At 43.9% G+C, this 264,527-nt stretch overlaps 6 protein-coding genes and 1 long non-coding RNA gene across 10 annotated transcripts; 3 read left to right on the plus strand and 4 right to left on the minus strand.

The window, feature by feature from the left end:
* Positions 1–2,172: 2,172 nt before the first annotated feature.
* LOC139422068 (uncharacterized) lies at positions 2,173–4,464 on the minus strand. The gene is made up of 3 exons (XR_011635704.1): positions 3,273–4,464; positions 2,500–2,631; positions 2,173–2,395 (listed from the first exon to the last, which is right to left on the minus strand). It is a non-coding gene; the product is annotated as an uncharacterized lncRNA (long non-coding RNA).
* A 566-nt stretch (positions 4,465–5,030) lies between these two features.
* On the minus strand, positions 5,031–25,911 carry LOC139420778 (protein transport protein Sec24A-like). Of its 2 annotated transcripts, XM_071171033.1 has the most exons (23): positions 25,329–25,911; positions 21,323–21,868; positions 18,248–18,409; positions 17,324–17,398; positions 17,026–17,198; positions 14,899–15,080; positions 14,648–14,750; positions 14,153–14,279; positions 13,716–13,825; positions 13,325–13,437; positions 12,965–13,083; positions 12,704–12,759; positions 12,301–12,507; positions 11,895–12,018; positions 11,502–11,660; positions 11,071–11,244; positions 10,584–10,694; positions 9,866–10,041; positions 9,050–9,187; positions 7,634–7,738; positions 7,283–7,375; positions 6,945–7,048; positions 5,031–6,573 (listed from the first exon to the last, which is right to left on the minus strand). In XM_071171033.1, the coding sequence occupies exons 1-23, from the start codon at positions 25,384–25,386 to the stop codon at positions 6,459–6,461; spliced, it is 3,330 nt and encodes a 1,109-aa protein (XP_071027134.1). In that variant the 5' UTR covers positions 25,387–25,911; the 3' UTR covers positions 5,031–6,458. The 2 variants fall into 2 exon arrangements, with proteins under 2 accessions (XP_071027134.1, XP_071027135.1); XM_071171034.1 differs by lacking the exon at positions 18,248–18,409 and having other exon boundaries at positions 25,329–25,679.
* Positions 25,912–26,316: 405 nt separating this feature from the next.
* Positions 26,317–40,493, plus strand: LOC139420779 (small COPII coat GTPase SAR1B). Its single transcript, XM_071171035.1, has 7 exons — positions 26,317–26,499; positions 35,840–35,915; positions 36,653–36,772; positions 37,862–37,927; positions 38,043–38,146; positions 38,454–38,585; positions 38,879–40,493. The coding sequence occupies exons 2-7, from the start codon at positions 35,858–35,860 to the stop codon at positions 38,993–38,995; spliced, it is 597 nt and encodes a 198-aa protein (XP_071027136.1). The 5' UTR covers positions 26,317–26,499; positions 35,840–35,857; the 3' UTR covers positions 38,996–40,493.
* Positions 40,494–58,899: 18,406 nt separating this feature from the next.
* On the minus strand, positions 58,900–200,857 carry LOC139420780 (protein Jade-1-like). 3 transcript variants are annotated; one of them, XM_071171038.1, is made up of 13 exons: positions 200,611–200,857; positions 200,224–200,273; positions 186,134–186,197; positions 183,937–184,022; positions 152,265–152,422; positions 119,613–119,800; positions 117,739–117,950; positions 116,726–116,893; positions 115,163–115,279; positions 109,589–110,185; positions 76,925–77,042; positions 67,155–67,286; positions 58,900–61,206 (listed from the first exon to the last, which is right to left on the minus strand). In XM_071171038.1, the coding sequence occupies exons 1-13, from the start codon at positions 200,633–200,635 to the stop codon at positions 60,245–60,247; spliced, it is 2,877 nt and encodes a 958-aa protein (XP_071027139.1). In that variant the 5' UTR covers positions 200,636–200,857; the 3' UTR covers positions 58,900–60,244. The 3 variants fall into 3 exon arrangements, with proteins under 3 accessions (XP_071027139.1, XP_071027137.1, XP_071027140.1); XM_071171036.1 differs by lacking the exon at positions 200,611–200,857 and having other exon boundaries at positions 200,224–200,542; XM_071171039.1 differs by lacking the exons at positions 152,265–152,422; positions 183,937–184,022; positions 186,134–186,197; positions 200,224–200,273; positions 200,611–200,857 and adding an exon at positions 121,452–121,502.
* Positions 200,858–207,688: 6,831 nt separating this feature from the next.
* On the plus strand, positions 207,689–210,306 carry LOC139420782 (CDKN2A interacting protein N-terminal like). Its single transcript, XM_071171041.1, has 3 exons — positions 207,689–207,929; positions 208,073–208,175; positions 208,356–210,306. Exons 1-3 carry the CDS (start codon positions 207,718–207,720, stop codon positions 208,362–208,364), a joined length of 324 nt encoding a protein of 107 aa, XP_071027142.1. The 5' UTR covers positions 207,689–207,717; the 3' UTR covers positions 208,365–210,306.
* Positions 210,307–210,364: 58 nt separating this feature from the next.
* LOC139420781 (ubiquitin-conjugating enzyme E2B (RAD6 homolog)) lies at positions 210,365–225,168 on the minus strand. The gene is made up of 6 exons (XM_071171040.1): positions 224,996–225,168; positions 220,998–221,078; positions 213,981–214,006; positions 213,492–213,581; positions 213,221–213,309; positions 210,365–212,939 (listed from the first exon to the last, which is right to left on the minus strand). Exons 1-6 carry the CDS (start codon positions 225,037–225,039, stop codon positions 212,811–212,813), a joined length of 459 nt encoding a protein of 152 aa, XP_071027141.1. The 5' UTR covers positions 225,040–225,168; the 3' UTR covers positions 210,365–212,810.
* Positions 225,169–240,470: 15,302 nt separating this feature from the next.
* LOC139420783 (serine/threonine-protein phosphatase 2A catalytic subunit alpha isoform-like) lies at positions 240,471–260,010 on the plus strand. The gene is made up of 7 exons (XM_071171043.1): positions 240,471–241,012; positions 249,444–249,653; positions 250,073–250,246; positions 257,921–258,010; positions 258,239–258,400; positions 258,605–258,723; positions 259,273–260,010. Exons 1-7 carry the CDS (start codon positions 240,911–240,913, stop codon positions 259,343–259,345), a joined length of 930 nt encoding a protein of 309 aa, XP_071027144.1. The 5' UTR covers positions 240,471–240,910; the 3' UTR covers positions 259,346–260,010.
* The last annotated feature ends 4,517 nt before the right edge of the window (positions 260,011–264,527 follow it).

The following is a 264,527-nucleotide window of genomic DNA, read 5'->3' on the forward strand; positions in this document are numbered from 1 at the left end:
CTGCAGGCTAAAGTTAAATCTAGGCTTGGTTTCCTCTATCGTAATCGTCCCTCTTTCACCCCAGCTGCCAAACTAACCCTGATTCAGATGATCATCCAACCCATGCTAGATTACGGAGACATAAATTATAGATCGTCAGGTAAGGGTGCTCTCTCGCGGCTAGATGTTCTTTACCATTCGGCCATAACATTTGCCATCAATGTTCCTTATAGGACACATCACTGCACTCTATATCCTCGGAAAACTGGTCATCTCTGCATACCCATCGCAAGACACACTGGCTGATGCTTATTTATAAAACCCTCTTAGCCCCCCCGCCCTCCCTATCTATCTGAGATCGACTGCAGCCCTCATCCTCCACATACAACACCCGTTCTGGTTCTGCCAGTCACATTCTGTTAAAGGTCCCCAAAGCACACATATCCCTGGGACGCTCCTCTTTTAGGTTCACTGCAGCTAGCGACTGGAACGAGCTGCAACAGACACTCAAAATTGACAGTTTTATCTCATTCTCTTCATTCAAAGAATCAATCATGGACACTCTTACTGACAGTTGTGGCTGCTTTGCGTGATGTATTGTTGTCTCTACCTTGCTTGCTTTTGGCATAAGGTAAAACTGAAATTTCTGGACTAACATTGTTCCCCCCACCCGGCACTCCTCTATATACATTTATTGGTAGGTTACACAATATTTAGATTGATCAAATACTGCCTGAGACACCTTTGCCATTTGTCTCCATACTCAATAAATGGAGACACTAAATGTGATGTTCTTTGTTCAAATGTATATGCATGAAATGTACATTATGGAAAACATTCCTCACACTCAGTCATCGTTAGTTCTAGAATAATGGACAGGCAAGAATTTGTCACTGTCAATTTAGGTTAGTAGGAACCTTAGCATAATTTAAAACACCTAAATATTTACATTCACTGAACATTTAGTATTTGAAACCGCAAACATGCTATGTTAGCTAGCTGACTATGACTTTCCAACACAAGTCTGGAACTCTTCCAAGTCAAGGTAAGCTTTTGGTTTTACTAATTTATTGCCACTGGGGCCACCATTAATACAGGATTGTAGTGGGTTTACAAACGCGTTAGTTCTATTAGCTATGCTGACTATGATGTTACTAATATAGCTAATATGGTGACAACGATGTAGGCTGTGTGTAGCGGTTTGGCTTGGAAAGGTGTTTTTTGCCTGGTCACATACTGTTGTGTTACAGCTGTGTTGTGCATTGAAATCCACAAGGGAAGAGGTGAGCGCATAGATGCGAGATGGAATACAACGTGGCTGCTATGAAAGTGAACTGTGTTTACGCGTGATCAGTGTAGTATTCACTCTGCTGATTCTGTTGAAAAATTTTCTCAAACAGAAGCAAATGTAACAGGGATAAACATACCTGAATTTGTCAAATAAAAACTACTGTTTGCAACTGTTGGACTAATGATTACACCCTATATCATCTAGATGCAGGTAAGAGTGTGTAAGGCATTATTGAATGTCACCGTCTGTCACCTTAAATGTCTCTCGACCTGTGTGCACCTGTTATAAACTGTCATTCATAGGTTAGGTTGATGGGTATAGGACATGAGTATAGGAACATTTGAGTATCATGTAGTAGCCTAAACCTATTGCCATTACATTGAACTGGGTGAATGGAATATGAATGACAGTCCTCCAATATGCTGTAATAGAAATAACGCCATGCTTAAAAAAAACAAACAATTTGTCCTCCCTCATCTTAAAACGGCACTGACTGCCACTGGAACGTACATTTCTGTGACTTGCTAACTTTAGCTTGCTCGCTCAATGAATGCTGCTGGGCGAAGTAATATGCACCTCTTGCGTTTTTTTGGTCACCTTATTTGACCTGTTCTGCTTCTTTTGAGAAACGGTTCAATCCTACCTTGAGGCACTACTTGAGTAATTAAAACACTAAATCATGATACAGTAACTGTTGGTCACATATGTATTCATTTTAAATTGTGTCAGTTAACGATAAACCTTTAAACTGCACTCTTCCCATCTCTCTTAAGTTTCAGGCTCAGATGACAACCTGCACACATTCCGAGGGTTGCAGGTCTGCAGACTTTCTATTGGTTACATTTAATACGGAGAAATATACAATAAAACAAAGACATTGCTTAACTGTGAACAAACTTTATTGCAGACATTTTCCTCAAATAAAATGGAGCATACATAAAATAAACTACAATGTATTTACATTGGGGATTATGTGTGTGTGACAGAGAGAGAGGGAGTGTGTGTGTGCATCTTGCGTTTTAAGTTTCCTTGTCACCCACCCATCTCTGCTTTGTCAGTCTTGATAGGCCCAGTGTATGCACTTCTGGGTGAGGCTGTCAGGCAGTGGTGGAGTGCATTGCAGATCTGAAAAGGACACAAAGTGGCAGTAAGTATACAGCTCAACATGTTTGTGTGCACATCGGTTGGTGGGATTGAGCATATATGCATGTAATATAATTCTGAATTACCTGTATCCAGTTGGGAATCCTCAAAAGTTTCTCCCTTCAAGGCCAGTGAACTAAGAATTGGTGCAGCTGGTAAATTAAAAACCACAGCTGAGGACTGCTGTGACTACAGCTGAACTACCTGGGGTGGCAGATCTAAAAGAGGCATAATTTTCTTAACTGACAATAATCATACAAGTAAACAGAGTGAATGAGTATAAGGCCTAGATTCAATAAGATCAAGCGTTAACCAGCGATAGCTGACACCAACATTGCTTATGTTTTATCGGTGTCTGATGTTGGATCTGTCAAATCGGCAAGCAGCGGCTCTTGATCATTGTCACGAATCTACACCGTAAACGAAAAAGTGTAGGTTATATATAAATATGACGCTCAAATTCAAAAGTAAACTAAATGAGGATTTATATCAGCCTAATCGAGGTGTAGATTACATCTCAAATTCCACTGTTCTAACTTGTAAACAGGGCTGCATGAGATTTCTGTTAATGCGACTCCCTGCCGCCAACGGCAATGCGCGTTTTAGGTATAAGGCCAGGAGCCGCTTGTTAATTTGACAGCTTTAATACAGTTCCACCTCAGACACCACCAAAACAACCGCTATGCGGATGTGATTGAATAGAGCCCCAAGTGAGAGAGAGTATGCATGTGATAATTACCTGCATCACCCGTCATTGCCGGTGAAGCAGGTGCAGACGTGTCAAAATATAGCTAGCTAGCATGATTGCATGTAAAACAACTTTACAGATGATTAAAGTTCGAAAGAAAAGTTGACTTACCGGTCTGCTGCTCTTGGGAACTAGATAAACATCCGCATAGGTCGGCTGGACAAAATAACGAGTCAAAATTCACCCAAGGCTGAAAACGGCTTTAGAACGTTGGCTAAGCTAAAACTATCGCGAGCCCATATCAAATTAATGGAATCGAACGTTCGCAGAGCCTGTTTTGACTGGAGTGAAGCTTAGATTGCCATTTAGCCTAAATGGCACCAAAAAAGTATCCATTTTTATTTTAACACTACAATCTGTTCTTAGGACGAAACTGAAATAACTAGTGTAGAAAGGAAACATCTGCACCTCAGTGGAGCCAATTGTGCTTGTCTGCATAGCGAGGAAGTAGGGGAAAAAAATGGCAACTGACTATTTCAGGTCTAGCGTTTGATGACGAGATACAATACCCAGCCTTACATAATTAGAAAGATATTGATTAACATGGTGTCCGAAATGACAAAATCGAAATATACATATCGCGAGATATTTGGCAAAATAAGACAGCCATACCTATATTTCCCTATAGTAAACAATGGGACGACCTCAGAGTAACATGAGTAATTTGTTGTTTACATTTTAACTTAACGTGAGCAGGTCTCCATTGCCAACTATAGCGAAACTACCATTGTCCCATTTGTTGTACTTTCTTGCTGGAGACACTGATAGCTAGCGCTGCTAACTAGCTAATGCTAACGGCGCTAGCTGAACTCCTATGTTAGGCTGGACACATTACACGAACGTTCGGAAGGCGAGTTGGTACCACAGTGCTCAATAGAATTCATAGGAGCTGGCAGGGTGATAAAATGCCCTAAATTAAGGCCTGCTTTTTCGTGATTATTTCAACTACGACAGGCAGCTGGGATATATTATGAAACTGGGCTCCACCGCGGATGCAATGAACCACTTTTTAGAAAAGCGTTGTTAAAATGCAATGTGTCCAGCCTAACATAGGAGTTTAGCTAGCGCCATTAGCATTAGCAAGTTAGCAGCGCATGTTCGCTATCAAAGTGTCTATCCAGCAAGAATGTCGAGGTCAAAAACGAAATTAATCAAATAAAAGTTACATACACATGTTTAGCGAAATTGTGTTTATACCGCCAACAGTGCTATTTTAAGCCATGCTGATTAATTTACTTTAAGGCCAATCGGACTGAAATAATGAATAGGATGAACGTACATTTCTGTGACTCACTAGCCAACTTCAGCTTGCTAACTCAGTGACCGGTGTTGGGCGAAGAAATATACACCTTTCGGTTTACAGTGTTCCCCATGGGGAAATCCGACTAGCCACAAAATTAACCAGTTTCCAGAATTATTACAGCCGGGTTGGTTTAGAAACCCCATTGACAGTGCATGGGAAATGGTTGAGGTCAGTTTAGCCAAAGAATCACGGCTGCCGGGGATGGCGGTCAAATCTATGGTTGGTTATAAAAGTATTCCAGTATCGAAATCCATGATTCCCCTTCAAGTGAAAACCAATCAATTCTAACTCATGCAACAATCAGTCAAAACGAAATATTTTAAGTAGGTACTCTAAACAATTGATCCCTCTTATTTCACTAGGCAAGTCAGTTAATACAAATTATTTATAATGACGGCCTAGGAACTGTGGGTTAACTGCCTTGTTCAGGGGCAGAAAGATTGTTACCTTGTCAGACCCGATCTCGCAACCTTTCGGTTACTGGCCCAACGCTCTCAACCACTAGCCTACCTGCCGTTTCTCAGGCAAACTACTTCAACAACTTTTAGGAATAAAACACGCAAACATTTTATATGACTATTGTTTAATTCTGGAAACTTCCACAAGAACAAATAATATCTTAAAACCATAGAACGATTGAGACCAGAACAGCAACATCCTCTGGCATTGTTAAATGTATAAACGTTAACAATTCATACCTTTCCTGCAGTTAAGTACAATAAGAGTGACACCTTTAGTCACTATTTATTCGTCATTACTTCTAAGATATTATATATTCTCTTTGCATCAGAAAACATTTTGATATGTTCGTATTCCTTTTCACATGAACTATGTTACGACAGTGGAATTTGAAAAGGTATACCATTTGAGACAACGACCATGCTAATCGTACCCTGCTCATTCATGACAAACCACAATTAAGTTTAAAAAGTTCCGAACATTTTATTAGCGTCATGTCACCTTAATATGTTCATACTAAAATCAACAATTCTTTACCATAATGTAGTCTTTTCAATACACAAGTATCAATAAGCATGATTAAAAGATCACAATGGCTTTATGTCTGTATTCAAGAATGTCCCATATCCTATTATATTAAAATATTTCATATATAGCGTTTGTATTTAAACAGAGGTTTAATAATAAAAATGTCCCATAGAAGGCAATTAGAGGATTTAATCAGATCGGGATTCTCATATTTAACAAAGCAACGTCTTCAGAGGTGTCGAATGTCCATGACAAGTGAGAGAGAAGATACAGGAAAGACAGGTTGAGAGAAGGACAGACCAGACCCAAGAGATGACAGCATTGCATTGTTTCATCAACATTCAAAAGGCAGCAAATTATAACAAGGTTAATTCGCCTTCAAAGGGTCTACATTTCTGCCTTTGCATTAATCCTAGATTTGTTCGACACAATAACCAAAATAAAGCACACATCTGTCCTTCACAACTAAAATCAGTAGATCATTATTATTGTAGCTGAGATATTATTCTTACGCTCAATCAAGGTGACATCCAATAATAAGTCCTTAAGGGCAGGCGATACTCCAACATTGCCTTTAGCATGATACTTCTATTATTTTATTAGCAAATACAACTATGCTTTTGATCAAAAGACTTGACATCCATAGCCAGGACTGTATATGAAAAGATCTAAGAAAACCTTGTTCTTTGAGAATAAACACTGATGTCCTCAATCATTGACGTACATACCGTATCATGAGTTCCCTGGTTTCGACAAGTTGTTCCAGCTTGAAAATAGTCAAACCAGCAGCGAAATCAGACCTCGCTTAGTCACCTCTGTCCTTGTCCTGTTTACCACACAAAGTTTGATTCGTTTGAAAGTCTGCAGCTGGGGGAAATCTTCAGGAAAGGCAATGATACACACAAAAATGGTGAGCCACCACCGAAGATCCTGTGAGAGGCAGCAAGCAGTCCCTGACAGGTTCCCACACTGATGTTCCCAGGACTGACTGACTCAATACGCTGGGTTTACTTGGAGACTTGCTGTTGGATGTGGAGTAAAAACTCATAGTAAGACAAGGCCGACTCTGTCCGGTCCTCTATCATGTTCTGCAAGAAGCTGGCTTTCAGTGGACTCTCATCCCTGAACGGGAACAGAAAAGGAAGGTTGGATCCACAACATTAACGCATAGTCTCTTGCAGAATTGACCTGAGCCGGTTGACAGCTCAACAAAACTCCGTAGGCTGTCAACCCTGTCAATGAGTTCAACCAGATCTAAATACTACGCATTCTATTTTGGCCTTTGTTTACCCAAGGAAATCATCAAACATTGTATGCAACCAAATTTCACCCTTATTCCCCATAGGTTGCACTACTTTTGACTAGAGCTCAACAGCCCTGGTCAAAAGTAGTGAACTAAGTGGAATAGGGTGCAATTTGGAACACAGACATGGCCTCTGAACTCTACCAGTGCTCTGGTCTAGTAAAGCCACACCACTGTTCCTAATGCCTACCTGATGACATGCAGGATGGGGAAGAAGGGCCTCTGTTCCCTCAGCCAGCCAACGAACGCTCTGGTTCTCTGGGACTCTGCAGTGTCCAACTCTGGGAGCATGTTCTGGGAGATTCAACACCATTATAATGAAATATCTTTATGGCACCCCTTTCAGGAAATCTGTTGTGCTGTTTTAAATGAGATGCACTACTAAAATATATATACACCAAACAAAAGATACTAGCACATGTAAATACAGTATAATACAGAGGTCCTGGTGAGCGATACAGAACCTTGACAGGAGCAGAGGAGCTGGGCTAAGAGTGAAAAATGGGAGCAGGTGTTTAGGTTCCTTACCATGTTCAGGGGCACAGCAGCGTAGTTTGGGAGCCCCAGGACTTGCGTGAGGAATTTGGGGTTGCAGTTTCTTCCAATCCAGAGATAGATCACCTGTTAGGACAAAGGAGAAGTCAGTCAAGATTGTGTTCATTTTATCCATCGGCCCGTTTCTCCAGAAAAATCCACTGTAGATATGGTTGCATGTCTATTTTAGGTTGTTCGCCAAATGACATTCCTTTAAAAAAAAAGGTAAGTGAGGGCAAGCTAAAGCATGATGGTGTAATGCATCAGACTCTGGATTATTCATATGTCAATATTTGAATTGCATCTGTCCATAACAAATAAATACATCATGGTCATTCTACTAACCGAGCCAGCGTCCATGAGGAAGGCCCCATCTCTGCTCAGCTTCTCCACAGACAACTGCTGGACTCTGGGCTGGGGGATGGTGCGCTCACTGACGTTCAGGGCTCCCTGTGGTGGGAGAAGAAGAGGGGAGAAGCTAATAAAATAAAAGTTTATAAAGGGGAAACGTACAATATATCCACATGTCAGATGGAAGCAAAACCATGGATAGACAAACAAATGTGGACACCCCTTCAAATAGTGGAGTCGGCTGTATAAAATCGAGCACACAGCCAGACAATCTCCATGGACCAACATTGGCAGTAGAATGACCTGAAGAGGTCAGTGACTTTCAATGTGGCACCATCATAGGATGCCACCCTTCCAACAAGTCAGTTCGTCAAATTTCTGCCTTGCTAAAGCTGCCCCGGTCAACTAAGTGCTGTTATTGTGAATTGGAAACGTCTAAGAGCAACAAAAGGCTCAGTCGCGAAGCGTGACACGGAACCCAAACCAGCTGCGCGCGTGAGCCTTCGTGCATACATTTATTTGTTTCTAGTCATCTCTCCTCCTTCCAGGCTTTTTCACCGTTTAACTTATATGGTGATCGCATCTAAACTTTCATTGTATTACCACAACTACCGGCAAAACAGTTAGTCTTTCAGTCACCCACGTGGGTATAACCAATGAGATGGCAAGTGGGTACCTGCTTCTATAAACCAATGAGATGGGAGAGGCAGGACTTTCAGCGCGATCTGCGTCAGAAATAGGAATGAGTTCTATTTTAGCCCTTGGTGTCGCAGACGCTCGTTGGCGGGCGCTAGCAGTGTGGGTGCAATAATTGAATAACATGGCTTTCTAAATGTAATTTGCGATGCTCGCGCACGCGACGTGTCCGGTCTGGTCAGCATGTAAGGCCACAAGCTCACAGAACGGGATCAGAGTACTGAAGCTTGTAAAATCTGTCCTTGGTTGCAACACTCACTACGAGTTCCAAACTGCCTCTGGAAGCAACATCAGCACATTAACTGCTTGTCAGGAGCTTCATGAAATGGGTTTCCATGGCCGAGCAGCTGCATACAAGCCTAATATGACTATGCACAATGCCAAGTGCCGGCTGGAGTGGTGTAAATCTCACCGCCATTGGATTCTGGAGCGGAGTTCCCTGGAGTGACAAATCATGCTTCACTGTCTGGCAGTCCAACGGACTAATCTGGGTTTGGCGGATGCCAGAAGAACGCTACCTGCCCCAACTCCCTATTAATGCCAATGATTTTGGAATGAGATGCTCAACGAGCACGTGTCCACATACTTTTGGCCATGTAGTGTATGCATTATATCATTTAAGACATGCTCAAATATAAACTAAAATAAAAATATAGCTTCTCATTATTGGCATTATCTATCTGCGTGAACATCAGGGTTTCCCCTAGCCCTGACCTCGTCAGTCAGATCGTCCACACGGTACAGCGCTGGGTGGATCATCAGCATGACGTAGGCCAGGGGCTGGTACTTCAGCTGACACATGGCATACACACGGTCGTCCAGCCTGGTGCTTGTACCCGTTCGGAAGGCTTTCTGTGGATCAGAGAACAAAAACGACATACGAGCAAAGCATGAAGGAGAGAAACAAATCGCAGTAGCTGGGTCTTACATTATCAGTTGATATGACTAGATTTCTTATGGTGTTTATGTTCCATAGCCTGTTTGGTGAGAGGTAGGTTCCGTCCCAAATGGCATCCTATCCTCTTAAAGGTGCACTGCTTTTTTGGGGGCGTCTCATCGCTGCAACTCGCCAAAGGCCTCAGGAGAGGCGAAGGTGGCATCATGAGTCCTCCAAAACATAACCCACCTAACCGCGTTCCTTAACACCCGCCAGCTTATCCCGGAAGCCAGCTGCACCAATGTGTCGGAGGAAACACTGTTCAACTGGCGACCGGGGTCAGCACGCAGGCACCCGGCCCGCCATAATGAGTCGCTAGAGCCAAGTAGAGGTCCACCGGCCAAACCCAGACAACACTGGGCCAACTCTGCACCGTCCTATGGGCCTATCAGGCCGGTTGAGGCACAGCCTGGGAAATGAACCCGGGTCTGGAGTAAAGGCTGCAGCAATGCAGTGCCTTAGACCACTGCGCCACTCAGGAGGCCAATGGTGCACTGCTTTTGACTAGAGCCCTATGGGAACAGGGTACCATTTGAGACGAAGCCGTAGACTGCCAGGGGACTAGCCAGGGAGGGAGTGGGTGGATAGCGTACCTGTTTGAGCAGGGCGAGGATGTAGAGGGGGAACAGTCTGAGGCAGGCGGGGGCCAGGAGGCCAGGCTGCTGGATGGTGAGTACAGAGGTGCGGAAGGACGTCAGAGAGTCGATGGATGCGTTGGTCATCGCGTCCCTGGCGTCACTCAAACTGGCCGTCACAGAGCGATCCACAGCTGGAGAGCGAGAGGACACACATCAGGAAAAAAAGAACCAAATTCAAACCTCAGCTACGTTGGTCTCAGGGATTGTGATTCACAAGTTACATGAATGTACAGTACATGTTTGTAGTCATGGCCTTTATTTACAAAAGAGCAACCGTTGGGTTAAATCATTTGTTACTTTATATTATGGTAAACTATCAATAATAATGGTATAATATTATTACAGTAGGTTCTCTTTAGAAGACTAACATTTCATCAGTGAAGGAATAGACCTGGGTAAAACCCCCATCAACACACTATATGAAGATTAGTCCACAGTCAGTTTCATGTAGCCACTTGGATCCCACAAAGGTCACGGTAACCAGGCAACCATCTGATATCACTTACAACCATCTGTCCATGCAAATTAGGCAGCAATGGTAGGGTGGGGATGACAATCCTGCTCTCACTATGAGACATTAATGATCACAGGATGATGGAACACACTAAGGACCTCACCGTGATGGAAATAAACATGCCTTTAATAACCACACAAATACCAACAAACTACTTACCCATGCTAGCCAGCAGGCAAGTGATGGCCTGGACATCAGCCCCAGCGAAGATGTCGGATAGGGAGTTGACAACAGGCAAACACATGGTGTGGACTCGGATTCGTCGCTCTCCTGTAGAAATACAACACCAAGCAACAAGTTACTGTTTCAGCATTACAATGGGGGAAAAAAATCAACTCAATTGCACTTCAGCAAGAGCATGTTTACAATTTGGTATTCAGTTTAAAAAGGGTTCCATCTCACCCTTTCATGGCTCACGTTTACAAACATGGAATCCGAGTCCCAAATGGAACTTCTCTATATAGTGCACTTTTTTACATTTTATAGCCAGAGCCTTTTAAGTCCTGGTAAAAAGTAGGGCACTATGCATGGAATAGTGTGATATTTGGGACATTTACAATGAGTCTCAACCAAGTAAATCCCACAGAAAAATAATGACGCTTTTTGGTAAACCCCCAGCCCACCACAGCAGCTCCAGACCGTATACCTTTGCTGGACGTGTAGAGCAAAGCAGCCTGGAAGGAGACAGACTGCATGTCCACCAGGTTCTCTTCAATGGACATCTGCACAGCGAAGCCTGCATCCGGGTTCACGTTGGGCAGAGACAGCAGGTCCGTGGAGCGCACAAAGAAGTTCCCATGGAACGTGTGGATGGACAAGCCTACATGGAGGTTAAGGGGTTTGAGTTGAATTCATTCCAAGTTCATCCTCCCAGATAAAGTAATCTACTGGAGCAGGGACAGACTCACAAGTTCACAGGGTTAATATTATCCGCCATCAATGAGCATTGAGATGATCAGCAAATAATTTACACAGATTTCAGATGAAATAAGATGCATAAAATTTGTTTTAGACAATTAAAGCGCTGCTGCTTTCACATAATACAATAAAACCAGCACAGTGAAAAAAAGTTGTCACCTTTAGAGCAGCGTATCCTCATGACAGCCTCAAAGCCGATCTTGCGGGTGAGGTACCTCTTGAGATCCTTCTGGAAGCACTCTACCCCGGCTGGATTGTGCTGCTGGTGGTAGGAGGGGTAGTAGTACACACTTCCCGCTGAGTACCTGGATATGCAACCTGACGGGAGGAGAGAGAAGATTGAGAGATTACACATGAATCCAGCCAAGGTATGATGTTCTATACACAAGGGGAAATTTCATTTGTCACCAGCAAGACACATACAGTAACATACGCATAACTGTAACATACATCAGAGACATGCACAGGGCACTGATTGCTTGTGGAATAGGGGGACTTCGTAAACAATCACACATTGTAGTGCAGGTGTATGCGGCTGAAGGCGCCACTCACCTAAAGAGGCCAGGTCACAGTACTGGGAGCTCAGTAGGAACAGATCCACAGCCACCTGCTGTCCTGAACAGTCCAGGGCCAGCTTCTTATAGAAGTCTGTGGCAGGAGAAAGGTGCTGGATATCCTGGGGAATCACCACACAACGAGCATCACAGACAATAGTAAAACAAAAAAAATAAAAAATGTTTTAAGTGGGTATAGTATGCAGAACACATTCCTGAAACCCTATCTTCGGGATTGAAGTTGTTTCAACCATCACTGCACAACAGGCATGCAACATGTTATACAACTAGAAATGTGTGTACATCCCAAATGGCACACTATTCCCTACATATGGGACATTTTAGGGTGCAATTTCAGATACAGAATGTATAAACCAGTGTGAACCGGTCTCTTTAGTCTCCACCTTGGCAGAAGCCCTCTGGTTGGGGTCCTCTCTGGACTTGAGGGCCCCCACACCCAGACTGGGCAGCTGGGTCTGGAAGACGGACACACGCCCTCCGGTGGACGATAGCAGCTTGAACGCTGCCTGCAGGGCCGGGCCCAGAGCACACTGGGTCTCCATGGTCTTGCCAAACATCTGGGGCAAGCTCCTCAGCAAATCCTGCACCAGCTGCAAAAATAAATAACGCATTTACATAAAGTTTTGAAATGCAAAACAGAGCTAAAGAGAGGCTTAGGCAAAACTAAGTTACCCAATGCGAGTGTGTCTTGATTAATTCAGGCAATGCGGTGAGTTGTTAGACAGATTTGAGTCACAACCTTTTCGTTTTACATTAGCCTGTCTCTGGGGAATATTAGCTCCTTACCTCCTTGCATTCATTGAGGTTCACTAAAAGGCTGTCTGGTGTCGGTAAAAATATATCTGGAGAAAAGACAACACAGAAGACCATTAGACTATTTTTTCAGTATTTGATCACTTCTAGGCAGTGAATTAGTCTACAGATGAAGCTTGTAAACCCTTGCCTTTTTTCTTACAAGACAGAGCACAAATTGAACAGACCCCACACACAACGCAATTTAAAGAGCTCCGGCCCATGTTCACAAACTTCTCTATTTTTCTCTCTCACCTTCGATGTCGGAGACTATGAGCATCTGTGGTTGGGACAGGCCCTCCTGGAGGTTGTAGAAGTGGATGGTGCTGTCAAATGTGATGAAGCCAATCTTTGTCCTCGAGTCCCCAGGGAGCCTGGAACACACAGGCATTCAGAAGGACTTGTTCAGCAGACAGTCACAGGACACTATTTTTTTTGTTAAAAGCTACATTGTTTTGGGGTTATTGGAGACGAAACACTTTAAAGCTAGCAAGTTGACTAAAACTTCCAGACAATGTTAGTTTATGAAGCCCAGGACATAAGACAATGACCATGCTGCAAAGGCCGAATCAGCTTTTTTGTTAGTGTCTCAGTGGTGACGTTGATCATACATACGCATTGATGTTCTCTAGCAGTGACTGACAGACGACATCTAGGTATCCTGTTTCCACGGCATTGTGGGATACGTCCAGCACGATGAGGTAAACAGCAGGCTGGGGGGGTCTCAGCTGAGTATGACAGGTTTCACCACGTCAATACATAGACTAACACAAACACGCAGACAAAACACGTAAAGGTTTCCTAGAAAAACTGCAGCAAATGATTTAAAACTTAAGAGCATCATAAAGTCTGATGGAATCACTTCATGAACACAGCAGCAGTAGCACCCAGCTCACTTCATCTGCATTTTATTAGCGGATTAAAGGGGGCAACATTCCACATAGATAAGAAATATTTTCAGGCAGAATATATAGACAATCTTGAAAGACTACATATGTGAATTTACCATGTATTCTGATGGTGCAATGAACTCGAGGGTAGCATTCTGGACCTCAGGTCTTTTGTGTGGCTCGCCATACGATCTGCTGACTGGGTTGTACATGAACTCCTCCGGAACTATACCAAACAAAGACGGAGGTTATCTTCAGTCAGAAAAGAGCAGCACCAGGCTTGTCCATCAGCACTAATATCGGCAGGTTAACGATATTCTGGACATTTAGGTCAAAGCGGTGTGCTTGAAAACCTTGATAGAGCATGGGTCAAGTAAGTCCTTGTGGTGCTCGTGTGAATTTCCATTATTTTTTCAGCTTCAGACCAGCCCAACTTCTCACTTGGAACCTAATTTTAGTGTTTAAATAATGAACATTGGATCTGGTCAAAGGAAGTGCCATATATGGGGTATAGGGTGTCATTTGAGAGGAGCTGGGTGGCTGTGGTCCTCACCGTCGTTGACCCGGTAACACAGGTTACACTTCCATCTCCTCTGGTCCAGGAAGGTCACAAAGGGGTTGATGTACGTCCTGCAGGAGCGACACCTCACTATAGTGCTGGAGGTGACCACAGGCAGTTGCTGCAGTGCACAGACAAACCAAAACAATTAAGGGGCAATCTGGGATTAGTACATACATTTAAATGAAACTGTATATGCACCCATCGGCTCTTGAATAATTTAACTTATAATACAACTAGTTTCTGCAGTGCACAGAGAAACAATATGATTGTCATAGCCTATCATCAATGCCAAGTTCCACACTAATCTTTAAAAAAAAATATAAGAATCTAATTACAATTCAGACATGATCACAGATGTGTAGATTGAAGACAATTATTCTAGGCTATATGTATCCTTTGATCTTTCACCAGAAGTGGGATTGGTAGAAGGAAGATTATACTGAAGGTTGGGCATGTTTTGCATAGAGCGAGTGGGCAACGTCTTACCGAGAGATCTTTGAAGGGGTGGAGGAGCAAGCCGAGTGGGAGCTTGGCTTTGTTTAACAGCGACTGGGTCTGGGGGATGCTGGTCAGGGTACTGCGGAAGACCCTGTAGTGAGGGGGAGATGCACACCAGGTCAGAACCAGTACATATTATTTACATGTAGGGCCAAGTTCAAGCACATTAACACATGTGCACTCCCACCACAAAATGTTCAACATTGTGGTGGGAGGGTTGATGTTGGGAAACAACGCACTCTGGGTGGCAGTTGATTTTCTGCAGGTCCTGGGGCAGGCAGGGCGTAGGAGGGGTGACTGGGCCCAGAGGGAGCAGGTTCCTCTCCTGCAGCAGGTTGACCACCCTCAGGGCCTCTGGGGTCTGAGACTGCAGACTCAAACCAGACAAGGAGGGGCTCAGTTGGGCTGGACCTGCAGAGGGCTGGGGAGGGAAATTAGGACAGTTAACCGGTGAATACAATGAACGAGGGCAGCACTTAACTTGGGTGCAACCTTGAAGGTCTGATCAAAAATTTGTGCACTTGTGGTGCATCCCTGGTCAGTTTCAATATTTCAGTCTATGCATGTCCTATTTCAACATAGAGTTAATTTTTAAAATGTGTTCAATAGTCAGACATGCGCTAAGCTCTGACAATATCATACAGAAGGTTCAGCTATGAACTGTAGAATTTAAAGTGGAACTGACAGCATTTTAGCATCATGAAATATTAAAATAAATTCATATATACCCCCAGGATATTTTTTATATTTTATCTTAGCACTTCAATATGGTCACTTTCACAAATGTATAGAATGTTTAGGAATGACATAGTAAGGCATTTGTGAAAATTCAATAGCAATAGAGTGGGAAAGCAGGTGTGCATTTAGACAATTAACAGACACTGCAGTAAATAAACCTAATAAAAACATCCGTCTTGATCAGAACCGTAGTCGACGCAGACCGGTGAGCCATAGCCAATCAGAGATTCAGTAGGCATATATGCAAATAATCCATTTGCAACCCGTGCCTTCCATCAATCACTTTGAACTGGACTGTGTGATTACAGGCAGTAGCAACAGCGCAATTTTAGATCAGAACGCATTCGTCAAAAGCCACAAAATACACCTGAATGGATTTCTGCACATATGTAAATACCACGGGAGTCCTCACATTTGGGATCTTCACAGTCCTATTGATCAAACCACCATGAAAAGTTAAGCTCCCCTCCCCTCAGTTGCCTATGCACATCAACAAGATCAACAACTAATGCTAGCCAGAGCGAGATAAGCTAAAATCTAACGAGGGAACATAAGATAAACCCTCTCAAACTTTAAAATAAATCAAAATAAAAAAATAGTTGGCTGTCAAAATTGCACTTAAACAATGTGGAATAAAATCATGCTCGTCCTTCTGCAGCTTGCCTGCCAATGCATGCTTGTGCCAACCCACCTTCTGATAACTGAATGGGAAACTTGCTTGCCCTCTCATTTGATCGATGTCAAATACATTTGATTGACAATTAAGAGATCTGTTATCCAGTTAGCATTCATTCAAGCTCAGCATAACTACCTGGGAAAGCGATGTACATTTATTTCTAGCTAACCAAATGACACCTGCCTCGAGCTGTAGCCACTGAAAAAAGGTGAGGGGAAAAGGTCAGTCACACCTCCAATGACATCCTCCCAGCAGCTAGTGTTAGGCGCAGGGTTTTTAGCTTACTAAATAGATACACTAGCTCAGGGGAGTCAAACTCAATCGGCGCAGACATTTTGAAAAAAAGAAGAAGTGAATTTGCAGGTTAGACAGCCTATTTGTTAAAAGAAAGAAAGAGCAACTGTGTCCCAAACTGCCCATTGTTTTATTGGAAATACAGCCCTTTGTGATGCTTATTGGATGCTGTATACAGCACTTTAATATATTGAAACTAAAGAGATATGTCCAGTCTTTGCTGCTATGCTTGCAGATGTACATAATAAGCTGCGGCCCTAATCAAAAAGGTATTTAGTAACTCCAAACAATCAAATTGTCGCTATAGGTTTATTGCAACATTTAAAGATGTTTTTCATTTGTTTGCACTGCATGGATCACCAGTGGGGTTGAATGCCAGGCAGCTATGATTTACAACAGCAATAATTTGTGGACTACTATCCATCTATAACTGCATCCACCTATTCTCCCAACAATGCCTTACAGTACATACATCATGAAATAGATAGGTTCTATTTTTAACATCGCTTAAAAGTGTGAGGCATAAACTGGGATTTTGATATTTTTTTATTACTGATATTATGAACGTCTGTTTCATATCTGCAAAGTAGTTCAAACACTGTCAAACAAAATCCAAGACTTGAATTGGCAAAGCATAGATGGAAGTCTTGTCACTTACCTGCTGGTATGGCTGAGGATGGCTGTAAGGCTGCGTCGAGGGCTGCACGGGATGTTGCATGGTGGCGGCATTAGGGGGTGCAGAGGTGTTCTGGTACCCCGGGGGTAAAGAGGGGTAGGATAGACCCATGTGTCGAGTAGGGGGGCCTGGCTGCTGGGGTGGGAGTGGGCCAGCTATAGGGACAAGCACCAAAACAGGCCTCATGTCAGTTCTTAGTGTTGCTAGCAGTAAATCTAGGGGACTATAAAGTTACATTAGTTATTCATTTCTGATGAAACTAATGTAGTGGAGGACTGACCCATTTTAGGGCCCATCTCCAAGTGATCAAAGCTGTTGGGAACTTGAGCACCATTACCAGGTGTGGGCATGTGTCCTGTTACAGTGCAAACATAACATTTAGGGGTCAGAATAAAGATGCATTAAAACAAACAAAACACTACTACTTGTGTAAGCACTTAAAAGGCACAATCTGTACATTTGCGAAAACTTAGTAATTAGCATACATGTTTGTGTTACGTTTCAGGTCAGTTGTACTTTGTTTCATTGCCAAAGGGTTGAGAACATATGAATTATGCATTCAAGGTACCCAATTCACAGTCACAATAACAGACAGTAAGACAATGTGATAAATTGGACACATGGGGGGGGGGGGGGGACGACAGACAGACAAACTTGGAAATAGTGTCAGATGTAAACAGGTGATATCTGAAATATTCATAGAAGTTCGAGGCCTTCTGTTCCTTACGAAACCATGTTAACAAATCTAATAGAAGACAATGGATCAAATGTGATCGTCATCAAAACTGCACAGGGGACACAACACACTGACAGACGAAACCACACCTGGACACTCAAAATCATTCTCCTGGTTCTCGTACTCAGTGTGGGAAGCATCACTAGCATCACTCCCACACTGAGCTGGCATGGTGGGAAGACAGAGAAGGCAATGAGACCCAAAGGGGGTGGCTGTTGGGAGCTAGTTCCACTACTGAGAAACCCCACGTTAGACCCCGCCACCCCAGAGGAAAAAATAACTATTTATACAATTATTGTACAACTACTGAACAACAAATAAACCACAGTACATATGTGGATAATTCAACAAGTAAGGTAAACAAACTAGGATCAGGTTCCCCTCTTATTCATTAAAAGGCTAAACTGATCACAGATCAGCACTCCTACTCAGACCTTTCATGCAGTATCAAAACTGATATTTCCTTACCATCAGTTTTGGGGCCCAGGGGAGGGGTGGCATTGCCCATGGGGGGTCCAGTAGTGGGTGGGGTGGGTCTCACAGAGGGTGGGGGGCCGCCGTAAGGTGCTCTCATACCTGGCTGGTATGAGTGAGGAGCCGCCATGGGGTTCATCAGAAGAGGGGCAGAGCCTGGACAACAACATTTAGCTACACATATCTCTTACACAGTATCCTATCACGACACCCATCAACTAAAACGTTGTACAATTGTTTGGTTGACATTTTGGGATATTACATCAATGGCACCTACATAGTACTGTGCTGCCAGCCCAGACATCAACCTGGCTGTGGCACAATGGCTGTGGTCAAGGCTAACCTATTACATAACCTTAGACAAAACTGGCAACTATACATCATGACAATGTAACCTATAAGACATGGGGGTATATGAGAACTACCGTGCATAAGAGGGAAAACGTCCCGTGACAAGCAGCATTGTAACTAGAGGGCGACCAATTATGATATTTCAACGCCGATACCGATTGGAGGACAAAAAAAGCAGATGCCGATTAAATCGGCCGATTTTTACTAATCTATTTGTAATAATGACAATTACAACAATACTGAATGAACACTTATTTTAACTTAATATAATACATCAATAAAATCAATTTAGCCTCAAATAATGAAACATTCAATTTGGTTTAAATAATGCAAAAACAAAGTTTTGGAGAAGAAATTAAGTGAAATATGTGATATGTAAGAAAGCTAACGTTTAAGTTCCTTGCTCAGAACATGAGAACATATGAAAGCTGGTGGTTCCTTTTAACATGAGTCTTCAATATTCCCAGGTAAGAAGTTTTAGGTTGTAGTTATTATAGGACTCTCTCTCTATACCATTTGTATTTCATATACCTTTGACTATTGGATGTTCTTGTAGGCACTTTTGTATTGCCAATGTAACAGTATAGCTTCCGTCCCTCTCCTCGCCCCTACCTGGGCTCGAACCAGGAACACATCGACAACAGCCACCCTCGAAGCAGCGTTACCCATGCAGAGCAAGGGGAACAACCACTCCAAGTCTAGGAGGGAGTGACGTTTGAAACGCTATTAGCACGCACCCCGCTAACTAGCTAGCCATTTCACATCGGTAACACCAGCCGAATCTCGGGAGTTGATTGGCTTGAAGTATTGCGAAGAGCTGCTGGCAAAACGCACAAAAGTGCTGTTTGAATGAATGCTTACGAGCCTGCTGGTGCCTACCATCGCTTAGTCAGACTGCCCTATCAAATCATAGACTTAATTATAACATGACACAGAAATACGAGCTTTAGGTCATTAATATGGTCGAATTCGGAAACTATCATCTCGAAAACAAGACGTTTATTCTTCTGGATAAAATACCGAACGGTTCCGTATTTCACTAACAGGTGGCATCCCTAAGCCTAAATATTTCTGTTACATTGCACAACCTTCAATGTTATGACATAATTACGTAAAATACTGGCAAATTAGGCAGCCCAAACTGTTGCATATACCCTGACTCTGCGCTCATTGCACGCAAGAGAAGTGACAATTTCACCTAGTTAATATTGCCTGCTAACCTGGATTTATTTTAGCTAAATATGCAGGTTTAAAAATATATAATTATTTGTATTGATTTTAAGAAAGGTATTGATGTTTATGTTAGGTACACGTTGGAGCAACGACAGTCCTTTTTTGCGAATACGCACCGCATCGATTATATGCAACGCAGGACACGCTAGATAAACTAGGAATATCATCAACTAGTGATCAACTAGTGATTATGATTGATATATTGAAATCGGCCCTAATTAAAGCAGCCATTCCGATTAATCGGGCAACCTCTAATTATAACCCTACACTGGAGGTGACAGGTCTGACGACAGCTGATGAGCCTGACCCAGAGCTAGCTAATGTCAATGAACTGGAAGACACCCCTAGGTGACTACACTGGGGCATTCCAAATAAGAGCAATCTGATGTTGCTTCCAATATCAAAGATCTGTCATTCAGAGATTGCAAGTATGAATAAATACTCAATCAAATCAACTTGAATGAAAATAGTAAACTGGACAGATTAGAGTTAATGTTAAAACAGAAGTCAGGAAGACAGTTATGTCAGCCAGATAATGTGATATTTCTTAGACCACAATGTTGTATAATGCAATAATGGCGTTGGTCATGAATCACTGATGGCTTCTGACCAAAAATAAGCCACACACCACAAATACCGCTACAGTGGTGGTTAGTGGTGACTAAACTCAGAACTCTGGAAATTATAGATTTCCAATAACTTCACCAGAAGTTACTAAAACTAATTTGGCCTAAGTATTTCTGAGTTGAGTGTCTGCCAAGGAGATAGGTGTTGCCAAACTGATCTGTTCGTGTGGGAACGGGAGCAGGAGGAGGCAATGTCCACTTTCAAGATCAGTTAGCTCAACCACAGAACAAGGAGCCAGATGTTTCACCGGATGTGCAAATCTGAAGCATCCGGGCAGGCATTTCCACTACCCACAAAATATGGCCGAGGGGAAGTCCAGTGGCCGACAGTGGGAGAAGATGGAGTGAGATTGACTTCGGTCGACATTCTGCTCATCAATAGAACATTTCATCTCAATAGAGCGCTATTCACAAAACTAGAATCTGTTACGAACGGAGTGAACTAAGTTTTGTAGACTTCACCCTTTGCCAATTTGTTTATATTTGTAAATGTGGTTTAGGAGTGCAAGGGTAAATAGTTACTGGACATGCCATGTTAGAAAGTGCCAATAGGATCTTGCTAGCTCGTGCTTGGCTCCGCCCACCTCCTTGCTTGTTCTGCCACTCTGTTTTTTCCTCCACTGGAAACGACATGCTGTGGTCTGTCTTGGGTTAGTTCTAAAGATCTTAGGCTGAACCACCACCGGTGCGTGTCATTACACAGACAAAACAACGATAACATGTCATGAAACACGTCATAAGATCATAATGATATCTCAAGTTTTCAACAAAGTGTTCTTCATTGTGGAAACAAACAGCTGTGGAATATCTAACACTTAATCATGCAGCCTTTGTAATGCTCCCTCCAGCACTGTTTTACCTTGCTGGGTGTATCCCTGGAGCGAGGTGGGAGGACACAGGGGTTGCATGGCATTATGGAAGACAGGAGGCGTTGCACGGTACTCTGCCGAGGAGGCCTGGGGGGTTGCCAGGCTGGGCGAGGAGGTCATGTGATTACCCACAGGCCGAAGGGGAGGCATGGCCATAGGAGGCGGTGCCCCCATTGATGGAGGAGCTCCCATCGGTGGAGTCCCCCCATACTGCCAGGCTGGGGCGTGCTGGTAGTTGTTAGCAGACACAGGTGGAGGGGTGGCATGCGCTGGGGGAATCCTGGAGCCTGGGTTAGGGCTGGCAGACTGAGGTGGGGTCATGGAATGTTGAGGTCCCATAGGAGGCCTTTTTAACATGGGCTGACCTGGAAGGGCCTGGTTAGAGCTGGCTGGTGGGATGGGCTGGTAGGGACCGGAGTTATAGAGTCCAGGGCCGGGCGGCATAGGGCCCTTGGCTTGCATTGGGTTGTATGGAGTCTGGTGGGCCATGTAACCCGGTCCCGGTGGCTGCAGCGCTACTGGATTCTGAGAGGGACCTGGAAGACAGGAAAATGATGAGGTTAGATGACTCCAAGCCAGTTTCACTTATAGACAAGCACCATACTCTGACATCCCACGTGAATGTCCCTATAATCTGCATTCAAACCATGGAGGTTCATTTTGCATGGCACAGTGCTTAGGGTGGGCAGAGTCTGCACATTTTAGACCATTCCATTGGTCCTTAAGTGAAATCTCCACCCCCAGGACATGCAAAACAAACTACATCAATAATAGCCCACTGCCTCATTTGCATGCCAGTTAACACTGATGAAGAAAATCTCACTCTACAACCAATGTTTCATTACTACACTATGAACTGCATGGCAGTACTGATTGACTCGGCCTACAACCGTTTGTTTCTCTGAAGGAAGATATAGGCTAGATAACTTTGAGAACAGCAACATTATTATTAGGCTAAATGCAGCAAGGGAAATTAGGATTTAAAGACTCCAGGCCTCCAAAATAAGGAAAACAATCTGTGAACAGACTGACAAAGCAATAACTTTACTCAACACACTTACAGAGAAGGACATTATCTTCATACCTGGATTTAAAGCATGCTGCTCCTTTACTGACACTGAGTGTGAACAGAGAGGAACGGACTGATTAGAAAACGTCTCAATAGTGAAGACAAAAACCCAGAATCCCAGCATTTCTAAGCAGCCCCAGGGAAATGGCCAAAATGAAGCTAACGGCAGGCCACAGCTGTCATGTTGAGGGCTTCCTCCAATAACAGTGAACCTGGCCTGGGGAGAGTACAACTGCTCAACCAATTAAAGAGTAAGACACGGCAAATGAGCACGACAGGAAAGAATAGGAGTCACAGGAAGTAGATCCTGTACAGCAACGAAGGTCTATAGTTTTAAAGTGGAAACAGTAAGCAAAGTTAGATGAATTAAGCAGAGATTAAATCCACTTTGGCATGAACTTTAACACTTGAGTGCTAGCTTTTGCTACCAACATAATAGGACAGGAATTTAGTGAACATACGGAATGCCTTCTTTTAGTAAGATGGATGTTTGCAGCATCTTGGTTTGATCAGAGTTGAAAGACCAATGTTGGAGTTGAGGCATTTAATTGCCTCGAATGCTGTTAGGAATTTTATTAATAAATGACTAAACAATATCCCGATTTCAAATAGAACTGTAACTAAGTAAACTTATACTCTATTATATCTGATTAACAATATGAATTCATAAGTGAGGGATTGTGGAGCATATAACACTGGGGTAATGACATTAAATAAATATAATTCCAGCCAGGTTGGAGAAGATTGGAAGTGTTTTTTTTTTTTTTTTTAAGTAAGCAGAAAGGGTAATTAACCTATGGTTGAGCCGACTCAACTTAGCACTGGAACGTTCAGATGAGGCATTGTGTGTTTTCTTAGGTTTTCCATTAGCTGGAACTGTCTGCTGAAGGGTGATGGATGAAAAACATTCTTAAGTTCTCAAATATACTTTTGAACTATTGGAGAAAGATTATTTTATGACCTGTGACGTCATATTTTGTCTATAAACTGTTGTTCGTGGTTACATGGCAGCGCGCTCCGAGAATAAATACTATTACCTATTTTTGATAAGACTATCTATTTTATGCAAATAAGAATCTTACAAATCCTCATAAAATAGACTAAGTGAATACAATTAATGAAAACATATTGGAATAATGAAATTATACCAACAAATGCAGAGATAAGGAAAAAACAAAGCCAGATTAGCCTAGGGAGTTTAATCGTAATAGCTCATACACCAGTAGGATTGTCAAACATTTGACAACACTTAGCACCTCTGAACAGTGTCAGCAATCAGAATTGCATGTTCACACAGCAAAGACCTTAGTCGTCAGCCACTCAGACTTGTTAAATACTCCAAACCAGAAGGTGGCAGTATCATTGTTTGGCAATGCATGCCCGTGTGTTGCTTAGTCTATGGTCTAGATTCTGATGTTCTCTAGCTAGCTGTGCTAATGTTGCTATTTTGCAGAAAGCCCTTGTTGATACTTGCCAGATGGCTACAGCTAGCTGACTACCTAGCAAGATTACTTAATTTAATTCAGTCTCCATAATGCCAGTGCTAGATCATAGCCAAATGTTTAGCTAGCACAACAAAGTGCTTTCATTAAGTACACACACTGACTTTTTCCTCATTTTGTGTTGCAGACTGATTTTAAAATTGGTTAAGTTGAGATGTGCTGTCACTGGCCTACACACAACACACCATAATGTCAGTGGAATTGTGTTTAATTTTTAAAATTTAAATCTAAATGTCTTGAGTCAGTAAGTGTTCAACCATTTATGGCAAGCCTAAATAAATTCAGGAGTATAAATGTCTAACAAGTCACATAAGTTGCATGGACTCAGTCTATGTGCAATAAGTGTTGAAACTGATTTTTGAATAACTACCTCATCTCTGTACCCCACATATACATTTATCTGTAAGGTCCCTCAGAGCAGTGAATTTCAAAAAGATTCAACCACAAAGACCAGTGAGGTTTGAGCATGGTTAAGTTAATTACACTTTGGATTTTGTTTCAATACAGTCACTACAAAGACACAAGCGTCCTTCCTAACTCAGTTGCCGGAGAGGAAGGAAACCACTCACGGATTTCACCATGAGGCTAATAGTAAGTTAGAGTTGAATGGCTGTGACAGAAGAAAACTGAGGATGGATCAACATTGTATATTGAATAATATAACAAATGCAACATTTTTACTGAGCTACAGTTGATAAGGAAATCAGTCAACTGAAATACATTTTATAAGCCATAATCTATGGATGAACTCTAAAACGACATTGGAGGCAGTTTATGGTAGAAAAGGGAACATTAATTTCGCTACCATAAGTTAGAAGATACATCTACAAACATTTAAACGAAATACTGTAGAAGTCAATTCATTCGTATGGACGACTGCTTTTCTGATGAGTGCCAATATGGCCGACAGGTGGCTTCAAAGCCTCTTATTGGCCAATACGTAGTACAAGCAATCGAGGGTTTATATACACAGGTATGTTTACGAAGCATGTGAAAAATACAATTTGATTTCGAATTGCCAACTAACTTAAATTTGTGTCTCTAGAGGATAACCAAGTTAAGCTAGCTAACGTTAACAAACTTATCTGACTTGTCTCAACTATTCTGAGCCAGATAAATGTTAGCTACCTGTCGTAGTTGGGGAATCAAAACGCTAACTTAAAGATATCCAAATAACGTAGCTATCTATATGAACATGTGTGCTTGTGGTCTCGATAAGAGCAATATTAAATTAGCCCACTACTAGCAGCCATCATTCATGGCTAGCATTATTACCAAGGCAGCAAGCTAATGTTGTAATCTGGCCATCTTGCTAACAAGCCAAGTCAGATAAGGTCGGATAAAATCTTATCTTACTAGCTAGTTAACGTTATTTTATCTAGGTAGAAAGCCAAAAGATAGTTAACCCGTGGCGAAAGTACTCACCATTTGCGTACGGCGGTCCTCCTGCCCCATTCTGAGAACTAAAATCTGTACTTGACATTATGAAATAGACACCAACCGTAATCAAATATACTGCAGAAATGCTTGGTTGACGAATAGCTAACTGCGTCTTACTTGGCTAAGTTGGCTGTTTAGCTAGCAGGGTAACGTTAGATGTTTGGTTAACGGAGCGACTTCACCACACAGGCTTTCAAGTAAAACAAAAAGTTAATTAGCTATCACAGGACCATGATTGGGCCGTTCCCCGTTCAACTACGGGTGTAGGACTTGTCAAGACAATCATGTGAGGCCACTGAAATCACTTATCTTCTTGCACAGGAAGTTGGGATCACCCAGTAGACATTGGCTAGATGGGGTACAGATTATGTCCAAAATAATTTGTGTTGCATTTTAGCCAACCCTTAACATAACCTTAACCTAATTCTCAGAACCTGTTACGATTAATTATCCAAACCTGCAGTGTAAATTATATTAAAAGTCAATTATGACATAAACTGTACCCATTCTAGTCCCACCCAGCAGGCACAACGTCAAACCTCTTCAAGCATGCGCAGTTGGTACACGTGGCACTTCCTGTGCATAGTTGATATCGACAGTACTGGAAACAGTGAAACGCTCACAATTTTGTACTGCCTTCGCTTCCTTTGATGTTTGAGTCCAAAAACATGGGATCAGTTCAATACACGGTGACAGACTGGCTTTTACAAATAAAATGAGTTTATATAAAGCCAGACTAATGTTTAACGTTTTAATAAATACTTATCTCCAGCGCGATTTTTGCTGGAGATTAAGATTTTGGACTGGAAGTCGTTATTGTTCAGATCAGAAATGTGGACATACAAACTGCCCCGTCAGATTGTTTGTACAATATGGCCTGATGAACATGAGTATTGAAATGTTAACACCTTCTCATTACAGGAGAGCACGAACTTTATTAATATTGTTGTTCCCCTACCGGAAAGATGATTGTGAAACATAAACAGGAAGCGGCTAGGCCTGAGGACAGCCATTGCTGTGTCGTGGCTCTGTAACAAAACACGAAGGTATAGAGGAAGACGCGAATTGCGGACTCTCATTTCACCAGAAGGCCGATTTTCATGATTTTAAGAGAAAACATATTTAGTCAATTGATATACACTTAGATAGCTAACGGGTAAGTGTTTCGCATTAATTATTTCAAATATGTAGTTTGCGCCAGTGAGTTTATTTGAACGTACGGCAACACTGCTTGTTAACGTTAGCTTTACGCTAACGTCATTTGAGCAGGAAGCCTAAAACAAAGTGTGTAGTTTACGGCTGACGTTAGTTAGCTAACGTTTTGTCTTATTTTGAAATATAATATGGTAACCTTAAATTAGGCCCATTAGTAGTATGTGATTTACTATCTTGAGAAATGTTCTCTAGTTGTAACAAACCGCTTCGCTGTTAACGCCAATACAGCTAACTTTAGTTTTCTCCCTCCCACTACTAGCTCGATGCTAATGTCTGTAGCTAACTTTGAAAATGACACGTATCTATGAATTCAAATACACTTAGCTAGCTAGAGGGCCAACCAATCACTATGGCAACTTACGTGTGTATGTCAGCGTTGTCGTTAGCTTGATTTTAATGTTAACCAGTTAGCTAAATGAGAATAAAACCAACTCCTCTTCCGCTGCCAGCTAAACGTAATAATACAATTTGTGACTTTCACAGCTCGCTATCCTTTTAGCTTTGCTTCCAAACGTTAGCTAGCCAACTGGTCATAGTGGTCGTTGCTATAATATTCATCATGGTGATTTTGCACCATCAATTAAACAAATGCCTTAATGTCAGGTAGTTAGCGGATTGTAACGGGATAATGTGATGCTGTTACAGCATTGGTAAGTAAGTTACTTTTCGGCATAACACAGAACTTTCGACCAACCTTAATTTGGCAGTATCTTCGTTCTCGATTCGGCTAAACGTGTCTACACCTGGTGGTGTATACACATTTTTGGTTTACTTCATTGAACAAAAAAGGGATTCGTTTTCATAATGAAACATTTCCTACATTCAAACAGGACATATCCAGTAGCGGATAATAGAGCATCACAATAGGCCGTAAAAATCTGATAGCTATGATCACCTTCGAGCTGAAATTTTATTTTTTTGGAGTCAATAAAATCAAACTCAATATGTATTGCTGACATAAGATTCGTTTGAGGTGTGTGAGTTGGTGAATTCTATGCAATGTTGAACCCAATTACCTTTAGCCAAAATGTGTATTTTAATTTGAAGTCAGACACGTTGATACCTTAACAGAAATATCCTCTCCTAGTAAGGTTAGTCACCAAACTAGAAATAACTAAATCAGTCAAATAACCCCAGATTTTCCTCCATGTTGAATTCTATTGGCCATATATTGAACCCCCCCCCCCCCCCTTCTAAATGATGATTGATTAGAACAGGTGTGAGATCAACAATGTTATGGCATTTGAGATTAGTATATTTAGTGTCTGACACTGTGCAATTGTCTTTTGTCTTCTGATTATAACCATGACTGTTAAGCATTTCATATTAGATTGATACAGATTATACTTAAGCATTAAGGCATGAGAACATGGGAATTATCGTGTGAATAACTCCTGACTAAAGGCTGTTTTTAGGCCTGTGGCGAAGCCAAGAAAAGAGCCCTTAGAGGGGGTGTTATTTTTGATAATTCCTGTGCTCGGGGGCCTTATTGCTTTTATAAAACGCTTGCCAACATGTTCAAAGATTTGATGTTTATATGAAAAACATTAGTATATTGAGTAAATTTGTTTTATTTTATCCTTCCAAGATACAATGAAGGAAACAGGAAACCACACACTGCTCTTGATAGTACCACTGATCTTTAATAAGCTTACGTATTGGCCTCACGGCCTCCGTCAGCTTTTGTGAATTTTGTCATTTGCACCCTTATGTAGACCTAGTCCCACCCACATCCGTTCCACACATCGAAGGGGGTTGGAGGCAAAGGAAAAACGAATAAGTGCTACCAAATATAACAATATGCATTTCATTTATATTACAAAAGTGTATAAATAAGATGTATGAAACACGTCTGTAAAACCACAATGAGGACATAGCAAGTTTTCATAAGTCATTGAGTTATCGTACGAAAAACAGAGTAATCTTAAATAGGCACATAAATCATGTTGAAATTCACAACATTACATACATAGGCATTTCATCATTAAGTCCTTTAGGAAATAATGTCTGGAGGGTGAAAATCGTTAATATGAAAAACATTATTATATTGAATAAATTCATTTTATTTTATCCTTCCACCATACTGGCAAAAGCCAGTTGTTAGTTTACAGATTCTCAAGTTGCTAGCCAAATAGACGGGTTGGTTGTTTATCAACAAAACTGACACGTGCACAACTATGGTGCAAAACAGACAGGGTTGGCTTAGATTGTTGACGACGTGTAAGCTATATTTGGTCTCCAATATTTTATTGAAACTATAAATACATTTGCACAATTAGCACTTGTTTCCTCTCAAATAAATACTTACAGTAGTTGGTTGGCTAGCTAGCGAATTTGGGCCCTATTAGCATTGACATGAAATCTGTCAAAACAAGACATGGTATCAAGAACAAGATGAAACGAGTCACTTATGATTCCCCAAATGGCAGTTTCTTGTCATTCTTGCTAGCAATCTAGCCACCGAGAATCACAACACGCTGACTTCTGCCCCGTGGATGCGCTCACACACATTAGCTGACTATGTCAGGAAAATTATCTATGGGCTGGTCGTTCATTCTATCCATTGTATTTGCAATTGTTGTTATAGTAAACAAATCATTAACATGTAGCTATGCACGCTAGCTACTTCTCATTTGCTAGCTTGCCGAAATTAACACAAGCAGCCGAAATGACGGCAAGATATGTGCGCTTTAGTTTATTTATAATGAAATATGTCTGGGGCGGCAGGTAGCCTAGTGGTTAGAGTGTTGGGCCAGTAACCCGAAAGGTTGCTGGATCGAATCCCCGAGCTGACAAGGTAAGAATTTGTCGTTCTGCCCCTGAACAAGGCAGTTAACCCACTGTTCCCCGGTAGGCTGTCATTGTAAATAAGAATTTGTTCTTAACTGACTTGCCTAGTAAAATAAAGGTTTAAAAAATTATCCTGATAAATGAATTCGCCTGGCCAGAGAAGCTGTCAAAAAAACTGCAACATTGTTCCACAGGTCAGAGAAGCAGACAGCAAGGTTAAGACAACCCAAATGTTAGCCTAGTAGCATAGAGAAATATTGTCTCAATGCTTTTTCCAGGGGAGATGAAGTTTATCAATTGACTGGCTGGGCATTGGGTGTGGGTGTGCATTGATAAATGGAACCTGGAGAATGCTGAGATTGTGGTGCCATAACTCTGTGCTGGAGTTATGGCAATCAGCATCCCAAAAACCTGTTTTATAATCTGGATTTATTTATTGTATTTTCTTTCCCCCACATATATAGTAGCTATGGCTTTTCTAGAGCAATCTGCTCTCACCTCAACTTCTGTTAGGGATAGAAAGCTTTGAGCTGAAAACAGTGACTTGATTGATCAGTGTTTGTAAGTTATCTCTAGCTGTCATAACCTGTAGGTTATGTTTGAGTTGAATACACGTTCTCCTATTTAAGAGACTATAGGAAAAAGGTGAGAACACGAGCCAGCTGGCCTGGCAAATAGATCTGTAAGGTAGTCTGATGTCCTACTGGAAGTATATTCTTAGTACACTTCTGTTCCTGCACCTCAATGCCCACTGGCCTTAATATTGAAATATCATACAACATTTTGCAGGGGTGTCACTACTTCTGATTTTTCTTTTGGCTAGGCTAGATGCTGTAAATTCAAAATATTATTGTTGGGCCTAGATTGATCAATTACATGTTTAAAAGGACTGATGTTCAGGGGAATTAACAGAATGAAGTTGAACATATAACACCATAGAATACTATCTCCATGACGACTACTGCTGTGACTTTTTTGAGCATCCATTGACGTAATCATGTAAAATCAGACTGGTATGATAAATCAGAGGTTGTTTAGCGTAGGGCTCTGCTCTCTTGCTTTGATAGTTGGAAAATACTAGAAGCCGGTGTGGTACATCTCTACCAAATATCCTGGCTTCCCTGCTAAACTGTTCTAGAGTATGGGTATTTAATTGGCTGCGTTAACACAGGCACTCCAATTCAGAAATTTTGCCAGTAGATCTTTTGCCTCCACTGGATCACGTCACACACACATCCTCCAGCCCACAGTGTGTCAGCAGCAGCCAGGGCAAAGGGGAGAGCTCCTGCTGATGTGTAGTTCAGTTGTATTTGCATGGTCTTGACCTTTGGCTCCCATATACTTTAGCCCTGGAGCTGTTTGCACGTTGCATAACTGGTCACAGGTCGGGCCAGCCTGCCGGGCGCATTGTGGTGCACGCTAGACGGGGAGACAGTTGAGTCTGAGACAAAAGTCACAGTAAAATTACCAGCTCAGCCAGCCAGGCCACTGAGGCCTCTTTTTATTTCAAATATACAGTACCAGTCAAACTTTGGACACCTACTCATTCAAGGGTTTTTCTTTATTTTTTACTGTTTTCTACATTGTGGAATAATAGTGAAGACTTCAAAACTATGCGTTTGAGCCAACAGTTCTGTATACCACCCCTAGCGTTTCACAACACAACTGAAGGGCTCAAACGCATCAAGAAGGAAATAAATTCCACAAATGTACTTTTAACAAGGCACACCTGTCAATTGAAATGCATTCCAGGTGACTACCTCATGAAGCTGGTTGAGAAATTGCCAAGAGTGTGCAAAGCTGTCATCAAGGCCATGTTATTATATAGTTAGGATGTCTTCACTATTATTGTACAATGTGGAAAATTAGTAAAAAATAAAAACCCTTGTAGGCGTGTCCATTTTGACCTTTAAAAAAAAATATATATATATATAGAAATCTCCTGCTCAGTGCTCACTGGAGGTATTTATGTAGAGGTGTTGGGAACCTACCTTTTGACTGTGAATGGCATTTTATTTTGCATTACTGAAGCTGCATGCACATAGATGGCCGTTGGTTTGTTAGTTTAGTCAAATTGTTAATGTTAAATATTAAGTTTAAAAGGTTCCCTGTGCAGCGTTTCCATGCTAGAATGATTATGGCAGAACATTAGGTTTGTATCTTGCATGTATTTTTTTATGGAAAGTACAATAGGCTAATGTTAGCAAACTAAACCTGATTGGGATTATCCATTTACAAGGCCCATGGTCCACATCATCAGGCTCTGAGTCAGTGTCGTTGAGGCCATGTTCATGAGCACGTGTCTTGGCTGTTAGGAAAGAGACTGTGAACATTGGTCTGAACTGCCTGTACTTCTGTCCATTTGAATCTCACTGGAACAAGATTATACTTCCTGAGGGTTGCCATTCATTGTCATTGTTCTTATCACATGTTGCTAAATCCTTCAGATGAGACTCTCTCCTTGCGACGATGTGACACGCACCGCGTTCCACATGCTGAACTCGGATTGCAGGGATTCTAAAGTCTTGTAGGCCCTGGATTCTAGGATGGTTGTTAGTCTACTTTTGGAAACACAAATATAGGCTAATAGACTAATTATGCCATATTACTTTGCCTGTGTCACTGATGCTTCCCCTGGTTCCAGATTTTGATTTTGTTACTCACTCAGATACCATATTTTATTTAACCTTTAGTTTATCAGGGAGTCATACTGACACTAAGGTCTCTTGTGGATGAGGCCTGAATGACATAAATTACAGAAAATACACGCATCAAAATATAAATACAAAATGCAAGCGGGAAAAATAACATGGTCATAAACACATTCATCAATAATAAAGTCCTCAATTATCTTTTGGAATTGCACCGAAACATCAAATATAGGAACATTTAAAATAAGGTGACGGAAATTAAAAGCTGATTTACCTAACTCGATAGAGGAATTGGCAATCCCTAAGACCGGGTGTGGTAACTTGTATGCTTAAAGTTTTTAATTATGTTAGGTACCGTGGGACTTTTTGTAAAAGGCCTTTATACGCAAGTATGTTTTCATTTATGTGGACACCCCTTCAAAGTAGTGGATTTGGCTATTTGAATGAAACCTGTTGCTGACAGTAGAATGGCCTTACTGAAGAGTTCAGTGACTATCAACGTGGCATAGGATGTCAGGATGTCAGTTCATCAAATTTGTGCCCTGCTAGAGCTGTCACCGTCAAATGTAAGTGCTATTATTGTGGAGTGGGAACGTCAAGGAGCAAAAATGGCCATCCGCTATCTGGCAGTCTGACTGACAAATCTGGGTTTGTTCGGATGCCAGAAGAAAGCTACCTGTCCCAATCCATAGTGCCAACTGTAAAGTTTGGTGGCGGAGGAATAATGATCTGGGGATGTTTTCCATGGTTCTGTCTAGGCCTCTTAGTTCCAGTGACGGGAAATCTTAATGTGACACTGTGGCAACCGTTTGGGGAAGGTCCTTTGCTGTTTCAGCATGACAATGCCCCGTGCACAAAGCAAGGTCCATACAGAAATGGTTTGTCGAGATCTGTGTGGAATAACTTGACTGGCCAGCACAGAGCCCTGAGCTCATTCCCATCGAACACCTTTTGGATGAATTGGAACACCGACTGCGAGCCAGGCCGAATTGCCCAACCTCACTAATGCTCTTGTGGCTGAATGGAAGCAAGTACCTGCAGCAATGTTCCAACATCTAGTGGAAAGCCTTCCCAGGAGAGTAGGGGTTGTTATAGCAGCAAAGGGGGGACAAACCCCATAATAATGGTGTTGAATGTTGGATGAGCAGGTGTCCACATACTTTATTGTTTTTAATATACAAGTTATATACTGAACAAAAATATAAACACAATTTACAATTAATCAATTAATTAGGTCCTAATCTATGGATTTTACATGACTGGGCAGGGGCATGAGAGGGCGTAGACCCACCCACTTGGGAGCCAGGCCCAGACAATCAGAATTAGTTTTTCCCTGCAAAAGGGCCTGGCGTGGTCTGAGGCCAGTTGATCGTATTGACAAATTCTTTAAACTGATGGAGGCATCTTATGGTAGAGAAATGAACATTAAATTCTTGGGCATCTGATAGGCTAATTGACATAATTTGAGTCAATTGGAGGTGTACCTGTGGATGTATTTCAAGGCTTACCTTCAAACTCAGTGCCTCTTTGCTTGACATGGGAAAATCAAAAGAAATCAGCCAAGACATCAGAAAAAACATTGTAGACCTCCACAAGTCTGGTTCATCCTTGGGAGCAATTTCCAAGTGTCTGAAGGTACCACGTTCATCTGTACAAACAATAGTACGCAAGTATAAACATCATGGGACCACGCAGCTGTCATACCACCCAGGAAGGAGACGTGTTCGGTTACTTTGATGTGAAAAGTGCAAATCAATCCCAGAACAACAGCAAAGGACCTTGTGAAGATGCTGTAGAAAACCGTTACAAAATGATCTATATCCACAGTAAAACGAGTCCTATATCGACATAACCTGAAAGGCCGCTCATCAAGGAAGAGGCCACTGCTCCACAACCGCCATTCAAAAAAAGCCAGACTACGGTTTGCAATTGCACATGGGGACAAAGATACATACTTTTTGGAGAAATGTCCTCTGGTCTGATGAAACAAAAATAGAACTGTTTGGCCATAATGACCATTGTTATGTTTGGAGGAGATGGCTTGCAAACCAAAGAACACCATCCCAACCGGGAAGCACGGGGGTGGCAGCATCATGTTGTGGGGGTGATTTGCTGCAGGAGGATTTGTTGCACTTCACAAAATAGATGGCATCAAGAGGCAGGAAAATGATGTGGATATATTGAAGCAACATCTCAAGAAATCAGTCAGGAAGTTAAAGGTTTGTCGCAAATGGGTCTTCAAAATGGACAATGACCCCAAGCAGACTTCCAAAGTTGTGGCAAAATGGCTTAAGGGTAACAAAGTCAAGGTATTGGAGTGGCCATCACAAAGCCCTGACCTCAATCCTATAGAACATTTGTGGGCAGAACTGAAAAATGTGGGCAGAACTGAAAAAGCCTGTGCGAGCAAGGAGGCCTACAAACCTGACTCGGTTACACCAGCTCTGTCAGGAGGAATGGGCCAAAATTCACCAAACTTATTGTGGTAAGCTTGTGGAAGGCAACACAAAACGTTTGACCCAAGTTAAACCATTTAAAGGCAATGCTACCAAATACTAATTAAATGTATGTAAACTTCTGACCCACTGGGAATGTGATTAAAGAAATAAAAGCTGAAATAAATCATATTCTCTCCTATTATTCTGACATGTCACATTCTTAAAATAAAGTGGTGCTCCTAACTTACCTAGACAGGGAATTTTTACTAGAGTTTAAACTGAGTTTAAATGTATTTGGCTAAGGTGTATGTAAACTTCCGACTTCAACTGTATATGGCCACTCCCCCTTTCTGTAATATGTTACATTTAAATACATTATAATAATGGTGTCTTATACACTGAGTATACGAAACATTAGGAAGACCTGCTCTTTCCATGACAGATTGACAAGGTGAACGATATCATCGCTTATTAATTTCACATGTTAAATCCACTTCAGTCAGTGTAGATAAAGGGGAGCAGATGATTAAAGGATTTTTAAGTCGTGTTACAATTGAGATATGGATTGTGTATGTGTGCCATTCAGAGACTGAATGGGCAAGACAAAGATTAAAGTGCTTTTTGAACGTGGTATGGTGGTAGGTGCCAGGCGCACCGGTTTGTGTGTATCATGAACTGCAACACTGCTGGGTTTCAAGCTCAACAGTTTTCCGTGTGTATCAAGAATGGTTCACCATCCAAAGAACATCTAGCTAACTTGACAACTATGGGACGCATAGGAGTCAACATGGGCCAGCATGCCTGTGTAACGCTTTCGACACCTTGTAGTGTCAATGCTCAATGACTTGAGGCTGTTCTGAGGGCAAAAGGGGCGCAACTCAATATTAGGAAGGTGCCCATGACTGATAGATTGTTGATCAACAGTTTTGGAATCCGGGATAACTAATAGCCTTATCTCTTCACTGTTGGGTCATGCCGCATTCAAAACAACTCTGAGATTTCCAACTTCAGTGCTTTCAAGTCAACTGGGAACTCTGAATAAAACAAGCTCAGACTGGGGGGGAAAGTAGTTAACGGTTATCTAACTCGGAATTCCAACTCGGGAACTCAGGCCTCTTTGTGGAGCTTTCCGACAAAGATCACTGATGTCATGATTTGACCTTGTATTTTTTCAGAGTTCCCAGTTGTCTTGAAAGCACCAACTATTTTTTTATTGTTGATCTAAAATGGCTCCTTATTTGAGATTGGGGAAACTGCTCTTGTGTTCTAGCTTCCAGTAGGCCTAGATCTTAATATTTTTTGTGTCTAAGGAAGATCAGGGCCAAGTAATTAATCAAACGTTTTAACATGTACTGTTCTTGCATGCCTGTTGTTCATAGCCTCTGTTCTTGCGGTCTTACAGGATTCACCAGCTCCGGATATGTCCTTCATATTTGATTGGATTTATAGTGGTTTCAGTAGCGTACTGCAGTTTCTAGGTAAGTACTATCTAAACTTCACTTATTACACTTTCAATACTGTCCTCTGAATGGCTTGTATATGAATATGGTTCTAAAGCTACTCAGTACTGATACCTTTTCTGTTTATTTCTTGGTTTTCCCAATCGCCACCTGTTCTAAAGAATGCCAACGAGTGTGGTACTGTCTGTCATTCCTATAAATCCATCTTGTCCCTCTTGTGGTTGAACGTGGTAACTGATTTTGAGTAGTATAGGACTAGGCCTAGGTGTTTGACAGTGTGCGTGCCCACTGCCAAGCTACAGTGAAACACAAACAAGAGGCTGCTGCTACAGCTCGCTTTAGCCTCCCTCTCCAGAGCCCTCTAGTTTCTGTGACACTAGCTACCTCTCATCCCCGAGAGGCGTGGTGACACTCCTGCTTAACTTGTTAAACAGGTAGTGCTGATGTTCCAGTGGTGTGGAGTAATGATGGCTAGGCCTCAGAGCTCACTCGGATAGAAATGACAAAGCTTGTTCACTATAGGTTATGCATACCTGACAGCAAGTCTAAACTTGTTACTTCAACCCTTTTCAAGTTTGACTTATTTTGTTGCTGAGAAGAGTTTCCAACATTTGGTTTCATTGTGAATACATTGTTAGGCAAAGGAAAGTCAACCATTATTGACAGGGCAAGTTGATAGGAAGTCGCAGCTTCTTCACTTTCAATGTACAAAAACATTTCTAAAATATTTGTTTGATACATTTATTATATTTTAGGACTGTACAAGAAATCGGGCAAGTTAGTATTTCTTGGACTGGACAATGCTGGCAAGACAACGCTACTGCACATGCTCAAAGATGACAGATTGGGACAGCATGTGCCAACTTTACATCCAAGTGAGTAAATCTTTTATAGTCACATTTGTGTAATTTTCCTATAACCGTACCCATCGAGAGCTAAGGAAACAGTCAGTGCTTATGAACAGGCCTAATAGTTCAACAATCAATCCCAAATATGATCTTCTCCTCTGTGATAATTTCATCAACAAAAATAGTGACTAAAATTTGTCAAAACACCTATTTAAAAAAAAATATTATTATAATTTGTGCTAATTGATTAGACTATGACTGACTAAATAAATAGACTGACAAAAATATAAATGAAAATGATTTTCTCCTATCAGTTGACTGAGACGAGACTAACTTCTCTGTGACTAAAATCTGACTACTAAGTGGACTGGACAGGAGTTTTTCTGAGAGATTAAGAGCTTTTCGGTGATGAGAACAATTTTTTTGATTTTAGCAGCACAGATGTGCTTCTCAGTTCTGTTCAGCGGTGGGAAGGACGCGCACAGCCTACATCGGCTGGGTAGCAAGCGATGAATATGGGCAGACATGCTCCGCTCGGCCTCCGATTAGACACATTGCGTAGGCGACTCTCTTGCTTCCCCATAGCTAACCAGTCACACAATACTTTGCCATCTGGTGATTGCTCCTCTCTCTTGTCTGTCTCTGTGTGTTTTGTATGTAATGTGCAATATCTATGTAGGCTAAAATAGGAATTTACATGGACAGATTTTTCTTTGTTTGTCATATTTCTGCTGTTGGGAAGAGAATCTGATGTTATGCAGAAAAATATTGGTAGGACAAGGCTATGGAAGTCGGTGATTTATGTTTACTCTCGGTCATTGAGGCAATACACATGTAATGTGACTAAAATGAAAGGGCATTTAGTTTACTAAAATGGTACGCTGTTTTCGTCATTTTGACAACTACACCAAATCATAATTCAAATGACAAAAATGTGACAAAATGACTAAGATGACTAAATCCAAAAGAGTGCCAAAATGAACACTGCCCCTCAGATGTTCATAAAAAGCTAGCGCTGGCTACTTTTACTCTTGTCCTACCTATTTGATGGTTACCCAGTTGACTGAGCTTGAGTAGGAGTTTTCCAATGTAACTATGACCCATTTTACCCACCAGCCTCGGAAGAGCTGACGATTGCTGGCATGACCTTCACCACCTTTGACCTTGGAGGCCATGCACAAGGTATGTATGTGTGCCTGACTGTCTGTGTGTGAGAGAACGTTGATCTGTTCATTTGTGGTTCCCAACAAAACTGTACTGCACTAATTTATTTTGCTTTGTCCGCGTTTTCAAACAGCTCGCAGAGTGTGGAAAAACTACCTCCCCGCCATCAACGGCATCGTCTTCCTTGTGGATTGCTTGGACATCCCGAGATTGGCTGAGTCCAAAACAGAACTTGATGTGCGTAATCATGAATTTCACAACGACATTGAAAAGGCCCCATGAATAAGATAAATGGGGCTGAAAACGATTTCAACTTAAAAACCCACCGTACATGTTCTATCCAAACAAATGGCCTTTTCATAAGCAGTTCATCAGTTTTGTACTGATTTCTTTGGATATGTGCGACGAGAGAATGGTTTCTTTACCGTTTCCAAAGTCGGAACTGCTAAAAGTTTCATGGGTAGATCATGTCTTACATCATGACATGTTTGGTGTGGATTAATGTGATAACTAACCAGACATCTCCGTCCTGTGGTACACACAGGCACTAATGACAGATGAGACCATTGGAAACGTGCCGATCCTGGTCCTTGGCAACAAGATTGACAGACACGAAGCCATCAGCGAGGAGAGACTGCGTGAGCTGTTTGGATTGTATGGACAGACAACGGGCAAGGTGAGGAGATCACTGCACTAACCCACATCTACTGATACTACTGTGCCACCCACTTTTCTTTCCTCACAGTACAACTACTGAACTGTACAACAAATCACAAGAGTTTCACCCTGTCAGGTCATGTTGGGTAACTCTTGGCCCTAGCAGTAACCAAAGCAATATCCTGTTGAACAGCCTACCTCTAACATAGATATGATTTTTAAAACAAAGGAAGAACAAAAACAGAGCCACAGGTGGTTAGAACAACCATGCATTTGAATGATGTTCCCTGATGTTGTTTGTCTGGTCTCCAGGGCAACATTCCCATGAAGGAGTTGAACACGAGACCACTGGAGTTGTTCATGTGCAGCGTGCTGAAGAGGCAGGGCTACGGGGAGGGCTTCCGCTGGCTCTCCCAGTACATCGACTAGAACCCCGGCAGGAGGAGGCGCGACAGGGAGACTCCCCACTTCTACCACCACCGCCACCACACTCAGTCCCATGTTTGGTTTATAAAGTCTGCCTCCACTATCAGAAAAAAAACAGTACAACTTGAACCCAATAGACTTTTATTGGTCTCCGGAACATTTTTTGTGTGGCTTTTTTTTCTTCCTTTTACTCTCTTTTTCTAAGAGAATTAACATAGCATTGATTCTGCAGAACCGTTGAAAAAAAAAAAATTCTAACTGATGAATCTTTTCTATTTTGTTTCAATCTTTTCGCCTCCCCCGTGACATCTGTTGGTGTGGTAAATGCATTCTAACTCTAAATCTGTAAATTAATCTAATGGTATAGGCCCACCGTACCCTTCCGACACATTTTGAGCAGTGAGACAGAGCTGAGTAGTTGTACACGTCGCAATACATATTTTTTTAAACTTGAAAGAAAACATGCAGATGTGACTCGTGTTTAATCATGTTTCATTCATTTTTGTTTCTTCATCCTATATATATTTTTTTACATTATTTCAGTAAACATAGAAAGAAATGTAGACCGCAGTACTCGCCCTTCTGTGGCTCTGTCATACTCTTATAATACAGAGCCCTGCATTGATCTACATTAATGTATTGGGGGAAAGTTAAATTCCTTAAGATGTCACTTAATGGCATTTCAAGATCACATTTCATCAACACTGCAATGACTATTCCCAGGCTCCAAGACATGAGTGTAGGTAGGCCAACGGGTTGTAGGCAGCATGGACCTCTCGTGGTCCTCAGGCATGGTGTGAGAAGATAGTAGAAAGGACCATGGACCACAATGGGAAGGTACATTTTAATTCAGAAGAAGGAAAAGGAAAGTAACTATTGGCTATATAACCATCTCTTTGAGTCTGAGGTTCGAAGTTGAAATTGTTAGCTAGCAGACAAGATCAGAAAGATATTTAACTGTGAATTAAATGATTGAAAATAACATGCAGTAAAAAGTGGTTGGTTTCATGTAACATCTAGTAGTTGTCAATGTTATAAAGCCATTTTACTGATGAGTTCCCTGAGCAGACACGAACAGGATGAATATATTGATCAAGTAAGATATGAGGAATAGTCCGAGTGGGAATGGATAGGCATATGAAAACCTATAAGAAAGAATGTACATGCCCACCATAGATTTTTTTTTTATAAGCGGTTTCCTTGATCAATGTGCATTATAAAAAAAACTATTACGCATGCCTTGTTCTTTGATTTTGAATGACCATCTACAGAAGTACAATACGAGGGAGGAAATGCCAAATTACAATGTTAAGAATTGAGTGCTTATATCAAAACGTGTTTGTTTTTTTCAGAACCATAATTGAATGGCGCATAATACTTTTTTTGGTTCTGTCCCTTTGCGTCTCTTTAATCTCTCGTATTCCATGAGCTGTTCCGATAAGAGAGAGACTCTGTTTGCATCATAAATTGTAATAAATGTTTGCAATGAATAACAGGTTAACAGTGGTCCGTAACCAACAGTTATTTTGGAGTGGCTCGGTCGCTTGACTGTCACTAGAAATGACACCTTCGTTTTCTGGGCTGTCATAATGGAAGTTGACAATTTAAATGGTTAGGGTAGGTAAGGGTTTACGGTGGGGCTGTCCCAAGGATCCCGGAACTAATTGAATCTCACTTTACGTTGTACGAGCAACAAGGGATTGGTGGTTGTATTCGCTAAAATATATTATTAAAAGTATACATTTCAGAAGCACGCGGAAGAGGGCACTTGTATATGACAAAGAGGTACATGTAAGTTTTATTTTTTTACAAGAATCGACTGATGGTGGCTCGTTGTTGTTGCTAGCAACTTCAGCGTCCAAACTCAACTCCGCCTCGATATAATCGAGTTGAACGTTACCCCGCTGCGGTGTGATTTATGAAAAAGGTTCTGCCACGTCAACAGTTGTAATTGGCTGAAACAGAATTTATTGCAGGAAATATACCTTTCGGTCTGGGCTAGAAGGGATACCGATTGTGTTAAAATGGCGTCATAGTCCCGTCTGCTCCACTCGTAGCTTGAGTTGTCTCAGGAATTTTGTAATGACTCATTTACAACGATGGTGGTTAACACTGCTGATCTTCAGTATTTTACTAGCCTACAAGCTTTTGAAGACCATCTAAACCATTATGAACAGAAGACAAGGACCACATGTATTGTAAACAAAAAGGATACAGCATCTGGACAGAAGGCTGAGTTCGAATTTAATCAAGAAGTGATATTAATCTAGGTCGTCAACTCCGTTGACTAACGTTAGATAGTAGACAGACGTGTGTGTTATTAATCGATTTTAGATTAGCTATAGAGATTAACTGCTATTCTAACTTGTCATTTGTTTAACACCTCAGATCTCGCATCGTGAAAAAACTTGCATCGGGAACTCATGTTCCCCATGATGGAACAACCTTCCTGGTGTTCGGTAGGAGAACCTACTGTACGCCTGCCACCATGGCAAGGATAAACATGCGAGTGATAGTAAGAGGGAAACACAAATGGTACGTTAGCTAATGTTTTACAAAGAGGCACAGTAAAGGTGATTATGATTGACTGATGTTGTGAGGAGGGGATGTCGTTCAGGAAGGGAGAGGTGAGAGGTTGAGGAGGGTATGTGTTAGAAAGGGAAGAGAACCACAAGATGCAGGACTCCTTGTTCCCCAAATATCCAAGAAAACAGATGGATACGGGGCTTTCTCCTACAGAGTTCCTCTTTTATGTGAGAGAGTCAGACTTGGTTTCAGTCTTGTAAGTGACGTTACGTACCTAAGCCTTGGACAAATAATCCTTGTCTGAGCATGAACGGCCCATATGGACAGAAGTATATCTCCTCTTTCTGTCACGTAAGGCAACTTGATGTACAAGTAGCCTGTTCACCCCCCCCCCCCCCCTCCTTAAAGCTGAGAGCCAAGCAGAGAAGCATCAGGTCCCATTGCAGTGGACTGATGAACCATACCACTGACTATTATGGGGGAGTCCCTGGCTTGTAGCACTCAGTGGTGGCATTGGACGGGGCCACATCGTCTCTCGATCCCCCTGTCCCAGTCTCTAGTGTTTATGCTGCAATCGTTTTTATTTGCCTAGGGTCCATGGTCAGCTTGTCTCATCTGGTGTACTGTACTGTGTCTTATCTGATGTACATAAGTATGCTCCCAGTATCCCCCTTCTTTTGTCCTTTTCTACATCTAATAACTCCTGGACATGCCTGGCCCTAGACCTACCTGGACATGCTGCTGATCCTGGACTGTGGCTGAGGACCCCTAGCTCCTCCCCTGGGTGTGTCTAGCCCTAGCTCCTCCCCCCTCCACTGGGTCTGCCTACCCCTAATGAGATTGAGATTATTCCAGAATACAATCATAATGAAGATTGTTTTCTGTGATTATCTACGGTACATTTAACATTTCCGTTCTACAATATTTTTCTCAAAATTGTATTTTTGGTGTGGTTTGTCTCTCATCGAACATGAGGCAGAGGAGAAAAAAACTCACAAAAACCCAGACACTGGGAACAAGGTAAAGTAAAAAAAACTCAAACAAAGGAACATCAGTGAGCGTTAACACACACACGCATCTAAATATCAAAACACATCCGAACATACAAAACAATGGCAAACACATCTAGGAGAGGAGACAGTAGACAGAAGAGAAAATGGAAGGGAGAGGAGACGGTAGAGAGGGGAGGGGAGACGGTGGGGAGGGGAGGAGACGGTAGGAAGGGAAGGTTAGACGGAAGAGAAAAAAAAGGGAGAGGGGAGAGGATAGGGTTCAACTTTATGTTAGGAGAGTGAGGGTTCCACTCTTTTTAAAGTTCCACATATTTGCTGTATTTTGTGTTTGTAATAGAAAAAATAAGAATAAATGAAATCTAAGCAACCAATGACTTTCTTTTTGGCACCTCTCATGCCATATTCCTATTGCTAGCGTTATAGTTATTGCTATTCCATTACTTCAGTTCCATTGCTGTAGTTTCTGTAGTCTGGTGGCCAGTTAGTATATGAAAAGAAAGAATAAGACAATATTTCCATTCTTCACATCACGGACTGGTAGAGCTGGGACACCAGGTTGGTGCAATAATAATCAAGTAGAACAGAAAAACTACTCAAACTCTACATGGACCTCTAACCACTGTCTTCTTAAGTTCCACAAGGGCAAAATTACTAGCTGATAACACTAATAAATATATTTTTTATTGAACCTTTATTTAACTAGGCAAGTCAATTACGAACAAATTCTTTACAATGACAGCCTACCCCGGCCAAATTTGGACGACGATGGGCCAATTGTGCACCGCCCTATGGGACTCCCAATCACGACCGGATGCGATACAGCCTGGATTCGAATTAGGTACTGTAGTGACGACTCTTGCATTGAGATGGGAGTGCCTTAGACCACTCCACCACTCTGGAGCCCATGTAGTAATGTAATGTGCTCCGTAGAAAGTACCCCAAAAGTTATGCTAGCTAGCGATCCTGTGGAAATCAAGTCCAGTCTGCTGTAGAACTCGACGATGTGTAAAACGCAAACTCGTAGTGAACAGGACTATGACAAAATCGGTATCCCTTCTATCCATGACGCAAACTCTCGTAGTGAACGAGAATATGACGTAAGTTTGACAGTATCCGTATCCCTTCTAGCCATTACCATAATTGGCATTTTAAACTTGGGTGGGTCTTAATCCTGTATGCTGATTGGTCAAAACAGCATTCCAACCGGTGTCTTCCAAATTTGCATATTTTCTCTTCTCTGTCTGACTGGCAATCCATTGTCGTCAGCCCAGCCAGGCAATTGATAAACTTGATCTCCACTATGAAAAGCATCTGAACCTAGACATGATCTCAAATGTCACAAGAAAACATCTTAAACAATTGCAAATTAAGCTAACTTGTTGTTATTCTGGCTGCACTGTTTGACTTGACTGTAAATTCGCCGAGGTTGGCTAGCTAGCAAGCAAAGGATAAGAACTTTGCCAGCCGGTATGGCAATAGAACATTTAAAAGGAATGACTGGGTCGCGTCTATAGATACAGAACAAAAACACTTAGCCTGGGTCTCTGGCAACCGAACCGATAGAACGACCAGCCAGCTTGGGTAGCAACCCTATATTTGTGTCAGGACTATATCTTGTGGAAGGATGAAACAGTATGAATAAATTAATCAAAATAACGTGCTTAATGAAAATATGTAAAGTGATAATGCACTCGAAACCGGAGTGTGTCGACTTCGTCTCGGGCCTAACAACACCCGTGCCAATATATCCTCCAAACACCGTCTTCTCGAGCATTATCACTAAAATAATCACATTCAGCTGTTTTTTTTTTTTGCATTGGTCTGAGTATGGTTGTCGCTAGTTACCACAGCCACAAAGTCATAATTATGGCTAACCCCCGTGCCTATTTCTACAATTTATATTTTTTTAAATCAGATTTTAAACCACCGAACCTTAATGCTAACCACACTGCTAACCTTAAATTGCGACCAAAAAGCAACAACAAAAATTATGCATGTTTACGATAATTTAGACTTTGTGGCGGTGGTAACTAGTGACAACCACTAAGTACGCCAGGATATGGGAAATAGCGTTCTATCACGTGCAAATACGTCAACAATTTTAATTGGCGGATGCGGATTTTGAGACGGAGAAACAGTTTACATTTAAATTGTTTGTAATGTTCGCAAATATGTCTCCAATATTTCCAATGTATACCACCAGACCAGGACATGCTATTCTTTTTCTACTGACTCGATGTATCCGTCCCAAATGGCACCCTTATTCCTTATATAGTGCACAACATTTGACCAGAGCCATATGTGACATTTGAGACACTCAATAATATGTGGTTCAGATTAGTTGTTTTTTTACCCCGAGGAACTGTATTGACTGAGAAGAGTATATTGTCCCATATCTCACTCTTTAAACATATGCAGTACACAGTGATTTCCATTTTCTTTTCAAATTAATTTATCAATCGAGTATGTGTCCTTCTCATCCAGTTTACACCATTCCCCTTTAACAATGTTGACCATGCAGACTCCCACTGACAGGAGAAAACAGCCAGGACTAGCATCAGGACCATGAGGCCACACTTCCCACATCGCCTCTGGCCTTTGTTAATGTTTACATATCTTGCATCACTCATCTCATATGTATATACTGTATTTTAAATACCATGTACTGCATCTTGCCTATGTCGCTCTGTCATTGCTCATCCATATATTTATATGTACAGTATATATTCTTATTCCATTCATTTACTTAGATTTGTGTGTATTAGGTAGTTGTTGTGGAATTGTTAGATTACATGTTAGATATTGCCGCACTTTCGGAACTAGAAGCACAAGCATTTCGCAGCACTCGCAATAACATCTGCTAACCATGTGTATGTGACCAATCAAATTTGATTTGATTCTGGGCACATCTGTCCCTCTCAGCCCTGCCACCTCCAGGCCCCTCCACAGTTCCACTCACAGCAGCACCACCAACTCCACTGCCCCCTCACAGGGTTGGACAGTTTTTGGGTTGGGAGATGGAGGTCCTCGACACTTCTGGCTCTCCTTAATGGGAACCCTGGTGGTCTTTCCTCTTTTGGCTGGTCTGATGCAGAATCCCCTGATGGTCGACTTCTGTGTTACACCGCTCAAGTGTGTGGCTGGCCTCGGTCTCACCTGTACGCAGAGAGGATGATCTCTGGTCTGGGAATGGATCAGTTGCTTCCTCTGGCCAGGCAAGACTGTGGGCAATGTTGTCCACTTCCATAACCAACTGAGAATGGCTCAGCTGTTGCTGGTTGAATGATGTTGAAAGGTTTGATTTGAAGATTAAACAAGAACACAATTATAACTTCATTGTCTTCACAAACCAGCTCTACCATCTCTATACACATGACTTTTCGTGTACATAACCTTGTATGTGTGCAAACTTGTGATTACAATGTTTCTGTCATTATTACAGAATGTCATGTAAAGGACCCTTAAATGTTTTCATTTCAAATTGTTTTAACTGGATAAGAATGGATTATTTAAAATTTGATAATTCATTATACAAAGACCCAAAAGCATTCCCACCGACCTCTGCGAGTCTGCTCTGTTGTGGAGCGTAGTGTGGCTGTTGTGATGCTGTCTTCACGGTGACAGCACAGGACAAAGTGATTTCCAATTGCTGATGGCATTACCTCTGTCCCATTTCTGATCAAATCAGCATTAAAACAACTTTCATACTAACAACAATGAGAAGAGAGCACCATCCGTCCTCCACAATTCGCACCGTCTGTGTTTTATTACCAAATGATATTGGATAACAAAGGTCATCTCTAATGGACTTATGAAAAACTGTCCATGACAGTTTTTGAAACCCATGAATACATGAGACTCATCATTAATGGTTGAACGTAAAATACACGTTTGATATATTTCTGCCATTTTTAGCTACATTGGCTATATTTCTTTAATACATCTTTTAAATGTTTTCCTCTTTTTCCTTGTGCTGGCGAATGCTATATATATGTACCTACTTACAACTTTATTTATATATGTTATATAAGTATAACGTAGGATGACCTCACCAGTGAGATGACAACCATTCAGTGCCAGACATGCTTTGCTGTCTGGGGAGTCATTTGATTGACCTCATGTGTGCCTCTGTACTGTACTCTTGAGTATGGATTCAGTCTGTGCACACACACACACACACACACACACACACACGGTTACAGTAGCTGATTGATCTGGTTCTAGTAGTTGATGGGTGAGAAGATAACGGGCAATTCTGGCATGTGTCCCTTGTTCCCAGTTCAACAAGCCAGACACAAACACAAGTGGCTGGAATGTTAGAGGAAGTGCAATAGAAAGTGTCGAAACGTGAAGATGACACTCGTGTGAATGATTGTCCCGTCTAGGTTTGTGATGACAAGTGAATTCTGTATGGGAATGTAATGATGAGCTTGTGGTTTATTGAGCTAAATTAAGTTCTGCATTGTCAAATTTTTTTGATAAATTTGACAGTGTGGGCATGACTTTCATTTTGTGGCATTATCAAATACCTTTGATTTGACTTGAGCCTAACTATTTGCTGAGGCAAAAGTAGGAGAACATACTGGACCAAAAAGCCTATTGTCTTGAATAACTGATATTTCAAGAGATTTGTGAGTTTGCACATACTATACTTATTTCTTGATGGGAAAGGACACTGTACTTTATTGTATTTCAGTGAAGGCTGGCAGTCAATGTTGGCATACGGGGCCAACACTACATAGACATTGAGGTCGGACCTAGTCTTTAAGACGCACATAAAGACATGTCTTCTTGCCTAGCAATGAAACATAATGACAGAATCAAGTTCAGACTTTTACAACTTTACATTAGGTGAAAAGTACATGCGTGCACGCACACACAAACACAGCACCTACTTTCTGTGTAGAAAAACAACAGTGGACCCTTTTGGCTGGGATCCTATCTTCCACTTCCTAGGTTTGGTACACCTTGTGCTGAAGTATGTGCTGAAGCCAGGACCCATTTGGAAACTGGGAGCCGTAACCAGAGAGACAAAACTTAATTCACTCCAGGGGCGGCACTGATTTTGCCCCACGGTAACCAAAAATAGACATGAAATGTTTACAGACTTGGAGCAATGCTGTCTGACTGGAGCGGGAGAGAACAACTTAAAAAAAATAAAAAAAGAGAGAAGGGAACTTATCTTAGAGAAAGGGAGATAGGTCACAGAGCTGCGATGGTGCTCGGAACAATGCTGCCTGCTTTTTCTCTCTCGCACACAACACACACACGCACGCACTCCCAGAGGACACAGACCCTAAATATACAAACTTAAACAGTGGAGTCAGTGATAGTGGAGGGGGACTCGGAGCTCTGTCAGCCCAGACACACTTCAAAAAGAGCCGAAAAGAAGGAGAAAGCCCCCGGCTATGACAGAGGATAATGCAACCGGCTGAAACACCCTCCCCTGATAATAACCTGAGAAGAAGAGACACTGTTGTTCATTGTTAAAGGTCGTTCCACCAATTCATTAACTTTTAGAAGTGTAAAAATGTTAACTTAATTTCACCTAATAACATTCTGTCACACAACAACTTAATAATATGAATGTACAGTTGAAGTTGGAAGTTTACATACACCTTAGCCAAATACATTTAAACTCTGTTTTTCACAATACCTGACATTTAATCCTAGTAAAAATTAGGATCACCACTTTATTTCAAGAATGTGAAATGTCAGAATAATACTAGAGAAAATTATTAATTTAATCTTTTATTTCATCACATTCCCAGTGGGTCAGAAGTTTACATACACTCAATTAGTATTTGGTAGCATTGCTTTTAAATTGTTTAACTTGGGTCAAACGTTTCGGATAGCCTTCCACAAGCTTCCCACAATAAGTTGGGTGAATTTTGGCCCATCCCCCTGACAGAGCTGGTGTAACTGAGTCAGGTTTGTAGGCCTCCTTGCTCGCACGCGCTTTTTCAGTTCTGCCCACAAATTTTCTATAGGATTGAGGTCAGGGCTTTGTGCTGGCCACTCCAATACCTTGACTTTGTTGTTCTTAAGCCATTTTGCCACAACTTTGGAAGTATGCTTGGGTTCCATTTGGAAGACGCATTTGCGACCAAGCTTTATCTCCTGACTGATTTCACTTCAATATATCCACATAATTGTCCTGTCTCATGATGCCATCTATTTTGTGAAGTGCACCAGTCCCTCCTGCAGCAAAGCAACCCCACAACATGATGCTGCCACCCCTGTGCTTTACGGTTGGGATAGTGTTCTTCGGCTTGCAAGCCTCCCCCTTTTTCCTCCAAACATAATGATGGTCATTATGGCCAAGTAGTTCTATTTTTGTTTCATCAGACCAGAGGACATTTCTCCAAAAAGTACAATCTTTGTCCCCATGTGCAGTTGCAAACCGTAGTCTGGCTTTTTTATGGCGGTTTTGGAGCAGTGGCTTCGTCCTTGCTGAGCGGCCTTTCAGGTTATGTCGATATAGGACTCGTTTTACTGTGGATATAGATACTTTTGTACCAGTTTTCTCCAGCATCTTCATAAGGTCCTTTGCTGTTGTTCTGGGATTGATTTGGACTTTTCGCACCAAAGTACGTTCATCTCTAGGAGACAGAACACGTCTCCTTCCTGAGCGGTATGACGGCTGTGTGGTCCCATGATGTTAATACTTGCGTACTATAGTTTGTACAGATGAACGTGGTTCAGGCTTTTGGAAATTGAACCATTTTTTCCCCTGAGGTCTTGGCTGATTTCTCTTGATTTTCCAATGATTTCAAGCAAAGACGCACTGAGTTTGAAAAGTAGGCCTTGAAATACATCCACAGGAACACCTCCAATTGACTCAAATTATGTCAATTAGCCTATCAGAAGCTTCTAACGCCATGACATAATTTTCTGGAATTTTTCCAAGCTGTTTAAAGGCACATTCAACTTAGTGTATGTACATTTCTGACCCACTGGAATTGTGAATTATAAGTTAAATAATCTGTCTGTAAACAATTGTTGGATAAATTACTTGTGTCATGCACAAAGTAATGTCCCATATGACTTGCCAAAACTATAGTTTGTAAACAAGAAATCTGTGGAGTGGTGGAAAAATGAGTTTTAATGACAACCTAAGTGTATGTAAACTTCCAACTTCAACTGTATGTATGTATAGTCACTGTGGGGACGACGTCCTCAATTCACTTATTGATAAAGCCAGTGACTGATGTGGTGTAACTGAGTAACTCAGATGTGACTGAGATGAACAAAGAATCCCGGAACTTGTTCCAGTCTGTCCAAATGGAGGGCGAGGGAGAGCTTTGTACACGTCTCTGTGTGTGGAGTATAGGTGGTCTAGATTTGTTTCCCCCTTTAGTTGCACATTTAACATGCTGATAGAAATTAGGTTAAACTGATTTAAGTTTCCCTGCATTAAAGTCCCCGGCCACTAGGAGCGCCGCCTCTGGATGAGCGTTTTCCGCTTTGCTTGTGAGATAGCCACTCTTCGCCTGATCCTCACAAGGCATCCTGATCTCTTTCCGCGACACCTACGCTTCCTTTTCCAGCGAATCACGGGGATCTGGGCCTGGTCGGGTGTCCGTAGTATATCCTTCGCGTCCAACTCGTTGACGAAAAACTCTGTCTAATTTGAGGTGAGTAATCCCAGTTCTGATGTCCAGAAGCTCTTTTCGATCACAAGAGACGGTAGCAGCAACATTATGTACAAAACAAGTTACAAACAATGCGAGAAAACAAATAGCACAGTTGGTTAAGAGCCGATAAGATGGCAGCCCTACCCTCCGGCTCCATCCTACCCTCTGGCTCCATCCAGCCCTACCCTCCGGCTCCATCCAGCCCTACCCTCCGGCTCCATCCAGCCCTACCCTCCGGCTCCATCCAGCCCTACCCTCCGGCTCCATCCAGCCCTACCCTCCGGCTCCATCCAGCCCTACCCTCCGGCTCCATCTTCGCAAAACACCAGAAAATAGCCAAAAAGAGTAGAACCAGTTAAACCTGCTTTTCCACTGATTTTACTCACAAAACTCACAAAAGCTCTGAAGAAGGCCGTGAGGCCGATACATAAGCTTATTAATGATCAGTGACACTGTCAAGAGCAATGTGCGGATTCCTTTTTCCTTCACACTGATTTTACTGACATTGATTTTACCATTAATGTTCAATATTTCTTTCGCATGTAAAAAGGAATAGGGTCACCATAGAAAAAAAATAGAGTTCAGTTCACGTGACAGGGTTGACCTTAAAATGAGGAACAGACATAAATGATAATCTTCAGAAATGACTTTGTCAAAGCCAAAAAATAACTAGGGCTTCTTGGGGTTAAGTGGGTTAACATTTTCCTAGATGTCATGGAGGGACAAGTCAGAATGCTGAATTTTGGCACTGAAGCAAGTCTTTATTCCTGTAAAAAAAACAGAATCCTCTATGTGGTCTATATTAAAGGGCACTTCATTAAATATGTTGTGATGTGGACTACTTTAAACGTCTTCTTTTTCAGAACCGCTAGACCTAATCAAGTGTGTTTAACCTACGGATGCATGTCTTTAAACACAATATCTTCCAATGTTCTTGCTCAACCAAGATGGCCGCTACAAACCAATGAGTCTGTAGGATTTATTTTTATGTCTAACATCGCCACCAAAAGGCCAAAATGAAAGACACTCTACAGCTAGACACATCATCGAACATGTGTGCCAAATTTAATCACTCGGAGTCAAACCGATCAAGAGATGTAAACATGTGCCAGTTATAGCGCCAGCGTGTGATCGATCTGAAAGTACTTGCATATGTTGAGTCTTGACACTGTTAAGGAACATGTGTATCTAGTGTTGTTATATCTGTGTGTGGTTTATATGCGTTTGTGTGCTCGACCACGCCCACGTGAGTGGTTATTCATATGTAGTGGCCATGTCGTTTGAGATGCTAACCTGGAAAATGATGTGGTGAGAGACCTTGGTCCACAGATGCTATATGTTAAGTTTTGTGTAGATCGGTCATTCAGTGACAGAACAGTACTGTTTTAAGTGCTTTTCACAAAATGTTTAATGACAGAAGATCCATCCAATTTGTTTATTGTGAGGAGAGGGATCTATGTACCGAATTTCATGACTCTAGGTCAAACGGGGTGAGGGGCATGACCTTTGAAAGTTTGCTTTAAATTGCTTGTTATAGCACCACCATCTGGCCAAACGGCACCGCATGAGAGGCTGTGGCCCGTGGGCCATTACCATCATGCCAAGTTGCACCCTTCTAGGCCTTACCATCTCACAGGAATTAGCATTTTTTTTCTCCACAAAATCTGTGGAGAACCAGAATAATGAACGCCAACAAATAGGGTTTCAGCCAGCTTCACTGCTTGAACCCATAAATATAAAATGGACTCAAAAGGCACTCTTTGTGGAACGACCTGTTAACCTACTACTCTACAGCTTAATAAACACTTTGACTTAAGTCTACAGGGACAGCCATCTTTGAAAGTGCTAGTTTAGGTTAACAATATAGATCCAGAATCGGATTTGTGATTGTCAATAGAGCTCCCCTCAAAATTAGGACAAGATTGTAATTGTGTACTGTTACTGTAGCCTAGTGAGTAATTGATTTTGATGTAATTTTATATGGCCACAAGAGGTCACTCGTTGAGTGTTTCACTGTCAACTCCTCCTGTCCGGCTTCCACTCTGCAGATTCGCTCTGGCAGAACAGTGTTCTCTAGTTGCCTCGTCTCCTCCAAAATGGTTTAATATGCTGGGCCATAAAGTCAGGCCGGTTGATGTAGACATCCTATCATGGTAGCAGCCCCTTCCTCCCACACCGCCATGTTAAGGGATGCCCAGCTGTAGAATTGACATAAACTGGCAACTAATGCCCCTCAGAAGTGAGTTTTTTTCCAGCTGTCCACCTGCAGGAGACAAAATGACAGCTGCCCCCTCGTGTGGCAGGATGACTCAACTGCAATCTGTTTCTGTATTGGACAGAACGTTACAGACGAGTTAGAAGAGGTCATGGGGGATTATTCACCAACATGGCAACTGTCCACATTACAGTGACATAATCATATCACATTTACCAACTGTTTGTTCATATAGACAGACATAGCTAAGAGGTAGCAATGAGTCTAACTAGCAGTGATGGTATCAAATAATTATTTAAAAAGAAAGAAAAACATTTAAATGGTGGCCTTATGCGTTTGTGCGACTATCAAGATACCACTACTTTTTAAAATCAACCAACTTTTAAATTGGTCTTTTCAATTCACACACAAGTTTACCCCCAATATAGCTGCTCTACTCTACTACTAGTTTTCAAAATGTAGATTTGATCGACAGCACTGTCCTGTCATGGTGGATATTTACTCGGGAAGTGATACAGTACGTCACTTACAGCAAAGTGCCCTGGACCCAAGCCATGAACAACAATAAACTATCTTTAATTTCCTGCGGGCTGGTGGGTAGGACACTTTTAAACAAGTCTTCCACAAAGTCAACGCTTGTTTCTTTAAGAGCAGCGGGAGACCCTAATTCTTCCCAGAGAACACTGAAGGTCACGCTCTTAACATTCGGCATTTGAGGAGGGGAACAGACGATTTCAGATACTTTAAGGATGATTTGGATAAACTACCCGTTGGGTCCGTCCCAAATGGCACCCTATTCCCTATATAGTGCAGTGGCGCATAGGGGTCTGGTCAAAAGTAGTGCAAAGGGGAATAGGGTGCCATTTGGGATGAAAATGTTTCCTACCCAGTTATTCTGCTTACTGGATGTCCTGGGAAATGAGTTGTAAAAGTGTCTGAAAGTGGTGTACATTTGACAGGAACACGGCAGCAGTCCATTAACATTTTGTTAGAAAGATTCTCTCTGCTTCGTCAAGTCTTTCAAGTACGCCATGTTTTTGGTTTTGATGTTACTTGGAAATGTTAACGGTTGACATAGGCACATGGTATGTAGTGAGCTACAGTATGAGCTATCAAACACAGAGGAACTAGCTGTATAAGGATACTACGGTTATGTTCACCTGAAGATGAATGTGTTGATAGCAACTTATTCATCGCCTTCAGCTACAACTTGGGACGTTTCATATATAATAGAGCGTTTTACAATTAGTACATTCCTCTTAAGATAGCTAGGTGAAGGGGGCAGGGGTGACTTGGGGTTTAAGATCCTTTTTGAAGAGGTAGGGTTTTAGGAAGATTGGCAGGGACTCCGCTGTCCTGATGTTAAGGGGAAGCTTGTTCCACCATTGGGGGAGGGGGGGCAGCTAGGACAGAGAAAAGCTTTAACTGGGCAGAGCGGGAGGTGACCCCTGTAGAGGTTGGAGGGCCACGAAACCAGAGTTGTGTGGATTGTGCCCGGGTTGGGGAGTAGGGATTGAGCCTAGCGTGAAGATAGGGAGGAGCATTTCCCTTGCAGGTCCGTAGGCAAACACCAGGGGATGCGAGCTTCAACTGGAAGCTGATGGAGTAGGCGGAGGAGCGGGGTGACATGGGAGAACTTGGGGAGGTTTAAATCCAGGCTGCGACCTTCTGGATTAGTTTCAAGGGTTTGATGGCACAAGCGTCACCTTTTACTGTCCCTTTATTTAATACATGTAAAATGGAGTAACTAGCCTAGTTACCTCTGGGTCCGTCTGTAGAGACCCAAATTGATTCAACACAGTGTGACAATCAATCAAACCTTGAACAGAGCTTTAATAAAAAAAAACATTAAACATTTTAAAAAAAAGAGGCAATCTGGGATTGGTACAGCCATTTAAAAAAAACAACTTTTAATTCAATGATAAACAGCCATTGATTCTTTAAGAATATAGAAATGAGCTTAGTTCAACTGTCGTACCCCATCCCTCAACTGTTCACCAAAAATAAGTGGCAGAGTATATTTGTTGTTATTTGAATCCCAGATTGCCCCTTAAAAATGAGCTCCTGGGATGGTGAACTGAACAGAGAGACGGTCCAGAGCATGGGTACACAGAAAGCACTGCTTTATTGACTACACTGGTCAACCACACCATAGTGCCGGGGGGAGGAGGGGAGGAGGGGGGGGTCATAGTGGACGCAGCCGTCTTTAAGGCAACACAAACAGCATGCAGATACAGTCACATGGAACATCATCATATTGCTTTTTAACGTTTTGCTTAACATTGAAAGTGTACAAAAAGGAAAAAAATAGGTTTTTTGCACTAATGAAAAATACATTTTTTGTTTTTCCTCCTACAAAGACTCTAATACAAGAAAATAAATATTGCAAAAAAAGCCAAAAAATAATTTAAAATAGCTCTTCTTTTTAATATATGTTCAATATTTCTCTTTGCTATTAACAAATGGCACAACATTCTTTGAAACAAAGAATACAGAAGGATAAACTCCTGCAACATTCATATTATCGTATTGTAGAACTGATGCAGATCGAGCCTAATTGGGTGTGGAATTGAATTGTATACGGCAGCAGAGATTTCAGCGCCTTTTAAGGACAAATAAGACAGCCACGTGGTGGAGGGAGGAGGAACCATGTCAGAGTCTGCTTTGAGAGAGATCACGTACTCCTATCAAAATTATGAATGTGACCATTAGGAGATACAGGACAGGCATATTGGCTGCGTTTATAGGCAGCCCGATTCTGATATACTTTTTTCACTAATTGGTCTTCTGACCAATCAGATCAGCTCTGAAAAAAAGATCTGATATGCTTGGTCAAAAGACCAATTAGTGCCGGTGTAAGTCAACGTCAGAAAAGGCACCCCATTCCCTACATAGTGCACTACTTTTGACAGCAGCCCTATGGGGCCCTGGTCAAAAGTAGTGCACTATATAGGGAAGTGGGCGCCGTTTGTGACGTAGCCTGAATTTGGAGGCAGCAAAGTGATGCCAGATCAACTACAAAAAACAAAACCTGCTAAGCATCAGAGCTCGGCTCTGTTGCAGAGACACAACCGGTAAATTAGCCCGACCTTAGGAGGAGCAGCGATGGTCATGGATAAACCTTCTCTCCTGGAAATGGATTCATACGTGTATTCATACAAGTCACGGAACGACAGTCGCAAACAAACATGGGAGCAAGTTGTTTGAACTGTGGAACTTGAACATTTTGAAATGCTATTGAATTTAATGAGAGGAACACATTCTGTGACCCTGCTGGTCATAAATAGCTCGAGTACATCCTAAATGGCACCCTTTTTCCTTCATAGTGCACTACCTTTGACCAGGGCCGTAGGTACTATAATAGGGAATAGGATGCCATTTGAGATACAGACGCTGTGTTGCCAGAGAGCAGCGGTTAGTTTCTGTGAGTGTTCTCCATGGAGGAAGTGAGAGAACAAAAGGTCTCTCCCAGGCTTCAGCTGCACGCTGATCAGCCCACTGGGGAGCCGGCCTGACCATTTTAACTTCAATTAGCCAACACACACACACACACAAATACACACAAATACACACTCGTGACTCGACAGACACAGACAAACATGCACACACACACACAAGCATTGACTCGGACAGACACTAAAACAAACACACACTCACTACTGGCTATGCAGTTCCCACCTATCAAATCAACTTCTCTCTGGTTCTGCATAAAAAACAAAACCAGAGAAAGTAGATAATCCCCAGCTCCAGTGAAAACAGAGAAGTGTTTGCTCTTTACGATTGTGAGCCCCACAGAGGGAGGGACAGAGAGAGGGAGACGGAGAGAGAGGGAGGGACAGAGCGAGGGAGACAGAGAGAGAGGGAGACAGAGAGAGAGAGAGAGGGAGAGAGAGGGAGAGGGAGAGAGAGGGAGAGGGAGAGAGAGGGAGACAGAGCGAGAGGGAGGGACAGAGAGAGGGGGGGAGACAGAGAGGGAGGGACAGAGAGAGAGAGGGAGGGACAGAGAGAGAGAGAGAGAGGGAGGGACAGAGAGAGAGAGAGAGGGAGGGACAGAGAGAGAGAGAGAGGGAGGGACAGAGAGAGAGGGAGGGGTGTTGTTTAGATTCCCTGTCTGTTAAGTTCACTGTGGACAGGGTGCAAACACTAAGAGGAAAGAACAAACTGTCCTCTCTCTCTCTCCCTCTTCTGCCCAGAGCGGCAGCAGTGACAAACGCTCTCTCCATTACACAACACATGCACGTCATTATTTGTCCTGAAAGCTTCTTCCTTTGACCCGCCCGTGCTTCAAAACTCTGAAGGAGCCGAGGCGGGCCGTCGGAAACACTGAAGAAGGGGAGGGAAGTGAGACAGAGCACTGGTCTGCGGGGCGGGTGTTGGATTGGAACCATACTTCCCAGTGTGGAAGCAGTCAGTCGACGGTAGGAGAAGCGCTAGTAAGGAAGCAGTCGGTCTGATTATGAGTCAGCATTCTAGTTATATGAGCCGCGGCTGAAGCGTTACAAAAACAGCTTGCGAAGGCTTTTAACACGGGAACAAAAAGGGTTTCTAGTACAGTATTCTACATTATTGTTGGTGCATAAAAATAAACAAACATAAGTAAACGGCAGTCAAACTACTACAGCCTTGAACCAGTTCCCTAAGGAATAAAGCAACTAACACAGAAGAGGAGATCCTTTTCAATGACGTCGCCGTTGTGTTCTGTTAGTGTGCTGACGGCTTTGTCACGCTACAGACAACAGCAGCAGCAGCCGGGTGGTACGGGGACAGCACGAGGACATTCATCCACAGCAAACGCCAAAGCAGCATTTCTCAACCCAATTCCAGGGGGACCCGCCGTCTGAACGCACGTTTTGTTCCAGCCCAGCACTAACGCAACCTATTCAACTGATCATCAATTTGATTAGCAGAATAATGGGCGTTAAGTGTAGGGCTGGAATAAAACATGCAAACCAGGTGGGTCGTCGGGAATGGGGCAAAGAAACCCTGCTTGGGGAGGATAATAATAATACCATCCATCCATACTCTGTAGGATAATACCATCCATCCATACTCTGTAGGATAATACCATCCATCCATACTCTGTAGGATAATACCATCCATCCATACTCTGTAGGATAATACCATCCATCCATACTATGTAGGATAATACCATCCATCCATACTATGTAGGATAATACCATCCATCCATACTCTGTAGGATAATACCATCCATCCATACTCTGTAGGATAATACCATCCATCCATACTCTGTAGGATAATACCATCCATCCATACGTCTGGATGAAAAGTGCTGTCGCCTGCTGCCTGCTGGACCGAAATACCTCACCACCTCACTAGAACTCCAGCCTACTGTTTCTGAAAAGAAGCGGAGGAAGAGGGCGTAGACGCCCCTCTCCAATAATAATAATAATAACAACCTGTTTTCTACTACGTTGGGGGCCGTATATGAAGGGTCCCATCTAAAACACAGCCTAGTCTAAATCTGTGTATATATTGAATATTGAAACCAAGTTTACATTTCATTGTCTTAGCAACACGTAAACGGTTAGGTGGTGGGGTGGATTCTGTGGGTTTTGCTACAGTGCTAACCCCACTCACCCACCCCGACAACCTATCTGCAGACAACGATGAGCATTGTTGTTCTTATGGTATTATGATGTGATTGTAGAATACGAATGAATAGAATGTGCTACTCATTCTGTTTCTATGGTTGTAATGGTCTGCCTCCAAGGGTTACGGTGGATGGAAAGGAAGGAGCCAGACTGGCTGTAGACAGACAGTGTCACCTGACCAATACGCTGCTTTAGGAAGTTTCATCCTGAATCCTTGTGTCCCCTCTGGGACAGGAAAACAAACATACAAAACGAGTCATCTTCTATATTACGACCCTGTTATACCAGCGCTGGGGGTTGTCAGCGGGCTCAGCCATCAGCTGCCCATCCACACACGGTTCAGCAGCATTCAACTCTCTCCAGGTTGGGGGGACGGGGACGTAGGCCACTCCATCCAGAGTAGGTCAGTGGCACAGAGGGCCAGTAAGTAACACACCTGTGGGAGCAGGGAATGGGAGAGTCCAAGGTGGAATAGTGGTGGTGGGTGTCAGGACGCCCCCCCCTTTAAAAAGGCCGAGTCACACCATGCCAGCGCAGGCCTGAGCAATGCACAACTCCCAAGTGAGGCTGCGTCACAAATGGCACCTTATGCACTAAGCAGGGAATAGGGTGCCATTTTGGGACGCAGACAGAGTAAGTGCATGGTGCCCTGTCTGTTATACACACTGTTCTTTGGCATTATCAACTCAGGAGACAGCCAGGTGGGTAGTAGTAGTGTACTGACTGAGACATGAGAAAAGCTCTCAGCACAGTAGTAGTCAGAGTTTAAACAGTGAGCATTGCCAAAGGAACCTTTTCTATACATACCCATCATATGTAGAAAAGGCTATATATGGTATTATATATTTACGGATTAACTTTGATTTCAATACATTTTCAACCCTTCTTCGTCGCCTTCAAAACATTTTTTTTATTTTTATTTTTTATTTTTTTTTAAACCCTGAGAAAATACTGTGGACCGCTTTTAGTACAAAATACAACTCTCTGAGACGAAAAAAAAAAACCTAACAAATTTACAAAGAACTCAAAAAAGTAGTCAGAATCCAGAACTCTGTGCTGTAGCTGACTATACGATTCGTCTGACTGGAGCAACGACGACTCCAGAAGTTGCTTTGTTGGGCCAGCACTTTGCACAAATATGGTAGAACTGTGTGGCTTCGCATGCGGTTGGGTTGATTAAATGGCAAAAGCTGCATTTACATATCTTTTTTTAGGCACTACAATTAAGGTCCGAGAAGCCCTCTGTTTCAGTACGCTTGATGGCCAATACAACAGATGTTCCTTTTTTGATTGTAACAAATCTGATTATAGAAGTGATTGATAAACTTATTTTGGGGGAGCGACAGAAGGCACACGATTAAATACTGTTTCTCCAATGATTCAGGCCCAAACGGAAGATGAGGGAGGAGTCAGTGAAGAGCTGAAGTAATTATCAACCAGTGTGTTTCTACAACGGCTGGATGTAGACAGAGTCGTTTAGAGTATGTGTGAGTATACGTGTGTAATGTTTGTGTAATGTGTCTGGTGTGCATGTCTGAAAGAGTGTGCGTCTTTATGCCGCAATGTTTGTGTTACAGTTCCTGTTAGCTATTTGTGCTTTTAAAAGGCTAATATTCGTTTGATATTTTCTGTACATTTCTCAGAATGATGCTGAACTGAAAGGCTTTTTAAAAACATCAGATCCCAGGAAATCGCCTCGCGGGATCCATCTTACGTCAAGAGAAAGGAAGAGATTCGTCTGAACCAGCTTATAATGCCCACAAAGTATTCACCCCAATGCTAGCGGCTAGTCACCACTGACCACACCACTAGGACGGGTTGATGGCATGGATCACCGCCATGCTATACTTCAAAAAAAAAAAACTCAAATGTAACATTGTCCAAAATCCATTTCCTCTTTGTCTTCCTACGTCATCATACAGCATTTGTTACTTTAACAAGCACTACTAACATCTAGGGTCTCGTTGTGTATGTAGCTATCTGACTAACAGCTACGTTCAAATCCCCAGAACAGAGCAGAGAGACTGATTTAGGACTATAGTGAAGTACAGAGATTTGGTTCATTAAAGCGATCTAGAGAGAAAAGAACGGCATGTATAATATCAAAAGCACAGACGGACAGACAGACGGTAGCCATGGTAGCGGGAGCTGGGATGGAGCTCCGGTCAGTCTGAGAAATCAGTGTGTCTTCTGGACGATGGTGTGTGTGTGTGTGTGTGTGTGTGTGAGAGAGCGTCTCAGTTTTTTTTCTACAACGCTAGCACGCTCCTCCTCAGCAGGTCCTCGCTCCCAGAATGCAACTGGGCCAGGCGGAGCTTGCGGCCGCTGGAGTGCGTGTCCGAGTCGCTCTGCTCGGCGTCAGAGAAGTAGCCATCCGTCTCGGGTTCCAGCAGCGACGACGTCTCCTTCACTGGGTGGGGGTCCCTCTCTCTCTCCCTATCCAGGGGACGCTCTGCCACCTCCTTCCCCCCTCCACCCCCACCCTTCCCCCGGGACTTACCCTGCCGGGGCAGGCGGAGGCGCAGGGCCGTGCGGTGACCGAGACCCCCAACTGACCTCCCCTCAGGCACTGTCCCGGGACTAATGCAGGGCTGTGGGGGGGAGCAGGAGGCCAGAGGGGGCGGCGTGGGGGCGGACGCTGCCCCTGTACCAGTGAGGCTGTCCCAGGGGCCGCGCTCCTCCGAGATGTGACAGGAGTCCATTTTGGAGGTGGGCGGCTGCGGCGGCGGGTCCAGTGGTGCCTCAGTGCTCCTGGTCTGGGGGTGGTGGTGGTGGTGGTGGAGGGCCTTGGAGCCCCGGGACCTTTCCCCTCTACGGGCCCCGTGGCCTGGCCTGTCATCTGCCAGCAGAGTCCCCTTGGCTGTGGCTGTGGAGGAGGCGGTGGCAGCAGCAGCGGGACTGACAGCGGTGGCAGAAGGCGGGGTGGTTGCTGCGGCGGGGGAGTGTTGGGCCCGGGCTCTGGGCTTGCCCCGGGTCTTGCGGCCCAGCTGAGGGGTTTTCCAGGTGGACTTCATGGAGTGGTCCATCATAAGGCTGAGCAGGCTCTCCTCTCCCTGCAGCAGCTGGTCAGACAGCAAGCTGGCCGTCTTGTCACGGTGCTGCCCGGCGTCCAGGGCCCACTGGCTCAGCATGTCGTCAGCCGTGATCTGCACCGACTGGGCCAGCCAGCTGTCAAACAGCGAGTTGTCCAGAGGGAAGGTCTTGGGGAAACCTGGGGGGAAGAGATGGACAGGTGAGAGGACCATAGAGGACCAGTCTAGAGCGAGGGCGTCAAACTCAACTCCAGGAGGGCCGTGTTATTTCCTTTCAATTCGTGACCTAGACAACCAGGTAAATGTGAGTTCTTGATGAATCCTTGACCTTAACTGATCACTTAAGTAACAAGGGAGGACTGAAAACCTGCAGGCACACGGCACTCCCAGGAATAGAGTTTGACGCCCTTGTTATATAGACGATTCTGAAATCTCATGAATGTCTGTGGATGGATAGTAGGATCAACTGTTCCATCCAAAACATAAAGCCTTCCGGGAGGAAGTCTGGAACAAACCTGTAAAACATAGGAAGACACAGCGTAGGACTGGGTGACAAAGTACAGTACGGGGGATTTGTGGTTAGAGTCGTGATGCTAAACCTGACCAGACTTTCCTTCACCGAATCAATCATTTAACAGGCGGTAGGGTGTGCGTCCCAAATATCAACATATTCCCTATATGGTGCACTACTTTTAACCAGTCCCCTATGGGCCCAGGTCAAAAGTAGTGCAGTACATAGGGAAAAGGGCACATTTGGGACTCAAACCCCCTATCTACCCCACTTCCTGTGTGAGTTTAAACAATGCATTAGCCCCGTTCTGCGTCGGTCTGTCTGTCTGTGCTTTGTCACCACCACCACCAGGGACGTTCACTGTCAAACGCAGCTTTTGGAGACAATGCATGCTGTGTGTGTATATAATTACGAGATTTGCATGGCTCCTTGTCTGTCATTAAGGCCCAGAGTTGGCTGCCAGAGCCTCTCTGCAGCTCGGGAACACCGATTCTCACAGGAAATAGAGAGAAGGCGGGAGAGGGGGAGGGAAACGCACTGGTGCCAGGCGGTGTCGCAAATGGGACCCTATTCCTTATGTAGTGCACTACTTTTGACCAGGGCCCGTAGGGTTGCATTACATAGGCCTGGGGATAGGGCGCTATTCAGAACACACCTAGAGACAGAGCTCCATCCACCACCCGTATTCCAATCCCATGAAGTCCCTCTCCCACGGTCTGGGAGATGCATCAGGGGACAGCACGCTGGGTAACACTCTCCACTCCCCGAACCCTGCCCCTAAACCAGAAACACACTGGGTTCCTGTCAATCCAAAACATCATGAGCCACTGTTCACAAAGGATTTCACACACCTACACACACCTTCCAACAACGGCGCTTGAACGCGCGCACACACACACCTCTTTTAAAAAAGGTAGACCTGCTGAAAATACATTTAAACCCTAAAGGTGTGGTGTTGTTTCAATGAGCTACAATAACCTCCTTAAATGTGTGTCTCTCAGTCTGGTGTGGAGTGGTGTCTATCTCCTCAGGTGATGAGTAAGGTGCTGGCTGGCATAGGGACAGAGTATTAGCAGTGGTGCAATTGGCTCCAGCTCCACACACCCAGCCTGCCTGTTTAATGAGATGAAGCTCCTACTTAGAATAGCATTTTTAAATCACAGCCATTAACAGAGGGCTAATTCCACCACGGCCCCTATTGAAGTATGGGAGGAACACAACCGAGGAGAGGAGGCAGGGAGGGATAGAGGGAGGAGAGGAGGCAGGGAGGATCAACTTGAGAGACGCTCTCTGCTGGGCATGTCAACATCTTACCACAGAGACACGAGGTAGGGGTGTGGGGACGGAGGGAGGGAGAGAAGATTGGAAAACAAGGGTACTTCTCCCCGCAAACTGAGATGCTAGTCAGCACATCTTACCTCTCCCCACTACCATCAACTGCACCGGATTCCTATAGACCACATAGGGCCCAGGCGGTCACACCAACACAACCCTCAACATTCCTGACCGAGTCATCACCTGTTAAATCTTCCTGTTAGCCCCCCCTCTAAGGCTATGGCCACACTCACACGATTTCATCCGTGTTCATGCGTCTATGACCGACATCATTGTCCATTTTTTTTGTCCATCAACAGTACAACTAAAGTCAAGTATACTCAGACGAGTTGCTTATGTAAAAAGACAGACGGTTTGGGTGTTTTTGTTGGACAACGCATCGCCGTTGTCATTCACCCGGCAACGGATTACTCCTATTGGAAAGGCACTGGGTCCATCCGAAATGGCACAGTAGTGCACTAAATAGGTACTAGGGTGCTATTTGGGATGCATCCTCTACCCAGTCACCCCCCCTCCTCCCCCTTCAGTCCATAAGGCACTGTGCCCACCAGGAGGTCAGGAGGAGCTGCTGTGATTGGATCAGCATCCCCAGGCCAGCCGTTTCCATGACGCAGCAACAGCACCAGCGCCTCTGCTGGAGACAGGAGACTAGAGAGGGGAGGAGGGAATGAGAGGTGGTGGAACAGAGAGAAGGGAGAAGGGAGGGAGGGGGGAACAGAAAGGGAGGGCGGGGGCTGGTCGTGACCCACTCTGCTCCACCTCTCCTCTTCATCTCCAACCCGCCCCGCTGCGCATGTCTGCTGGCTGCAGCCCCTCTCCTGGCTCTGCTCCGTGGACCCGGTGAAAGCAGCCCCGGGGCCTAGGCTGCTGCGGTATGGTAGCAGCCCACGCTAGGCTAGGTAAGGCCCGGTAGGGCTAGGAATGCGCTGGCTGGGACAGGGCCAGACCAGGCTAAGCTACGCTAAGTAGGGCCAGGGAGGGAGGTAGGCTAAGCTAGACTAGACAGGAGGGAGGGAGGCTAAGCAAGGCTAGGATAGGCAGGGACAGGAGGGAGGGAGGCTGAGCTAGGCTAGAAAGAGCCAGGAATGCGCTGGCTGGGGCAGAGCCAGACTTGTGTTTGTGCAGGCCCCGCTACAGTGTGCCAATTGTTCTCAGGTGCCAACTGTCGCCCTGACAACCCCGCATACGCACGGAGCGAGGGAAAGAGAGGGGAGTGAGCAGTGCGAGTCAGCGACGGAGAGCACTGTAAACTCCATGCCTGAAGAACTTAGAGGCGGAAACATAAATGAAGTGTTAAAATTATGCCCAAAGTATCAGTCTGGGGAGAGAGTTAGTAATTATCCAGCCCTCTCAATATCAACACCCAGAAGGTCTTGCAGTCTATTTCACCATTACAACACTCAGATGTACTCTACTCTACTCTGTCTGCCACCCAGGGGTCACGTTACAACAGGCTTATCACGGTGGTCAGATGCCCGTATCCGTCCGCGTCCCAATTGGCACCCTATTCCCAAAGGGCTCTGGTCAAAACTAGTGCACTATATAGAGAAAGGGGTGCTATTTGCGACTCTCCCAGCCTCTGTCCCGCTGCCTTATCTGGAGATGCTCTCCCCTACCCTCTGACCCCCCAGGTGATCCTGTTCCGTGAGGGAAGGTCACACACGCTAAAGCCCGGGGATTTAAGAGAGCAGCTCTGCCTTAGTAGGGGGGCACGCAACGCCACGCACCCCACCCACGGCGCTCAGAAAAACAAGGTGGCGGGCAGGGACACTGGGCCCACACCATGAGGATTAACCTCTACCCCTTTTACCCTGAAAATAATATTGACATTGTTTTAAAAAATGTTTTATGTACACCCGAGAAGCTACACCTGCACCAAGCCATGCAAACAGATGCGTTTCCATGGCTATAGTTGCAACTCCTCTCAGTAACTCTCTGCCTGGCCAAATCTGATCTGGCATCACCAAGGACTCAACTGGCATCTCTCAATGACACAGTATATCACACCAGCCAACAGGAGAGTGCAAACAGTGTCCGAGAAGAACAATAGAATACCAGCACTACTACAGCATTAATTTCTGTTGAGAAACCACACACACACACACACACACACACACACACACTTGGGGTTAAGTGCTTAAAGGTAGAGTTGGAGTGTATACCAACCTGCTCCTACATGGTACACATGCAGTCAAGCCCTGTGAGTCGTCAGAGCACTACTGAGCAGTCTGACAGAGAGCAGATGGACTCAAAACACACACACACACACACACACACACACCGTCCTCAGTCGCCCGCAAAAAGGCCCGTCACACACAAAACACAATGAGGTAGGCTGAGGAGATAACATCTGAGGAATCAGTCAGGCGGAGGGGAAAAAACAAAACAGTCCTCCGTTACATGTTCTGTTATCACAGCACTGTGGAGCGTTGACATAACAGTGAAGGACATTCAGGAAGAAACCCCCAGCTAGCCACTGTTAGACTTGTTATTTACCTTGACCTAGAAAAAAAAGGTCAGCGCTCTGCCTACTGAACGTGATGTTACCGTCTATCGTCGCTGTGTGTGATGTTACCGTCTATCGTCGCTGTGTGGCGTACTATAGGTGGACCCTGAAGTGTGTGTTTGCACCACCGTAGTGCTATACTGCACTGCTTATAATGTAAACAATAAGATTCCCACGTGCATGTTCGCCACCAGGTCCAACGGAAAGCTGAAAGTGAAGTATAAGGACGGGCATTGGGAAGCACCGGTCCTACGGGAGCTCTTGTAGAGAGCCAAGGGCTCTGTGGACACACGTGGGATACGATTCTTCTTTGGTACTGTCACCAAGGCTGGGGACATAAAGGCTCCTCCGGCCGGCCCTGTCCATATGTCGCTTCTCAGCTCCAATAAAGGGGCCAAGCCACTCGCCTCACATCGGCGTCGTAGTCATGTCCGCTAAAAGATCGGTATTGACGCAGAAAGTGAAACATTGCAGGACAACCACAGACGTCAACAGTGGCTAACGGTTTCCTAGTCGATTCCCTGTTAATGGTTCTACAGATTGTCTGGGGATGAAGGATGCTTCTAGTTGAGTATGTGTAACCGTGGGAAGACTTTTCCTCCTGAATGTTGATACTGTAAGGATCTTCATCGTGATCTGGAGAGAGTTTGGACACTGATTAGTGCCGAGCGATTAACCGAAACGTCGGTTATTTTTTGTTTTTTAAAACTAATTGACCGACGTCAGTTCAATTATTTGAATTCCATTTAATTCACTTTTATTTAATTTTCACTTTTATTCCCTTCTAAGCTCAATGCGCACATTGCAGTTTCCTTAGATATAAATCAGATCCAGCCTGAACTGTGCAATGTAGTAGGGAGTTGTCGTTTCCAACAGGATAATATTTGACATAATTACAACATTTTATGTGCTAAACTAACTACAATGACCACAATCCATTGCGCATCTACTTGTCCGGGCTTTGTTTCTTTTAGGTCTGCTACTCAAGAAACAGAAGAACATGCGATCGTGAGGTGATATAGAGAGCAGCTGTTGCTTCGGGAGGTATCTCTACCTGAAAATACATGATCTAAGTGATTGATAGTTGGTATTCAGTAGTCATAAAAGGATGCCTTATTTACTTTGAAGAACTACTAAAATAGTGATTTTTTTTCCCAGGCAGCAGCTCTGTAGAGATGAGATAAAGTCACCAAAAAAATAAAGATGTATACATAACTTTATTTAATAAAATATTTAATTTATGTGAATAAATTATGGTTAATAAGTGATAAGCAGTAATGGGCATCACTAACATCATGGGACTTTTATAAAAATTATTTTATTCTATGTTACAGCATTCAACCAAAATAATCGAAACTGAAAAACGCAATATTATTTTTATTTTTTTAAAATACACCGAAATCTCAAAATGTACTAATTGCTCAGCACCGACACATTCTCCAGAGATGGTATCCCAGAGGAGACCTAGGCTGCATCCTGATTCACCACACTTCGCCCAAAGTGTGCACTTGCACACTCCCAGTAATTGATTTGAATGCTTTGGATTGATTTAGGCATTGGCTCTCCAACACTGTTAAATCCATGACAGGGAGTGTGTGCAAGTGCACACTTCAGAAGAAGGGTGTAGAATCAGCACCCAGATCTCGATGGTGCGAGCCTGGACAAGTCGGGGGAGGTGTGATAGCAACTCAGGGGGGAGTGGGTGTCATACACGTCATCGACTCGACTGGAAACTCGCAGCGCATACACAAACCCCCGTGGTGTGTCAGACCTACCTAGCTGTTTGAGGAGGGAGCCGTTGTCAGACTTCCACCTCTCTTTCTTCTTCTCCGGACTGCTCTTCTGCCGCTCCTTCCCCTTCTCCTTCACCCCGTTCTGTCTTCCCTTATGGCCCTTCATGGTTTTCTCTGCAGAGGAAATAGAGCAACATTGCAGAGGAGCCAGCCAAGCATGAAGTCAGGGAGAGGCAGGTCAAGACCGGGATATTTCTTCATGCGCTAGATCAACTACTGGTGTTTTTAAACTGATTGGCTGTGCCCTTGGGGACATACCGCGTGTGCCCTTGGGGACATACCGCGTGCGCCCTTGGGGACATACCGTGTGCGCCCCAAATGGCAGCCTATTCCCTATATTCTGCAGGGCTGCAGTCAAAGGTAGTGCACTATATAGGGAATAGGGTGCCATTTGGAACACATGCTGTGTAGCAGTTAAATACAGCTGCATAATGTTAACACAGTCAAATACTGAGGAGGCTACGTAGCAGTCAATGTTTGATTTCATTATCCTAAACTAAATTGGGGGTCAGTACTAAGCAGTGAACAGTACCCTGAGGCTCCTCGTCTCCCTCCTGGTTTAGTTTCCCTCTCCTCCAGTCAGAGTGAACCTTACACTGAGAAACTGAGCAATCTGACCCCAGAATGGCACCTTTTACCCCACCAGCTGGACTAATCGTTGTGATGAGAGAAATGAACCATGACCAAACTGAGAAACTGTCCCACTTCTCAGAAAAGCTCAGACCAAAGAACTCCCTCACAGTCAAAACCTTCACCCTCCTCTATTCACAGCTCTTGAATATAGTCATTGGGGACTATGAGGCGCAGGAAACCCACCCACCCACACTCACAACTACAAATACGCTCACAAACAAGCACACTTACAGTAAATACACAGTACCAGTTTAAAAAAATTGGACAACTACTCATTCAAGGGTTTTCTTGTTTTGTACTATTTTCTACATTGTAGAATAATAGTGAAGACATCAAAACTATGAAATAACACATGGAATCATGTAGTAACCCCCCCAAAAAAGTTAAACAAATGTTATACTGTATTCTTCAAAGTAGCCACTCTGTGTCTCACAAAGACATGGCGGTTGGAACCAAAAATCTAAAATGTGGACTCATCAGACCAAAGGACAGATCTCCACTGGTCTAATGTCCATTGCTTGTGTTTCTTGGCTCAAGCAAGTCGTCTTCTTATTGGTGTCCTTTAGTAGTGGTTTATTTGCAGTAATTTGACCATGAATGCTGATTCACACAGTATCCTCTGAACAATGATGTTGCGATATGTCTGTTACTTGAAATCTGTGTCGCATTTATTTGGGCTGCGATTTCTGAGGTTGGTAACTAATGAACTGATCCTCTGCAGCACAGTAACTCTGGGTCATCCTTTCCTGTGGTGGTCGTCATCATAGCGCTTGATGGTTTTTCGACTGCACTTAGAAGAAACTTCCAAAGTTCTTGCCATTTTCCGGTTTGACTGACCTTCATGTCTTAAAGTAATGATGGACTGTCATTTCTCTTTGCTTATTTGAGTTGTTCTTGCCATAATGTGGATTTGGTATTTTACCAAATATGGCTATCTTCTGTATACCACCCCTACCTTGTTACAACACAACTAATTGGCTCAAAGGAGTCATACAATGATGTAGAGGAAATGAAATACACAAAACAAATTCCCCATTAGTAAGAAGGAAAGAAATTCCACTATTTAACAAGGCACACCTGTTAATTGAAATGCATTCCAGGCGACTACCTCATGAAGCTGGTTGAGAGAATGCCAGGAGTGTGCAAAGCTGTCATCAAGGCAAAAGGTGGCTACTTTGAAGAATCTCAAATATAAAATATATATTTTGATTTGTTTAACGTTTTTTGTTGTTGTTAGTTACTACATGGTTCCATATGTCACTATTATTCCACAACGTAGAAAACAAAGAAAAACCCTTGAACAAGTAGGTGTGTCAAAACTGTTGACTGGTACTGTACATCTGCACCAGCATCTCTTTGGACACACACAGAGACACACATAACACAGAGGGAGAGCACACCGCTGAGGAACCGTCCCACTAGCTGTGCGGTTGGGTTGGCGCCCCCCTTCCACACTTATTGTTGGGGGACATGTTTTAACACGCTCCCGCTGCTTAGACCAACAGTGGAGCGGGTGGTGTGCACGCCTGACTTCCTCTCATGCTGGTTATAATAGAGGCCGAGTTGAGTTGTGGGGGCACTGAGGGTCTCCCTCCATCACGCTTCCCCTTGATGGAGGAGCAGGACATGCACGGGGGGGGGGGGGGGGGGGCTGAGTGGTACCTCACTGTGTCTTCCCGGAGGGTTGTGTTTCACACGGAGGCTACCCTGGGTGTGTGTGTGTGTACACATGTGTCCATGTTGTTTTCAACAGATCTGTTGTGTGGGTGTGTGCGTGCCTGAATACTGCCGGTAAGTGTGTGTAGGATAGAAGGTCATATGTATGAGTGATGTGTTAGCTATTTTTGTGAATATGTGTGCTGTCGGAAAGAAGAAAAAAAACTCATTTTCTGCAACGGACCAACTTGGAGAGACATTTGGAAACGTTGTAGTCAGATCAGTTGTTTTTTTCTCTTTCCCCCCTCTCTCACTTCTCCCTCCACCCTCTCACTTCTCCCTCCACCCTCTCACTTCTCCCTCTCCCCTCTCACTTCTCCCTCCCCCCTCTCACTTCTCCCTCTCCCCCACCTCTCACTTTTCCCTCTCCCCCCACCTCTCACTTTTCCCTCTCCCCCCACCTCTCACTTTTCCCTCTCCCCCACCTCTCACTTTTCCCTCTCCCCCCCCTCTCACTTTTCCCTCTCCCCCCACCTCTCACTTTTCCCTCTCCCCCCACCTCTCACTTTTCCCTCTCCCCCACCTCTCACTTTTCCCTCTCCCCCCACCTCTCACTTTTCCCTCTCCCCCCACCTCTCACTTTTCCCTCTCCCCCCACCTCTCACTTTTCCCTCTCCCCCCACCTCTCACTTTTCCCTCTCCCCCCACCTCTCACTTTTCCCTCTCCCCCCACCTCTCACTTTTCCCTCTCCCCCCACCTCTCACTTTTCCCTCTCCTCCCCTCACTTTTCCCTTTTCCTTCTCCCCTCTCACTTTTCCCTTTTCCTTCTCCCCTCTCGCTTTTCCCTTTTCCTTCTCCCCTCTCACTTTTCCCTTTTCCTTCCCCCCTCTCACTTTTCCCTTTTCCTTCCCCCCTCTCACTTCTCCCTCTCCCCCTCTCACTTCTCCCTCTCCCCCTCTCACTTCTTCCTCTCCCCCACTCACTTCTCCCTCCCACTTCTCCCTCTGCCCCCCTCCTCTCACTTCTCCCTCTCCCCCTCTCACTTCTCCCTCACACTTCTCCCTCACACTTCCCCCCCCCCCCCTCCCACTTCTCCCTCTCCCCCCTCACTTCTCCCTCTCCCCCCTCACTTCTCCCTCACCCCCCTCCCACTTCTCCCTCTCCCCCCTCACTTCTCCCTCTCCCCCCTCTTCTCCCCACTATCACTTCTCCCTCTTTCCACCCCTCTCACACTTCTCCCTCTTTCCACCCCTCTCACACTCACTCTTTCCACCCCTCTCACACACCCTTCTCCCTCTCCCCCCTATCACACTTCTCCCTCTTTCACCCCTCACACTTCTCCCTCTCTTCCCCCCCTCACACTTCTCCCCCTCTTCCCCCCCTATCACACTTCTCCCTCTCTTCCCCCCCTATCACACTTCTCCCTCTCTTCCCCCCCTATCACACTTCTCCCTCTCTTCCCCCCCTATCACACTTCTCCCTCTCTCCCCCCCTATCACACTTCTCCCTCTCTTCCCCCCTATCACACTTCTCCCTCTCTTCCCCCCTATCACACTTCTCCCTCTCTTCCCCCCTATCACACTTCTCCCTCTCTTCCCCCTATCACACTTCTCCCTCTCTTCCCCCCTATCACACTTCTCCCTCTCTTCCCCCCCTATCACACTTCTCCCTCTCTTCCCCCCCTATCACACTTCTCCCTCTCTCCCCCCTATCACACTTCTCCCTCTCTCCCCCCCTATCACACTTCTCCCTCTCTCCCCCCCTATCACACTTCTCCCTCTCTTCCCCCCTATCACACTTCTCCCTCTCTTCCCCCCTATCACACTTCTCCCTCTCTTCCCCCCCTATCACACTTCTCCCTCTCTTCCCCCCCTATCACACTTCTCCCTCTCTTCCCCCCTATCACACTTCTCCCTCTCTTCCCCCCTATCACACTTCTCCCTCTCTTCCCCCCCCTATCACACTTCTCCCTCTCTTCCCCCTATCACACTTCTCCCTCTCTTCCCCCTATCACACTTCTCCCTCTCTTCCCCCTATCACACTTCTCCCTCTCTTCCCCCCCTATCACACTTCTCCCTCTCTTCCCCCCCTATCACACTTCTCCCTCTCTTCCCCCCTATCACACTTCTCCCTCTCTTCCCCCTATCACACTTCTCCCTCTCTTCCCCCCCTATCACACTTCTCCCTCTCTTCCCCCCTATCACACTTCTCCCTCTCTTCCCCCCCCTATCACACTTCTCCCTCTCTTCCCCCCTATCACACTTCTCCCTCTCTTCCCCCCTATCACACTTCTCCCTCTCTTCCCCCCCTATCACACTTCTCCCTCTCTTCCCCCCCTATCACACTTCTCCCTCTCCCCCCTATCACACTTCTCCCTCTCCCCCCTATCACACTTCTCCCTCTTTCCCCCCCTCTCACTCCCCCCTCCTCTCATTTACATTTTCTGGCGTTGTCAGTTAGGTGCAGTGCCTCCAAGGGATTCGTCTTTTTGAAGTGTGTGGTTAATTTCCTCTCTTTCTGGGAGCACTCAGCTGCGGTGTGTCTGTGTGTGTGTGTGTGTGTGTGTGTTTGTTGCACCGTGCCCCACTTCTTACCTGCGCTCATTAGCACGACACCAGAGCTTCTTTACACTCCCCCTACCACTTCCTCTCGCATGCTCCCTCTACCACTTCCTCTCCTCTCGCATGCTCCCTCTACCACTTCCTCTCTCTCGCAAGCTACCTCTACCACTTCCTTTCCTCTCGCATGCTCCCTCTACCACTTCCTCTCGCATGCTCCCTCTACCACTTCCTCTCCTCTCGCATGCTCCCTCTCTACCACTTCCTCTGCTCCTCTCGCATGCTCCCTCTCTACCACTTCCTCTCCTCCTCTCGCATGCTCCCTCTCTACCACTTCCTCTCGCATGCTCCCTCTCTACCACTTCCTCTCGCATGCTCCCTCTCTACCACTTCCTCTCGCATGCTCCCTCTCTACCACTTCCTCTCGCATGCTCCCTCTCTACTACTTCCTCTCGCATGCTCCCTCTCTACCACTTCCTCTCGCATGCTCCCTCTCTACCACTTCCTCTCGCATGCTCCCTCTACCACTTCCTCTCGCATGCTCCCTCTCTACCACTTCCTCCCTCTCTACCACTTCCTCTCGCATGCTCCCTCTACCACTTCCCTCTACCACTTCCTCTCGCATGCTCCCTCTACCACTTCCTCTCGCTTCCTCCCTCTCTACCACTTCCTCTCGCATGCTCCCTCTCTACCACTTCCTCTCGCATGCTCCCTCTCTACCACTTCCTCTCGCATGCTCCCTCTCTACCACTTCCTCTCGCATGCTCCCTCTCTACCACTTCCTCTCGCATGCTCCCTCTCTACCACTTCCTCTCGCATGCTCCCTCTCTACCACTTCCTCTCCTTCTCTCGCATGCTCCCTCTCTACCGCTTCCTCTCCTTCTCTCGCATGCTCCCTCTCTACCGCTTCCTCTCCTCTCGCATGCTCCCTCTCTACCGCTTCCTCTCCTTCTCTCGCATGCTCCCTCTCTACCGCTTCCTCTCCTTCTCTCGCATGCTCCCTCTCTACCGCTTCCTCTCCTTCTCTTGCATGCTCCCTCTCTACCGATTCCTCTCCTTCTCTCGCATGCTCCCTCTCTACCGCTTCCTCTCGCATGCTCCCTCTCTACCACTTCCTCTCGCATGCTCCCTCTACCACTTCCTCTCGCATGCTCCCTCTACCACTTCCTCTCGCATGCTCCCTCTCTACCACTTCCTCCCTCTCTACCACTTCCTCTCGCATGCTCCCTCTACCACTTCCCTCTACCACTTCCTCTCGCATGCTCCCTCTACCACTTCCTCTCGCTTCCTCCCTCTCTACCACTTCCTCTCGCATGCTCCCTCTCTACCACTTCCTCTCGCATGCTCCCTCTCTACCACTTCCTCTCGCATGCTCCCTCTCTACCACTTCCTCTCGCATGCTCCCTCTCTACCACTTCCTCTCGCATGCTCCCTCTCTACCACTTCCTCTCCTTCTCTCGCATGCTCCCTCTCTACCGCTTCCTCTCCTTCTCTCGCATGCTCCCTCTCTACCGCTTCCTCTCCTCTCGCATGCTCCCTCTCTACCGCTTCCTCTCCTTCTCTCGCATGCTCCCTCTCTACCGCTTCCTCTCCTTCTCTCGCATGCTCCCTCTCTACCGCTTCCTCTCCTTCTCTTGCATGCTCCCTCTCTACCGATTCCTCTCCTTCTCTCGCATGCTCCCTCTCTACCGCTTCCTCTCCTTCTCTCTCCTGAGCCCTCTACCACTTCCTCTCCTGCTCCCTCTACCACTTCCTCTCCTGCTCCCTCTACCACTTCCTCTCCTGCTCCCTCTACCACTTCCTCTCCTACTCCCTCTACCACTTCCTCTCCTGCTCCCTCTACCACTTCCTCTCCTGCTCCCTCTACCACTTCCTCTCCTGCTCCCTCTACCACTTCCTCTCCTGCTCCCTCTACCGCACCCTCTACCACTTCCTCTCCTGCTCCCTCTACCACTTCCTCTCCTTCTCTCTCATGCTCCCTCTACCACTTCCTCTCCTGCTCCCTCTACCACTTCCTCTCCTATCGCATGCTCCCTATACAACTTCCTCTTCTTCTCTCGCATGCTCCCTCTACCACTTCCTCTCCTTCTCTCTCCTGCTCCCTCTACCACTTCCTCTCCTGCTCCCTCTACCACTTCCTCTCCTATCGCATGCTCCCTATACAACTTCCTCTTCTTCTCTCGCATGCTCCCTCTACCACCTCCTCTCCTTCTCGCTCTAGAAGACAAAGAGCTCAGCCCAGAATCCCCTCCACACACGTCTACAGGAAGGTAAGCCAGTAGAAAGGAACCTTTAAGGCTAGACTTGAATGTAGGATATCCCTAGACAGAAAAATCTGCATTCCAAATATGCACCCTATAACGCAACAGTTTTGACCAGGGCCCATAGGGAACAGGGTGCCATTTGGGACTCTCACTGACTCCATTACAGCCCCCAGTCATGTGAGTAGTTGTGGTGTAGTGGTAGTCAACCTGCAGTGTCCATGTCCTCCCTCTGGCCCCAGTACTGGGCCCATAGTAACCACACTCACAGGCGTGACAATAGTCTTTACACACTACTCCACTTGGCCAAGTAAAGGGCCCAGGGCAAAGAGACTGAGGGTTTCCCCTGTGTGTCTGTCAGAAGGAATGGGAAACGAGCCACCCTGTTACAGAATAACTAGCCAGGACTCTCTAGAGTCTTAAGGAGAAACTAGAGAAAGAAGTGTGTGTGTCTTGGAAAAGGGGCGGGGCTTGGGTGGGAATTTATGTGCATATTAACATTTGAAAGAGGAATTGCCTGTTAGTTCAGGTGTGTGTTGGAGTGGGATCTGTCTGTGTGTGGAAAAGGAAGCGTGTATGTGTGTGCGGTTGTGAGAGTCCTTGCGCGTGTGTGTCCTTTTACCTATGTCTGTGTGGCACGCTTGTCCGTGTGTGTGTGTGTGTGTTAGCCTGGGGAGTTTTGCGAGTCTCTCCAGCCGGTACTCAATTTGCAGTGTTCATCATTCCTGAGCCTCCAAAGCCCGCTGATGTGTAGTAGGACCTCCCAACTGCACTTCTCAGCGCTATCAGGGGCCTGTGTTGGCTGCCCGGCGCTAAGCAGCCATATCTATTCACACATGGAAATGAGGGGCCGACACACAGCCGGGGGAGGGGACAGATAGCTCCGCGATAGAACACACTGCTTTCAGTGGCTTGCGGCCCAAATGGCACCCTACACCCTATGTGGAGCACTACTTTTCACCAGGGCACCCGTGGGCCCTGGTCAAAAGTTGCACACACTAGGAAGGGAGTAGGGCGCCATTTGGGACTTAGCAGACCGGGCCCTCTGCCTGCACCCTGCTCGCTTAGATGGAGAAAGATGGGGCTGTCAGTATCATAATGACTGGGCGACCTCTCTCATATCCCTCTCTTTTCCTCCACATCGCGCTCGCTCTCTCAATTCAATTTCAATTTAAGGGCTTTATTGGCATGGGGAAACATGTTTACATTGCCAAAGCAATTGAAGTAGATAATAAACAAAAGTGAAATAAACAAACATTTACAGTAAACATCACACTCACAGAAGTTCCAAAAGAATAAAAGACACATGTCATATTATGTCTATGTACAGTGTTATAACAATGTGCAAATAGTTAAAGTACAAAAGGGAAAATAAATAAACAAATATGGATTTTCTTGTGGCAACAGGTCACACATCTTGCTGCTGTGACACACTGTGTTATTTCACCCAGTAAATATGGGAGTTCATCAAAATTGGCTTTGTTTTTTGAATTCCTTGTGGATCTGTGTAATCTGAGGGAAATATGTATCTCTAATATGGTCATACATTCAGCAGGAAGTGCAGCAGTTCCCACCTCATTTTGTGGGCAGTGTGCACATAGCCGGTCATCTCTTGAGAGCCAGGTCTGCCTACGGCGGCCTTTCTCAATAGCAAGGCTATGCTCACTGAGTCTGTACATAGTCAGAAGCTTTCCTTAAGTCTGGGTCAGTCACAGTGGTCAGGTACTCTCTCCCTCTTCTTCTCTATGAATCTCTCTCCCTCCCTCCCCTGCCAGCTCACAATAACCATCAGTTAGCCTGTCACAAAGGGAGAGGAGACAGGTTCTCTTTCCCCACGTCACGGCTAGACTCCCAACACAGAACACGGGGCTATTCCCATGTTCCACCCGTACAGCAGACGGACAGCCAACCAACGCCGAGTATAGCTAGAGCGCATAACACGGCCTGCGTCCCAAATGGCACCCTTATACCCTAGGTAATGCACTACTTTTGCCCAGAGCCCTATGGGCCCTGGTCAAAAGTAGTATACTATGTGGGGAATAGGGTGCCAATGGGGACGCAGGCCGTGTCTGGATGATCTCAGCTTCCACAGTGATGGCATATTGCTTTGTGTCTACCATCTCGTCCTTAAGAGTGAATCCGCTAGACAGTCACTGGGCTTTGAGGGCTGAACGCAGCCTAAGCTGAAGAGCAGCAGTCCATGTAGGCACTAACTCAGGAAGGGCCCTACCCATCTGCCTCTGCAAAGCTGGGACGGGCTCGGTTCAAATACTTTACACGTGCATCCTTCCCTCCCTCCATCCTTGAAGTCACATGGGAATGGAATGGAAACCTGAAGTATTCCCTAAATCATGACCAAGGGCTCCATCCCATTCCCATATTACCTCAAGGAGGGAAGGATGCATGTTTAAAATATTGAACAAGGAGATAAGGGTGCATTTTGAAAGTATTAGAACAGGGCCACATACTGCTGTCCTGAATTCACCCTGTGAGGTTATAACAGGAAGGAAGTCACAGCAGTGTAATACTGTATGTATGTCTGTTTCTGTCAAACACAGCCCTACACTGCAGCTGGTGGCTTGTGTTTGGGCTCTCTGATCGTGTGTGTGCGGGTGTGTGTGTGTGTGTGTTTGTGCCACTCACCTCCAGCTAGGTCCTCCTCCAGCAGCTGGATCTGCAGGTGGAAAATCTTCTCCTGGAGGTCACACAGGGAACTCTTCATCTTCTCCCGCCGCGTGACCATGTAGCACAGGTTCCTCACCTGCCACACCCAGAGACAGAGAGACACACGTCACACCCAGAGACAGAGAGACACACGTCACACCCAGAGACAGAGAGACACACGTCACACCCAGAGACAGAGAGACACACGTCACACCCAGAGACAGAGAGACACAGGTCACACTCAGAGACAGAGAGACACAGGTCACACCCAGAGACAGAGAGACACAGGTCACACCCAGAGACAGAGAGACACAGGTCACACCCAGAGACAGAGAGACACAGGTCACACCCAGAGACAGAGAGACACAGGTCACACCAAGAGACAGAGAGACACAGGTCACACCCAGAGACAGAGAGACACAGGTCACACCCAGAGACAGAGAGACACAGGTCACACCCAGAGACAGAGAGACACACGTCACACCCAGAGAGACATGTCACACCCAAAGACAGAGAGACACACGTCACACCCAGAGACAGAGAGACACACGTCACACCCAGAGACAGAGAGACACACGTCACACCCAGAGACAGAGAGACACACGTCACACCCAGAGACAGAGAGACACAGGTCACACCCAGAGACAGAGAGACACAGGTCACACCCAGAGACAGAGAGACACAGGTCACACCCAGAGACAGAGAGACACAGGTCACACCCAGAGACAGAGAGACACAGGTCACACCCAGAGACAGAGAGACACAGGTCACACCCAGAGACAGAGAGACACACGTCACACCCAGAGACAGAGAGACACGTCACACCCAGAGACAGAGACACAGGTCACACCCAGAGACAGAGAGACACAGGTCACACCCAGAGACAGAGACACAGGTCACACCCAGAGACAGAGAGACACAGGTCACACCCAGAGACAGAGAGACACAGGTCACACCCAGAGACAGAGAGACACAGGTCACACCCAGAGACAGAGAGACATGTCACACCCAGAGACAGAGAGACACAGGTCACACCCAGAGACAGAGAGACACAGGTCACACCCAGAGACAGAGAGACACAGGTCACACCCAGAGACAGAGAGACACAGGTCACACCCAGAGACAGAGAGACACAGGTCACACCCAGAGAGACACACGTCACACCCAGAGACAGAGAGACACAGGTCACACCCAGAGACAGAGAGACACAGGTCACACCCAGAGACAGAGAGACACAGGTCACACCCAGAGACAGAGAGACACAGGTCACACCCAGAGAGACACACGTCACACCCAGAGAGAGACACACACGTCACACCCAGAGAGACACACACGTCACACCCAGAGACAGAGAGACACACACGTCACACCCAGAGACAGAGAGACACACGTCACACCCAGAGAGACACGTCACACCCAGAGAGACACGTCACACCCAGAGAGACACGTCACACCCAGAGACACACGTCACACCCAGAGACACACGTCACACCCAGAGACAGAGAGACACACGTCACACCCAGAGACAGAGAGACACACGTCACACCCAGAGACAGAGAGACACACGTCACACCCAGAGACACACGTCACACCCAGAGACACACGTCACACCCAGAGACACACGTCACACCCAGAGACACACGTCACACCCAGAGACACACGTCACACCCAGAGACACACGTCACACCCAGAGACACACCCAGAGACACACCCAGAGACACACCCAGAGACACACCCAGAGACACACCCAGAGACACACCCAGAGACACACGTCACACCCAGAGACAGAGAGACACACGTCACACCCAGAGACAGAGAGACACACGTCACACCCAGAGACAGAGAGACACACGTCACACCCAGAGACAGAGAGACACACGTCACACCCAGAGACAGAGAGACACACGTCACACCCAGAGAGACACGTCACACCCCACACCCAGAGAGACACGTCACACCCAGAGACACACGTCACACCCAGAGACAGAGAGACAGACGTCACACCCAGAGACAGAGAGACAGATGTCACACCCAGAGACAGAGAGACACACGTCACACCCAGAGACAGAGAGACACACGTCACACCCAGAGACACACCCAGAGACACACCCAGAGACAGAGACACACGTCACACCCAGAGACAGAGACACACCCAGAGACAGAGACACACCCAGAGACACACGTCACACCCAGAGACAGAGACACACCCAGAGACAGACACACGTCACACCCAGAGACAGAGACACACGTCACACCCAGAGACAGAGACACACCCAGAGACAGAGACACACCCAGAGACAGAGACACACCCAGAGACAGAGACACACCCAGAGACAGAAACACACCCAGAGACAGAGACACACGTCACACAGTCCTCTGAACCCATTATAATAACCAGGTTGGATCTATAGCAGAGAGAAAGGCCCCACTAAAACCACCCAGCTTCCCTCTCTCTCCGTCTCTATTCAGTATCAACCTCCCAGACGCGGGGTAGAAGGGTAGGGGTGTAACTAGACTGCAGCCAGGGGTAGAAACTCGACTAATTCTCTTAGCAGCAGCATCACCCCCCCCCCAATCACTTTCATATGTTTTCATGTGTGTTTATGGGGCTCTGGTTTGGCAGTGGGACAATGTGGCTGTCGAAGGAGTAGCGGTGTGTGTGTGTGTGTGTGTTGTGGAGAGCTGGAGCGACTAGCCTCCCCCTCGGGAAGCTGCTGGGTTAGGCCATAGCCAACCCACTCTGGAGTAGTCCCCAGTAAAACAGAGAGAGGCTGGCTCACAGCCAGGAACAGGATACACACACACGTCTGAGGGCTCCCAGTGTGTCCTGTGTCAAAGCACATCTGTGTGAGAGTGTGTTTTTCCCCCTTCTCCAGCACATTTAAGTGTGCATCTTTATCAATGAGAGTGTGTGACTAAGGATTAGTCACAGTGATGATGGGAAGAGGGGCAAGAGAGGAGGGGATACGGCTGACATGAAAACAGATATGTGAGAGAGAAAAAAAAAGACAGACAAGAAGGACGCCGACAGACGGACGCCGACAGACAGACGGACGGACGCCGACAGACAGACGGACGGACGCCGACAGACAGACGGACGGACGCCGACAGACAGACGGACGCCGACAGAGACGGACGCCGACAGACAGACGGGGACGCCGACAGACAGACGGACGCCGACAGACAGACGGACGCCGACAGACAGACGGACAGAGCGTAATGACAGAGGATGAAAAGTACTGCGCAGTCAGAAAGAAAACGCTGTCTTTGTCTGCCAGCCAGCCAGGCTGTGCTGTGCGAGGCGTCCGCTCTGTCACTCAGATGGTACAGCACGATGGAGCTGAGCCACCCAGACACGCCACAAAGGACAGATCTGTTCTCGCCGTCCCGCCCGCCTGTCTGTCTCGCACACTGACGCAGACAGCACGCGCGCATAGACAACGCAGGAACGCGCACACAACAGCGCACAACAAAAAAAGGCACACATCTGATCTGGCATCACCAAGGACTCAACTGGCATCTCTCAATGACACGGTATATCACACCAGCCAACAGGAGAGTGCAAACAGTGTCCGAGAAGAATACCAGCACTACTACAGCATTCATTTATGTTGAGAAACCACACACACACACACACACACACACACACACACACACACACACACATTACTGTTCTCCTCTCCCCGCTACGTTTAGCTCCAGCAGGAACAAAACATGAATAGTGTCCCAATGTATTCCGCTGATGGGGATATTACATTAACAAACGGTTAACAGAGGAGACACGGCCAGCACACTGCCGCTGTGTGGGAGGAGATAACCAGAGGCCTAATGTTTGGTATCGCTTGCTGCTAGTTTCCTTATTAAGTTGTCTGGTGGCCAGCTATCCTAAGTATTCTATTACTTCTAAGTAGGATAAAAATAGATTTTCATGTGGGACACAATGTTCAGTAACTGTGTTAGATTACGAGTGGTGGTGGGAGGGCTGTTTTTAACAACAAGTTGAGGGGGGGATGAGGAACGGAAGACCTTCAAATGGGGGGGGGGGGGCAGGCACTTCCCTCCCGCTCTAATCTGTGCCTGCGTCCCAAATGGAACCTTATTCCCTTTATAATGCACTTTGACATGGGACCAGAGTGCACAATATAGGGAACAGGGGGCCATTTGGGACACACCCTATTAACCTCTCGCATCTTTAGCAATTTCTCCAATCCATACTATCCCCTCTCTCTACCTCCCTCCCTCATGTTGTCCTTCGGCCCCGGGATAGGAGTACAGATAACTGCTAAGGGGCCACTCCTCTTCCATAGCACACGCAGAGCAAACAGCTTTTCACCTACTTTCTATTCTCCTCTTTCTCCCCCTCTACATCCTTATCTGTTCCCTCCTCTATCCCTTCATCCACCCCCTCGCTCCCTCTCTCCCCCCGTACACAGAGGCCTTGGTGGTGTATTTACTGTGCCGAGCAGGGCCAACTGCTCCCATACCACATAGTAAACAGATGTCTCTCAGTTTCTTCCCTCTCGCTCTGATCACTTCCCCAATCGCACACACGCCATCTCTCCCTCCTCCCTGACTCTGTAGCACAGAGAGACAGCGAGGATAGAGTGAGTATTGGTGGTGTAATAAGTGGACTGAACAGGGGCCGCTCCGCTCCTCTCCTGCCAGACACCTGTTGATTTAATTAGGGCACGATGACAGCAGATGCGTCGGGTGAGCGCTCGCGGTCCAGGTCTCGGGGACCGCGGCGTGAAACGGATCTGCGTGCTCACATGCACAGCACCGACGCCACTCCCCTGACAACCAGGCATGGGACGTGGCGTGGAAATGCAGCTGTCCCGGGCTGGAGGTGCACCGTGTGCATCAGAGACGATCCCAACACTGATCCTAGAAGGGCTGGCCAGAGCCCCAGAGAGGGAGAGGCGAGAACACCTCGGCTGCATCCCAAATTGCACCTTATTCCCTGTATAGTGTATTGTCAAAAGTAGTGCACTATGTAAGGAATAGGTGCTGGGAAGTTCCAGGGATTTCACAATACGATTTTACCATGATAATTAAGTGCAGATACGATCTGGATTGCGATTCTATACTGCGATTTTATTGGTATTTGATGTCCTGACATATTGCTCACTACATGTCTGCTGCAGAGGCAAAAGACAGTATGAGAAAATGTGTTTTGATCAGTCATGGAAAAAAAAGTGCGGAACAAATGTTGAGTCACTATTTAACCCTTGTGTTGTCTTAAGGGTCAAAAATGACCTGCCGATATGTTTAACAACAGAGAAAACCTCCTAAATTATATATTTCCAACTTGAAATTGGATGACTTTTGCTAGAGTGACCCTAACATTAGAAAAAGTGAAACATTTGTTCATATTTCCATGTAAGCTGTACACCACCAGGGTACAAAGATTGTTGGAGGGTCATTTTTGACCCGGCAGTTATAAAAATTATTTTATACACCATAAAAACCACACACACAAAATGAGAAATTAAGATTGTGTGCTACGGTTTGAACTCTTGTGCACGTGCAGCATCTCCCCTCCTCGACCCCACACATGACTCAAGTTCACAGACAAAAAAACGTACAAATTCGGACAAAACAACCATTTATTGAATGCATTGTTTACTAATGGGGAACACAGTCAGAGACTATAAAGGTGCTGCAGATGACAGTCCCCCCAGTTCTCTCTTTTGCTGAAGTCATGACTGCACGTTTCAGCGCCCAAAAGGTCGTAGATCTGATTATTTTCAGATGTCCAGGAGGAACAAGAGAACAATGATTTAGAAGAGGAGGAGGTATCTGAAGAAAGAAGATGGGGAGGAATTACAACCCAGAGCGCGATGCATCATCTTCAGATGAAGAAATCCCCCAAGCTGAAAGAGACACATTTTTGTCAGCAAAATAACATGGTCCTTGACATCTCATGACAACCAGGGCAGGATGGCAGCACAAAATGTCATAAGGATGACCCCAGGGCCCACAAGACATGCAGTTGCCCATGCCCAGGACATCGCCTCCACATTCTACATGTTCATCACACCAGCCATCAAAAACATCATCCTGGAATTGACAAATTTGATGCAGAGAGTGGAAGGGCAATTTTCCGTGCCACAATGTCTTTCACACTTTCTCAAGAATGTTACCGTTTGATAACCGTGAGTCAAGACCTGCGAGACACGCGAGAGAGACAAACCGGCGGCCATAAGAGAGGTCCGGGAGAAGTGGGTGTAGCGTCTGCCATACTTCAGGCCCAGGGTTGTAGAGGTAACAGTGGATGAGCAACTGGTTCCATTCAGGAGGTACATTTTTATTTTCATATCTGTAATGTAAGTGATTTTCACTGTTCATTTTATTATGTATTGCTGTAATATCATTGATTTATGTGATTGTTTTCTGTGACACGGATACTAATTACTGATAGTAATCTTTTTTTTGTCAAAACGTCGCTGTCCTTTCCGGCAGTATATGCCCAGCAAGCCAGCAAAGTATGGCATCAAGATATGGGTGGCCTGTGATGCACAATCCAGGGGATGCGGGTTGTGCTTGATGTGACAGATGGACTGAGGGGGCACAATGTCACGTGTGACAACTTCTTCATCTCTTATGAACTCAGCCAGCAGCTCCAGAAGAGGAAGATCGCCATGGTTGGCACAGTTAGAAAGAACAAGCCTGAGCTCCTCCCTGCACTCCTCGCAACAAGGGGGAGAGAGGCTTTCTCGTCAAAGTTTGCCTTCACCCCTACTCTACCTCCCAAAAAGGAACAAGAATGTGGTCTTCCTGAGCACACTGCACGAAATGGCTGAGAAAAGTGATCGTGAGGACAGGAAGCCAGCCATCATCCTGTACTACAACTACAACAAAGGAGGTGTGGACGACCTGGACAAGGTGACTGGAACTTACAGCTGCAGGAGGATGACTGTCCAAATGGCCCCTGGTCATCTTCCATAACATCATTGATGTGTCCTCATAGAATGCTTTTGTGATATGGAACAAGATCAACCCAACCTGGATGCCTGATGCAAGAGGAGGGTGTTCCTGGAGCAGCTGGGAAAAGCACTTGTAACCCCACACATTCAAAGAAGGGAGCGCCTCGTCCACACAGCAGCCTCTGCAGCGCTTGTGAAAGCTGTACAGGGGGCTGAATATTGTCCTGATCCACCTGAGACTGCAGCAGACAAGAGGAGGAGATGCCAATTCTGCTCCCAAAGAAGGTCTATAAAACAAATACCATGTGCTGCACATGTGAGAAATACATCTGTAAAGTCCATGCATGGGAGAAGACTAGTATTTTGTAGTTGAATTCCTCACTGTACAGTATATAAGAATTTATCACTGTTTCCAAGAAAGTTCAAGACTGTTATTGTTTTCCTTCAATAAAATGCATTCATAACTACTTTCTGCACATTTCTACTACTCTCTTAGGCTATAAAAGTGCTATCTCATGCTAAAATGTATGTTTAAACCTATGCAGTACCTTTAGCAATAATAATAATAATAATAAACCTCTACTTGAGTAAAGAAAACAATTATGACAGGTATGTTGTAATAAAACGAGTGGTGTCCACTAATTAAATGCAGTCTTTCTACACTGGGAAGAGGGAAAATCCAGATATTCAAGGTGTGTGATGTTTCTTCATGCAAAATAGATTTGGGGTTTAAAATTCAATTAAGCTGCTTCATTTTAGGGGTTTAGTGAAGGTGGGTCATTTTTTACCCTTATGACAAGGGGAGTATACAGAATGTTAGGACTACACAAGGGTTAAATAGATGGTGAACATGCTATTGGATGAAAAATACCAGAGTTTTGCCGCAGATACAGCCGATTAGTGCTAGCTAACGCTACCTAGGAAGAAATTCTGACATTTTTTTAAAACAAATCAACGCTTGGAATCAAAGTACAGATATAATACAATCCAAAAATAATATTGCGATATGGGATGCAGCCCTCACCACTGACTCTCTGTAGGGCTTTACAGTTAATAAAACAGTGAAGCTGATACACAATTAATGAGTAGAGGGATACACGTGTACATTGGTGACTGTAACAATATCACTGAGCAACACCCTGGAGAGGGAGAGCAACAGCATCTCCCCACTGGCAGACTACATGGATATAGCAGAGACTACTTTAATTAGTGTGACATATCCCTCTCAGGAAAGCGTGTCAAAAGGGCTAGAGCAGAGTGTCAGTGTATACTAGGTGAATGTGGGGACGTGGAGGACTTCATTATCCGTTGAGGTCCGACAACAAAACACTAGCTGACATTCATATGAAATAGAAGCTCATTCACTAGACAATAACACGTTCTGGTTCGGCCCAATCCATTGTGCTACTGAGCCCGAGTGCTAAAGCAGATAGAGGAGAGTACAGCGGCGCAACGTGGGTCTCTGGCATAGACCGACAGACGGACAAGCTCCCCCGCTCACTCTCAACCTACTCTGCTGCTAGTTCTCTGAACAGGACAGTAGAAAGACGCAGTGCGAGAGAGAGAAAGACAGACAGACAGACAGAGAGGGAGAGATATCCTGTATGGCTCAGTTGGTAGAGCATGGCGCTTTCACCGCCAGGATTGTGGGTTTGATTCCCGGGGCTACCAACACGTAAAATGTATGCGCTTATCACTGTTAAGTCACTTTGGATAAAAGCATCTGCTACATGGCATAAAATATAAAGAGGTCTTCAAGGATCCACCTGTACCCGAATACCCAAGACTCTATCTGGGACCAGAGTGGGTCCAGATCCAGAATTCGAAATAATGTCACGGTCTGGGTCAGATCTGATTGTCACGGGTATGTGTAATTTTAACGGACTTGTTTGGAAGGACCCATTCGTATTCGAAAGCACCTGCTGTAGTAGAGAGAGAGAAATTGTGTAGTTTGTGCTGCTGCTCTTTGCTTTTCAACGAGAGTGGCGTGTGTAGCTTGTTGTTGTTGGTCAATCGTAAGTCATCAAAGCATTCATTGAGCCTCCGCATGGGGCTAAAGTTAGGATTAAAACTATATATACAAAAGAATGTGGACACCCCTTCAAATGACTGGATTTGGCTATTTCAGCCCCACCCGTTGCTGACAGGTGTATAAAACTGAGCACAGAGCCACGCAATCTCCATAGACAAACATTGGCTGTAGAATGGCCTTACTGAAGAGCTCAGACTTTCAAATGTGACACCGTCATAGGATGCCACTTTTCCAACAAGTCAGTACATCAAATTTCTTCCCTGCTAGAGCTGCCCCAGTCAACTGTAAATGCTGTTATTATGAAGTGGAAACGTCTAGGAGCAACAACAGCTGAGCCACAAAGTGGTAGGCCAAACAAGCTCACAGAATGGTATTGGCAGAGTGCTGAAGCACGTAAAAAATAATCTGTCCTCGGTTGCAACACGCACTACCGAGTTACAAACTGCCTCTGGAAGCAACGTCAGCACAAGAACTGTTTGTCGGGAGTTTCATGAAATGGATTTCCATGGCCAAGCAGCCACATACAAGCCTAAGATCACCATGCGCAATGCCAAGAGTCTGCTGGAGTGGTGTAAAGCTCGCCGCAGTTGGTCTTTGGAGCAGAGGAAACGCGTTCTCTGGAATTATGAATCGCACTTCACCATCTGGCAGTCCGACAGACGAATCTGGGTTTGGCGGATGCCAGGAGAACGCTACCTGCCCCAAGTGGAGGAGGAGGAGGAAGGGGAATAATGGACTATGGCTGTTAGTCATGGTTCAGGCTAGGCCCCTTAGTTCCAGCGAAGGGGCATCTTAAACCGCTACAATGACATTCTAGATGATTCTGTGCTTCCAACTTTGTGGCAACAGTTTGGGGAAGGCCTTTTAATGTTGAGATTGGTGTGAAAGAACTTGAATGGCCTGCACAGAGCCCTGACCTCAACCTCATCGAACACCTTTGGGATGAATTGAAACGCCGACTGCGAGCCAGGCCTAACCGCCCATCAGTGCCTGACCTCACTAATTCTCGTGGTTGAATGGAAGCAAGTCCCCACATGTTCAAGCCTTCCCAGAAGATTAGGGGCTGTTATAGCAGCAAAGGGGGGACCAGCTCCACATTAATGCCCATGATTTTGGAATGAGATGTTCGACGAGCAGGTGTCCACATACACTACATGACCAAAAGTATCTCATCAATGGGAGATGGAATTAAAATGATGGAATTTAAAGTTAAAAGGGATAAGCTACTATAGGCTACTATATATTATCAATGGAGTTGTTTGGAATTGTGTAGGACGAGAATGCGCATCCAGCCTCAATTATCCTAGCCAGCCAGCTAGCCAACTTAACTAGCTTCTCCCAGTTTGATGCAGTCAAGACAGATCATAAGTAATCATATTGGATGATAAATAACCTAGCTATGGCAGCGCTATGTCTACTATAGCGCAAGTCGGCTTGGTTGGTTGCGGCCTCTCCCTCCCACCTCTCTCTACCTCGCTCTTTGTCAGCTCCGGTTAAGAAAGTAGCTTGACAATTGACTTTCCTGCTGCTGACAAGGTCTATAAGGAACCGGTGCAGTTGTCCACGGGTCCGTTCTGAGCGCGATTCTTGGTTTTAAAAATGTATTTATGCATATCGGGTCCTGATGGGAAAGCCCCAGGTCCAACTTCTTGGGCCCGCAAAAGGCCTCTAATATATATTATATTATACAGCGAGAGAGAGAGAAATATTGTGACTCGTCAACACGCGCCTGCCAAAAACCAAAGCACTGCATATCAAAAGACACACAACACACAGGAGATGAAAGGGGGAGGGAGAGGGACAGAGAGAACGAGGGAGGGAGAGCTGAAAAGTGGGTCAGACAGACAGCCCAGGCTGTTGCAGCTGGATACGGTAGTGGGTGAGGAGATTTTTTGAGATGCCAACTCTGTAGTGTGCCATGCTGCTTACAGCCATCAGGAGATCCTCCCTACCAGATTCCTCCTCCTTGAAGAGAGTCAAGCCAGGAGGAGAATTTATTAGCTCCTGTTAATCACGCACTGACACTACACCCAAGCCCAGGGAGACATCCTCATACAATCAGGGCTCAGAATTTTTTGACTGCTGTGTCAGAGACCCACAGGGCCGGTATGTGTCTGGAGATCTCCCTGAGCAATGCCAAAATCCCCAAGTATCCCTTTAATAAACAGAGTGATACTGTTCTGCCCTGTTCTCTTCTGATTGGTTGACCTAGTCACAGACAGTCCCAAATTTAACCCTATCCCCTATATAGTGCACTACATAGGGAATAGTGCACCATATAGGGAATAGGGTGCAATTTGATCATCAACAGACTGCTTTTCTAAGCCCTCACCAAGGTCGTTTTTGGAATTAATTAAAGTGAAAGCAGCAGCAAAGCACATATGTCATGGCAGATGTGAAAATAAAAAAAACTCTGGCTATGAAACTAGCTAACTGTTTTGTTAAGCCTCTCAGGAGTGGAGAGTTAATATTACTCAGTCAAAATGCTTTGTGCGCACAAACAAAAACAGGAGTGGGAGATTAAAGTTGTGATTCCTCTCCCATTTTGATGATGCATTGAGCATGTGTTTTTCAGGCTAGTGCATGCTGCTTCTACAGTATCAGAGACTGTGGGAAGTTGAGAAAATACCAGACACATGATGGGGCGGGGGGGGTACCGCTTCACCAGGGGAGGCCGGCTTGTAATAATGGCTGGAACGGAGCAAATGGAATGGCATAAAACACCTGGAAACCATGTATTCGATGTATAGTGGCTTGCGAAAGTATTCACCCCCTTGGCATTTTTCCTATGTTGCTGCCTTACAACCTGGAATTAAAATATATATTTTTTTTTGGGGGGGGGGGGTGAAACAAGCAAGAAATATTGTGAAACAAACAAGAAATAAGACAAAAAAATTGAAAACTTTAGCGTGCATAACTATTCACCCCCCAAAGTCAATACCTTGTAGAGCCACCTTTTGCAGCAATTACAGCTGCAAGTCTCTTGGGGAATATCTCCATCAGCTTGGAACATCTAGCCACTGGGATTTTTGTCCGTTCTTCAAGGCAAAACTGCTCCAGCTCCTTCAAGTTGGATGGGTTCTGCTGGTGTACAGCAATCTAAGTCATACCACAGATTCTCAATTAGATTGAGATCTGGGCTTTGACTAGGCCATTCCAAGACATGTAAATGTTTCCCCTTAAACCACTCGAGTGTTGCTTTAGCAGAATGCTTAGGGTTATTGTCCTGCTGGAAGGTGAACCTCCGTCCCAGTCTCAAATCTCTGGAAGACTGAAACAGGTTTCCCTCAAGAACTTCCCTGTATTTAGCACCATCCATCATTCCTTCAATTTTGACCAGTTCCCCAGTCTCTGCTGATGAAAAACATCCACACAGCATGATGCTGCCACCACGCTTCACTGTGGGGATAGTGTTCTCGGGGTGATGAGAGATGTTGTGTTTGTGACAGACATAGTGTTTTCCTTGATGGCCAAAAAGCTTAATTTTAGTTTAATCTGACCAGAGTACCTTCTTCCATATGTTTGGGGTGTCTCCCACATAACTTTGGGCAAACGCCAAACATGTTTGCTTATGTCTTTCTTTAAGCAATGGATTTTTTCTAGACACTCTTCTGTAAAGCCCAACTCTGTGGAGTGTATGGCTTAAAGTGGTCCTATGGAAAGATACTTACATTTGCTATGTGGAGCTTTGCAGCTCCTTCAGGGTTATCTTTCATCTCTTTGTTCCCTCTCTGATTAATGCACTCATTGCCTGGTCCGTGAGTTTTTGTAGGCGGCCCTCTCTTGGCAGGTTTGTTGTGGTGCCATATTCTGTCAATTTTTTAATAATGGATTTAATGGTGCTCCGTCGGATGTTCAAAGTTTCTGATATTTTTTTATAACCTAACCCTGAACTGTACTTCCCCACAACTTTGTCCCTGACCTGTTTGGAGAGCTCCTTGGTCTTCATGGTGCTGCTTGCTTGGTGGTGCCCCTTGCTTAGTGGTGTTGCAGACTCTGGGGCCTTTCAGAACAGGTGTATATATACTGAGATCATGTGACAGATCATATGGACACTTAAAGTCCACCTGTGTGCGATCTAACTAATTATGTGACCTTAGAAGGTAATTGGTTGCACCAGATCTTATTTAGGGGCTTAATAGCATAGAGTGAATACATTTTCCGTTTATTTATTTATTTATTTGGGGGGGGGGGCAGTTTATTGAAACAAGTATTATTATTATTTTTTCACTTCACCTATTTGGACTATTTTGTGTACGTCTATTACATGAAATCCCAATAAAAATCCATTCAAATTACAGGTTGTAATGCAACTACATAGGAAAAAGTCCAAAGGGGATGAATACTTTTGCAAGGCACTGTATTCGTTACCATTCCACCTGTTCCGCTATGGTCATTAACGCGAGCCTGTCCTCACTAATTAAGGTACCACCAACCTCCTGTGTGCTCCACTGCCTACATGCACCTCAGCAGCCAGACAGTAGGGAGGTTTCTGTAACAGACAGATCCAAACCTAAGTCTTCACATTTGCCTCTAAAGCGTTTTAATGTGCTATGAAAAAGCCATTCACTTGATTGATTGGCTGACCCAGGGCTTTAGCCTATTAGCATCCTCCACTATTGGAGCACAGCCCATTAGCCTGTTAGCTTCCTCCACAATAGGAGCACAGCCCATTAGCCTGTTAGCTTCCTCCACAATAGGAGCACAGCCCATCAGCATCTCTGTATGCATCCTTCCCTGTGAGAGCACAGCAAGGAGGTTCTGCTCCACACTCCCTTGACCAGAGAGGAAAGGAGTTAATCAAGCTAAAAATCAGCAATACTCCTATAGTAGAAAGCAATAATCCAGCAGGAGAGAGGATTTACACAGCTACGTGTTAAAGTTGAATTGAGCATTTTTATTGCCACTAGTCAGCGGGTAAGTGAGAAGTCCATATACCGTGGTTAGCCGTTTAAATGAATCGAAATAATCAGTCCCAATGAGAATAATAATGAGAATAATAATGATAGTAGCTCATATCTCTGGGATAATGCTTGTGACCATTACTGTTGTCCAAATTGGTAATCTGCAATGTAAACTACCTATGGGCTGAACTGTGTGTGGCTTACTATTTGCAAAGGAAGCGCTACTAGGGCTGGGCGATATACCGTATTTTATTATATACCGGTATTGATGCACGGACCGGTTTGGGTTTTTACTTTACTTTCTATAATGGTATTTGAATGTCTGGTTTATTAGATATGATAAGCAGTGAGTAACGTCCATTTTTATAGTTTACTTCGCCTCTTGAGTAATCTCTCTCCACTCTCTCCATGCCGCTTTCCACACAGACCTAGCCCCGGCTCCTGTCAATCAAGGAGCGCATTTGTCGTTCCTCGACCACGAGACACTTGCGTTCATTCTGCATGGTCAATGCAGCATTTGCAACCATTTTGATGACAACGATGCAGTTGTCACTTCTTATATAAATCTACCAACATTCTATAATTACCCTATTAGCTTGTGTTTCTTACGTCTGCAAACAGCTAGTTTGTCTTTTCTTAGCAAGTTGTTCCTAAATCTTGTTAGCTGCTGATTGTTAGCCGCTAATGCTAATCGCTAGCTAATAAATGTACTGAGTCAGCGCAAGCGTAATTAGCTATACAGCCTGATAATACCAGTGATGGTGTAGACCTAAATCAGCATGTTGTTTGTGCAACAGTACCTTCTAAATGAAAGAGGAATACGCAAAGCAAGAATATGTTAGCTACATGAAGTAGCTAAGAGAAAACATTCAATGTTGGCAAAGATTATAGGGTCCCCTAGGAAACACCTATCAACACTTTAGTTCCTACCATGTCACAATAATTCCTACCTGGCATTTTCATTCGTTGTCAAACAACACTGTATTAAAAGTGTCCACTATTATATTCTAACTATATAATTAGAATATACATTCTATTTCCATGATTCCAACAGTTAACCCATGTGTTTTGCTCTAAATCCCAAGTTAAGATAGAGTATTTTGTGATGGAGGTTTAGATGCTATCCAACCTGACTGGGAGACAATGCAGGGTGGTAAACAACACGTTGCCACGCTAACAGCCAAGTTATGGAGGAGCGTGTTCGGTTGCATCGACTTAGAGAAGACATGGATATGAACATGACATAACATACATGTTTCAGAATGCTATTACTGTACTAGTTATGCTATGAGAAATGTTTGTTATCAACCTTCCTAAACTTAATCCAAACAGAGTGAAGATAAGACGTGAAACTGTTGCAATCATTTCATCAAACAAACCAAGCAAGACTGTTTATGCAAAAGCTTATCCCTGGATCACACTCCCCCATTAGATCTCTCCATTTCTACACACAGGTACTAAATTATTTATCCCACCTTTTCTTCAACCAAACCCTGTCTTCATACAGTGCGGACAGTGATTCCACAATTAGGTCCCAGAAGAAAAATAAAGACACACGCACGCGCACACACACACCTGCGGCTGCTTTAGTTAATGGACACATCCCAAATGGCACTCTGGTAGTGCACTAAATAGGGAATAGGGTACCATTTGGAATGCAACCTCAAGTCTGTTTATATTTCAGACAAAAGCTAATAGGCTCTTATCTCTCCAAGGCTGCTAATGTGTGGGTTTGCTGTGTGCTCTGTCAGTAGAGTATTTTGTGATGGAGGTTTAGATGCTATCCAACCTGACTGGGAGACAATGCAGGGAGGTAAACAACACGTTGCCACAATAACAGCCAAGTTATGGAGGAGCGTGTTCGGTTGCGTCGACTTAGAGAAGACATGGATATGAACATGATATAACATACATGTTTCAGATCCTCCCGTTTCCAAGAATTACAAAGCTACATGTTCTTTCTTTAAAGGGATATTTTGGGATTTAGGCAAGTAAGCCTTTTACCCTACTTACCCAGGAGTCTCTGCGTGCAGCAGGGTTCCAGTCGGGGAACTCTGACATACAGGCTTTTAAAAGTCCTAAACCTCACAAGACATTATGTGCCAAGCCAAGAGAGGGGCAAATCAAGTACCATTTCATATTCAGGACATAGCTGAACGTTAAGCGGACTAGCTTTTTAAGTCTGATCCAAGTACCTCAACTTTTTTCCCCCCAGAGAAATGATTCAATTCAACTTAAGCGTGGGGAGGAGTGGACTACCATGTGTGTTGAGTGCAGTGCAGTCCCATTTCACAGTTGAGCTCGTTTAGTGGCGTGCAGCATTGTCTCAGAACCCACACGGTAAAATATTAAACGGCTGGGTCAACTTCGGGCGCTTATATCGCTCTCATTACTTATTCATGTACCCCCCATTCAAGTGTAACTGAGTTAGTGTTTGTAGGAGGGTCGGGCAAACACGGCCAACCGTGGGCTGCCTCAGGCGGTGGACCGATAGACAGACACTGTGCACAAACCTCAGGAATGGGGAACGTCCTGTAGTGCGGAGACAACATGGGTCATCCATACACAGTCACAAAGCTTCAGAGAAGATGAGCTGCTTTACAGGCCTCACACGTTGTGTGTGTACGTATGTGTGAGTCAAGGGAGCCATTCAGGGTGAAGTTTCGACAACGTCTCAGCACTGGTCTCACTGTCTTATCAAAGTCATTTTGAATTCAAGGTTTTGCAACTTGAATTATTTATCTGACCACCCTGGAATCCCCGGCCACGCTTTCGCCGGGTGTGAAAGAATATACGGCACGCAAAATTATACATTGGGCCAGCAGGTATAAATATTGATGTCTCCCCCGCCTCATATTTTTTTCATCCATCAAGCAGGCTGATATCAGAGGGGTCTTTGTGTGATGTGAGCTGCTCACACTGCTGCCACTCTGAAGAGGGAAAGAGAAAGGAAGAACGAGGGAGACTGAGGCTACTGCATCAAAAGTAGTGCACTAATATAGGGAATATGGTGCTATTTGGGATGCAGCCTGCGAGGCGGAAAGAGGAAGGCAGAAGCCACTCGGGATCGGTGGGTGTCATTGAATAGGCTGACCAGCTGGCATTGAAACACAATGGGATTCAGGGCGATGAGACACTTAACTGAGATAAAGGGCCCTGCCGCGGTCTGTCGCCTGGCCTTCGGCGTTCAGCTCAGCTCAGGACTATGGCAGAAAGAAATGTCAGGGAAAATAAAGCACTGCACAGTTCAGACTGGCGAGTCAGACTCGTATGCATCAGAGGCAGACAGACTCAGTGTGGCAGACTCAGAGTGGACTGGGCCAAAATAAAGGAAACGCGTCAGTAAATGAGGGATAGAAAGTATATAGGAAGCAGGTGCTTCCACAAAGGTGTGGTTCCTAAGTTAATTAAGCAATTAGCATCCCATCATGCTTAGGGTACAAAAATGCCCAGTTGCCATTATTTTGGCTACCATGGCTAGAAAAGATCTCAGTGACTTTGACATTCTTTGGTCTCAAAGGGGCATAGTGGGTTGTGTGTATGTGTGTGTGTGTGTGTGTCTCAGTCACCAGATCTCAACCCAATTCAACACTTATGGGAGATTCTGGAGTGACGCCTGAGACAGAGTTCCAGCCACATTTACAAAATACCAAATGGTGGAATTTCTTGTGGAAGAATGGTGTCCCATCCCTCCAGTAGAGTTCCAGACACTTGTAGAATCTATGCCATGTCGCATTGAAGCTGTTCTGCCAACTCATAACGCACTATTAATTAAGACACTTTATGGTGGCGTTTCCTTTATTTTGGCAGTTACCTGTAGTTCAAAACAGTTAAGTGAACTTCTGGAATCATAAAAATAGAATGATTTATATTAAGAAGTCAAGTGGAAAGCAGCATTGTTGTTGTTTGGACCAATGTATTAACAGCATTTGACCTAACAGAACAGCATGTAAACTTATAGTGGATGTAACAGCGAGGAGGAGGAACTGCGCTGCCCGAATGAGAGGGGGTGTGTGTGGGAAGCAGTCGCAAGAGGAGAGAGGGAGAACAAAAATATAAACGAAACATGCAACATTTTCAAAAGTTTGACTGAGTTACAGTCCATAGAAGGAAATGAATTTAAATAAATAAACTCGGCCCTAATCTATGCACTTCACATGATTGGGAAGGGGCGTAGAATGGGTTTTTATATTTTTGTTCGGTATTTAAAAAATGTATGTTAAAATGTGCTTGTTTATCTCTTGCGATATGGATATTGCACATGCAATTTGGATTAATTGTGCAGCCCTATTATGTAGTATGCCATGTAAGGCATAGGTGTGGGAAGAGAGGGTCTTATAAGGACTGGGACTGAAGGGAAGTTGGTCTGGGCTGCTGGATGATTGTCCTGAATATAGGCTAGGCCTAGTCCAGACTTAAGCTGTGTTCGAATACTAACAAATAGCACTAACAGTGCTATTTGTGTCGTAAATTGAGTATGTAGTATGCTTATTGGTAATAGTATGGATACAGTTAGTATGCTAAAAGTTCCCAGATGTCGTACTACATTTGCCAAAATACGAAGTGTACACGCAGTGGAAACTATTTCTGTACTTTTAGGGCCCATAATGCAATTCTTCAGGAAATGGGCGTGACTTCAACGTTTTCAGATTTGAAGAAAATGGCGGAAAATATGGCAGCCAAAGTGCGACGAGAGGCGATACAAATTAATTGCTTAAACTAATTATGACAAATGTAAAGAAAATGTTGAGCAATGTTATTAAGTAATGACTTTCAATTATTTACTCTACACATTATGTTGGCTGACAATGTGTTGGCTGGCTATGGTATGCTTACAAACCGCATATCATTACAGCAGTAGGTACTACCGGTATGTTAGCTAGCTACCTCATTAGTTGGCTACAAATACATTGAACTTGCCAGTATTTTAACGATATGCTATCTAACTAATTACCCAATGTTTGTTGACTTGATAGTCACATCGGTCTTAGCTAAGTGGTATAGTCATTGTGCGTTCACAATGGACATAAATTCACTAGCCAGTAAGCTTGGGTGCTTGACTGCACTGGCGTTGTGATTGTCAGAACACTCAACCTACGCTCTGAACGCTCCAAGAGGGGAAAACGCTCAGAATTTACAAATTGACAATCTGACAACGCTCTCAATTTAAGAACACCCAGAGCGCACTCTAGCACTCCAGATTGAATTTACGAACAACAAACTGTCTAGATAGTAATTTGTTATACTAACAAGCTAGCAAGAAGTTGCATAGCTACAGAATCAACTTCCTGTAGACAGGCGTTGCACTAGTAAGCTCAACTGAAAGGATACTGTCTGTTTCCAATATACTAAAATGAAATAATAGTGTATAGTATGTAGGATATACTCATTAAGTAGTATACAGTATGTTAGTATGGGTATTTCAACACAGCCTTAGACTGGGAGGCAGATGCATAGTACTCTAACACAGCGAGCCAGTCTTAGAGAAGTCTCTGTAAAGAGAGTCAGTCTTGTAAAGGCCTGGAAGACAGAATGAAGCAGTACAGTAAGCCAGTCTTGTAGAGACCTGGAAGACAGAATGAAGCAGTACAGTAAGCCAGTCTTGTAGAGACCTGGAAGACAGAATGAAGCAGTACAGTAAGCCAGTCTTGTAGAGACCTGGAAGACAGAATGAAGCAGTACAGTAAGCCAGTCTTGTAGAGACCTGGAAGACAGAATGAAGCAGTACAGTAAGCCAGTCTTGTAGAGACCTGGAAGACAGAATGAAGCAGTACAGTAAGCCAGTCTTATAGAAACCTGGAAGACAGAATGAAGCAGTACAGTAAGCCAGTCGTATAGAGACCTGGAAGACAGAATTAAGCAGTACAGTAACCAGTCTAATAGAGACCTGGAAGACAGAATGAAGCAGTACAGTAAGCCAGTCGTAAAGAGACCTGGAAGACAGAATGAAGCAGTACAGTAAGCCAGTCTTGTAGAGGCCTGGGGCCCCTCTCTTCATATGAAATGCAACAGCACCAAAATCATGAATAACTATGATCCTAGTCAGTCAGTAACTTAGTTAACTAATGAAACACTCATGTAAATGTGCACAAGCCTATTCAGCCAAATTATACCAAAACAACAGCCAACTTGCAGTGAAATAAAGAGGGGCATGTATCTTGCCAACTTTTCAGTCACCTTCGCATCAATAAACAGGCAGGGGAACGAAGTAGTTTAACAAAAAGTGTTCACAATAGTCAGTATTATAGCTAGTAAATATATAGTTGTTATTTTCTAGAAAACTAGCTACAGTCCACTTAGCTAGCTAAGGTGTTGAACTCAGACTGATGGTGGGGGTTAAGTAACGTTAGCTAACTTTCCCCCCAGCAGTTTCAATCTAGCTAGTTTGCTAGCTAATGGCATTTTTATTAAATCAGACGGATAAGCTCAGCAAATAAAGCTATTTGTTTTCCCTTTTCATTTAAATACAGCTTGCCAATTGCTAGTAAAGTAGGATGAATAAATCAGAAGCAGGCTAAGCAATGCCAAGTTCATGCCTTTTACCAACACAAATCGTGTACAAGTACAAAAGAGACAATGAGCTTCAAGCAGATCCTGCTAGTTTTATTCCAGGACTTCAGGCCGAGGAGTAACAAGCAACTTGTTTGTAGAACCAGCCTCTTCACCAAATGTTGTCCCCAGTCAGCTCCAGACTCTTCATCTGGACCAACGTCACAGGCAAAAATCACTGGCTCCGTCATGCACTTGAGGGGGGCGTTGCTTAATTGTGCACGCGCTTCACGCAATTGTTAATTTAGCAACCCGGGGGGGGTTGCCATCTACAAGGAGTGTACGTATATTCTATTAGTAGTAGGTGACAGGTGCACCGGTTTGTGTCAAGAACTGCAACGCTGCTGGGTTTTTCACGCTCAACAGTTTCCCGTGTGTGTCAAGAATGGTCCACCGCCCAAAGGACATCCAACCAACTTGACACAACTGTGGGAAGCATTGGAGTCAACATGGGCCAACATCCCTGTCGAACACTTTCGACACCTCAACGAATTGAGGCTGTTCGGAGGGCAAAAGGGGGTGTAACTCAATATTAGGAAAGTGTTCCTAATGTTGTGTTTATTTTTTTCCCCATTATATGCTTGACAAGCAATTCCCTTATTCCACGACTTGGCACTGTACATACGCATGGTCATGGCTGTGTGTACATTTACACACTCAAGCAAACGTTCATATTGATACATCTCACACTTTGCATGGAAATGATCCCACGCATGGTTTACACACAGATTTGTGCCTACGCATGATTGATAAATGAGGCAGTGAGGCTGAGTGAGTCAGGCTTGTAGAGGCCTAGAAGGAAACGTGAGAGTCTGTGGTACAGTAGGCCTGGGAGGCAGTAGAGGGAGCCAGTTTGAAACCTGTTCAGTAGGGCGGGCCTGTCTGCTGTGTGACCCGGCCTGTCTGGCCCGCAGCAAGAGACCCCCCTGCAGCTACAGACCGTGTATGTGTGTGTTAGAGGCGGAGCCGGCACAGAGAGCAGCCAGAGCCAACTTCTGTCCCCCTCTCAGGGGTAAAAGCACAACTCGTTCTTTCTGTGCCTCTGTCCTCCCGGTGAACCCCTCTCTAATTGCGCAACACCAGGAACATTGTGCGAGACAGTGGTGGTGGGGTGGGGGTGGGTCGGTATGCACATCAAAAACAAAAATCGACAAATTTTGTAGAATCATGGTGGGGGAAAATAAATAGTGAGGGCGAGTCAAGTCACATTTCATTCATATCCTCGCTCTCTTTTCCAATAGCCCTTTCTCTCTCCCCCCCCCCCCGCCGTAGCAACACAAGCTTCCTTTCCGCTGCAAAGTACTGTAGAGGGGGGGGGGCAGGACAGGCTGGCTCTGTGAAATTGTAAAGTGCAGCCAAGAACAACTCTGCTGACGCTCCTCACCATGGCACACAGTGTACCTGACCGTACCGGCCTAACCCCTAGTCCTGCTCTGCTCTGCTTTCCCTGAGCCCCTGTGCTGCCCTGGCTGTACTTTTTGCCGCGACACACCCTGTTCCTCTCTCGCAAACACTGTTTCATAAGTGTTCTTTCCGATTGGCTCCTCTATGGCCGGGGCAGGTGACCTGCTGGGCTGGGTGTACAGTCAAGACTGCCAAGGCAGAGAGAGGACACGGCAGAGCAGAGAGGGCTCAGTGCCACCCAGCAATGGAACACAAGGGAGGAAGAGAGGGAGGTAACTTTGCATGGAATATCCAGAGGGAATGTGTGTCAGAAGGTGTTCTGGAATGGCTGGTGCATCTAGGCATCTATGTCCATTATCATATCAAGTTGTACACCCTCATTCTCTCTGTACTTTTCTCATGGAAAAGGAGGAGGACTTCTCCCTCCCCGCGGACAGTCTGTGTCTGGTAAGCCACCCCCTCTACCCCCCCGATTCTCTATCCATCTCTTTCTCTTTCTGTGCGCTGGGGTAATCCTACCAAGCCCTCTCTCCCATGCAGCCCCAGTGTATGTACTGAACCTAACCCGGCAGTATAGCCCAGCAGTATAGCCCAGCTGCAGACCCAAAGCCTGCGTGGCTAATCGACTGGAACCCCGACCACATCCCTGCATGGACACTCACTTAGGCTCAGCTTTGGGCTATCTCCCTCCACATCGTCTCAACGCCCTCGCTTTCACAATCCCTCACTCATCACTTCACCTCTCCAGCCACACACACAGGGATGGACGCAGCCCCAGCGCTAGACATCCTGTTCTGAAGAAAAAAAACAACAGCGAGAATTCGCTACCCAATCATCATGCCACACATATCTCCGACATGAGCGACCCTGATTGGTAGAGGGATGGGGGTGATGGGACGTCAGGGGGGCGGGGCAAGGATAGGGGCTGAGGTTTCGGGAGTGGGCCAGGGGAGTGGGGGCAACGGGGGCTGGGTGGGGGATTGGAGAGCAGCGGCAAAAGCTCAACAGTGCATTAGGGACATCGCAGTACGATTCGTTCCACTCAGAGAACTTCAAAGGAGAGGCAGAGATAATCCACCCCAACATTAGCCCGGAATCTTCCGTCCGCAGAGGTTCCCCTGAACAACGACTGGGAGGTGGTGGAGGGAGAGGAGGAAGAGAAAAGGCTGGGGTTGGGAGATGGAGGGATTTTATTTTTTTTGCCAGTAAATCAGAGATGATTGGAATGCGCCCGTCTCCCTGGCAGCAGAGAGAGATACCTACTGTACCACCATAAACTGTCTTCCTTTTATGATACCCATTCATAGGCTAAACATTTCAAGTAAGAGAAAAGGTCTCAAATGAACCACTAATGATCTTCAGCATAGTATCTCCTTGATAGTAAATATCAATGAAAGTGAAGGTGTGGTAGCCTGGGTGCCAGTCTGCTTCTGCTCTCTCGTCAACTCCTTATGGAATTGTCATGCAAACATGTTTGGCTTGACAATGAAGTAGGCAAAAGCCCAAACAGATCTGGGACCAGGCTAGTGGTAGCAACAAATAGAGAAGAAACAAGAAGCCAGTGCCAGTTCACTCTGAAACACACTGACATTTCAACAGCTTCCCTTGATATCTACCATACTGACAAGCTAAAATACACTTCTAGTCAGAGAAAGAATCTCAAATCAAACATAAAATATTCTGGATTGAATGTCCTCCTCCTTGATGACAGTAAATATCACTGAGATGGGAAGTATACTATAAACCCTCCTACCAATGAGGTGCCAATAGAAGATCAAAGGATCAATACACCTGATCAGTGCCTGGCTGACACTTTAAACTCAATGATTTCCCCCCACTATCAATTCCCCAGGGCTCACTGGCCTTAGCGGTAAGATAAATAGAGCCTTTGGGGCTGTCACTGGGACTTTCTGATGGAACAACAAGTGATATGTTGACTTCCACCAAGAGAGAACAAGGCCAGATAACAGAGAGAGAGGCTGGAGGAGATCAGTAGAAGGTTGTCCAGGCAAATCATTGCGTTAAGCCTATAGACTAGTACAGTACACATACGCCATAAACCTACAGTCCAGCACGCAGATTAAAATTGCCTGTGCAACTTGAGTGGAGGTCATTTGCAATGTAATGTACTATAGCCATAATAACACGGTCATGACGGTCTATTTATACATACATACAAATATATATACGTATATATACAGTGGGGAGAACAAGTATTTGATAACCTGCAAAAACGCCAGTGTTTCCTACTTACAAAGCATGTAGAAGTCTGTCATTTTTATCATAGGTACACTTCAACTGTGAGAGATGGAATCTAAAACAGAAATCCAGAAAATCACATTGTATGATTCTTAAGTAATTAATTAGCATTAAATTGGCATTTTATTGCATGACATAAGTATTTGATACATCAGAAAAGCAGAACTTAATATTTGGTACAGAAACCTTTGTTTGCAATTACAGAGATCATACGTTTCCTGTAGTTCTTGACCAGGTTTGCACACACTGCAGCAGGGATTTTGGCCCACTCCTCCATACAGACCTTCTCCAGATCCTTCAGGTTTCGGGGATGTCGCTGGGCAATACGGACTTTCAGCTCCCTCCAAAGATTTTCTATTGGGTTCAGGTCTGGAGACTGGCTAGGCCACTCCAGGACCTTGAGATGCTTCTTACGGAGCCACTCCTTAGGTGCCCTGACTGTGGAAGACCCAGCCACGACCCATCTTCAATGCTCTTACTGAGGGAAGGAGGTTGTTGGCCAAGATCTCGCGATACATGGCCCCATCCATCCTCCCCTCAATACGGTGCAGTCGTCCTGTCCCCTTTGTCTCACTAGACCACATGACCTGCTCCCATTCCTCCTCTGGATCATCCAGATTGGCAAACTTCAGACGGGTCTGGACATGCGCTGGCTTGAGCAGGGGGGACCTTGCGTGCGCTGCAAGATTTTAATCCATGACGGCGTAGTGTGTTACTAATGGTTTTCTTTTGAGACTGTGGTCCCAGCTCTCTTCAGGTCATTGACCAGGTCCTGCCGTTTAGTTCTGGCCTGATCCCTCACCTTCCTTATGATCATTGATGCCCCACAAGGTGAGATCTTGCATGGAGCCCCAGACCGAGGGTGATTGACCGTCATCTTGAACTTCTTCCATTTTCTAATAATTGCGCCAACAGTTGTTGCCTTCTCACTAAGCTGCTTGCCTATTGTCCTGTAGCCCATCCCAGCCTTATGCAGGTCTACAATTTTATTTCTGATGTCCTTACACAGCTCTCTGGTCTTGGCCATTGTGGATAGGTTGGAGTCTGTTTGAGTGAGTGTGTGGACAGGTGTCTTTTATACAGGTAACGAGTTCAAACAGGTGCAGTTAATACATGTAATGAGTGGAGAACAGGAGGGCTTCTTAAAGAAAAACTAACAGGTCTGTGAGAGCCGGAATTCTTACTGGTTGGTAGGTGATCAAATACTTATGTCATACTTAAAAATCATACAATGTGATTTTTTTGGATTTTTGTTGTAGATTCCGTCTCTCACAGTTGAAGTGTACCTATGATAAAAGTTACAGACCTCTACATGTTTTGTAAGTAGGAAAACCTGCAAAATTGGCAGTGTATCAAATACTTGTTCTCCCCAATCCTGTCTACAGACAAATCCTTCGACATCATCATTTGTTTTTTTCTCCGACATTCACTGTCAACTGTGGGACCTTAAATAGATAAGTTTGTGCCTTCCCAAATCATGCCCAATCAATCGAATTTACCCCAGGTGGAGTTCAAGTTCTAAAAACAAAGGATTATCAATGGAAACAGGATGCATCTGAGCTCAAATTCGAGTCTCATTGCAAACGGTCTGAATACTTACAGTTGAAGTCGGAAGTTTACATACACTTAGGTTGGAGTCATCAAAACGTGTTTTTTCAACCGCGCCAAAACTATAGTTTGTTAACAAGTAATCTGTGGAAAGTCGAATAGGACATCTACTTTGTGCATGACAAGTCATTTCTCCAACAATTGTTTACAGACAGATTATTTCACTTATAATTCACTGTATCACAATTCCAGTGGGTCATAAGTTTACATACACTAAGTTGACTGTGTGCCTTTGAACAGCTTGGAAAATTCCAGAAAATGATGTCATGGCTTTAGAAGTTTCCGAAAGGCTAATTGACATCATTTGAGTCAAATGGAGGTGTAACTATGGATGTATGTCAAGGCCTACCTTCAAACTCAGTGCCTCTTTGCTTAGCATCACGGGAAAAATCAAAAGAAATCAAGACCTCAGAATTTTTTTTTGTAGACCTCCACAAGCCCTGGGTCATTCCCTGGGAGCAATTTCCAAACACCTGATGGTACCACGTTCATCTGTACAAACAATAGTACACAAGTATAACCACCATGGGAACACACAGCCGTAATACCGCTCAGGAAGGAGACGCGTTCTGTCTCCTAGAGATGAACGTACATCGGTGCGAAAAGTGCAAATCAATCCCAAAACAACAGCAAAGGACCTTGAGAAGATGCTAGAGGAAACGGGTACAAAAGTATCTATATCCACAGTAAAACAAGTCCAATATCGACATAACCTGAAAGGCCGCTCAGCAAGGAAAAAGCCACTGCTCCAAAACTGCCATTAAAAAAGCCAGACTACGGTTTGCAACTGCACATGGAGACAAAGATTGTACTTTTTGGGGAAATGTCCTCTGGTCTGATGAAACAAAAATAGAACTGTTTGGCCATAATGACCATCGTTATGTTTGGAGGAAAAAGGGGGAGGCTTGCAAGCCGGTGAACACCATCCCAAACGTGAAGCACAGGGGTGGCAGCATCATGTTGTGGGTGTGCTTTGCTGGAGGAGGGACTGGTGTACTTCAAAATAGATGGCATCATGGGGGAGGAAAATGTGGATATATTGAAACAACATCTCAATCAGTCAGGAATTTAAAGCTTCCCGCAAACGGGTCTTCCAAATGGACAATGACCCCAAGCATACTTCCAACGCTGTGGCAAAATGGCTTAAGGACAACAAAGTCAAGGTATTGGAGTGGTATCTTTCATCACAAGTCAAGGTATCTTTCATCACAAAGCCCAGCAAGGAGGCCTATAAACCTAACTCAGATACACCAGCTCTGTCAGGAGGAATGGGCCAAAATTCACCCAACTTATTGTGGGAAACTTGTGGAAGGCTACCCAAAACGTTTGACACAAGTTAAACAATTTAAAGGCAATGCTACCAAATACTAATTGAGTGTATGTAAACTTCTGACCCACTGGGAATGTGATGGAAGAAATAAAAGCTGAAATAATTAACTACTATAATTCTGACATTTCACATTCTTAAAATAAAGTGGTGATCCTAACTGACCTAAAACAGGGAATTTTTACTAGGATTAAATGTCACGAACTGTGAAAAACTGAGTTTAAATGTATTTGGCTAAGGTGTATGTAAACTTCTGACTTCAACTGTATGTAAATAAGGTATTTCAGTTTATTTGTAATACTGTACATATGCCAAAATGTCTAAAAAACATTATGGGTAGTGTGTGTAGATTGAAGACACATTTGTTTTATTTAATCCATTTCAGAATAAGGCTGTTACTAAAAGTGCTATTGTGTTATTTGAAATAAAATACAAATCGTATTCTAATGTTACCCAAGGCCTTCAGAAAGACAAACAAATGATTCGTTTTGCAATAGCATTTATTAAATATATTAATTACACTGTTAGAATGTTGCAGTCAGAATGACGGCTCATTAGTTTGTAGGGGGGAGTCAGAATATTGCAGTCCATCGAGGCCCAGCGGTTGTAGTGTTAAAGAAGGATTTTTAAGCCTTGACTAGAGTTGTCAAAAAAGTAGGCTAAATGTGAACAGTTCTAACATTTTTAATATGCGCCTTGGAATTCAATAAGAGGGAAGCACACGGTTGCACCCCCGATGTGTCTTTCTTCATACACGTCTGGCCTACTTCTAAGCTGAAATGCCTGTGAGAAGGACCATGACGGGCATTGGCTAATAAGAATTGAGATATCAGAGATCTATGTGAGTGAGAGGTGCTTCGGAGCACGGCAGCCGGGAGAAGGGAATTATAATGATTATATTCAAGGGCACAACGGCGACTTTCGCCGCAAAAGGAATGGATTTTTAGGGTGCAATACAGCCACACAAGGGGGGTGCCAGCGGGAAATTTGAGGCCTGGTGGTAATAGTATCAAGTGCTTGTTAAATTGTGAATGAGAGACTGATGAAGTGTGTGCGTGCGGCTTGCACAAGAAACAAAGCAGAGCTCACGCCTTTCATGTATCACAACTAAAGTTGCATAAATAACGCTAAATTAAGCATATAGGAGGACCAGTTTCTTTGTCAAACACTCAACACAGAAAAGCCGCATGTGTGCACTTCCTTTGAAATCGTTTGGAGAAAATAACCTTGCCATTTAATTAAGCTATGTTCAATTTTGTCTATAAAATAATACAAATAATGCCATGGAATTCTAAGCAAATGTTTTCTGCTAAATAAACAAGTGTAGACAACAGCAATATGGCATGGCCATATCAGGGCCTAACATAAGGACAACTCAGAGTATGCAATTCTGTTCTTCTGAAATAGACCACATTTTCTTCATATCATGCTTCTTTAGACCTGTCCAAAATACACAATGGATTTAGGCTATAGGCTAAAATTAGGTGTAGGCTATATTACATGGATTTATTAGACTTTTTCAAATGTAGACGTGGCTTGTAGGCTATGCGTGGAAGCAAGGAGATGCTACATTTGTTCATGTTAATTAACAGTAAATTACCGTGAGACCGACAGTTATTTGCTTGACAATGACCGGCTGACCAAGTTTCATGACTGCCACGGCCTTGACACAATTGAGACATGGATTGTGTATGTGTGCCATTCAGAGGGTAAATGGGCAAGACAAAATATTTAAGTGCCTTTGAACAGGGTATGGCAGTAGGTGCCCCGGCTTGAGTGTCAAGAACTGCAACGCTGCTGGGGTTTTCACGTTCAACAATTTCCCTTGTTTATCAAGAATGGTCCACCACCCAAAGGACATCCAGCCAACGTGACAGAACTGTAGGAAGCATTGGTGTCAACAATGGCCAGCATCCCCGTGTAACACCTTGTAGTCCATACCCCAACAAATTGAGGCTGTTCTAAGTGTAGGTGCTAAATGAAATACATTCTCATCACTAGAGACAGACATCAACCTATAAATACGGTGTTCACGTTGATGTTATTTTCTACTGCTCTGTCTCCAGCGGGTCTTGTTGCTATGCACGTTGCTAACGAATGAGCGGTCCCTTTCATAACATATTGTGGGAGTGTAACATGACAGAAACATACCAGAAATGTGCTAATTAGCCCTTAAAAAAGAAAATTCCACCCAAAATCTATCTTTCGGTATTTGTTTCATTAGCCCATTGTTGACATAGTCCCAAAATGTTTTGCTTGTCAGCAATCAAGTTTTCAAGATACCTAACTTTGAAAACACAGAAGTCATCCCGTATGATGCATTTTGCATCATATTAATCAAAATGCATCATATGGAAATGATTTCTGTATTGTTAAAGTGAGGTATCTTAAACTTGATTGCTGACAAGCAAAACACTTTGGGACTATGTCAACAATGGACTAATGAAACAAATCGTTATTGGGTGGAATTTTCCTTTAACTCGCAGTCACAATTCTTCATACTTCTTTAATCGAAGAGGACCAACACCTGTCCACAGGCAATCTACTCTATAGGAACCCACTGAGAAGTGCCCCTATGGGGAAGGAAAGGAACAGGAAAGGGGGATACTTAGTCAGTTGTACAACTGAATGCATTCAACTGAATTATGTCTTACGCATTTAACCCAACCCCTATGAATCAGAGAGGTGCAGTGGTCTGCCTTAATCAACAGGTATACGAAAACATGAGTGCAGACTAGTTAGCTGATAAAGAAATACACAACATAGCCTAAATATCGCTCGGCAAATTTGATTAAATCTGGCCTATTACACTAAGTACTAGGCCTACATCAGATATTTCACTATGGGAGAACTGAACACTAAGGTAGACAGCTCCGCGTTCACCTGAAAACACCTTTTAATCTCTATTTAAAAATCAGCTCATTATCAAGACACAATGCTCTGAATGTTCAAATTCTTGGGCTTACAAAATCAATGAACCTGCCTGGAGGATCACTCAGCAGTAGTAACAGCATGGCTGTTTAATCCAGACAGCAAACACAGAAATCACAGCCCCTGAAGTCGCTCAACTCTCACCTCTCCCTGGCTGGCTCATTTAACCAGTGAGCGTGGCAAATTAAAAAAAGAACTCCTTGCCAAGCGTACGCCACGCCACTGGGAAGGCAGGGAGGAAACCTGTCTACTTAAACACTTCCTACTCCCTGCTCAGCTCAACCATTGTCTCTTGCTGAGGGGTGTATTATTAACTAGGCCTTCCCAGCACCAGCCCTCAAGCCACCACTGTTAAAACAAGGTAACAGTCAACATGTCACCACCCCCCCACGAATGACGCAGCACCCCCTTGGGCCAATCAGTGTCATTTTGCAAATGTCAGATCCATATGGCAAGACGCACCATTCACCCAAGTTTCATCAACATTGGGCGAGTTGTGTCTGGGATATTGTGTGGGTTAAATACTCATTTCCCTGAGCATGTGTGCCAAATTTCGTTACTCTGAGTCAATCAGATCAAGAGATATAAACATGAGTTTGTAATAGCCCCACTGTATGGTCGATATGAATGTTCTTGGATTTGTTGAGTCTTGACAGTGTTTTCATCATGTACACCAAATTTTGTTACAATACAAATAACCTTGACTGATTTATATGCATTTATGTGAAAAACCATGCCCACGTGAATGTTTATTTGACAATAGCGGCCATGTTGTTTAAGGTACTTGCCTGGAAAATATTGTGTTGAGAGACCTTTGTCTATGGATGCAAAGTCCACTATATATACAAAAAAGTATGTGGACACCCCTTCAAACTAGTGGATTTGGCTATTTCAGCCACACCCGCTGATGACAGGTGTATAAATCAAGCACACAGCCATGCAATCTCCATAGACAAACATTGGCGGTACAATGGTCTTACTGAAGAGCTCAGTGACATTCAACGTGGCAACGTCATAGGACGCCATCTTTCCAACAAGTCAGGGCATCAAATATTTGTCCTGCCCCAGTCAACTAAGTGCTGTGATGGAGAAAAGGAAATGTCTAGGAGCAACAACGGCTCAGCCGCGAAGTGGTAGGCCACACAAGTTCACAGAACGGGACTGCCGAGTGCTGAGGCTGCATATGGCAAGACGCATCATTCACCCAAGCTTCGTCAAAATCGAGCCAGTGCCGTCTGAGATATCGCTCGTGACTAACGTATGAGCGTACGGAAACAGATCCACAGTCTTCTCACCGATTTCATCGTGGGGGACAACAAACAGGGTGGTCAGGGGATAGAGAACAGGTGGAGGGGTGGCCGTCCGATTAGCAGCAGCAGGGAAGAATCCCAAATGGCATCCAATTCCCTTGATAGTGTACTACTTTTGACCAGGGCTCATACGGTCAATCAAAAGTAGTTCATGATTAAGGGAATAGGAGTTCCAATTGGGATTGCAACCCAGAAACCCAATCCTCCACTACTCCAATGATTCAGGTTAAGAGGATAGAAATGTATTTCCAATAGCCTGTTAACCCTCCCCTGACAGAGCCACCCGCACAATTCCCCTTTGGACCCGACCCTTGTCCCCGAACTTAATTATAACCACCAAAACCACTCAACTAAGACTAATGGATAAATAAAATAGTACCATCACATGTTTTTGTTATTCTCTGTACTGTGGCGTGGGGGGGACTCCAGCACATTGACAGCGTTGTGTATTGCAGCTGCGATAACCCGATAAGACCCGGCCCACGCATGTTCCTGCAGTGGCAGGACTCAGGAGGGAGGTCTATAGAAGGGAAATGGGATCGGCAGCAACTGCGTGACAAACACGGACATCACTTAATCTAAAGGCCCCGTTGCTAAGTGGCGGGCCCAAATGAAAGAGGAGCTCTGGACACATCGATCTGCCGTTTGAGGTTATTAGTGGGCCTTTACCACAGAGGGTGTGTGCTGTGTGTGTGTATGTGCGTGCGTTTGTGGTGTGTCTGTGTGTGCGCGCGAGGTTGTATGTGTACGTGCCCGTTTGTGTCTCAGGGGACCACTGAGTCTGTCTGCTCTGCTCAGCCTCCCTCTCCATCCTGGTAATTAAATCGGCCATTTGGACCTAGTTAGCTGCCTACCTCTTTCCACTCTATACAACATACTTTACGGGAGCCTTGCCTGACGTAGCCCCTGATTGTTTTCCTCGGGGAGGCTGCACGGGGCATCCTGAGCAGATAGCACAGGGCAGGCTACCCCTGGTCTCAGTCAAACTACATTATGGACAGAGTTGGTCTGAGTGTTACATCATTCAGGTATAAAGCCTAACAGACTACAGACGTAAAGTATCTCTATTTTTATTTTATTACAAGCACCGACTTTGCTGATTGCTACTTTACTGAGGAAAAATGGACTTACTATAACTGTGACAAGTGGTTGTCTCACCTAGCTATCCTAAGATGGACGCACAACTGTAAGTTGCTCTGGATAAGATTGTCTGCTAAATGACTACATTGCAAATGTAGCCCTTTCACCATCTCCCCAATGGATGGACGCAGGATTGTGTATGCCATACAGCTGGACAGACAGAGAGACCAACGCACATGTCATTATAACAACAAACGATACACACACACATTACGCACACATTGTCCCCACCTTCCCTGTGCCAGCCACTCACCCTCTCTAGGTCCTGGCGTAGGTGCGTGAACAGTTTGAGGCGTCGGTACAGCACGTCCTGCTCCTGCTGCGCCAGGTTATCGACCTCGTCTCTCTTCAACGTCACCAGAGGACGGTTGAAGTTGGACTTCCTCCTCAGCTTCCAGAACTGGTACAGAAAATCCACGTGGGCGTCCGGCAGGCCCAGGCTCTCTGCCACGTCTTTGGGGTCCACCAGGCGGTAGAACTCGTCCTCCAGCTCCTGTAGCTTCTGTTTGCGCTGGCTAGCCTTCTCCCGCTCTATCTGGTCCCGGTCTGGACGCTCTGCCGGCGGCCGCTCGCTGGTCGCTTGGTGGTGGTCCGGCGCAGTTACGGAGGCTCTGTGGTCGTTGCCGTGTCCAGCCCAGTCTGGTTTGCTGCTGGCACCAGCGCTGTTGGTGTGGTTACTGTTGCCGGCCATGGCGTTGTTACTGTTGCCGGGGGCGGTAGTGCTACTGTGCTCCAGGCAGTAGGATTTGAAGCGCACTTCATCGTTCTCTGCCAGGATGGTGCGCATCTCAAGGCCATGGTCAAAGGCGCAGGTCACATGGAAGGCCACAATGCAGGACGGCATGGAGCACTGGAGAGGGAGGGAGGTGAGGAGGAGAGGAAGCACAAGGGAGTAAAGGAAAGATAAGTTTCAATATGAGTGTCACGTCAAACACTGCTTCAGAGTTGTTAAACACGCATACAGAAGACGGGTACACAGTCCCGCAATCTGTAGGGGAAACAATAGTTTGTCCCTGACGATGTTGTCTTCACACAAACATGGTAATGACTGCTTCGCAATACTGTCACAACTCCTTCCTCTGCCACCACAAAGAGAAATATGTGTGACAGAGATAGTGTTCAGAGAAATTAGTGTTCAGCTAAATTTCCTCGGTCTGCCTCTATACTGTCTACCCCAGACAAACAGGAGCTCCGCTATCTCCTGGCCTGTGGGCAACACGATCCACATAAAATCTTGGTTCCTATAAGTATCAGAAGCCACAGAGAACAACAAGGAAACCCAGATCTGTCCGTGCCTCCCTACATTACAACCGCAGTCTAAAAATCAAACCTCTGCTGTTGCCTTTCCTCAGGCCTATCCATTTCAGACCTCACCAAAGACTGCCTCTGGGAGAGGTCTCATGTGGGGACGAGGGGAGGATGGGTTATAGCAGTGTTTTCCATGCCATCAGAGAGCAGCAGAACAAGAGGCCCACATTCTCTAAGGGCCTGGGATGACAATGACAGGCCTGCTCAGCTCAGGGTCTGCGTCCCGAACGGTACCCTATTCCCTATCTAGTGCAGTACTTTTGACCGGGGCCCACAGGGACACCCATACGGCTCTGGAAAAGTACTGCACTATGTAGGGAATAGAGTGCCATGTGGGACAAAGCCAAGGTGTCCCTGTGGCTGCCTGGGAACTGGCTCTCCTCTGTCGCGCCCTCCCTCCCTCCCTCTTTCCCTTTCTTTCGCTCTGTCTACAGAGGCCCAACTCACAGAAGATATCACAGCCCACTTGTCACTGGCCCTCTCCTGTGCCCATTCTCTCTCTTTATCCCTCCCTCTCTCTCGCCGTTCTCCAGAGGCCCAACGCACTCCCATCACTGAAGCAGAGAACTTGTGGCTCTGACTCTCCCTTTCCATGCTTTCCCTCTTCATCACAGTAGAGTATTCCACTTGTCTCAGTGGCTGTCTCCCTCCTGAGGGTTGAGAGCCCATACGGCTTTGTCTGCCATGATGAGGCGAGAGAGATAAGCCAGAACTGGAAACCACTATTCCTCATCTCTTTACCCTGCAGCTTGGTTATGCCCTCAATACCAGCTCCCCACACTGACTCCCATTGTCAGTCCGCTAAACATTAAATGGAAGTAGTTATTTTCGGTCCAAATATATCACACTGTCTGGTGGATAGTGGATAAAGATACAAGTACGGAGCTCTGCTGCTTCAATGTACCCTTCCTGGACATATCAACGTTATGGGACCATAGCCATACATAGCATCACAAAATGGCACCCTATTCCATATATAGTGCACTTAAAGTAGTGTGTTATGTAGAGGATAGGGTGCCATTTGGGACCACGTAATTATTGATGAGCTACTTCTTTTTTTTTAAGTGAGTATTTGAATATAATAATCCTCCAATAAAACATCATTCATAATTTGTCAGACAGCAATTCACTGAATACACACACACACACACACACACACACACACACACGTGTGTGGTTAGTTAGTGTAGCCATTTCAGCTGTTTTGTGTCAAAACGGGCCCAGCTTGCTATCTGGGGATTTGTCTTCCGTGAACCATCATAATCCATACACAAGTAATAGTCTACAATTAAAATGTACATGTAGCTATCTCAATTGTATCAAAAAGTTGTTTTCGTTGCTAGATATTGTTCGCTACATGGCTAGCTAGTTAGCTAGACAGTTGCATAGCATACAGGTACCGTTCTAGTTTGCTTCGTCCCGCAATGAGCCATTGTTTACATGGCTAGCTGAGCTGGCCAGTTGCATTTTGCTGTTAATTTTGATTGAGGATTATGGTAATCTTATTCATTTTGCCAGTTTGTCATTCATGTTTAACTAGCTAGCTACTGAAAATAGCCACTGCGGTGCGAACGCAAATCAATTAGCAAGCTAATCAAACCGCATGTTGCGTTATAGGGACATGCTAAGTTGGCTAGCTAGATAGCCACGATGAAATGATAGCTAAATAGCTAGCTACTGTTTTTTTTGCATGTTCAACTCGCTGGCTAGCTAGATGAATACCATTTACATCTAGCCAGTTGGTAATTACGAAGCTAAATCTAGCTAGTTGTCTTCATTGCCATTATTGGAATGGAAGCAGATTAAGCGTGCACAGGGCATTTTAATACAGCTGTAGCAGTCAACAGGAAATAACAAGCTGTAGGGCATTAATTAAATCATGTTTAAACCCATAATAGTCTTTGTACTTTGAGCTTATTGTTTGGGAGTCAATGAATATTATTGCTGGTATGCAAGGTTTTAATGTCTTCTCTATTTTTTGTCTGCTTTCCTCCTTTATAGCTTTAATTGTCTGGAGCCTGGTGTTGTTGTGGCCAAGGAGCTTTCACTCAGATGTCACTAGGTTTCAGCTGCTGTGCACTGTGGATGTCCTTCCTCCTTGTCCTGTCAAAGGGCAGGACAGATATACAGTACATTCTGAAAGTATTCAAACTCCTTGACTTTTTCCACATTACGTTACAGCCTTATTCTACAAATGAAAAAATTAAATAAAATCTACACACAATACCCCATAAAGACAAAGCAAAAACGGATTTTTAAACATTTTTTGCAAATTTATTCTAAATAAACTGAAATATTACATTTACATAAGTATTCAGACCCTTTACGCTGTACTTTGTTGAAGCAGCGATTACAGCCTTGAGTCTTCTCGGGTATGACGCTACAAGCTTGGCACAACCTGGATGGGGAGTTGCTCCTATTCTTCTCTGCAGATCCTCTCAAATTCTGTCAGGTTGGATGGGGAGCGTCGCTGCACAGCTATTTTCAGGTCTCAAGTCCGGGCTCTGGCTGGGCCACCCAAGGACATTCAGAGACTTGTCCCGAAGCCACTCCTGCATTGTCTTGGCTGTGTGCTTAGGGTTGTTGTCCTTTTGGAAGGTGAACCTTTGCCCCAGTCTGAGGTCCTGAGCACTCTGGAGCAGTTTTTCATCAAGGATCTCTTTGTACTTTGCTCCGTTCATCTTTCCCTCGATCCTGACTACTCTCCCAGTTTCTGCCGCTGAAAAACAACCACACAGCATGCTGCTGCTACCACAATGCTTCGCTGTAGGGATGGCGCCAGGTTTCCTCCAGGCGTGGCATTCAGGCCAAAGAATCTTGGTTTCATCAGACCAGAGAATCTTGTTTCACATGGTCCGAGTCCGTTAGGTTCCTTTTGGCAAACTCCAAGCAGGCTGTAATGTCCCTTTTACTGAGGAGTGGCTTCCGTCTGGCCAATCTACCATAAAGGCCTGATTGGTGGAGTGCTGCTGAGATGGGAGAACCTTCCAGAAGTACAATCATCTCCACAGAAGAACTCTGGAGCTCTGTCAGAGTGACCATTGGGTTTTTGGTCACCTCCTTGACCAAGGCACTTCTCCCCCGATTGCTCAGTTCGGCCAGCTCTTGGAAGAGTCTTGGTGGATCCAAACTTCTTCCATTTAAGAATGATGGAGGCCACTGTGTTCTTGGGGATCTTCAACGCTGCAGAAATGTTTTGGTACCCTTCCCCAGATCTGTGCTTAGACACAATCCTGTCTCACAGCTCTACAGACAATTCCTTCGACCCCATGGCTTGGTTTGTGCTCTGACATTCACTGTCAACTGTGGGACCTTATATAGGCAGGTGTGTGCCTTCCCAAATCATGTCAAATTAATTGAATTACCACAGGTGGTCTCCAATCAAGTTGTAGAAACATCAAGGGTGATCAATGGAAACAGGATGCACCTGAGCTCAATTTCAAGTCTCATATCAAAGGGTCTGAATACCTTTTTATTTTTAATACATTTGCAAACCTTTCTAAAAAACAGTTTTTCACTTTGTCATTATGGGGTATGGTGTGCAGATTGAGGAGGGCTTCTTTTTATTTATTAAATCCATTTTAGAATAAGGCTGTAACGTAACAAAACGTGGGAAAAGTCAAGCGGTCTGAATACTTTCCGAATGTACAGTATGCTCTCATTCGTTTGTTCATATCTTCTTAACCTGAACCAAAGTTACTGAAATAATCTTATGATATAGGCCTAGGTCTAAATATTGTTTTTACCTTGAGGTGTTTGAAGTTTTCCTGAATTTAGGCTACCGCCTTTAGCACTTTGTTTTTTTAAGCATTACCTCACTGCTTCAGCACATGGCCACAGTCACATGGGTGGGTCTAGAGCCTCAGAACGATGCTACATGGGCGTAAACAAAGAGCAGCACTGTAGCTGTTCAATGTGCAAGGTTATCTTTATTATACAAGAACAGGCACTTTAATACTGTAAATGGTTTGCCTAAAGGGGTGAGAACACAAATCATTTTGGGGAATTTGGTTAAAGTGTTACGTTTCTAAAAACCAAAATTTCCCAAGAACTCATGTAGAGCAAGTGTGAAAACCACAGCAAAATGTTTGAATGCTTTTTTTCTCCTAAATGGGATTATAAATGTATCAACTTTTAAAGCAGTATTACTTCATGTTTCCTCTAACTACAATGTATGATATGCCATTTTGAAGCTATGAGTCTGTACTTTTATCCAATGCAAAGAAACATCATTTACATGTTGTTTTTTTTAAACATAAGACCGAAAATAGATGGTGGGTCACGTATGTGCTGCTAATGGGAAACTTAAATTAAATTAAAATAAAGAACTCCTTATCACACCTTCATGGCATCTTTAACACCCGCAGGTGCACTGAAATGCTAATATGAAAAGGGGGGCTTACTGCGTGTGTGTGTGTGTGTGTGTGTGTGCGCTTGTGTAGAAATGCATCTGTCTGGTGATACGATTGTGTGTACTGGTGCAGTAAAGTGGTGTTTTCTGATAATGTGTGTGGCTCACCTGTATGCAGGTGCCTGTGTGTTCTCGACACAGGCTGCAGAACAGGGCCCAGCGGCTGGAGGGGATGTGGGACACCTTGGTAATGGGCTCCATCTTCTCCGGGCAGCCTATACTCACCTAGATAACACACGCACACACACACACACACACACAGTCAAAACAGATGTGTCTTACAAGACATTAATACACACAGAACAGATTTGACAGATGCTCATCAAGCACTTTGCTTCACAGACGTTAATACAGACTTTGAGATTGTAAGTAGTTCTTTCACCGAATGTCACGTTCTCTGCGAAGTCTATATTCCTAGAGCCCAGTGTCATCCCTTGAAAGGCTCTTCCCTTCCGCCCAGCTTCCGACATTCATTCCCCCACATTCATATTCCTCTCTCTGAAAAGAGTATTTCTGTAAAGGCCTCATCCTTCATGCCCAGGCCCTAATAACTGGCAGACAATCCGGACTTCCTCCATCCCCTCCCTGATAGTCCATGAAATGCTGCGTGAATCCTCCCCCATTCTGATTGCAGCCATTGAACCAGGCCTTTCACACAGAGTGGAGGGCTATGCTCTCTCGCTCTATGCAGGCATCACCATCTTCCTTCCCCTCCCTAGCTTTTGTCCTCTCTTGATTAGGATATCCAAGAGTCTTCAACTCTCAAGATGGAGGACTGGGTCTCTTTCCAAGTGTATTTCTCTCTCTGTGTGTGTGTGCGCGCACACGCGCATTACTTTTCAAAAATCGCTCCTTCCCCTTATTCCGGCTCCAATTAGTTCACATTACCAAAAGGCAATGAAAAGCTTTCATTTAAAAGTGACAACTGGAAATGAGGAGGAAATCAAAAGCCTGAAGGAAAAGGCGGAAAATTAAAGTTGGCCTTATTTTGGAATAAGGGCGGAGGGGGTTGGAGGGTTGCGGAGAGAGGTATAGAACGGCGGGAGGTTCCAGCATTTGAAGACTAAGTGAGAGAGATACACCCTCAGCTGATGCCGGACCCTCTCAAAGCTGAAAGCCCCCCTGACGCCCGTGAAATTCCCATCTCCGCCACAGCTTCTTATTAACTACCCCTCCCTGCCTGTGTCTTTAGTGCAGAGAGAGAGAGAGAAAGAGAGAGAGAGAGCAGGACGCAAATTAATTTCCATTCAAAGACGTTGGTGGGGGAAGTAAAACAAACAAGAACAACGATAAGAATTAGTCCAATCAATGTGACAGAATACAATTATTGCTAAAAGGGTTCAGGACACCAAAAGGCACTTCATTAACAGGGACCTAAGCGCTTCACGCCGCTTTGAGCAGCGGGCCTTAGCATAACCACATGTTTGTCTTATTGTCCGAGTAATGTTGATGCTCAAGGTGTGTGTGCTTGTCTTGTTTAGGAGTGGGAGCGTGTGCATTTGCATATATATTAATCATTAATATGATTGCATGCATTAAAGGTCTATAAATGTGTGTGTGCATGTGTATAATGTGGGGGTGCGTATGAATATGTATGCGAATGTGTATGTGTGTGTGTGTGTGTGTGTGTGTGTGTGTGTCTGTGCAGGTGTGTGTGCCCAGTGGGCTCACCTCTGGGATCCATAAGGCACAGCTGACGTGGACCCACTTGGTTCCACTGCGGGTGGGCTTCAGGGCTCCGCCTCTCTTGGGGCACAGCAGACATTTGGGTTGCACCCCCAGGGCGCAGGTTCGGCACAGCCAGTTCCCCTGTGGTACCTTCAGGATCCCATAACACGCCTGGGGAGAGACAGAGGGATGGGGGAGGAGAGTGAGAGAGGCGAGACGGAGGGGTGGGGGAGGAGAGTGAGAGAGGGAGGGAGGGAGGCGAGACAGAGGGGTGGGGGAAAGGGAAAGACGGTGGTGGAGATGGAGGAGAGAGGGAGAGGAGAGGGAAAGATGAGATGGAGAGAGAGGGAGAGGAGAGGGAAAGATGAGATGGAGGAAAGAGGGAGAGGAGAGGGAAAGATGAGATGGAGAGAGAGGGAGAGGAGAGGGAAAGATGAGATGGAGAGAGAGAGAGGGATTGGGGAAGAGATGGAGAGGATGAGGGACTATTTTCAAACATGTCAAAACAGTGGTGAACGGAGGAGGTTGATAGAGCTGTATAACTGTCAGGGGATTGTCAAACCAATTAACACCATTCCACCCAAACAAAAAAATTACTCCAGTCTAAAAAACTAAAAACATGAAGTTGATGTTTCTATTTCTGGGACGTGTTTTTCTTGCTGTTTATAGTCGTCAAATACCCAGAATTCCATTAACAGGGAGAGTTTCTGTATGATCTGACAGTTGGAGGTAAGTAGTCAAAGAAAGAAATGAGTAGAGTATCCAGTTTCTCCCCACAACTATAAACAAACCTAAATGACCACCTTTGACCTTTATGTAAATCTTTCCATGATCCAAAAGAACTACAAATCCGCCCCCCCCCCATCCCCAATCGCATCCTGACCCCCAAAAACACCCGTAATACTGCCCTAACAGACTTAACGCTCACTAAACACGTACACCCTCTTTCAAAAGACAACTCTTAATATCCCTACAACTTCTAATTGTCCCCTCCTCCACCCAACCCTGATCTGCACCTGATGTACGCAGATGTTGCACTTGTCACAGAAGACCATCTCGTTGCCGTCTTCTCCCTCGGGGGACCGGCACACGTCGCACACCACGTCCTCATCGTACTCGATGCCCAGACCCTCCTCCGTCTCTATGGCCTGCTGCATGTTCTCCTCACACTGGCTCTCCAGCTCCACCAGAACACGCTCCATGGTCAGCTCGTCCAGCTCCGGCAGCGCTGAGGGAGGGAGGGTCAGAGTCATACGTTTGGGAGAGAAGGAACAGAGGGGCACAGTTAGTCACATGGCTCAGGCTAAGCCGTCACCTATGGGAATTCATATCGGACTCAAGTAACTGGATTGGCACGTGCTTTGTGTTTAACTCAACTGTTTGTCTTTCATTCGCAGAACATTTTGTACTATTAAACCCCGGCTATAAATTGGTCTTGTACTTCTTCGGATTCTTGCCAAATTCCAACAGCCACAGCCCGAAAGCAAACGGCCATGTGTCAGACCATGTTTTATAAGTACTGGGAAAAGGCCTCCCATGGGTTACATACTGTACAGTGTTCAGTGATTAAAGAGTTGTTTTTAAAAGCAAACCAGGAAGAAGCTGAGTTTAGTTAACCATTCACTTCGGAGCCAGTGACATTTACATCTTGTAAATAGGGAGAGGCTAGAGGAACAAACGTTTCAGTGGGAACGCAGGTGTGTAAGTACATAACTTAATGTGGGGAAAAGAGAGAGAGCGAGAGAAAGAGAAATGGAGTGAGGCATGTTGGTAAAGCGAGAGAGAGAGAGATCAAAATAAAAGATGGAGCATGCTGTATCAGCCTATCGGTGTTGCGATATGGCATTATACTGTAACCCGGCAACAAGCAAGTGCTTGTTTGGTCTAGACATTGGGGTTATGAGAAGCAGCCCATTTGAGGAAAAACTATTTAAAAAGCAGAGTAAATAAGCCCGGGCCTGAGGGATTTAAAAATGCAATTATATTTCTTATCTATGAGCACAAGATCAGATTGTAAATAAACTGGGTCTGTGATGTGGAGAGAGAGCGAGCTTCAGGGTCAGCTACAGTAGCCCCAGCCGGCCAGCCAGAGAGCGGTTGATAGAGACTGGGCTTAACAGTGGGAATATCACTCTGTGTGGACAGAGTGCAGGGAGGTGCACCCTTCTGACCCCCAAAACTCCTCTCTCCAACGTCACTACTCCACAGTAAAAGAGCAATGAGGAGTAGTGGAGTTGTGGAGAGGAGGACTGTGTGTGTTAGGGTGAAGTGTTAAGGCACGAACACCCCGGTAGCGTTGGCCAGCCGAGAGTACTTAGCACCTCTGAACAGAGTGCCGGCCCGTAATTTGCAAAACCACGATTCTACATCGAGAAACGGGAGAAAATGTCGGCAGTCAAACACTGAAACACACGGCGCCAACCGAACGGTGAAAGAATGAACCTCTCGGACCAGCACTACCAACCCTCCCTGGCCACAGGCCCTGGCTTGCGTCTGAAATGGCGAACGGCAGACTGTCACTCGGTGCGATGCGTTTTCTCCTTTAAAATGTGTCTGCAGTTTATAGTTTTGAGGACGCAAGTTTTCACAATGGAGTAGAGGTACAATAGTACGGTCATACAATAGCTCGTAAAATGCTTATCCACAGTAGCCCAGTAAGTGTGTGTGAGTTGTTTTACGAGCTTTTGCGTCACATTCTAGACTAAATGCTCAAACTAACAGATCGATAGGCTAATAAAGTCCTGTTGACGTTGACTTGAAGGTTCTCATTCCAAATGGAACCCTATTCCCTTACATAGTGCACTACATTTGACCAGAGCCCTATGGACCCTGCTCAAAAGTAGTGCAACTCTAAAGGGTGCCGGGTTAGGACTCCGAAGAAGTCTCTCACCCAGTTCCCTGAACTCCTGGTTGACCAGCTCCAGCCAGGACACGTCCATGTCATCCAGGTCATAGCGACTGTGGGGCTCATCGGTGGTCTTCATGTCCCTCTGGCTCAGCCCCAGGCCCAGCACACACCCTCGGCCTTGGCCCTGCACAGGCCAGTAGAACGGGATACGCCCCACCTCCGGTAGCATCCTGTCAACACACACAGAGAGAGACAGCGAGAGAAAACACACCGTTTTAACTTTTACTCCATTTCTATTTCATTAACTGACTGAAACACGTACAGTGAAGGAAATAAACATTTCCTTGGACTTATGAGCCAGTCAAAGGAATCGTTTGATCAGGGCCAAAAGTAGTGCACTACACAGGGAACAGGGTGTCCTTTGGGACCATAGCGTGTCATCCTGACATTCCTACAGTACAGCCCTAACAACCCTCTGTTCAATACACAGGCCCTGTGTTGTGTCGGTCTGCCCAGACATGGGGGTATGTCAGCAGCGCACAGGGAGCCCTAGGCCATTGGGGGGGGGGGGGGGGGCATAGCTGGAGTCATCATCTTCTCTGTCTGAGCAGCGTGTCACTCTCCTCCCTCCCCACGGCGCCTCGTGCCCTTCTTACTATGCCATGGGAAATGGGGTCAGGGAATGCCACTTGACCCACTGGGAGGGGAGCCCATTAGCGTAAACATTTCTGTAAGGATCTCCCGCTCTCACACACACAGTCAAATCTATGTTTTTCTCCATTGGAGTTCAATGGACAGAATTAATTGACACAACTAACTGAACAAATGATTTACATTTGTTTTCATTGTGATCTACTTCGGGTTTGTTTGGTTAACACGAGTTGTTGGGGACTACTAATATATTGTGAATCCTAATCATTAGTATGCTTGTGTGGAATGGGAACATTGCATTCTGATTTTGGGCTGTACACACGCTGCTCTTTTTACTTATCAACATTGCAAGACTGAGGTCAAATAGGTTTACCACACACATCAACGCTTGTTCCCAGACCGGTACAAAACCTAGGGTTTTCCAGTCCTATCAGTGCGCAAAGAAACAAAAACACACACGGATGGATATCCACACACTCGCACCTCGTCATCTCCTCCACCTGTACTCAAATCGTGACCTTTGAGTGAGTGGGAAGCGAGGGGATAATGACAGATTCGGTCTCTAATCTTAAACGGGTCATATCCTCAACATCACCATGGCTCCTGCCTCACTGCGTCGGAGGGTGGGTAGCGTACAGGCTGTTTATACACAGGCACGCTGCGCGTCCCAAAATGGCATCATATTCCTTGCGGTGCTCAGTCAAAAGTGGTGCACAGTATAGGGAATAGGTTGCCATTTGGGACGCACAGACACTTTGCTCCCCACACTTCCTCCACTTCCCTGGCCGACACATCTGATGTAAAAACCATGCAAATAGTGTGAGGCCTGAGAAATCCCCCTACAGCTGCCTTACTGCTGCTAGCAGCCTGTTGCCTCCATCCCTCCGCCACCACAGACACTGTGATCTCCATCTAAAAATATTTAAAAAAACAGGAAAATATCAAATGTGAGTGCCTTACATTCACACGCGGGGGAAGAGAATCATTCCGTACATTTTCATACAGAGTTGTTGTGCCTTATTACGTTGGTTATCTTTTCATTAGATAACCCCCTTCTACTGTCCGTTGCACCCCCCCCCCCCAAGCTTCAATAACTGTAATTAAATCCCCAGGCAAGATAAGCTAGCCTAAAAGGTGTTCAGAGCTACAGGAAGTGTGGATTGTCTGAAGTGGTGATCAGAGAGATTCACATCGTGAAGTTTGCAGAGACGCAGACAGAAGGTGGCTAACCCAATGCTCCTCTGTCTCTATCATTTCCAGCATAGTGCATCTACAGTGGGGCAAAAAAGTATTTAGTCAGCCAACAATTGTGCAAGTTCTCCCACTTAAAAAGATGAGAGGCCTGAAATGTTCATCATAGGTACACTTCAACTATGACAGACATAATGAGAAGGAAAAAAATCCAGAAAATCACATTGTAGGATTTTTTATGAATTTATTTGCAAATTATGGTGGAAAATAAGTATTTGGTCAATAACAAAAGTTTCTCAATACTTTGTTATATACCCTTTGGTGGCAATGACAGAGGTCAAACGTTTTCTGTAAGTCTTCACAAGGTTTTCACACACTGTTGCTGGTATTTTGGCCCATTCCTCCATGCAGATCTCCTCTAGAGCAGTGATGTTTTGGGGCTGTTGCTGAGCAACACAGACTTTCAACTCCCTCCAAAGATTTTCTATGGGGTTGAGATCTGGAGACTGGCTAGGCCACTCCAGGACCTTGAAATGCTTCTTACGAAGCCACTCCTCCGTTGCCCGGGCGGTGTGTTTGGGATCATTGTCATGCTGAAAGACCCAGCCACGTTTCATCTTCAATGCCATTGCTGATGGGAGGTTTTCACTCAAAATCCCACGATACATGGCCCCATTCATTCTTTCCTTTACACGAATCAGTCGTCCTGGTCCCTTCGCAGAAAAACAGCCCCAAAGCATGATGTTTCCACCCCCATGCACATGGGTATGGAGAAGGTATGGTGTTCTTTGGATGCAACTCAGCATTCTTTGTCCTCCAAACACAACGAGTTGAGTTTTTACCAAAAAGTTATATTTTGGTTTCATCTGACCATATGACATTCTCCCAATCTTCTTCTGGATCATCCAAATGCTCTCTAGCAAACTTCAGACGGGCCTGGACATGTACTGGCTTAAGCAGGGGGACACGTCTGGCACTGCAGGATTTGAGTCCCTGGCGGCGTAGTGTTACTGATGGTAGGCTTTGTTACTTTGGTCCCAGCTCTCTGGAGGTCATTCACTAGGTCCCCCCCGTGTGGTTCTGGGATTTTTGCTCACCGTTCTTGTGATCATTTTGACCCCACGAGGTGAGATCTTGCGTGGAGCCCCAGATCGAGGGAGATTATCAGTGGTCTTGTATGTCTTCCATTTCCTAATAATTGCTCCCACAGTTGATTTCTTCAAACCAAGCTGCTTACCTATTGCAGATTCAGTCTTCCCAGCCTGGTGCAGGTCTACAATTCTGTTTCTGGTGTTCTTTGACAGCTCTTTGGTCTTGGCCATAGTGGAGTTTGGAGTGTGACTGTTTGAGGTTGTGGACAGGTGTCTTTTATACTGATAACAACTTCAAACAGGTGCCATTAATACAGGTAACGAGTGGAGGACAGAGGAGCCTCTTAAAGAAGAAGTTACAGGTCTGTGAGAGCCAGAAATCTTGCTTGTTTGTAGGTGATCAAATACTTATTTTACACCATAATTTGCAAATAAATTCATAAAAATGTGATTTTCTGGATTTTTTTTTCTCATTTTGTCTGTCATAGTTGAAGTGTACCTATGATGAAGATTACAGACCTCTCTCATCTTTTTAAGTGGGAGAACTTGCACAATTGGTGGCTGACTAAATACTTTTTTGCCCCACTGTATGTACAGTGGCTGACTGTAGATATCTTGTGAAAGTGGAGGGAAACCACAGGGGTGAGGTGAGAGAACGGTGTGTTCTCTCTGGCCAGGGTCACATGTCCTGAACACAGGCTACATAAACAATGAGCGAACGAGAGGGAGGGAGGGATGGGAGAGTACATAGAAAATAGAGACAGACAGTAAGAGAGAAGAGAGATTAAACAGACAGTAAGAGGACAGAGAGAGAGAAAACAGACAGTAAGAGAGGACAAAGAGAGACAAAAACAGAGAGACAGTAAGAGAGAACAGAGAGAAAACAGCGAGACAGTAAGATGACAGAGAGATTAAACAGACAGTAAGAGAGGACAGAGCGAAAGAGAAGGAGGGAAGAGTTGTTCTGGGCTGCCAGACAGGGTGGAGTCACAGCGATGTGGGCAGGAGGGCGAGATGACTCAGGTCAACAGAGATGATGAAACAACAAACAACAAATCCAGACAGATCTAACTCTAGATATGAGGGGACAGACAGTAAAATTAGAGGGGCAAATGTGTCCTAGCTACCCATCTTCAGTTAACTGGAAATCCGTCTTCAATAAGCTGACTACGAAGGGATGTTTATTGACTGTTGTTATTTTGTTGTTGCGCAATCCTTACATGGCATCACTGGCAGACAAATGCATGCTGGTCTGGTGTCACGTGGTCGAGTTCAGCGTTTCCCAACAGTACACGTTTTTTTTGTTTGTTGTTGTAGCCCTGAACAAACACACTTCATTCAGCTCATTGAGGGCTTGAGGATTTAGTGGGCAAGTTGAATCAGGTGCGTCTGTCCAGGGTTGCAATAGAAATGTATACCGTTGAAGGTACTCAAGGACCAGGGTTGGGAAACACTGGTCTAGTTGGTAAGAGAGTGGCGCTAGCAACAACAAGGTTGTGGGTTCAACTCCCGCAGTGATCACATGTACTGAAATGTATGCCCTCACTGTAAATGGAAGTCACGTAAGGATAAAAGTGTTTGCTAAGTAGCATAAATTATACATTAGTAGGGCCTAAGGCTATCAGAGCTATATCATTGCTATATTATTGACTAAATCCTAGGTTCCAAGTTACCATCACTCCTGTCTAAGGAAGGTAAGTGCCCAAGACAGAAGTGGGGAAACTAAAAATATTTGGATATTCCCTCGCTCTCCTTTGAGTCCTGGCTTCACAGCAGAGGCAGCTTTGATCCTTCTTTGCCCTGTGGAATATTTATCTGGAGCGGGGGGGGTGAGCTGAATTACACAACAAAAGGGCTTCAGACTCTCAGCTCCTCCAACCGAACACCAGTACATGCTTCCCTTCACGCCACCCCAGACCCAGAGGGGATGTGGCTTTGGGTTTTATTGCACACTGACTGGCCTTGGGGGATCTGGAGTGTGTGTATCTTGCGGCTACTGTACCCTCCGTGCGAGGCTCAGAGAGAGAGCGAGCTACTGTACAAAAGAGGGGCAGTGTGTTAGGAGTGCTAGTGAGTGAAGAGGGAGGACGGGAGATAGAATCAGAGAGGGCTAGTGTGGAGAGAGAAAATAGAGGGGCCGCAGCATCTCAGGCAGCAGACGCACAAAGCAGACCTTTGTGACCCCCTCTGGCCACCACCCCCACTAAGCCAATCAGGTGGCAGACGCGCCGGGCCCGGGGGCCGAACCTGCCCAGTCACGGCTGGGTCTGGCCGGGGACGAGAAAGTGGGCGAGCATGTTGCCGGGCCAGAGCAGAGAGAGCTGACTCCATCAGCCGGTCTGCAACCCACAGGAACATTTCGGGTGCTACACTGTCAGCTCTCATTTTCTCTTCCTACCCCACACAACTACGGCCTTGTTTGGAAAACTTCTGAAGTTGCATCCTTCCTTGAGATGATCACTGATGTAGAAAGGATTGGATAGGTTCTCACACAGCATAGCTTCCACAACTCTTAACCAATGTCATAACAGATGAGCGATTTCTAAAAGGAAGGAATGGCATATTTTAAAACGTGTTTGGACAGGGCCTTGGTTCAAACTTCAGGGAGATAGAAGTTTCCCCTAACCAGTGATAGAGGTTTTGATATTTATAATGTACAGTACCAGTCAAAAGTTTGGACACACCTACTCATTCAAGGGTTTCTCCTTATTTTCACTATTTTCTACACTGTAGAATAATAGTGAAGACATCAAAACTATGAAATAACACATGGAATCATGTAGTAACCAAAAGCGTTAAACAAATCAAAATATATTTTATATTTGAGATAGTTCAAAGTAGCCTTGACAGATTTGCCTTGACAGATTTGCACACTCTTGGCATTCTCTCAACCAGCTTCATGGGGTCGTCACCTGGAATGCATTTCAAATAACAGGTGTGCCTTTTTAAAAAGTTTATTTGTGGAATTTCTTTCCTTCTTCATGTGTTTGAACCAATCAGTTGTGTTGTGACAAGGTAGGCGTGGTATACAGAAGAAGACCAAGTCCATATTATGGCAAGAACAGAGAAGCAAAGAGAAACGACAGTGCAACATTACTTTAAGACATGAAGGCCAGTCAATGTGGAGAATTTCAAGAACTTTGAAAGTTTCTTCAAGTGCAGTTGCGCTATGATGAAACTGGCTCTCATGACGACCACCACAGGAAAGGATGACCCAGAGTTACTGTGCTGCAGAGGATCAGTTCATTAGTTACCAACCTCAGAAATTGCAGCCCAAATAAATGCTTCACAGAGTTCATGTAACAGACATCTCAACTTCAACTGTTCAGAGGAGAATGTGTTAATCAAGCCTTCATTGTCAAATTGCTGCAAAGAAATAACTACCAAAGGACACCAATAAGTAGAAGAGACTTGCTTGGGCCAAGAAACACGAGCAATGGACAATAGAACGGTGGAAATCTGTCCTTTGGTCCGATGAGTTCAAATTTGACATTTTTGGTTCCTACCGCTGTGTCTTTGTGAGAAGCAGAGTAGCTGAACAGATGATCTCTGCATGTGTGGTTCCCACCGTGAAGCCTGGAGGAGGTGGTGTGATGGTGCTTTGCTGGTGACACTATCTGTGATTTATTTAGAATTCAAGGCACACTTAACCAGCATGTCTACCACAGCATTCTGCAGCGATATGCCATCCCATCTGGTTTGGACTTACTGGGACTATAATTTGTTTTTCAACAGGACAATGACCCAACACAGGGCTATTTGACCAAGAAGGAGAGTGATGGAATGCTGCATCAGATGACCTGGCCTCCATAATCACCCAACCTCAACCCAATTGAGATGGTTTGAGATGAGTTGGACTGCAGAGTGAAGGAAAAGCAGCCAAGAAGTGCTCAGCATATGTGGGAACTCCTTCAAGACTGTTGGAAATGTATTCCAGGTGAAGCAGGTTGAGAGAATGCCAAGAGTGGGCAAAGCTGTCATCAAGGCAAAGGGTGGCTACTTTGAAGAATCTCAAATATAAAATATATTTTGATTGGTTTAACACTTTTTTGGTTACTACATGATTCCATATGTGTTATTTCATCATTTTGATGTCTTCACTATTATTCTACAATGTAGAAAACACTAAAAATAAAATAAAAACCATGGAATGAGTAGATGTGTCCAAACTGTTGACGGGTACTATATGTGATCATCCCCTCATGGTTGTGGTTTAGTTTCGGTGTTGGGTAACCTGATCCTAGACGTCTACCTCGAGGGCAGTTCTCAGCACAGTTAGGCCAGCAACCTTCACCAGGGGTGGGATGTGGGTTGAAGATATGCGGAGAGCTAATGTCATGACCAGAAGGTTGCAAGCGTGTCGCCACGTTTAACAGACAGTAAATGTACTTCACACCACAGCAAGTGCAAAAGGACCGCGTCCCAAACAGCACTAAGTAGGGAATAGGGTGCCATTTGGGACTCAGACCAAAACACCACCCACTGATTTATCATCTTCCTGGATAACATGTTTTTTCCCCCCCAACACCTCTGATGTGGATGACATTTCACAGAGGGACAGAAACAACACAGTGCTTTATTCAACCCGGTGGGGGCAGAGATGGACAGACAAGGCCACCAGCAGGCATGGGAACACCGGCTCATGTTTCTGTTCCGTTTCTGTTCTGTTTTTGTTCTGTCAGAGGAAGGGAAAACACAGTAGATCTATCTTAAGCTAGTCATTTACAGGTGCGCGTTGGTGTTTGTTAGGAAATGGAAAAAGTGGAGACTCCCACTCACAGTTTTCACCGTAGTGCTAGACAATGTTAAGAGACTGAACTACAACAGCACAACGGTACATTGAAATGTTGCAGTAAAACACTGGGAAATCTCTGCTTCTGTCTCATAATACCCCCCCCATCTCCATCTTTTCATGTCTCTTTCCCAATCTCTTGTGCCAACTCTGCCAGGACGTATGAGGTGTTCCACTGTGCCCACCCCTGCCCTTCATCCTCAGATGACCCCATTCCCACCCCCACCTACATCCACAGAGCAGCCAACCGGAACAATCAGGCCAGGCTTCTGCGGGGCTTCCTACCCCGGAGTGACAAAGGCAGGGGCACCCATGTCTGGGACTGGCTCAGATGTCTGTGTGTGTGTGTTTCTGGTGCAAGGGTCAGCTGTTTGCAATTGCTAATAACCCATCCGCAACCACCCGACTATGTGATGAAATGAAAATCTGAGGCCCGCACCCGACCCCAACCTGCAAATATAGAAAATGTGTTGTCGGCTACAGCCAAAGATGGCAGACCAATTTTTTGACAGAGGGTGCCTGATGTAGATACGTTTCTGCTTAGAATTTCAGACATTTTGGTCGGCTGTGTGTTAGTCAACATGTCTATTATTAGATACAGGTAGCTTCTTCTCTGTCATGACATGTTGCCCTAGAAGACTAAATAAACCCTTACTCAACAGAATAATGTAATAGATGGATAGAATGAATGCTTCAATCCAGTTGACGTCGGTGAATTCTCTCATCTTTCACGGAGGAAAGACACTTATGTATTGGGGAGAAAATACAATAAAGCAAAAAAAACGGGAAAGATTTTCTGTGGAAAATGTCTAAATGACATTAGTTTGACTGGTTGTAAGTGAAGAAATATGTGAAAACGACCCAACGTGTTCTGATAAGATTTCAGTTCGGCTTCGATGCATATTTTGTGTGCTTGAAATATGATCAGCTTTTATGATGAAGACAGCACCTCTACAGATGATATCTAACTGAGCATTGCATTCTCTCAAGAAGCAGAAAGAAATCAATTATAATTTCTCCACTTCTGTTCCAAAGTCCACATTTTTCCTACATTTGGTGTGAATGCTTCATTCTGCAGGGGTTAAGGCTACAGCCCTATTCGTCGCACAGGACTAATACTACCAGAGAACATTGGTTATGTACAGTGGCAGGAAAAAGTATGTGAACCCTTTGGAAATACCTGGATTTCTGCATAAATTGGTCAATACATTTTATCATCTGATCTTCATCTAGGTCACAACAATAGACAAAACACAATCTGCTTAAACTAAAACACACACACAATTATACATTTCATGTATTTTTTTGAACACACTGTGTAAACATTCACAGTGCATGGTGGGAAAAAATGTGGGAACCCTTGGATTTAATAACTGGTTGACCCTCCTTTGGCAGCAATAACCTCAACCAAACGCTTTCTGCAGTTGTAGATCAGACCTGCACAACAGTCAGGAGGAATTTTGGACCATTCCTCTTTACAAAACTGTTCCAGTTCAGCAATATTCTTGGGATGTCTGGTGTAAACTGCTCTTGGAGGTCATGCCACAGCATCTCAACTGTGTTGAGGTTAGGACTTACTGGGCCACTCCAGAAGGCGTATTTTCTTCTGTTCAAGCCATTCTGTTGTTGATTTACTTCTGTGTTTTGGGTTGTTGTCCTGTTGCATCACCCAACATCTGTTGAGCTTCAATTGGCAGACAGATAGTCTAACATTCTCCTGCAAAATATCTTGATAAATGAATTTCCGAGTTTCTGTCAATGATAGCAAGCTGTCAAGGCCTGATGCAGCCCCACATCATGATGTTCCCTCCACCATACTTTACAGTTGGGATGAGGTTTTGATGTTGGTGTGCTGTGCCTTTTTCCCCCCTCGACACAGTGTTATGTGTTCCTTCCAAACAACAACTCTAGTTACATTTGTCCACAGAATTTGCCAGTAGCGCTGTGGAAAAACCAGGTAAACTTCTGCAAACTTCAGACGTGCAGCAATGGGGTTTCTTTTGGACAGCAGTGGCTTCTTCCGTGGTGTCCTCCCATGAACACCATTCTTCTTGTTTAGTGTTTCAGGTATTGTAGACTTGTCAACAGAGATGTTAGCATGTTCCAGAGATTTCTGTAAGTATTTGGCTGGCACTATAGGATTCTTCTTAACATCATTGAGCATTCTGCGCTGTGCTCTTGCAGTCATCTTTGCAGGACGGCCACTCCTAGGGAGAGTAGCAACAGTGCTGAAATTTCTCCATTTATAGACAATTTGTTTTACTGTGGACTTTATCTTATAAAAACTTTTTTAACCTTTTCCAGCTTTATGCAAGGCAACAATTCTTAATCTTGGGTCTTCTGAGAACTATTTTGTTCAAGGCATGGTTCACATCAGGCAATGCTTCTTTTTTTGTGAGGGTTTTTAATAGGGCATGGCAGCTCTAACCAACATCTCCAATCTCATCTCATTGATTCGACTCCAGGTTAGCTGACTCCTGACTCCAAGTCATTAAGGGTTCATGTACTTTTTCCAACCTACACTGTGAATGTTTAAATTATGTATTCAATATAGACAAAGAAAATACAATAATTTGTGTGTTATTAGTTTAAGCGTACTGTTTGTCTATTGTTGTGACTTGGTTGAAGATCAGATCAAATTTGATGACCAATTTATGCAGAAATCCAGGTAACACCAAAGGGTTCACATCATTTTTACCCCAGAATGTACGTTATATTTTTTTATGATGCATTTGGCGATATTCAATTAAATTTGCAGAAAGCGTATAAACGAAAGCATTCACTGTGAAAGTCGATACATGTAGGCACTTCATACATTGCCCTCTGAAAGTATTCAGACTTCTTGACCTTTTCCCCATTTTGTTACATTACAACAAATCCTCAATCTACACACAATACCCCATAATGACAAGGCGAAATGTATTAACAATTCAAAACAGAAATGCCTTTATTTACATAAGTATTCAGATCCTTTGCTATGACGCTCGAAATTGAGCTCAGTTGCGTCCCGTTTCCATTGCTCATCCTTGAGATGTTTCTACAACTTGATTGGAGTCCACCAGTGGTAAATTCAATTGATTGAACATGATTTGGAAATGCACCCACCTGTCTGTCTATATAAGGTCCCACAGTTGACAGTGCATCCTAGAGCTGGCAGCCCAGCCAAAATTAGCAATCAGGGGAGAAGGGCCTTGGTCAGGGAGGTGACCAAGAACCCGATGGTCACTCTGACAGAGCTCTAGAGTTCCTCTGTGGAGATGGGAGAACCTTCCAGAAGGAAAATCCTCTCTGCAGCACTCCACCAATCAGGCCTTTATGGTAGAGTGGCCAGACAGAAGCCACTCCTCAGTAAAAAGCACATGAAAGCCAGCTTTGAGTTTGCCAAACAGCACCTAAAGAACTCTCAGATCATGAGAAACAAGATTCTCTGTTCTGGTGTCTCTGAATGTCCTTGAGTGGCAGGGCCAGAGCCCGGACTTGATGCCGATCTAACATCTCTGGAGAGACCTGCAAATAGCTGTACAGTGACGGTCCCCATCCAACCTGACAGAGCTTGAGAGGATCTGAATGGGAGAAACTCCCCAAATACAGGTGTGCCAAGCTAATAGCGTCATACCCAAGAAGACTCGAGGCTGTAATCGCTGCCAAAGGTGCTTCAACAAAGTACTGAGTAAAGGGTCTGAATACTTACGTAAATGTGATCGTTTTTAAGTTTGTATTATTATTTGTACCTTTGCAAAAATATCTACAAGTCTGTTTTTGTTTTGTCATCATGGGGTATTGTTTGTAGATTAAGGAATATTTGTCATTTAATACATTTTTGAATAACGTAACAAAATGTAAAAAAAAGTCAAGGGGTCTGAATACTTTCCGAATGCACTACGCACAGCATTTCGTTCAATTTATCGACTCAGTTATTGTCTTCTTGCTCAAACCGCGAGTAACACCTGTCAAACTCAAGACATTTCCTCAAAACACAGGGATGTTGAGTCGCACGGGACTAGTATTATCAGAGGACTTTAGTTTACCCACAAACAGTAGTTTATTCTGGTTAGTCAATGTCCAGATTTTAGTTTCCATTTAACCCATCTAAAACGGCAGGCTGCAGTCCCCTTGACATGCCATAGCCCTATTCAGAATACTGTCAGATTGGGATAGAGTCTCATAAATCACCACATCTATCCCACTGCTATCATCCTCTTTTACCACTTCACCAAATATTTCCCAGACATGACTTTTCTGGCCCTCCCTTCTCTTTATATTCAACTCACCTTTCGCAGCTTTTGTCTTATTGAATTACACTCCGACAAACTCCTTTTTGCCTCCGCAGATTGACGTAAACTTTTTCTGCCCTTCCCAAAAACATTATCTGAAGATTGGCTGTGTAGGCTATTTGGCACGTGTACTATTAAAACCCTAAAATGTAGGCTTATGCAGTAATACCAGATAGCCAAAAATAAAAACCTCAATGTAGCCTATATAAAATTGCACAATTATACATTAAGGAATTTAAGGTTTTGCTTCTCTTTATTCAATCCGACCACCACTCACATGTCCTTCAGCCACACAATATTTAATGACCGTAAACCCGGATTTAACCTCTGGGACCGCACTACATGATTCAACCCGCGCATCACTAGTGTGTGTGTGTGTGTGTGTGTGTGTGTCTGTGTTTTTTAAACTAGCCGCAACATTGACCTGACCTATGCAGGAGAGGAAGATAATTAGAGACGGAAGACCCAGACAGATCGAGACAGAGAAACTGAAATCATCAGAAAGATACTGTTATGCATCAGCATCTTCCCCCGGCAGAGTAAAGTCCCCGCCGAGACAGACAAATGGCACAGTGTTTAACGCGAGTCATAGCAACCCTCGCAGTCAGATATGACTTTCAAATGTTCCAGTGACACAATGGATGAAAGCCCTAGACCCATAGGGCTCTGGTCAACTGTAGTGCAGTATGTAGGGAGTAGGGTGCCATTTGGCACTCAAACCTCTAGTGAAATAGCTTGCACTGATAACAGAATGAATTGAGGGGGTCAAGAGAAATTTTGAATTTTATTCATTCTATGAGGAACCAGGATATGTATAAAAAAATATATATATTTTAAATAAATTAAAAATGACTCTGCACTTTAGATGTTATTGCTGGATAGTCACTTTGAGAACAAAACAATTTAGCCTCTCTCACAATGACAACTAGCCTAAACCGAATCAGAATGTGGGGATCATTTTTTAAATTTTAAATCAAGCACTAGACAAAAGCAGATAACAACAGTGTCTCTTTCTCCGAAGTCGTCAGGCGTGGCACACAGAGGGTTAACCGGAGCCCCGACTGAGTCTTTTTGTGTGCTGCCATTTTGTGATTCCTTCAGATGCCAATGCGGTCTGCCCAGGAATGCCAAGCGTGTTGTCATGGATATGGCTGAGCCTTATTAAGAGCCATATTCCTGTGCCTCCTTACTACAGAGTCACTCTCACAACAAGAAGAATCAGTCTAGCCGGCTAGGGTTTTACGTTTTACTCCTCCTACTAGCCTTTTATCTGTTTTCGTCCCCATTTGTTTTCTCTTCTTCTTCTTCCCAAAACTCTGGCAGTTACCCTACACAGAAAAACACTAAATCGCAAGCCCCCTTCCCACTCCCCAAAAAAAGGAACATAATAATCCCGCTTGGGGGGTTTTGAGGGGTGGAGTGGGGTAGGGAGAAAAGTGATTTGTGTTAGGGGCTTGGGGAATGTTTTCATTCACATTTTCCACTGAGTCAGTTGCGAGCCAGGAGACAGGGAAAGGAAGGCTGAGAGGCTGCTGCTGCCCAGAGAGCAGGACTGGCACCGCGCCAGGACCTTGCTTCAGGTCTCACAGCTCCCTCAGTGTTTGCATCCACCTCCTCCCTTCTGTCTCCCCTCCCTCCTTTTTTGTTGCTAAAACACTGCAGTGTGAAGAAATTCAGCAGAGAGCTAGCGTCCCTGTGTTTGTCCCCTTGATTAGGAGGCTAAAGAGGAGGGAGGGAGTGCCAGGCAAGCAGGCAGGGAAGCGTCGAGTTAGCTGCTAAACAGGCTACACGTATGCTAACAGTCAGGCTGCTAGCTAGCTAGCGCTTAACGGCAGGTCAGTGTGTGTTGAAGACACAAACCCTCTAGAGGAAGAACGAATACCTCTTTACATAAACGATTATGCAACATCAGTCCGCAAGAGAGCAAGATAAGTGAGAAAGAGGGAGAGAAAGATGGAGCGAAGGAGAGAGAGAGAGAGAGAGAGAGAGAGAGAGAGAGAGAGAGAGAGAGAGAGAGAGAGAGAGAGAGAGAGAGAGAGACACAGAGAGAGAGAGAGAGAGAGAGAGAGAGACACAGAGAGAGAGAGAGAGAGAGAGAGAGAGAGACAGAGAGAGAGATAGACAGAGAGAGAGAGATAGACAGAGAGAGAGAGAGAGAGAGAGACAGAGAGAGAGAGAGAGAGAGAGAGAGAGACAGAGACAGAGAGACAGAGAGAGAGAGAGAGAGAGAGAGAGAGAGAGAGAGAGAGAGAGAGAGAGACAGAGAGAGAGAGAGATAGACAGAGACAGAGAGAGAGAGAGAGAGAGAGAGAGAGAGAGAGACAGAGAGAGACAGAGAGAGAGAGAGAGAGAGAGAGAGAGAGAGACAGAGAGAGATAGACAGAGACAGAGAGAGAGAGAGAGAGACAGAGAGAGAGAGAGAGACAGAGAGAGAGAGAGAGATAGACAGAGAGCGAGAGAGAGAGAGAAAGGGGAAACACCTCCATTGTTTTCTGCCAGTTCCAAATCCATATTACAGGACCCACATTCATTTCTGTGTGCAGCAGCTGTACAGCTGATTTATATATTTTCCACCATTCATATTCAATCAAACAGGTGGAAGAAAATAAGGGAATGCAAGACGTTGGAAAACATGTTGAGTGGTTTTATCTATCAGCACTGCATGATGTGTGTGTGTGTGTGTGTGTACAGGGTGTTTATGAAAATGAAAGTGTGTCAGTACTTATGTACCACAAGTTTCTATTCAATGCACCTGCACATTTGCGTGTAGTTGTCTAATGATAGCAAGAGAAAGCAAGCTATTGCTCATGTTCTGAGAGCCCGAGTCCTCATTACATGTATGGACAGTATTCACAAATTGGTGTGTGTGTGTTGTGTAAGTGTGTGCGCTGTGTTTCCATGTATGTGTGTGCACGCGCCTGCCTGTTTGTATAAGTGATTAGGCTACATGTTACAGCTTCCTGGTAGAGATGGTGATCTAACAAAGAAAGACCAGTTCTCAGAAAGCTGTTTTCCCCATTATTGCTCTTTCCCAGGTAAAGCACCATAACAACAGCCAGGCATTGCATTCATCCACCAGTCTCCATCATCAATCATCTCCACACAAGCAGAAAGTTGATGAAAATGTGTGGCATAAAGAGTGGAGTTATTGAATTGGGCCGGGTACAAAAGTACTGCAACCTGGAATTTTCTACCGCTTGAGTACTGGCACCTCATATAGAATATTGGTTAACAAAAAATACAGGCACTCAAAATGAGTACCGGGCCCCTATGTTCCCTGGTCAAAAATACGACACTAGAAAGGGAATAAGGTGCCATTTGGGAGCATCTTGAACCAGTGGAGGTCCTCTCAATAATGCGTTAGGCTCCGGGTTTAGCTGGAGAGAAAAGTATTTCTCAGTCGGTGCTGGAAAACATATGCCGATCGTGAATGTTAACTAACAGGGAGCGCTAAATACGCTGAGCTCTTCTCATTTCGTCATAGTAAAAGGGCCTTTGCATGGGAGTTTCTGGTGGGAATATCTAAACTCGCAAGAAGCTGTCCTCCTTAATTGCGTCATTGTGAACACGTTAACAACTGGTCAAATCCCTGGGGAGCACAGGTGGTGAGGACTGAAGAGACGTGTTGACGTTTAAACTGCCATTTCTTTTTACTCGCTTTTCCGTTAAAACAATAAGAAAAACTCATTCAATTCCATGTGAATTTACAATGCAGCTGTGCTGATGCCAGAAACAGCTTGGGTCTCACGGTGTCCCTTTCAGATGGTTAAGCATTGCACCTGTACCTCAATTCCACCTCGCAAAGTCTGCGTTTCCTTCTCATTTAACTTTTCAAAGTATTACCATACAGGACTTCGCTGCTGTCGCTTGCCGTTCTCTGCCATTTTCCCAACTTTTAATGGTGGTGACGAAGTGGTGGAGAGTCGACTCCAAAATAATTGATTCCTCGACTCCTTGCACGTCGACTCCCCGTGTCCACTAGGAATCGACTATTTTTGGAACGGAGGAGACTGATGAGTTGCCATACTTCCGAGACCAAACACTTGTATGTTTCATAGTGAGCTAGCGAGGGACGGGGCACAGTAGAGGCAGGTCGGCCACCAGTCAGACAGTTAGAAGAGTGCACTAGGCCTATCTAACGGCAATCTTAAGCTGCATCTCGCAATGCCTCGCAACTTCAGTTAAGTAGGGCCCATCATCAATGAATAGGCTAGGATATTCTACAGACCGAAGACTGAACACACACTCGCATCATTAGCGAAGAGAAAGAGCAGGGGTATAATCATTAGTCCAAACAGTTGCAAAACTAGAATGATTTGCAACTGAAAACGTGAGTTTCTACTGGACAAATTCAGAATCAGTGTAATGAATACACCACAAGCGAGCCAGCGCAAGGGAGAGAGGGGGCAGGCAGAAATAATATGTGATGCACATACAATGTCTTCAGAAAGTATTCACCCCCCCTTGACTTTTCCCACGTGTGTCAAAGCAGAGTTTTGTTTTCAGAAATGTTTACAAATGAATAAGAAATTAAAAGCTGAAATGTCTTGAGTCAATAAGTATTCAACACCTTTGTTTTATCAAGCCGAAATATGTTCAGGAGTAAAAATGGCTTAACAAGTCACATAATAAGTTGCATGGACTCACTCTGTGAAATAATAGGGGTTAAGAGGATTTTTGAATGACAACCCGAAGTCTGAACCCCAAACATACAGATAATTGTAAGGTCCCTCAGTCAAGTAGCGAGTTTCACGCAAAGATTCAACCACAAAGACCAGGGAGGTTTTCCAATGCCTCGCAAAGAAGGGCACCTATTGGTAGATGGGTAAAAATAAAAAGCAGCAGACACTGAATATCCCTTAGAGCATGGTGAAGTTATTAATTACACTTTGGATGGTGTATTAATACACCCAGTCACTACAAAGACAAGTGTCCTTCCTAACTCAGTTGACGGAGAGGAAGGAAACCGTTTAGGGATTTCACTATGAGGCAAATGGTGATTTTAAAACAGTTAGAGTTTAATGGCTGTGATAGGAGAAAACTGAGGATGGATCAACAACATTGTAGTTACTCCACAGTACTAGCCTACATGACAGAGTGAAAAGAAGGAAGTCTGTACAGAATAAAATATATTCCGAAACGTGCATCCTGTTTGCAATAAGGAAAGTAACACAGCAAAAAAAATGTGGCAAAGAAATGTACGATTTGTCCTGAAAATAAAGCATTATGTTTGGGGCAAATCCAACAACACTGAGCACCACTCTTAATTTAATATTTTCAAGCATGGTGGTGGCTGCATCATGTTATGGATATGCTCGTCATCGGCAAGGACTAGGGAGTTTTTTAGGATAAAAAGAAACGGAATAGAGCTCAGCACAGGCAAAATCCTAGAGGAACACCTGGTTCAGTTTGCTTTCCAACAGACACTGGGAGACAAATTCACTTTTCAGCAGGTCAATAACCTAAAACACAAAGCCAAATATACATTGGAGTTGCTTACCAAGACAACATTGAATGTTCCTGGGGGCCCAATTACAGTTCGGACTTAAAATCAGCTTGAAAATATATGGCAAGACTTGAAAATGACTGTCTAGCAATGAGCTTGAAGAGTTTCAAAATAATAAAATGGGCAAATGTTGTACAATCCAGGTATGCAAAGATCTTAGAGACTTACCCAAGAAGACTTACCGCTGTAAACGCTGCCAAAGGTGATTCTACCATGTATTGACTCAGGGGGTTTAATACTTATCAAGATATTAGGGTTTTATTTTTCATAAATTTGAAGTTTTTTTTTTTTTAACAAATTCTACTTCGACATTTTAGTATTTTGTGTCGATAAAAAAAAAGTATGCATTTTAATCTCAATTTGTAACACAACCAAACGCGGAAAAAGTCAAGGGGTGTGAATACTTTCGTTACCCCACACTGCCCATAACACAGCGGTCAGAAGCAGCATGGCGGAGCAGGTGGTCACAGACCTAACTGTGTCATCCGATCCGCCACGTTTCCAACTGCCTTATCATCCATTTCTATGAATCTGGTTTGTTTAGTTATTCAGTATAATGATACAGTAGAGCACACTGTAGCAGCATGACCCCTTTCTAGACCTGGGTTCAAATACTGCTGGAAATCATTTATAATACTTTATCTCAGTGCTTGATTGAGCTTGCCTGGTTTAATGGACTAATAGAATCATCCCAAAACTGCAACCCCTGCCAATCTGGCAGTCCAGGCAGGCAAGAGCAAAATTTAAGTATTTGAAAGATTTAAAAATTGTATTTGAACCCAGGTCTGCCCCTCTCCTCACTGCTTTCTCTATTAGCCTCTCATCTCATGAGCTGCCTGGGGTTCAGTCACAGTCAGACGTTCTCAATACCCCACTTATAATGGGGCACAGTAACTAACCCACATGCAGCGTCGTCACGTTGCTTGGTATGTGTTTTTGGTTCCCCCACCCTAACCTCTTCCTATGCAGCTGTGGCACAGCACTCTAGCGTGTGAACGCGCACGCACGCACGCACGCCACTCTGCAATACAGTAAAGTGCTAACCAACACCTGGCCTGGCCTGTAGTAAGAGGGGTTGGGGTGGAGGGGGGTCCCACCAGCAGTCTCTGCCCCCTCTTCCTGCATTCCTCTCCCTGTCTGAGACACTTCCAGGCAGCCAGCCCACCAGCATCCAGCCAGCCCACCACACCACACCGGTTTAAAATGTGTTGTTTTGGGGGTTCAGCAACTGAACCCTTTGAGATTAACAAAAAGACCTTACTCAGTGCAGAAGTACTTTTCTAATTTGAGGATCTAGGCTACGGTACTGTATGAACGATAGTGCTGAGCGATTAGTGCTGTTTGAGGTCGGTTCGTTTTCAGTTCGATGATAAAAAATGATCATGGTTTCCGATTATCTTTTTTTTTTTTTTCATTAAATGCACTATGCATTAAGTGGGATGAATGCTGTAACAGAATAAAACAATGAATACATGCCCTTACTGCTTATCACTTATTAAAGATGCAATATCTAACTTTTTTAGCAACCTGACCAAATTTACATAGAAATGTGAGTTATAGATATGTCGGTCATTGAAACCAAGTCTAAGGAGCTGTATCTGTTCTATGTGCATTGGCTTCAAACAGCTGAAAATGCAATATTTTTTGATTATGGAAAAGATATTTCACAGCGGTTTAGATGGTACAATGACTCTCTACACTATACTTGCTTTCTTTGTCACTAACTGAATTTTAGCAACCAGGAAAAGGCAGATCCATTTCTGCATAGCCATCTTAAACAATTTATTCACATTACTTCAGTTCTGTATACAACATTTATTTTATTTGATGACTTAACTATTTCATCCCAAGTTGTCATCTCTATAGAGCTGCTTCCTATGCGGTCTGACAAAATCACTATTTTTGTAGTTCGAAGTAAAAGCATACTTTTATGACTGCTGAATACCAACTATTAATTACGTTTTTCAGGAAGAGATACTGTAACTGAAGCAACAGCTCTCTATCCCTCTCAATCGCGCTTCTTCTGTCTCTCTCATTGTCCGTGTCTGCCCCACGCAGACAAGTAGGCTCACAACGGGTTATGGTCACTGTAGTTAATTACCATGTTTTCAACGCTAAACCTTGTCGCACAGTTCACACTTGATCGATCTCTTGAGAAACAGCGCATTGAGCTCACAAAAAAAAGAAAATGGAATTCAAAAGTTAAACTGATGTTGTCAATAGTGAATAACAGAAGAGCATTTATCTTCTTTTTTTTTACATTGAATGAAGCAGAATAGTCATCAATGAAGCAGAATAGTCATCAATGAAGCAGAATAGTCATCAATGAAGCAGAATGGTCATCAATGAAGCAGAATAGTCATCAATGAAGCAGAATAGTCATCAATGAAGCAGAATAGTCATCAATGAAGCAGAATGGTCATCAATGAAGCAGAATGGTCATCAATGAAGCAGAATAGTCATCAATGAAGCAGAATAGTCATCAATGAAGCAGAATAGTCATCCATGCAGGTTGATTTATTAGGATCCCCATTAGCCGATGCCAATGGCGACAGCTAGTCTTACTGGGGTCCGACATATAACAAAAAATGCATTACAAACAAAATAATTTACAATTGACATAAATGTAAAAACATTAGCACGTCCCAACAGCAGAGTCCCAACACCTTTCCACTGCTAGGAACTCGGAAAAAAACAACGTTGAATCACGACGTCAGTGATCTTCAGGTCGTAGCTCAAGAAAGATGCCCGAGTTCCCGACTTACAATTCCGAGTTGGATGACCGTTCAAAATGTATTTTGCCAGACTGAGCTCGTTTTCTCCCGAGTTAGTAGTTGTCTTGAACTCAGTGAAGTCAGATTTCCAAGTTCCGAGTTAAGTTGTTTTGAGTGCGACAAAAATCATGGTGGATTGACAGCATGGACAATGTTGAATGTTTATCATTTTAAGATTGGGGGAGAGGGAAAAAAAAAAAAAAAAGACCCTTTTGTGGTCCCCAGAATTGGGAACACACACCCACTACACTGAATAGCAACCTAGTGATTGCTTTGCAATGCTTGCAGTTAGCCACGGATTCCTTCCAAACCATTCATGTTGAATTTGCAATTTCCAACTTGTTGGGTAATGTTGATTTCCAATGAGCACCGATACGTTTTATCTATAAATGTCTCTTCAATATTTCTCTTCAAATGACAAGGATTAAAAAGGATTTACCAGTAGATTGTCGACTTGATTCATGATGATGACTGCTAGCTAAGATTTTGAAAGCATGATGTTGACATTATCAGTCCAATCAAAGCTACTAGGTAGATATAACGTGATTTGGCGTAATTTTATCTGTGGCCAATAACCTTGAGCCTTCTTGGATGGGCACTGCTAATGTAACTCTATGGCAGCACCCAAGGGGGTTGAATTTTTGAGCTCTACCTTTAGATTTGGCAGTGACGTAATGTCCCCATGAGTGACAGAACACTGAGCCGATCATGGCGCAACTAAAAGAACATTACCAACACCTACTCTCTGTATTTTCCGCTGGCTGCCCCACCACCACAAAAAGCACTGAGCTTGGCTGAAACACCTGAATTTTGGAGCTGCCTTACTCAAGAGACCATGCTTGTTTGGAGGCTTTATTAACTCAAATATTATTGTTATTTTTATTTATTTTTTACATTGTTTGCAAACTGATATGTGACACGTTTTTTAGCTACGTGTGGCTCAAAACAGGTGGGGCTCTGAATGACGGGGTCGTCACTGGATACATGTCAATACATACACACAACAAGTAGGTCACATGGGGGAGAGACATTGTGCCATGAGGTGTTGCTTTATTTATTTTTTGAAACCAGGTTTGCTGTTCACTTGCGCTATATGAAAGATGGGAGTTCCATGCACTCATGGCTCTATAATTCCTGGACTTTGTTCTGGACCTGGGGACTGAAAAGACCCCTGGTGGCATGCCTGGTGGTGTAAATCGGTGTGTAAGTTGACTATGCAAACTATTTCCGATTTCCAACACAATGTTTCTTTTGAAAACAAGAAGTGACGCCAAGAGAGACTGGCACGCATGGTATTAATATCAGCCCTCTGAGTACAAATGAAGAGCAAAACATGCCGCTCTGTTCTGGACCAGCTGCAGCTTAACTAGGTCTTTCTTTGCAGCACTGGACCTTATGACTGGACAATAATCAAGAGAATATAAAACTAGAGCCTGCAGCAGGCCTTGCTTTGTGGAGTGTTGTGTCAAAACAGCAGAGCCTATCTTTATTACGGACAGACATCTCCCCCATCTTTACAACCATTGAATCTATAATGTTTTGACCATGACAGTTCACAATCGAAGGTAACACCAAGTAATTTATGACCGACCGCCTTGATTTCGGTCTTATGTAGCAAAATTTGAAATTGTGTTTTTATTTTTACATTGGATAAAATCAGAAACACAGAGCGACAAAACGGTATATCATATACTATATTTGAGGAACAATGGGAAAGTAATTCTGCTTTGAAAGTTAGTTGATAAACTTGTAACCTCACTTTTGAGAAAATGGCCTTTGAATGTTTTGGTACCTATTGGAGAGCTCTTTCTACTTCCATTCAGCATTGTTCACACCCGCTTAAGCCCCATCCAATTATTTAAGGGATGATCTGAGCGTTTTGTTCTAAAAACAACAGTCAAGCAGCCAAGCTAACTGGCTAATGTTGGCTACCTTTCTAGCTACTTCCATACACAAATTAGAGTACAGCTCACTGACCATTTTACTTGCCCTAGCAGAGCTGGTTAGGATGCTATGTTATCCAGAGTGTTGGTGACTGCAACTGTGCTGCTGGCAACAATTTACTCTCTTTTGCCAGCGTTTACTGACACCGGCCATATTCAAAACGTGTTGAGCGTTCGTAAATCCGTCAGGTATTATGGGCTCTGGCACACTCAGACGAGAGTGCACTGAAATTGGCGTAGAAAGCCAGAGCGAATTTACAAGCCCGTCGTAGCGGAAGTACGCAATTAAACTAGTCAAGCTGAGCCTGGGAGAACTGCAAACTGTTCTTCAGGTCCTGGACCGCTCTGGTTAAGTCGTCCGTTCTTTTATTAGTGGACTCCATCCGTATTTGGACAACACTTGAAGCTATTTTCTTGTTGTTAACAACTGCTTGTAGAACTATCTTTGTTAGTTTAAAAGATCCTTCACCTGTGAAAGAGACACCATTGTCGCCAACGTTATTCCCGTCGGCTTTGAGCTTTGTCATGGTAGCAACATCGGTTACGCTGTTACACCTCATAGTTCCAGACAGGGCACGTCGCAGGGTAGACTGGAAACAACAGAAGACATCTAGAGAGCCACAAGCCCAGGGCAATCTGCGGTCCCAGCCAGGCGTCGTGGGCTGTGTTTAAGCCCTCAAAAAAAACCTGCTAGCTTGATAGGCAGCTAGCTGGCAGCTAGCTAGCAGCTAGGCTAGCTGCTACACCAAGCAGCTCCTCAGATCGGCAGGATCACTGGACAAATAGTTGCTGGGACCGCCACTGATGCCAACCGCTTTGCGGTTGTTAGCTAGCAAGTAACCAAACTAGGTAGCTAGCAAGTAACCAAACTTTTTCAATAGACTTTCAAAACAACAAACTCTCCCTTGTTCTGCATTCAACAACGAGTGATGCAAGGTGAAGGGAGACAAGGAAGAGGAATTGATGCCACTTTCAGACCATAGAGCTGCAACAACTCAAGGAAGGCTGCTGTGTGGCACGCGTTAAGTCTGTCTGGGCTGTGGTTCAGTCCTTCAGTCTTGTCATTTTAACCACTACCGTCATTGCCTTTCCTCTGTCATCCCTCGCCCTCTAATCTTTCTCCCTCTATCCAAAGACACAGCGAGGGGCGGGTCGGTCGCTTAGAACAAGGGCATCCAAAACAAAGTAGTGGACAACGCAGCAAAACGAAGAAACACGACTACGCCACCTCAGAGAAAAAAGAGAAAAAACAACACCAAATCTTGAGTGAAGGAGGAGAGGAGAATAAAGAGAAGAAGGCGAGGCTAAACGAAACACTGCAGAGCAGTGCATGGTAGTGTTGGGTGGCTGGTTCTTTAAAAGAGAGAGCTGAGACGTTGGGGTCTGCTGGGTAACACAGCCCTCGTAAACAGCATTTACTCTCCTTAAAGCGGGGAGGCAAGAGTGACTGGCCAGGGTGCTTTGGCATCCCTGATGAGGTCATTAAAGAGAATGGCGTCCCGTTGCCAGCTATGTGAGAGTGAGATTTTTTCAGTATAGAAAAAGTATGTGAACCATTTGGAATGACCTGGATGTCTGCATAAATTTGACATCAAATTTTTATCTGATCTTCATCTAAGTCACAACAATAGACAAACTCAGTGTTCCTTAAACTAATAACACAAATTATTGTATTTTTCTTGTCTATTGAATACATTATTTAAACATTCAGTGTAGGTTGGAAAAAGTACGTAAACCCCTAGGCGACTGACTTCTCCATTGAAGTCAGGAGTCAGCTAACCTGGAGTCCAATCAATGAGACGAGATTGGAGATGTTGGTTAGAGCTGCCTTGCCCTATAAAAGATCCCTCACAAAATGTGAGTTTGCTATTCACAAGAAGCATTGTCTGATGTGAACCATGCCTCAAACAAAAGTTGTCTCAGAAGACCTAAGATTAAGAATTGTTGCCTTGCATAAATCTGGAAACGGTTACAAAAGTAAAAGTTTCTAAAATAAAGTCCACAGTAAGACAAATTGTCTATAAATGGAGACATTTCAGCCCTGTTGCTACTCTCCCTAGGAGTGGCTGTCCTGCAAAGATGACTGCAAGAGCACAGCGCAGAATGCTCAATGAGGTTAAGATGAATCCTAGAGTTTCAGCAAAAGACTTACGAAAATCTCTGGAACATGCTAAACACTAAACAAGAATGGTGTTCATGGGAGGACACCAAGGAAGAAGCCACTGCTGTCCAAAAAAAACATTGCGGCACGTCTTAAGTTTGCAAAAGAACACCTGGATGTTCCACGTCGCTACTGTGAAAATATTCTGTGGATAGATGAAACTAAAGTAGAGTTGTTTGGAAGGAACACACAACACTATATGTGGAGAAAAAAAAAGGCACAGCACACCAAGATCAAAATCTCATCCCAACAGTAAAGTATGGTGGAGGGAGCATCATGGTTTGGGGCTGCTTCGCTGCCTCAGGTGCTAGACAGCTGCTCTCAGACAGAAAAATTAATTCCCAAGTTTATCAAGACATTTTGCAGGAGAATGTAAGCCTATCGGTCTGTCAATTGAAGCTCAACAGAAGCTAGGTGATGCAACAGGACAACAACCCAAAAGACAGAAGTAAATCAACAACAGAATGGCTTCAATAGAAGAAAATATGCCTTTGGATTGGCCCAGTCAGTCCTGACATCAACCAGATTGAGGTCATGCCACAGCATCTCAAGAGAGCGGTTCGCACCAGACATCCCAAGAATATTGTGGAAACGAAACAGTTTTGTTAAGAGGAATGGTCCAAAATTCCTCCTGACCGTTAAGCAGGTCTGATCCACAACTACAGAAAACATTTGGTTGAGGTTTCTGCTACCAAAGGAGGGTCAACCTGTTATTAAATCCAAAGGTTCACATACTTTTTCCAACCTGCACTGTGAATACAGTGTGTTCAATAAAGACATGAAAAACCACAATTTTTGTGTGTTATTAGTTTAGTTGAAGTGTTTGTCTATTGTTGTGTCTTCAAATTTTATGACTAATTTATGTAGAAATCCAGGTAATTCCAAAGGGTTCAAATACTTTTTCTTCCCAATGTAAGTGTTTTATTTCCAGTCTGCCTAAATCTAAACCAGGGGAGAAGGACTGCGCCCTCTCATTGAAGCCAATCAGTTCAAGGCCGACCGCGGTACTGCAGGCACTGTAGGATCCCCCATTATAGTGAAAAGGAAAATGGCAATCTTCGTGTAAATAAAACTTTTTAACTTTAACTTTTTAAGACAATCATGATGGTAACAATAATTGCTTCTATTACACCAGATTAATGTTCTTGAACCGATTATTTTAAAATCGCACCCCGAACAAGTTTAGTTGATGAGACTACACAACAAAGGAGCCCACTGTGTAAAATTCAATATTCGCTCAGAATTTGAGCAAACTTTTTGATTGTTTCTCATATGCACGATATGTGCATGTGCAACACCCCCCACGCTTCCTTGTAAATTTCTACGCCGCCACTAGAAGTAAACAAGCCAAGCTAAAGATAGATAGCTAGCTTGTCCAACTAGACTAAAACTGTGGGGAGAAATACTCTGATGGAGCTTTCTGAAAAGGAGATGGAGAGACGACACTGCCACATAGTAATGACCAGCTTAGAGATTTAATTAAAACAGGACTAAATTGGAGCATTTTCGAGCCTTCGTGCGAGAGGAAGATGGATTGGTGGTCTCGCCAACGGGCTCTGGGGAAAAGTCTAATTTACCAGCTAGCTAGTTCTAGTCTTCAAAAAGCTCGGAAAACAACCTCAAATTCTGACAGTCGTCTTCCGGCTAAAGACTTTAGTGGACGGATGACAAAACCCGCAAAGCAACAGCCCTGACAAGCGCGCTATACGTGAGGGTGCATGCGACCACGTCTTCAGAAGTCCGGAGAGCTGGTTGGGGAAGCCTGGGAGAGATGTGTTGTCCTCAATCCTATACAACTCCAAAATCGTCAGAGTCGTTGTGGATGAAGTTCATATGACCTACATATGGTATGCACAATGACCTAGAACTGTACATCAGAGGGATAGAACAGCACTGCGATGGATACATGTAATGTCAAAATGGAAAGTATAGTGATGACATACTATTGAATGATTTAAAGTTTACTATTTCTACAAACGTAATAACCCTTTGCCTTGATGACAGCTTTGCACACTCACACACATTCTCTCAACCAGCTTCACCTGGAATGCTTTTCCAACAGTCTAGAAGGAGTTCCCACAAAGAATGCCAAGAGTGTGCAAAGCTGTCATCAAGGCAAAGGGTGGATACTTTGAATAATCTCAAATATATTTTGATTTGTTTAATACTTTTTTGGTTACTACATGATTCCGTGTGTTATTTCATAGTTTTGATGTCTTCACTATTATTCTACAATGTAGAAAATAGTAAAAAATAAAGAAAAACCCTGGAATGAGTAGGTGTGTCCAAACTTGACTGGTACTGTATATCTCTTTGTTATGTGTGGGAATACTTTGGAACAGATTTACAACATTTTAAATCACTTGGCGCCGGCTACCACGAAAACAGGGCGAATAGGGGGTTCAAATTAAAAAATGAATCGCTTTTTCAGATGTTTCCCTACTGGAGTTACACAGTATTGTTGAAACGTACATCTATGAGCTACTTGCTATGGGCGTCACTGCTATTAACGCCACGACTGACATTTGGACCCGCAACGTCAGCCCGATGAGCATGCTGAGTCTGACCACACAGTGGGTGGATGAGGATTTCGTACTGAGGAAAGCCGTATTGCATGTTCCAGAATGTGCTGGTTCTCATACCAATGCTGCCATTTCAAAAGGCTTTTGAGAACATGTTTGAAACTTGAACACACTCCTTGTGCCATTTGAACAACAGACTGGAGAAATGAACTCATCAACTGTGTCTGCAGCAGATGTGATATCCTCCGTCGTGGAATTGAAACGCCTGCTCAACAAAACTGCCGACACAGACCGCGGGGTTAAAACTTACAAAAGTACTTGAGGCTGTGAACAAGTGAGCCGGTGGCATTCTCTCTGAGCCTCTTTACGGTGTCGCCACCAGGCTCGATGCTAGGTACAAGGACCGCTACTTCAATGCAGACACGAAACAGGGTTAACATGAAATGTTACATACACAGCTGACAAGATGGAAACGGACACAGCAACAGTGCGCACCGAGGAAGAAAGGCCACGGACAGACAGAGCTGAAACTTTACTGCTTGACATGCGTGATGAAATCCTGGTTGAGAATGAAACGACTGAAAAAATGAACAACGAAACAGCACAGCAAGTAGGTGAAAGATAGGTTTAGGTTTAGATTATGTTTTACTGGTAATGGGGACACACGTAAATGGAGAAAGAAAAAAAACGTGTGTGGTATTTGTGTGTGCGTGTGTGTGCGTGTGTGCGTGTGTGTGCGCGTGTGTGTGTGTGTGTGTGTGTGTGTGTGTGTGTGTGTGTGTGTGTGTGTGTGTGTGTGTGACCTTTATTTAACTAGGCAAGTCAGTTAAGAACAAATTCTTTATTACAATGACGGCCTACCCCGGCCAAACTCTGACAACGCTAGGCTAATTGTGCGCCGCAATATGGGACTCCCAATCATGAACGGATGTGATACAGCCTGGATTCGAACCAGGGACTGTAGTGACGCCTCTTGCACTGAGATGCAGTGCCTTAGTCCGCTGCGTCCATGTGTGACTATTTAACTGTACTAGAATGCTTAAAAAGCCTCAAAAAATGTAAATATAATTTTTTGGGGGGCTAGGAAAATATTGGATATCGATATCGGCGCATCCCTGGGTGAGACAGTTGTATAGGCTTTGTCCGTTTTGCTAACACCCGCTGTGGATTGATTGGCTTGCTAGCTAGCATGTGTGTAGTGTGTACTTTAGAGCATGTGTCTCCTAGTCTCCTTCTCCCTACCAGAGATGTTCAAAAAAAGGAAAAGGCTGCTGAACCAACAGTCTCCTGGTCCCTGATGAGCAGGAAATAGCGTCATTTGTGAGAAGGAGTGGGAAGTGAGTGAGGATGAGTCACCCAGGCAAAACAGAGCAGAGGTTGTGTCCCAAAGAGTACCCTATTCCCTTTATAGGGCCCATAGGGGTCTGGTCAAAAGCAGTGCACTATATAGGGAATAGGTTGATATTTGGGACACAGGCTCTGAAGGTCCTGCTGCCACCTGCACAGCCCGCAGTGGCCACAGCTATTGGCATGAGGGGCCCCTTACCAAACCACAAAGAAAAACACCACAGAGACATGCACCACAGGGCAGCAGCGGAACTGATAACAACGGAGCTGCCTGTTGTTTCATGTGGGATGATCAACAACTAGAGCTTTCCCCCTAAAGCGGTCTGTATGTCTGAGGTGGCAGGGTGCACAACACGTGATACATACATGTAGACAGACGCACAATGAGCTCACATAGAAACACACATGCAGGCACAGGAGAGAGGGCAGGCAGATGGGAGTTCGTAGGGAATCCTTTAATGCCCCAGATGTTGCTCAGCCCACGATGCATAGCACACAGCTTTAATCCGTCACACGGGTCCAACCACAAGTACTGGTGTGGAGGGTGAGTGTGTACGTCTGTAGGGTGGATTCATAGCTGTGGCATGCACACTGCTTTTGGTGGGAAGACTGCGTTTCCTTGCAAAGAGATCCAGCTGCACCACCCAAGGGAGAAATAACACACACACCCGCACGCGCAACTAAACACACAAACTAATACAACCCAAGGGATCACTACTGTAAAACACACACACACACACCACCCCCCCCCCCCCCCACACACACACTGGGGACAGTTTATACACACACATACATCCTTTGGAGAATGTTGTGCTTTAGGATGTAATACAAATGACTTAATAGCCTTCTTTCAGTGATCTATGTGCTTACGATTCCAAGCCCAGCTCGCATGGATTTCATCTTCCGTTTTACTAAACCAGTCTTCCCACTCAATCGGTGGTGTACCACTACAGCGAGGTCTACCAATCCACTGATGGGTTACTGGCGCAGAGAAAAAGTGACCAGAGAATCCAAACATGAGCATATTTACCTTCGTATTGCTTAAAATTATCCCTTATTTTCACTGCATAGGGGGTAGGGGCAAGGGGTGGATGTGGGATTGAGCCAGAGTTCACCAAGCCATAGATAAGACAATGAAAGGAGAGGGCATCCCTGTGACATTGTTAACAGGAGAGTATAGGTCTAGAAGTGATGGCGCCACTCCATTCAGCCACCCTGGTGAGTGAGCTTACAACAGCATGACTGGACTCTAATAAAGCCTGGTCTGCACAGCAGCTCTGGAGAACAGGGTAAATACTATTCAAAACCACTTCTAGTACTTTAGCGGGGCTTGATTGAACTTCCTGACGCATATGGACCCCACCCCCGGCACTCCAGGCTGACTAAAGCAAACAAACTATTTTTAACGTTTTCAAATAGTATTGAACCCAGGTTTGCTCTGGAAACTGCAGGCCTGCCGGCCCAGGCACTAGGATTAGACAGACAGCAGGCAGGCTGCGGTCAGAGTTACCATTACCAAGCCAAGCAGAGCCAGGCCAGAGAGCAGCAAGCCAAGCTCAGTCAATCCTGAACCCAGTGACCCAGGCCAGGCAGAATCAGTCAGTTTGGTAATGATGTGGTACAGAACAGTGGGTTCTTAAAACCTCCTTGACCCATGCTCATCCTTGGCCGAAAGCCTGTCTCTTTATAATGTCAATCATCATCATTGAAGGAGTCTTGCATGGAAGGAGTTTGGGGAGTTTCCATTTGTTGAAGTGGACATAAAATAGCGTACTGTGACTTCAAGCCTGGTCTGCTGGGAAAGGATGCTGCCTTGAGCTGATCAAAGGCTCTGGCCACAGTTAGTGCACTATAACGAATAGGGTGCCATTTGGGATGTAGCCTAGGACTGAGAGGAGGTTGTTCCCTGGGGAAGCAATGCTCGTTTCCTAGGCCAAGGCCCTGCTCCTCGGCTCTCTTGACCTCTGAACCCCAAACTTATTTTATTTTATCTCCCCACTGAGCCACCAAGTCATGCACTCGCTCGCCCTTTTTCTCAGCTACTGTTTGGTTTTCCTCTCCTCTTCCCCTCAGGCCAAACCAAAAGACCAAAAGTCTTTCGAAGTATGACGGTTTCCAGTTCGCCGCCACCACAGTCAACAGAATAAAACCATTTTTGCCTTTGCTACTGCTGCGTCAAGCCTTTTCTTATTAGGAGAAAAGAAGGTTCTCGTACATGTAATGATTTCTTTCCCTGCGTTTCAATGGGGACTGAGGCTAAAGATACCGTGCCAATTCGTCATTCTCTGTCTGCCGAATGAGACTGTTATGCAACGGCTAATTACTTCCACTTGGCCAAGGGAGTAGGGGGGGGGGGGGGGGGGGTCTCTCTCACTCTTTGAAAAGGAGCACCATCTCGGTCTTTCTCTTCGACCATTAAGTGTTTATCGGAAACCACGACGGCACAGTGAGCTCGTACAGACCGAGCGAGGGCCACACAGTGGACGAGAAGAGGAGGACTGCGAGCCCGAGAGAGGCTAGCTGAGACCGACAGGCCCTGCAGCTTTTCCTTTCCACAATGTTTGGAAGATGTCATTATTTTTAAGTGCAGTCAACTCACTTATTATCTACCTTCAACCCTCTATCCCTCCATCTCCCCACATTCTAAATCAATCAATCAATCAAGGCAAGCACATGCTAATTTGTGAATCTATCCATCCATTTATCTAGTTAGCCTCATCTGTTTCTCTCCTAATTTGTACCTTTTTTAATTCATTTTTATTTAACTAAGTAAGTCCGTTTAGAACAAATTCTTATTTACAATGATGGGAACAGTGGGTTAACTGCCTTGTTCAGGGGCAGAAAGACCGTTTTTTACCTTGTCAGCTCGGGGATTCGATCCTTTCGGTTACTGGCCCAACGCTCTAACCACTAGGCTATCTATCCAGCTCTACACACAGCTTATCTATCCAATCCATCTTTGCACATTGTGTTTCCTGCCATGAGCAGACGGAGAGTAAAGCACTTTGTTGATGTTTCCCTGTGACCCAGTCCCTTTGGTGTGACTTCTCTACCCCCCACTTTACCTCTGCCTCACTCCGTGAGTCTCTGTGTAGGTGTGTCTCCGCATGAGTGTGTGTGTGCGCCCCAGTCTCCCATCCTCCCTCTGGGAGATGAATAAGCCTACAACCCAGTCCCCCCCATCTGACGAACTCCGACCAACATCTCCGTGTTCCCAGATCCTATGAACCCTGAACGGTGTGTGATCCTATGAACCCTGGACGGTGTGTGATCCTATGAACCCTGGACGGTGTGTGATCCTATGAACCCTGGACGGTGTGTGATCCTATGAACCCTGGACGGTGTGTGATCCTATGAACCCTGGACGGTGTGTGAGCCTATGAACCCTGGACGGTGTGTGAGCCTATGAACCCTGGACGGTGTGTGAGCCTATGAACCCTGGACGGTGTGTGAGCCTATGAACCATGGACGGTGTGTGAGCCTATGAACCCTGGACACTGAGCAGCACTTAAGGGCCCCACTACAAACCCTTTCTCACAATGCAGCTGACCTGACCCCTAGAACACATGGTGCTGCTGTGATCACTTCCAGTAAAACCTGTCAAATGTGTGAGGTGGGGAATGGGGCATGTGTGTGTGTGTGTGTGTGTGTGTGGTCTGTCTGTGGGAGATGATGATAGCCAAGAGCCGGGCAACGCAACGTGCTGCAACGTTACACTGAAGCTAAGCACACAGGTCTGTGTGTGTGTGTGTGTGTGTGTGTGTGTGTGTGTGTGTGTGTGTGTGTGTGTCCTATCAGAGCAGTGAAAGCATTCAAACAGTAGGGCCCTAAAAACGTGGACGGAATCACAAAAATGGAATTCAACAATATTCAAAACATGTATTGAACTTAGTGGGGAATAAACAAAATTAAGTGAATATTTCTTTAAAATTTGCCCAAGTCTATCATAAGACACGAACAGAATGTGATTCGTGATTCCTGCAACTTTCTGAATAGGCAAACAGATTTTCCCCGGGCAGCTGGCACTTTGTGCCGTCATCAGCAATGAGGCTCATGAAAAATATTCTGGTAGATGGAAAGGCGTTCCCAAAAACCTTCTCAATTAAATGTGACATACACAGTAGCCTCAGCTTACCTTGCAGAATGATATGATTATTTGCATCCAGTGGCTAGTTTTGTTTTGCAAACTCTACCATCACATGTGCGTTACAAAAACAATCACTAAAACAACAGCCTCTTGCAAGGTGTGCAATGGAATTCGTCTCACATTTTCCCTAAAGCTCAAAAGTAGTCTCCTGATGTGTTTAAAGCATTGTTAATCTATTGAAATTTGTTGGGGGGGGGATTTTGAAAGCGAAAACCTAACAAAACAGAACCCTGGAAAAACATAATGGAATCAGGTGATTTTAATAGAGCCCTCAAACAGTAAGCATCCTCCCTACCTGACGACAGGTTCTGGGATGGCGTCTACGCTGGCGGGGACCTGGACCCCCTTCTCCCACTCCTGTCTCCAGGGGTCAGACAGCACGTAGAAGTCATCAGGGCCCAGCTGGGCCGAGTCTGGCAGCTTCATGGCCGTGATGAAGTCCGTCCGGAACACCTGACCAGAAACACACACAGACAGAGGAGCGTTTCAGTCATACGGACACCATTCACAACGCAAAGCGAGAGCGTTTGAGTCAAATGATTATGATAACAACCATTTGCATCTGTATAGCAGTTTGAATTTGAGAAAACATGACGACAGGTTTCAGGCTAAAAACACTGCAACCTAAACATTACCATCACTCAGGCTGGGTGGGTGGGTGGGGGGGGGCAGTCCATTTAGGGTGATATTGTGAGCACAAAAAAAAAGACGCAATGACATCACTTGGCGAACTGAGTGATTAGTGTTTGAGATTGGTTCCGTTTCGGTTTGTTTAAAAAAATAAATTAAAGGAAATTACAGAAAATATTTTACAGCTTTTTAATGGAAATTTCAAAGCCAAAAATAGTTTACAGTCAATTGCCAAAACATTGAAAATATTCCATTGTCTCTGTCAGGTTCACATTGGATAGACATCAATAGAAAAATTGGAAATGACTATGAAATTAAATATTAGTGAATATCACTTACTTTTTATTTGATTACTGTATTATTTTTCATCATCGCATCTCTGCTCAGGCAGTAGCAGTCTGTCAGCCAGACCATCTAACGTCATCTCTGTGCTCCCCATACTGTACTGTCTTTAGTCATCCTATTTAGCTAGTCTGCCTAAATAGCCTACGCTGCAGAGCTGTCTGACAATCATTTGACTAGTTCTTCAAAGTAGATAAGGCATACTTTCACAAACCTTCTCTAGCCCTCTCCTCATTGTGTTGTGTACATTCTTCTTTCATGCGGTCTGTATGGAACCTAACGTAGCAGGTGTAAGTGTATCCATCTCTGTCCGAGCCGGAAAGAGAAGGCGCAATGGATTGTCATTGTAGTTAATTATCACGTTTCTGCGCTGAACTAGGTTGATTAGTTGCTTAATGAAAATTACATCTCCCTTCAAACCAGTATCCCACATAGTTCTAGACTTAATTTCTCTCATGAATGATTCGATTTCGCTCTAGAGAGAAACGGTTCAAGTAACTGAATCGACATCAGTCAATTAGTTGTTTAATAACCAAAAAACTATTATTTCAGTTAATCGCTCAGCACTACTTTACAACGAACGCTATAAAGAACACCTGAAAGAAGACGGCGAGAGAAACAGGGTTTCACTCAAATTGACACATGGAAAAACAACAGAAAGAGTTTGTCACTGTCAAATTATCATCATACCAATCATTTGCTATAGCAGATCTCAAACTCAAAAAGCATCGTCAACAGGGAATCTCCATTTTAAGTGTGTCACTGGGTGCATCCCAAATGGCACCCTATTCTCTTTATAGTGCACTACTTTTGACCAGGACCCTATGGGTAGTGCACTATAAAAGGAATGGGGTGCCATTTGAGGAAAAAGCTTCACGTTGTATGAAAGGGCAGTCCTTTAGACTTATATTGTAAGAACAAAACAAGCCGAAGTCACATGACGATCACGGTTGTACTGTTGCAGGTGGCAGTGATGTTGATATCCGGTAGCCCAGGTCAAATAACCGCTACAACTAACGCTACAGTCTGTGTATGAAAAGCCTGCATAAAACGGGCGATTTCAATTTCAACATCCGACAAAAGGCCACCGGCAGACCAACAACTTTGTCAGATGTCATAGGAAATATGAAAGAAAAGAAAGAGCTGGGCTTCAGGATGCTCAGTGCCTCAGAGCCCGGTGTGAGGCGAGGGGTTTTGTCCCAAATGGCACCCTATTCCCTTTACAGTGCACTACCCATAGGGCCCTGGTCAAAAGTAGTGCACTAAAAAAAGAGAATAGGGTCCCATTTGGGATGAACCCAGTGAGTCTCAAGCCTGTGCCCTGGCGGGGGCCTGCGGAGCAACACTGGTGTGATCAGTCCCATAAGAGGCACTGATCCCCAAACCTACACCAACCTTCCTCAAGGACATCAGGCACGGGCCCACCATGCCATGCAGAGCATTATCCAACCAGGCTGGCAGATGAGCTTTGACACCCACTTCATTATACACGTTATCATTCCTTAAGAAGCCCCTGCTTATCCCCTGCTTTACTAGTTAGCTGCCTGTACCCATCCCTTCCTACATCCTTACTTCCCTCCCTCTCTCCGTTATCCTCCATTCCTCTGCTGATGCTCTCACTAGCACATAGATATAACATGCATAGGTATTTTCTTCTTCTTACTTCAGAAACAGGGGGAGGGATACTGGGAGTTGATAAACAGAGGGAGGGAGGATAAGTGTCTCAGAGCGGGAGCGAGCGAGTTGAAAGACAGCTGAAAGAGAGACTGGAGAAAGCTAAATGAAGAGGAAGGGAGTAGATAGAGAGGGAGTAATGGTTAGGTCACAGGGGAGTTGACCTTTATGACCGGAGGGCAGGAAGGATAGATTTCTCTGGTTGAGACCCAAATGGCCCCCTATTCCCTTTTTAGTGCACAGCTTTTGATCGGGGCCCATAGGGCTCTAGTCAAAAGGGAAAAAGGTGCCATTTGGGACACAAGCCTTTATCTAGAAGAGCGCTCTCTCTTCCTGAGATTAATGTGGAGAAGCTGAGAAAGCAAACGCAGCAGCCCCAGTAAGTGCTAGGCTGTATATGAAAAGGCCATATGTAAAAACCCAGGCAGACAGCCGGGTGAAAGTCGCCTTGGTCGACCAGGGTGTCTGCCAGCGCAAATAAATAATGCAATGTAGCGAGTGTGTGTGAGACAGTGTGTGGGGGACGGAAAGTGTGTGTGTGGGACAGAGAGAGCAAAGAGAAAGTGTGTGTGTGTGTGTGTGTGTGTGTGTGTGTGTGTGTGAGATGTGTGCGTCTCAGACAGTGAGCCGAGGCCAAGATGAACCCTCCTCCCCTTCAGCAGAGCAGAACTGGGGGGGGGGGACAGTCGGGATGATCTCCTGTTCACTCTCCAACACCCAGCAGGAGAGGAGAGGGTGTGTCAGTGATTCATTTTTACTGCTGTGTTTATACAACCCAACCACAGCTAATTAATGTCAGGGAAACAGAATTACAAGGTCCCTGGTTTTAATGTCCACTCCACTCCCTCCCCCTTTACCCCATCCATCTCTCATTTCACCCCACCCCTCTCCCTCCCTCCCCCTTTACCCCATCCATCTCTCATTTCACCCCACCCCTCTCCCTCCCTCCCCCTTTACCCCACATCTCTACTTCCACCCCCATTTCCTCTCTTTCCCCTCTCCCTTTATTCCCCTTTCTTATATCAAACAGTGTGTTGTGGAAATCAAAAAGTGTTATTGGTCACATACACGTGATTAGCAGATGTTATTGCGGGTGTAGCGAAATGCTTGTGTTCCTAGCTCCAACAGTGCAGTAATATCTAACAAAGTACACAACATATACCCAACACACACAAATCTAAGTAAGGAATGAATTAAGACTATACATATATGGAGGAGCGATGTCGGAGCGGAACGGACTAAGCTACAGCAGAATAGTATAGAATACAGTATACACATACAAGATGATGTGTGTGTTTAGTGTTGAGGATGAGCGACTCCTAGGCAGGGGCTTGTCAAGTGGCTCTGATAATGATGACAGGAGGACAGTGTCGTTCCCAGCACTCGTCCTGTACACAGCAGTAACAGTCAGGGATAGGTCACCTCAATGACCTACAGCTACTTACGTCAGCATCATCAGGTAAAAACACACACACTTCTCTGTTGCGGAGTGAGGATGTAAACCCAGGATGGATATGAGTTATGTTTTGTAGCGAGCAGGGTTCTCATTACCTCCAATCTAGTGCTTAAGTGATGACATGGGGAAGGAGGGGATGACAGACCGAGAGGGATTACAAATCACACAGAGAGAGAGAGAGAGATCTGCAGAGCAGAACACTGTTCACCTCAGTAATGTAAATCTGCCTCACTGCAACAGGAATGTGTGCAGGTTTGACTGACTCACCTGGTCTCGCACACCTTTATAATCATCTACATTAAGAAGGTAGATGTGAATTGAGAATAGTGACGGTATTGAATGGGAAAGTGGCAAAATGCACATCTGACCAAGCCGCACCAAGATGGAAGGCTGTGTCCCCAATGGCACCCTATGTAATGCACTACTTTTGTAGCCTGGTCCCATACCGGTGTGTGCTTTTGCCTACTCCATAGTCATTGTCAAGCCAAACCATTTTTTTTGCATGACAAGTCCATATGGAGTTGTCAAGAGAGCAGAAACAGACTGGAGAACACTGTCTGCAGAAACATACGCATACTTGAATGAAAAGCGACACGCAAACTGGCCTCTCTCAAAGCTGAGATCCGCGAAAGGTGACTGGCCATTCCCAGGTGCATTTTGTTATTGTTTTGAGGAAATTTGCATTCAGCATTGTGGTAAAAGAATAAGTAGAATTTTTTTATTTAAAAAAATAAATTATTATTATTATTTAAAAATTTTATAAAAATCGGGCCCGTGCCATAGACTAATACATTAATTATTACTTCCAGAGGATGGCCTCCAACCTATCTTGCCGCATGAATTGAATCTAATACTGAAAGCATAAGCTACAGCTAGCTAGTACTGCAGTGCATACAATGTGGTGAGTAGTAGACTCAATAGATAGTTGAACAGTTTAACAAATTGATTTCTTTAAAAATGAAGGCAAAGTAAAAGAGCGAGAAAGATCAAGCTACGTATATTTCGTTGTATTTTTAGCTATTGAATGCAACTAGCTAGTTTAGCCTACTTAAAACACCTGGCTCAAACAGACAGGGACGCTATGTTAGCTAGCTGGGTAAGGCTATCCAACACAAACTCTTCCAAGTTAAGCTAAGCTTTCGGCTGTATTAATTTATTGCCACCGGGGCCCGCCGATGTAACTGCAAAAACTGCTTGCTGACTGTACTGCATGATTGTAATGGGTTTACAAACTAGTTAGTTCTAGTAGCTATGTCTGCTATGACATTAGTGAATATGGTGGCAACGATGTAGGCTGTGTATGTAGCAGTTAGCAGATATGAAATGAAGGTTTGGCTTGGAAAGGTTTTTCACCTGGTCACAGACAGCTGATGTGTTGTGCACTGAAGTCCACAAGCGAAGGGAAAAGGTGAGAGCAGAGCGTGTAGATGCGAGAAGAAATTATACAACAAGCAAAATGATCATGCTATGAAAGTGAACTGTGTTTGCATGTGATCAGGGGTGTATTCATTCTGCCGATTGTGTTAAAAATGTTTCTTAAAAACAGAAGCAAACCTAACAGGGAGAAACATACACTATAGTTAAAAATGTATGTGGACACTAGAGGTCGACCGATTATGATTATTAGGGGACAAAAAAAGCCGATACCGATTAAAAATCGGCCAATTTTTTACATGTATTTGTGATAATGACAATTACAATACTGAATGAACACTTATTTTAACTTAATATAATACATCAATAAAATCAATTTAGCCTCAAATAAATAATGTTCAATTTGGTTTAAATAATGCAAAAACAAGGTGTTGGAGAAGTAAAAGTGCAATATGTGCTATGTAAGAAAGCTAACGTTTCAGTTCCTTGCTCAGAACATGAACATATGAAAGCTGGTGGTTCCGTTTAACATGAGTCTTCAATATTCCCAGGTAAGAAGTTTTAGGTTGTAGTTATTATAGGAATTATAGGACTATTTCTCTCTATACCATTTGTATTTCATATACCTATGACTATTGGATGTTCTTATAGGCACTTTAGTATTGCCAGTGTAACAGTATAGCTTCCGTCCCTCTCCACGCTCCTCCCTGGGTTCGAACCAGCAACACAACGACAATAGCCACCCTCGAAGCAGCGTTACCCATGCAGAGCAATGGGAACAACCTCTCCAACTCTCAGAGCGAGTGACATTTGAAACGCTATTAGCGCTAACTAGCTAGCCATTTCACATCACATCGTTACACCAGCCTAATCTCGGGAGTTGATAGGCTTGAAGTCATAAACAGCAGAGCTACTGGCAAAACGCACGAAAGTGCTGTTTGAATGAATGCTTATGAGCCTGCTGGTGCCTACCATCGCTCAGTCAGACTGCCCTATCAAATCATAGACTTAATTATAACATAATAACACACAGAAATACGAGCCTTCGGTCATTAATGTGGTCAAATCCGGAAACTATCATCTCGAAAACAAGACGTTTATTCTTTCAGTGAAATACGGAACCGTTACGTATTTTATCTAACGGGTGGCATCCCTAAGTCTAAATATTCTTGTTACATTGCACAACCTTCAATGTATGTCTTAATTACGTAAAATTCTGGCAAATTAGTTTGCAATGAGTCAGGCTGCCCAAACTGTTGCACATACACTGACTCTGCGTGCAATGAACGCAAGAGAAGTGACACAATTTCACCTGGTTAATATTGCCTGCTAACCTGGATTTCTTTTGGCTAAATATGCAGGTTTAAAAATATATACTTCTGCGTATTGATTTTAAGAAAGGCATTGGTGTTTATGGTTAGGTACACGTTGGAGCAACGCCAGTCCTTTTTCGCGAATGCGCACTGCATCGATTATATGCAACGCAGGACACGCTAGATAAACTAGTAATATCATCAACCATGTGTTGTTATAACTAGGGATTATGATTGAATAAATTGAATGCTAGCTAACAACTTACCTTGGCTTCTTACTGCATTCGCATAACAGGCGGGCTCCTCGTGAGGCAGGTGGTTAGAGCTTTGGGCTAGTTAACTGTAAGGTTGCAAGATTGAATCACTGAGCTGACAAGGTGAAAATCTGTCATTCTGCCCCTGAACGAGGCCGTTAACCAACCGTACCTAGAACGTCATTGAAAATAAGAATGTGTTCATAACTGACTTGCCTAGTTAAATAAATATTAAAGAAAAAGGTTTAATTTAAAAAAAATAAAAAATAAATTAAATTACATCTGCGTCCAATATGACCGATTTCCAATTATGAAAACCGGCCCTAATTAAATCGGCCATTACGATTAAATCGGTCGACCTCTAGTGGACACCCCTTCAAATTAGTGGATTTGGCTATTTCAGCCTCACCCGTTGCTGACAGGTGTATAAAATAGAGCACACAGCCATGCAATCTCCACAGACAAACATTGGCAGTACAATGGACTTACTGAAGAACTCAGTGACTTTCAACGTGGCACCAACATAGGATGCCACCTTTCCAACAAGTCAGTTTATAAAATGTCTGCCCTATTAGAGCTGCCCCGGTCAACTGTAAGTGCTGTTATTGTGAAGTAGAAACATCTTGGAACAACAACGGCTCAGCCTCGAAGTGGTAGGCCACACGAGCTCACAGAGCGGGACCGCCGAGTGCTGAAGCATGTAGCGTGTAAAAATCGTCTCTCCTCAGTTGCAACACTCACTACAGAATGCCAAACTGCCACTGGAAACAACATCAGCACAAGAACTGTTAGTCGGGAGCTTCACAAAATGGGTTTCCATGGCAGCGCAGCCAAGCCTAAGATCTCAATGCACAATGTCAAGCGTCGGCTGGAGTGGTGTAAAGCTTGCCGCCATTGGACTCTGGAGCAGTGGAAACGCATTCTCTGGAGTGATGAATCACGTTTCACCATCTGGCAGTCCGATGTACAAATCTGGGTTTGGTAAATGCCAGAACACTACCTGCTCCAATGCATAGTGCCTGCTGTAAAGTTTGGTGGAGGAGAAATAATGCTCTGGGCTAACCCCCTTAGTTCCAGTAAAATGACATTTTAACGCTACAGCATACAATGACATTTTAGATGATTCTGTGTGTCCAACTTTGTGGAAACACTTTGGGGAACACCCTTTCCTGTTTCAGCATGACAATACCCTCGGGCACAAAGCAAGGTCCATACAGAAATGGTTTGTCGAGATTGGTGTGGAAGAACTTGACTGGCCTGCATAGAGCTCTGACCTCAACCCCATCGAACACCTTTGGGATGAATTGGAACGCAGACTGCGAGCCAAGCCTAATCGCCCAGCATCAGTGCCTGACCTCACTAATGCTCTTGTGGTTGAATGGAAGCAAGTCCACGCAGCAATGCTCCAACATCTAGTGGAAAGCCTTCCCAGAAGAGAAGAGGCTGTTATAGCAGCAAAAGGGAGACCAACTCCATATTAATGCCCATGATTTTGGAATGAGACATTGGACATACAGGAGTTCACATACTGAATTTGTCCAATAGAAAACTCTCGTTTTCAACTGTTGGACTAATGATTACACCCAAGATCAATTATACTGAAGAATAAAATAAACTCAACATACAACAATTTCAAAGATTTGACTGAGTTACAGAAATCAGTCAATCTAAATTAATTAATTAGGCCCAAATCTATGAATTTCAAATGCCTGGGAAAGGGCGCAGTCATGGGTGGGCCTATGACTGTGCCCTCATCGGCCCATCCACCTGGGAGCCAGGCTCAGCCAATCAGAACTTGTTTTCTTCCCCCACGAAAGGACTTTATTGCAGACACAAATACTCCTCAGCACCCCCCCCCCCCCCTCCTCAGACAATCCCACAGGTTTAGAAGTCAAATGTGGAGTGGAGGTCCTGGGCTGGCGTGGTTACATGTGGTCTGCGCTTGTGAGGCCGGTTGGATGTACTACCAAATTCTCTAAAGTGGTGTTGGAGGCGGCTTATGGTAGAGAAATTTACATTAAATACTCTGATAACCGCTCTGTCGGACATTCCTGCAGTCAGCATGCCAATTGCATGCTCCCTCACAACAATACATCTGTGGCATTGCGTTGTGTCATGAAACTGCACATTTTAGAGTGTCCTTTTGTCCCCAGCACAAGGTGCACCTGTGTAATGATCATGCCGTTTAATCAGCTTCTTGATATGCCACAGGTGGATAGGTTTTATTATATTTGCAAAGGAGAAATACTCACTAAAAGGGATATAAACAAATTTGTGAACTAAATTTGAGACATTTTATTTGTATTTATTTTTATTTCAGCTCATGAAACCAAAACTTTATGTTGCGTTTATATTTTTGTTCAGTATCGATGCAGGCAAGTGTGAAAAGCGGTATTGAATGTCACCGTTTGTCACCTTGATTACTTGAATTGTTCTCTCGACCTGTGTGCACCTACGTTGTAAACTTCCATTCATAAGCTAGGTTGTAGCAACCTCATGATGGGTATAGGGAACATTTGAGTATCATGTAGTAGCCTAAACCTATCAATGTTATATTGAGCTGGGTGAATGGAATATGAATGACAGTCATCCAATATGCTGTAATAGAAGGCCGTGCTTATTTTTTTTTAAATTGTCCTGCCTTATCTTAAACGTCACCAACCACCAATGAAAGTGATGAGCATGAAAACTGCTGCTGCTACAGTGCTGCTGCCCGCATCAAGTCTCAAGGCCATTTAGGATGAGAAAAAAAAACACGACTTAAGTAGAGGGAAAAACAAACTGACAACTTCAACGGATTTAACTGAATTCTGAAAAGTGTTGTACATTTCAAAAAGGCTCATGTTGACTTAAGGCTACACTACAGGAGGCTGGAGAGCGAGGGAGACGCAGAGAAAGAGAGACACACAGAGAGTTCAAGAGAAGACAGGCTATGTGCACACTGCCCACAAAATGAGGTGGAAACTGAGCTGCACTTCCTGCCAAATGTATGACCATAGAGGCACATATTTCCATCAGATTACACAGATTCAAAGAATTAAAAAACAAACACAGTTTTGATAAACTTCCATATCTACTGGGTGAAAAACTACAGTGTGCCATCACAGCAGCAAGATGTGTGACCCTGTTGCCACAAGAAAAGGGCACCCTTTTGTACTTGACCTATTCGCACATCGTTAAAACACTGTTTGACATGACATTTGAAATGCCTTTATTCTTTTAGAACTTCTGTGAGTGTGATGTTTACTGTACATTTTTGTATTTCACTTTTGTTTATTATCTACTTCAATGTTAACATATGTTTCCCATGCCAAAAAAGCCCTTCAATTGAGTGAGTGAGCAAGCAACAACAACAAATTAGCACTAGGAGCCATGACTACCTCCTTCAGCGTCATGACACGCGGCTAATTTTAGCGCCCGCGTGGCTTTAATGATTGGTGTTTTTGACGGTCTGGAGGAGTTTAGGGTGGGGGGTGTGTCTCACCATTTACACTCACCGCATTAGCCTAGTGACTCACGGCCCAGTGAGAGAGAGAGGACCAGCAGGGAGAGGCACAGCAGGGGTCATGAACCACACTGGAGATGAATTTAACACCTCCCCAACCAACCACACACACCCACCCTTTCCTCTATCCCACACACACACACACACACACACACACACCTCACACACACACTTCAAGAGCGTTCCTCCATCCCCCATCTCTCAGCTGAATCCAGACAGGTCTGTCAACAAGGTTGGTCACCTTCACCTCCACACCAGTCTCAATGCCAAACTCTACACCCGTCTAAACCAGGCTGGCACAATGCTGCTGCCATCTGCCAAAACACACCAGACTGGCCGTCTACAGACAGAAACCTGCTTCCCAAATGGCCCCCTATTCCACGTGTCATACAAAACATTTGACCAGGGCCGATAGGGCTTTGATCAAAAGTAGAGCACTATAGAGAGAATAGGTTGCCATCTGGGACGCATCCAATGGGGTCCAAACCGTGAGCGGCTGGCCACTACTCCCCAGTCGACTCAGGCCAAACGACACAGCAGCATCTCCACAGACCACATCAGCACCAGGCATCTCCCCTCTCCTCACTGGAACTACACATGAAGCCATTACTTCGAGACCAAGAGAGATCATGAATAGGATGGTTGTGGACAAGGCGCCGTGTTTAGGGAGGGATTGTAGTCTGTCCCATTGCAGAGCAGCCAAAGCCCAGAATAAAAATGGGCTCGACTCAAATTAGGTCTGGGCGATATATCAAATTAATTTGATTAATTTAAAGGTATGTTTTAGCACGATGTTCTAAATTCCTGTAAATAGCAAGAATCAAGGTTTTAATATTTGTTGGGTTTTTTAGAGGCATTCTACGTCTTTTAGTCTCCTTCACCCCTTCTGTCCTGCATACACCTTCCCACTCGCAGACACCGAGCCCCTCCCCCTGACACTCTCAACAACGACAAAATATAACTGCTTGTTGTTGGGGAAGAGGTTGAGAATAGCTACAGTGCCTTGCGAAAGTATTCGGCCCCCTTGAACTTTGCGACCTTTTGCCACATTTCAGGCTTCAAACATAAAGATATAAAACTGTATTTTTTTGTGAAGAATCAACAACAAGTGGGACACAATCATGAAGTGGAACGACATTTATTGGATATTTCAAACTTTTTCAACAAATCAAAAACTGAAAAATTGGGCGTGCAAAATTATTCAGCCCCTTTACTTTCAGTGCAACAAACTCTCTCCAGAAGTTCAGTGAGGATCTCTGAATGATCCAATGTTGACCTAAATGACTAATGATGATAAATACAATCCACCTGTGTGTAATCAAGTCTCCGTATAAATGCACCTGCACTGTGATAGTCTCAGAGGTCCGTTAAAAGCGCAGAGAGCATCATGAAGAACAAGGAACATACCAGGCAGGTCCGAGATACTGTTGTGAAGAAGTTTAAAGCCTGATTTGGATACAAAAAGATTTCCCAAGCTTTAAACATCCCAAGGAGCACTGTGCAAGCGATAATATTGAAATGGAAGGAGGATCAGACCACTGCAAATCTACCAAGACCTGGCCGTCCCTCTAAACTTTCAGCTCATACAAGGAGAAGACTGATCAGAGATGCAGCCAAGAGGCCCATGATCACTCTGGATGAACTGCAGAGATCTACAGCTGAGGTGGGAGACTCTGTCCATAGGACAACAATCAGTCGTATATTGCACAAATCTGGCCTTTATGGAAGAGTGGCAAGAAGAAAGCCATTTCTTAAAGATATCCATAAAAAGTGTCGTTTAAAGTTTGCCACAAGCCACCTGGGAGACACACCAAACATGTGGAAGAAGGTGCTCTGGTCAGATGAAACCAAAATTGAACTTTTTGGCAAGAATGCAAAACGTTATGTTTGGCGTAAAAGCAACACAGCTCATCACCCTGAACACACCATCCCCACTGTCAAACATGGTGGTGGCAGCATCATGGTTTGGGCCTGCTTTTCTTCAGCAGGGACAGGGAAGATGGTTAAAATTGATGGGAAGATGGATGGAGCCAAATACAGGACCATTCTGGAAGAAAACCTGATGGAGTCTGCAAAAGACCTGAGACTGGGACGGAGATTTGTCTTCCAACAAGACAATGATCCAAAACATAAAGCAAAATCTACAATGGAATGGTTCAAAAATAAACATATCCAGGTGTTAGAATGGCCAAGTCAAAGTCCAGACCTGAATCCAATCGAGAATCTGTGGAAAGAACTGAAAACTGCTGTTCACAAATGCTCTCCATCCAACCTCACTGAGCTCGAGCTGTTTTGCAAGGAGGAATGGGAAAAAATGTCAGTCTCTCGATGTGCAAAACTGATAGAGACATACCCCAAGCGACTTACAGCTGTAATCGCAGCAAAAGGTGGCGCTGCAAAGTATTAACTTAAGGGGGCTGAATAATTTTGCACGCCCAATTTTTCAGTTTTTGATTTGTTAAAAAAGTTTGAAATATCCAATAAAATGTTGTTCCACTTCATGATTGTGTCCCACTTGTTGTTGATTCTTCACAAAAAAATACAGTTTTATATCTTTATGTTTGAAGCCTGAAATGTGGCAAAAGGTCGCAAAGTTCAAGGGGGCCGAATACTTTCGCAAGGCACTGTATATATATATATATATATATATATATATATATATATATATATATATATCTCACACACACACACACACTGGGGCAAAAAAGTATTTAGTCAGCCACCATTTGTGCAAGTTCTCCCACTTAAAAAGATGAGAGGCCTGTAAAGAGCTGTCAAAGGACACCAGAAACAAAATTGTAGACCTGCACCAGGCTAGGAAGACTGAATCTGCAATAGGTAAGCAGCTTGGTTTGAAGAAATCAACTGTGGGAGCAATTATTAGGAAATGGAAGACATACAAGATCACTGACAATCTCCCTCGATCTGGGGCTCCACGCAAGATCTCACCCCGTGGGGTCAAAATGATCACAAGAACGGTGAGCAAAAATCCCAGAACCACACGGGGGGGACCTAGTGAATGACCTGCAGAAACCTGGGACCAAAGTAACAAAGCCTACCATCAGTAACACACTACGCCGCCAGGGACTCAAATCCTGCAGTGCCAGACGTGTCCCCCTGCTTAAGCCAGTACATGTCCAGGCCCGTCTGAAGTTTGCTAGAGAGCATTTGGATGATCCAGAAGAAGATTGGGAGAATGTCATATGGTCAGATGAAACCAAAATATAACTTTTTGGTAAAAACTCAACTCGTCGTGTTTGGAGGACAAAGAATGCTGAGTTGCATCCAAAGAACACCATACCTACTGTGAAGCATGTAGGTGGAAACATCATGCTTTGGGGCTGTTTTTCTGCAAAGGGACCAGGACGACTGATCCGTGTAAAGGAAAGAATGAATGGGGCCATATATTGTGAGATTTTGAGTGAAAACCTCCTTCCATCAGCAAGGGCATTGAAGATGAAACGTGGCTGGCTCTTTCAGCATGACAATGATCCCAAACAACAAAGGAGTGGCTTCGTAAGAAGCATTTCAAGGTCCTGGAGTGGACTAGCCAGTCTCCAGATCTCAACCCCATAGAAAATCTTTGGAGGGAGTTGAAAGTCCGTGTTGCCCAGCAACAGCCCCAAAACATCACTGCTCTAGAGATCTGCATGGAGGAATGGGCCAAAATACCAGCAACAATGTGTGAAAACCTTGTGAAGACTTACAGAAAACGTTTGACCTCTGTCATTGCCAACAAAGGGTATATAACAAAGTATTGAGAAACGTTTTGTTATTGACCAAATACTTATTTTCCACCGTAATTTGCAAATAAATTCATTAAAAATCCTAAAATGTGATTTTCTGGATTTTTTTATTCTCATTTTGTCTGTCATAGTTGAAGTGTACCTATGATGAAAATTACAGGCCTCTCATATTTTTAAGTGGGAGAACTTGCACAATTGGTGGCTGACTAAATACTTTTTTGCCCCAGTGTGTGTGTGTATGTGTGTGTGTGATTATATATATATATATATATATATATATATATATATATATATATATATATATATATATATATATATATATGAATGAATGGGGCCATATACACACACAAAAATATTAATTTATTTTCCAAATCGGTCATAAAAATAAAATAAAAATCTGTCATATGAAGATATGTGAAGTTTTGTATTTTTACGAATTACCTTTGAAAGACAGGGTCCTGAAAAAGGGACGTTTTATTTTGATAAAAATCTTTAAATTATTAGTGGGTCTTATGGTTGTGGAAGGCTTATAGTTAGCCTATGAATAATTTTACATGGGGTGTATTGACCTTTAATTACCAGAATTTGGACTTTGATACAGAAACCAGGTTTAGTATGACAATACTGGGGGGGGGGGGGAAATACAGGTGAATGCATATTCAATAAGCGTATTGAGTTATTGAGCTTGTTTTGGCTCATGTCATGGGGCTACAGACATTCCCTACTGTATTGTACTGTTCAACAGCATTTCCATAGAAGAAACATATATATATATTTTTTTAAAGTGTGCGCTGTCTCTTTAAGACCAATGACAGTCTCACACACACACAGTTCGGTGCTCGAGCAAAGATGATCATGACTGGGAGAGACGTGAGGCGGTGGAGATGAAATTAATAAATAATATTTTTGGTGGCAATTAGGGTTGCACATTTTGCAGAATATTCAGAGGTGGAAACTTTCCGTGGGAATTAACTGAAATATGCAAATTAATATTAATACCATTTAAAATGTTGTTTTTTTGCATTGGATTTATTTACCACATCATATAGAGCCAGAAACATAAACCCTTAACCTTATCATAAGCAGACATAATTGCAAATGATTAAATCCTTCCAATAGGAAAAAAAAAATGTATTACGAATTTAACTTTAATTGATTGAGTTGAATCTTCACATGGGATGTTTTCACTGAACAATAAAAGGGAATATTAAATTAACCCCAATGATCCATCGCATCTCCCAAAAACGTTTTCAACATACATCTGTAAAAGGATGGTCTAGAAACTAAAGCTTTGGTTGTCTTCCTCTCAGGCTTCCATGTCTTCTCCCTGGACCTCCTCAATGTCCACCTCTAGACTTCCGGCGCCGACAGAGATGGCCGCCTCGCTTCGCGTTCCTAGGAAACTATGCAGTTTTTTGTTTTTTTACGTGTTATTTCTTACATTAGTACACCAGGTCATCTTAGGTTTCATTACATACAGTCGAGAAGAACTACTGAATATAAGATCAGCGTCAACTCACCATCAGTACGACCAAGAATATGTTTTTCGCGACGCGGACCCTGTGTTCTGCCTTACAAACAGGACAACGGAGTGGATCCTATGCAGCGACCCAAAAAACGACTCCGAAAGAGAGGGAAACGAGGCGGTCTTCTGGTCAGACTCCGGAGACGGGCACACCGCACACCACTCCCTAGCATTCTTCTTGCCAATGTCCAGTCTCTTGACAACAAGGTTGATGAAATCCGAGCACGGGTAGCATTCCAGAGGGACATCAGAGACTGTAACGTCCTTTGCTTCACTGAAACATGGCTCACTGGAGAGACTCTATCCGAAGCGGTGCAGCCAACGGGTTTCTCCACGCATCGCGCTGACAGAAACAAACATCTTTCTGGTAAGAAGAGGGGCGGGGGCGTATGCCTCATGGCCAACGTGACATGGTGTGATGAAAGAAACATACAGGAACTCAAATCCTTCTGTTCACCTGATTTAGAATTCCTCACAATCAAATGTAGACCGCATTATCTACCAAGAGAATTCTCTTCGATTATAATCACAGCCGTATATATCCCCCCCAAGCAGACACATCGATGGCTCTGAACAAACTTTATTTAACTCTCTGCAAACTGGAAACGATTTATCCGGAGGCTGCATTCATTGTAGCTGGGGATTTTAACAAGGCTAATCTGAAAACAAGACTCCCCAAATTTTATCAGCATATCGATTGCGCAACCAGGGGTGGAAAGACCTTGGATCATTGTTACTCTAACTTCCGCGACGCATATAAGGCCCTGCCCCGCCCCCCTTTCGGAAAAGCTGACCACGACTCCATTTTGTTGATCCCTGCCTACAGACAGAAACTAAAACAAGAGGCTCCCACGCTGAGGTCTGTCCAACGCTGGTCCGACCAAGCTGACTCCACACTCCAAGACTGCTTCCATCACGTGGACTGGGAGATGTTTCGTATTGCGTCAGATAACAACATTGACGAATACGCTGATTCGGTGTGCGAGTTCATTAGAACGTGCGTTGAAGATGTTGTTCCCATAGCAACGATTAAAACATTCCCTAACCAGAAACCGTGGATTGATGGCAGCATTCGTGTGAAACTGAAAGCGCGAACCACTGCTTTTAATCAGGGCAAGGTGTCTGATAACATGACCGAATACAAACAGTGCAGCTATTCCCTCCGCAAGGCTATCAAACAAGCTAAGCGCCAGTACAGAGACAAAGTAGAATCTCAATTCAACGGCTCAGACACAAGAGGCATGTGGCAGGGTCTACAGTCAATCACGGACTACAGGAAGAAATCCAGCCCAGTCACGGACCAGGATGTCTTGCTCCCAGGCAGACTAAATAACTTTTTTGCCCGCTTTGAGGACAATACAGTGCCACTGACACGGCCTGCAACGAAAACATGCGGTCTCTCCTTCACTGCAGCCGAGGTGAGTAAGACATTTAAACGTGTTAACCCTCGCAAGGCTGCAGGCCCAGACGGCATCCCCAGCCGCGCCCTCAGAGCATGCGCAGACCAGCTGGCCGGTGTGTTTACGGACATATTCAATCAATCCCTATACCAGTCTGCTGTTCCCACATGCTTCAAGAGGGCCACCATTGTTCCTGTTCCCAAGAAAGCTAAGGTAACTGAGCTAAACGACTACCGCCCCGTAGCACTCACATCCGTCATCATGAAGTGCTTTGAGAGACTAGTCAAGGACCATATCACCTCCACCCTACCTGACACCCTAGACCCACTCCAATTTGCTTACCGCCTAAATAGGTCCACAGACGATGCAATCTCAACCACACTGCACACTGCCCTAACCCATCTGGACAAGAGGAATACCTATGTGAGAATGCTGTTCATCGACTACAGCTCGGCATTCAACACCATAGTACCCTCCAAGCTCGTCATCAAGCTCGAGACCCTGGGTCTCGACCCCGCCCTGTGCAACTGGGTACTGGACTTCCTGACGGGCCGCCCCCAGGTGGTGAGGGTAGGCAACAACATCTCCTCCCCGCTGATCCTCAACACTGGGGCCCCACAAGGGTGCGTTCTGAGCCCTCTCCTGTACTCCCTGTTCACCCACGACTGCGTGGCCACGCACGCCTCCAACTCAATCATCAAGTTTGCGGACGACACAACAGTGGTAGGCTTGATTACCAACAATGACGAGACGGCCTACAGGGAGGAGGTGAGGGCCCTCGGAGTGTGGTGTCAGGAAAATAACCTCACACTCAACGTCAACAAAACTAAGGAGATGATTGTGGACTTCAGGAAACAGCAGAGGGAACACCCCCCTATCCACATCGATGGAACAGTAGTGGAGAGGGTAGCAAGTTTTAAGTTCCTCGGCATACACATCACAGACAAAGTGAATTGGTCCACACACAGACAGCATCGTGAAGAAGGCGCAGCAGCGCCTCTTCAACCTCAGGAGGCTGAAGAAATTCGGCTTGTCACCAAAAGCACTCACAAACTTCTACAGATGCACAATCGAGAGCATCCTGGCGGGCTGTATCACCGCCTGGTATGGCAACTGCACCGCCCTCAACCGTAAGGCTCTCCAGAGGGTAGTGAGGTCTGCACAACGCATCACCGGGGGCAAACTACCTGCCCTCCAGCACACCTACACCACCCGATGTCACAGGAAGGCCATAAAGATCATCAAGGACATCAACCACCCGAGCCACTGCCTGTTCACCCCGCTATCATCCAGAAGGCAAGGTCAGTACAGGTGCATCAAAGCTGGGACCGAGAGACTGAAAAACAGCTTCTATCTCAAGGCCATCAGACTGTTAAACAGCCACCACTAACACTGAGTGGCTGCTGCCAACACACTGACACTGACTCAACTCCAGCCACTTTAATAATGGGAATTGATGGGAAATTATGTAAATATATCACTAGCCACTTTAAACAATGCTACCTTATATAATGTTACTTACCCTACATTATTCATCTCATATGCATACGTATATACTGTACTCTATATCATCGACTGTATCCTTATGTAATACATGTATCACTAGCCACTTTAAACTATGCCACTTTGTTTACATACTCATCTCATTTGTACTCGATACCATCTACTGTATCTTGCCTATGCTGCTCTGTACCATCACTCATTCATATATCCTTATGTACATATTCTTTATCCCCTTACACTGTGTACAAGACAGTAGTTTTGGAATTGTTAATTAGATTACTTGTTGGTTATTACTGCATTGTCGGAACTAGAAGCACAAGCATTTCGCTACACTCGCATTAACATCTGCTAACCATGTGTATGTGACAAATAAAATTTGATTTGATTTGCAGGGCAGTACGGATTTCTTCTCTTACATCTGCAAGCAGAGTCTGAACATCAGACCGGATGGCAGTGTCTCCCCCGATCCGTGCAATGGCTACTGCTATAGGTTTCAGGAGTTTCAGGCTGCTTACCACTCTCTCCCAAAATACATCATCCAGGAGTATCCTCTTGATGGGGCTGTCCATATCGGCAGACTGTGATATGGCCATTTCTTGGAGAGACTCCTTCCCTTCCAGGAGACTGTCAAACATGATGACAACACCACCCAAACAGGTGTTGCTGGGCAGCTTCAATGTGGTGCTCTTATTCTTCTCACTTTGCTTGGTGAGGTAGATTGCTGCTATAACTTGTTGACCCTTCACATACCTAACCATTTCCTTGGCTCTCTTGCAGAGTGTATAACATTTTTTCAGTGCCATGATGTCCGTGAGGAGCAGATTCAATGCATGAGCAGCACAACCAATGGGTGTGATGTGAGGGTAGGACTCCTCCACTTTAAACCAAACAGCCTTCATGTTCGCAGCATTGTCTGTCACCAGTGTAAATACCTTCTGTGGTGCAAGGTCATTGATGACTGCCTTCAGCTCATCTATAATGTAGACTAGTGTGTGTTGTCCATTGCATCTGTGCTCTTGTAGAATACTGGTTGAGGGGTGATGTAGTTAATTATTCCTTTTCCACAAACATTCAATCACCCATCAGAGATGATTGCAGTACAGTCTGGTTTCTCTACGATTTGCTTGACCTCCACTTGAACTCCGCATCCAGAAAATGAGTAGATAAAGCATGTCTGGTTGGAGGGGTGTATGCTGGGCGAGGAACATTCAGAAATCTCTTCTGATACACACTGCCTGTGAGCAGAGGTGAACCAGTCACATACACAGCTCAAGCAAGACATTCATCAGCATTTCCTCCATTGATTCAAAAAAACTTCTGATTCCACGAGGACCATGAGCTGTTGCTATCGAAAACGTGTCAGATTCATCATTTTCACCTTGAATAGAAGTAGAGGGACTTTTGTCAGAAATTGCTTGTTGTGAGCGCTGAGGGAACTTGATGCACTTGGCCAGATGATTCTGTATCTTTGTTGCATTCTTCACATATGATTTGGCACAGTATTTGCAAATGTACACAGCTTTTCCTTCCCCATTTTAGCTCCAGTAAAATGTCTCCACACATCAGACACCGTGGCATTTCCTGTAAAGATTTTTTCTTTTAGTTCAAAGAAAGTCCCAATAAAAACAATTCCATGTACAGAAATAGTTAAGCAGTTAGATTAAACAACTCCTTTGTAAGATAAATGTTTTAAAATGAAATATGTACGGAATCAGGTGAATTAACACTCAGTTAGCAGGCTCAAGCAAGCTAAACCCACATGGTAGCAAAAACTACTAGCAGAAATTGTTAACAAGTTAGAAATGATTCAAACACACTTTGCTGTAGTCTACTATTTACAAGTTAACAAAAAATAATGTCAAAATAGATTCACCCCACCCAGTTTTGTAATCCAACCTTACCAGAAAGCATGTAGTCCTTGGCTCAGACAGTGTAGTAGTGCTCAATAGCATCTCATTAGTGTGCAAGATCTTGAGAATCAGCTGTACATGATGGAAGAATGCACTGCATATGTGATGGAAGAATGCACTGTGCATGCAGAGGGTTGCTATTCCATTGAATTGGGGATAGTTTAACCAAAATATGCCACAAGACCTAGAACTGCCTTGTGTGTAACCAACAAAAAAGGTTAACTTTAAGCAAAATTCCTCAAATTCCAGGGCTCAACTTCCCATGGAAAACTTCCGGAAAAATTCCAGAATAAAGTTTCCGACCCTTTGCAACTCTAGTGACAATCAACTTTGAAAATCAGCAATATTTTGTATCATGGTTTGCCTATTATCCCAAACAAGGTACTAGGATAGTGAATTGATGTAAGCTTCAGCTGTAAGCTATGAAAGAAACCTGGACGCTACCAGTATCTTCTTGCATAAGCATTCTAGCCTGTAATGGACATAGTTGCCATTATGAATTACTCAAGTGTGTTAACTTCTGTGCAGCGTAAGTGGTAAGAGCTAGGAATGAGTAAGTGGAGCAGCCACGGTGCCCTCGCACTATAAGGGGACATCGGCTGTGCTGATACACAGACTTGAGATTCTCAAAATCAGTAGACGACGTTGCCTCCTGAGTGGCGCAGTGGTCTAAGGCACTGGTTCGCAGTGCTAGAAGCGTCACCTCAGATCCGGGTTCGATCCAGGGCTGTGTCGCAGCCGACCGTGACACCCATTCTAGCAGCGCACAATTGGCCCAGCGTTGTCCGGTTTAGGGGAGGGTTTGGCTGGCCGGGATGTCCTTGTCCCACGCTCTAGTGATTCCTGTGGCGGGCCGGGCTCATGAGATGCGCTTTGGATGCGTCTCAATCCACCGCATCTGCCGATGTCGCACCTCCACATCTGTGCGGTGGAAGGTGGCAGAGCTCGAGTGGTGTTTATCTTCTCACAGAAAAGTGCCCCGCACCCCTAACAGCTACACAAAGCGGTAGACAAGCAGGCCCTACGTGCACCGCACACAGCAGGTCTCCATATTCAGGTCAATTAGCCAGTGACAACTTAAAGCTACTGGCACAAATGGAAAAAATACATACTGGCCCGGGTCAAGATATGACAGGAAATCAAACTATGCACGCAGAAATTCAACAGCAGGTGATTCTCGCTTTCATTTGCGGGCCGAGCAAGTAGCCTAAATATGGTTCATACCGACATTGGCAAGTCAAATTCAAGGTCTTTCAAGGAATTTTCTAAGGAACTACATTTTATTCTTGTAATAGTCTATAGAAGAAAACCACCCCCCCTCCAAAATGTATGCATTACCACTACAGGAATATATAGGCCTACACAATGGCATTATACATTGACATTCACATAATTTTTACATTCTAAAATATGTCAGAATAATGTGGGCATTGCCTGACTAATTAGACCGTGTTGCTCCCGACAAAAACACACTAATGAGGTCTGTCCATTTGGTAGCTAGTCAGTCTCGCCATTTGAGACGTTGAAGAGTTACTGAGGGTTTACTGTATCATGTTTTAAAACAACAAAAAAGCAACAAATATGTTCTCTTTGTAATAGAACACTAACCATATAAAACCCTGTTTTAAATTTTTTACCTTCCTGAAATCAACCGATTTCAAATATAATTGATAACTCTGGAAGCTCCACATGCCACAGAGCAGGCAGCATACCCAGCCACCCAGCTCCCCCTCCCTGGCCATTCCAGAGACGATTAGGGCCCTGCCGTTCCAGAGCAGCGGTTGAGAGTTGATCCTCAGTCGCTGGACACATCTGACCTTATCACGGAGCCGCAGGCCCAGGCACCAGGGCCGTCTTGGCGTCAGTACCCAACAGAGGAAGAGACCAAGGCCAGGACCCTCTACTACACATGGCCGGCAAAACCAGCATTTGATCATGTCATATACAACCAGAGAGAGAGAGAGCGTGAGACAGCGAAAAAGAGAAAATAAAAAATTCCCTCTTTCCCAAGACAAACTCCAACTGGGAAGCTTCACTGCCTGATGTTCTTCCAATAACTTTTTGTAAACCACAGCAAGCTCTTGGACATGGAACATAGTATATGCCGGGGCAGGGAGACAGACAGTCAGAAAAAGAAGGGACTGCTGGGACAGCATGTTCGCCAGGTTGGGTTGCTGTGTGCGCTGAACCGTCCCTGAGATCGCCTTTTCCCGTTCCCAAGGTGAGGTTATTCCCTCTGGAGAGGCAGGGAGGATTTCCTCTGGCTCACTGGATAACCCCTGGCTCAGGGTGGATGTGATGTGTGTGTGCGCGCGAGTGAGCTGAGAGATCAGCTAGGCTATAGCTATATCCTTTACAGAACCACAGAAGAGCATGTACTGTCGGACAGAAAAGCCACAGTCACCAGTGTTTACCCTATATTCATTTAGCATAATTTTTTGCACTTTTAAAGGGGATAGTGTGAGATTTTGGCAATTAAGCCCTTTTTTGACATATCCAGGAGTTATTCTAATTCTGGGTACCATTTTTATGTCTGCGTGCAATATGAAGGAACACTACCTTAAAAAAAAAAAAAAAAGGTCAGAGTGACAAGTTACAAGTATATTTGTAGCAAACAGAGCGAGCAGTGGTGCAAATGAGAGCCACGAGCACACAGCCACCACTTTGCTCCTCATCTCCCTGCAGCGCATCAGTTATATTTCAGATGGTGTCAACACATTTACATTTTCATGCATTTTGGAGTAGAAGGTCCTTTTAAAACAATTATTTTTTTATTTTTTTAGTAAGAGTTGACCTTCTCACATTTGTTTACAAAATAAATATGATGGTGGAGAGGGTGGGCATGTCCCCGATCCCCCAAAAGCACTCGGGGGGGGAATAAATAAATAATAAAATAAAAATAAAAAAGTTTGGTTTAGTTTCAGTGTCATTTCTAAAACAATCCACTTCTGAAATGAGCCCATTTAGTCTTCTTCGGTGAATGACAGGCTTCTTCACAAATCGCTGTGAATTATGGTTGACTGAGAAAAACTCTTCTAAATCACTTTAATTGTAAGCCTCATTCAAAGGTCACGTCCTTCAGTAACACAGTAGCCTGTATACGTCTCTGAGAGCATGCGCAATGCAAACAGATCCCGATCGTCAACTCTCCCACATTCACATTTTTTTTTAAGTGCATCAAAAGAGACAGAGGTACAACAATGGGCCAATATCCCACACAACATAGGGAATGAAAATATCACCATGCGTAATATGTCGGCACTGTCTGCATTTTCTAAAATGGCATTGAAATGACCTGGTTGATGTTTATTGTCATGTGTTGTCCTGAAGGCAAAACTGAGCAATTTCTCTTCAGATAGGCCAGCAGCAAAGTCAAAATTGGCAATATTGTAAAGATTTCTGAAAACAAACATTTTCATCTGAAAATAAAAGGTTAGAGTTAAGCATTAGGGTTAGCAGTGTGGTTAAGGTTGGGTTTTAAATCTAATTTTATGACTTTGTGCCTCCAGAACAAGGTTCATAACAAAAATAACACTAACCTGCTTGAAATGAGGGGAAGAACACCTACTTAAATGGAACAACAAAAAACTATTCTGCCTAGATGGTTGAACCAAGTTTTATATACCTTTTAACCAGTGACGTATGGTATAAAAATAAAAAATAACAACTTGTGGGCGATCGAGACAAAATAAAAATTACCAGGTAAGTTGACTAAACACATTCTCATTTACAGCAACAACCTGGAGAATAGATACAGGCGAGAGGGGTGGGGGTGAATTTGCCAATTGGAAGCTGGGGATGATTAGGTATGAGGGCCAGATTGGGAATTTAGCCATGGGATCTTTAGTGACCAGAGAGTCAGGACTCCCGTTTAACATCCCACCTGAACGACAGCACCCTACACAGAGCAATGCCCCCAATCACTGCCCTGTGATATTTTTATATACATTTTATTTTATTTTTTTGACCAGTGGGAAAAGAGTGCCTCATACTGCCCCCCCAACACCACTTCCAGCAGTGTCTGGGCTCTCATCCAGGAACCGACCAGGACCAAGCCTGCTTAGCTTCATAGGCAAGCCAGCAGTGAGATGCTGCAGACGGACAACTATCGATATAAACTAAAACATGACATTTTTAGAACTGTACAGATTTTCTCAAGGGACCCCACATGGGGCCCTGACCCCAAGTTTGGGAACCACTGTACTAACCCCTCTAATCTGCTTGCTTGAGTTGTTACCACTTTCTCCGTGTCTCCTCTGCATGCATTGCAGCCTGCCTCAGCCTCACCACAAATTAAAAAAGGTGTGTAAACGGCGTTCACCCTCCACTAAACTGCTGCATTTAACCCAATATCAAGCGTCAGCGACGTGAAGGTCGGCCAACTCAACTGTCCCGAAAAAGGTTTGGCATGTCAAATACACGAGGCCATAGTTGGGTTGACTGCATCCTAAATGGAAGCTATGAAAATACACAGCAAGATGCTGCATGTCTTCCCTTAAATGTCTTCCCCTTTTGCTTTTCTGGCTAAGATTCAGTTACTCTACAAAAAGTTTCTTCCATAAACTTTCAATAAAACAGAGATTAAGGAAAACTCTGGCCCCTTGAATAGCTCACCATGTCCTTGAGAGTGGCCAGTGCAGCAACAATGCAGAATTGGCTGAGGGAGAATGATTTGCACTTATCAGAGAGAAACAAAGAGTTGAGCCTCTTCTGGATCAATTAGGCATGCAAAGCCAGCAGTACCGGGAGGGAGATAATAGCAAACATTAGGCCGCTTTTCCCCTACAGATACCAGGTCCTGGGTCAAACCTAGACTGCCGCTTTGAAGAAGCTGTTTGTGACACTTAATGTGCCAGAACTCTTTCTCCATTTCCCTCCCAGCACCAAAAAGCCCAGCCAGAGCTGCCTACCCCACCCAGGTATCCAACCATCAAATATGTTGCCATGAAGATCACGGAAAACGGCAGAGTAAAATAGAGGTGTCACGTATGACCGAAGAGCAAAACACACTGCGCGATTGGATGCGTGCACTCGGATAAGCATCTCCATTTTACCAGTGAGTGGGGCTTGGCTTGCCTGCGCCTGAGAGCAGAGAATCCAGGCTCCACGTCCATCTCTAGTCTTCTTGGCATCGGTTGATGATTTCAGATGGTTTCTATGCAGCAGTAAGGATTCCTCTACCTGGCACCAGACCACAGTGCCTACATTGATATTTTAATAGGGCGGCTGGCGGGGATCTTGGAGCCCGTTTCTCTTCCGGTTGGTGTCGACCTGCGAAGCAGCGCGGACCAGTGACATCCAACCAGCTAGGCAGGCCACTCAGCCATTCACTGGGCCTGGCACTGGCAGCCACTGGCAGCCGCTCACTCGGGGGCGGGGGGGGAGGACAGGGCACCCCTATCTACGCATTCCTGCAGCTGTTTGCATCTGGTTGCCGTGGATCTGCACAGCTGTTTCTACCCGCCTTAATGAGCTCCAGCAGCTGGGCGACTGTCGGAGACTCGGACACCCCACCCATCCCTTCCCCTGTGTGAGCGAGTTTCACACCTGCATGCTCTGCAAAGGCAACTTCCTTCCTCTGGGCGTAGAGTGGGAGAGATCTTGTTTCCTAATAGTCATTCTTGAAACCACTGAGTACGTAGGTATTGAAAATACTGGCTAGGAAGCATACGGAAACTGAACTGAGCGCTAATAAAATCTACATAACGCACACTAAACACGTTTACACCTATGGACCTCATTCAAGACAAACAATCCTTTATTTAGCATTACAATAAATTACAACCTGGTCATTTACATTTACTCAATCATGACACACACACACACACACACACACACACACACACACACACACAGGAGGACAACATTGTCATTACATTTCCATATTTTAGCCAGCAGCTATTTATCAAGCGGTAAACAAGCAAAGTTCCCCAAAGAATCCCAAATGAACACGAGCCATATGAATAAAAACATTTGTTTTTCGTTCAGTCTGTAGAACTGTTAGAGCCTGAGGAAAGGCTCTGTGTGCCCTTGCCGATGTTGGTAACGTGTTGACAACTGTCACAGCATCCTCCAGAGACACAACAAAGGGATCTCGCTCAAGCCCTGATTTTGAATTGTCAAAGCCAGTGAACACACGACTGGTTCACAGTGTCCTTGCTCTCAGACTAGTCTAAGGAACGACACTTCAAATCAAATCCCTCCGAAACAATGACAAGATCCTTGCATAATAACATGGCAACATAACAGATGGCACAAATATAGTCTACTGTTGTAGTTTGATATTTTTTTTTTTTTAAGGATTTGTATATTTTTTCATATGTTTAAAATTATGGAGCTCAAGTATCCTTCCTTCTTATAACAGACTAGTGCAAGTCTAGTTAGGGCCTACTTCCCATACCATCCTCCACACTTCCCAAGCCAAACATCTGATGCAAAAAGTAGGCTAACAGGGCTCAGCTTTGGCTGCAGGAGAAACCTTGTAATTACTGAGAGTGGTTTTCATTTCAGCAGCCTACCCTGTGGTGAGAGAGCGCTTCTTAACATATCATCTGGAAGGAAGCGTAGGTACTGCTTTTTAGGAGGTTCCTGCCATCTTTCTATTTAGGGCTTAGTCCCAAATGGCACTCTATACCCTACATAGTTCACTACTTCTGACTGGAGTCCTATGTGGGCCGGTCATTTCAAATCCCGTAGTGCCTACCTTTCATGGACCTATGGGCACCGAACCTGATAATTAGCCAGCAAACCCATAATCATATCATCACTGGATTCACTTGGTTTAGTCAAATTGTTAAATTGTTAGTTTTTAAACCAAAATATGAAGTGGAGGACATTCTTCTAAAAAGCAAGGCCTACTGCAAAGGACCACCCAGGTACGTCATGGGGTTACATCCCAAATGGCATCCTTTCCACTCATCAGGCTTCGGTGAAAAATAGTGCACCATATAGGGTTTATGGTTCCATTTGGGATGCACACATGGTGTACAGATTCCAACACATCCCACAATGCACAGCTCACAAGGACATCTACTGTAGGAACAAACACTGCATTATTGTACTGTCATTATCATACGGTCATTATCCTCAGTGGATTATCATTACCTCAATGGACCCACCAAACCATAAACACCAGTAAACTCATGAGGACATCGTCGACCATTATCCCACCACCATTACAGCAACAGGCTCACAACATAAATCAGCAATCAATCAGTCACATTATCATTACCTCATGGGACTCCAACAACCTAATCACCAGTCACAGTCAGTCAGTAGGTCAGTCAGCCATTTCCGGGAGAGTACGCTGGCATGCTTTGGCTACCGCTTATCCTCTTGAAACTGCAATATTGTTTGCTACTTAGTGTTGATCATTGTGATTTTTGCTTAACAGGATTTGTTGCCTACCAGTTCCACCTTTTGATGCCTGCGGAGTCTTGCTTGCTGAGCGTTAGTTTGTAAAAAGCCATCCGGTCTGTTTACCTGACTACTATCAACTAGACCTTCGTTTTGCGTGTTGTCTACCAGCAGAGTTGCCTTCCTCGGATAACTATACAGGTAGACCCCACACGTTTTCTGCATTCCTACCTGTTTTTGTACAGTGATGTGGATTCTACTACTACTGCCTTGGCTCCTCTGCTGTGTGGGGGGGGGGGGGGGGGGGGGGGGGATCTACTGTACCCCAGGACCTTTCACTGGCCTGCCCCATGCCTGGATGGGGATGCCATCATGACACGGATAAGGTACTCCTTGCCGAACTCCACCACTTTGTCTACCCGGATTAAAGCCCTGTTTTCCCTACGGGCGCGCCACGACCTAGGGATTGTGCGTCGGGATGCCGAGGGCGGCAGGGTAGCCTAGTGGCTAAAGTGTTGGACTAAATGTACAATTCTGTCGTTCTGCCCCTGAACAGGCAGTTAACCCAACAGGCAGTTAAGAACAAATTCTTATTTTCATTAAGAATTTGGGTTAACTGACTTGCCTAGTTAAATACATTTAAAAAAATGCCTACTGCCATAGTGCTCGCGCAGAAAATACACACACCACGCAGGAAATACACACACCACACAATAAACACACACACACAGTGAGTCAAATGAACTGTAACATGAACTGCCCTGGTGCAAATCTAAGCTGTGGACAGATCTGTTCACCATGCCTCCTCATCTCCTACCCAATACAGCTCGTTTGCGCTGTTCAACTTTCGCTCTCTCCAATAACAAATGACTGTTGGTTTATGATGCCATCGTGGATAAAGATATTGACGTGATGTGCTTAACAGAAACCTGGCAGCAGCCAAATTACTTTCTGGTGCTTAATCAAGCTACTCCACCAGGCTGTGTGTACCTACAAAAACCTCGCTCTGTGGGTCGGGCGGGCGGGGAGCTTTCTGTTATTCATGGTACAGACTTCAAAGTGCTTCCCATACCGAATGCCACATCTTTTGAACGTCTGGCATTTCGCATGGCTGCTCCTCAACCTCAGCAAGTTGTGCTCATCTCCCGCCCTCCCAAAACGCTCCTCTGTGTTACTCTCAGAGGTCCTCATGTCCGTCTGCGCCATGTCACCTTCTACCCTACTGTTGGGTGACTTCAACATCCATGTCAACTCCAACAATAGTGGCTTTTCTGCCAAGTTCCTGTCTCTCCTGGACTGTTTCAACATTACACTGCATGTACAGGTTTCAACACATTGACAAAAGGCCATGTTCTGGACCTCGTGTTCGACAGGCTTTACACCCTCCAACCTGCGTGGCCTGGATCTTTCCAAGCTGCGGCAAAAACGGAACATTACATACAGGAACAATAAAACTGTCAGCACATCCGTCCTAGGAAACAGGCCTCAAAAACACAACAGCCCCGATCCTCTTCTGTCCTATGCCGTGGAGCTTGTGTCTCACTATGACACGCTCCTCTCCTCCAGCTTTGACGCCGTTGCCCATCTGGAAACTAGGACTGTCTCCTTATCCTTATCTGCCCCCCGAGGGTTTACCCCTGGTCTATATAGAATCTGGTCTCAAAGTTCACTTAGAGTCTACTGGGAGCATGTCAAGGACTACAAGGATGCTCTCTCCCAGGCAAAATCAGTATACTACAACCTCATCAATAACGGCCAAGGCAATCCTGGAACCCTTTTCTCAACTATCAGACTACTCCAGCCCCTGGATTACTCCTCCATCAATGGCTCTCTTGAGGTGTGCAATATGTTTCTGGACCTTTTTCAGTCAAAAAATATATTCCATTTACCAGCAGCTTCAGTTATCCCCCCCCCCCCCCATCCTAAAGAAACAAGGATTGGACCCCGATAACTAGAACAATTACCAGCCATGACATGCATGAACCTCTTCAACTCAGGGTTCCGGGCCAAGCACAGCACAGAGACTGCACTGGTAAAAGTGTTCAAAAACCTCCTAATTAGAGCCGACTCTCACCACTTCAATATCCTTATCCTACTCTACCTCTCTGCTGCTTTTGACAGCTTCTGCATCCTCCACAACCGCATGGATACGGTCCGAACGCCACTCAACTGGTTCCAGTCCTACCCGGCTACCAAAAACAGTACTTGTCCTTTGGAGACTCCAAATCCCCCGCCTCAGGGTTCTGTGCTTGGACCCCTGCTGTTCATCATATACATGCTTCCCCTGGGCCACATCATCCGCTGCCATGTTCTCAACTTCCACTGCTATGTGGATGACACCCAAACTAAACCCACCTCTCACCTCCCTCCCCAGGATACCAAAAACTGGATGACATCCAAACTACTCAAACTCAACAGCAATAAAAACCGAGGTCATGCTGATGGCTCCAAAGACTCCCCTCAAGAAAGTGTGTCATGATGTCGATTGACAGCTGCTCCATCTGCCCATCAACAGAGGTCTGAAACATGGGTGTCATCCTGGACCCCACTCTCTCCTTCGAGTCACACATCAAGTCCATCACCAAAATAAGCCTTCTACCACCTCATCAACATCTCCCGACTCTGACCATCCCTCACGGACCAGGTAGTGGAGACCCTCATACATGCCTTTGTTACATCATGTCTGGACTACTGCATTGGAGTCCTATTCGGGGTGTCCGGGCAAAGCCCTATATAAGCTTCAGTACGTCCAGAACTCCACTGCCGGGGTCAACACATACATTAAACACTGGGAACACATCAGCCCCACCACCTTCACTGGCTCCCTGTCAAATTCCACATTACCTACAAGATCCTACTCCACACCTACAAGGCACTCCATGGCCTTGCCCCTCATACCTCTGACCTGCTGGAATACTCACCCTCCCTGAAAAACAAGACTGCACACCATGGGGTCCGGGCTTTCAGCGCTGCTGCCCCCAAACTCTGCAACTCTCTGCCCCCAGCCAGCCACAGTATCCCTCGACCCATCCTGGGTCTCTATATAAGCACTTTGACAACCGCTGGTGTAAAAAGGGCTTAATAAATAAGTGTGATTGAGTGATTGACTAAAAACCGACTAGTTCAGTCTGGCTTTCCCCTCAGCCCTTACTCAGCTTTAGCTTAAGCTAAGTAGCCAAGGATTTTTCTGCCATTGAAATCCTTGGGCGGGCCGCCTAAGGGTGTAAAATATCTGTCTATACTCCTAAGAAATGTGTTTTCGGGTTGGAAAAACGCTTTCAGTGTAAACTTAAAACAACTAAAACCCAGATTTAAAGTATGTAGAAATGATAATGGACCCTTAATACTTGAAAATATTATACTCTGAGAATTAACAACCCCCAAAATAAAAGCTAAGACAGTCAGGGAGATTTAAAAATTCTCAAAAAGAATTCATTTCGCAGTATTGATTTTGTTATGTTTGAGCAAAACACAGCATTAGACAAATGCATGAAATAGATATTCTCAGCTCCATCGCAGAATATGTGATATTGCAGAAAATGTGCTTTAAAAATGCAACACTCCACACCGCCAAGATGAGGGCCTCAAATTCATCCATGCAACAGGCCGACCACGCCCATTGCCACGCCCCTTGCCACGCCCCCGGACACCACCTAAGCATATTTTTGATCCAGAAAAAAATCCTGTGTAGCTTTTATTTCTTTTTAATTCTACAGTTTTATCCTCGTTTTGTTTTTTACTCTCTTGTTGTACAAATCGCCTTGGATTTCTTAAAAAGGCTCTTTAAACCCCATGTATTATTTATTATTAGTCTGTGTCTGCATCCCAAGTGGCACACTATTCACCAGGGCCCATTATTCCCTATATAGTGCACTATTTCTAACCCTGGAGAAAAGAAGAAGTGCACTATAAAGGAAATAAGGTGCCATTTGAGACTCACCAGTGAGTTGTGCATTGCATGGAGTTGGCAGTGACTTACCTCAGACGGTTTCTTGTGCTCCTGTCTGACCCAGGTGCTGCTGGTCCCGGTGTTCTTGGAGGACCTGGACCAGGAGGTCACTTGACCTGCAAACAATGACACGGCAACAGTTACGGTTCAGATTTACACGTTGGTCATCGAGAATCCATTTAACTTACCCAGAGTGACTTACAGTCAGAGGAGACTGCCATTTACAAATCACTGAGCACAACTTAGGAGCTCCGAAAGTCTGACTGACTTGCCTCGATATCATAATTAGTTTGGTTCAGTAACAACTGACAGGTGGATGGATAGAGATGGTGATACAAGCAGAGAAGACTGAGAACAGAGAGGCACAAGGTCATAGCCACTAATGGGTTGAAGAACCTTTCAACGACGAGTCAGTATCACTTACTAGAAGGAATAGAAGTACTGATATTACTGTATTTTAGGTCATATGATTTACATTTGATAGCCTATGGGTGAAATGATAATCAATTCCCACCAACTAGTCCATTCTTGTTTCCCTCCACATCACCCCAGAACCAAATGGTAATTAACAAAACAGGAGACATTTAAGCCATCAGAAGAAACTCGATTTGTGATAAACATATTCCTAATCCCTCCATAGCCAACATGCTAGTGGTGGGTAACGTCCCAAATGCCCTATAGTGCATTACTTTTGACCAGAGCCCTAAGGGCCCAAGTGCATAACGGGATAGGGTGCCGTTTGGAAAGCAGCCAATATCTAGGGATGGCGTTAAACAGGGCTGGAGGCAGACCTCGTCATTCCAGTCTTCAGAGTCACTCTGTGATGAGTGGGTTTAAGTCAAAGGCCTAGAATGAATCCTCCGCTTGGCTGTACTGTGTGACGGGGGGTGTGTGTGTATGTGTGTGTGTCCACGAGTCAAGACGAGCAGGCAGGTGGAGAGAGGTGGTCGTCATCAAGTCATTGTATTTATAGACCAAGATCACACCTCAGCCAGCCACAAAGTCCCTTGCAGCAACACAGGAGAGAAGGGAGAGACACTAATCTCCTCAATAGCTGACATTTCCATTTGTACACGGTGACAGGTTGTTATTTTAAATGTGTGCTGTTCCAACTACCAGGAGGGAGTTCGGAGCCACGTCATGATGTAATCTCAGTGTGCGTGTGTGTTGGGATGGCTATGAGTGGTCCACATGATATGGCTGTGGTGTGGTACCTCCACACATTGCAGAGCGACCGCAAATCAGAGCTACCCATCAAGGCCTGTTTTAATGACAAGCCCCAGGGGTAGCACAGAGACAAAAATGATCATTGGGATCCTTCAATTAGAAACATGATAGCCCAAACCCATGTGGAACAGATGCAGGCTAGCCCGGGACACTGGCGTGTTACCGGGACTCAGAAGCACTGGTTTAGGGAGCATCAAGCGGCGTAGCCCCCGGCACATGGCCCAGAGCTAAGGCCACTGGTCCAGCGGTAGGAGTTGCCCGTAGGCACACATCTCAGATCAGATTTCCTCCCCCAATCATGAATTAATCAAATTGAAGAAAAGAAAAAAAGCTAATCTGACCTTAGATCAGAGACTTGTGGTAATTTCATCCTACTTCTTCACAGGCATACATATGTCCATCACTTGGCCACCAACATTGTGGCTCACAGTGATCAGTCAGTCAGTTAATGGAAGTAGCCGTTGTGGTGATGCAGGCGTAAACATCTAGACACTGCCTGGGTCTTCAATCGGAGCACAGGCCACTACAAAGAGTCAGGGATGCAGCAAGCGGAGAAAACAAGATGACAAGCAGCAGATTGTCAGAGTAGTAGAGAGGAGGCCAGGCTACTGACTGTTCCAGGCATCGGCTGTGTTGCAAATGGCATCTTATTCCCTACAGAGAACTACTTTCGACCAGGGCTCATAGGGTGCCATTAGGGACAGAACCGAGGCCAGACTAATGACGGGTCCTGCCGCTGAGAATGTTCTGCCAAGCTGCTCTGTAGTTTATTCCGCCTGTTTGTTTGGTGTTTGGCTGCAGAGCGCGCGTCGGCCCTGTCCTAATCTCTCCCATTTAGTCGGAGTACAGCTTTCATGACTCACTCCTAACTAATTCGTCTCCAATGGTGACAATCCCGCCCTTCTAGCTCTCCATTAACCTCCCCCCGGTATACCCCCCACCCACTACCCTCACTCTCCAGCCCTTTTTATCATCTCTAACTACACAAGTTTCAGCTCACTGTCAGTGGTGTCCGAGTCATTGCTGCTGGTGGAGTATTTTCTTCTCTTCTTCTCACTCTCCATCTGTTAGGGAAGAGAAGAAGAGACATCAGTATACAGCAGCAATCACAGTACAGGCTACAGTTACTATACTGCGAGAGTCAAACTAGACCACAGAGTGAGTGAGTGAGTGAGTGAGTGAGTCTGAACTAGAGAGAGAAAAAGAAACAGAGATGAGCAGAGAGAAAGCAGCAGAGAGAGAGAGAGCGAGCACGCGAGAGACAGAGCACAGGGGAAGGGCGAGACTTTATGAGGATATCTGCTCTGTAGATATGCATGTCTGATTCCCCCATCAATCCACAGAAAGAGTACAGTGAGCCAGCAAAAGACAACTAGAGGAAAAAGCGGGTTATGGCCTTCAATGACTGAGCGCAGATTTATGTGGCCATAAAACAGGGCTTTTCCCTCTTATATTGGGCTCTTCCTGTTGCCTTGCTCAGCCTGCCGTAAACTTTACTAGTGACATTTAGACTTCCAAATAGAGCTGCATCTCATACTCCCTGTGCTTTAGAATAACTTGCTACGTAGTGGTGAGTACATAATGGACTTCCTCTGTCTGGCTTCGCTGGAGGTTCAGTGACCGAGGTATCCCTCAGGGATGTGTTGTTTTTCCTTTATTGTTTTACCCTCAGTGTCATATCAAAGACATAGAGAAAGCAATAAAAGTGGGTGGTGGGAGTCATGTTTCATACTGTAGGTTGAAGACAGCGACTCATCGCCTCCCCTCCACATCAGAGGGGAAAAACACTGGCGTGTCTGACCGACAGCTTTTCAACGGGGAAGAAAACCTGTGTGATTTTCCCTTTCTCTCCCCGCCCCCCCCCCTATTTTTCTCCATCAAACAAAATCCTTGTTAAGATTGAGACATTTCCATGGCCATGGAGTGGAAGAAGTCTGTGCTAGGTGCCAAAGAGGAATAACAGATGTATAAAGAATGCATTTTCCACTTCAACATTTTTTTATTTATTATCCAGTGTGAGATCCATTTTCAGTTAAAACTCTTAAAATGCAGAGCAGGATTCCCCCAGAGGTGCTGTACTGTAGGAATGGAGGAACAGTCCTGCAGGAGGAGTCCCCTTGGTGACGACTTCGCACCATAAAACAAACGAAGCGCTCCACAGCACAGAGAGATCTAAATCAAACTGTATGTCACACGCTGCGAATACAACAAGTGTAGACAATCCGTGAAATGCTTACTTAACAAGCCCTTAACCGACAGTGCAGTTCAAGAAGAGTTAAGAAAATATTTAACAAATAAATGAAAAAAATAACACAATAACGAGGCTATATACAGGGGGTACCAGTAACGAGTCAATGTGCGGGGGGGTACAGGTTAGAGGTCATTTGTACATGTAGGTAAGGGTGAAGTGACTATGCATAGATAATGAACAGCGAGTTGCAGCAGTGTAAAAACAAATGGGGGGGGGGGGGGGGGCAATGTAATAGTCCTGTGGCAATTTGATTAATTGTTCCGCAGTCTTATGGCTTGGGGGTAGAATCTGTTAAGAAGCCTTTTGGACCTAGATTTAGTGCTCAGGTACCGCTTGCTGTGTGGTAGCAGGGAGAACAGTCCATGACTTGGGTGACTGGAGTCTCTGACAATTTTATGGGCTTTCCTCTGACACCACCTATTATATAGGTCCTAGATTGCAGGAAGCTTGGCCCCAGTGATGTTTATTAACAGTGAGAGTCGCAGAATGGTGAACTTAACTAAACGACGGAGAGTTTTGACTGTGTGATTTTAGATTGCTTCTTGTGTAAATATTGTAGCGCCTTATGGTCAGATGTCGAGCAGTTGCCATACCAGGCGGTGATGCAACCGGTCAGGATGCGCTCGATGGTGCAGCTGGAGAACTCGTTGGCATACCATGCCTTGCAGTGGCCAAGATGGATTACATTACTGCCCTGTGACACCACAACTCCCCCCTTTTCACGCATGCCTCAAATCACCAACTTCCGAATGGCGGCACGGCATAGCAAAACTGGCAGTGCCACTCCATCTGTAGTGGTAATGGGAGTAGAAGTGGTAGTATTGTGTACTCATGCCTGCTCTTGCTACACAGAGAGGAGAGCAGACGGGCCAAAACAACGCCGGGTCCTTCCCACAACACAGAGTCCTTCCATGGAGTCACCACACAGGGCTGTGGCCCTTAGCTCTGTCGCCCCGGTGGTGTGTGTGTGTGTGTGTGTGGCACCCACTCTCCAGACCCTCACACACAAACCTCTGACTCACTCACTGGGGAGGGCTGTGTGATGACTGAGCTGCATGGATGGAGAGGCCGCAGGCTAAAAAGGCTGCATCCCAAAACTGTCTGCCAGTGCCAAAGGGGGCTGCCCGGTCATTTCCGTGTGTGTGTGTGTGTGTGTGTGTGTGTGTGTCTGTGTGTGTGCTTGGTCTTTCAGAGTGCTGAGAGATGACTGCCAAGCCCATTAGATGGCTAATTCTGACACCGAGCCTCTGAAATGGATACAGTTACTGCCCGCCTGTCCTGCCTGCCTGCCCAGTCTGCCTGCCCTGCCTGCCCCGTCTGCCTGCCTTGCCTGCCCCGTCTGCCTGCCTTGCCTGCCCCGTCTGCCTGCCTTGCCTGCCCCGTCTGCCTGCCTTGCCTGCCCCGTCTGCCTGCCCTGCCTGCCCCGTCTGCCTGCCCCGTCTGCCTGCCCCGTCTGCCTGCCTTGCATGCCCCGTCTGCCTGCCCCGTCTGCCTGCCCCGTCTGCCTGCCTGCCTTGCCTGCCCCGTCTGCCTGCCTGCCTTGCCTGCCCCGTCTGCCTGCCTGCCTGCCTTGCCTGCCCAGTCTGCCCTTTCTGTCCATCAACAAGCCACTTTTAGGTCCCAGGATAGAGGGAGAGGATGCCTTGGCATTTACAGCACTAACAGTCAGGCAGCTGATATGTCATTAATAACAGGCACCAATCTGCAATTACACACACACACACACACACACACAGAATGACCAAGCATTTGTTCAGAATCCAGTAGGTCGGGCTGTTTGATGAAGAATCCCTGCATTTAAATTGCTTCATAAACATCTCTCTGGGGCTGACTGTTTCTGAGGCTGGTTTGTGACAGCCAGTGTGTGTGTGTGTGTGTGTGTGTATGAAGGGGAGATGCAGCAGTGTCATTAGGCTGGTTTAAACAAGATGCCAATGTGTAAAAAGAGCCACTGGCAAAACTGCCAGAGAGCCAGGCAACCAAGCTCCACTCTCCCTCGTTCTTATTTTATTGACAGTCCTTTTCCTCCTCTCTCCCTCTATGGAAAAAGGGGAGGGGAGAGGAGGGTGTATGCAACATGAGTGTTGGGTGCATTGTGCAGTGTTAATGCTGTGTGTACAAAACAAGGCAGCAACAAGGCAGGCGAAGAGGGAGCAGTGTATCACTGCAGTACCCCTGGGAGACCGATCCCCCACCCGCCTCTGCCTCCCCGGAACGCAACGAAACGGCAAGTCGGCTATTTTTGGAGAAGGAGAGGGGTGTAGTGAGGACAGATGGGGAGTTCTAGCAGAGAGAAAGCGAGCGTGAGAGAGGGATGGCAGAGGTTGAGAGAGAGAGAGAGAGCGCGCGCATGTCAGAGGAGAGGAAGAGAGCAGTGTGTTCGTAGTAGTTGTGGCGTAAACCACCCTGTAGCCCAGCAGGGGTTGTGATGCTCTGGGAGCCTCTGAATGAGGCAGCTATGGCTCTGAATGACATGATCACAGGCACAGCTGTGCAGAGTCATGGAGTCTTTACCCCAGCTAGAACACACAGAGAGAAAGGCAACAAAAAAATAACACACAAAAGCATACAGACAAACACACATACAGTGCACAAGTTGCGCACGGTACACACACACACGAACATGAATTAAAGATAAATTCTAGATCATATCTAAAAACCCTCATCTCTCCTCTCCACACACCAACGAAAACCTAGAAGGAGGAAAAAAGCCTAAGGGAGGGGGGGTGGGGGTCTCATTCAGAGAGCATCCAGCACACCTGTCGTATGGGGGACGGGGGGGGGAACACAAAATAAGAGGTCTTAGAACAAGAAAATGCACACTCTATTACTGGTACACACGGCAGAAGAGGAACTGAGACGGTACAAGAGCTCCGTGCCAGCATATTCATTTGAATTTGTTTTGGCGCGATCCAGTGCCTTCAGAAAGTATTCAGACCCCTTAACTTTTACCACATTGTTACGTTACTTCTCACCCCCCCCCCCCCCCCATCAATCTACAAACAATACCCCATAATGACAAAGCAAAAACTGGATGAGAAACTTTAGCTAATTTATAAAAAATTAAAATATCACATTTACATAAGTATTCAGACCTTTTACTCAGTACTTTGCTGAAGCATCTGTGGCAGCGATTACAGCCTCAAGTCTTCTTGGGTATGACGCTACAAGCTTGGCATACCTGTATTTGTGGAGTTTCTCCCCTTCTTCTCTGCAGATCCTCTCAAATTCTGTCAGGTTGGATGGGGAGCGTTGCTGCACAGCTATTTTCTGGTCTCTCCAGAGATGTTCGATCGGGTTCAAGTCCGGGCTCTGGCTGGGCCACTCAAAGACATTCAGAGACTTGTCCCGAAGCCACTCTTGCGTTGTCTTGGCTGTGTGCTTAGGGTCATTGTCCTGTTGGAAGGTGAACCGTCGCCCCCAGTTTGAGGTCTTGAGGGCTCTGGAGCAGGTTTTCATCAAGGATCCCTCTGTATTTTGCTCCGTTCATCTTTGCCTCGATCCTGACTAGTCTCCCAGGCCCTGCCACTGAAACACATCCCCAAAGCATGATGCTGCCACCACCATGTTTCACCGTAGGGATGGTGTCAGGTTTCCTACAGACGTTATATTTGGCATTCAGGCCAAAGAGTTCAATCTTGGTTTCATCAGACCAAAGAATCTTGTTTCTTATGGTCTGAGAGTCCTTAGGTGCCTTTTGGCAAACTCCAAGCGGGCTGTCATGTGGCTTTTACTGAGGAGTGGCTTCCGTCTGGCCACCCTACCATAAAGGCCTGATTGGTGGAGTGCTGCTGAGATGGTTGTTCTTCTGGAAGGTTCTCCCATCTCCACAGAGGAACTCTGGAGCTGAGTCAGAGTGACCATCGGGTTCTTGGTCACCTCCCTGACCAAGGCCCTTCTTCCCCGATTGCTCAGTTTGTCCGGGCGACCAGCTATAGGAAGAGTCTTGGTGGTTCCAAACTTATTCCATTTAAGAATGATGGAGGCAACTGTTCTTGGGGACATTCAACGCTGCAGAAATGTTTTGGTACCCTTCCCCAGATCTGTGCCTCGGCACAATCCTGTCTCGATGCTCTAGAGACAATTCATTCGACCTCATGCCTTAGTTTTTGCTTGTACATGCACTGTCAACTGTGGGACCTTATATAGACAGGTGTGTGCCTTTCCAAATCATGTCCAATCAATTGAATTTATCACAGGTGGACTCCAATCAAGTTGTAGGAACATCATAAGGATGATAAATGGATACAGGATGCAACAGAGCTCAATTTCGAGTCTCATAGCAAAGAGTCGGAATACTTATGTAAATAAGGTATCTGTTTTTAACACATTTGCAAAATAAATCTAAAAACCTGTTTTTCGCTTCATCATTATTTGGTAGTGTGTAGATTGCTGGAGATTTGTATTTTATCCCTTTTTAGAATAAGGCTGTAATGTAACGTGTAAATGTGGAAAAAGTAAAGTGGTCTGAATACTTTCCAAATGCCTGGATCGCAAGAATCAAGTTACTTTATTATAAATCCTTTTTCCTCCCCAATCTCATAGTATCCAAATTGGTAGTTACAGTCTTGTCTCATCGCTGCAACTCCCGTTACAGGAGAGGTGAAGGTCGAGAGCCGTGCGTCCTCCGAAACACAACCCGGCCAGGCCACACTGCTTCTTGACACAACGTCCACTTAACCCGGAAGCCAGTCGCACCAATGTGTCGGAGGAAACACCGTACACCTGGCGACCATCTAGTCAAACGGCTACCCAGACTATTTGCATTCCCCCCCAACACCACTGCCACTCTCTGTGGTCATCTATGCATAGTCACTTTAATAACTCTACCTACATGTACATACTACCTCAACTCACCGGTGCCCCAGCACATTGACTCTGTACCAGCACCCCCCTGTATATGTAGTTGTTTTTTACTGCTGCTCTTTAAAATTACTTTACTTCTTGTCCGTATTTGTTTTTAAACTGCACTGTTGGTTAGGGGCTCGTGAGTAAGCATTTCACTGTAAGGTCTACCAACGCCTGTTGTATTCGGCGCATGTGTCTAATAAAATTTGATTTGACCATGTCAGTGTGCATTGCACCCGGCCCTCCACAGGAGTGTGCGATGGGACAGGAACATCCCTGCCGGCCAAATCCTCCCCTAACCCGGACTGCGCTGGGCCAAAAGTGCGCCGCCCCATGGGTCTCCCGGTCGCGGTTGGCTGCGACAGAGCCTGCATCGCAGTGTTAGCTGTACTACTAGAGAACCTGGCTCGAGTCCAGGCTCTGTCGCAGCCAACCGCGACCGGGAGACCCATAGGGCGGCGCACTTTTGGCCCAGCGCAGTCCGGGTTAGGGGAGGGTTTGGCCGGCAGGGATGTTCCTTAGTCCACTGCGCCACTCGGGAGGCAGAATCAAGTTGGTATTTTCATGAGCGTTTATGTCCACTTCTTCTCATGTTGTCTTTTTGGTCTCGTCTCCGTCGGCTGCGATTGTGCACCTTCCCATTCTCTCACACACACACACATGATCACTTCCTCCTCTCTGACAAGCGGTTTCAACTTATTTGTATTTGAGATTCTGTCCAACGAAATCAATCATATGGACACCGAAAGACAAACATTATTTTACTGAAATAGAGAAGTTACCCTTTTTATGTCTCAACTCCTCAAACTGCGTGCAGAGCAGACACTACTAAAACAGGAGTATCAACGGACATTCATTCTGGAAAATGTCTGCTCAGTTTGTTGCGTGCAGCACTGCTCTACCGCTAGCTATATTTTAGCCAAAAGACTGTTCGACTAGAGGTCGACCGATTATGATTGTTCAACACCGATACAGATTAAAAATCGGCCTATTTTTTTATTTGTAATAATGACAATTACAACAATACTGAATTTACACTTATTTTAACTTAATATAAAACATCAATAAAATCAATTTAGCCTCAAATAAATAATGAAACATGTTCAATTTGGTTTAAATAATGCAAAAACACAGTGTTGGAGAAGAAAGTGCAATATGTGCCATGTAAAAAAGCTAACGTTTAAGTTCCTTGCTCAGAACATGAGAACATATGAAAGTTGGTGGTTCCTTTTAACATGAGTCTTCAATATTCCAAGGTAAGAGGTTTTAGTTAATATAGTATTTATAGGACTATTTCTCTCTATACCATTTGTATTTCATATACCTTTGACTATTGGATGTTCTTATAGGCACTTTAGTATTGCCAGTGTAACAGTATAGCTTCCGTCCCTCTCCTCGCCCCTACCTGGGCTCGAACCAGGAACACATCGACAACAGCCACACTCGAAGCATAGTTACCCATCGCTCCACAAAAGCCGCGGCCCTTCCAGAGCAAGGGGAATAACTACTCCAAATCTAAAAGCGAGTGACATTTGAAACAGTATTAGCGCACACCCAGCTAACTAGCTAGCCATTTCACATTGGTTACACCAGACATTAGGCTGATAGGCTTGAAGTCATAAACAGCGCTGTGCTTGCGAAGAGCTGCTGGCAAAACGCACGAAAGTGCTGTTTGAATGAATGATTACGGGCCTGCTGCTGCTCAGTCAGACTGCTCTATCAAATCATAGACTTAATTATAACATAATAACACACAGAAATACGAGCCTTTGGTCATTAATATGATCGAATCTGGAAACTACCATTTCGAAAACAAAACGTTTATTATTTCAGTGAAATACGGAACCGTTCTGTATTTTATCTAACGGGTGGCATCCCTAAGTCTAAATATTCTTGTTACATTGCACAACCTTCATGTATGTCATAATTACATAAAATTATTGTAAATTAGTTCGCAATGAGCCAGGCAGCCCAAACTGTTGCATATACCCTGACTCTGCATGCAATGAAAGAAAGAGAAATGACACAATTTCACCTGGTTAATATTGCCTGCTAAACTGGATCAGTAGTTATAACTAGTGATTATGATTGATGGTTTTTTATAAAATAAGTTTAATGCTAGCTAGCAATTTACCTTGGCTTACTGCATTTGCATAACAGGCAGGCTACTCTTGGAGTGCAATGGTTAGAGCGTTGGACTAGTTAACTGTGCGGTTGCAAGATTGAAACCCCTGAGCTGACAAGGTGAAAATCTGTTGTTCTGCCCCTGAAGAAGGCAGTTAACCCACAGTTCCTAGGCAGTCATTGAAAATAAGAACGTGTTCTTAACTGACTTGCCTAGTTAAATAAAGTTTTTTTTTATTTTTTGTATAAAATCGGAAATCGGCGCCCAAAAATACCTATTTCCGATTGTTATGAAAACTTGAAATTGGCCCTAATTAAAATCGGCCATTCGGATTAAATCGGTCGACCTCTAATACTAACTAGCTAGGCTGTGTATTATAAAAACGTGCAATAAGCATGAAACAATTATATAAGGAATTGCCAACTAATTCTCATTCTGAGAAATAAGGTAGACCACTTGATTTCAACATCTGAACAAAGTGGACAGTAACACACTGTTCAAACAGTTGGAGAAAGACAGGAGGGTCTATTCATAACAGTTCCAAATGTTCTCCCTTGTTAGCACATACATACATAAAATATCAAATGTGAAAATTTGCTGGTCACTCACTAGCATGTGGGCTTGTGGTGCTTAAAAGATTGTTCATGAGACCGGTGTTTTATTGCTATTGAGACACAGCCGTGTGTACTTAGCCTCTAAATCCATGATATGTTTGTTGCTCATTTTGCTTGCTGCCTGCTCCCGAGGGTGCATTTGGTCTGTGGCCCTTCCATGGCTACATTGTGTGGCATAGTCGTAGGCTACTCTCCCATGAGGATTCTGCTGCGGTTTCAAAATGGCACACTTATCACTATTCAGTGCACTAATTTTGACCCTAGCCAATAGGATGCCATGTTGGGACACAACCATACCCTCACTGAATGACCTCAGCAGCGACCCTAGGGGACCAGCCCAACATATGAACAACAAAAATATCACGGATTTCCTTTAACATCACCTTCACGGCTCCGGTCCAGCCACAGGTATTAAGACAATATTTATTGACGCTGCTGCATTATGGGGGGAAAAAATAACATAAGTAAAGAGGTGGAAGCAGGAAGGGGGGTGGGGGGGGGGGGGGGGGGGGGCAGGACCAAATCATTTTCTACAGTCTCTCTCTCGCTCTCTCTCTCTCCTGACAGTGCTGACAAACAATGAAAGGGACCTGAGTGCCAAAACAAGGGAAGAGGGAGAGGAGGGCTGTTGCAGGAGGAAAAGAGGAGATTAATCCCCCTGCTCTCACCTCCCCTGCCATCAGGAGTTCATTAGCCCCAGTGAGGGATGGAGGAGTGCACATTGCCCTTCACTCACACTAACACGGGCCCGGCTACCTCCCTGTTTACCCCCCCTACCCCTCATTTACAACAGGGGCCCAAGCAAGCATATGTCCAACCATTTACATTTCCTGGCTGGACACTTGTGTTACCTTGAGGTGAATAAAGAGTTAAAACCTAGGGGACCGACTGTTGTTTATCGTTTCCTTTCATTCCCAAATTGTGGCCTTTACCATTTGTTGCCATCAGAGAATGAACGCTGCTTTTTGGATGTGTATCCTTGTAAAGGGGTTGGTGTTGTGTTGATTATTAGCGGACAGCAGTAAATACAGATACCAACCCAAAGCTTGGTGCTTTTTAAAGACGCCTTGCTTTACAGAGGCTACTGACTGGTGTAATCAGGCACTGCCGGCAGACGTAAAAATGGACCGTTTTTCAAGCCTTTTCATGTGCCGGGAAACTAGAGATGCTGGGTAATCTACCTGGCTTTGATGCAAGGTGAAAAGGGCAGGGGGAAAAAGACAGCCACCTGACAACCACCGACTGTATCACCATCAGCAAAGCCTCCGATTACCTTCTTGAACAGGCTGGGGACTTGCGTTCTATCCAAGGTCTGGTACACAGTTTGCGTCCCCAATGGCATCAATTTATAGCGTACTACTTTTTGTATTTTTATATAAAGGGCCCATAGGGCTCTGGTCAAAAGCAGTGCACTATGTAGGGAATATGGTACCATTTGGGACAGAACCAGTAGTTTGACAAGTGTCATTTGTTCAGTACCACTGACTGCCACAGGAGCTGGGCTTTATTATTTCCCTTATTCAGAAGGACAGTGTCAAAGAAAGCATGAAAAGCTGTTATTCCAAAAAAGCCTTTTGAAATGTGTTGCATGCAGGTTTGTTTAGCTTGTGTGTTTTGTGTTCCAGTCCTGCATCACAGCCGAGGGGAAAAGAGAAAAAAAATAATAAAACTACATTTTCCATTCCTCCTGCATCATACCCTGCTCCGCAATTATATTTCAATAACAATTCGTGAGTCACCGGGCCGGGTGAAAGACATTCATCTCCTGGCGTTTCCAGAGATTTCATCCGCCCTCTGCCCACTGAACAGCAGGCTCCCACTGAGACCTTGACAGGCTCAGTTAATGAGCATCCATTCCAGGCCACAGCAGGGCCATCCGCAACAGAGAACACACACACACACACACACAGAGACATGAAAGCACACACAAACGTTCTTACATAAACATGATGCATGCACACGCTTACACACAAACAAGCATGCAAGTACATGGTCACACACGCACAGGCTACAACACACACCGCTACACATGTAAGGAGATAAACAGCCAAGGACGATGAAATGAGCTCAAGCCAACAACCATCCCTATTCACGAGAATGCCTTACCAAGAGAGAACAAAAACGTACAAAATAGGGACCAATTCGAGGTAAAAAAGGAGTTGGAGCACCACACAACAACAATAAGGTGAACAGGTGACTGACGTTGACGGCAGTTTGTCGTGGAAACGTCAGTCACCTGTTCGCATCGTATACAATGGATTAGCGTTTGACTAGTAACCGAAAGGTTGCAAGATCGAATCCCCGAGCTGAGAAGGTAAACATCTGTCGTTCTGCCACTGAACAAGGCAGTTAACCCACTGTTCCTAGGCCTTCATTGAAAATAAGAATTAGTTCTGAACTGACTTGCCTTGTTAAATAAAGGTTTAAAAAAAGTGGAGCATAAATAAATCACTTCCTCTTTCTTTGCTGAAGCGCAAATGCCCACCTAGACTCTTACCCTTCCTATTCCTTTCCCCCTGCGTGGATGTCATCTCCCTCCCTTGACACGTAGCAGTAACACACACACACTGCTTGGGGAGGTTACTGAGGCGAGTGTGTGTGTACAGTTGGAGAGATGTTAAAATGACATGAGCAGCAGTCAGTGACTCCATTCATGAAACCCCCGTGGAGTAGCTGTTAATACCATACTGCAGATCATGTGAGCTACTTGCCCCCTTTTTTCAATCAGAGAGTGCTACTAACACACACATACGCAGATTAGGAGCCCGCCCACACATGCACCTGTAACATAGATTACTAACACACATGTACACACTCAACCGAGCGACCCCCACCTCCCCCCTCCATGTAATCAACTGTGTTTTTCTAGGTAAGAGTATCTGACCGAGAGAGAGAGATGCACTTCCTAACTTCCTGCCAAATGTATGACTATATTAGACACGTAAACTATATACACACACACAAAAGTATGTGGACACCCCGTATAAATCAGTGGATTCGGCTATTTCAGCCACACCTGTTGCTTACAGGTGTATAAAAATCGAGCACACAGCCGTGCAAACTCCATAGACAGACATTGGCAGTAGAATTGCCTTACTGAAGAGATCAATGACCTTCAGCGTGGCACAATCATAGGATGCCACCTTTCCCTGTTTCAGCATGACAATGCCCCCGTGCACAAAGCAAGGTCCATACAGAACTGGTTTTTCAAGATCGATGTGGAAGAACTTGACTGGCCTGCACAGAGCCCTGACCCCCATCGAACACCTTTGGGATGAATTAGAACGCCGACTGCGAGCCAGGCCTAATGGCCCAACATCAGTGCGACCTAACAAATGCTCGTGGCTGAATGGAAGCAATTTTCCAATATCTAGTGGAAAGCTTTCCCAGAATAGTGGAGGCTGTTATAGCGGAAATGGGGGGGACCAACTCAATATTAAATACCCATAATTTGGAATTAGATGTTCGACGAGCAGGTGCCCACATACACTACATGACCAAAATTATTTCCCTCAGATTACACAGACCCACAAAGAATTCGAAACACAAATCAAATTTTGATAAACTCATATCTACTACCACAGTGTGCCATCACAGCAGCAAGATGTGACATCTTGCCACAAGAAATGAGCTACCAGCGAAGAATAAACTCCATTGTAAATAGAACCTATATTTATCAGTTTATTTATTTCCCCTTTTGTACTTCAACTATTTTCACATTGTTACAACACTGTACATAGCCATAATATAATATTTGAAATGTCTATTAGTTTGAAACTTGTGAGTGTAATGTTTACTGTTCATTTCAGTTTTGCTTATTATCTATTTCAATTGCTTTGGCAATGTAAACATGTTTCCCCATGCAAATAAAGCCCTTTGAATTTAAATTTAATTGAGAGAGCGCTCTTATGCCCCCACACCATGACTCATCTCCTGTTTCATGGGGGGGTCCCAACATGATTCAGACTTAATTGATTCAAGGAAGGGACCAGTTCAATTACATTTGTGTAATAAGAGGAGCAGGATGGATTGCGCAGTCTACTACTCTAAATCACTGGAGGTAATGGATTGTAAGAAATGTTTACTTCTTTGTTTGTTGTTAAAGAGGCCCATGAATACATAATAACATTTGAATGTACTCGAGGTTATGTGCTGTAAAGTAAACTTCACATACATTGGCACCCCCCATAACAAACCAAAACCCCTCTCCCAATTAGAACTGAAAATATAAATGTGAGCCCCCCCCTCACAACTGTCAAAGATTTCAGCGCGTGGCACTTACGAGAGTCTCAATGTGTAATTCAAAACACTGAAAATATCTTGACCCCAAATACATCTGATTATGAACAGTTCTCGTTTCTTAAAATGGGAACATCAAGATGCTGCTCTGTCCCCTCTACTCGCCATGCGCAGCACCAACACCCCCCCCCCCCCCCGATCTATGAGCACAGAGTTTCTGAAGGTAAACAATAGCCACTCCCCCTACAGTTAGAACTGCACAGCGAGAGCCAGGGAGGGGAGAGGAGAGTTAACAAGCTTGTTCTAATTCTTAGATAGGTGCGTGCTTAGCCTTCCGAAATACACACTCCACTTCTTGGGAACGCAATTGGCATTCACGTGCGATTTCAAACCAACAAGCGAGCGACACTGGATGGCGACAGTAACTTTAGACAAATCCAGTTTTATAGCGCAATCATTATTACCAAAAATTCTGCTCATTTGATCTTTTCAACGGGCAGATAATATCCGATCACTCGTCATTAGCCCAGCATGTGCATTTTCAGCGCCATATGTTGGCGAGACGCGGTCCCTCGCGACACACACACTTGCACGACTCATGCATAAGTTGTCAATAATTGCTTCGAATTCAACAAAATAATTAATTAGCCATTTGTTTCACTGAAGCATGTTACGCAAGAGCACCTCAGGAAAATCCCGCTACCGAAATTATTTCATAACAGCGGTGAACATAGCTATGACCGCCCGCTTGTAAATAATACTCGCTGCGTAGTTGGCGTTGCTAACATTGCTTGTGAACTGGGACCTGACATTTTCATATTTTCGAAAATAAGAAGTTGCAGTTGAACGTTCTTCTCGTTAACTATTTGTGTGGCTATCACAACCATCTGACCCACATGCACTAACGTTACACATTTCACTACCAGCTCTGGAAGTGTGCTTTTTCCCCCCCTGTGCTAACGTTACATGCTACTACTGTACTTCTTGGGGGAAGAAACCAAAATCGAACCTACCTTTTTACCTTGATTGCAGTCAGCTTCCGATGGCGAAAACGTCCTCGACTCTGGACGATGAGAAATCACGAAATCATTTGAAGTTAACCACATGTAGTGACAGTGAATTTCACGGTGGTCAAATTCCAGTGCAACTACCCTAGCTAGTTAGCTAGTTAACGTTAGCCCACCGACTATCCACGTTGGTGACAGGACGTGCCTGCGAGGCTGTGGTGACAGCACGTCGATCAGATGCTCTCCCAAGAGAGTCCAAATAAAAAGTAGCAATTTACTAATTTAATCCATTATAAAGTCTATCCGGCAGCATAACATTATTACACAAAACTGCGATGGCCGCCTTCGCAGTTATCAGCTAAATACAGTTAAATGTAGCTAACTGTTAGCTACCTTTAGCAGACTTTTGGAGTATCATCCGTAAATCCAAATTGTCTAACGGCTTGCAAGATAGCCTCGAGCTGCAGCCAGCAAGTCAGTTCTAATGTAAGCTAAAGCTATGCCGGGTATAGCAAGGTAAGCTAACAAATCTCATTTTCAAAGCCATGTCGCATTTGAAAATAGTCCAATGTGATATATCCCCCAGGTCCCGATTGGTCACGTGAGTGTGTTTTCAGATCCAGTAGGGGAGAAGAAAAAATATATATATGTGCTTCATTTTCATGGAATGAAATGTTGCAAGCTAGTTTCGAGACGTTCTGCCGGAAAAACCCAGTCGCCTGCCCATTCGTTTCCCCTCTTGCCCGCTCATGTTCTCCCTCTTGTGCGAGGGTTCTGCAACCTCACAACAAAAATAAGCTCCTACTTTAAACTCTTTTGGCGCCATATTAATGACGTACTTTACATTTTGCCGTTACTGAAAGCCGATTCAAATGTCTTTACGATGGGTTCATTTCGCCAAAAACCTGACATGGAAATCAAATGGAATTATATTCTTCACCTATCACTCGTTTGAAAGTGAACGCCACCGTTTAGTGTAAGCGGTTTGTTAAATCGGGTAATATCTGCTCAATAATTGGGCATTTACCGAGAAAAAAAATGGGCTATTCATATTTCCTTTCGTAATAAGAAAGACATTGAAGAAACGTGGAAATAACGTTAGGCTTACTGTCAAGTGACTTACTTACCCTCCCCCAAGTGAAATGATAGACACACTAGCTTTTTCTGGCACAGATTCAAAATTGCTGTAGCAGCCTGCCCCGCACCACAGGTGGGTTAAGTCCCTTGAGAAAACACACAATGCCACTCCATGGGTATTTGATTGTACTGACCGTTAATTTACTGTCTGCTGGACTCATCGTTTATTTAGCAGAAAATTCATCCATGCTGCAACATATATCATGTCTGTCCCAAATGCCAGACTATTCCCTATATACACTTTAAAGGGAATATGGTGCCAAATGGGACGCAACCCTCCTCTCATTAGAAGGGCCTGTGTAAGTGTAAGTTGTGGTTCTCTTTCATTCAAGGTACTGTATGTCCTTTCGGTTTGATTGTGGCATCCAATAGGCTTTTGATTAGGCCAGGCCAGGGCATCCAAATGTCAGCTACCTACATCAATGCCACTGTATCTTATGATTGATAATATTACAACAAACTGCTTGTCGGGACTGGAGAATTGGTGCCAATTCTGATAGTTCAGAGGTTATTCTAGGGCAGCCTGACAAACCTGGGAGACTGTCAGACTGAGACGCCTGCAGAAAGAAAGACAGATCCTCAAATTTGTTTCATTATGGTCTAGACTCCTAGAATTATCTAGGCCATCCGTTGATTTTTTACATTACAGCCCTTTCATGCTTTAAATCCCTATAGAGATCATCAGTACAGCAGTATTGTATAATGATATAGTACAGCCTTTAAAAAAAACAGTGATTTAAAAGGGTGCAATGTTTTAAACCGAGGTATGAAGATGTAATCATTGTCTCCTGAGTCAGAAACCGATGATTGAGATCTACTATCTCCATCTGTATTCAATTCAAGTCATCATGTGTTTTCCTGTACTTCTCTCACACTTGTCCCATTTGTGAGGCAGTGACCTTCTCAGGCTGCGTCCCAAATGGCTCCCTATTCCCTTATATGCTGCACTACTTTTGACCAGGGCCCATGTGATATTGGAGTGGGGGTACTTCTTCCTTGGCTCATTCCCAGCATGCTGCTGAAAAGGCTACCTGTTGTCTCCATGTCTCCCAATTACTGTTTTCTCTTGACTAAGCATACATTAGATGACTCATCAAAAATATGTGTTGCCAAGCCTCTTGGAACAGTGTATTATTTCAGCATCATTGTGTATTTTATGCTGAGTGAAGAGGTGTGCTATGTGGCTATAAACAGAATGGGGATCAAATGGGTTGTAACCTGCCCATATTTAACATAATCAAGATTGCAGATATTTTTGATGGAGATTGAGATAGGAATGTGTGCACCTCATTGTATTTTAACCACTGGGATTCCCCCTTCTAATGAGTGCACACACACCTACAAGCAGAAGTGGCAGAAGAGCGCTTTACGATCGGATGCTTTGCAGTTGCCATACCAGGTGGTGATGCAACCTGTCAGGATGCTCTCGATGGTGCAGCTGTAGAACTTTTTGAGGATCTGGGGACCAATACCAAATCCCATACTAAGTCTCCTGAGGGGGAAAAAGCATTGTCATGGCCTCTTCATTACTTTCTTGATGTGTTTGGACCACGATAGTTTGTTGGTGATGTGGACACCAAGGGATTTGAAACTCTCGACCCGCTCCACTACGGCCCCGTTGATGTGAATGGGGGCGTGTTTGGCCCTCCTTTTCCTGTAGTCCACGATCATCTCCTTTGTCTTGCTCACATTGAGGGAGAGGTTGTTGTCATGGCACCACACTGCCAGGTCTCTGACCTCCTCCCTATAGGTTATCTCATCGTTGTCAGTGATCATGGTGTTGGTCGTGCTTGGCCATGCAGTCATGGGTGAACAGTGAGTACAGGAGGGGACTAAGAACGCACCCCTGAGGGGCCCCAGTGTTGAGGATCAACGTAGCAGATGTGTTGTTGCCTACCCTTGTCATCTGAGGGCGGCCTGTCAGGAAGTCCAGGATCCAGTTGAAGAGGGAGGTGTTTAGTCCCAGGGTCCTTAGCTTCGAGATGAGCTTTCTGGGCACTATGGTGTTGAACGCTGAGCTCTAGTCAATGAACAGCATTCTCACATAGGTTCCTTTTGTCCAGGTGGGAAAGGGCAGTGTGATTGAGATTGCGTCATCTGTGGATCTGTTGGGGTGGAATGCGAATTGGAGTAGGTCTAGCATTTCCAGGATGATGGTGTTGATATGAGCCATGACCAGCCTTTCAAATCACTTCATGGCTACCGATGTGAGTGCTACGGGGAGGTAGACATTTAGGCAGGTTACCTTCACTTTCTTGGGCATAAGGACTTTGGTGGTCCTCTTGAAATATGTATGTATTACAGACTCAGAGAGGTTGAAAATGTCAGTGAAGAAACTTGCCAGTTAGTCCCCGCATGCTCTGAGTGCACGTCCTGGTAATCCGTCTGCCCCTGCGGCCTTGTGAATGTTGACCTGTTTAAACGTCTTGTTCCCGTCGGCTACGGAGAGCGTGATCACGGAGAATAACCAAAAATGACCAATTAATATAAAATATTTGACACTGTGAAGGGGAGACTTCTCAAGATGTCAAGTGAAGTGACACTCTCCTCATAACAATTGAAGGGGAAGACCTACCTACATGTTCTATTACACTTTTGCCTTCCTCCCCTGTCTTGTTTCATTCATACCTGTCAGGATGCTGTCCCAACCTGTTCATATAGACAGAGTGAGGTAGGGTGGTCTCCCTCAGAACTGACGGAATTGTAAAGTATTTCTCTCTGATCTTGTTCCTGGCATGTCTGTAAGGGGGGCCCTGGTCACATGAAGAGGCAGCCAAGGATGTGTCAGTCTGTTCTTGGATGGTTTCCATTCAACCCTGCCTTTGAAAAAAAAAAAAAAGGCCTTTATTTATTTTGGCCTGTAGCCTGGTAGTAAACCTGTAACCTGAGTTTGGGGTTGGGAAGATATAATTTATTTTTGATATGTCACAATGTTCATTTATAAAGGCTTTCTTTCTCTAAGGTCAAGTGACAAAATAGAATATAGGTTCTTACTGTATCTGATGTTTTTTTGGCAAATGGGTAAAGGAGTGATGTAAGAGTGATACTGTATATAGGTCACAGACTCGCAGTCCAAACAAAATGCTTTAGGTGGCATAGATTGTCATACCAGGTACACCCCCCTACATATTTATTTGGTCAGTTAAACTACAATTTTAGATCAATTATTGTATGAGGTGACAGTACAGAATTTCAGCCTTTTATTTTAGGGTATTTCCGTACATATCTGTTTTACTGTTTAGAAATTAAAGCACTTTATGTATCTAGTCCGTCCTACCCCCTGTTACAGTAACAGTGTTATTGTAAATAAGAATATAATTAATGTTTCTGAACACTTCTACATTAATGTGGATGCTACCATGATTATGGATAATCATTAATGAATTGTGAATAATGATGAGTGAGAAAGTTAGAGGTATAAATATCATACCCCCCCCCCCCCTCACAAATTCTACAGCACAATACAATATCATACCCCCCCCAGCCTCATAATGGTATGAGGTTAGTCATTATTCACGACTCATTCAACAATATATTCTTTATTCTATGCTAATGTATAGAATTTATTATACAAGAGACAAAATTCACAAATTCTACAGCACAATGGCAGAATCATGTCTTAAGTGTAAAACTAAGAATGACTCAATAATCCATACTTTCTGGGAATGCTATGAATTAGAATGGCACACAATTCTTATGTGTCCCCCTAACCCACAATTATCTTCTTAATTGCATTGCAGAGTTGAATTGGATAAATCTGTTGAAATAGAGTGAGAACAGCTGAAGCTGTGTTTGAACCAACAACTTGGCAAAGTCAGGGCATGGGTGTTACATCAGGTCCATATTTATTAGCAGAGGCTACAGGGTGGCTGATGCACATAAAGCAGGGTATATTTGTACACAGAGTCAATATAATGATTTCCCCAAAAAATCATCCAGTAATCAATAGTAGTGCAGACATTTGGAAAATGTTGTTCTCTGTTCGGTCACAGGATGGCGCTGTAATAAATACTGGTACCACAGAGTTTCTAAACCCAGAGGCGCAACATCGCGAAACTTCCGGGGACGCTTGCGAAACAGACCAAACGGGGTTTGGCGTTCGAGAAGTCAATGAGAGAAGTGACAAATTCTTCCTTAGTTGTTAATTTCCTCGAAATCTAAAGGCACAACCTAGTTTCGAGCCAATGTATTAACTATTTAAATATATTATTACTCCAACCTCGTAAAAGTGACAAAGTGACACGTTTTCATTTTCGTAAAAAAATACTTTATATCGTGCCTTTGATTTGACAGTTTGCACATGCGCAGTTTGGTGCGAGACGACCGTTCTACGCATGTTCTACGCATGAGTTTGGCTAGCCAACGTCGCCATGACATCGCCAACAAGTATGGTCAAGGATTTCTATTATCACGAGAAGTGGGCTTTTTGCTGTTGTTCTTCTGTGGGTCAGTTTGAGGTTGTGATTTGAGAAGTTTGATGTGTCTCTTCGGAACATGGCACCCCTCGAGGGTAATATCTGGCGTTTCGTGGGAAGTCGTTGTTGCAGAGATTAAAAATATTCCTGGAGTGATTGACGCTCATCGGATGAATCGTGTGTTGAACGAATAAAAAGTGAAGAGCCTATCTGTTCTTTTGTTTTTTTATATGGAGTCTCTCAAGTGCAAACTACAGAGTCAGAGCATTTATTCCAAGACCAATGCAGTGTTGATCATTGTAAAGCTTTTGGAAATGTTTCAAGTGTTTGCAGAAGGGAGAAGCCGAGATGTTCAACCTGTGGAAAAGATCATAGCATGTGTTTTAAAAGTGATGAAAATGTGACATGTTGCAATTATGGTGGGAACCATGAAGCCATGTCTTTGGGAATGTTAAAAGGGATGAAGGGTCGAATGGTGCTCCTGAAGAGTCAAATTGTGGTGTATAGGCCTTCAGTGACTCCTCAGGAGCACCATTCGAATCTTCATCCCTTTTAACAGGGGTTGCCATTCAACACAGGACCCAGATATGTTAAAGGTTAAGAAGGTGGTCTTTATAGCTATGGTGATGAATGGCACTGTCAATGTGGGGAATAGATATAATTATGGATGTGGCGGAACGGTTCCTGGGACTGGTTGACTTCTCAGTGGAGGAGTTGCATGGAGGATTGTCACAAACCGTACCACCCTCTCAGGTCATGGAGCCTGAGAAGGGAGATATGGAGATTTGAAGGAAGGAAAAAGTGGGAGGTTTTGGTTTTATCAATGTGTTTTTTTGATAGTTTTATTTTGGGTTAGTTTTCCCTATCACGTATGGGTTTTATTTGTACCTTGTCTTTTTTCAACCCCGTCCAGTTGGTGGCGGTAATACACGTTTTGGGGTTGTAATCTGCCATAAAACCCATAGAAGAAGGGCATTTCTATTGGAGTCTGAGTTTTAGCCGATCTTCAAGCAGGCTTTGACGTGCTGGGCCTTGCTGTATAAACACAACTTTTCACCTCATAAATGTTTTATATGGAATAATGGGTCGATATTCGATAGAAACAAGATCTTATTTTACCGTAACTGGTTCTCGAAAAACATTATCCTTGTCAGCCAATTAGTTAGTATTAGTGGGAATCTATTTACACTTAGAGAATTTATGGAAATATACAACTTTAAGGTTTCAAGCAAGGAAAATGACACGTATAAAAGCTATACCTAGTGGGATAAAATATTTATTCTATAAATGCTATATTTAGTTAGGCTTCATCATTTGATGTGAACTGGAGCCATGCTTGGCTCACTCTTGGCTCTCCTTTAAGATTATCCATAGACTCTACCCATGTAATAGCTTGATTTCTAAATATATACCTGATGTTACAAGTGAATTAATCTATTGAACACATATTGTGTATTTGTTTACATAGTGAAGTGTTCTGGACGGATTAAAAAAATATATATATCTTGGCAACAAAATGCATTCCACCATTGAAATTTTGAAAGTTTGACATATTAGTTCACTACACTGATTCCACAATTGAACTCCAGTATGTCATAAATGTATTTATTTTATTAGGAAACATTCTCATACACAAACCAACATTTATGAAAAAAAGGCCTTTTAAAAGAATAAAAAAACTGATTTGGAAAACTATTTAGAATCATTAAAACGAAAACGTCTAAACAAATTATTCGCTACATGTCTATATTATTTCTCTGTGTAATCCCTCTGGCTGTTCTGATTTTTGTGTTTTGCATGTTACTGTTTAATAATAATAAAAAAATAAAAACAAGTCTTAGCTGATCTTCATGCTGTACTGTCTTTGCTGGGACTTTCGCATGAGCTTCCTGCCTTCCTCTCTGCAAGACGCATTTTTGTAGTACGGAAGCGTGCGTTACTTGGCGACATGGCCGAGGTGGAAATCGAGGAATTCATTGATCAAAACAGGCATTTTGCCACGCTTGTAGATACATATCGTGGCATCTCAGAGAGTGAAAAACACTGGAAGGCCAGGAGGGAATTCCTATTCAGAAATATAAACGACTTTGAGGACCCACACATTGACCAGCTGCTAGCATTGTCCATGGTATGGGCCAACAACGTGTTTCTTGGCTGTCGGTGAGTAAACAATAATACACTTCATGTGCATTGACTACCGGTACTTGAAATGTTATTTAGCTAAAATGCCTTCTAGCATAGCATCATGTAACTAATGTATGGCATGCAATGTAACTAACTTTTGTTTCTGCATGCTCTCTCAGATACAGTCCAGACCTCCTGGAGAAAATGAAGGAAATGGCTGAAGGAATTGTGGTGGAGGATGCCCCTGTTTTCAAAACCAGAGATGAGATAATGAAAAAACAGGTAAATTCTATTTCATCCCCAAATAATTCCTCATCTTTTTGTCATGTCTTAGACTAGTCCTTCCAACATATCACTTTCTCCTATCTGCTTCATTCAGGTCAGTGATCACAGACACAGAGGCAAGGTAACACTGTTAGGACACACCACAATAACCATTCTCTCTCTCTCCCTCTCCTTCAGAAACGATGATTGGAGGACCTGGTCTGTTATGGATGGATTACCTTACTGTCCAACTTTCCTTTTACCAGATACATAGGATTGTTTTCTTAACATGCAAGCATATTGTTTTTTAATTGGGTATTACAACAAATGTAACATGAGCAATAACTTCTGAAACATTTTATACATTAAAATAATTGTAGTTGATTGGCCTGCTTCAATATCTAATGTACTTGACAATGGCCATTATCTGAATACCATGGCTGAGAACATGTTGCAAGAATAAACACTGTAAGGCCAGAAATATGCCATGTGATGATTTACGGGAGGGGTACAGAAAAGGGATTTCCACGTGGTCTTCACACATTCCTCAGTTCTCCCTAATTATCCCAGAGTGAACTATCCTTGATTCCATGCCTTGCCTCCTTCTCAGAACCTCAGATCTTCTGCTCCAATGTGCTTTCTGAAGTCTATGCTGGTATATGGCCCTGGTGCTTGCCCACTGAGCAGTAAGGGGAACACTGCCCCCTGTCTGCCAGGGATGATCCAGACCAGTCTGCTCTACTACTAAAATATAAACGCAACATGTAAAGTGTTGGTCCCATGTTTCATGAGCTGAAATAGAAAATCCCAGAAATGTCCCATACGCACAAACAGCTTATTTCTCTCAAACTTGTTTCCATCGCTGTTAGTGAGCATTTCTCCTTTGCCAAGATAATCCATCCACCTGACAGGTGTGTCATCAAGAAGCTGATTAAACAGCATGATCATTATATATGTGCGTCTTGTGCAGGGGACAATAAAAGGCCACTCTAAAATGTGAAGTTGTCACAATGCCACAGATGTCTCAAGTTTTGAGGGAGCGTGCAAATTGACATGCTGACTGCAGGAATGTCCACCAGAGCTATTACCTGAGAGTTGAATGTTAATTTCTCTACCATAAGCTGCCTCCAATGTCATTTTAGATCATTTGGCAGTACGTCCAACCAGCCTCACAACCGCAGACCACGTGTAACCACGCCAGCCCAGGACCTCCATATCCAGCTTCTTCACCTGCAGGATCGTCTGAGACTAGCCACCTGGACAGCTGATGAAACTGGGTTTGCACAAAATATTTCTGCACAAACTGTCAGAAACCGTCTCAGGGAAGCACATCTGGGTGCTCGTCGTCCTTACCAGGGTCTTGACCTGACTGCCGTTTGGTGTCGTAACCGACTTCAGTGGGCAAATGCTCACCTTCGATGACCACTGGCACACTGGAGAAGTGTGCTCTTCACGGATGAATCCCGGTTTCAACTGATACGGGCAGATGGCCGACAGCATGTATGGCGTTGTGTAGACGAAGCGGGTGACCGATGTCAACGTTGTGAACAGAGTGCCCCATGGTGACAGTGGGGTTATGGTATGTGCAGACATAAGCTACGGACAACAAACACAATTGCATTTTATTGATGGCAATTTGAATGCACAGAAATACCGTGACGAGATCCTGAGGCCCATTTTTAAGCTATCTGATCAACATCTGTATTCCCAGTCATGTGAAATCCATAGATTAGGGCCTAATGAATTAATTTCATTGACTGATTTCCTCATATGAACTAACTCAGTAAGATCTTGGGAAATTGTTGCGTTTTGTATTTATTTTTGTTCAGTATAGTTGTGCAATACATTTTATAGATAAAAGGATAAGTAGGGTATCGTTTAAATGTGTGCATGCTTTTCTCCTTTGAGAAAACCACTCATTCAAAGGGGTGGACAGATCTCAAAATTCTTCAGCAAAGGACTCCGGTAGGATACTCGTGCTTTCTCGGGGGGAGGCGAGGACACTCCTCCGTTTACCTACTAACTTATGGTCACAGAGGACTGTCTTTTCCCCCAAATGAGATTCTCCCCCAGTTGCCTGCTACTACCCATCGAGGTTGCAGCGGATCAGGATTATTTACCCTAGTCCATAATACAATCAAAGACAAAACAATTATACATGCCACAGCTGCACTCTTCACAGAAGAGCTGAAATCAAAATCATCTCAAAGTCTGAAAAATGTTTTATTTTGTTTACACAGCATATAAGTATACATTGAGTGAATTCACAAAAATGTATAACATATCCCTTCTCCATATAAGGTTAAATGAACCACTTGCCACAATATGACCCATCCTGTAAAAAATATATATATATAGCAAATCAAATGTTATTTATCACATACACATATTCAGCAGATGTTATTTACCCTAGTAAATATGAAAAATGACTTCCATAATAATGTTGGATATGGACAGTGTACTCGTTAATACAGTGCATTCGGAAAGTAATCAGACCCTTTGACTTTTTCCCACCTCAATCTACACACCACCCCAATAATGACAAAGCAAAAACAGATGACATTTTTGCAAATGTATATGTAAATTTAAAAAAAATAAAAATGAGTTGCATAAGTATTCAGACCCTTTACTCAGTACTTTGATGAAGTAACTTTGGCAGAGATTACAAACTCGAGTCTTATTGGGTATGAAACAACAAGCTTGGCACAGCTGTATTTGGTGATACAGAGCCTCTCAAGATCTGTCAGGTTGGATGGGGATCGTCGCTACACAGTTATTTTCTGGTCTCTCCAGAGATGTTCGATCGGGATCAAGTCCCGTCTCTGGCTGGGCCACGCAAGGACGTTCAGAGACTTGTCCCGAAGCCACTCCTGCGTTGTCTTGGCTGTGTGCTTAGGGTCATTGTCCTTTTGGAAGGTGAACCTTCGCCCCCAGTCTGAGGTCCTGAGCAGGTTTTCATCAAGGATCTCTCTGTAATTTGCTTCGTTCATCTTTGCCTCGATCCGGACTAGTCTCCCAGTCCCTGCCATTGAAAAACATCCCCACAGCGTGATGTTGCCACCATGCCTCGCCGTAGGGATTGTGCCAGGTTTCCTCCAGATGTGGCGCTTGGCATTCAGGCCCAAGAATCTTGGTTTCATCAGACCAGAGAATCTTGTTTTTCATGGTCTGAGAGTCCTTCAGGTACCTTTTGGCAAACTCCAAGCGGGCGGTCATGTGCCTTTTACTGAGTGGCTTCTGTCTGGCCAATCTACCATAAAGGCCTGATTGGTGGAGTGCTGCAAAGATGGTTGTCCTTCTGGAAGGTTCTTCCATCTTCACAGAGGAACTCTGGAGCTCTGTCAGAGTGACCATCGGGTTCTTGGTCACCTCCCTGACCAAGGCTCGTCTCCCCTAGTTGCTCAGTTTATAGGAAGTCTTGGTGGTTCCAAACAAGGCCACTATGTTCTTGGGGACCTTCAATGCTGCATAAATGTTTTGGTACCCTTCCCCCAGATCTGTGCCTCGACACAATCCTGTCTCGGAGCTCTATGGATAATTCCTTTTTGCTCGTACATGCACTGTCAACTGTGGGACCTTATACAGACAGGTGTGCCTTTCCAAATAATTTCCAATCAATTGAATTTACCACAGGTGGACTCCAATCAAGTTGTAGAAACATCTCAAGGATGAGCAATGGAAACAGGATGCACCTGAGCTCAATTACGAGTCTAATAGCAAAGGGTCTGAACTACATATGTAAATAGGTATGTTGTTTTCTTTTAAATACATTTGCTAAAATGTCTAAACCCGTTTTCGCTTTGTCATTATGGGGCATTGGAGAGAATTTAAAAATAATTGTAGAGTAAGGCTAACAAAATGTGAAAAAGGCTTAGCAAATGTGTTGTTCAATTACAGATCCAAACAGTAGGATTCTGTTGGAGTCAGCCTACTATCTGTCCATTTTCCTAGATGAGACAAATTCTCCTCTTATTACAAGTGCCACTGTACTTAAAGTTCATACAATTAACACATGACATGAGACGAGACATCTTTTGTGTTTGTGACTTGTCTTTTTTTTCTTCTTTAATTATTTTTTTTTTTTTAAATCGACAAGCAGAATGCCATAGTTACCTTGATCACTCATCAATAGTACTGACTCCATTCAGGGCGGTAATTTGAAACTACTGCCAGGATGGGCGCAAAAGAATATGTCTGCTTTATAGCTGGTCAATTGATCTTACATTTATGCTACACGACAGACTGTAGAATTTCCCAGAAAATACATTATTTTAACCAAGTCGTCATGTTTTATGGATTTCTACTAATTTGCCGATATGACAAAATACTCTCAAATGGTTTAAACCAAGAGATGTTAAAAAATAAACTATTCTGTAGAAACTAAACAATAACAGCATCAATCCAACAAAAAAATATATATTACAAATTCTGTTAGCAATAACTTATTTCACATCATGCAATAAAAAAAAAATTGGAACAAGAACACAAGTATCAGATTGATTTTCTTCAAATGTGTTGGCAAGCAAGTAAAAGTCCCTACTTTCTCTTTCTGGTGGCACTTAAGTTCTTCTGATGTCGGCTTATTTTCTTGATGAGGTAAATGACCGATTGAAGCATTTGATAGGAGTGATGGGGGGGGGTGGGGGAGATGTGTTAGGAGTCTACCCAGCTCTGCTCCACGATGGCAGAAACTCTCTTCTCGTACTCCCGCTTGTTTTCTTGATAGAGCTGTGCAGCCTGGCTGTTGGCTGGACTGTTAGGATTCGGCTCATCCAACAGGGACTGCGAACACAAAAAAAAGAAGTTGTGATTGAATGTACCGGTATGAACGTGTGTAGTTCTTCGACACTACACTTTTAGTGAGGTGTCTGAGTCTTACATACAGTATATCCAGGAGCAGAAATAACACGACAATGCTACATTACAACAAAGGTCATACAGAGCATACTGCAAAACACAAATTAAGTACACTACATAAAGAACCTGTGTTGCATTTGTAAAATGCACACAGACAAAGTAGTCTCATGATGTCAGACTGATGGAGGAGAGGATTACAAACCTACCTGGATAGACGTCAAAATGGACGACACATCATACGTGGGGCTCCAACGATTCTGAAGGATGTCTAAACATATACTTCCATCTGCATAGACTGCAAGATCAAAAGGATTGTTTTAATTTCAAAGAAAGATGTATACACAATCACATGACACAGAATAGCTTACTCGCTGGAAGAGCTAAATACTGAAAAGTTCATACCAAGTTCACTTTCCCATCAATAACGTGACCAAAGTATTTAGGACATCTCGAATGTGTCCATAGGGACTCTCTTACCATTTGGGTGAAACATTTTGGAGATAAATCGAACCGTGGGTGGCTTGTTAGGGTACTCTTCTGAAAATTCTATCACAAGTTTAAAAGTTCCTGCAGAGAGAGAGAGACAATTAGTGTTACTAAAAAGAGACATCCGTTCCTCATTAATCAAACTAAACCTTTATGGAGGGGAGAAAGAAAAGTGGTCCACCCCACAGCTAACAGTCTGTCACATGACTAATATAAGCCTGAATATGAAGGCTGACTCAGCACTTTCTCCAGATTCCACACAGCATAATTAAAGGAGGCGGAGTCATGCACCTGTTCAAACTGATCACACTTCGGAATACCAAGACAGTCTTTGCTCTTGGCTAGCATGACTGGGAAAAGTAAGAAAGCCAAGTTTATTGTTTTCAACCAGTTCATGGGTTACAGTAGTGTTATGATAAACTGATGATTTACATTCCTGTAAGCCAACTCAAACTGAATTAGACATTTTTTTTATCTTACCATCCTCAAATGGTGTACCCACAGGCCTGCAAATAAAGAGAGGAACAATTACTTGTACTGTAACAAGCTCATATCTAGTAATTAGACCCCGACTAACAAAACAAACATATTGCCCCAATGGGGAATATTTAAGATAAATAAAGTTAATTTCAGTTAAGAGTAATTAACACAATGCTTAACATATGTGTTTCCCCTTTATGTAATACATATGATTTCAAGTGTTCTATTTGTGAAACATTTGCATCAAGAGTTGATGGTCACTATGCATACTTGATGCTGTATGTTATGTATTAAGCTCATACTTGATGCTATATGTTATGTATTAAATTGAACTTTATATGTCACATGTGCCGAATACAACAAGTGTAGACTATACCGTGAAATGCTTACTTACAAGCCCTTAACCAACAGTGCAGTTCAAAAATAAGAAATTATTTACCAAGTAGACTAAAATAAAAAGCAACACAATAAGAATAATGAGGCTATATACAGGGGGCACCGGTACCGAGCCAGTGCGCATGGGTACAGGTTAGTTGAGGTAACCTGTACATGTAGGTGGGGGCGTAGTGACTATGCATAAGTAACAAACGAACAGCGAGTAGCAGCAGTGTACAAAAGGGGGGGTCAATGTAAATTGTCCAGTGGCGATTTTATGAATTGTTCAGCAGTCTAATGGCTTGGGTGTAAAAGCTGTTGAGGAGACTTTTGGTCCTAGACTTGGAGCTCCGGTACCACTTGCTGTCCAGTAGCAGAGGAAAGTCTATAACTTGGGTGACTGGAGTTATATTGGATAGGCAATCACTTAAATGAAACTACAAACCTCAGATTTCCCACTTCCTGGTTGGATTTGTCTCAGATTTGTCTTTTAGTAAGAGCCTGGGGTTAGTTTTTTGGGGGTGGATGGGGTTAGTCTCTGATTGGTTGGGAGTTAACTGTGTTAGCCTGGGGATCTGGTTCCTCTTCCTAACATCATCTGATGACATCATCAGAACAACATTCTATCTTATCTTACGCCTGCCATATGGGTTCTGTTATATTCACAGACGCCCTGTAATTTCACTGGCTGTTGGCGTGGTGGGACGCTAGAGTCCCGAACGATCCCAGAGAGGTTAAGTATTTTATTCGAATGGGTGGCAACCCTAAATCTAAATATTGCTGTTACATTGCACAACCTTCAATGTTATGTCAAATTCTGGCAAATTAATGACGGTCTTTGTTAAGGAAGAAATGGTCTTCACACAGTTCGCAACGAGCCAGGCAGCCCAAACTGTTGCATATACCCTGACTCTGCTTGCTCTGAATGCAAGAGAAGAAACAAATTTCCCTAGTTAATATGAATTTCTTTTTACTAAATATGCAGGTTTAAAAATATATACGTGTGTATTGATTTTAAGAAAGGCACTGATGTTTATGGTTATGTTCATTGGTGCAACGAATGTGCTTTTTTCACGAATGCGCCTTTGTTAAATCACCACCCATTTGGCGAAGTAGGCTGTGATTCGATGATAAATTAACTGGCACTGCGTTGATTATATGCAACGCAGGACAAGCTAGTTAAACTAGTAATATCAACCATGTGTAGTTAACCTGTTGCGACTCTGGAGGCAGTATTTTAAATTAAAAAAACGTTCCCGTTTTAAACGGGATATTTGGTCAGGACAAGATGCTAGAATATGCATATAATTGACAGCTTTGGATAGAAAACACTAAAGTTTCCAAAACTGTAAAGATATTGTCTGTGAGTATAACAGAACTGATGTTGCAGGCGAAAAATCCAATCCGGAAGTGCCCCAGGTTTTGAAAGCGCTGCGTTCCAATGAGTCCCTATTGAGCTGTGAATGTGCCATCAACGAGCTTACGCTTTCTACGTATTCCCCAAGGTGTCTACAGCATTGTGACGTAGTTTTACGCATCTATGTTGAAGAATAGCCGTAGGCGGCCACATTGCGTAAGTGGTCACATGGTGGCTCCGAGAGAGATTCTCGCGTAAAATACAGAGGTAGCCATTATTCCAATCGGTTCTAAGGAAAAACGAATTGTCCCGACGGATATATTATCGAATAGATATAAAAAAAAAAAACACCTTGAGGATTGATTATAAACAACGTTTGCCATGTTTCTGTCGATATTATGGAGATAATTTGGAATATTTTTTGCCGTTTTCGTGACTACAATTTCCGGGCGATTTCTCAGCCAAACGTGAAGAACAAACGGAGCTATTTCGCCTACAAAAATAATATTTTGGGGAAAAAAATGAACTTTGGCCATCTACCTGGGAGTCTCGTTAGTGAAAACATCCGAAGTTCATCAAAGGTAAATTATTTCATTTGATTGCTTTTCTGATTTTCGTGACAAGGTTGCCTGCTGCTAGCAAGGCATAATGCTATGCTAGTCTATGATAAACTTACACAAATGCTTGTCTAGCTTTGGCTGTAAAGCATATTTTGAAAATCTGAGATGACAGGGTGATTAACAAAAGGCTAAGCTGTGTTCCAATATATTTCACTTGGGATTTTCATGAATAGGAAGATTTTCTAGGAAGATTTATGTCTGTTGCATTATGGTAATTAGTGTCAGGCGATGATTACGCTCCCGGATCCGGGTTTGAGAGTCACAAGAAGTTAACTAGTGATTATGTTAAGATTGTTTTTATAAGATAAGTTTAATGCTAGCTAGCAACTTACCTTGGCTCCTTGCTGCACTCGCGTAACAGGTGGTCAGCCTGCCACGCAGTCTCCTTGTGGATTGTGATGTAATCGGTCACAATCAGTGTCCAAAAATGCCAATTACCGATTGTTATGAAAACTTGAAAATCGGCCCTAATTAAAATCGGCCATGCCGATTAATCAGTCGACCTCTACTTGAATCTCTCGACCCGCTCCACTACAGCCCCGTCGATGTTAATGGGGGCCTGAGGGAGAGGTTGTTGTCCTGGCACCACACTGACAGTTCTCTGACCTCCTCCCTATAGGCCATCTCATCGTTGTCAGTGATCAGGCCTATCACTGTTGTGTCATCAGCAAACTTAATGATAGTGTTGGGAGTCGCGTTTGGCCATGCAGTCATGGGTGAACAGGGCACACAGGAGGGGACAACGTACACACCCCTGAGGGGCCCCAGTGTTAAGGATCAGCGTCGCAGCGCGTTGTTGCCTACTGTTACCACCTGGGGGCAGCCCGTCAGGAGGTCCAGGATCCAGTTGCAGAGAGGGGCGTTTAGTCCCAGAGTCCTTAGCTTAGTGATGAGCTTTGTGGGCACTATGGTGTTTAATGCTGAGCATTCTCACATACAGTGCCTTGCGAAAGTATTCGGCCCCCTTGAACTTTGCGACCTTTTGCCACATTTCAGGCTTCAAACATAAAGATATAAAACTGTATTTTTTTGTGAAGAATCAACAACAAGTGGGACACAATCATGAAGTGGAACGACATTTATTGGATATTTCAAACTTTTTTAACAAATCAAAAACTGAAAAATTGGGCGTGCAAAATTATTCAGCCCCCTTAAGTTAATACTTTGTAGCGCCACCTTTTGCTGCGATTACAGCTGTAAGTCGCTTGGGGTATGTCTCTATCAGTTTTGCACATCGAGAGACTGACATTTTTTCCCATTCCTCCTTGCAAAACAGCTCGAGCTCAGTGAGGTTGGATGGAGAGCATTTGTGAACAGCAGTTTTCAGTTCTTTCACAGATTCTCGATTGGATTCAGGTCTGGACTTTGACTTGGCCATTCTAACACCTGGATATGTTTATTTTTTAACCATTCCATTGTAGATTTTGCTTTATGTTTTGGATCATTGTCTTGTTGGAAGACAAATCTCCGTCCCAGTCTCAGGTCTTTTGCAGACTCCATCAGGTTTTCTTCCAGAATGGTCCTGTATTTGGCTCCATCCATCTTCCCATCAATTTTAACCATCTTCCCTGTCCCTGCTGAAGAAAAGCAGGCCCAAACCATGATGCTGCCACCACCATGTTTGACAGTGGGGATGGTGTGTTCAGCTGTGTTGCTTTTACGCCAAACATAACGTTTTGCATTCTTGCCAAAAAGTTCAATTTTGGTTTCATCTGACCAGAGCACCTTCTTCCACATGTTTGGTGTGTCTCCCAGGTGGCTTGTGGCAAACTTTAAACAACACTTTTTATGGATATCTTTAAGAAATGGCTTTCTTCTTGCCACTCTTCCATAAAGGCCAGATTTGTGCAATATACGACTGATTGTTGTCCTATGGACAGAGTCTCCCACCTCAGCTGTAGATCTCTGCAGTTCATCCAGAGTGATCATGGGCCTCTTGGCTGCATCTCTGATCAGTCTTCTCCTTGTATGAGCTGAAAGTTTAGAGGGACGGCCAGGTCTTGGTAGATTTGCAGTGGTCTGATACTCCTTCCATTTCAATAGTATCGCTTGCACAGTGCTCCTTGGGATGTTTAAAGCTTGGGAAATCTTTTTGTATCCAAATCCGGCTTTAAACTTCTTCACAACAGTATCTCGGACCTGCCTGGTGTGTTCCTTGTTCTTCATGATGCTCTCTGCGCTTTTAACGGACCTCTGAGACTATCACAGTGCAGGTGCATTTATACGGAGACTTGATTACACACAGGTGGATTGTATTTATCATCATTAGTCATTTAGGTCAACATTGGATCATTCAGAGATCCTCACTGAACTTCTGGAGAGAGTTTGCTGCACTGAAAGTAAAGGGGCTGAATAATTTTGCACGCCCAATTTTTCAGTTTTTGAATTGTTAAAAAAGTTTGAAATATCCAATAAATGTCGTTCCACTTCATGATTGTGTCCCACTTGTTGTTGATTCTTCACAAAAAAATACAGTTTTATATCTTTATGTTTGAAGCCTGAAATGTGGCAAAAGGTCGCAAAGTTCAAGGGGGCCGAATACTTTCGCAAGGCACTGTAGGTGTTCCTTTTGTCCAGGTGAGAAAGGGCATTGTGGAGTATGATTGAGATTGCATCATCTGCGGATCTGTTGGGGTGGAATGCAAATTGGAGTGGTTTTAGGGTTTCCAAGAGGATGCTGTTGATGTGAGCTATGACCGGCCTTTCAAAACACTTCATGGCTACCGACGTGAGTGCCACAGGGCGGTAATCAATTAGGCAGGTTACCTTCGCTTCCTTGGGCACAGGTACTATGGTGGTCTACTTGAAACATGCAGGGATTACAGACTCAGTCAGGAAGTGTCAGTGAAGACACTTGACAGTTGGTCCGCGCATGCTTTGAGTACACGTTCTGGTAATCCGTCTGGCCCAGCGGCTTTGTGAATGTTGATCTGTTTAAAGGTTTTGTTCACATCGGCTACCGAGAGCGTTATCACACAGTCATCCAGAACATATGGTGCTCTCCTGCATGCTTCAGTGTTGCTTGCCTCGAAGCTAGCATGAAAGGCATTTAGCTCGTCTGGTAGGCTCACGTCACTGGGCAGCTCACGTCTGGGTTTCCCTCTGTAGTCCGTAATAGTTTTCAAGCCCTGCCACATACGACAAGTGTCAGAGCCAGTGTAGAAGGATTCAATCTTAATCCTGTATTGACACTTTGCTTGTTTATTAAACTCATACTTGATGCTGTATGTTATGTATTAAACTCATATTTGTTGATAGTGATTGACGTCAGACTGGAGGTACACTGATATTGATGACCGTATGAACATTGTGTGATTCTGTAGCTGCTGGCAAAAAGTCTGTATTTTGTTGTGACTTTGAACAAGCCTCTCTGGCTGTTGAGAATGGCTTACCAAGAAAAACTTCCAAAAGGACTAATTTGAGGCTGAAAGGAGTTGGAGCACTCAACAAAAAAAGGCAGAGATGTATTTATTTTTATTCCCCCCCTCCCAGCTGTTGTTTAGAGAACATTGGTGCTGTGATATTAGAATATAAGGGCTTCCTTCATACTGCAAGCAGACACAAAATAACAGTATCCATGAGTTTATCTACCCAGAGTCAGATTAAAGGCCTCATTGCCAAAAGCATCCCTTTAAAGAAGGCAAATTAGACATTTGTCAGCCTCTGCTCTGGAGATGGTCTCCCTGAATTATTGTAATAAATTTAAATTATTTTGATTGATATGATCAACGCCTGCTCTCACTTTTGTTCACCAGGAGATGCTCTTTACACCCTCCTTATAACAAATAGAATGTTGATACAGACTATTAAATAGCACATTGCATTACAAATAAGTTTAATATATGATGTGGCTGTTACGTTGTGATGGTTATTTTAATCCTGTTTGGACCCCAAGGACCCTAATAAATACAAATAATGAGTATGACTATGCAATACATTCCAGGTTTCAGATACATTTATTTTGTTAATTGGAAATGGGAATATTTGTGTGGCAAATAGCCTCCACAGTTCAACAATTACATGTCACCATCTAAACTAACCCTCAGCCAACACACACCTCTGGCTCCCACTCTGACTGTAGCCTAAAACCACAGCTCAATTTGCCCATATCCACATGGTCCTGATGCCCATGCCAGGATGATCACACTGGCACAATAACTTTAATTTTTTTATTTATGCGTTATTTTACCAGGTAAGTTGACTGGGAACACGTTCTCATTTGCAGCAACGACCTGGGGAATAGTTACAGGGGAGAGGAGGGTGGGATGAATGAGACAATTGTAAACTGGGGATTATTAGGTGACCGTGATGGTTTGAGGGCCAGACTGGGAATTTAGCCAGGAAACCGGGGTTAACACCCCTACTCTTACGATAAGTGCCATGGGATCTTTAATGACCTCAGAAAGTCAGGACACCCGTTTAGCGTCCCATCCGAAAGACGGCACCCTACACAGGGCAGTGTCCCCAATCACTACCCTGGGGCATTGGGATATCTTTTTTTAGACCAGAGGAAAGAGTACCTCCTACTGGCCCTCCAACACCATCTGGTCTCCCATCCAGGGACTGACCAGGACCAACCCTGCTTAGCTTCATAAGCAAGCCAGCAGTGGTATGCAGGGTGGTATGCTGCTGGCAAAATAACAAGGGTGGCTTTAGAACACTCACCCAAAAATAACAGCATTCCACATCATGATGTTATTCTCTGATGGAGCACCACTCACGCCAGTTGGGGGGTCTTCTTGAAGTCTGAGGACAGAAAAACCGAGAGGAAACAATAGAATGAAACCTAAACATCAAAAATATTTTGGAGCAAACAAGACGACAAGTGTGCATCCTATTAAACTGAAAGAAGTGTTATTGCTTGTTTGCAAAACAACAGCCATGCATGACAATCACTCTAGAATCCAGAGTCCATTGTGGGCTTCAACATACAAAACAACCCAAACGGCATTATTACAACCTTAAATATCGGTCCTCCTTGCCGCTTATTATCACCAAACCCCAGTGTTCTCTGGTAACTCTAAATCCAGCAGTACCATTCCAAAGCGCACCGCAATAAATTTTAAAAACAAACTTCAACAGCTTACCTTCACGCACCAGGTGAGACAGTTGGATCTACAAAAAACAACAAGTCTCTACAGAGAACACCACTGACCCCATTTACTGTAATCCCCGTGTCAACGAAAAGGCTACTACATGGTGCTGTTACCAATTGTGAGTCCCATTTGAATCATGTCACTGTTCCCTGCAAGTCCAATAAAAAGCATGAGCTGGCGAATAAACTGTAAGCTATAAAAACAAAGAGTTGCATAACCTCAAAGTAATTTGTTTGGTAAAAACCAAACTGTGCCTTCGTCAGGGTAATGTCATGAATGCTTGAACCAGGTTATGTAGACAAACAATCTACTAATTGCACTGTTTGTCTACATAACCTAGTGATGCTGAAACATTGGTGTTTTTTTAACCAATAAATGACTGAAGGTATATACACTGCTCAAAAAAATAAAGGGAACACTAAAATAACACATCCTAGATCTGAATGAATGAAATATTCTTATTACATACTTTTTTCTTTACATAGTTGAATGTGCCGACAACAAAATCACACAAATTATTAATGGAAATCTAATTTATCAACCCGTTGGAGGTCTGGATTTGGAGTCACACTCAAAATTAAAGTGGAAAACCACACTACAGGCTGATCCAACTTTGATGTAATGTCCTTTAAACAAGTCAAAATGAGGCTCAGTAGTGTGTGTGGCCTCCACGTGCCTGTATGACCTCCCTACAACGCCTGGGCATGCTCCTGATGAGGTGGCGCATGGTCTCCTGAGGGATCTCCTCCCAAACCTGGACTAAAGCATCCGCCAACTCCTGGACAGTCTGTGGTGCAATGTGGCGTTGATGGATGGAGCGAGACATGATGTCCCAGATGTGCTCAATTGGGTTCAGGTCTGGGGAACGGACTGGCCAGTCCATAGCATCAATGCCTTCCTCTTGCAGGAACTGCTGACACACTCCAGCCACGAGGTCTAGCATTGTCTTGCATTAGGAGGAAGCCAGGGCCAGCCGCACCAGCATATGGTCTCACAAGGGGTCTGAGGATCTCATCTCGGTACCTAATGGCAGTCAGGCTACCTCTGGCGAGCACATGGAGGGCTGTGCGGCCCCCCAAAGAACTGCCACCCCACACCATGACTGACCCACCGCCAAACCAGTCATGTTGGAGGATGTTGCAGGCAGAACGTTCTCCACGGCGTCTCCAGACTCTGTCACGTCTGTCACATGTGCTCAGTGTGAACCTGCTTTCATCTGTGAAGAGCACAGGGCGCCAGTGGCGAATTTGCCAATCTTGGTGTTCTCTGGCAAATGCCAAACGTCCTGCACGGTGTTGGGCTGTAAGCACAACCCCCACCTGCGGACGTCGGGCCCTCATACCACCCTCATGGAGTCTGTTTCTGACCGTTTGAACAGACACATGCACGTTTCTGGCCTGCTGGAGGTCATTTTGAAGGGCTCTGGCAGTGCTCCTCCTTGCACAAAAGCGGCGGTAGCGGTCCTGCTGCTGGGTTGTTGCCCTCCTACGGCCTCCTCCACGTCTCCTGATATACTGGCCTGTCTCCTGGTAGCGCCTCCATGCTCTGGACACTACACTGACAGACACAGCAAACCTTCTTGCCACAGCTCGCATTGATGTGCCATCCTGGATGAGCTGCACTACCTGAGCCACTTGTGTGGGTTGTAGACTCCGTCTCATGCTACCACTAGAGTGAAAGCACCGTCAGCATTCAAAAGTGACCAAAACATCAGCCAGGAAGCATAGGAACTGAGAAGTGGTCTGTGGTCACCACCTGCAGAACCACTCCTTTATTGGGGGTGTCTTGCTAATTGCCTATAATTTCCACCTGTTGTCTATTCCATTTGCACAACTGCATGTGACATTTTTTGTCAATCAGTGTTGCTTCCTAAGTGGACAGTTTGATTTCACAGAAGTGTGATTGACTTGGAGTTACATTGTGTTGTTTAAGTGTTCCCTTGATTTTTTTGAGCAGTGTATATATGGAGTAGAGGTCGACCGATTATGATTTTTCAATGCCGATATCGATACCGATTATTGGAGGACCAAAAAAGCCGATCCCGATTAAATCGGCCGATATTTTTTATTTATTTGTAATAATGCCAACAATACTGAATTAACACTTATTTAAACTTAATATAATACATCAATAAAATTACTTTAGCCTCAAATAAATAATGAAACATGTTCAATTTGGTTTAAATAATGCAAGATTGAATCCCCCGAGCTGACAAGGTGAAAATTTGTCGTTCTGCCCCTGAACGAGGCAGTTAACCCACCATTCCTAGGCCGTCATTGAAAATAAGAATGTGCTCTTAACTGACTTGCCTAGTTAAATAAAGATTAAATAAAGTTTTTTTTTTAATACCGATTGTTATGAAGATTGTTATGAAGACTTGAAATCGGCCCTAATTAAATCGGCCATTCCGATTAATCGGCCGACCTCTAATATGGAGTGTGCGACTCTTTGTTTTTATAGCTCTGTAAGGAAATATTGATGTTGCCAACCAGATACTTGCTGTGTGACGTAGACTACAAATAGACTAACTAATAAAATATCTTATGAACAATGCATGTCTAAAAATAGGTGTTGTGTGAGACTGAATTAAACTAAGCATTTACCAAAGTCACAATGCTTATCAAGAAATGCTCCATTTGTCTATTTTACACACAAGGACAGTTGATGGCAGAGGAAGCCAGGTAGAGTAGGAATAGAGATGTGACAAATGATACAATTCTGAAAGTTTAAACTGCCATTTAAAAAAATATGTTTTCCGTTAAAACGATAGCAAAACCTCCATGTGAATTCACAATTCACCTGCGATGCTGCCAGCAACGGCTTGGGTCTCACGGTGTCCCCTTTCAGATGGTTAAGCATTGCACCTGTACCTCAATTCGACCTCGCAAAGTTTGTATTTCCTTCTCAAAGTATTGCAATACAGGACTTCACTGTGGTCGCTTGCCGTTCTCTGCCATTTGTCCTTACTGTTATTAACAACAATGACACATACGTGGAGAGTCAACTCCCGGTGTCGACGGACATTTCTGAGTGTCAAGATTCAGCTTGGACTCGACTCCTAGGATTCAGTATTTCAGTTAGTGGTGGCAGAAGTTAAATGCCATTCCAAACTTCAGTTATTAAATAACGAAATCACGGACTACAGTTTATCCTGGCCCATAGACTACATTCAGGGTGAGGAACCATATAACATCAAGTTGTAAAATTGGTAACTACTCCTTTAACTTAGATAGCTAGCTAAATACAAGTATATTGATGAATAAAAACAAGTTAACTGGCTAGTAGCACATCTGTGTGGCTCTAGCATACTGGCTAACTGAAGCAACATTGTTACATCTTACTCTAGCTAGCTAGGTACCAGACAGTACAACGTGGCTAGGTATTAAATTAATGACTGGCTCATTGATAGCTAGCTACAGCCAACTCTGCACTGTACACGCCTCAAATGAACGGTACTGTTAGCTAACTAGAGCCAAGTGGCTAGCTAGCTTCCAGCAAGCGTTACTGTAGTTAGATAACGTTACCTAGCTAAATACAAAAAAACGCAGAGCTAAAACACTGCATTACCTTTTGAAATCTCTCATAAGTCGTCTTCTAGCGGGAGTAGACATGATTCAAAGCGTAAGAACGTATACTTTGGTCATACAAATCTATCGAAACGGTGTTATTAAGGGGTAAATCTTTCGTCTGTGCTTTTCTCTTCTTCTCGACACAACTACGGTGACGTCATGTACCTCCACAGGGGGGAAACCGCAAGGACATTGGATTGGAACAGTGCACTTTCTCGATGCGTGGTGTAAATGTCATCAAATGAACACACTTTTCCCAAAATGTGAACACTGCATGCAATTTCTACGACACCTTAACTTGGTTAGTATTCAAACCTTTAGACACACCAGGTCTCAGGGATGTCTAGCCCAATAAATGGCCAAAGGAGCCTATGTTACTCCTTATAGTCCATGGACCTTACATGTTCTGTTCAGAGGCAAATTGGTTTTGGAAGCCAAAACAGCCAAATATTCCATGTAAACCTAAAATCGATTTTCAATTGTGGTCCAGTTATAGAAACGTAAAGCCCTTTACTTTCATATCACATCAAAATAATAGTACAAATGCTGTATATACACTTACTGTACACTGTTTTAACGCAGTTACAGCCAACAGTATTCTTCGATAACACATGTATGGCGTCCTTCGTGCGTTTACACGCAGGTGTTAAGAGACAATGATAGATAATTAACACAGATATTCCACTGTGTTTTCAGTAAACAAGCGCTGTAACATGTAAAAAAAAAACTAAACCTATAAAGGTGTGTAGTAATTTAAACTTCTGTTTTTTAATGGTTTCTCACTGCTATGAAATATACCTTATGTTTCCAAAACCGTAATAAAAGCCTTGTGTTTTACTGGCCAGAAGATACTATTGTCAAGGGGCACTATAGATAGTAAGCGTATAGGAATGGGTTAAGGGATGGCAAACTGGAAATTCCTTTGGTCTCTGACTTACTGAGTTAGCTTGGTAAATCAGCTTTTGGTTTTCTTGGTTTAAGGATTCTAGCTTTAGATGATTGCACTAACTGTAAATTAATCTGAAAAAGATTGTCTGCTACTAAAATATTACTAAAATGTAAATGTGTGGGCATCGATGTTTGGAAATGTGGACTTGATAACATCTGATGCCTCTAATGTTGTGGATGTATTTCAAATAACTGACTACACACTGGCTTAATCAAACTGTTGTCCATTCTTCCAAGGGAGCACAGATAACCCAAAGCTTTTCCGATATCAATAGGGCAACAAGCCTGCTAGGATTTCACCATTGTTGAAAAGTAGGTCACGCAGAGACAAAAAGGCAGTGTAAGTCTGCATCCCAAATGGCACCCTATTCTCTTTTGCCCGTTCTGGTCAAATGTAGTGCACTAGAGAAAAAGGTGCTGTTTGGGACGCATCCTCATTTTTTTTCCTGGCTCCCCGATGAATTAGTTATTCTCATGATGCTCAACAGATTTACATCATATGTGGCTTTGTGGCTTATCAAGGGGGCAGAGAGGGACAATTGGCTTCACTCTATAAATAAACTTGATTCAATCCCTGGCCAGCAGCGACAAACAAACCAACGCTGAACTCAACTGTGCCATTCAGTCTTTTACCCATGCCTACACAAGGAAAAGCCCAAAGATCCTTTTGACATTTTGGACCTGGACATAAACGCAAGCTAAATAGAGGGCATCGAGAGAACATTACTGTTGTTGTTTTTTCCTTTGGTGCTTTCATTGGGATAACTAAGCTGGTGGAGATATACAGACCTAGTACTGTGAGAGAGAGAGAAGTGGTCCCCTCCATATTAGTCTTTTATCAGGTTCAATCTGTGGTTTATTAAACCTCTGTGGTGGAACGGGATACTAAGGCTATTTGACTCTCTAATCAGCCCCAGTGTGTTCCTCTCTGTCTCCGCTGAGAGTGGCTCTCTGGAGGGCGCTAATGGCAGCGTGTCAGTGAAGATGGAAGCCAATAGCCACAGTGGCAGGTAGGTAGGGACGTGAAGAGGTCTCCATCAGCTGTCTGTGGACAGAACTTGTCCTCCCAGCAGACTAAAAAAGCTATTTACAACCCTAATGATTCATTACACTCCATAGTGCTGTGATGGCTGCCACCACGCTGAGTGCAGGGGATGTAACCAGTGCCATGTACTGTCTATCAGTGCTAATCAGAAGGGAAGCTATGTGTTTGTACAGCTACTATCTCATTATAGTGGTGTTGTTTTACTCCTGAATGTGTGATGGTCATAATTGGATTATGGAATGAGAGGACCTTATGGAATGATGGCTCCCCTTCTATTCTCTGTTATGTAATGGCTGCTTTCAGTTCACCCATTGACTGTCATTAAAGTGTGTGTACGGTAAAACTAAGTACAGTAAATTGACACACAATTGCATGTTTTGTCTTGATCGGGCCTTTGACTCGCCATCAGCAGGACCTGTACTTCCAGAACCCTATCTTTGCCGTGGCCAGTCTCTGCTAGGTGCAGCACCTCAGGGACCCCAGGAAGAAGTACAACAAACTCCACCCCTTAGTTGCTGAAATAGTGGATGTAAGTCTACAGAGAGATAGTCAAGAATGTGTATGGAGTGGGACAGGAGTTTTTTCCTGACTACGTCACCAGGAAAAACTGGATTTTCCATGACGGGTCACAAGGTCTGGAAAAACTCCTGGGCCTAACCATTTGGTTTGCGTTGGTTGTTTACTTTCACAGTGACGGTCTCCTTTTTTTCAGACATGCCTACAGATCGATCCTGCTGACAGGGCAACGTGCTCCATGTTGCTCATTCACCGATACTTCTCCAAAGATGGGTTCCCTGAAAGGTGAGTCAGGGCAACCTTGCATGCCGAGTGGACTTGGAGAAGCAATTAGCCAGTGAGAGTGGAGAGAGACGTTTGACCTACATTCTGACCTGCTTACATACAGTACCAGTCAAAAGTTTGTACACCTACTCATTCAAGGGTTTTTCTTTATTTTGACTATTTTCTACGTTGTAGAATAATGGGAATGTGGTACTATATTGTCACAGTGTCATAATCTGGCCACACACATGTTGATTTGTCTTGTGTGTCTAGCCTTGAACTTTCCTTGAAATTGTTTAACATTTATGAGATACTGTGAAGTAGTTGTCATGATGAAGTGCCATTTACCTGAATGACTGCTGGTTCCTGCTCCAGATTCATACCAAAGATACAGGTGTTGATATTGAAAGATACCAAGGTCAACAGCATGCACAGGATCCATAGTGGCTTGTGGGAGGCACCAGAGGAGTTGGGAGCAGTAGTCCCATTCTCATGTAACAGAAAACCAGTGAAGCTATAAACTACATGGACCTTTAGTCATTTAGCATATTCTTACCAAGAGCATTTTACCATCTGTATGTACAATAAAGGGGCAGAGCAACTATTTTAAATACAAGTCAAAGCCTATATACTGCGCTATAGAAATGGTTGTACAAGATCCATACCAGTCAACCGTATTGAACATGGACTGCTATTTGTTTTAAGACACTGAATAGGGCAGGCGTGGAAAGGAGCCTGAGCATAAGCCTTCCAGGGCAGGCAGGAGGTCAGAGGTCAGGATGACCGACAGCCCTGTCTCATCAGACTGACAGCCCTGTACCTCCACCTCTACCCCAGAACCCCCTCACTCTAAGGCCATCTTTCCTGTCACCGTCTCCGTGCCCCATCAACGCCAGCAACATCCTGTTCGCTGCCGTTCCTGTTCCCCACTTTATGGAAGTCAACAAGTCCCGGTCAGTGGCTCTCAGATCAGAGAGATATAGGATACCGCTTTACAGTTTTATCTGGTAAAGTGGCGTTCAGAATTACCACCCAGTCATTTCAGAGTATCTATAACAGTACATACAAACTGTATCTTAAACATATTTACAGTGCCTTGCAAAAGTATTCAGACCCCTTGGATTTCTTCACATTTTATTGTGTTACAAAGTGGGATTAAAATGCATTTAATTGTGATTTTTTTTTTGGTCAACAATCTACTCAAAATACTCTATAATGTCAAAGTGGAAGAAAAATGTATTTATTTTTAATTTTTTTATATAAGTACAAATTTGATACCTAAAATATAGTCGATGCATAAGTATTCAGCCATTTTTTTCAAATGAGCCTAAATTAGTTCAGGAGTAACATTTGGCTTAACTCATATAATAAGTTACATGGACTCACTCTGTGGGAAATAATATAGGGGTTGACATGATTTTTGTCTATAACTAACCGTTCCCCTGTCCCCCCATACATTCAACATATGTAAGGTCCCTCAGTCAAGTATTTCACTTCAAGCACAGATTCAACTACAAAGACCAGGGAGCTTTTCGAAAGCCTCATAAATAAGGGCAGTGATTGGTAGATATGTAACAATAACAAATAAGACATGGACTATATCTTTAAGCATGTTCAAGTTAACAATTATGCTGTGGATTATGTATTAAACCACACAGACACATCGAACATACAGTCATCCTTCTGAACTGAGCAACAGGACAGGAATGAAACTGCTTAGGGATGTTACCATGAGGCCGTTGGTGATTCAATGGCTGTGATGGAAGAACACTGAGGATGGATCAACAACATTGTAATGACTCCACAATAATGACTTACGACAAAGTGAAAGGAATAATACAAATGTACAGAATCCCCCAAAAATTCTAAACATGCATCTTGCATGAAACAAGACACTAAAGTAATACTGAAAAAAAAAAAAGGAATACACTTTTTGGCCTAAATGCGAAGCTTTATGTTTGGGGACAATCCAACACAACACATTACTGAGTAAATGCCTCCTTATTTTAAAGGATGGTGGTGGCTGCATCATGGTATGGGTTTGCTTGACATCTGCAAAATAGTGGGGAGTCTTTTAGGATAAAAGGAAACGGATGGTGTTAAGCATAGACAAAATTCTAGAGGAAAACCGACGTCAGTCTGCTTTACACCAGACACTCAGAAAGGAATTCACCATTCAGCAGGATAATAACCAAAATCACAATGCCAAAGTTGCTTACCAAGTTGCTTACCAGGAAGACAGTGAATGTTCCTGAGTAGCCAATAATTCCAGGTTGTAAGGCAACAAAACAGGAAAAATACCAAGGGGGGTGAATACTTTCACAAGCCACTGTACGTATGCAACAGCTATATTTTAGTCATTTAATTTCTATTAATCTTTCAAAAATGTTTTCAAAAATTCTTCCACTTTGACATTAGAGTATTTTGTGTAGATTGTTGACAAATATATATATATATATATATATATACACACAGTTGAAGTCGGAAGTTTACATACCCCTTAGACAAATACATTTAAACTCCTTAAATTCCTGACATTTAATAGTAGTACAATTCCCTGTATTAGGTCAGTTAGGATCACCACTTTATTTTAAGAATGTGAAATGATATAGAGAGAATAATAATAATAATAATAGTAGAGAGAATAATTTATTTCAGATTTAATTTATTTCATCACATTCCCAGTGGGTCAGAAGTTTACATACATTTAATTAATATTTGGTAGCATTGCCTTTAAATTGTTTAACTTGGGTCAAACGTTTCGGATAGCCTTCCACAAGGTTCCCACAATAAATCTTGTCCCATTCCTCCTGACAGAGTTGGTGTGTCACATTCTGACCTTAGTTTTTTTGTTATGTCTTTGTTTTAGTATGGTCAGGGCGTGAGTTGGGTGGGTTGTCTATGTTCCTTTTTCTATGTTTTGGGATTTCTGTGTTTGGCCTGGTATGGTTCTCAATCAGAGGCAGCTGTCAATCGTTATTCTTGATTGAGAACCATACTTAGGTAGCCTGGTTTCATTTTTTAGTTGTGGGTGATTATTTTCCGTGTCAGTTCCACACAGGACTGTTTCGTTTATTCACGTTGTTATTTTGTATTTTAGTGTTCAGGCAAATAAACAAGATGAACACTTACCACGCTGCGCATTGGTCCTCCGATCCTTCCTACTACTCCTCTTCGTCTATTTTTGTTTCATCAGACCAGAGGACATTTCTCCCAAACGTACGATCTTTGTCCCCATGAGCAGTTGCAAACCGTAGTCGGGCTTTTTTATGGCGGTTTTGGAGCAGTGGCTTCTTCCTTGCTGAGTGGCCTTTCAGGTTATGTCAATATAGGACTCGTTTTACTCTGGATATGTGTACATTTTCTCCAGCATCTTTCGAAGGTCCTTTCCTGTTTTTCTGGGATTGATTTGCACTTTTCACACCGAAGTACATTCATCTCTATGAGACAGAACGTGTCTCCTTCCTGAGCGCTATGACGGCTGTGTGGTCCCATGGTGTTTATACTTGCATACTATTGTTTATACAGATGAACATGGTACCTTCAGGCATTTGGAAATTGCTCCCATGGATGAACCAGACTTGTGGAGGTCTACAATTTTATTTCCTGAGGTCTTGGCTGATTTCTTTTGATTTTCCCATGATGTCAAGCAAAGAGGCAATGAGTTTGAAGGTAGGTTTTGAAATACAGCCACACCTCCAATTGACTCAAATTATATAAATTAGCCTATCAGAAGCGTCTAAAGCCATGACATCGTTTTCTGGAATTTTCCAAGCTGTTTAAAGGCACAGTCAACTGAGTGTATGTAAACTTCTGACCCACTGGAATTGTAATATAGGGAATTAAGTGAAATAATCTGTCTGTAAACAACTGTTGGAAAAATTACTTGTGTAATGCACAAAGTAGATGTCCTAACCGACTTGCCAAAACTAAAGTTTGACAAGAGAAGTGTATGTAAACTTCCGACTTCAACTGTATACCTTTTTTTATTAATCCCACTTTGTAAAAATGTGAAGAAATCCAAGGGGTATGAATACTTTTGGCAGGCACACTGACATTTCATCCTGGTAAAGTATGCTTTGGTAAGGTATACCATGTCAGAGATTCTCATACTTGTGTTTGTAGGACTGATAAGGTAAAGAGGCGGCCGAGCCCTACTTACCTGGCCATTGGGAGCAGTCAGCTGACTTTTACAGTGGGGCAAAAGTATTTTGTCCAAGTTCTCCCACTTAAAAAGATGAGAGGCCTGTAATTTTCATCATAGGTACACTTCAACTATGACAGACAAAATGAGAAAAAATCCAGAAAATCACATTTTAGGATTTTTAATGAATTTATTTGCCAATTATGAAGGAAAATAAGTATTTGGTCAATAACAAAAGTTTATCTCAATACTTTGTTATATACCCTTTGACAAAGGTCAAACATTTTCTGTAAGTCTTCAAGGTTTTCACACACTGTTGCTGGTATTTTGGCCCATTCCTCCATGCAGATCTCCTCTAGAGCAGTGATGTTTTGGGGCTGTTGCTGGGCAACACGGACTTTCAACTCCCTCCAAAGATTTTCTATGGGGTTGAGATCTGGAGACTGGCTAGTCCACTCCAGGACCTTGAAATGCTTCTTACGAAGCCACTCCTTTGTTGCCTGGGCTGTGTGTTTGGGATCATTGTCATGCTGAAAGACCCAGCCACGTTTCATCTTCAATGCCCTTGCTGATGGAAGGAGGTTTTCACTCAAAATCTCACGATACATGGCCACATTCATTCTTTTGTTTACACGGATCAGTCATCCTGGTCCCTTTGCAGAAAAACAGCCCCAAAGCATGATGTTTCCACCCCCATGCTTCACAGTAGGTATGGTGTTCTTTGGATGCAACTCAGCATTCTTTGTCCTCCAAACACGACGAGTTGAGTTTTTACCAAAAATATCTATTTTGGTTTCATCTGAACATATGACATTCTCCCAATCTTCTTCTGGATCATCCAAATGCTCTCTATAGCAAACTTCGGACGGGCCTGGACATGTACTGGCTTAAGCAGGGGGACACGTCTGGCACTGCAGGATTTGAGTCCCTGGCGGCATAGTGTGTTACTGATGGTAGGCTTTGTTACTTTGGTCCCAGCTCTCTGCAGGTCATTCACTAGGTCCCCCCGTGTGGTTCTGGGATTTTTGCTCACCGTTCTTGTGATCATTTTGACCCCACGGGGTGAGATCTTGCGTAGAGCCCCAGATCGAGGGAGATTATCAGTGGTCGTGTATGTCTTCCATTTCCTAATAATTTCTTCAAACCAAGCTGCTTATCTATTGCAGATTCAGTCTTCCCAGCCTGGTGCAGGTATACAATTTTGTTTCTGGTGTCCTTTGACAGCTCTTTGGTCTTGGCCATAGTGGAGTTTGGAGTGGGACTGTTTTGAGGTTGTGGACAGGTGTCTTTTATACTGATAACAAGTTCAAACAGGTGCCATTAATACAGGTAACAAGTGGAGGACAGAGGAGCCTCTTAAAGAAGAAGTTACAGGTCTGTGAGAGCCAGAAATCTTGCTTGTTTGTAGGTGACCAAATACTTATTTTCCACCATAATTTGCAAATAAATTCATTAAAAATCCTACAATGTGATTTTCTGGATTTTTTAAACTAATTTTGTCTGTCATAGTTGAAGTGTACCTGTGATGAAAATTACAGGCCTCTCATCTTTTTTAAGTGGGAGAACTTGCACAATTGGTGGCTGACTAAATACTTTTTTGCCCCACTGTATTTAAGGGCAGGTGTGATAAGTTCATGTAGAGGGGACATATAAGCATACATGGAAAAAAAACAAGCAAGTAAATAAACAAAAACGATGAAACACTAAACCTATTATACAACATGCTTGACATCTGACCCAAGCCCATGTCAGTAACAGCATGTTGATGAGGTGTCTGTGAATACAACAAGCATTGTGGCGCTGCCAAGCTTTCTGTCATTGTTTCTATTCCCGAAGGGATGCCCTGATTCACCCCACAGTAATGTTGTGGTTTTCCTAACATCTCGCCCAGTATGTTCAGAACATAGTGTCTTATATGTTTAAACCCTTTCTGGTATGGAAGACAGTGCTAAAGCACGTGGAATGCAATGGTGACCGCAATATTAAATCAATGGGCACAATAAAAATGTCATAGGTTACATTTCGTATGTACAAGGTTATACAATATGGTAGCAAACAACTATCAACATTTTCTGGTGTTGAACATGGTACTTTATCACCTCTACTTTGTAAATTAATGTTGTTTTTCCCTGACAAATGTGTTTATGTAGGTCATGATAGTACAGTTACGGACAAATAGACGACTGTGAATTCAATAAGTTGGTGATTTATAATTAATTAATGTATACTTGTTGTCTGTTGATTAGAACATGAAGATATTGCATGTGTGTTTATGTTAGTGTTTATGATTGTGTTTTTGGTTTGCAGAGTGACAGCCATAATAACTTGCAGGTTGAGATGTTCAGTCTGGCTAAAAATAAGTTAAAGTCAGTGAGAGATGTATAGTCACTTCGTACCCCTGCGCATTGACTCGGTGCCAGTACCCCCTGTATATAGCAACATTATTGTTATGTACATTTATTGTGTTACTTTTTGATTCAATTTTTTTTAACAAGTTGATTTAATAAATATTTTATTAACTCTATTTCTTGAACTGCATTGTTTGTTAAGGGCTTGTAAGTAAATATTTCACGGTAAGGTCTCCACCTGTTGTGTTCAGCGCATGTGACAAATACAATTTGATTTGAGATGTGAGAGATGTACTCTTCCCTGGACTTCCTGTGTATGGCCACCAGATAGAGCTGAAGTCGACAGATGGTAAACTGCGTGGTCATGGTTGCTCTACCTCTGTCTATCCTACTGGTCTTTCTACTTCATGATCGACTGGAAAGCTCTGGGTAGAAGTTGTCCTTTTTCTCAGATCCAGGATCATCATACCCTCACCAAATCTTAGCCATTACTGTTAGAGGATTGGGAAAACACACGCCCACGGTAAATCAAACCCCCAAATTGAATCTGATCCCAGACTTGAATAAGCATCATTTCCAAAAGTAATCTGTCTGGTTTAACTGAAATCCAAAAGCAATTGGCCCAAAAACCAAACCCTATGAGCACTGAACGAGAAGGAAAAGAGAGGTAGGTACTGTATCACCTGTATTATTCAATTGCACCTGTATTATTCAATTCAAATAACCTTTATCACATAAGGTCAGAGATAAACATTCATTGACTTATTCAAGAACGTTAATGTGCCTAGTTCATACTTAATGGGGTGTAGCAGCAGCTCGTGGCTCCAGGACAGACAGAGCATGTGGCCGGAATAATGTTACTCTATGATTAGGCCCACAGCTCTTCTGTATTGTGTTACCTGTAAATGCCTCCCGATGGTCTGGTGCAGGGAGTGGCTTGGTTTGGTGCAGAGGCTTTCTCCTATAGAGCTCCATTCTTATGGAATGGTCTGCCTACCCATGTGAGAGACGCAAACTCGGTCTCAACCTCTTAAGTCTTTACTGAAGATTCATCTCTTCAGTGGGTTACATGATTGAGTGTAGTCTGGCCCAGGAGTGTGAAGGTGAACGGAAAGGTTCTGGAGCAAGCCCTTGCTGTCTTTGCCTGGCCGGTTCCCCTCTTTCCACTGGGATTCTCTGCCTCTAACCCTATTACAGGGGCTGAGTCACTGGCTTACTAGGGCTCTTTCATATCGTCCCTAGGAGGGGTTGAGTCACTGATGTGATCTTCCTGTCTGGGTTGGCGCCCCCCCCCCCCCCCACCCCCTTGGGTTGTGCCGTGGCGGAGACCTTTGTGGGCTATACCCGGCCTTGTCTCAGGATGGTAAGTTGGTGGTTGAAGGTATCCCTCTAGTGGTGTGGGGGCTGTGCTTTGACAAAGTGGGTGGGGTTATATCCTTCCTAATTGGCCCTGTCCGGGGGTGTCATCCGGATGGGGCCACAGTGTCTCCTGACCCCTCCTGTCTCAGCCTCCAGTATTTATGCTGCAGTAGTTTGTGTCGGGGGGCTAGGGTCAGTTTTTTTTATTTTTTATATCTGGAGTACTTCTCCTGTCCTTCCGATGTCCTGTGTGAATTTAAGTATGCTCTCTCTAATTCTCTCTTTCTCTTTCTTTCTCTCTCTCGGAGGACCTGAGCCCTAGGACCATGCCTCAGGACTACCTGACATGATGACTCCTTGCTGTCCCCAGTCCACCTGGCCGTGCTGCTGCTCCAGTTTCAACTGTTCTGCCTGTTATTATTATTTGACCATGCTGGTCATTTATGAACATTTGAACATCTTGGCCATGTTCTGTTATAATCTCCACCCGGCACAGCCAGAAGAGGACTGGACATCCCACATAGCCTGGTTCCTCTCTAGGTTTCTTCCTAGGTTTTGGCCTTTCTTTTGAGTTTTTCCTAGCCACCGTGCTTCTACACCTGCATTGTTTGCTGTTTGGGGTTTTAGGCTGGGTTTCTGTACAGCACTTTGAGATATCAGCTGATGTACGAAGGGCTATATAAATAAATTTGATTTGATTTGAGTGTCCAAAACAACCCAGCTTCTTGTTGTTCTAAAACCGTCCAAACAAGTCGCTGGCCAGGCCTCTGTCGTTATATGTTGTGTCCCAAATGGCACCCTATTTTCTTTCTTTATTTATTCGTTATTTTACCAGGTAAGTTGACTGAGAACACGAGAACACAAGTTGACTGAGAAAAACGACCTGGGGAATAGTTACAGGGGAGAGGAGGGGGATGAATGAGCCAATTGTAAACTGGGGATTGTTAGGTGACCGTGATGGTTTGAGGGCCAGATTGGGAATTTAGCCAGGACACTGGGGTTAACACCCCTACTCTTACGATAAGTGCCATGGGATCTTTAGTGACCTCAGAGTCAGGACACCCGTTTAACGTCCCATCCGAAAGACGGCACCCTACACAGGGCACTTTATAGTGCACTTATTTTGACCATGACTAAAGTAGTGCACTATATAGGGAGAAAGGTGCCATTTGAGATGCAGTTATACTGAATGTCCTCTTGTCACACGAGGATACCAAATAATGTGGTTATATCTCTGCCAATCATGGAACAATGCCCTTCTTGGGGGAAAACACAATGCAGGGCTCCATAATCAGAGAGATTGTGTTTGTGTGAGTGGATGAGATGTTGTAATGTCAGAAATTATTAATAATCCTAAATACAGTTGTGGATGTAAACTTCCAACTTCATTTAAACTCAGTTTTTCACAATTCCTGACATTTAACCAGAGTAGAAATTCCCTGTCGTAGGTCAGTTAGGATCACCAATTTATTTTAAGAATTTGAAATGTCAGAATAATAGTAGAGAGAATGATTTATTTATTTTATTTATTTCATCACATTCCCAGTGGGTCAGAAGTTTACATTCACTCAATTAGTATTTGGTAGCATTGCCTTTAAATTGTTTAACTTGGGTCAAAATATTTTTTTTTACCTTTATTTAACTAGGCAAGTCAGTTAAGAACAAATTCTTATTTTCAATGACAGCCTAGGACCTTCCGGTTACTAGTCCAACGCTCTAACCACTAGGCTACCCTGTTTCGGGTAGCCTTCCACAAGCTTCCCACAATAAGTTGGGTGAATTTTGGCCCATTCCTCCTGACAGAGCTGGTGTAACTGAGTCAGGTTTGTAGGCCTCCTTGCTCGCACACGCTTTTTCAGTTCTGCCCACAAATTGTCTATGGGATTGAGGTCAGGGCTTTGTGATGGCCACTCCAAAGCCTTGACTGTGTTGTCCTTAAGCCATTTTGCCACAACTTTGGAAGAATGCTTGGGGTCATTGTCCATTTGGAAGACTCATTTGCGACCAAGCTTCAACTTCCTGACTAATGTCTTGATGTTGCTTCAATATATCCACATAATTTTCCATCCTCATGTTGCCATCTATTTTGTGAAGTGTACCAGTTCCTCCTGCAGCAAAGCACCCCACAACATGATGCTGCCACCTGTGCTTCATGGTTGAGATGGTGTTCTTCGGGCTTGTAAGCCTCCCCCTTTTTCCTCCAAACATAACGATGGTCATTATGGCCAAACAGTTCTATTTTTGTTTCATCAGACCAGAGGACATTTCTCAAAAAAGTACGACCTTTGCCCCCATGTGCAGTTGCAAACCATAGTCTGGCATTTTTATGGCATTTTTGGAGCAGTGGCTTCTCCCTTGCTGAGCAGCCTTTCAGGTTATGTCGAAATAGGAATCGTTTTTACTGTGGATATAGATACTTTTGCACCTTTTTCCTCCAGCATCTTCACAAGGTCCTTTGCTGTTGTTCTGGGATTGATTTGTACTTTTCGCACCAAAGTACGTTAATCTCTAAGAGACAGAATGTGTCTCCTTCCTGAGTGGTATGATGGCTGCGTGGTCCCATGGTGTTTATACTTGCGTACTATTGTTTATACAGATGAACGTGGTACCTTCAGGTGTTTGGAAATTGATCCCAAGAATGAACCAGAATTGTGTAGGTATACAATTTTTTTTCTGATGTCTTAGCTGATTTCTTTTTATTTGTCCATGATGTCAAGTAAAGAGACAGAGTTTGAAGGTAGGCCTTGACATACATCCACAGGTTCTCCTCCAATTGACTCATGTCAATTAGCCTATCAGAAGCTTCTAAAGCCATGACATAATTTTCTGGAATTTTCCAAGCTGTTTAAAGGCACAGTCAACTTAGTGTATGTAAACTTCTGACCCACTGGAATTGTGAAACAGTGAATTATAAGTGAAATAATCTGTCTGTAAACAATTGTTGGAAAAATGTATTGTGTCATGCACAAAGTAGATGTCCTAAACGGCTTGCCAAAACTATAGTTTGTTAACAGGAAATTTGTGGAGTGGTTGACAAACGAGTTTATGACTCCAACCTAAGTGTATGTAAACTTCCGACTTCAACTGTACATATCATTGCCTTCTGAGAATTGTAAAGGGTTGTCTTTGTCAAACTGTAAAAACAAGAATTGTTGCTACCATTCACAGTTATTCATTATGAGGAAAGTGATTTACTAAATGACTAATTACATGCTTCATTGTTCATTGGGAGATTTAATTAGGGAACTGCAACTTCCTAGCAACATGTCTTTCAACAATGAGATATTGATCTCCCAGAATGGTCATAGACTGAATTTGATTGGCTGGTGTCATAGTTTTTTTCTTGTTGGCAAGAGATTTGAATCTCTATTCCATAAACATGAACTATATTTATACTTTCTATGGTAACGAAGTGAATCAAAAATACTGACTGATCAGTAGTTTTCAGTGTGTCTTCCCACTGACCTCCTCAGCCCTTTGTTCTGGTGTCTTGTCATCGCAAAGACAAAGCCATCGAGCAGAATGAATTTATGATAACCAATCCTGCATGTTTTCGTGGAATTGAAATGCTAATCAAAACGTTGATGATGTGGTCTGTGTGTCTTAGCCTCTGTGCAGGACTTGTCATTTTTTTATGGAAATTCAGTGTGGAGGGAACAGGAGGGAGGTGGCGGTGGTGATTGAGGACAAAGGTTATGTTTTTGTCATGGATAGTGCTCCAGCTGGGCAAAACAGACAATGCTGACACACACACACACACACAGGGAGAGAGGGAGAGGAGTAGCTTGCATGGAGGAATATAGATGACATTCAAATTAATTATGTTTCTTCTAGGTTTAATACTTAGAAGATGGCAATATCTGTTAACCTCCTGAACCATCCTTTCTGCTTACTGAAAAATATATCAGATCAGAGAAATATATTCAAAAGAAGACCATGTTTGACTCTGAAAACCTGATAAGTAAGCTCATCTGTGCTGACAACATGCTATTTGAAACTGAATATTTTACTCTTCTATGTAAATGTAATTTGCAACATTACCATATGTGTAAACAACGTGTGGTTTTCTCTGTGCAGATTAAGTATGGTTTCTAAATGTAGATTAAAGCACTCGAGGAAGAAGCAGAGGAAGGGAAGAAGACTCCAGAATACCATCATTACCATCATCTAATTTCACGGACCAGGGAAATAATATTGTGACAACGATTTGCATAGGGACAGGCATGTATATTTCCCATTGCTATTAACTCCCTAGGAGACCTCAATTGAGGTCTATGTCAAAGTAACTCTTAATTGCAATGTTTTTTTTCTTCAGGTTTTGGAGGGAACAATAGTACCATTGAGAGGTGACTGAAAATAAATGATAATTGATTTTTTTGTACTAACTTTGGTGGAAACAGAATCTATAAATTCAACGGTAAAACAAATATTTTTTTAAATAATGTACTTTTTTCCTTCTACTTTTCAGGATTTTATCTTCCAGATATCTCACTGTGAGGACATGAATAAGGAGTCTACATGGTATATAGTTGACCCTGGTAATTTCTCATTCATTTAGGATTTTGGACAAATCTTGATCAAATCTCAGACACTTATTTTAGGAATCACAGTTTTGAGATAAATACTCTTTAAAGTCATAGAGGGCTATTGCAAGAAACTACATAAGATAACATGGCCATAATGTAGTTGTCAAAAACGGATTTGTTGTCGTATTTTAGTTTAAAGGCAAAAAGGTCAGTAGTGGAACGTCAACTAGGCAACAAAATCTCAGTTTCCCCATTTGTAATTCGTATTTTAAGTGAAAAATCCCTGTCGGAACTATAACTTCCGATAACTTCGATAGGACATGAACGCAGCATTGAAACAGCCAAGTAGGTGGTACTTTCATGGTCATGTCTAGAAGGGGTACAGCTTTTGTCAAATAACGTAGAAAGTTTTTATTTTCTTAATTGAAGGTAACCCAATTCTCCTAACCTGCTGCGAAAAGTCAAATCTGACAAAAGCGGCATCCTTTCTAGTCAAGAGCGATTAACCTGCTACGAAAAGTCCAATCTTGACAGAAGCTGTATCCCATCTAGTCGAATCTGACTTTGGTATTTGTGTGGGAGTGGATCACGGCCTCGGGTGGGACAGGCGCAACTGACGTCTATATATTTCTTAGTCAGCTTCCCCCTCATCATATACTTTCAGAAATAGGAACCGGGTTACCAAGTTTGCGGAAGATTTCAAGTATTTGGGTAAATTGCGCCAATTGTTGTGCTACTGAATTACCCGAAATAACAACCAGAAATGGATGAGAAGTGTTTTACGAAGGAGATCGACCTATGGATCGAACAAGTCACCGAATGCAAACAGCTGTCGGAGAGCCAAGTAAAAACTCTGTGCGAAAAGGTATGGTATACGGAAATTAATAACTTTCCATCTCAAATTGTTTGTGTATAGTAACATTCAGGGGGCGATACATGTTGCGGAGCTTGTCTGTTAGCACCTCCTACTTGCCAAGTAGAATCAATAATCCTGTCTAGTTTCAAGAGCAGGCATTTATATTTCCATAGTTTACTGTGTAGCCTCCAGTATCTAAACTTCTCGTCAACCTTTCAGAAATAGTAACACACATGGCTTGCGCATTTATAGAACAATTCGAATGCGGCTTTTCTACGCTTACACTCGCCCAGACATCCTTAAAATGGCGCCGATTTTGTACAACACATTTTACTTCTCATTCTGCTGAGCTGTAAAACCGGTTTAGCATTTTACTGCAGCAATGTGTTTTGTTCATTTTGGAGACGCCAAACGGTTGCATTCATTCATATAAACATGCTTGTCCGGAACATCTAAATGACAAACCATAACATGTCTTGTTTAGTACTGGCCCAATTTATGTTGGAAATCCAGTCAAACCATACGAGGCCCGGTCTGACCGATATGCTGTCAAAAAAAATTGCAGCCTTCCTATCACGGCAATGTAGAATAGTCGCCTAGGCTCTATTGCCCACAATGCACTTAAATCATGCCTATCCATGTGGTAGTTGCAGTGGCTTTAGTCCTGATACCTGACAGATTTAAGACTAATCATTTTGGCTATTCAAGTTCTGAATATCAGATGCCACAGTCAGCGCATTGTCAAGTAAATTGAAATACATTTTCCAGAATTATAATTACTCCAGTCTTTACAGAAATAAATGGCCAAATTCAAAATACTTCATAAGAGAACATGACTTAGCCACAGAGGATCATTAGCTTCGTTCGAAAAAAATCTGTATGTAGTTTCAAGTCACAAGTGAGTAGGTCTATGCCTAGTTGGAAAGTCCGCCATTTGGGCAGCAGGCGTAACAATAGGCCTAAATGATTATTGGGTGGTGGCTGTCAGTGAAAAGCATCTAAAATATGTGTATAGATAATGTGTCTTGAGTATAATTTGAAATGTTGAGACAAGGGGGGGGGCTCTAGGCACATCTCTCTCAAGAAGCCGCTCAGCTGTCTCCCACCAATTCTTTAGCATCATTTTTTTCATTGTGTGAATTGTTTGCCTTTTGATTTATTTTGTATTAATTTCCCATTACATATCACCAGCAGTACATTTACTGTTAATCCCCGTCATTTGGTTACATACATTGGTTAATGCTATATTCTTTAGTTTTTAGTTCTCATTCTCGGAGTGGAAATGTTGTTTGCAGAGTTCACACTTGTGAGAAACAAGTTTTGTTTTCTTATCACTATGAGTTTTGTAAAACAAAACAAAAATATCTAATGTTTGGTGAGCTCCATGTGAGCAATGAGCATGCGTCTGGTTCATTTCGCTGTCTTGTTAATGTTGAGGGATGCCTAAAGCCTGCTACATGGATTAGGTGAATATATGTGGGTGGAGTTGTTTTTTTGGGGGGGCTGCGGACTCTTTTCGTTGTGTTATACCCAGAGAGGAAGTCCAACTTGTATCGTGTATATCCGCTTGTGGATATATTGTTGTGGGGTCATGTTGTGGGGTTGCTTTGCTGCAGGAGGGACTAGTGTACTTCACAAAATAGATGGCATCGTGAGGATGGATAAATTGAAGCAACATCTCAATCAGTCAGGAAGTTGAAGCTTGGTTGCAAATGGATCTTCCAAGTGGACAATGACCCTGAAAAAGCTTGTGTGAGCAAGGAGGCCTGCAAACCTGACTCAGTTACACCAGCTCTGTCAGGAGGAATGGGCCAAAATCCACCCAACTTTTTGTGGGACGCTTTTGGAAGGCTACCCAAAACGTTTGACGCAGGTTAAGCAATTTAAAGGCAATGCTACCAAATAAATACTAATTGAGTGTATGTAAACTTCTGACCCACTGGGAATGTGATGAAATAAATACAATCTGAAATAAATAAATATCTCAACTATTATTCTGACATTTCACATTCTTAAAATAAATTGGTGATCCTAACTGACCTAAAACAGGGCATTTTTACCTGGATTAAATGTCAGGAATTGTGAAAAACTGAGTTTAAATGTATTTGGCTAAGGTGTATGTGAACTTCCGACTTCAACTATACAGACAGCCAGCCAGCGAGCGAGCATTCGGAAAGTATTCAGACCCCTTGACTTTTTCCACGTTTTGTTACTTTCCGGCCTTATCCTAAAATGAATTAAATTGACAAAATAATCTACACACAATACCCCATAATGACAAAGCAATACCCTTTAAAAAAAAATGTTTTAACTATAATTTTAGCAAATGTATTTCAAAAATAAAACGGAAATATCACATTTAGATAAGTATTCAGACCCTTTACTCAGTACTTTGTTGAAGCGTCTTTGGCAGCCATTACAGCCTTGAGTCTTCTTGGGTATGACGCTACAAGCTGGGCACACCTGTATTTGGGGAGTTTTCCCCCACTCTTCTCTGCAGATCCTCTCAAGCTCTGTCAAGGGAGCGTCGCTGCACAGCTATCTTCAGGTCTCGCCAGAGTTGTTAGATCGTGTTCAAGTCTGGGCTCTGGCTGGGCCATTCAAGGACATTCAGAGACTTGTCCTGAAGCCACTCCTGCGTTGTCTTGGCTGTGTGCTTAGGGCTGTTGTCCTGTTTCCCTCGATCCTGACTAGTCTCCCAGTCCCTGCCACTGAAAAACATCCCCACAGCATGATGCTGCCGCCACCATGTTTCACTGTAGGGATGGTGCCGGGTTTCCTCCAGACGTGACGCTTGGCATTCAGGCCAAAGTCTTGATTTCATCAGACCAGGGAATCTTGTTTCTGATGTTCTGCCAAAAGGCACCTAAAGGAATCTCGAACTCCAAGTCGTCTGTCATGTACCTTTTTACTGAGGAGTGGCTTCCGTCCGGCCACTCTACCATAAAGGCCTGATTGGTGGAGTGCTGCAGCGATGGTTGTCCTTTTCCCATCTCCACAGAGGAACTCTGGAATTTTGACAGGGTGACCATCAGGTTCTTGGTCACCTCTCTGACCAAGGCCCTTCTCCCCCGATTGTTCAGTTTGGCTGGTGGCTAGTTCTAGGAAAAGTCTTTAGTATTTCCAAACTTCATCCATTTAAGAATGATGGAGTCCTCTATGTTCTTGGGGACCTTCAATGCTGCAGATATTGTTTGGTGTCCTTCCCTAGATCTGTGCCTCGACACAATCCATCCTCGAGGCTCCACACACAATTTCTTACGTGTTTCTGTTTTTTATTTTTAATACATCTGCAAAAATGTCATTATGGGGTATTGTGTGTAGATTGATGGATTTATTTAATTTCATCAGTTTTAGAATAAGGCTGTAACAACATAATGTGGAAAATGAGAAGGGGTCTGAATACTTTCTGACTGCACTCTAGGTTACTTATTTTGATGAGTGTTAGTGGAGTGCCACAGCACCATGGAAAGGTGTGCTGAGCATGGACAAGATACATATTTTATGCCCCTGCCTTTAGCAAAGTGGGCACTGCATATCATGGGGTGGCATCGGCATTCATCTTAATAGCACGTGCCCCTGGGTGAGAAGTTTTCTTTGTTTTTCGGGGCAGAATTATGTGGGGGTTTTGTGTGTTGTTGGAGGAGCGTCTTGGCCAGTTTAGTTGGGAAAATGCTGCCCTCTTCAATCTTCCGCTTTAGGCAGCCACCTAATCCTGCCTAATAGCCGGGTCGGCCCTGAACCGTACTCTCTAAGAACCTTTGTAAAGCACACACACATGCCTCATCCATCCTAAATTGGAGAACGTTTATGGGACGGGGACAGAATTGGGTCCCTTTATCACATCATCAGTACACCACCAACGGTCTGAGCAAGGATTTAACCTCAATCTTCCTTGATGCCCTTTTCACTAGGTTGCTTAAATACCGTCTGTTCTACAACCGTGTATCCTGTTCTTGTTTTGTCTTGTTTACAAACAGGTGATTTATTGTCCTGAGATGCCTTAGAGGCTGGGATTACGGTACGGATGGATATGGTACTTGGCTAGAATTCCCTGTTGCCAAATTTGTAATATTAAGCTACAAGGTGTCGGCGATCACGTTCTATTTGCCTGTGGAGTTCAGTCTCAGTCAAAGTCGGGTGGTTAGAAGGAATTTACTTTAATTTGTTTAAAGTAAAGGGGTTTTGTCACTTCATCAAGTCAAACTCTTGAGTTGTAAAATGCTTAATCAGCGGTCTTACAAACTCCTGAGCACATAATCAAGCAGGTCCCTCACAGCTCCAAATTGGTAGGCCTAAGCATAATGGTAGTGGTGTGTGTGGTTTGAGAGCACACATTTGCTCAGAGATGTCTGATGCATCCATCCCCTGTGAATTTTGGTAATGTGTTCAGCAGAATGCGCAACGAGTGTAAAAATAGCCATAGATGTGAATGATTCTGAGTTGCATCACCACCACATTGTGGCTGGGCTCTGTGACTCCAATATAACACTGGTGGAATAGCCTGTCTTGGGATACAAATTAAAGAATGGGCGAGAGGGAGAAAAGCAAGCTGTTACATCACAGCAACCCACTCAAAACACATTGAAAAGCTGTTGTTTTCTTGTATTTAAAACATTTTCTTACACCAGGAGACTTCAGTGTTACGATCCCAGAGAAGCAGGAGCTCTGAAACAACAAAACGTCACATGCAAACCAGACTCAAAGACTTTCAGGTAGACTCTTGCTTGTGTATTACTCAGAGCGGTTAACAAGAGAATCAAACTCGGATCACTGGATTCTGAATGACTGATTGCCCCCGTGTGATGGTTAATGTGTTTTTGTGCTGAGAACATTGTGTTGTGAGTGATGACAGTGATGACCTTTTGACACCTTGGAAGGTTAAAGGTAGAGTCAGTTGGTTAAATGCGATCTACTGGTGCAAAGATGGTGACATCCACCATGATGTTGAGTAGTTTGTTTTCACAGTCAACAATCTAGCCCAAAGGTTTCTAGCTAACGCTGAACAAGCAGTCCTGTAGTAGATGCGGTTATGAGGGGTGGAGCAATTTATGTAACCTGCTAAGTCATCCATTCAATAAACACGTGAGTATATAAAACATTATAAACATCTACTCTTTCCATGACGTAGACTGACCAGAAATGTACCCTACATTTCCTTTTCAGCACTGAGCAAATTTCAGATCTGCTGAGCGTGAACTTGAACGTTGTGAAACTTCCAGCGGGCATTTACTGTGAACACTGAGGCTGTACCCGCTTTAAGTTCGTTTTAAGTGGCCAAGTAGGCTACTGTGACTGTTTTGATCATAAAGTAGGTCTACCAGAGTGGCCTACCATCAAAACATGGAAATAGCATTTTAACACGGAAATAGCTTTTCTGTCATTCATCCTACAGTTACAGCCAATGTGTGGTGTTCAATGTAGGCCTACATTCCATGAAACTTTAACATGCTTGACATTAACCTGTTTATCCGACTGAAAATGGTTTGATGCAAGAAACCACTTTACAAAATAAAATGCATTATAATTATTCCCATACCATTATTACAGAGACTCAGACATATTATGCTACCCTCTGCCTATTGGCTATTTAGCCTGTCTCAAAATACAACACTGCCCCTTTAGGACAAAGAAATGCTATTTACTACACTCACTTTTCAAAGATGTCTAGAAATGTACACAATTGCAACTTTTGAAGGGACATTTTTATAGTGTTAACAATAAACTCTAGAACAGTGGTCAACCTTTTTCAAGTCGATCACTTTCTGAGTCGGTGCAAGCTGACATCTACCGCTCAGATTGATTTCATTTTTTAACATGACTCAAAGAGATGTAAGCCTATGCAACATTAACACATTTTTAAATGTGTTAATGCAAATAACTGTCGGTCTCACGGTAATTGACTGTTAATTAACAAACATATTTAGCATCTGCTGGCTTCCACACAGCCTATACAAGCCACTCAAAAAATGTCTCTAATAATAAATCCATGTAATATAGCCTACACCGCCACAATAAATCCATTATTTATTTTAGACATGTCTAAAGAAGCATGATATGAAGAAAATGTAGTCTATTCAGAAGGAAAGAATAGCATACTGAGTTGTCCTGATGTGGCTATGCCAAATGGCTGTGGGCTACACTAGTTTATTTAGCAGACAAGATTTGCTTATCATTTCGTGGCATTGTTTTATATTATTTTATAGTATGAAGAGTACAATTGAACAACGCTGAATAAAATATTCATATTTTATCAACTATTTAAGGAAGTGCGCACGTGGCTATTCTGTGAGTGGTTAACAAATAAATGGTTATTCCTATACGCTTAATTTAGTTATTAATGTAACTTTGGTTGTTGTACAAAAGTTTGCCTATATGTTTTGATTTTTAATACATTGTTAGGCTGCATGATGAGACTGATTTTGAAAAAAGTAGCTTGAAGGGCATGAGCTCTGCTTTGTTTTTGGGCAGATTGTACACACTCATAGTCTCATTCACAATTTGACAAGCATGTGATAATGCCTCGAATTTCAAGGTGGCATTTCCTTTGTGGCTGTAAATCACCCTAAAAAAATCTGTGCCTATTGTGCCCTTCTCCCTGAGTGCTGTGCAATCTGAAGCATCCCACTCAGATACTGCGCGCGTCCTTATCCAATTCCGAGGTGCATATTGAAGATATTGGAAGAACTGTCTACATTTACTTTTCGTCAGTCAACAAGATGAGTAGGCCTAACGAACAGCAAAAGCACTAGCCAATGTCAATATACTATTCCCCATAGTATAAAAGTCGACCTTTTCTGTGCGAGAAATAAATATTCCAAACAGTTGTGGGATTTTTAGTAGAGGCCATCACTCTGTTTTCTCACGCAATTGCATAGCCTATAGAAATCTTGTGCAACTTGAGCTCATGGGATCTCATGAAGTGTTTGATTAGATTTTCGATTACATTTGCATTGATGTCAGAGTGATTTAGAGAGACAATGGAGTGCTGAGTATCAGGAAGTTAGTAAGTTAGGTAGGCTCCTAATGACCATCAGCTGCATCAGAGCTTGGAGAAGCCTAATGACTGACTAAATGGTCATGTGGAATTTGACTGCCTCCATGGCTCGTGACCGCCGGTTTGGCGGTAATATGGTCACCGCAACAGCCTTATATAGGCCCAATACATGACCGCATTTTGGCTTTGCTTGAATTGACCTGCCAATGCATTGTTCGGGCCATTTTAAACATTTGAGGTAGTCTATATGATCACACCGGTAATCCGTTGTTGTATTGCTTGTGAGGCACAGCTGAGTGAGCATAAATTTAAATAATTTGATTTTGTTTTTATTTTCCTGGACTGATGGTACCTGCATCTGATTGCTGCTTTCTCCCTCTGCTGAGAATGACAGACTGAGGGTCAGCCTCTCAATAAGGTGTCCCTTAAGTTTGGTAAATTCAGTGTGTATATAGGCATACCTAGATCAGTTGGTTCAGGTTACTGATTTAAGAGGATCTATATTCTAGGATGTGTTAACTCGGGTGCATATCATTTTTACCGAGGTTCTGAGTCCCACTAATCTCTCGTAAACCCATGTATCTGACCAAATCACGCAAGATTTTACTTCTGGGTTAACCAAGATTAGAGTCCCATTGACCTAAAAAAAAATTCCCAGTCTTGGCCCTATCTTACTCTCTTCAATTCCCACTCAAATTCATTCGGAAAAATATCAGATTTGTTTAATACGCATCTAGAATTTGCCTTTTGGCCGAACGATTGAATGGCTTTATAGAAACCCCAGCCAGCAGTTAATTGAAAAGCCTGATACGGCATAGTTGTGAAGGCACGTGGAGCCGGCTTGTTTTGTGGGCAATTAGGTCAACATTAACCATAGTCCTCTTTCGCCCTGGCCTGGTCATTCTGTTTCTCCTTGGCGTCCCTCTGCCGGTGTGGCTCTCTCCCCCTCGGGGTGCTGCCTGGAGCTGAGATCAAAAGTTATTTCTCTCATCTTGACCCACAGGCACAAACCCAGTGTGCACATACTCCTGCTCTACTCTCAACATGGTATTTATGCTCTAAAAGCTCCTTACAATCACTTAAACCCTTAGTAGTACTGCCAACATTTATCATCCCAGCAGCACACCTCAAGGAGCATCTTGAGACAACATATAGCCTTGCATGCAATCACTCATTCATTAGAGAACAGTAATGGACTGTTTTCCTCTAACACCACCGGCTTTGCGCCCAGCAGGCAGCACTGTTCTTAGAGCTGCCTTACACAGTCCAATGGTTTCTAGGAACTGCTTTGGCATTCAACTAGCTTGCCAAATGTCATTCGTCTATTTATGTCTTGGGAAGATGACTGTTGGGAAGATGACAGTTGGGAAGAGAGGGGACTGGAACGTAATGCAATGTAGCCCACAACACAGCCTTATGATGTTTGTTTTATGTTTTGTCCAGGCAAAGGAGATTCTGACCAAGGAGTCCAATGTGCAGGAGGTCCGATGTCCAGTCACAGTGTGTGGAGATGTCCACGGCCAGTTCCACGACCTAATGGAGCTCTTCAGAATCGGAGGGAAGTCTCCAGACACAAACTACCTGTTCATGGGAGACTACGTGGACCGAGGCTACTACTCTGTAGAAACCGTCACGCTACTTGTAGCACTTAAGGCAAGTTGTTGTAGTTGTACACCGGGGACCAGTTTTCCGGACACAGATGAAGTCTAGTCCTGGAATTAAAAAGCAAACTCAATGAAGAATCTCCAAATGTTTTTCACTTCAGGACTAGGCTTCATCTGTGTCAGGGAAACCGCCCCTGAAAGTTTTTTGAATTACCTTTCACTTTTTAACTTGACTAATGAGAGAGCTGAATGGGGTCTCTCCTGGTTTTAGGCCCTTCCTTTTTGTTAAGGTTGAGATGTTTCACAACATTGTCAACAAGTGCCTATGGAACGGTGTGTGTGTGTGTGTACACGGGGGGAGCCTTGTGATGCAATGTAATGCTGAGAGAGACTCATTTACAGAATGCCCTCGTCTCCATTGAACAGTGCTGTTTTGTAATTCCCTGTATTTTTAACATTTGATCACAGGTTCGGTACCGTGAACGCATCACAATCCTTCGGGGGAACCACGAAAGCAGACAGATCACACAAGTGTACGGCTTCTATGACGAGTGCCTAAGGAAGTACGGCAATGCAAACGTATGGAAATACTTCACAGACCTCTTCGATTACCTTCCCCTCACTGCCTTGGTAGATACTCAGGTAAGAAGTTTTGCATTTTTATTTGATATGTAGTTGAATCTTCTATGGTGCAATTCCACAGTAATGGAATTACACTGAGACTAAAATGGTTATTTGTAAAATGTATGACAAACAATTGCTTTCAAAGTTTAACAAACCATACAACTATATGCATAAGGAGTCGTTTGAACATGTTACACAAATTTCACAAAAACTAAAATTATTTACTGGAAGAACTGTGAAGATACAAAGTTTAGTAACAGAATTACGGTATAATCTCTAAAAAAAATATATATAAGATTATGCGACCACATTTGCCAAGAACTGTTAAATATCTACTCCGAATTAAGATTTAAAGATGTCTACAGAAAGAATGATATCAGCTATGGTATGACACCATGAGTTTGAAACTACAGTAAGTGAAATGGATTTACATCACGGGTCCCTGTTCTGTACTACACAGAAATGCATAGCATAATTGTGGATAGGAATGTCATTCGCTTCATGATGTATACTAAATAGGTACACAAAGATATGCAATATCATCCTTTGCATATATGGGCAGGGCTCTATAGTATGACAACTTTTGCTGTGTGACCAGGAGTTTTATTTTGACTGAAAAAAGCTCTCCCAGAATTGTTTTAATGATAACGTTTCTCTGTACGGTTGCTTCCGAGGGCTGCAGATTTGTTAGCGTCATGGTTGCACCATAACTACCGCGAACACCGTTTGCTTCTTGCCCAACCACGTCAAAAGACCTGACCCATATTACCAGCGCAACATTTTTTATCTTCCTAAAACGGATCTCCGGGACTGTATTTTACGTTCATAAACCATGTCGTGCACTGTTCTAAAACTACTCGCGTGTCGACGTCGATAACCATTCGTTTACACTTAGTCCATTACCTCGTTGGTATCCAAACATATCCAAAAATGTGAAGGCAGTGAAAGAAAGGGATGGCTCTCTTGCTGGTCATTTTTAAAGACACAGTACCATTTTCAATGTAATCCATTCTCAATAGGAAAATAGTGCTTATACAAAATGTAAAATCTAATATTCCACAAGTGACTTTGTAATTTCAATGACAGGTATTCCTAAAATTTTATAGTAGACACTAATATACTGAATTGTAATTGGATGCATTTTACCGCCATATCCTACTGTGCTAGGATTGGTTAAGACCACCACCCAAATGGTTAGGTCATGGTCAGTTTGATCCTGGTTGGCGATACGTGAACGTGCCAGTTATAGCTAGCTAATAAAGAGCTACGTTAAGAAATATATCCTGTAGGGCTGCATTTCATTATTTTGTACAAAGTGTGCAAAACAAGACATGGTGTCAGAGTAAAAGGTCTTACAAGATGGATTTTTCTGGAGTTCCTTCACCTCGAATGGACTGGGAGTCTACAAACTTACCCGATGCATGGCGTAAGTACAAACAGCATGTGGAGCTAATGTTCACGGGTCCTCTGAAGGAAAGAGAAGAGGAAAAATGCAGCTACCTGCTCCTCTGGATTGGTGAAAAGGGGAGAGATATTTACAACACATGGACACTTACCGAGGCTGAATCAAAGGTACTGAAAACATACTACGATCGTTTTGAAGCATATGTTGCGCCGAAGACCAATACGATTTTCGCTATGTACAAATTCCATGAGAAAGTACAGGGAGCTAGCGAGTCTTTTGAACAGTTTGTGACAGAGCTGCGTCTGCTTGTGAAAGACTGTGATTATGCAAACAAGGATGAGATGGTCAGGGACCGTATTGTATTTGGAATACACTCACCGCGAGTGAGAAACTTTTGAATGTTGGGTCTGCGGTGACGCTGGACAAAGCTATCGACATAGCCAGATCTCACGAGCGAGCACAGGCTCAGATGAAAACCATTTTGCGCGGCAGCACGAGAACAAGCAGTGCACGCAGTCAGGGTCAGGCAGGCATCAAAGCACACCTCCGGTGCCCAGAGAGCGTGTTTTAGAACGGAGAGAGACACAACTCCAAAACAGAGCGACAGACTCAAAACGCCCCAAAATATGTGGATATTGTGTATACAAAGTGCATGGCGAACAAGGAAATTGCCCAGCTAAAGACAAACCGTGTACTAAATGTGGAAAATGGAATCACTTTGCAAAGGTGTGCAGAGCTTACCGTGGAAAAACAGTACACACAGTGAGTGAAGATGAAATGTCAAACGCTGATGAACTGTTTATTGATTCAGTGACACAGAAAAGTCAAATATAAGAGACCGAGCAAGCCTTTGCTAACATTGAGATCGGAACACAAGGCACAGAGCTAAAGTTCAAACTAGACACTGGTGCACAAGTAAACATTATTCCTCTGAATAAGTACCACCGCTTGACTGAGTGCGAGCTACAACGCAGACTGACTAGTTATGGTGGTGAACAGCTCCCAGTAAAAGGCACATTCACTTTCAAATGCAAATACAAGGAAAGTGACATGTTGGACTTTTATGTTGTTGACACTAGAGCACCTGCAGTGCTAGGTCTTAAAGCATGTTTAGACATGGACCTCATCAAGCTAGTTTTATCAGTGACAGCACCAGTAAACAGACAATTTACTGGAGGAGTTTGCTGATGTTTTTACAGGAATAGGATTATTCCCAGGAGAATGTACCATTTCACCTTGATCCAGATGCAACCCCTGTGGTCTAACCACTGAGAAAGATTCCCCTTGCTCTTCGTGCCCGTCTGAAGCAAGAGTTGGAGAGCATGGAGCAATCTGACATAGTCACCAAGGTTACAGAACCGACTGACTGGGTAAACGCGTTAGTAGTGGTGGAGAAACCACAGGCAAGCTCCGAGTATGTCTCGACCCAAGAGACTTGAACAAGGCTATCAAACGCCCCCATTACCCTTAACCGACGCTAGATGGCATCACACACAAGCTAGCAGGAGCACACTACTTCAGTGTCATGGACGCTAGATCAGGCTACTGGACTATCAAGCTCACAGAAGTCCTCTAAGTTCACAACATTCAACACACCGTTTAGACGCTACAGGTTCCATCACCTGCCTTTTGGGATTATCTCAGCCCAAGATGAGTTTCAGCGAAAGATCGACGTGTACGAAGGACTCGACGGAGTTGTGGCAATTGTGGACGACATCCTTGTCTATGGTCGAACCAAAGAGGAGCACGGCCGAAACCTCCCTTCGATGCTGCAAAGGTCCCGCAAGAGTGGAGTCCGGCTCAACCCCGAGAAGAGCACAGATGGCGCTACAGAGGTCAGCTACTTCGGACATCTTCTCACAGCGACTGGAATCGAGCCAGATCCACAGAATATCTTAGTCATAAAAGAAATGGAGCCACCAAGGAACCATGCAGAGCTGGAAACAGTGCTTGGCATGGTCAACTACTTAGCCAAGTTCGCACCCAGCCTCTCCAGTGCTAATGCACCCCTGCGTCAACTGCTAAAGCAGTCCAGTGAGTTTCTCTGGGACAAGCAACACGACGTTGCTTTCCAGAATGTGAAAGACTTGATCATGAGAGAACCAGGACCAATCCTTGCCTACTACGACTCCGACAAAGAGCTCAGACTCCAAATGGACGCGTCGAAGTATGGACTAGGTGCAGTGCTACTGCAAGAAGGAAAGCCCATCGGCTACGCTTCCAAATCTCTTAGACTGTGAAATCAACTACGCTCAAATCGAAAAAGAGCTCTACGCCATTCTGTTCGAATGTAAACGTTTCCATCAGTACGTATATGGACGACAAGTCATTGTGGAATCCGACCACAAGCCCCTTGAGTCAATTATGAGGAAACCACTAGCCACAGCCCCGCCAATGCTACAGAGAATGATCCTTCAACTACAAAAATACGACTTCACAATCACTCACCGTCCAGGCAAAGACATCCCTGTCGCAGACACATTCTCCAGGAAGTGTCTTACCTATAAGGACAGCAGCCTCAGTGAAGGCATGGACATGCAAGTGCACACTGTGTACAGCAACTTACCAGTTAGTGACACAAAACCGAAGGCGATCCAAGCAGAAACAGAAAAGGACTCGCAACTCGCACAGCTGAGGAAAGTCATACAGGATGGATGGCCTGAGGAGAGGAGAAAATGCCCTCACAGCGTCTCAGAATTCTGGAACTATCACAGATCAACGGAATAATTTTCAAAGGAGAGAAAGTAATCATTCCTACCAGTCTCGGAGAAGAGATTTTGACAAAGATCCATGCTGGACACATGGGCATGGAAAAGTGCAAACAGAGAGCACGGGACATTTTGTTTTGGCCCGGAATGTGCAAACAAATAGAGGACATGGTTGGTAAATGCGCCATATGTCTTGAACGACGCCCCTGAAACACTAAAGAGCCAATGTTATCTCACTGTATCACAGACCGACCCTGGCAGGTCGTGGCAACCGATCTGTTCACCTGGAACAACGAGGACTACATCGTAACAGTGGACTACTACAGCAGATACTTCGAACTCGACAAGCTTCACAGCACCACATCTGCAGCTGTGATACACAAGCTGAAAGCAGCCTTTGCCAGGCATGGCATTATAGAGACTTTAATTTCTGACAATGGGCCCTGTTACAAATCACATGAGTTTGAATCCTTCACAAAAGCATGGGAGTTTACACATGTCACCACAAGCCCACATTACCCTCAATTACCCACAAGCCCACATATGCCTTGCTGAAAAATGTGTGCAGATTGCTAAATCACTCATGGACAAAGCAAAAGCAGACAAGAGAGACTCCTACCTTAGTCTCCTTGAATACCGCAACACTCCAGTTGACAACTTCAAATCACCAGCCCAGATGTTGATGAGCCGCAGACTTCGCTCAATCCTTCCCAGCACCAACCAGCAGCTGCAACCTGAGGTCGTCAGCTACAAGGTAATGCATGGAAACCGCGCACAGAGACAAGAACAACAAAAGCGATACTACGACAGGTCAGCTAGACCACTGCCACCACTGATCGACGGAGAGTCAGTTAGAATCCAGGAGAATGGCCTCTGGAAGCCAGCAGTCGTCATCCAGCCAGCCGACACTGAACGTTCATATCACGTCCGCACCGCAGAAGGAGCGGTGTACCGCCGCAATCGTCATCAACTACTGAACACAAAAGAACAACACACAGATGATGAACTGTTCCCCTGAAAGAGAATGTGATGGACTAAACACACACACAGCACAACATACACCAACCATACTTACCTGCAACACCACAAGAGCTGTTGACTGACACAGAAGCATGCTCAGCATCATATCGCACAAGGTCAGGAAGAGAGGTCAAGCCCAGAGCTGTCCTAGACCTGTGACATGTCAAAGGGTGTAGGCGGATCGCTGCCCTAAAAGAGTTCCAGACTGTAAATTTGTTATTGAAAGTTCACTTGAAATGCTTTGGTATTGTATTTGTTTGAATTGTTAAGATATTTCTACAATGAAAGCTGAGTTGCTGAGAATCCCTTGTTTGAAAAGTAACATTGTTTCAGAGTCTGATTCAGTTGGTATAGTATGCAATATGAATGGTTACTTACCTTGAGTTCAAACTACAGAGCATGTATTAAAAAGAAACGCTTAGAATATGTAAACAATTTTTCTTTTGATTTAAAAGAAGGGGGGGGGGGTGTAATATTAATGTGTAAACATACTGAATTGTAATTGGATGCATTTTTACCTCCATATCATACTGTGCTATGATTGTTTAAGACCACCCAAATGGTTAGGTCATGGTCAGTTTGATCCTGGTTGGCAATACGTGAACATGCCAGTTATAGCTAGTTAATAAAGAGCTACGTTAAGAAATATCCTGTAGTACTGCGTTTTATTATTTTGTACAAAGTGTGCAAAATAAGACAGACACATGTATTTACAGTGTTACATATTAGTTTCTAGGCCACAACATGTGCTTCAAAAGTGGCTAGAATTCATATAGGCCCAGTAGAAGCTTTATCTCAATTTAAAAAAATGTATATATATTTTTTTGGTGCTCCTAAATTTCATGTGGTACTCCTAATTATCAATGTTACCAATGAAAAATATAAATGTAGATCCCTGTATATGGTTATTATTTTACACACTCGCTATTATTCTAATGAGCTCCGCCCCCGAACAAGACCAAATTTGGTTGGTCCAGAACAAATCTGAACCAATCATAGATGTCTGTATTTTACAAGTTTGAGCAGCACAGTAGAGTACCAGTATAGTACAGTACATTTTACTGTGCTCTACTGTACTGAACTATACTGTGCTCTTAATTTTTTTATATATTTTTTTACTGTGCTTCACTGTACTGTGCTGTCCAAACTTGTGAAACCTAGACGTCTATGATTGGTGACGCCGGGCCAAATCTGAACCAATCATGGACGCCTTTGTTTGGGCCAAATCAAGGCCGTACCGGGCCAAAACAAATGATGTCTGTGGACATTGAAATCCCATCCGTGGACACAGGTTAGGGATGGGCATTTTACATTTTTGTACAGTGAGTACTTGCGTGATTTTCTTTTGATTACTCAAATGAAAAAAGTAATAATTTAGAACACAAGGGGAGAAATATGTGCACATTTAGAACTATGCCAGCATAATGCGACAATGCCTAATTTATCATAGCCATTACAGATAATAATTGCTAAATTGCGCCAAATATATTGACTTAACAAAACATTGAAGGACACCTTCCTAATATTGAGTTGCAACACCACTTTTGCCCTCAGAACAGCCTCAATTCTTCGGGGCATGGACTCTACAAGATGTTAAAAGCGTTCCACAGGGATGCTGGCCCATGTTGACTCCAATGTTACCCACAGTTGTCAAGTTGGCTGGAAGTCCTTTTGGTGGAGGACCATTCTTGATACACGAGAAACTGTTCAGCATGAATTTCAGCAGCGTAGCAGTTCTTGACACAAACTGGTGCACCTGGCACTGACAATACCCCGTTCATAGGCACTTCAATATTGTATCTTGCCCATTGAACCTTTGAATGGCACACATACACAATCTCAAATGTCTCAAGGCTTTAAAATCCTTCTTTAATCTGTCTCCTCCCCTTCATCTACACTTATTTGAAGTGGATTTAACAAGCGACCTCAATAAGGGATCATAGCTTTCATCTGGATTCACCTGGTCAGTCTGTCATGGAAAGAGCAGGTGTTCCTAATGTTTTGTACACTCAGTGTATATTCAGTCAATAAAAAAGCAACTGCCTTTTTATGAATTTATTGAAACTGGAATATCACCTTGATTATATTGTGAAATACAGTCTTCAAAAAGGCAGTAACCTCAGCAGTGATACTTGCTTGTAGAAGCCTATGGCTGTGCAATGGCATAACCTTGCTTTGTAAATATGTGTTTATTAGTTGTCAGGGGTATTCAACATTGTTTTGATGTATTTCTAATACCTTTTTTCAGACTTTCTGGTAGATGTTTTCAAAGACCCGTTTTATATCATTTGAACCAGAAATCAAAGCCATTACATTTTTCAACCATTTTTGATCTAAAAAAAAAAATGTATCTGCTTGCATTTCTCAAAGATGTAGACCCTTAGCTTTCATTTGACACCCAGTTTGATATGCTCCTATGAACACGCTGGTGCTCATGGATCCTTTTACATGGAAATGATCTGTGCTTTACCTGCTGCTGTAAATACATGTTCACTCATGTCTTATGTCAAAACCAATATTGAAATTCAAGTAACATTTCTGTTTTCTTTCCCTTCTAAGATATTCTGTCTTCACGGGGGCCTGTCACCGTCCATAGACACGTTGGATCACATTCGAGCGCTGGACCGATTGCAGGAAGTTCCACATGAGGTACATGGCTCAACAACCCTGCTTCTGAGCATGCTCTGCTGTCTCATTGGTGCTAGGCAGATGGCTTGTAGACACAGGTCTAGGGTCAGTTTATTTGCCCCTAACCTCAACTATTAGGTGGAAAAACACAAAAGCTTATTGAGGCAACTTTCCATCCTACTCATCATATTGGATCCTTATCTTTATCTGTATCTTTATTACTTCTTACATGCATCTCCTCCTCTCCAGGGCCCCATGTGTGACCTGCTGTGGTCAGACCCAGATGACCGTGGGGGCTGGGGCATCTCCCCCAGGGGGGCTGGCTACACCTTTGGCCAGGACATATCTGAGACATTCAACCATGCCAACCGTCTTACTCTGGTGTCCAGAGCTCATCAGCTGGTTATGGAGGTAAGCTGTCTGTCGCAGATTCTCCATGCTTGAAATCTCAGAAGGTGACCATGGTGAAGTGTATGAGTGTGAAACCATTTTGGAATGCATTACATGTTAGCCCCCTCATTCAGGTTGTTGAATATGTCAAATGTTGCGTCTGTATGCATGTCTCAGGTTTCTGCATTTACTACTAATTCGCTGCTCTCCTGTTTTCTTCCACAGGGTTACAACTGGTGCCACGAGCGAAACGTGGTGACAATATTCAGTGCACCAAATTACTGTTACCGTTGTGGTAACCAGGCAGCTATCATGGAACTCGACGACACCCTGAAATACTCCTTGTAAGCATATTGATTACCATTCCATACATGACCAACCCTAAGAAGTGTTTCCTCCTCAGTTTGGTGAACTACCGTCAAGGGACTCTTATTTCTGGAGGATAATGAATTAAGTAAAATGTTATTTGTCACATGCTTCGTAAACAACAGGTGTAGACTAACAGTAAAACGCTTACTGGGGCGGCAGGTAGCCTAGTGGTTAGAGCGTTGGACGAGTAACCAAAATGTTGCAAGAACGGATCCCCGAGCTGACAAGGTGAAAATCTGTCGTTCGGGCACTGAACAAGGTAGTTAAACCCATTGTTCCTAGGCCGTCATTGAAAATAAACATTTGTTCTTAACTGACTTGCGTAGTTAAATAAAGGTAAAATAAAAACATTTAATAAAACAGGCACTTCCCAACAATGCAGGGAGAAATAGACAAGTAAAACACGTAGTAATAAATACACATTGAGTAGTGAGTGAGAACTGTATATGTAATGATGTTCCATCAACTCTGAACAGGATTGTTGATGAAAAACAAGATGTGTGATATTTGTTTTTCTTTTCCAGCCTGCAGTTTGACCCGGCGCCTCGTAGAGGGGAACCTCATGTCACCCGTCGCACCCCAGACTACTTCCTGTAAAACCTCACCCCTTGTACTGTCTAATTTTGCCATGATTTATGAAAGTACCTTTAGCGTCCAACACCATGTGAGGGGGGGGGAACACGGCAAAACATCAATGTACATAATTGTATTCACACAAAATGCTATTTAAACATTCAGAAAATATGTGTACATGGACCAAAAGGTGTGTGCCATATATTCATTATGAAATGCTGAAGAGTATAATGTCCAAGATCACAACCCCAATTCCTTACTCCACTAGCTCTACTCGGTCTTAAATCTCAAGGTGAGCGCGGCTACCAAGTTTTGTAAATTGAAAAGTATTCAATCCAATGTACCATGGCTTATTTTGTGAGTCCCCACATTTTCAGATGTAAAAAAACAACACTGTTTGCACTTTTTTTTTTTTACATTCTAAGAACATTTAAACGTAAGTCAGAAGTTGGCTGTTTCATTCTACAGAATGTTTTATTTTAGATTCTGTCAGCAGCTTTTTGATGGGTTATTCTCTCCGGTACACATTTGAGGACAAACTTGCTTAAACAGACACCCATTCAATTGTGTATGGCAGACCGATTGAAAAATACCATTGTGAAAATGGTCACACACACTACTCACTCATGATTATCTAGTTTCTGTATTGAAGGATCCAGTTCAATAATAAAGTTGCTCCTTGATTTGTGCGATGTGTTGGTTTATTCACTTGACTTTGCGTCATCTGACACTACTGATGGACTTTTAACCAAGGCTTATGATTATGTACATTGCCTTCTGAAAGTATTCAGACCCCTTGACTTTTTCCACATTTTGTTACATCCTTATTCTAAAATTAAACACTATCCCATAATGAGAAAGCAAAAATGGGGAGAACATTTTTTCAAATAATGAAATACGTATATGTAATAAGTATTCAGACCCTCAATTCAGCTCAGGTGCATCCTGTTTCCACTGATCATCCTTGAGAGGTTTCTTGATTGTAGTCCACCTGTGGTAAATTCAATTGACTGGACATGATATGGAAAGGCTCACACATGTCTGTATAAGGTGCCACGGTTGACAGTGCATGTCAGAGCAAAAACCAAGCCATGAGGTTGAAGAAATTGTCCGTCGAGTGCTGAGACCCCACATTGGCAAAAAAAAAAATAATAATACTGTTTTTGCTTTGTCATTATTGGGTATTGTGTGTAGATTGAGGGGGGAGGGGGGGAACACAGAATAAATTTTACAGCAAGGCTGTAACTTAACAAAATGTGGAAAAGGTCAAGGGGTCTGAATACTTTCCAAATGCACTGTAAGTAAGTCATATGCCATGATTGATTTTGGGAGAAAGGGTGAAGAATAAAGCTTCCATGGATGCTGAATCAAATCAAATCAAATGTTTATTTGTCACATACACATGGTTAGCAGATGTTAATGCGAGTGTAGCGAAATGCTTGTGCTTCTAGTTCCGACAATGCAGTAATAACAAGTAATCTAACTAACAATTCCAAAACTACTGTCTTGTACACAGTGTGAGGGGATAAAGAATATGTACATAAGGATATATGAATGAGTGATGGTACAGAGCAGCATAGGCAAGATACAGTAGATGGTATCGAGTACAGTATGTACAAATGAGATGAGTATGTAAACAAAGTGGCATAGTTTAAAGTGGCTAGTGATACATGTATTACATAAGGATACAGTCGATGATATAGAGTACAGTATATACGTATGCATATGAGATGAATAATGTAGGGTAAGTAACATTATATAAGGTAGCATTGTTTAAAGTGGCTAGTGATATATTTACATCAATTCCCATTATTAAAGTGGCTGGAGTTGAGTCAGTGTCAGTGTGTTGGCAGCAGCCACTCAGTGTTAGTGGTGGCTGTTTAACAGTCTGATGGCCTTGAGATAGAAGCTGTTTTTCAGTCTCTCGGTCCCAGCTTTGATGCACCTGTACTGACCTCGCCTTCTGGATGATAGCGGGGTGAACAGGCAGTGGCTCGGGTGGTTGATGTCCTTGATGATCTTTATGGCCTTCCTGTGACATCGGGTGGTGTAGGTGTGCTGGAGGGCAGGTAGTTTGCCCCCGGTGATGTGTTGTGCAGACCTCACTACCCTCTGGAGAGCCTTACGGTTGAGGGCGGTGCAGTTGCCATACCAGGCGGTGATACAGCCCGCCAGGATGCTCTCGATTGTGCATCTGTAGAAGTTTGTGAGTGCTTTTGGTGACAAGCCGAATTTCTTCAGCCTCCTGAGGTTAAAGAGGCGCTGCTGCGCCTTCTTCACAATGCTGTCTGTGTGCGTGGACCAATTCAGTTTGTCTGTGATGTATATAATATGTATTTTGTGGCTACTACACTAATTCTAATTTTACATACAGTGCCTTGCGAAAGTATTTGGTCCCCTTGAACTTTGTGACCTTTTGCCACATTTCAGGCCTCAAACATAAAGATATAAAACTGTATTTTTTTGTGAAGAATCAACAACAAGTGGGACACAATCATGAAGTGGAACGACATTTATTGGATATTTCAAACTTTTTTAACAAATCAAAAACTGAAAAATTGGGCGTGCAAAATTATTCAGCCCCTTTACTTTCAGTGCAGCAAACTCTCTCCAGATGTTCAGTGAGGATCTCTGAATGATCCAATGTTGACCTAAATGACTAATGATGATAAATACAATCCACCTGTGTGTAATCAAGTCTCCGTATAGATGCACCTGCACTGTGATAGTCTCAGAGCTCCGTTAAAAGCGCAGAGAGCATCATGAAGAACAAGGAACACACCAGGCAGGTTCGAGATACTGTTTGTGAAGAAGTTTAAAGCCGGATTTGGATACAAAAAGATTTCCCAAGCTTTAAACATCCCAAGGAGCACTGTGCAAGCGATAATATTGAAATGGAAGGAGTATAAGACCACTGCAAATCTACCAAGACCTGGCCGTCCCTCTAAACTTTCAGCTCATACAAGGAGAAGACTGATCAGAGATGCAGCCAAGAGGCCCATGATCACTCTGGATGAACTGCAGAGATCTACAGCTGAGGTGGGAGACTCTGTCCATAGGACAACAATCAGTCGTATATTGCACAAATCTGGCCTTTATGGAAGAGTGGCAAGAAGAAAGCCATTTCTTAAAGATATCCATAAAAAGTGTCGTTTAAAGTTTGCCACAAGCCACCTGGGAGACACACCAAACATGTGGAAGAAGGTGCTCTGGTCAGATGAAACCAAAATTTAACTTTTTGGCAAGAATGCAAAACGTTATGTTTGGCGTAAAAGCAACACAGCTGAACACACCATCCCCACTGTCAAACATGGTGGTGGCAGCATCATGGTTTGGGCCTGCTTTTCTTCAGCAGGGACAGGGAAGATGGTTAAAATTGATGGGAAGATGGATGGAGCCAAATACAGGACCATTCTGGAAGAAAACCTGATGGAGTCTGCAAAAGACCTGAGACTGGGACGGAGATTTGTCTTCCAACAAGACAATGATCCAAAACATAAAGCAAAATCTACAATGGAATGGTTCAAAAATAAACATATCCAGGTGTTAGAATGGTCAAGTCAAAGTCCAGACCTGAATCCAATCGAGAATCTGTGAAAGAACTGAAAACTGCTGTTCACAAATGCTCTCCATCCAACCTCACTGAGCTCGAGCTGTTTTGCAAGGAGGAATGGGAAAAAATGTCAGTCTCTCGATGTGCAAAACTGATAGAGACATACCCCAAGCGACTTACAGCTGTAATCGCAGCAAAAGGTGGCGCTACAAAGTATTAACTTAAGGGGGCTGAATAATTTTGCACGCCCAATTTTTCAGTTTTTGATTTGTTAAAAAAGTTTGAAATATCCAATAAATGTCGTTCCACTTCATGATTGTATCCCACTTGTTGTTGATTCTTCACAAAAAATACAGTTTTATATCTTTATGTTTGAAGCCTGAAATGTGGCAAAAGGTCGCAAAGTTCAAGGGGGCCGAATACTTTCGCAAGGCACTGTAGCTAAGTAATAACTACACTGATAATTTTTATCACATGGTAGTGATAAATACTTCTAATGGTCCAACCTGTTCACCACTTATTTCCCATAAGAATGTGTTACTGTTGATAAAGGGTTGCAGGTAGCCTAGTGGTTACAATGTTGGGCCAGTAAGTGAAAGTGTGCTAGTTCAAATCCTGAACAATCTAGTTGAAAAATCTGTCCCATGTGCCCTTGACAAGGCACTTAACACTAAATTATCAAGGAACCCACCAGGTACAACCCTAAATCTGTAAACATGGGCACCCTCATAGATATCATGCTGACCAACCTGCCCTCTAAATAGCCCTCTGCTGTCTTCAACCAGGATCTCAGCGATCATATTTTTTTTTAACCTTTATTTAACTAGGCAAGTCAGTTAAGAACAAATTCTTATTTTCAATGACGGCCTAGGAACAGTGGGTTAACTGCCTGTTCAGGGGCAGAACGACAGATTTGTACCTTGCCAGCTCAGGAGTTTGAACTTGCAACCTTCCGGTTATTAGTCCAACGCTCTAACCACTAGGCTACCCTGCCGCCTCATTGCTGCATTGCCTGCGTCCGTAATGGGTCTGCGGTCAAACGACCACCCCTCATCACTGTAAAACGCTCCCTAAACACTTCAGCGAGCAGGCCTTTCTAATCGACCTGGCCCGGGTATCCTGGAAGGATATTGACCTCATTCCGTCAGTAGAGGATGCCTGGTTATTCTTTAAAAGTGCTTTCCTCACCATCTTAAATAAGCATGCCCCATTCAAAAAATGTAGAACCAGGAACAGATATAGCCCTTGGTTCACTCCAGACCTGACTGCCCTTGACCAGCACAAAAAAATCCAGTGGCGTACTGCATTAGCATCGAATAGCCCCCACGATATGCAACTTCAGGAAAGTTATGAACCAATATACACAGGCAGTTAGGAAAGCAAAGGCTAGTTTTTTCAAAGGCTAGTTCTCTGCTGCCAATGACTGGAACGAATTGCAAAAATCACTGAAGCTGGAGAAACATATCTCCCTCACTAACTTTAAGCAGCAGCTGTCAGAGCAGCTCACAGATCATTGCACCTGTAGATAGCCCATCTGTAAATAGCCCATCCAACTACCTCATCCCCATATTGTTCTTTTTTTTCTTCTCCTTTGCACCCCAGTATCTGTACTTGCACATTCATCTTCTGCACATCTATCACTCCAGTGTTTAA

The sequence above is a fragment of the Oncorhynchus clarkii genome, chromosome 12, assembly GCF_045791955.1.
Source record: "Oncorhynchus clarkii lewisi isolate Uvic-CL-2024 chromosome 12, UVic_Ocla_1.0, whole genome shotgun sequence".
Lineage (NCBI taxonomy): Eukaryota > Metazoa > Chordata > Actinopteri > Salmoniformes > Salmonidae > Oncorhynchus > Oncorhynchus clarkii.

Coding starts and splice junctions, on each gene's coding strand:
- LOC139420781 (XM_071171040.1), bottom strand. CDS start 225,039: ATGTCTACTCCCGCTAGAAGACGACTTATGAGAGATTTCAAAAG. Junction 214,007..220,997: donor TGGAATGCTGTTATTTTTGG/GTGAGTGTTCTA, acceptor CTTTATTTGCAG/GCCTGTGGGTACACCATTTG. Junction 213,582..213,980: donor GGGTACACCATTTGAGGATG/GTAAGATAAAAA, acceptor CTCTCTCTGCAG/GAACTTTTAAACTTGTGATA.
- LOC139420779 (XM_071171035.1), top strand. CDS start 35,858: ATGTCCTTCATATTTGATTGGATTTATAGTGGTTTCAGTAGCGTACTG. Junction 36,773..37,861: donor TGTGCCAACTTTACATCCAA/GTGAGTAAATCT, acceptor TTTACCCACCAG/CCTCGGAAGAGCTGACGATT. Junction 38,586..38,878: donor ATGGACAGACAACGGGCAAG/GTGAGGAGATCA, acceptor TCTGGTCTCCAG/GGCAACATTCCCATGAAGGA.
- LOC139420782 (XM_071171041.1), top strand. CDS start 207,718: ATGGCCGAGGTGGAAATCGAGGAATTCATTGATCAAAACAGGCATTTT. Junction 207,930..208,072: donor AACGTGTTTCTTGGCTGTCG/GTGAGTAAACAA, acceptor ATGCTCTCTCAG/ATACAGTCCAGACCTCCTGG.
- LOC139420778 (XM_071171033.1), bottom strand. CDS start 25,386: ATGTCAAGTACAGATTTTAGTTCTCAGAATGGGGCAGGAGGACCGCCG. Junction 14,751..14,898: donor AAAATCAACTGCCACCCAGA/GTGCGTTGTTTC, acceptor CCCTCACTACAG/GGTCTTCCGCAGTACCCTGA. Junction 13,438..13,715: donor TTGCACCATCAGAATACATG/GTAAATTCACAT, acceptor TGTCATACTCAG/CTGAGACCCCCCCAGCCTGC.
- LOC139420780 (XM_071171036.1), bottom strand. CDS start 200,316: ATGTGGTTAACTTCAAATGATTTCGTGATTTCTCATCGTCCAGAGTCG. Junction 117,951..119,612: donor CCAGGAGTTCAGGGAACTGG/GTGAGAGACTTC, acceptor TCCCTCCCTCAG/CGCTGCCGGAGCTGGACGAG. Junction 110,186..115,162: donor ACACAGGCACCTGCATACAG/GTGAGCCACACA, acceptor CTCCCTCTCCAG/TGCTCCATGCCGTCCTGCAT.
- LOC139420783 (XM_071171043.1), top strand. CDS start 240,911: ATGGATGAGAAGTGTTTTACGAAGGAGATCGACCTATGGATCGAACAA. Junction 258,011..258,238: donor TGCAGGAAGTTCCACATGAG/GTACATGGCTCA, acceptor CCTCCTCTCCAG/GGCCCCATGTGTGACCTGCT. Junction 258,401..258,604: donor CTCATCAGCTGGTTATGGAG/GTAAGCTGTCTG, acceptor TTTCTTCCACAG/GGTTACAACTGGTGCCACGA.